This window comes from Peromyscus californicus, unplaced genomic scaffold (genome assembly GCF_007827085.1).
Source record: "Peromyscus californicus insignis strain IS unplaced genomic scaffold, ASM782708v3 Scaffold_4__1_contigs__length_199733344, whole genome shotgun sequence".
Classification (NCBI taxonomy): domain Eukaryota; kingdom Metazoa; phylum Chordata; class Mammalia; order Rodentia; family Cricetidae; genus Peromyscus; species Peromyscus californicus.
The window spans coordinates 522,044-810,401 of NW_026294562.1; the positions used below are offsets into that span (position 1 = coordinate 522,044).

Genomic DNA, 288,358 nt, shown 5'->3' on the forward strand with positions numbered 1-288,358 from the left:
TGATACAAGCATTGCAAAGGTACAAACTAGATATTTTCTCTGCTCTTAGAAAGCAGTCCCAAGTTTCCATCTTGATCAAGTCACTTGGCCTCCTAGAGCCTCAATTTCCTTGTCTGTAAGATTGGGATGGTGTCTGCTCTGCCAGTATTCCAGGGGCACTATGAGTGCTGGTTTATAGAACCATAAACATATTGCATTATTTTTTAAGGTATCATTTGCTTGTAAGGGACTCTATTCAGATACTACCACTATCTAATTGAGATCAACAACTGCTTACTGACAGCTGTATACTCTAGAAGTTCCAAGAGTGTACCCACCAAATGCCATTGAGATATTTGGCTGCAGAAAAGCACATGGTGTCAGCAGGTCATGTAGCATGTCAGATAGAGTGCTAGTTCATGCAATTCTCTGAACTTTACCTGTGGCCTCTTTAGTGTGATCCCCTGTGGTAAGACCAATCCTGGAAGGCATTAAGAGGCTTCTCTGGTACGTTCTAGATGCCAGTTGCCTTATCCTTCTGCTGGGAATGTGATAAAGGAAACAGATCAAATATGTTGTGAGTGGCTGCTAGGACTCCCTGCCCTGATCCTCTGCCCAATTGGCCTGTCCTTTACAAGAGTTTCCTTCTCGTATTCTGCTCTTTACAGCATGGGAAAGCTTGTCTTTTAATTAGCACAATTGCTATGCAGGAAGGGTGGGATGCAGCTATGCAGACCTGCCCAGGAGCATCTTGGCCAGACATAGTGCTTATGTCTTTGAACTCTGTCAGAGGTCATGGATGGTGCAGAAGGAAGCTTCAGTTTCAGTATGGTGAGAAGACAGCAGATAGGATAAGTGTGCTGGCTCTTGCTGGGTAAGTGTGCTGGCTCTTGCTGGGTTCTGGGTGGACCATGCATGCTATCTGCTTCCATGAGGCACAGGCATGAAGTTACAATGAAGTTTATGTGTTAGGGATATAGGGACACAGAAAATAAAGATAAAAAAGAAAAGTACATGGAAAAAAGGAGATGTATGCAGAAGCTAGAAATCAATTGCCTATGATGGAGGTCTAGATCTGGCTCTGGCCTGGCTGGTAAGCAAAAGAAAAAGTCAGTGTGACAGGGTTTTAGTGTCTTTGTCTAATGGAAAGAAACAAGTGTTCAGATAAAGCAAATTGTTTCCCTCTGGCACAGTGTTCTAGAAGGATGTTATCACTAGGATTTCTATGTTAGAGAACACCCAGTAATAGAAGTAAGCCCCAACAAGCTGGGGAAGGGTGTTTTTAGTAAGGGTTTCTATTGCTGTGAAGAGACACCATGACGATGGCAACTCCTTTTTTTTTTTAGACAGGGTTTCTCTGTTTAGCCTTAGTTGTCCTGGAACTCACTCTGTAGATGGGGCTAGCCTTGAATTCTCAGAGATCTGACTGTCTCTGCCTCCCTAGTGCTGGGATTAAAGGCATGTGCCACCACCAACTGGCTAACGACAGATCTTTTAAGGGAAAAACATTTAATTGGGGTGGCTTACATTTTCAGAGGTTTAGTCTGTTATCATGGTGGGACATGGCAGTGTGCAGGCAGACATCTTGATCAGAAAGCAACAGGAAGTGGACTGTCCTACTGTGCGTGGCTTAAGCATGTATGAGACCTCAAAGCCTGCCTCCACAATGACACATTTCCTCCAACAAGGTCACACCTCCTAATAGTGTCACTCCCTTTGGGGGTCATGTTCTTTCAAGCCACCACAGAAGGCCTTGCCTCACTGGCTGGCACATTATAGGCTGATACATTTATGGTCTTTGTGGCTTTATTTTCTTTCATTCTCTGTTGCCTCCTTTCTCTTCATCTCTTCCTCCTTTTCCTCCTTCTCTGTCTTCCTGTCCTCACTCTTTTTCTTTTTTTCTCCTTGGCCTCCCATCCCACGCCCTGTCATATTGTTCCTCTTTCTGTCCCTCCCTTTCTTACTCTCCTCCCTTTCTTTTTCTTTTCCTTCTCTCTTATCACGTCTCTTCTTTCCTCCTTCCCTCCCTCCCTCCCTCTCTCTTTCCCTCCCTCCCTCTCTGCCTGCTTGCCTTTCTTTGTCCCTTCTACCTCTCCTTCCTCCTTCTTTCTCCTTTCTTTCAAATAGGACCTCACTATACAGCACACATTGGCCTTAAACTCCCTGTTTAGCGGAGGCTGAATTCAAACTTTTGGCCCTCCTGCTGAGCTTACAGGTGTCTGCCATGTTCCTGGTCTTTGCTGTTTCAGTGTCTGTTTCCTGCCAACTGTAGGCTCTGTGTAAACAGGGATATGGTTCATTTTGCTGATTGTAAGCTTCTACACATTTTCAAGGTCCTCAAAGGGGAATATTAAGAGAATTTAATGAGACATCAGTATTTTATAGACTATAGGAGGGAGATCTGACTCAGAGCCTGGGATCAGTTAAGGGGAAGATGGTTCTCTAGGGAAAGACACATGTCAGTCAACTTAAAGGATTAATAGGATTTAGGCAGAGAGCACAAGAAGATTCAGAAAGAGAAATAAAACCCAGACTCAGTTCGAGGTTAAGATGGAGAGCAGGATGGAGAGGGTGGAGGGGCAGGTAAGAGCCTTGAGACTGCAGACAAAACTAGCCTCTACTTGGGAGGCTTTGGGCAGCTCCCAAGTTCAGACATGATCACTGGGCTTTTTAAGAGATGATCATTTTGAATTTGAGGAAGACTATGGTGGCTTACTCTTCATTGTCAACTTCACTGGATTTGGAATCATCCAACAGATACACTTTTGGGCATATTGTGGAATGTTTAACTAGAGAAAACACAGCCTGAATATAGAGAACTGCATCCCATGGACTAGGGTCCAGGACTGAATGAAGGGGGGAAAAGTAGGTGCTCATCTCTCTGCTTCATGAGGAGGTAGCTACACTTATGTCTAGACCTTACCCAATGTGACGGACTGTTCCTTCAATTTTGAGCCAAAACAAATCCTTCCTAAGTTTCCTTTGTCAGATATTTGGTTACAGCAACAAGAAGAGGAACTAATAAAACTTGGATGACTACAAGGTGGTGGCGCACGCCTTTAATCCCAGAATTTGGGAGGCAGAGGCAGATGGATCTCTCTGAGTTCAAGGCCAGCCTGGTCTACAGTGTGAGTTCTGGGACAGCCAAAGCTACACAGAGAAACCTTGTCTTGAGAAACAAACAAACAACTCTCCCCCCAAAAACCCAGAAAAAAAAAAAAAACAATTTGGATGAGCCAGGGACTTGGGTGAGGACCACAGGTTCAGGGACAGAGTGAGTGGAGGGCTTGGAGAAAAAGCATAGATTGGAAGCCAAGTTCAGGATCTAACAAGATGGGGTTGATGTTGAAGAAGGCAGGAATCTAGAGGCCTACCTTTTTGGATGACTGACGACTGGTGAGTACTCATTAGATGAGGAGGGGCAGACTTTCCTGGGGGAAAGGTTGAATCTGAGGTGCCATATAACACTGTAGAACACATGACTTCCACACAAGAATCTGCCGTTGGAGAGAGCCATGCCAGTTACTCAGTGCTTGTGAGTCACCGGCATATAGAATTCAGGTGATGTGATTAAAGATCTTGGGAGAGGCAGAAGAATCAATGGATCACTGGGGTGGTTGGGGAGAGTATAAAATGAGTGAGTGTGAGTGTGATGTGAGGAAGGCACAAGAAAGTCAGCCTTCAAATCTGACCGGTAAGACTTATAGGAAGCAGAAAAGAGTCAACTATGCCAAATGCCACTGAAAGATCAGCAAAGATAAAGGCTGACAAATGCCTTTGGCATTTAGTGATCTGGAGGTCACTGATGATCCTCACATGGGATGGTGGAGTGACTAGGTGATAGGGGGTGGTGATGTGGGAGTGGTGGTAGGGTGGTTGGGTGGTGGTGAGTAATGGTAATACTGATGCAAATCTAGTGAACCTGTGAGACAGAGGAGTGAGGACAATTGATACAAAGAAATGTGTGTATTAAAGGAAGGCAGCAAGGGAGGTAGTTGGAGAGCAAGGTGGGCAATGTGGGAGTTTTAAGTTCATTTGTCTTTTGAGATAGGACATCACAAAATTTATGTACAATATTTTCAGCTGCAGTTTCTGCTTGAGATACAGAAATGGCCGTTGTGGAGTAGTCTCATCTGTGAGTTCTTCAAAAAATTCCAAAGAGATGTTTTAGAAGGGACTAATGTGGTCCAAGAATTTTGCGAGACTTTCATTCCCCAGGGGAGGGAGTTCTGGAGACTCAGAGAGGGAGATGGCACCAGCGAAGCACAGCATTGTTAGGTTCAGGGAAAAGAGCAAGGTGGGATTGAAATGAATGACAAACGGCGCTGGTTACCCTGTGGAAAGTCACGGTCACGACAGAACCCAGTATTAGTTCAGAGTTTTATTAGGAGGAAGGGGGTGGGGGAGCATGTGCAGAGAGCAGAGGGAAAGATAGTGAGGTGTGTGTGTGGGAGAGAGAGAGAGAGAGAGAGAGAGAGAGAGAGAGAGAGAGAGAGAGAGAGAGAGAGAGTAGGGTCTGCGTCCGGCTTTTTAAGGGCTCCGGTGAAGCGGGCTTAAGGAGCTACACCACTCATGTGCTGATTGTGTGACCACACCGCGTGTAAGACACAAGACCCTTTGCTTAACTCCTGATCTGTGCCTGTGTGGTCATGTAGCTGGAGTGAGGGCAGAATTCTAACAGGGATGACCAAGTACCCTCTACTCCTGGCTTCAGGGTTCTAAGACTGACTATACATGGGCCTGATGGGAGGGGGCAATGGGCAGCCAGATTATGCAGGGCAGTATCTTACGGGGAGTGAGGCTGTAGAAGCGAGGGAGGGAACGCATATCTATCCATGTAAAGTTCTTCTTTCTGGTCTCTTAAAATAGAGTAGAGTTGAAGGGAAGGGGGAAGGGAAGAGAAAAACAGTGTAAGACAGACCTATAATCCTAGCACTCTCAAGGTGGAGATAGGAGGATCAGTTCTAGGCCACCCTCAGCTACATAGGGAGTTCAAGGCCAGTCTAGGCACATGAGACTCTACCTCAGAAAAACAAACCCCAGAAATTACCAACTTAGGAAGTATGTGTGTCCTCACTGTAGTAATCGTGAGAAAAATGAGAGGGCTAACTACTCCCCCAATGCTCCATTTATGGGGAAAGACCATCTGGTGAAGAAAGAAAGGTGATATTCCTGATGTGTTACCAGAAAAATCCAGAACCACGGCGAAGCCTCAGCTGAACCCCATAATGCTACATTGAATCACTCGTCTTTTGCCCCTACTTAGGGCACCTGGCTAATGGAAATTAATATTGAGCCAGACATTCAGCAACAGTCTCACTCTGGGGTTTTTGGGCTGCAGACTGTCATTAAATTAACTGAAGGTTTTCTGTATGGGCCAGGAGCAGTGATGCAGGAACGTAGGATCTGTTGTTTGCTGCCCTGAGTACTTGGAGATGTGATAATCCAATCAAAGCCTGTTCTGTCACAGCTCCCCCACCCCAGCCAGGTCCACCCACATGGTCTCTAGCCCAGCAACCAGACGGACCTTTGAAATGGAACAATTAAATCTACAGCAGGCTGTCTGAACTGATTTTCCCTCATCCTCAGCCAGCACTGTGACCCTCTTCCTAGCATTGTCTCAACAGGACTCAAACAGCTGGCTCCAAATTGTGCTCTCTGTGCTCTGAGTTGCAGACTCCTGTTCTTCTTACCTCCTGCCCAGGCTACCTCCACATCCCTCTTCTGACTTTCTGCTCCAAAGGCAAAAGCTCTGGGGCTTGCCCTCTGATGTCAAGGACCTGGAAGCCACATCTGGCCACCTTGCTACACAACCTGGGTAGCCTTTACTTGAGTCTGGTGTGAATGGCACGCCCTGGAGCTGTGTTGGTGGCAAGTATTCAGGGACTCTTTGGCCAGAAAGAAGGGATTGTCTGTGAGATTCTTCCATGTTTTGTCTACAGAGGTGACCAGGAAGGGAGGGAGAAGGGGCTTCTTCTGTAAGCAAGAAGGACTCCATTTTGTCAGCTGCTTCCTTCTCACCCCATAATTATATTCCTTGCTGGTAACCCCTCATCCAACCTCAAGTATTTGCCCAGGATCAGGAAGAAAAGGGTAGGAAGAGGGTTCGAAGAGACTTTGGGCAATGTCTAGTGTAGCTTTTTAGAACCATCAAGTGATAGTGTTCCAGATGGGAAAACTGAGGCTGGAAAATGGCGAGGGAGGGCCTAAAAGCAAATTGGAGGCAGACCAGACATAATCTCCTTGTTGTCTCATGAGCCCGTGGGCACAGAGCACTTGGGCCCAACCACAGTTCCTGGCACTTATTGGATTCTGGATAACTGTTGGTTGGTGGACTGAACTAATGGGAACAATGGAGATACATCTAGGAATAAGTATTAGACCCTGAGTGTCTTATTATCAGGGTCATATAAACTTCATCTTTACATTCTCAGGACTCAAAGCAGAGCCTGAGACACAGCTGCTCAGTATAGGTTTAATTAATTCAACATAGTTGGAAACAATATGACTGGGTCTTCAAACCAGGAGTCCACACACCTGTAATTTTGGGAATTTGAGAAAGCCATCCTTCCAGGACTTTAGGTATAGTTAAAGGAGGCTCTGGGGTGAGGAATGTACCTCAGTCACTGATTTGGGTGCAGGAAACCCAGACTCCTGTCCCCTGCATTGCTGTCTATTGTGGGTCAAGTCCATTATCTTCTCTGGGCTTTACTTTTTCCTCTGGCTGTGTGGTTCTCCAAGTTCCTACTAGCTCCAACATCTTGAGAATGAAGGCTGGGGACAGAGAGCACACAGGTCTGTGGTGCTAATCTTTATAGGTGGATCTGGGGGAGGTATAGAGAGAACTCTGTATTCTTTCCAAACCCTTTTCAGGCCAGAGGGCACAGTGGGAAGCAGCCTGCATCTCAAGGATAGGAATGAGAAGGAAAGGAAGTGGAGCCTGATGTTCTGGAGTAGTTGCCCAAGGAAGGAAGGCCACGGCACAGGGACAGGGCTAAGTTTGGACCATAAAGGCCCTAGTGCGAGTAATACTCCAGCTCCACCAGAGACATGTTGCTGACTTTGGGTCATTAAGTGCCATTTCAAGTGCCAATACTGTTGTTGCTATGGCAGGGACACATTGGGGGAGAGGACAGAACCCTAGAGGGCATAATTCATGGTTTAATGTCCTTTGTGGCTCCTGGAAAGAGTTTGATTATGTATGACTATTGTGGAATATTATTTTAACTGGGCAAAGATGTATTGCATTTATTTATGCTTTGGAATATTACTTTAACTGTGAAAAGGTGTGTTACATTTGTTTATGCTGCATTTGTTTTACTATGTAAAGATGTATTGCATCTGTCTCACCTTGCCTGCCTAAGTTACCTGATTGGTCTAATAAAGAGCTGAATGGCTAATAGCTAGGCAGAGAAAGGATAGGCAGGGCTGGTGGGCAAAGAGAATAAGCGGGAGGATAAATCTAGGCTTGAGAGAAAAGAGGGAAGAATGAGAGAAGAAGGAGAGAATGATGGACATGCCTGGGGAAGAAGCCAGGCAGATGCTAGCCAGACATACAGAAGCAGTGAAAATAAGATATGCAGAAGTAAGAAAGGTAATAAGTCCCGAGGCAAAAGATAGATAAAGAGAAACAGGTTAATTTAAGTTAAAAGAGCTAGCCAGAAACATGCCTAAGCTAGGCCGAGCATAACTAATAATAAGTCTCTGTGTCATAATTTGGGGCTGGTTGGTGGCCCTAAAAGAAAAGGCCTGGTACATATGACTTCAAAGCTGAGGGAGGACAGGGAGTCCTAGTGGTGACCTAAAGCTTTGTCCCTGAAATGACCAAGTAACACCAATGACCGGCCGTTGCCTGAACCCCAGTGACTGAACAAGGTCACATGTAATGACCCTTGTACCTTCTCCAGCTGTTTTGGGGTTTGCTTGTGCCCTTTAAGTCAAGAGTGGGTTGTTCATCAACCTTTGCTACATGACACCCCATCTGTGTAGCTCCAGCAGCACCAGTTCATAGTCACAGATGCCGAGGTTTACCTCTCATGTTTAACACATACACACACACACACACACACACACACACACACACACGCACACGCACACACACACAAATTACATATGTATGTGTGCACAGACTACACATGTACCTGTGTAGTCACACAGCTTTCAAGAAGCCAGGTTCTGTTCAGGGAGTCTGCTTCTCTCCTCCTGCTATGTCTGTGTTCACCCAGTCCTGTGTGGCACTTTCCAGAAAGCCCTGATGATTCTCCCACCTGAGTAGTTCTGGGATCCTTCCTACCATGTCCTGTCTGCAGTCAGAGCTGCCTCCTTGTGTTCTCTGGGCCCTCTGATGATGGCTTCAGCTGCAGAACTGACTTCTTTTCGGCCACTTTATGTCCCCCACTTCCCTGAAGGGCCTGGCTCCATCCTCTGTCTGGCTCCTTCTGCTTACATCTCCCCTTCTCTCCAGCCCCTGGTATTTCTATAATTTGAAATTTACAAAAATAAATTTCTATAATTAAAAAAATAGTGTAAACATGATGGTTTTTACAGGTCATCTGGACTCATTATAGACATCCTTCCCCCTTTCCACTCTCTACAGCCTGTATTATCACAAAATCTTTATCTGTGTCATTTTGTATAGGCATCTCCCAGTTTATCCTCACATTTATATACTGTTTATTCATTTATATGTATTACATACCCTTACATCTCTGCCCTTGCTGGGCAGAGAGCTGTCTCCTGTGTCCCATATTGTAGGTAGTATTTTGTGGAATTCTGTGGGAAGCAGCATTAGGGAGTGGCTAAGGACATGGGCTCTAGTTTGTATGCTGCCTACAGTACTGTATAAAAAGATGTTTAAAGTCTTGGTGCTTTACTTGACACCTGGAGAATGGGAGTAGTATTTGTCTCTTAGCTTTGTGAAAATTAAACAGGAAAACAGACATGTAAGTCATTCTTAATGGCCTCTGACAGAGTAGGTACTACATTCTATTATTTTCCTTTTTTGTTGTGTTTTTAAACTCATCCCTATCAATATATTTCATGAAGTAAGCTTACTGGACCAAAGGTTAGAAGGTCTTTGAAATGTTTTGACAAATTGCTTTTGAAAAGTTAAGAGCTGTTTGTACCTCCTGTCTTTTTTTGTGAAGAGTACACTATAATTCAAAGCCCTGATTGTAGAAGTTGGAAATGATGATGGAGTCTATTCTTAAGCTGTTAGATCTTTCATCTACCCATGGCCACTCAGCTCAGTCCTGCACTCCTAGGCCAATTCTCTCTCCCAGCAGATATTTGGCACTGTGTTTTTCTTTAATCATTTTATAATTTAATGGCTTATTGAGATATTAACTTTTATTCTTTCATGGCGACTAGCATCTTTTTCTTTCTATTACAGGATAAGAGCTGTGCAGGATAGTTTTATGTCATCCCTGGGTTGATGGTCCTGGGTTCTATAAGAAAGCAGGCTGAACAAGCCATGGGGAGCAAGTCAGTAAGCAGCACTCCCTATGGCTTCTTCATCAGCTCTTTCCTTCAGATCCAGGCTCTGAGTTCCTGTCCCGATTTCCTTGGATGATATGGAAGTGTAAGGCAAATAAACCCTTTCCTCCCCAACCTGCTTTTGATCATTGTTTCATCACAATAATAGTAACTCTAACTAAGACAAGTAGGCCAGGCCTTGCTCCCTTGTATGGCTAAGTTTTATGTTGCAAGGAATTCTGGAACTAGGGTGCTACTGAGTGACCACTCTAGAACCCTTTACCTGGCTGTCTGCTTGGCCTCCTCACTTGGAGTCCAGCATATGTTCACACTAAGGGCCCTGCCATTGGCCTCCTGAGATTGACCCCTCTTCCCAGCGCCCAATCTTCTTATCCCAAGTGGTCAGGGCCTAGGAAGGAGACATTTGGATCGTCTGTCAAACTCTATCTGTTGAAGCACTTAGAGAGGGACCAGATTGGCAGGGGTACTTGGGAAGCCAGGGGATCTTGCAAGTTGAAGGCCAGCTTGGTTCACAGAGTGAGTCCTAGGCTACCTGGGGCTACAAAATGAAACCCTGCCTCAAAAAACAAACCAATAAACAACACACGAGAGTGAAAACCCTGTCTGAGAAGTTACCTACACACAGGAAAAGACAGTGAGGGGTGCTGGGATCTAGGAATGGTCTGGTTCCATCTTGGTTCTGCCAGGCTTCTGGTCTGTTCTTCTAAGCCGTGCTGACTAGGGGCCAAGAGAGACCCCAGGCATGACCATAATTGTTTCATCTTTGACCCTTGGTGCAGGTGGTAGCAGCAATGTCAGCAGAAGGTGAACATCCCTAGGCCATCAGTCAGGACCAACATCTGAGGACATGACTGTTGCTTATGAGCCTGGAGGTACACAAGTGCCTGATCCCTCTCTAGAGCCATCCTGACTCTGTTGCCCAATTCTGTAGGCTGCTAAGAACTACTGTCCTGATTGATATTCCTTCCCCTGGCTTGGACCAAGTGCATATCACAGGAGCCTTGGGCTGATCAGGGCTCTGTAGCTTTTGTAGATGCCTGTGCTTATCTCTGGTCATCCCAGGGCCCCATCCAGCCCTGAGCCTATAGTAGGAGGTCTTCTCAGTGGCTTCTTCAGGGATCCTCCACTTGTCAGGCTACTGTGGTCTTCCATCTAGAACCCAGGAAACTTTCATTTTCCTCCCAATCTTAGAGAGGCAGCACCTCCCTGACCAACTGTCTGATGCTAATGCCCTCTGAACATAAAATCACCGATATTTACTCAAAGAGCTGATGTAGCCACAGCAACCAGACAGGGAGACTTTTCTGCAAGTAGCCTAGATATGCTAGCTTCCTTTGAGCTGTGAGGCACTCAGTCCCGGCTACTTTCATGGAGGAGAAGTATATTAGCTATTGCTTTTCTCATTACTTGATAAAATACCTGACAAAAAGCGACTTAAGAAAGGAAAGGTTTATTTTAGTTGGGTCTGAGGGTCTGTCACAGCAGAGAAGGCATAGTGCAGGTGTGTGAGGAAGCTGGTCACATTGAATCTGTAGTCAGAAAGCAGAGATATGAATGCTGGTGCTCAGCTAGTTTTTTCCACTTTGAGACCCCAGCCCAGGGAATGGTACCACTTACATTCAGGGTGGAGCTTCCCTACTCTGTCAGACTTTTCAGGAAACACACTCATAGGCAAATGTAGCTAGAGTTTTCCTGCCTGGCCCACAGTCAGGACAAATCTCTCTCACCAGCCAGTCCCACAGCCGCTCAGACCCAACCAAGTAAACACAGAGACTTATATTGGTTACAAACTGTATGGCCGTGGCAGGCTTCTAGCTAACTGTTCTTATATCTTAAATTAATCCATTTCTATAAGTCTATACCTTGCCACATGGCTCCTGGCTTACCGGCGTCTTCACATGCTGCTTGTCATGGCGGCGGCTGGCAGTGTCTCCCTGCCTTAGCCTTCAACTTCCCAGAATTCTCTTCTCTGCTTGTCCCACCTATATTTCCTGCCTGGCCACTGGCCAATCAGCATTTTATTTATACAGTGATATCCACAGCAGGCAAATCCAGAGATTTGTTGCCATGATGATTTGAAATCCCAACAAGTTGACAATGAAGAGTAACCATCACAGGGAGATGGAAGTACGGGTATATGCAACAAATGCTTCAAACATAGATTATTATCCCAGTAGTCAACCTTGTCAGCCAGCATCAGCTCCCTGGGCATATGGTAGGAATTTAATATGTTTATTGACTGACATCTCAGACCTGTCTCCTTATATTACAGAAAGGGAGAGACATTGGTGTCTCCTATTTGGAGTCACAGAAGACTTGAGAGAGGCTGAAGTGGGATTTACACGGATTGGATTTGCATTGGCTATAAGGCCTTGAACGTCCACAGAGGCTGTAGGTGAGTTAAAGGTTTCTAATTAATATCACATTTGTCAGCCCAGGTTCCCAAGCTAGGAGCTCTTTAGCCTCTCTCCCCACTGGACTCCACCATGCAACCAAGTCACCATAGTATGGCTCTAGAAGAGCAGTATGAAATCATTCATTGGGCACTGGCCAACAAATTGGGGTCAGTCCTTGCTAAGTCATTTAATGGCTAATTACATGCTGTGTAATGCCAAAATGCAGTGAGACCCTGTTAAGAATAAATCCAATTGTTTGCAAGGCATATGATAGAAATTCAGGTTTGGCATTCTTCCACTTTAGGGACTGGGGTATAGAGGATTTGGCAAGGGAGAGACTCGGAAATAGAACTACTGTTTTTATAACAGCCCTTTTACCCTTAATGCCCATTTTATCCCTGTAAGTGCAGAAAAGTATGGAAATATTGGCATTCTCTTTGGCACAATTTTCTGTGATTTTTTTTCTGTTAAAAGCCCCAAGAGAGACTACATTACCTACTTATTTGCCACTGTCAAAAGATAACAAAATTCATGAAAGTCTCTTCTGTCAATCCTCAACAAATATGCAATTATTTCAGCCTAGCTTTAAGGAAAAATTATTTCCATGGCAGAGACTTGCCTCTTTTCTGAACAAAAGCAGGGTGTTGTTGCCTCCAGATGTTTTCATTCTCTGAGGATTGCAGATGAACATCTGCTTCAACACTTGCAGGTTACTCTCCTCTAGGTGAGCTGGCTCTGGTGCCTTTTTGTGAATAGCAAGTGGGGATCACAAAGTAATTTCTCTCACAGCCTTAGAAAACCTATCATTTCAGAACATTCCATGGGGATATTGGGCAGTAAGTGATGGGAAAGCTTAAAGAGGAGGAGAATATAGACGATCTTGCCTACTGTAAACCAGGGAAGATACATAATGGGAAGTTCTTGAAAGATACACAATTGACCACCTGTCACAAATAATTGATGACTGAGATCCTGAAAAATGTGGCCGTGATAAAAATTCTGTGTAGATACCCACATACTCCACATCTTCCTGACATCTTGCTGGTTTCCTTTTTGCAGAAATCTTTGTGGGATCAAATTAGAAGCACTATTTGCAGAAAGGCAATATTCTCTCCTTCAGGCTTTGAAAGCAGAGCTCCTTGTCTCCTGGGGAGCCTTGGTTTGGCTTTCATCCTTATATTGAACTTCAGCCTTGAACTTTATGATAAATGCATGTAGCCCTTGGTCCACCTAAAAACAATGACACAATGGACATTCCTTTTGGTAGAAGAATAAACAGGACTCACCTGATTACTTGAACTCTGTAATGAATTAACTCAAATCTCTCTGGGGTTTGACAAGTCCTTCATGGAATTTTTCCTAAAGTGCTCTGGATTGTTTTGCAGTTTTGCTTGAATAAAAAAAAATACCATTGTGCATGGAAGGAGCAGGGTGGCTGCTTGCAGCCAGGTGGAAATTGCAGGAATGTTATTGTTGGCTCATTGCAGGGAGAACCTTTGCTCCTTGACAGGAGAAATGAGGGTCACCTTACATGGTTCCTTATTAGTGAGGGAAACTGTGGGTAGAACTGGAAGGAATCTTGGGAGGGCTCCTTAAGAGTCTGTGCCAATGTAGCAAATGATCTTTAAACGTGATGACATTGGTGATCTGCTTACATTCCCTCATCCAACTGCTAGCACCCGAGAACATTTTTGTGGCATTGAGACTATTTTGCTTGCCCATGATGCTAGTGATGGAAACACCAGGAATGAATGTCCCCATTCACATGGCCCTCAACCAACAATCCATGCTCTCTCATGCTTCCGATGGGTAATGCTTTGTTTTGCCTCTGAGAGTTTTCCCTAGGGGATTAACCCTCTTGCCTGCAGTGCTAACTGGCTTGATGGTAGCCCTGTCTACTGGATGAAGCTACATCAGGTTTTGGGGTGACTCCTCTTCTCTGTTTTTACTCTCAGTCTCATACTCATTTACTTTCAACCTTCCAAATAAACTATATGTCATTTTTCAGGCACTTTTTCTAGGGTAGCCTCGACTAAGATGATGTTTATCTTGTCTGAAGGGCCATGGCCTGAGATTGGGCCCTTTTTTTTTTTTTTTTTTTTTTTTTTTTTTTTTTTTTTTTTTTGGTTTTTCGAGACAGGGTTTCTCTGTGTAGCTTTGCGCCTTTCCTGGAACTCACTTGGTAACCCAGGCTGGCCTCGAACTCACAGAGATCTGCCGGCCTCTGCCTCCCGAGTGCTGGGATTAAAGGCGTGCGCCACCACCGCCCGGCTGAGATTGGGCCCTTTTAAAGTGAGTACTACTGAGTATTGTGCACAATTCCAGGGGCTATGTTGTGAGAAGACCCTGCAGCTCTTATGAGAATAGAAATGACTTGCTAACCATCTCTTGCCTGCTGTCCCACATTTTTTGTCTGCATAACAGGGAACTTATTGGTCTTATAGTTACCTGTTGCTCACTGCCTGTATTCCAGCTACTCAGGAGGCTAAGGCGGTTGAGGCCAACCTGAACAACATAATGAGGTTTTATTTTAAATAAAATCTAAACATGCATAGGAGAAAGAAAGACCATGAGCAAGGCCTGTTTCTGGGTATTAATAACAGAAGTAGCCTGAAGTCAGTCTCTCATTCAAGGACTGGATAGGAAGTGCTAGAATCCATTGCTGTAAGCCAACTGTAAATGCCTTATTAAGCTACTGAAACTGGGCACAAGTTTCCACCCATTTCTGCTTCCCTTCTTGGCATCCTTCCCTTGTCTCTACTAGAAGACATTTGGTAGGGCTTCTCTGCTTCTAAACAGCAGAATGGGTCACCTGTTTGTCTCATCACAACTCTTTAACATTCTTTAAAGAGTTTATGATTAGGCTAGGGAGATGGTTCAGAGTGACTGGTGGACAATTATAAAAACCTGAGTAAAGATATTAAGCATCCACATTAAAAGGCAGGCATGATGGCATGCATGCCTCTAACCCCAGTAGTAACCCAGGGATGTTTGTGGAGATAGAAGTCTAGGATCACTGGAGCTTGATGGTTTCCAGCCTAACTCCAACTTCATTGAGAAACTCTGTTTCATGGGAGAGTGATAAAGTTGGGCTCCTTTCATCCTCCTCTGGCTCCTGTGTATGCATGGATGTGCTTATTTGCATAATATGTGAATATATCACTCCCCATACACACAAAGACTTTATAAGCTTATATATGCTGTTAACTATTCTACCTGTTGTGGGGCTGGAAGAGGTTCGGAGTTTCCCTCTAGGCAACTGGTCTCTCCAATGATTTCTTCATTTGTTTCAGAGACTTACCTCTATCAACTTCAGCATGTTAAACACTGATGTGCTGAGGACAATTTCCTTTTTTGAGTAAAGACAAGGTTTTCTATGGGCTTCCTGTGCTCTGCTAGAAGACACTTGGTAGGCAAGCCATCTTAAACCTGTAAAAGTAGCATGGCATTAACATGGACTTTAAAAAAAATTCTTTGAACTTTCACTTTCTTATTTTTCATTTCTACAGGTTTCCTTTCGGCCCTCATGTTGTCATGCAGACCCCATGCCAACATTGTCTTTTCTCTATTTCCACAAACACTTTACAGCAGTGGTTCTCAACCTTCCCAATGCTATGACCCTTTAATATAGTTCCTTATGTTGTAGTCACCCAGCCATAAAGATATTTTCATTGCTACTTCATAACTGTAATTTTGCTACTGTTATGAGTCATAATGTAAATATCTGACTTTCAGGATGTTGGATATGTGACTCCTGTGAAAGGGTCATTCGACTCCCAAAAGGGTCACCACCCACAGGTTGGGAACTGCCGCCCTGCAGTGAATTGTGTAATGGCTTCAAACAAGTTTTGCCAGTGTAGTCCATCTTGTAGGTATGGACATTTTCAGCTTTGAGATTTAGTAAGGGACACCTTAACAAGGAAGCTGTTGGCTTTCCTGGAGTTCCTGCTCTAGCATCCATTACAGGGGGTGACATCATCCAGCATAGACTGGAGACACTTCTCTGGATTTGGATAAATATATCCACAGTGCTTTCCAAAAGGGTGAGTCCATACACTCTGTCATCTCCATGGACTCTACACAGCTTGGTGCATCCATATGTATAGAGTAATCTAAAAGAATTCTCACCTCTCTCTTATTTGGAAAGAAATTGTCCGCATCCTCCAGAGGAAGAATTAGACATGATCTCTTCAGGGGCTGGGGAGATGGCTCAGTTGGTGAAGTGCTTGTGACCTAAGCATGAGGACTCAATTTTGATTTCCTGTAACTTGTATAAAAACTCAAGTATGGTGATGTACATACTCCCAGAGCTAAGGAAGTAGAGACAGGAGGATCTGGGAGTTTTCAGTGAGACCTAGGTCTCAATGAGAGACCTTCTCTCAAGGGAGTTGGATAGCATTTCTAAGGAGAACATACAAGGTTTTCCTCTGGCCTCCACAGGCATCACACTCACATACATTTGAACTTGCACACATGAAAAGAAAGAAAGAAAGAAATTTACATACACAGGTACTGGTAGTTTTTAACCATATAAAACATACCGCAGACAAACACTCATCATTTTGAACTTGCATCCCAACCATTGCAGCCTCTTTGTAACAGGATTGGTTTCTCAACACATTAAAATAAGTCACCACAGGTCTGTGTATATACACCCATTGACCCATCCAACAATCCATGCATCCACTCTTTCCTCTGCTTGTGTCCAGCATGGTGCCAGGGACTGAAGACAAAGAAACTGCTATGATGAACTTCCTGACTGCAAGCTAGTAATTAGATCCTAATGGGAAGATGTTCTGCCATTTTGAGGGCCCCTCTGATTTCTATATAGTATCCTTAGTATGACCATATAACTCAACACCAATGCCAACCAGTGGTCTTTTGATAAAAACATACTAACCATAACATTTCCCTCTACTCTGGAAAGTATCTTCAGTATTCAAGCTGTATCTCTATTTCATTTAAACTCCTTGTATTAAGATGCTGCTTCTAAGGAACTAAATTTAGTTTTGAAAAACTGTTCTGAACTTTGGAGTCATTAAATGTAGCCTTTGTGTGTGTGTAATATGACAGAGAAAAATTGCAGGCAGTAGCATCTATATTGAAAATTCTGCACTGGATTGCCATCAATTGCTAATAATACATCATAATTATTCTTATAGGGTTAAGCTTTTCTCTTTCCTCTTCCACCTGCCTTGCTGAGATAACCTCTAAGGATGTCCGGGAGGATAGGAGGGCTGGAATTCAAAAGCTTTCATGACAGCTGAGCTTTCCATGCAATTCATTATAGTGAAAAGATGGGGAGGGGGTTGTCAGCCAAGATAATGGCTGTGCAATTTCCAGTCCATTCTCCTTGCAGCCAGATCTTGGAGGCAGCCCATGGACCAATTTCATCAAGCAGACCCTGCTCATCTCTCATCTGTCTATATTGGGAAAGAGGTTGTGTCTGGCTTGAGCGAGAGCAGGCTGGCAGCAGAGCTAGAGTGGGGGAGTTGGAGAGGGACAGGCTGGAGTGGTAGACAGGCTCATCCCCAGAGCTTCAAATCTTGGGGTTCTTGGGTGTGGTACTGACTAACATCAATGCCAAAGGGACAAAGGCAGAAGGTGGAAGATGTACGTACATATGTACGTACGTGTGTGTGTGTGTGTGTGTGTGTGTGTGTGTGTGTGTGTTCCTAGATTTCCCAGCTTTGACCTCAGAGCCAAGCAAAGCAGAAACTCCATAATGTTTGTTGTCTGAATGATTGTGATGGAGAGGGAAAAAACAAGTGCAAGGTATGGAATTAGTGACAGCCATGAAATTTATGCCCAGCTCTTGTGGGAAATGAAAGTCACAAGCCTCTTTACTTCTGCCAAAGGAATAAAATTCTTTGCAGGAGTATTATAGCCTGGGAGCAGGGCTGATGTGAAATTATCTGGTGAGAGGAATCTCAGACATCTCTAATACCATTTTTATGGGGACTCAGGGTTTTAATAGAACACTGAGGTGGTTGCATCTGTTGCGACAGGCTAGACCCAAGGAAATCCCGTGCACACTCGAAGGGAAGCCAAGTGGATCTTTGAACACAAAGGCTGTGGTTCCTTCCAGCTGGAAGTTGGCAGGTGTCACACATGTGAGTGTTCTGTGTAGGTTTCCACCCTCATTCTCACTTTAAGAGCTGTTTCATTTTCTCCCCTAGCCCTGCTACCCTCCTTCCCTTATGCCCCTTTCCATTTGTATGTTCTTGGCAGATTCTCAAGGTTATGGTCACTGCTGAAATAATGGCCTTTCTTCATTGCAGTAAGGAAAAGCCAACCTTAAAAACTACAGCAAGTAGCACTAGCAGGGAAAACTAGAAGAGCTATTGGATAATAAGTGTTTAAGTGGAGTTGGAGAGATGGCTCAGAGGCTGCTCTTCCAGAGGACACAGGTTCAATTCCTAGCACCTACATGGCAGCTCACAACTGTCTGTAACTCCAGTTCCAGGGGATCCCTCTTACAGACACACAGGCAGGAGAAACACCAATGCATATAAAATAAAAATAAATCCTAAATAAATAATTAAAAAATAAGCATTTAAGTCTTCCCTGTGCCCAACTCCTTCAAAAGAAGGCAACAACAGATGGTTTTAATTGTCCTTCTGCATCAATTCTCTGTGCTTCTACAGTAAAAATACCTCCAAATTTTAAAAAGGTACAAAGTTGCTTGGAATGAAGTCTGTTTTTTTCAGTCTTTCATGTCCCACTGTGACCATGTGACTGAATTCTGGTTTGAGATCCAAGCACAAGTGACAGATCTAACCTCCTTTGTTCTCTTTTCTTTCATTATTAAAAACAACTAAGTATGACAGTGCTCACTGATCATGAGAGAATGATTTCAGGACTCCCTCCAGATGCAAAAATTCACAGAATTTCAAGACTCTGAAATCCAATGGTGTCACAATCACATATAAACTACACATATCCTTCCTGCAGACTTGAACTCATCTCTGGATTACTCATCCTTGCTACCTTGTGCAATGAAGATGTTATGAAAATGGTTGTTGTGCTGTATTATTTATGGAATAATAACAAGAAAAATGTCTGTGCATGTATTTGGTAGTTTTGTTTGATGTAGTTCTAGGCGTTAAATCAAGGGATTTATATACACTAGGCAAGTGCTGTACCATGAATCTCTACTCCAGTTCTTTTATGTAATATTTTTGATCCAAATTGGTTGAATCCTATGGACATAGGGTCAAGCATATAATTTACATACAGAGTTTAATTGTATGACCCAAGGGAATTTGACACATGTTCACACTCTACTTGAGACAAAGGATTTTTTTTTATTATCCAGGGCAGTCCCTTATATCTCCCTTTCTGATGCATCCTTTCTCCCTGCCCTATACCAGATGACCCTCTAAGTCTCCCTAAGCCTGAACCAACTACTAGCACCTGTTAGTTTTGCTGACCCCTGCTTTTGAGATAGGGTCTTCTATGCAGCCCAGGCTGGTCTCAAACTTATAAACTGTATGCCTCAGCCTCTAGTGCCTGTTCTTGAAATAGAAATGCAATTTTATAGCACATCTATAAGCTTTTGGTATCTGGCTCTTTTCATTCAGTCCACTGTGAGATTTGTTCATGTTGTTGCTTGAAACTATTGTTTATTCCTTTTTATTGCCAAGTGATGGTTCCTTGCAGTGATATATCATATTTTATCTATTCTCCTGTTGACAGGCAATTGGTGTTTCTGGTTTAGGAATACTAGGAATAAGGCTGCTGTGGTGATTGTTGAATAAATCTTCTTGTAGAGTATTTTTATTTCTCTAAGGAATGGAATTTTTGGGTTGGTGGGTAAGGGTGTACTTGGTAAGAAATTGCCAAGGAGTCTCTCAAAGTCATTTTATTTTACAGTTTCTTCCAGCAGCATAGGAGGGTAAAGTTGTTTTATATCCTCTATTATGGATATTTTTAATTTTAGCCATTTTAGTGGGCATTTTGCTGGTATATATTGCAATTTTCATTTGCATTTCCCAGTTGACTGTTGACTAATCTCATGGAGTCCTTCTGTGTGCTTATTGCCTATTCATATTTTTACATCCTGATTTGCCCACTGTAAAAATGGATTGCTTATATTTTAAAAAACTCTATCCACTTCTGATGTAGAGTACAAAGAGTTTTCACAAGCATGCATGTGTATGACCTCTACCAAAAGCAAGACACAAGCATGTCCATTCTCTCAAGAATTCCTTCAGATGCCTTTTACAGCTAACCTTCATCCTTCCTTTCTATCCCTGTGTCTAACTAGCCACAAATCTGCCTTTACTGTTAGCCTTGTAGGGTTTCAAAAGAAAATAATTATACTGTGTATATAATTAGTTTTCACTCAGCATTTGTGTTTTCGAGTTTTATCCACATAAGAGTTGTATCAGGGGCTGGAGAGATAGCTCATTTAGTTAAGCACTTATTGTGCCAGCATTAGGATTTGATGGGTCTGCAGTACCCTTATAAAAACTGGGCATGGTGGTGTGCATCTGCAACCTTAGTGCTGGGGGCTCGGGAGACAAGCTAATCCCTGGAGCACGCTTGCCTATCAGTGTAGCCAAATCAGTGACCTCTATATTTTGTATTTGTCTCAAAAAATAAGAAAAGCAATAGAGGAAAAACACCTGATATCAACCTCTGGCCTCCACATGCTTACACATAGACACACACACACACTCACACAGATACATAAACCACACACACAGTTGTATCAGTAATACTTCTCTTTTTCTTTTTATTGTGTCTATGAGTGTGTAGGCATGTGGGAGCATGTACACATGCCATGGTGTACTTATGGAGGTTAGAAGTCAATTTTGTGGAGTCAATTCTCTCTGTCCACCTTTATGTGAATTCTGGGGATCAAACTGAGGTGGTCAGGCTTATGTGGTAAGGGCCTTTACCTTCTGAGCCACTTTACTGGCTCTGCCTTTTGCTTTTTTTTTTTTTAGTTGAATAACATTTCTTTGTATAAATACACTCATAATTTGTATATCTATTTGTGAGCTGGTTAATAGTACATCAACACAGAGTGTTTTAGTTTGGGATTATTATGAATAAAGTGTCTGGGAACATCTATGCACTTTCACTTCATTTGTATAAAAACTTCATTTGTATAAAAAAATATAGGACCTATGTTACTAGGTGTATGTTTAACTTTACATGAAGCCTTTATATTTCTTAAAGTGATTGTACTGTTTTATGTTCCTACCATTAATGGATAAGAGTCCTAATTGTTCCATATTATCACCAAAACAGTGTTATAAATCATTTTAACTTTATTTTTTAAAAAAGTTAAATCTTATTTATTTTATGTGTATGAGTATATTGCCTGCATGTGTATCTGTGTACCACATATGTACCTGGTGTCTGAGGAGCTCTGGAGAGGGCATTAGATCCCCTGGAACTGGAGATATAGTTAGTTGTGAGCCATCATATGGATCCTGGGAACTGAACCTGGGGCCTCTGCAAGAGCAACAAATGTTCTTTATTACTGAGCCATCTCTTCAACCCCAATAATTTTTAATTTTATCCATTTTAATACAGATTCTGTGGTTCCTGAGCATGGCTTTTGCTTGCCTTTCCCCATGAGAACAATGCTGAGCATATTTTCATGTGCATATTTGCATCCCCAACATAAAATATCTGTTCAAATCTTTTATTTTTTCTTTAAAAATAGTTATCTTCTCTGTAGCTGGAGTTTTCTCCAGTCCTGCCTGGCCCACAGTCAGGACAAATCTCTCTCACCCGCCAGTCCCACAGCCGCTCAGACCCAACTGAGTAAACACAGAGACTTATATTGCTTCCAAACTGTATGGCCACAGCAGGCTTCTTGTTATCTAGTTCTTATATCTTAAATTAACCCATTTCTATTAATCTATAAGTTACCACGTGGCTCATGGCTTACCGATATCTTAACATCTTCTCATGGCGGTGGCTGGCAGCATCTCTCTGCCTCAGCCTTCCCCTTCCCAGAATTCTCTTCTCTGCTTGTCCTGCCTATACTTCCTGCCTGGCTACTGGCCAATCACATTTTATTTATACAGAGCAATATCCACAACACTTCTGCTTGAGTTACAAATTCTTTTTTATATTCTAGATACAAGTCTTAAAAAACATTTTTGTTGTTGTTGCCTTGGCTGGACTGTAACTCCATGTAGATTAGGCTAGTGTTGAACTCACAGAGATCTGCCTCTGCCTTCCAAGTTCTGGGAGATTAAAGGTATAGATACAAATCTTTTATCAGCTGTGTATTCTCTCTATATTTTCTTCTAGTCCATGACTTGCTTAAGAATATTTTCCAAAGGAGTGAAAAGTTTTAATTTTGATGAAATGCAAGTTATTAACTAGCTAACTTTCTTTTTTTCTTTTGGGTCAGGGTCTTATGTAGCCCAGGCTAGCTCTGAACTCACTATATAACTGAGCATGAACTTGCACTTATAGTTCTCCTGCCTCCACCTTCTACATGCTGAGATTAGGAGATTAGAAGTATGTACCATTATATCTGGTTTATGTCTGGGGCTTGAACCCATGACTTTACATGTGCCGGCCAAGCACTGTACCAACCGAGCTGTTTTCCTAGACCCATCGAGTTCGGGTTTTTTTTTTTTTTGTGGTTTATGCTTTTGTGTCTTCTTTTGGATTAAACAAATGTATTTTATAATTTTAAATATGTTTTATGTGGTTTTCAGTCACATCTCTTAATACTTTGGTGTTGTATTCTTGAAGGATCAACTATGTATCTATACTTTGTCATAGTATTAGATTCATGAACAAAACTTTTCTCCATCTTTTGTGCTATTGCTATAGTTACTATTATGCACCCAACCATATACAGATGTTCCTCTAGTTGTGATGGGGTTATAGCTTGATCAACCCATCATAAGTCAAGAAGATTGTAAATAAAAATGCCTTTTATTCACCTTACCAAATATCACAGCTTAGCCTCACTTGCTTTAAATGTGTTCAGAACGCTTCCATTAGCCTATGGTTGGGGGGCTGGAGAGATGGCTCAGCGATTAAGAGCACTGGCTGCTCTTCCAGAAGTTCTGACTTCAATTCCCAGAAACCACATGGCCACTCACAACCATCTATAATGGGATCTGATGTCCTCTTCTGGCATGCAGGTGTACATGCAGACAAAGTACTCATACCTAAAATATATATAAGAAAAAAAAACACCCCAAAACCATCCAACATGAAGTCTATCTTATAATAAAGTATTGATTAGCTTGTGCAATTAATGAGTCCAGTATTGAGTACCATATAGATATGCTTTTCTACCATTACAAAATTGAAAAACTATTAAATGGGAACCATCTATATTGTTACTATTTTCAGTTCTAGAATTTCTATTTAATTCTTCAAGCCTATATTTAGGTAGAAATAAGCTATTTATCCAGCCATCATTATCAGTCTTGACCTATAAGATATTTAACATATTTATAATGCTGATTTTAATTTCTTACCCATTAATTTCTAATGATTAGGTCACCTGGGGATCTGCTTCTTTTGATTGTTTCTGACTTTCCTCACTTTTTGTTCATGTTCTTATTCTTTGCATGCTTCACTGTATTTAACTATGGAGACTGATGCATAATGTTTATTTTGTTTACTTTTCAGAGTGCATACATCTGTCTTGCAGCTGACCATTGAGATTCTTCCTATAGTGTGACTTCACTGCAGTCTTTCTTGGGTGCAATTTATCTGTGATGATTCCATCCCAAACTTGTGTCTCCTTCATTTGGTCATTGGTATTGGAGTTGGGGGGGATTGGATTATAGTTTACTTTGCATTTCCCAGTCCATCTGCCTTGAAGTTGGGTAGAGCTGGGTAATTAGTCTGCACACTTGCTCTTAAATTCTCACTTCATGAATTGGCAACATGAAGAGAGTTAGTTGGTCTGAGTAGTTTATTTTTACCTGTGGGATTCTTCCAGATCTCATGCATCCTGCCAGCCCACACCATTTCTGGTAGTTCTGTATTTCTTCAGTTTGGCTAATCTGGAGCCCTGTTTCCTGGAATTCTCTTTCCTGTGCTTCTGGGCCAGTTTAGGCCACAAGAGACATTGTTCATAAATCTTGAACAATAGAAGTAGAGTTGCAGGTAGATTGTTTTCTGAAGGTCAGTGAGGTGCCAGGAATACTAGCTGGTGGGCAGCAGCTGACCCTAGTTCCCTTGGCTCCTCTGCAGTACCTTCTATCTTTTCCAAGCTGCAGGTCAACATCATGTTGTTTTCCCCCTTCTTGTCCTACACAGGCCAAGGGTGACAACTTTTTCTGTAGCTCATCATCAAATTTAGAAGACTGGCATATGTGAGTTCCAGTGTTCCCCTACCACTTTGTAATGAGAGTTCCCTTTTTTCTCCTTTCTCATCTTCTCCCTCTTTCTCCTCCTCCTCCTCCTCCTCCTCCTCCTCCTCCTCCTCTTCCTTCTGTTTTCAGAAAGGGGTCTCTTGTGGTTCAGGCTGGCCTTTAACTCACTATGCAGCAGCTGAGGGTTCTCTTGAATCTCTGATCCTCTTGCTTCTTCCTCCTCTTGCATACTGGGATTACAGCAGTGTGTCATTATGACATGTTTGTGAGTCTTGAGGACGAAGGCAGTCTTCCTGCATGCCAGCTAGGTGCTCTATCAGCTGAGCCATATTCACAGTCCTTCACTGTGCTTTCACAGTGTCCCTGTGCCTCTCAGTTCACCCTTGTCATTCTTGTTCTTTTTTTTTTTTCCGTTTTTAGTTTCCTTTCTGACTGATCCCTAGTGGCTTCAAGCCTCACTAGTTACACAGGCAATGACAGTGTTGATCATTCAACTGGATCACTAAACTGTTATGCCAAAGTCATGAAAATATCCTTGGTCCTGAACCCTGGGAATTAACTGTGTATCTCTGATGGACGTTGATGGATACACAGTCTAAGTCTAGGTTGGTTCTGCCTCATCCCTGAAGGCTCTCTCCCTGAATTCCACACCCTTCATTCCTAGACCAGTTCCCCACCATTTTTTAGGTACAGAAGCTACCATGGTCCTCTGCTCACCTGTAAAGGGCTTGCTTCCTTCCAGAATCCATTTTATTACAACTTTCTTACATCCTTTACTGTTTTCAAGACCCATACAATTGTATGATTTTTATTTTGTCCAGGTTTTTCTTGTTATTACCACAGGATCAAAAGTCTTTTCAGGGATTGGCAAGGTGGCCCAGATGGTAAAGGAACCTGCCACCAAGGCTAAAGATCTGAGTTTGATCCCCAGGACTCACATGATGGAAGGAGAGAACTGATTTCCCCTAGGTTGTTCTCTGACCTCCACATGAGTACCATGTCACATGTGCATACACATACATACACAAACAAACAAATGTAATAAAAAATGCCTTTTAATCCTCTCATCTCCCAAACCCTAGCAAAAATCAGGGGAAATGTCCTAAATGGATATGTGACTATCTTGTCTTGCTTCCTTTCTGAGACTGGAAGATCATTGGAGACTCAGAGACCTGCTTGTGACCATGTTTCGCACAGCAGAGGGGAGAATGGAAGGCACAGGGCAAGGCTAGAGAAGCCCTAGAAAGAGAATCCCCAGAGCTTTGATATTTAAGCCTCTGACAATTGTATTTTTCTGATTCAAGCAGCCACATCTGTTTCTAGCAGACATGGTAGTTGGCTGGGGTTTTGCAACACTATTGGCGATGGCGTAGTGAAAGAAGATAGAAGAAGACAGAGGCTCTGGGAATGGGGTGGGGGAGTAATAATATTGTTTTGAGAGGTCGTAGAACTTTTATGACATGGGGCCTAGCTGGCTGATATAGGTATGTAGGAGTGGGACTTGAGGGTTCTAGACCAGCTCCACTTCTAGACCAGGCTTCCTGCCCCCAGGTGTGAGCAAGTAGCCTCATGCCCCACCCCTCATCCCAGGAGCTGGTTATTCTGCATGCCTTTCTCATTGTTTCCACTCAAACTGTGAGCCACAATAAAATCCTTCCTCCCTTATTTCGGTCAGGTATTCTGTCATAGTGTTGGCAGAAGCAGCTAACATGGGAAGCCTCTCTTTTGTGACTTCCTTTTGAAGTATGCAGCAGTTTCTTTCCAAGGAAATTTTAAGGACTTGTACTTGGGTTTCTTTAGATGCAGCCCTGTGCTGACACAGGCCTTGAAATAGGTCCATTTTATTTAGGTTCTAGCAAATATTGGAATGAACCTGAGGCTTGGGGATGGCTTGGTTAGTAAGACTCAACACTTCTTGTCTTAGTGTGCCTCAAGGGAGCAGTGGCCACACAGTCTTATGCTCCCAAATTATCTAGTCTAGAAGGGTCTGGGGCTAGTGCTAGTCAGCATTTCCCTGTGTCAGTTGAAGGCAATAATTACCCACTTCCTGTACTATGGTGAGATTTCCCTCCTGAGCTTCATGGTCTTCCTGGGGACTTATTACCTCTTCTCAGGCTGGCTGGGAGCTGACGGTCAACAGACTCTCTCTTACCTAAGTTTGTTTCCCAGTTGGGAATTCAGCCTTGTGAAGTTGGTGAATCCTAATTTATTTTTTCATCATTTCTAGGATCTTCACTGAATGGGCAAACTGGAAAGGAAACACTGTCTGCAATCTAGAAGTGAAAACTGAGACCAATGGAGGAAAGGGGACTCAATCAAAAGCAAGTAACCATAAAGTGCCTCTCTGGCCCTGAGCCCTATGTTTCAGAACTTGTGGTCCAGGTCCTTCTCACTCCTAACTCCAGATACACAGGGAAATGAGAAGAACCCAGATGAAAGGAAGCCAGAAAGATGACTTTTACCTGGCTTCTCTCTAACATTCTGGTGCTGTGGGATGGTCTGTATGTCAAATGTGTTGCTGATTGGTCAATGAATAAATCACTGATTGGCAGTGGCCAGGCAGGAAGTATAGGCGGGACTAACAGGAAAATTGAGAGAACAGGAAGCTGGAGAGGGAGACACTGCGAGCCGCCATCAGGATAAGGAAGATGTAAAGTACCGGTAAGCCACAAGCCACGTGGCAAGGTATAGATTAATAGAAATGGATTAATTTAAGCTGTAAGAACAGTTAGCAAGAAGCCTGCCACGGCCATACAGTTTGAAACCAATATATAAGTCTCTGTGTTTATTTGATCGGGTTTAAGCGGCTTGGGACTGGCGGGTGAGAGAGATTTGTCCTGACTGTGGGCCAGGCAGGAAAACTCTAGCAACATTCTGGAGTCCTGTCTTCGATCCCTTTGTGGGCTTTTCCTCTCCATGACAGGAGCAGAGAGCTAGAATACTGTTATACCAGTAAATTCATCCCTGTCCACAAAGTCAAGCTCCACAACCCAAGTCCTGGGGTTTTCTCCTACATACTGATGGCCAAAGGTAGAACAGATGATGCAGGATCAAGTCATGGATGGCTTTGTCTAATTCAGTGGTTCTCGTTGGAGGGAGGGGATGATTTTGTACACATTTAGCAATGTATGGAGCTGTTACTAGTTTTCATGACTTAGGAGAGTATGGGGAGATGCTTCTGGAATCCAGTATAGAGACCAGGGATAGTATTAAATACCCTTAAGTACATAGGGCATTTATCCATGACTTAGAATTATACAGCCGCAACTGGTAATGTCCTCCTAAACTAATTGTGATCAACGCAATGGGAGCTTCACTAAGCCTGTTGTACCTTGGTACACACCAAGCCCACAGTCTCAGTACCAGCCACTTAATGAAGAGCTCATATTCATGTATCTGGGATTCCATGGAGAGATTCCCTTGGCTGGATTCTGGCCCAGTTGGCTGCATTCTAGCTGGGTTCACCTCTGCTTGAGAGTGTGAGAAAATCAACAGAAGCTCACAGGTTTTGATGTCTGACATTGGCAAGCTCCTTCTAATTATTTGTCCATTTTTGCTAATATCTACTTTGAATGTGTTTACTTAACATGTTTTGTTTCCCTTCTAAAATAAAACATATTTAATGTTTGATCAACAATACCCAATTCTCCCACCATGTACCATCTTCAAAATTTCTTACACATCTTAAAAAGACTATGGTGATATTCTTAGCTCATGATCAGTCTCCCTGCCAACCAGCACTGGCAAGTTAATCAACCTCCGAGCTCTGCCCTCCTCACATACAGAATGGAGCTAATGATTCCTGTGTTGTAACATGGTAGATATTGCTTAAGACAGGGCATGCAAGTGTACTTAGTGGAGAGTCCCTTATAATTGGCTGGGTTTTCCTTTAAATGTATTTGGGATTTTGTTTTAATCAGATAGGGTAAGATGACAAATACAAAAGGAACTTGAAAGAAGAACATATTGCAGTTCCCAAGAGGACAGAGATGCTAAACCACCCAAGGCCACAGGAGGAAGCACCTAGGTTAGTAAGAAAGCAAAAGGTGCAAGGCCAGAGTTAGTCCTCACTGGGGTATTTATGAGGAGGGATAGGCAAGGAAAGTCAAGTTTGAGTAAATTTACATAACACTGGGGGCTCTAGGATAAAAGGTGGTGTCTAGTTGCTGAGTGCCTGGCTCAGGGCTGACCTCAGGCATGAGGAGTGCTGCCTTAGAGGTGATTAGGTATATGTGCTTTGGGTTGGTTGGTTTGTGTATGAAGGATGTTGTGCTGGTTGTTTTTTTATCAACTTGATACAAACCTAGACATATCTGGTGTAGTAGTTTGAGTGAAAATGGCCCTATAGGCTCATAGGGACTGGCACTATTGGGAAGTATGGCCTTGTTGGAGGAAGTGTGTTACTTGGGGGCAGGTTTTAGGTCCCAGATGCCAGGCCAGTGGCTCAATCTCTTTCTGCTGCCTGTTCATCCAATTGTAGAACTCTCAGTTCCTTCTCCAGCACAATGTCTGCCCACATACCTCCATGCTTCCTGCCATGATAATAGACTAAACCTCTGAACTGTGAGCCAGGCCCAATAAATGTTTCCCTTTATAAAAGTTGCCATAGTCATGGTGTCTCTTCACAGCAATAAAACCCTAACTAAGACATCTGGTAAGAGGGACTGTTAACTGAGAAAATGCCTTCATAGGATTGGCCTACATGCATTTTGATTGATGTTGGAGAGCCCAACTTACTGTGGGTGGTGCCACCCCTAGGGATGTGGTCCTGTATGGTATAAGAAAGCGGTCTTAGCCAGGTGGTGGCAGCACACACCTTTAATCACAGCACTCAGGAGGCAGAGGCAGGCAGATTTCTGTGAGTTTGAGGCCAGCCTGGTCTATGGAACAAGTTCCAGGACAGCCAGAGCTGCACAGAGAAACCATATCTTGAAAAACAAAACAAAAAAACTACCACCACCACCAGCACCAGCACCACCACCAGCACCAGCACCAGCACCAGCAGCATCAAACAACAACAGCAACAGCAACAACAACAAAAAAGAAAGCAATCTGAGCAAGCCAGGAAACAGCACTCCTCCATGGCCTCTTCATCGGTTCTTCTGCATCAGAACCTCCAGGTTCCTGCCTTGAGTTCCTGCTCTGACATCCCTGGATAATGGACTCCAAGCTATAAGCTGAAATAAATCCCTTTCTCCCCATGTTGCTTTTGGTCATGTGTTTTATCGTTGTTATTTATTTGGGGTGCAAGAGAAACCATGAGGTACAACAGAACCCACTGCAAGAGTTTTTTTAGGGGAGGGTAAAGAGACGGTGTGCAATATGCCTACTAGAAGCTACCAGTGTAGAAGAAGGGGTGAGGGAATGGGTGGAATCTGCTTTTGTGGGTCCCCCTGAGCATGAGCATATGGACTTAGGTAGCTATGCCACGCATGCACATGGATTATGTGATCATGCTGCTGGAAGATTACGAGATCACTCGGCGCTTGTGTTACATAGCACGTAAGGCCCTGGGATGACTAACCATTCCACCTGACTGATGCACAGCGCATGCGTGGCCATGTAGCTAAGGAGTGGCTAGGGATTCTAACAATCATAGCAGTAGAAACCCTAACTACGATGTTTTTAGGCCAGTCTTAACTATCTCTAGGAATCTTTCCCTCAAAGGGACAGGCTCTCTGGCATCAGCAAAACCCCAGGATGTTAAAACTTAATAAAACACAGCGGATAAAAAAGGTGGCGTACATGGTTGGTACGAATGGCCTAGGGTCATTAACACCATTGTCCCTTGCCAGCTGAAGTGAATGTGGTGACTTTTAATGGGCTGACTGCTCCTTTGTGTTTCTCCTGGAAGCCTTCTCCCTCTGCCTGCCTTTCTTTTACACCGCAGTCTTCAATACTCAAACTTCTATCACCCTGAGCACTGGTGTTCACAGAGAGGTGAGAAAGATCACAGATTTCTGCTCTCCAAAGCCCCGGGACTGCTGTGTATTTCTATTTCATGCTGGTAGAATGAAGCTAATTTCACCTTCTCAGCTGCTCTGGTTCCAAGTGAGCAGCCAGAAGCAGCATGCAGCAGTGCAGGAACCTGCTGCTGTAGTTAGAAATCAATTGAGAGTGCACAGCTTCCCGAGTAAAGCTGCCCTTGGTGCAGGAGGAAGGGAAGGAGGGGCTGGGGACCAGACTCCCTTGCAAGTGGCCTCCATGCTGGGCCTGTGCTTCCCAAGGCTGGCTCTCAGCACCACAGAACAGTCTTCTGTGAATTTGGAGGCCTCTTGGGATTGAATTCAATAAAGGTCAATAATGCCAGCTGACAGCCATTTGAGGAAGCCTGGGTGAGTGGAGGATGGAGAGGAAGGAATTATTTTTTCTTTGGAGATTATTAGAATACTCAAGGTGCTGGGAAAGAGTGCTGCAGCCACTGGGAATTTTTTAAAGCTGCAATTAACAAATAGGTCTACTTGAATAGGAAAAGGTGAGGAATGGTTATAATCCTAGCACTAGGGATGCTGAAGCAGGAGGACCACAAATTTGAGGCCAACCTGAGCTATAGTAAGTTCAAGGCTAGTAAGGAGTACATAGAAAGACCCTGTCTAAAAACAAACAAACAAACAAACAAAAAATAACAATGACAATGAAGTCATGTTATTGCCTGAGTGGATGTCCATGGGGGCAATGGACTTCAGGACTGTGTGACGCTGAACTTGATGAAGTCATCAAAGACATCTGTTTTTCCTCCTCCGGGTGTGTGTGTGTGTGTGTGTGTGTGTGTGTGTGTGTGTGTGTGTGTGTTCATAAATATGCAGGTGTATGTGCATGAACATTTGTGAGGGCCAGTTGTTGATATCAGGTGTCTTCCTCAATTGCTCTCTATCTTTTTTGAGACAGGATCTTTCACTGAATCTGGAGTTAGCCCATTCTATTAGACTGGCTGGCCAGGGAGCCTCAGGGATCCACCTGTTTTTTACTTCCTTGTACAGGGATTGCAGTATACTGCTGCACACAGAATTATTACTATTTTTCACATCAAAACTTAATTTTTATTTAATTAACTCCTTAATATAGGAACCTGTTAGAACTGGTTTAAGGAACATCTGAAAAATTAAACTTATTATATATAGATATTCACTCTAGTACAGAAATGTTAATTTAAGCCTGGCATGATGGTGTTTAACTGTCATTCCAGCAGTTGGGAGGTAGAGACAAGAGAATTACAAGTTCGAGGCCAGCCTCAGCTACATAGTGAACACTAGGCCAACATGGACTGCTGTGGTGATATTGTGTTCCCCAATATATTGTGTACCCTAATAAACTTATCTGGGGTCAGAGAACAGAAGAGCCACTAGATATAGAAGCCAGAAAATGGTGGCACACATGCCTTTAATCCTAGCATTCTGAAGGCAGAGATCCATCTGGATCTCTGTGAGTTCAAAGCCACACTGGAAACAGCCAGGCATGGTGACACACACGTTTAATCCCAGAAAGTGATGGCAGGAAGCAGAAAGGTATATAAAGCATGAGGACCAAGAACTAGAGTCCGGTTAAGCTTTTAGGCTTTTGAGCAGCAGTTCAGCTGAGATCCATTCCGATGAGGACATAGAGGCTTCCAGTCTGAGGAAACAGGATCAGCTGAGGAATTGACAAGGTAAGGTTAGCTGTGGCCTGTTCTATCTCTGTCTCTGATCTTTCAGTGTTCACCCCAATACCTGGCTCCGGGTTTGTTTTTATTAATAAGACCTTTTAACTATTCGTGCTACAGGCTGCATAGTGAGATCCTGTCCCAAAAGATCAAGAAAAAGGCTCACGAATAAGCTGCAATCTTTGGGGTTTCATTCCAGGTTGGGAAAGATCAGGTTTGATCAAGGAAGAGCCCTGAAAATCCTAACTACAGACATGGGAAAATAAACCTACATGTGAAGTATATTTTACCTGCTCAAACATAAAACAAAAAATTATCTTTGACTAGCTTGTGTACAATACATAATTTATATTAATACAGATACGTATGTTACCTTTAAAAGTTTATATATTTTCAGAACAAGAGGAGCAGACACCAATAAAAAACAGATGGCCCAGATGATCCAACATTTCAATACACCTCTGTCACAGTTTCCTCCGAGTTCTGCATCCAAAACAGTTTCAGTGCTGCTCATTGAGAAGGATCAGTCGTACAAAATACCCTAGTCAGGACTTGACCATAATTCTAAATTTTCTCAGTGTCCCAATAAGATTACCAGTGCCCCCAATCAACAGGAAGTTATAGCTAGAGTTTTCCTGCCTGGCCCACAGTCAGGACAAATCTCTCTCACCTGCCAGTCCCACAGCCACTCAGACCCAACCAAGTAAACACAGAGACTTATATTGCTTACAAACTGTATGGCTGTAGCAGGCTTCTTGCTAACTGTTCTTACAGCTTAAATTAATCCATTTCTATAAATCTATACCTTGCCACTTGGCTTGTGGCTTACCGGCATCTTCACATGCTGTTTGTCATCGTGGCGGCTGGCAGTGTCTCTCTGACTCAGCCTTCCACTTCCCAGCTTTATTCTCCTTCTTGTCCCGCCTATACTTCCTGCCTGGCCACTGGCCAATCAGTGATTTATTTATTGACCAATCAGCAACACACTTGACATACAGACCATTCCACAGCAGGAAGTAATCTAGAAAACTATGCCCAAATTCCCAAAATATTGTTTATGAATGTCTGTTTTTATTTAAGGGGGATTTGTTATAAATTGTTAATGGTCATAGTCAATCTCTTTCTAAAGAAGAAGGGGGGATATGATATAGAAATGGGGAAAGGGTAGATTATTGGATCTACTTTAATACAAAAAGCAACTGTTAATCTCAAAATATTTTACATTGGTATGGATTTTGGTTTATTGATACAAATTTAAAGTTTTGTTATATGTGTATTTCTACTCTTGTTTAAGATATTATGTTTATGCAACTCATTTAAAATTGTAGTGTATAATTAAGTAATACAGATTAATAGTCATTTATAATAGTCAAACTTATAGTCATGTTAGTTAGGTTTTCTAGGTATATAAAGATATTTCAGATAAGCAATCTTCAAATACTTCAAAGACCTATAGAACATGGCATTTAAAATGTTTTAAGAGCTTAGAATTTTCTGGACAGCGAGACATGTCTGCTTCTGGCAGCACCAATGACTTCAAAGAGGGTCATGGGCATATCCTTATTCCTTATGGAGTTTGCTTTCCATGTGGCAAGGCTAGCCATTTGGGCAAGAAGCTGCTCTTGCCTGGACTACTTGACAGTATGTTGCATAAACTGGACATGCAGGACCCATAGGAAAATGACTGCTGAACTTTGCCAACACAAGGTGGGATGGTCCTTCAGGGTTCCTGCTTCACAGAAGAAACTGCCAGATATTCTGCAGGACAGAGGAAAGTGACTGATGAACTTTGCCAATATAAGGCAGGACAGTCCTTCAAATTTCCTACTTCACTGAAAAGTCTTCCAGATACTCTAAGCCTATAGGCTGAAGATGGATGCCCCAATGTTACAGAAGAACTTTGGGTGACTGTCCAGGCAGCCAGATGTCTCTGTCGTTCTAGAGTTTTGGAAATTGCTTGCAATGCACTTCCTGTTTACTCAGATAATATTATCCTTCTGGGGTCTTTGATGGACTTGAAGACTAGATAGTTGTTATAATTTTCCTTATGATAAAAGGTAAATTAGATTTGAAACTTGAGACTCACAAAGATAGGATAGATGATAGAGTATTTTCTCTAGTTTTGCCAAATATAAATAAACCGGATGATGTACCTGTAATTCTTACTTGGTAACTGTTTTTGTTGTATATAATTTTATTGTGTTAAGGTTAAAACCTTCCTTTTTAATTAGACAGAAAGGGGGAAATGGTGTGGATTATGCTCATTGTTAATAATAAAGCTGACTGGCCTATAGCTGGGCAGGAAGAGATTGAGTGCAAGAGCCAGACACAGAGGAAGCAAGATGAGAATGTTGTGCTGAGAAAAGGTGCCAAGCCATGTGGCTAAACATAGATAAGAATTATGAGTTAATTTAAGTGTATGAGCTAGGTAGTAAAAAGCCTGAGCTACTGGCTGAACATTTATAAGTAATATTAAGCTTCTGAGTGATTATTCAGGAACTGGCAGGTGGGGGAGATTCTTTGGAAATTTCACATCATGCACCCCAATCCCACTCACCTCCAAGTCCCTCCACATCTGCCCCTCACCCCTGCAGAATGCCCCCCCCAGATTAATTAAAAACAAAACAAGAAAAAAAACACCACTTTACTTCTCTGTCTTTCCAACACCTCTTTGTTTATCCTAGTGGTATCTGGAGCTGCAGTGTGTCACAAAGTATACCCTTTCGTCCAATCAGCCCACCTGGAAAATGTTCATTGCAGTGGGTCATTGGTCTGGTTCAAGGCCTCTGGCACACCATCATCACTGGATCCTTACCAAAACTCCTCTTGGATATTTTGCTGTTGCCTCAAGTTATGGAGATCCTGTGGGTATCTTTCTGAAGGACCAGTCCCTTCATACACTCCAGCAGGTCGCAGATGGGGTAGATGTTAGGGTGGTCCAACCCAAGGTCCAGGATGTGGTCTGGGTGGTAGCTGAGCTAGTCAAGTCTGGGCCACTGGGACTGTCCCCTCTGGTGAGGAGTAGAGTCAGCTCTCTTAGGCCATGCTATCTGGGCCAACTTTCCCACACCAATCGTGAGCAGTTGGGCCATCTCTCCCTAGTGCAGAGACCAGCTCTCCTGCTGCAGCGTCTGCTGAGGGGCAGGACCAACTATCACAGGGCCAGTGAGGGGCAAGTCTGCCTCAGATTTCAACATGCATGGTCCTATTACCCTCTGTGGTAACATGGGCTGTGGACATCTTCACAGACCCAGCTGCAGCAAGAACACAGACCCAGACATGGACCATGGCAGCAGCCTGGGCCTGCCTGGACAATACCACATGGGGCAGCACAGGCCACCCAGATTGGCATGGCCCCAGTGGGGGCACAGCCCTCAGACACCATAATGGCCATAGGTTGCGGCCTAACTCCTGGCATCTGTATGGCCTTTGGTGGCACCATAGGCCATGGACATCAACATAGAACTGTGGTGATGTATTGTGTACCCTAATAAAATTTGCCTGAAGAGCAGGGAACAGAACAAGCCATCAGATTAAGCATAGATGCCAGGCGGTGGTGGCACACACCCTTAATCCTAGCACTCCAGAGGCAGAGATCTGTCTGGATCTCTGTGAGTTCAAAGCCACCCTGGACTACATGAGATTGACTCAGTCTAGGAGAGAAATAGAGCCAGGCAGTGGTGGTATACACCTTTAATCCCAGCACTTGTGATTTCATGTCTTTGCTCCCAGTACTTGGGAGGCACATGTGCCTTTAATCCCAGCATTAAGAAGGAAGTGATATGGCTGGGTGGAGAAAGGTATATAAAGGCACCAGGAGACAGGAACTAGAAGCTTTTTGGCTGAAGCCTTTTCGGCAGAAGCCCTTTTCAGCTGAAGCCTTTTTCGGCTGAAGCTTTTCAGCTAGAATCCTTTAGGCTGAGGACTCAGAGACATTCGGTGAGAGGATTTGTGGAGTTGATGAGGTGAGAAGTAGCTGTGGCTTGTTCTTTTGTCTCTCTGATCTTTCAGCATTTACCTCAATATCTGGCTCCTTTTTTTTTTTTTAAATTAAAAGACCAATTTAGATTTCATACAACATAGAACCTGGTTGTGATAGGACCAGAGACCCAGACATGGTCCTTGGTGGCAGCCTGGGCTTAGATGTCACTATGGCCCCAGGTCTAAGTGTAGGCCACTCAGATTGGCATGGCCCCAGCTGCAGCATGACCCTCAGATCCTCACCTGGCCTCAGGTGATGGTCCAGACCCTGGGTATTTGCATGGCCTTTGATGGTATCGAGAGCCACAGATATCAACCTAGACCTTAGCTGCAGTTGGGCCATAGACCCAGATATGGCCCTATGCTGCAGCCTGGGCTCAGATATTACCATGTTCCCCGGTGGTAGCACAGACCACTCAGATAAACACGGCTCCAGTGGCAGCATGGCCCTTGGACACCAAAATGGCCCCAGGTGGTGGCCCAGACTGGGGGCATTCTGGTGGCTTTGATGGCAACATGGGTTATGGATGTCAACACAGACCCCAGCTGTGGTAGGACAATGGACCCAGATGTGGCCTTAGGCAGCAGCTCAAGCCCAGACACTACCCTGGTCCCAGGTGGCAAGCAGGCTGCCAATACCAGCTCATTCCTCACCATCCTTTATAGCTAGAGTTTTCCTGCCTGGCCCACAGTCAGGACAAATCTCTCTCACCTGCCAGTCCCACAGCCACTCAGACCCAACCAAGTAAACACAGAGACTTATATTGCTTACAAACTGTATGGCTGTGGCAGGCTTCTTGCTAACTGTTCTTATAGCTTAAATTAATCCTTTTCCATTAATCTATACCTTGCCACATGGCTCGTGACTTACCAGCATCTTCACATGCTGTTTGTCATCGTGGCGGCTGGCAGTGTCTCTCTGACTCAGCCTTCCACTTCCCAGCTTTATTCTCCTCCTTGTCCCGCCTACACTTCCTGCCTAGCCAATGGCCAATCAGTGTTTTATTTATTGACTAATCAGCAACACATTTGCCATACAGAACATCCCACAGCACTTCCCCCCCTTTTTTTTCAAAAAGGAAGGTTTTAACCTTAACAAAGTAAAATTACATATAATTTGGGAATTTGGGCGTAGCTTCTCTTACTACTTCCTGCTGGAGGGGGGCGCTGTATCTTATGGGGACAAAGAAAATTTTAGGATTATGGAATAGTCCATGAGGCTGTATTGTCTGAGCCAGTTGCCTTCAAACCATTCTGGATGTTGGATCATCTGGGCCATGGTGTCATCAGAGACCTTTCAGGGGGTCTTGGCTGGTCAAACCTGATGTATCTTAATCTGGAACAAATCCATAGCCTCTGGTTTTCTGTGGGAACAAAAGAGACTATTTTCCAAAGCAACATATCCTTATATCCAAATTTTGAAGTCAGGGTACCTTTAAAATATACATTTTGGCATAACTCAACAGCTTTTACAATCAAATGTTTTTCTGCAGTTAAAAATCCCAAAGACAGCCGGGTGGTGGTGGCACACACCTTTAATCCCAGCACTCGGGAGGCAGAGGCAGGCGGATTTTTGTGAGTTCGAGGCCAGCCTGGTCTCCAAAGCGAGTTCCAGGAAAGGCGCAAAGCTACACAGAGAAACCCTGTCTCGAAAAACCAAAAAAAAAAAAAAAAAAATCCCAAAGACAACACAATTCAGATTCTCTGTGTAATATTCATCTTCACATGGCTTATTTTTTATTAACTTTACTGTCTCTTTAAAGACTTTATTTTTAAACTATGTATTTGTTTCTATAACTGTATATATCACATTTTTTTGTCTCTTTCAAGCCTACTTATATTTTACACACATTGTAAACTATTACATCTGAATCTGTCTTATTGTGAATCTATTGCTTTAAACTGCAGCTGCTGTGGCTGCTGGCTTAGCCCACCTCAGCTTCCCAACATGGCGGTGGTGCGTTTACCGCCAGCTCTGGGAGCTATCGTGGGTCTATGCTTTTATCCAAGCAGTGTGTAGCCCAGAAACCTTTTTTTGTTTTGTACTAGCAAAGGCTAAATCCACCATGCAGCTTAATGTGCGACTTGCAGAGGCCTCATTTCCGCCATACTGCAGGTCGAGCGTGCATGCTAGGAACCCACCAGTAGCTCAAACCGGCAGCTGCTGCTCATTTGAGAGAGACAATTAGGAACTGTTTTTAGCTCCGTTTTAGAACCTTTTTTCTCAGTTTTTAGGTGGAAACTCTTGCCACCACGTTGGACGCCATTTCTAGCTAGAGTTTTCCTGCCTGGCCCACAGTCAGGACAAATCTCTCTCACCTGCCAGTCCCACAGCCACTCAGACCCAACCAAGTAAACACAGAGACTTATATTGCTTACAAACTGTATGGCTGTGGCAGGCTTCTTGCTAACTGTTCTTATAGCTTAAATTAATCCTTTTCCATTAATCTATACCTTGCCACATGGCTCGTGGCTTACTGGCATCTTCACATGCTGTTTCTCATCATGGCGGCTGGCAGTGTCTCTCTGACTCAGCCTTCCACTTCCCAGCTTTATTCTCCTCCTTGTCCCACCTACACTTCCTGCCTAGCCAATGGCCAATCAGTGTTTTATTTATTGACCAATCAGCAACACATTTGCCATACAGAGCATCCCACAGCAATCCTTGCTTCTTCAGAACTGCCTCTTACCATAGCACATGAATCAATCTGCCTCAATCTTTGTCTCCCATTTCTCCACCATATACTTACTCATCATAATGATACCCACACTGTGCCTGTGGATGCTTCAGGCAGACTGGACTGTGAGCCAGAATTATTATTATTATTTTTGACATGGGTGCTAAGAGTCTAACTCGGGTCCCTGTGTTTGCACAGCAAAGACTCTACTGACAGCCATGTTTCAAGCTCCTGGTTCTCTTTTCTGGCCATCACAGCATCAGCTTCATTTTAGGTTCGACTGCATTTCCTCAGAAGTAGTAGGATAATCTCCAGACTTTCTACTGTGCCAGCAATTTCATTCCATCTGTGTCTACTCTGTTTCTTACTTGTTTTCATCTTTTTTGGGAGGAGGGTGGAAATGGTATTGTTTTGGAACTCATGTGTTTCTGGAATCTTCTTTTCTTCCCACCCCTCAGCTTATTGAATGAATATTCTTATTAGATTTCTTTCCAGTAGAAAGAGCTTGTGGAATTTCCTTATTGACTACATTCACCTTTTATTTTTTATTCCTTTTACAGTGCTGTGGGGAACCTAGGGTCTTGTACCTGCTGAGCAGTTGATTTCTTTAGAGCTGCACCCTGAGCCCTGGGTTCTTCCTTTTCTATTCTTTCTCCTTCCCTCCATTCTATTTCTTTCCTTGCTTTTTCTTAATAATTTTTTTTCCTTTTTAACTTGCTAATGTTTAGCAAGAGTGAACCTGGGCCTGGAGATATGGCTCAGTGGTTCAGAGCACTGGATGCTCTATTAGAGGACCCAGGTTTGATTCCCAGCATCCACATGGTGGCTCACAACTGTCTGCAACTCCAGTTCAAGAGGATCTGATGTCCTCTTCCAGCCTCTGTGGGTACCAGGTATGTGGTGCACAGAAAAACATGCAGACAAAACACCCCTAGGCATAAAATAATATAAAATAAAATAAAAACTAGACTTATGTAACTGGAAGCTTCTCAGTATCCCGCCTGGCTCTGCAGCAGCTTATAAAATAATCACTCAGAGGCTTATATTAATTACAAACTGTTTGGTCTATGGTTCAGGCTTATTGCTAGCTAGCTATTATATCTTAAATTTACCCATTTTTATTAAGCTACGTATCACCACGTGTCTCATGGCTTTACCTGTGTTCTATTTGCATCTTGCTCCCCCAGTGGTTTGCAGTGTCTCCCCCGATTCCTCTTTTCTTCTCCCTGTATCTTTGCTTGGATTTCCTGCTTGGCTATAACCTGTCTTTCTATAGGCCAAAGCAGCTTCTTTATTAATCAGTGGTAGCAACACATATTCACAGCATACAGAAAGACATCCCACTGCACTTCCCCTTTTCTGTCTGATCAAAAAGGAAGGTTTTCATTTTAACAAAGTAAAATTACATATAACAAAACAGTTATCAAGTAAGAATTTAAGTTATAATATCTAGTTTATTTGTATTTGACAAAATTAAAGACAATATTCTATCATCTGTCCTATCTTTGTGAGTCTCAAGTTTTATATCTAATTTACCTTTTATCATAAGAAAATAATGCCCTCTCTCCCAACAGGTTTCTGTTTTCTCGGGGTTATGGATAATTATCATCTGTTAAAGGTTGGTTATAAGTTGTTATAGGGTTGGGGGATGAATGATAAAGTTAGACTCAAGAATCTCTTTTGAAATAGAAAAAAGGGGGATAGATGGGATAGGATAATAAGGCAAATTATTGTATTTTCTTATAAACTAAATTAGCAACTATCAGTTTTAGATAATTTACATTAGTATGGATTCTTGTACATTGATACAAATGTAAAATTATTTTTTCTATTCCTGTTTAAGATAATTTGTATATTGATACAAATTCAACACTATTTGTCATATTGTACATATGTTCCTACCTCAATTTAAAATATTTTTGTAAATTGATACAAGTGTAAAATTATGTTTGTCATACTGTATGCATGTTCTACTTCTGCTTAGGATATTTTGTATATTGATACAAATTAAGGATATTGTTGTCATATTGAACTATATATTTCTACCTCTGATTAAGATATTTTTGTATATTGTCACTAATTCAAGGTCATTGTCATCTGTTTACAGATTGTTTAATTTTATTATGTGAAGCCTTAGTCTTTAAGCTAACAAGAGTTACAGGTTAATAGTCACCCATGCTTGTCATACTTATAATCATGTTAGTTAGGTTTTCTAGATAAACAGAGATATATGCCAGATGGATAGATAATCTTCAAACACTTCATAGACCTACAGAATATGGTATTTAGATGTTTTAATAACTTAGAATTCTGTTAATGTGAGACACTACTCCTGAGAGGATGTTGGGCATCGAAGACACTCCATATGGAATTTGTCTTCTTCTTGGCAAAAATGGCCTGTTGGGCAAAGAACTGCCCTTGCTTCAACTGCTGACAGTAAGCATGACCAATCCAGACGAACAGGACACAGGGAAAAGCAACTGCTGAACCTTGCCAAGACAGGATAGGACAGTCTTTCAAAATTTCCTGCTTCTGAAAATGGTCTGTCAGATATTCTAGGCCTGTAGCCAAGAGTGGACACTCCAGTGTTACAGAGAAACATTGGGTGACTGTACAGCCAGCCAGCTGTTTCTGTCATACCTTGCATTTTTTGGAAGTCGCTTGCTTGTACTTCTTGCTTACTTAGGTAATATCATTTTCCTTCTCAGGTCTTTGATTGGGTTGAAGACTAAATAGTTATAGTTATAATACTCTCTTTTCTTAGCTAAGAGCATATCAGGTACAAGATTTAGATTCTTCAGGAAAGGATGGCTATCGGAGTAATCTCTGTAATTTACCAATTCCCTTTGTACTGGACATTTAATATGTGTTCCTTGCTTGGTGTTGTTCTTGTTGGTTGTAGTTCTAGTTTTGTTTATGTTATTACCTTTTCTTTCTCCTGGACAATACTTGATAATTGTTCTTATTGTATATAGTTTTGTGTTAGGTTTAGAACATTATTTAGACAGCTTTGGGGTACAAGCCTTGGGGAGTAGCTTCTTGTCTACATATGTGACCACTTAAGAGGAGAGAGAGAGGGTCACACTCTCTCTTGGGATGAGGAGACCAGATCAGGTGGCAGGAAGCAGCTTGCAGTTGGTCTCCATCGGCCTTGAGGAGAACAGATGCTGGATCAGCAGAGATCTGCAGCACATCTACCTTGCTTTGTATTAGTGAGTCTGCTTCCCTATTGCACCCCTTAATATATCCCCTTCTATGGGCTCTTGCTTCAATCTTATCTTGTTTCTTTTGCTTTGATGCAGAGTGGCTGTTCTCTTTGATCCCTGAGAGTAGGAGATTGCCTTCTGTTCAACTTTTTGTTGCCTGAAGTTGCTAGAGTTAATGAGTTGTTAGTTTAGTTGAAACTGAGCATGGCCTGTGAGGGACAAGGCTCAGTGTTGGGTGGTGACAGGAGTTATCTCACCCAGTCAGGAATGTGTCTCCTTGTCATAGACTTCTATAGGCTTCAGTTTGTCCAACCTGAACATATTCCCAAATGCCTTTCCCAGCCTCCCTTGAAGTTTATACCTGCTCAAATGGCCTCGGTGACTTCATTTTTTTCATTCCAAGATTTCTGACTTTTTTTTAATTGGCCTGCAATGTTATTGTTCTTCGGGAGATGTAAACTTTCATATGTTCACCCCAGATAGGGCACTGATGACAAAGTAATGATTCTACCCAAGTCTGACTTGGTGAATCAGTGAGTTGACTGGGCTTTCTTATAGGAGCATGGGTGAGGGGTTGCTTACAAGAGTGTTGATAACTCAAAAACAGCTGCATCACTGACAAGGCCCATTCATCATCACCAGCTCACCAAAGCTGCATCATAGAGCTACATCTTCAGTTAACCTTTCACCTTTCATGATCACATGCAGCTAGGAGAAGAGCAGAAGAAGGAAGTGCTGAATGTAATCTCAGGTGAGAGTCTCTGACACTCTCCTCCTACTAGAGGGTGTTAACAGCCCAGTTGTCATTACCATAGCCCTAGTTAACATTGTATTGTTCTACTTATTTTGTTGCTATGACTACAGGGCCAAGCATTATGTAAGGTCACCACAGCAACCTATGTTTAATGGCCAGTGGCCATGCCATGCCGTGAAGAAATTGCTTTTGCCATCACATGGCCCATTTTTGTTCTATGGTTAGTTGTTTCTGTTTTGTTAGAGCCCATTCTTTCATGATGTCATCTCAAGGTTGTCAACATACTTACCTCCTAATGTCTCCAGACTGCTCCACTCTTTGTTTTGTGGTGAGCACGGCCAGTCAGCCATGCTGTCTCTCTTCACCTTTCCCATCGTTTGGGAGCTTTCGTTTTCAGGCTCATCTCAAGAGTCTGTCTTTGTCTCCTTCTCTCTGCTGTCTTACTCTTCCCTCATAACTGACTTTACAGTAATTCACCAGCATGGAGGCCCATTTCAAAGTGAAGGCTCATGATAAAGAATCAGGTCCTATGGTGGGCAGGTAGGAAGCACGTCACAGTTACTGCCACCAAGGCAGCAGGTGATATGGTCCCTATGTTGCTGGACAATGCTATCTGTACCCTCTCCTCATGTAAATGACAATCCTAGTACTGACAGTGACATGTTTTTCAGCCACAGGCCCAGCTTTAAATCAGTAATTCTGGTTCCCACTTTCTATCCTAAATGGGACTTTCTAGGATTTAGTGTCCCAGAATCTGTTAGGTCTCAGAAAGTTCATATGCTCAGAAATAACACTATTGACCCAGCTAGGACTGAACTATAGAAGGATTTCTGGTGGTTAGATAAAAGCCAGCATTCCTCAGGACCTTGTGAAATGGCTCAAGGAGTCATTTTCCATGCCTCTGCCAGAAAGGATGTATGGCTCTCTGTTGACATATACCTGTGGTTGCATATCAAGGCTCATACTGGCATCCAGGCTCCCTCAGTTCCTACTCACAACTACAAGTTATGCATATCAAAGTCCACACTAGCATCCTGGCCCCTCTCACCCTTCTTTTTACCCTAGGCTCCCAGGCTGTTTCAGTTAACAGGCTTCCCTCTGGTACTCTCCAGATAACCCTCCATTCTCTATATGATGACAGGGTTTTCACCCTGCTTCCACGATTCCTGTTATTCTCGATATCCTCTCTTACTATTCCCTGCTCTTCTCCCTTCTCTCACACATATCCCTGGCCATGTCTAGTCTGCTTCTTTTTCTTTATGTTCTGAACTCTTCCAGATGCCTCTGGGTGTTCTCTCTCTCTTGCCCACAATAACCCCATCCAACCGTGGAGGGGCCATTTTGATTGTTTCTTTACTGTGCCCCCTCACATACAGACCACTTCTGATTGATCCTGGACCTGCAGACAACCAGGCCAGAGCTTCATCTTACTTAATGATTCTTTTTGAGGTATTGGGGGAGGAAGGAGATTGGCCTAAAGAGATATTTAAATTTTAGTGAGGATACACCTTTCTTCTCCCCTCCCCTTTTTGCTATGGTTAATGGAGCTCAGGTTTAGGCACTTGGATACCATTTTCCTGGGTTCCATAAGAAAAGGGAGATGGTGATGTCTGATGGATGCTTGGCCAGCAAAATATTCTATCTGACCATCTGTGACATGGTGGCTTTAGAGGAATATCTACCATCTATTATCTATTGGCCAAAAAAAGGACTAAAGAATCCTAGGTGGGTCTCTGTGAGAACTAAACCAGCATGATTTGCATACCAACTTCTAGGCCAGATTACATTGTGAGACTTTGTCTCAAAAAAAATGTCCTGAGTCTTATGTCCTATAACACACTCCACCTGTTAACTTGCTGTATGTCCTTGGGCCAATTTATCTTTAAAGTTCAGTTAATGTCCTTGATTGTAAAATCATATAGTGTTGGATACTTAACCTCCAAGACCTTGTACATATCAGAGTCCAGATGTCTACAGGAATATCCTTTAAAACAGTGATCTCTGCTACAGTCAGGAGGGCTGTGAGAGTGTTTGTTCAATTCAGGCAAATGGTAAATGTGTCGGCTACTCTAATGAAATGAGTACATTTTTGCTCTAAATGTCATGGATGTTTATTATCAGATTAAACTATAGCAGGCCTAATTTTAGCTCTTCCAATTCAAGTGGAGCAATGAAGATTAAATGTTAGGCATAATTAAAGATGCAGATGTAGTTATATTGAATTATAAACCTCATTAAGTACAGCATCCCAGGAAGGCCCCTGAGACCAGCTACAAAGGACTTCTAGTCACAGTGCTAGAGTTATTAAAATATTCTAAAGTAAATCTCACTTCCAAAATATTATGACTTACATGGAAGGATTTCTAAAAACATGGTTGGGGTTGGTTCCATGGCTAATTTCCTTTGCTCTATTTGTAGAGAGTTAGAAAGGAGGATTTCTTCCCTAGGGTTTTCATGGAATGTCTTCCTGGGACTTTGTGCCCATCCGCCCACCCACTGACATGGGATCAAATCTCCTGGGCCTGTGCAAATAAGAACTCAAGGTTGCATTCTATTCTAGGATTGATAGCAGGGACACTAAGAGAGCAGTTTTTCTAGGATTGGAAGGTTACATTTTTAAAAATGTAGATAGAAACATTTCTTTGGTGATATTTCCAGTTTTTTGTCTGTAAAGATAGCACGTAAACGTTTTAAAAATTCAAGGAACACAGAATAGGATAAAGAATCCATGACTTAAAAAATCAATTTTGATATTTTTCTCTCTCAAATTTTGGGGAAAATAGTTTACACCTTAAATACCTGTGTGTGTGTGTGTGTGTGTGTGTGTGTGTGTGTGTGTGTGTATGTGCACATGCGCATCTTCATGGGTGTGCAAGTGCGTGTGTGTATGTAGAGGCCAGAGGTCAGCCATAGGTGTTGTTCCTCAGGAGCTGTCCGTCTTGTTTTTTGAGACATAGTCTTTCACTGTGACTGGGAATCACTAAATAGGTCAGGCTGTTCTATCTCTGTCTCCCCGACACTGGGATTACAAGTGCATGCTACATGTGTCAGCTTCTTATATGGTGCTAGGGGTCAAACTCAGGTCCTCATATTGGGCAACAAATACTTGACTGACTGAGCTATCTCTCCAGTCTTTAGGCACAGTTTTTGCAGTGTTTTTAATTAATGTGAGTGGATATCTTTCCACATCAGCAATTGTATATTGCTGATAAGCATTGTATATTTTAATGGCTGATATCCCATCATTTAACCTAGTTGTCAGCTACTTATTTGCACAGTAATGCTGTGTAACAAACAGTCTCCAGATTTAGTAGCTTAAAATTGGGTATTTGTTGAGCTCACAAGTTTACAGTTGACAGCTTAGGCTGAACCCAATTGGGCTGCTTTCCTAGGCTAGGCTGGGCTTGTTCTTGTCTGTGAGTCAGTTACCAGTAGGGTGACCTCAGATATCCTTGACCAGGGAAACTAAGATGGCTTTGTTTTGCTATACAGTGTGCAGACATATTCTCCAGTTAAAAGAATGAGAGGATCAAGAAATCACACAAGGGCTTTTTAAATCTCTGTTGGAGTCGGGTCAGCCAACATCACTTTGACCATGTCAGATTGCTTGTCTGAACTCAAAACCAAGGGATCAAAGTGAGAACTTCAAAATCACCTTTCAAGAGGCAAGGGTAAGGCTGGGGTGGGGTTCATTTGTCAGGTGCTTGCCTAGAATTGGAGGAACCTTGGGTTTGATCCTTAGCACTTCATCAGCTGGGTGTAGTGGTGCATACCTGTGATCCCAGCACTCAGGAGGTGAAGGCAGGAGGACCAGAAGTTGAAGGTCATCCTTAGCTACAAAAAGAGTTTGAGGTTATCTTGTGCTACATGAGACCCTGCTCAAAAAAGGTTGGAGAGGGGGAGTCATATTGATTTAGGCTTATTCATGTAATCACCTCCCCAAAGGCACATGCACCTCAACACTCAACATCTGGGCATACATTTACAGACTGTCTAGCAGATGGGACCAGTTTTTGATACCAATGTTGCATGAATGTCACTTTGGTGGAGGTTTTGGTAGATGCTTCTCAGTAGGCACTGTGCTCTGGGCCATCACCTAGCCTTACTCCCAACAACTGTCTTGTGCTTGTCTTCTTCCAGACTCCCACTGGCCTTTCCTGTTTGGAATGCTCTTGATGCCCTACATATATCCTAGCACTGCACTGAGAGCCCCACTCTCCCTGAGGCAGGAAAGATGTCTCAGTTTGTCCAGGACTTCACTGGTTTTAAAATATAAAGTCTTGCATCTTAAGCTCTCCACTAGACCCAGGCAAACACAGCCAACTGATTGTATGAGAGGGCCTTGACAAACTTTAAAGGGCCAGAGGATAAATACTTTAGGTCTCTATTGAGAGCTCTTGATTCTGCCAGTGCAAGGTAAAAGTAGTTCTAGACAACGTGTCACAAATGGGGGTGGCTATGTGCCAATCCAACTTTATTTATAGAAACAGGCAGTGTGCTGTGTTCGGTGCAAGGTCTTGTGAGAGCCAAAGTTATGTTTTAAGTTTTAATTACTATGCCTAAGAGATCCATGAAACAAAAATACCTCTAACCTGTAAGCCCCTTGCCTAAGGACAGATACTTCCTGAAATGCTGGAGGCTATGGTTGTTTTCACTCCCCTAAACAAGTTTGTTTGACCCAACTGCACTGAATGTGCTTGATCACATGTGGGCAGGAAGTTTGTAGGACGGAAATATGTCAGGATGTATGCCTGTCCCTGATTCCCCTGATTGGATGTAGGCAGGAGGTACGTAGGCAGGAAATATATCAGGATATATGCTTGCCCGATTGGACCTGATGGGAAATACGGTGGCCTTATGGGTTTGGCTTTTTAAGCCTCTGCAAAATGTGACTCATTCCCATTTTCTGGGTTTCTTGGAACCCCCAAGTGGTCCTGGCCAGAGTCCATCATCCTGGTCAGTGTTTAATTAAAGCTTGCTTCAAATTTGGCTCAAAAATTGTAGAACTGGTCTTTCTCTTGCAATCCTCAGGTTTAACAGGCTTTAATTTTCTGACTCTTTGCTAAAACTGGGCATTTTAAGTGTATGCCATGTTCTTTTGTTGGTTTATTTTGTTGTTTCAGAAGGGTTTTTTCCTCTCCCTCTCACTGGTTGGAATATAAGGAGAATGTAACATCTTTACATTGTCCTCTGTGACTTAGCAGCTATGTGAAGATGAATGATTGACTTACCTCCCTGACTTTGGTTTCTTTATCTGTCAGATGGGGATAATAGTAGTACTGACTCCCAATGTGTTTGGGAGGATTAAATCTTTTCACAGCACCTGGCTGAATGAATGCTCAATAAACAGTAATGGTCATCATCAGTATTGTCATCATCATCATGCCATGTGCCTTCTTCATTAAGTAGCACAGAAGTAAGCAGTCCCAGCACCCTACGCACCTGCCAACTTTGTTCTTACCAGTGGCCTCAATGCCTACTTAGAAGCTTCCAGCTGTAATCTTAGGGAGCCCCTTCTTGGTCCTCATCCACACAGCCTTTCAGTGCATAGAACCACAAAGGCACACATTAAAAGTCTTTTAGGTGGTGTTATCTGAACATCATTCAGAGGTGAGTATATTAAGGAGGCCTGGATGCTCTGAAACATGACCAGCAGTGCCCTCCCTGGATGTTGTCTGTCCTTGTTCCCATGGTTACTAGCTACCTCTGAGTTACTGAGAAGTCAAACCCCAGCCTCCTCATCACAGGTGGTCTATCCCCATAAAAGCCATCTTTTGTCTTGCATTCCATATCTTAGCTACCTCTATGCCTGCCTGGGCTGTGTGGATGAGGATCAAGAAGGGGCTCCCTAAGATTATAGCTGGAAGCTTCTAAGCAGGCATTGAGGTTACTGGTAAGAACAAAGTTGGAGGGTGTGTAGGGTGCTGAGACTGCTTGTGAGACCTGGGATGGGTAACCTGCACAGGGTCCTTCCCTTGGTTGGGAAGGGAGAAGGGAGATCTCATGGCTGGTCCAGTGACCCCTGCAAGCAAGACCCCACCATTGTATCAAAAATCTCTTCTATCTTAGGGCTGGCTCAGCTTTGATCTGGGAAAATGAAAGCCAGGTTTCTGGGTGCCCCACTGCCAACTTTTGCAGCAGAGTGAGCCTTGCTGATCCTGCTGGCTCAGACGTACTCCATTTCCTGGTAATTAAACAAGTGGAGATCAAAGCTGACAAATCTCCTAGTCTCTCAGCACAGGGGATGAAGGTAAATATTTCCAGCAACAGTTCTTTTTCTTTTCTCATTAAAAGTGAAACATAAAATGTCTTCTTACTTTGAAGAAAACGAATGTGTTCAAGGTCAGCCTGGAGATGTCCTCCCAGCTACCTTGGTTGTTCCACACTGGTTCCTATTCTCTGTTCAGTGGGGGGTGGGGGGCAGCAGCTAAATCATATCAAGTCAGGAGACAAAGGAAAGGTATGGACCACACCCATCTGGTATACACCTGGTGACACCTGCGCTTTGCTGGGCATGGCCGAGAGCCTTGGAAGCCCCTGTCCAATTATTGCTTCCTGGGCTCTGCCTGATTCTCAGGCAGCTGCTTATGCTGTCTTGGCTGTTTTCCCACACTGTCTTTTGGGATTTGCTGTCTTCTCTGAAAAGGACAGCTCACCAAGAGGCTCTTGCCAGGACCACCAGTTCAGGAAGCTCAAGATTGGAGGCTACAATGCCTGCTGAGGGTCCGAGCTCTTGCAGTGCAGGCAGCAGATCCCACTTGAGCTAGCTCAAGTGCAGGACAGGTGGGTACTGTGGGGCCCAATGAAGAGCTCCTGGGAACCCCAGCTGGGGCTCCAGGAATATTAGTGTCAGAGTCCTGGAGGCCTGAGGAGCAGGACTGCACAAAGGACGGCATCTGCCCCAGGCTGTCTTTCACTCACTGCCCTCTCCTTCCTATTCTGGTTCCACACTTGGCTTCTGGGCCATTGCTGCTTCATCCTGGTTTCTGTTGGCTCACTGTCTCTGGAGGCTGACTTGAATCCAGGCCTTCCTCATGTCATCATGCCCAGCTCTCCTGCTTTGACTTTTCATCCCTCATTCCCAGTCCCAAATCCCAGAGAGAAGGTAAATGCGGAGGGTGGGAATCTGATTGACCTGGTCCATCTTCTTGAGTCAGGCTGTTGATGCCACAGTTCTGATCAGGTTGCAGGTACTCCAGACCCACCTTTGATGCAATTAGCTGTAAGTACAGGACCTCCTTCCCAAAGTCATGGGGTAAGAAGAAATGTCAGCTTCCATGCTGGGGATGCAGCTCAGGGGGTGGACTGCTTGCCTGGAATGCACGACTTGCCAGGTTGGATTCCTAGTACCTCATAAACCAGGCATGGTGCCACACACTTGTAATCCCAGCACCTGGGAGGTGGAGACAGGAGGATGAGAAGTTCAGGGTCATTCTCAGCTACACAGCAAGTTCAAGGCCAGCCTGGGCTACATGAAACCTTATTGGAAAAAAAAAAGTTTCTATCCCAGCAAAATGTGTTAATAAAATATTCCTCTTAAGTGGCCCTGACTGTGACCAACTCTGAGTAGGACAGATGCCAGAGGCTGAGTGCTCACTTAGACTCTTGGCTGTTGTGTTTATTAGCTGGCATTTTTTTGAGATGTAATTCATGTACTATAAAAATTACCCTTGAAAGCATACAACCCAGTTTTTTTTTTTTTTTTTTTGGTATGCGCTACAAGATTTTGCAACTACTGACACTATCTAATTCTAGATTATCTCATCATCACTAAAAATAAAACTCCATGTTCATGAGCAATAACTTCCCACTTCTCCTCCCTCCAGCCCTGAGCAGCCCCTGATTTGTTTTCTATTTCTGTGATTTGGCTATTTCAGGCATGGCATGTCATTCAAATCACACAATCTACAGTCTTTTGTGTTTATGGTCTTCATTTAGCATAGTGTTTGGGAGGCTTATTCATTCCACAGCATGGATCAGCACCCTCATTTCACTGCATAAAATTGTATTAAAGGGTCTATTGTATTTCTTTTCATCCAGCCTCTTGTCTTTCCATGGGCACTTGTGATGTTTACACTTTCTGGTTTTGAGTTGTATCGATATGAACATCTGGTATTTGTGTGTATATGGTATCCATCCTGTGGCACGCATGCCTTGGAATAAGACTTGCTGAATCATATGGTAATCCTATGTTTAACTTCTGGAGGAGCTGCCAAACTGCTTGACAGGGTGACTGAACCACTTTACAGTCCCAGCAGTGCTGCAGGAGGAGTCGACATTTCTACACCCTTACCAGCTCTTATCATCTGTCTTTCGGGTTACAGCCATTCTAGTGAGTGTGAAGTGGCATTTCATTGTTTTAACTTGTATCACCCTAATTCTGTGAGCACTATTTCCTGTGCTCATGGATCATTTGATGTTTTTGAGAAATGGCTGTTCAAATCTTTGCCGTTCAAAAACAGTGGTCATTTGTCTTCTATTAGTGTTTGACTTTGGTGTAGCTGCTCAATCTTCCTAGGACTAGATTTCCTTGTGTTATTAGTCAGGCTACCTACTTCAGGTGATCTGGAGGCAACCTGTGAGGCATTGCGAGTCAGAGCCTAAAACAGTGCCCAATTAATGAAAGAAATAAAACAACGATATTATTGTTGTGTCATTGTGGAGACTAGTTTATTCTCTTGATGACACTCTTTCTCACACCAAGATATCTATTTTTGGAGTGGGGTGTTGAACTTAAGAGTATATTTTAAGAGGCCTAGGATGTGGCCAGAGGATAAGGATATCCATCTTGCCAGTCAAAATAGATGGCCAGTGTCCTTTTTGCATACTAGGGATTCTGGTAAGGACCAGAAATGAGGATAATAGAATAATTTGAGCAGTGACTTAATACATTGTGACAAAATATCTGAGGACATCAACTTAAAGGAGAACAGATTTGTTTTGGATCATAATATTAAAGGTTTCAGTTCAGGTCACTTGGCTCAATGGCTTTTGGGTCCTAAGTGAACACAAACAAACATCGTGGTAGAGCTGCTTAGGGCAGGCAGGAGACAGGGGAGGGAAGGAGGAGAGACAGAGAAGTAAGGAGAGGTAGGTAGGGGGAGAGAGAGAGAGAGAGAGAGAGAGAGAGAGAGAGAGAGAGAGAGAGAGAGAGAGAGAAACATTAACATGAACCAGGGATAAGACATAGCCTTCTTAGGGCACACTCCCCAGTGACCTGCTTCCTCCAACTTAGCCCTATCTCTTAGCTTCTATCACCTCCTAAAGCTACTAGATTATGAACCTGTCAGCAGATTAACCCACAGATTAGGTCACAGCCATCAGAATGCAATCATTTCCCAGAAGCCTCACCTCTGAATATTGTTGCCCTGGGGACTAAGAGTGTGTGAGCCCTTAGGGACATAATAGATGTGAAATCATAACAGAAGACAAGATGGCTGGAGGGCTGGAGTACATTGACAGAGAATTGTTAAAGGTGAGTTTTTTTTAAATGAGGCTTTACCTGTGGTGTGTAATCTAAAATGTCTTCCCTCCAAAAGATCCATTGTAGGAATGGATCTTCTTTGAGCAAATGCATAAAGTGCTTCTGGCTTGAAGGGGTATAGAATGGGTCTTATAACTCCCAAATTATGTTTCAATCTCTTTAAGATTTGAGACCATGAGGTCAAGGAGAGAAGCTCTTTCCTGGTCACTCACAGGGCTGTGTAATAAGCCATGCTGGCTCAGTCTCTTTCAGGATTGTCTGTGTGTACCCTCTGCATCATGCTGTCTGTTGACTATAAGGGTCTGACCTCTACATGACTGATGGGCATATGTGTATTTCTGCCTTGCCTGTGTGTATCAACTCGAGGCCAGGTCCATAGTTGGCACAGCTCCTTGGTGAGCACTTTAATAATATGTTGTTTGGGACCTTAGATTTCCAGCCAAATTTCACACTTTGAAGGCTTAGGTATGCAGCTGATATCTATTAGGAGATGGTTGAACTTTTAGGAAGTAAGACCTATTTGGAAGAAGTGGATTACAGGGGGCATGTTTTATGTTTTAGGACCATCTCCTTCTAATCTCTCATTGATTCCTGGCTGTTATGAGGTGATCAGCTTTGCTCCACTATGTGTGTGCCCACCATGAGGCTCTTCCTTACCACATGCCCAAAGTGATGGGAGTAGCCAACCATGGATTGAAACCTTTGAAAAAATGAACCATTATTCCTCCTTTTAAGTTATTTAGCATAGGCATTCTGTAACAATGATGAAAAGTATCATAACTCTGGGGCTCTAGAAGTTTCTTAGGCCGTTTAGAATTCAGAAGGAGTCTCCATTGCCAAGAGGACCTATGGGGTAGCACAGAAGCTCTCCTATGCATGGGCAGAATGTTTGTGCCCCCTATTTCATGTGAATATCCTAGACCCAGCAACACAGAATTAGAAAATGGAGCCTTTGGGAGGTAATTAAATAATGGGGTAAAGACTTCATGGATGGATCAATGTCCTTGTGAAAACAACCTAGAGGTCTCTTTTACAGTCTCTTTACCATGTTAAAATTCAGGGAGAAGCCTTCAGTGTACAAGCCAGAAGGATGCCCTCACTAGAATCTGACCATGCTGGTGTCCTGATCAGGGGCCTCTAGCCTCCAGATTTATAAGCAATACCTTCCTGTTATATTTAAGCTGCTCAGTCCACAGTATATCTCTAGCAGCTGACTTAGACACTGTACCCAGTAACTGAAGTTAAGTTGGTTAAGGAAGGTGAGCCTTCGCTAGGGAGTGGGGGTGGAAGACAGATTTACGCCCCCATTTGGGGGTTCCTGTTTACCGTGGGCATTAGTGGTGGTTGGCTTACTTAGAAAACAAACTTTCATCTTTCAAACACTAGAGGACAGTTTGTTTAGTCAACGAACAAGTTAATCCCCATCTACAATTCACACACCAAGCCAGGCATGTTCTGAAAGAAGACTCCATCTAGTATGAGACACAACATGCGGAGCTGATAACAGAATGAAACGGATGTATGACTCCAGTTGACAGGAACCTGCTCTGGATAGAGAGAGCTGCTCATCTTGATGGGGGCACTGGGGAAACTTCTGTGAAGGGTAGAGGAGGTCATGGACTGGAGAGGGTGCTCCTGGATAAGGACCTATAGGAGCAGAGGTACAGAGGGCCAGATGGTTGTAGACCAGGCAGGAGGTTGGATGGACAGATGACTGGGCAAAGCAGAAGAGGAGGATGAGGCCTTTGATGTTGTGTCAGGGTAGCAGACTGTTTTTGAGGCAAAGGGAAGCCCAAAGTGGGATTTCAATAGGACTATGGCATGTTCTGTCTCTTTAAGAAAAGAAGAGAGAGGTATGGAAAAGAATTAGAAGGTTGAAAGACTGGGAAGGACTGAGTAGAGATGACTGGAATATTCTGAAGAAGATAGGAAAGCCTAGAGGGTAGAGGGGAGTGCATGGAGTTAGGCTGGCCATAGGGTGGTGGCTGGATCTTCTTTCCTTTTGGTATTTCATGTCCTGGGTCTGCAGCTCAGAGGGTGTCCTCAGGCAGCCAGCCCCACCTGTCATGTCTGTAGCATGAATCTTAAAAGTTCTTATTAATAAAAATAAACCCGGCCAGGCGGTGGTGGCGCACGCCTTTAATCCCAGCACTCGGGAGGCAGAGCCAGGTGAATCTCTGTGAGTTCGAGGCCAGCCTGGGCTACCAAGAGAGTTCCAGGAAAGGTGCAAAGCTACACAGAGAAACCCTGTCTCGAAAAACCAAATAAATAAATAAATAAATAAATAAATAAAAATAAACCCAAGCCAGGTATTGGGGTGAATGCTGGAAGATCAGAGAAACAGAACAAGCCACAGCTACCTCACCTTGCCGGTTCCTCAGCTGATCCTATTTCCTCAGACTGGAAGCCTCTGATTCCTCATCCAGAATGAATCTCAGCTAAACTGTTGCTCAAAAGCCTAAAAGCTTAACCAGCCTAGTTCCTGGTTTTCACGCCTTTTATACCTTTCTGCTTCCTGCCATTACTTCCTGGGATTAAAGGCTCTTGTTACCATGCCTGGCTGTCTGCAGTGTGGCCTTGAACTCACAGAGATCCAGGTGTATCTCTGCCTCTGGAATGCTAGGATTAAAGGCGTGTGTGTCACCATTTTCTGGCCTCTATATCTAGTGACTGTTCTTTTCTCTGACCCCAGATAAGTTTATTAGGGTGCACAATATTTTGGGGAACACAGTATCACCACACATGTCTGCTCTCTTCCAGGAGGCCTCCCTCTCTTCTTGGATCCACAGGAAGAGAAAGCAATTGAAAAGACTGGCAATATCTGCATGAGCTGGTCAGATCAGCAGGAGGGAAGTCAAGCATGAGTTTCACAGAAATAGACATCAACTGGCCTTGGCCATTAACAATATGTGCATGAATTGTCCCCATGGTGCATGTGTTTGAACACCTGGTCTCCAGCTGGTAGCGCTATCCTAAGAACTTGTGACCCTCTCTGGTGCAGCTGGGTCACTGGAAATAGGCCCCTGAGGGTTCTAACTTGGCCTCTCTTCCAGTCCTGTTTGCTTCCCCATCCAGCCTCCATGTGAGAAGCCACACACTCCCACCATCAGCACTGATTTTTAAGTAGCTCCTCAGTCTGCTGTGCCTTCCCTGCATGATGAACTGAAACTCCCCTGAATCCGTAAGCCAATGTAAACCTCTTCTCCCTTAAGCTGCTTCTGTTAAATGTCCCTCACAGTGATGAAAGAAAAGTAAACCTAAATCTCTATCTTTATGTCTACATTTGTCTTTTGGACTTGTCTTCTTTGGACTATTCTGTGACTCTCAATCACCATTAAGACACATTGCAAGCATTTGCCCTATAGGTTAGGGACATGGTAGTCTTGTATGTCCTTAGTTGGAACTGGTGGGAAGGGGAGTGAGTGAGTAAAAACTTCCTGCTCCTCCCCTTTATCTTGAAAGACCACCTGTTCTGGAAGCCTAAGGGTTTATTAAGGACTGTGGTTATTCTAGGCTTGCCCTCAGAAGTCTGGTGTGGAGTTGATTGACACTTGCACTTTCAACTCATGATTCTGATGTTCTCCAAAAGTTGAACACAACTGGTTTAAGAATATTTGCTCAGGAAAAGAGGGGGCTGTGTTCTGTGACCCCTGAGCTTTGCTCAGGGATCAAGCAACTAAATACACTGGGTTTTAAATGACCTTAAGCAGAAGGCAGCATTAGTTCTCTTCCCACAGAAAGGTGACAGATAAGTATTTAGGAAGCCTTTCCGGTTGGTTCAGGACATCTTTACCTTTCTGTGAGCCATAATAACTCACCTGTAGCAGGAATCTTAACAGGTCTTATTAATAAGAACAAAACTTGGGCCAGGTATTGGGGTGCATGCTGGAAGATCAGAGAAGCAGAACAAGCCACAGCTTCCTCACCTTGCCAGTTCCTCAGCTGATCCTGTTTCCTCAGACTGGAAGCCTCTGAGTCCTCATATCTGAATGGATCTCAGCTGAACTGCTGCTAGAAGCCCAAAAGCTTAAACAGTCAAATGCTGCTAGTTTCTGGTCCTCACGCCTTATATACCTTTCTGCTTCCTACCATCACTCCCTGGGATTAAAGGCTCACTTTCTGGGATTAAAGGTGTGAGTCATCATGCTTGGCTGTATCCTTGAACCCACAGAGATCCAGGTAGATCTCTGTCTCTGGAATGCTAGGATTAAAGGCATGTGCTACCACTGCCTAACCTTTATGTTTAATATTGTGGTTGTTCTGTCTCTGACCCCAGATAAATTTATTAGAGTGCACAATATTTGGGGGAACACAATACCACCACACCCACCTGTCTTTCTACAAACCTCATCAGTCTGTGAACATATGAGAATCAACACAAATAATACCATTAACCTGGCTCTCCCATGTCTGTGCATACAGGACCTCAACTCCTTTCCAAAACTCATCCAGACAATTCAGGATGGGACCAGAAACATCAAGTCTTCCCTCTCCAGATGGGGCTGTGGGCTACTCACCATTCTGCTAGGCTTCTGCTATTTTTGGCCAGGAGTCTCCTGGTACCTCAGTGTCTGCAGGCACTATGACCCCTCAATGAAGACCAGAGCTCACTGAGGTCTTCCTGGAGTCAAAATTTAGAGTTTGGCTGGGCTGCACACTAGGCATAGTGTCACACGCCTTTAATCCCAGCACTCAGGAGGCAGAGGCAGGCGATCTCTATGGGTTCAAGGCCAGCCTGGTCTCAAGGACAGACAGGGCTACACAGTGAAACCCTGTCTCACCCCCAAAAGGTTTGGCTGCAGAATCAAGAGTCTGAGGAATCACAAAGCATCACACCTCTGAGGGCTTTAGAGGTTTTCAAAAATATTTCATATTTTTTCCAAGTGCTAATGGTTTTAGGGATTTAAATCTGCCAGCTACTGCTTTGGGTACTGATGTATGACATCTTAGTCACCCTCTTTTCTGCCTTATTTATAATAGAAAATTTAATATGTCTAAAATATGAAATAATAAAGTGACATAATGTTTCTGTTATCTACTCCTATCTAATAAGGTTTCCTCCCATGCTGTTCATTTCTAAATAGTATTCATATAATTTTACTTACTTTTGTTTTAATTGATAATTCTGTAGGTTTATGAGACACAATATGATATTTTGATGTCTTTCACCATGTAGAATGATGAAATCAGGTTAGTTGAGAAATGCATCACCTCACATACATTTTTTCAAAGATTAAGAAAAATACGTGTGAATGTTTTGCCTACATGTATGTATGTACTTTACATGTGTGCCTGATGCCCACAGAGGTCAGAAGAGGGCATCAAATCCCCTTGTATAGAAGTTACAGATGGTTGTGAGCCTGCATGTGGGTGCCAGGAATCCGACTCAGGGCCTCTATAGAGCAACAACTTCTCTGAACTTTAGAGCCGTTTCGTCAGCTCCCACTTGTCTCTTTGCTTTGTGAAAGAACACTAAACAATTTAGCATTTTTGAAATATACAATGTATTACTATTTATTCTGTAGACATTATCCCTAGCTTGTTGCTCCTGCCTAACTGATATTTTGTATCCTTTTATCAGCATTTCTCCCTTACATCTACCCTTTCCTCAGCCCCTGGTAACCATCATTCTACTCTTTACTGCTATGAATTCTAACTTCTTTAGATTCAACATCTAAGTGAGATCATACAGTATTTGTCTTTCTCTCCCTGGCTTATATCATTTAGCACAATGCCCTCCATGTTTATCCATGATGTTTGAAATGAGAGTCCGTCCCTTTTGAAGGCTTAATAATATTCTGCTGTGTATATACACCACATTTTATTTATCCATTCATACATTGATGAGCATCTGATTTTCATCTCTGTTTAGCTATTGTAAATAATATTCCAGTGAACAAGGAAGTGTAGAGGCCCTTTCAGTTTCTTTGACTAAGTACTCTGAAATAGAGTTAATGGACCACTTGGAAATCAAATTCTTGGTTTTTGAAGGACCTCCAGTTTGTTTTCCATAATAGCTGTATAAATACAGTCTCATTAATAGTTCACAAGTTCTATTTTCTGCACACCTTCACCAGCACCTCCTTTTTGTCCTTTTGATAATAGTCCATCTAACAGGTGTGAGGTGATGTCATATCATGGTTATAATTTGCATTTCCCTGATGATCAGTGGTCATGAGCATTTTTCATACACCTGATGGCCATTTGAAAGTCTTTTAATAAATGTTTAGTTAGGGAGCTGGAGAGGTGGATCAACAGTTAAGAGTGCTTGCTGTTATTCCAAAGGACCTGAGTTTAGTTCTTAGTACCTTATTTTGGCAGCTCACAACTGATCCTCATTCATCCCCAGCTGTTCCAGCAGCTCTTCTGGTCTCCTTGAACACCCACAAATACTTGGCATACACACACACACACACACACACACACACACACACACACACACACACAAATATTCTAAAAAAATGCTTAGTTAGGTCTTTGGCACATATTATTTTGAAGTAAATCTCTAATACCCTATTTTATTTTTAAATAGTTTGTCATTCATCTGAGATAAATACATATAAGGGCCATTTTTGTAAGAAAACACATCCATAATAGTATTGCCATTCACAAGTGTAATTAAAGTGATTTTTAGATTTCTAGTACTTCCACAAATATGATACATTTGGAATTGTTTTATTTAAAATATAAAAAACGCATGTTTTGCCTATATGTATGTATGTATATGCACCATGTGCATACAGTGCTCACAGAGGCCAGCAGAGGGTGTTGGATCCCCTGGAACTAGTATTGAGGTTGTCAGGCACTATGTGGGTGCTGGGAATGAACCCACACCCTCTACAAGAGCGGCAAATGCTCTTAACCCCTGAGCTATCTCTCCAATCCCTTGAAACAGTTTTTTAAAATTTGAATCATGATTTTCCAAAAGCTTTAAATGTGGTATGTTGATATATCTCTTGAGTTAAAGAAAAATTTTACTTTGTTCAACTACACAGTCTTTACTAGATTTTTTTCAAATATAGATTCCTTCATATACTGTTCCCTCATGGAAGGAGTTAAGATTAATAGCATTAGAAAGTTATGGAGTCATTTATTTTCTTTTTTTTAAATCTTTCAGTTCACATGTAAGTCATGTCCATGTACACAAGTTCACACTAGAGAGCAGCAGGGTGGGATCTGGGCTTGTTGTCAACTCAACTGCTAACAAGTAGACACTAAACTACTTTCCTCTTGCTAGCCTCTGATCCCTATAAAACCCCACCACAAGTCCACAGTGACCAGCTCAGGAAACAATTAATGTAACAGATTTTGCATTAAACTCTCTCCCTATCAACCTTCTGCTTCCTGGGCCAATAGCTTCCACCTGGACTCCTGTTTCTTGGCCTTAGTCCTATCCAGAGACAGCATTGTTGATGGATGTTTTCATCCTACAAGCCTGCTCCCAAATAACCACAGAAATCTAATATTAATTACAAATGCTTGGCCAATAGCTCAGGCTTGTTACTACCTAACTCCTGCATTTATGTTAACCCATATTTCTTATCTATGTTTTGGCTTGGTACCTTTTCTCAGTATGGCATGTCCATCTTGTTTCTCCCTGCATTTGCTGGTGACTCCTCTGACTCGTGACTCTGCCCTTCTTTTCTGCAGCATCTTCTTAGTCTGTTTTTTTCTGCCCTAAATCATCCTCCCCAGCTCTTTATTAGCCAATGAGAGTAATACATATTTAAAGTGTTCAAAAAGATTGTTCCAGAGCATTTCTACCTTCTTATATAATTAAAAAGGAAGGTTTTAATTCTAACATAGTAAAATTATATATAGCAAAACAGTTGTCAAGTAAGAATTACAGTTACAATGTCCAGTCCATTTGTATTTGGCAAAATTAGAGAAAATGTTTTATTACCTATCTTTGTGAGTCTGAAGTTTTATACCTAATTTACCTTTTATCATAACTAGGAAAAACTTTAACTATCTAGTCTTCAATTCCATCAAAGACCCCAGAACGATGTAGTATTACTTGAGTAAACAGGAAATGCAGAGCAAAGAACTTCTGAAACTAAGAAATGACAGAAGCAGCTGGCTGCCTGGATAGTCACCCAAGGGTCCTCTATAATGTTGGGACATCCATCTTGGGCCTATAGGCCTAGAATATCTGACAGACTCTTTATGAAGCAGGAATTTTGAAGGATTATTCCACTTTGTCTTGGCAAAGTTTGGCAGTCACTTTCTTTTGTGTCCTTCTTCACCAATTTGGACACCATTCTGTCAGCACTCAAGGGAAGGGCAGTTTCTTGCCCAGTGGCTGATTTTTGCCACAAAGAAAGCAAACTCCATATGGAGTTTCTTTGATGCCCACCATCTTTTCTGAAGTAGATTAGTGCTGCCAGGAGCAGACATGTCTTATTGTCATAAAAAAAAAACCCATATGTTATTAAAACATCTTAAATGCTATATTTTGTAGATCTCTGAAGTGTTTGAAGACCACCTATCTAAACTATATCCCTGTTTAACCTTGGAAACATACCTAACATGGCTACAAGTTTGATTGTAATAGGTGGCTAACTATTAACCTGCATTTCTTTATTATCCTAAGTAGTTTGTAATAATAACTTTCAAGGACTAGAAATTTACATTGCACTGTTAAATGAGCCATATAGATACAGTACTTTTAACAAGAGTAGAAATGTATGTACAGTAGGTTCTAATACAAATAACCTTAAATTTATTTCAATATACAAAAAATATCTTAAACAAGAGTAGAAACAGATATACAGTATAACAAAAATAACCTCAAATTTGTATCAATATACAAAAATCCATACCAATATAAAATATTTAAGAATATTAATTTTTTTGGTTTAAAAGTAGATTGAATAACTTACTCTTTTATCCTATCATTTCTATATTCCCCCTTTTTCTTTTCAGAACAAGATCCCTGAATCTAATCTCTTTTGTTCAGCTTTTTTTTCCTGACCATTACCAACAACAACTTGTAACCAACCCCCTGAAAGGATGACAAATATCCATAATGTAGGCATTGTGTTTTTGAAATTACTTCCTGTTATCTGAGGGCAACAGCATCTTTAGGGGACCCTGAAAAAAAATGGGATAGTTGTCAAGTCCTGGGAGAGCTAGTTGTATCATTTGTTGTCCAGTCTCTGTGTAATGGGAAAGTGTAGGACTTATCTCAAGTCCTAGCTAGAGTAGTCTGTGAGGCTGTACCATCAGCTAGCTACCTTGCAATTGTCCTGAGTAGTTTGTAGCCCAATGCTGATCTTTGAGTGTTGTTTGTCAGCTTAGTGGCATTACCACAGTCCAGGTGGAATCCTCATTGTGGGGCCCCATCCTCCTTTTGGAGACTTCAAAGTTTACCATTAGGCATGGTCATGGTTCACTACAGAAAACTTAAACATTTTAAATGTCATATGCAGCAGATCTCAAAGAGGTTAAAGGACCATAATTTGTTATGTATATCCAGAGTACAAAAACTTAATTCCTAGTCACCTGATAGAGACTTAAACCTGAAATCATATACAGGAAGCTAGATACAGCCTTTTTCTAGAATTAGTTAGTACTCTATATGACCATTAACATCATGACAAAAAGTTTAAAATATGTATTAGTTGTATAAATGTTGAGATAATATTTATACCTTAAGAAAAGTTTTAACGCATAACCCCTAAGGAAATAGAAGCATTAATTAAAAGTCTTCCAACCAAAAGAAGCACAGGGCCAGATGGTTTCAGTGCAGAATTTCAAAGAAGAGCTAATACCAATACTCTTCAAATTGTTCCACACAATAGAAACAGAAGGAACATTGCCAAACTCTTTTTATGAGGCTACGGTAACCCTGATACTCAAAACACACAAAGATGCAACAAAGAAAGAGAATTATAGACCAATCTCCCTCATGAACATTGATGCAAAAATACTCAATAAAATACTGGCAAACTGAATCCAAGAACACATAAAAAAAAAAATCAACCACCATGATCAAGTAGGCTTCATCCCAGAAATGCAAGGATGGTTCAACATATGAAAATCTGTCAACATAATCCACCATATAAACAACTGAAAGAAAAAAAAAGAAAGAAAAAAAACCCCACATGATCATCTCATTAGATGCTGAAAAATCCTTTGACAAAATCCAACACCCCTTCATGATAAAGGTCTTGGAGAGATCAGGAATACAAGGAATATACCTAAACATAATAAAAGCAATATACAGCAAGCCAACAGCCAACATCAAATTAAATGGAGAGAAACTCAAAGTGAGTCCACTAAAATCAGAAACAAGACAAGGCTATCCACTTTCTCCATATCTATTCAATATAGTACTTGGAGTTCTAGCTAGAACAATAAGACAACAAAAGGAGATTAAGGGGATACAAATTGGAAAGGAAGAAGTCAAACTTTTGCTATTTGCAGATGATATGATAGTATATATAAGTGACCCCAAAAATTCTACCAGGGAACTCCTACAGCTGATTAACACCTTCAGTAATGTGGCAGGATACAAGATTAACTAAAAAAAAATTAGTAGCCCTCCTATATACAAATGATAAACAGGCTGAGAAAGAAATCAGAGAAACAACACCCTTTACAACAGCCACAAATAATATAAAATATCTTGGAGTAACTCTAACCAAACAAGTGAAAGACTTGTATGAAAAGAACTTCAAGTCTTTGAAGAAAGAAACTGAAGAATATATCAGAAAATGGAAAGATCTCCTATGCTCTTGGATAGGTAGGATTAACATAGTAAAAATGGCAATCTTACCAAAAGCAATCTACAGATTCAAAGCAGTCCTCACCAAAATTCCAACACAATTCTTCACAGACCTTGAAAGAACAATACTCAACTTCATATGGAAAAACAGAAAATCCAGGATAGCTAAAACAATCCTGTATAATAAAGAAACTCCCAGCTGGGCAGAGGTGGCTCACGCCCTTAAAATCCCAGCATTTGGGAGGCAGAGGCAGGTGGACCTCTGTGAGTTTTAGGCCAACCTGGTCTACAGAGCGAGTTCCAGGACAGGCTTCAAAGCTACACAGAGAACCCTGTCTCAAAAAAACCAAAACAAACAAACAAAAAGGAACTTCCAGGGGCATCACCATCCCTGACTTTAAACTCTACTATAGAGCTATAGTAATAAAAACAGCTTGGTATTGGCAAGAAAACAGATATGTGGATCAAAGGAATCAAATTGAAGACCCTGACATAAATCCATACACCTATGAACACCTGATTTTCGACAAAAAAAAAAAAAACATTGTACAATAAAAAAAGAAAGCATCTTCAACAAATGGTGCCAGCATAACTGGATATTGACATGTTAGAAGAATGCAAATTGATCCATATCTATTGCCATGCACAAAACTCAAGTCCAAATGGATCAAAGACCTCAACATGAGTCCAGTTACACTAAACCTGATAGAAGAGAAAGTGGGAAGTAGCCTTGAACACACTGGCACAGGAGACTACTTCCTGAATATAACATTAGTAGCACAGACACTGAGATTGACAATTAATAAATGGGACCTTGAAACTGAAAAGCTTCTGTAAGGCAAAGGACACAATCAATAAGACAAAACGACAGCCTACAGAATGGGAAAAGATCTTCACCAACCCCACATCTGACAGAGGGCTGATCTCCAAAATATATAAAGAACTCAAGAAACTAGACATCAAAATACCAAATAATCCAATTTAAAAATGGAGTACAGATCTAAACAGAGAATTCTTATATTTTTGGTTGTGAGCCTAGCCTTTAACGGCTGAGCCATCTCTCCAGCCCCAAACAGAGAATTCTTAACTGAAGAATCTCAAGTGGCCAAAAGACATTTAAAGAATTGCTCAACATCCTTAGTCATCAGGGAAATGCAAATCAAAACAACTCTGAGACACCATCTTACACCTGTCATAATGGCTAAGATAAAAAACAATATTGACAGCTTATGTTGGAGAGGATCTGGAGTAAGAGGAACACTCCTTCACTGCTGGTGAGAGTGAAAACTTGTACAGCCACTTTGGAAATCAGTATGGCGGTTTCTCAGAAAATTGGGAATCAATCTACCTCAAGACCCAGCAATACTATTCTTGGGGAATAAAAGGGTGCTTAATCATACCACAAGGACACTTGCTCAACTATGTTCATAGCAGCTTTATTCATAATAGCCAGAACACCTAGATGCCCCTCAACTGAGGAATGGAGAAAGAAAATGTGGTACATATACACAATGGAGTATTGCTCAGTGGTAAAAAACAATGACATCCTGAAATTTGCAGGCAAATGATGGAACTGAAAAATATCATCCTGAGTGAGGTAACCCAGACCTAGAAAGACAAACACAGTATGTACTCTCTCCTAAGTGGATAGTCGATGTAAAGCAAAGGATAACCAGGCTACAATCCACAGCCCCAGAGAAGGTAGGTAATAAGGAGGACCCTAAGAGAGATGCATGGATAGCCCTGGGAAAGGGAAATAGATAAAATCTCCAGGGTAAACAGGGTAGGGGAGGTAGAGGCAAGAGGATGGGAGATGGGAACATGAGGGATCAGGATGGCAGAGTTGGGGAGTTGCGAGGGGGGAGCGCAATGAAAGAGGTATTTCTATAGAGGGGACATTACGGGGTGCTGTGGGATGTTCTGTATGGCAAATGTGTTGCTGATTAGTCAATAAATAAAACACTGATTGGCCATTGGCTAGGCAGGAAGTGTAGGTGGGACAAGGAGGAGAATAAAGCTGGGAAGTGGAAGGCTGAGTCAGAGAGACACTGCCAGCCGCCATGATGAGAAACAGCATGTGAAGATGCCAGTAAGCCACGAGCCATGTGGCAAGGTATAGATTAATGGAAAAGGATTAATTTAAGCTATAAGAACAGTTATCAAGAAGCCTGCCACGGCCATACAGTTTGTAAGCAATATAAGTCTCTGTGTTTACTTGGTTGGGTCTGAGTGGCTGTGGGACTGGCAGGTGAGAGAGATTTGCCCTGACTGTGGGCCAGGCAGGAAAACTCTAGCTATAAATGGCGTCCAACGTGGTGGCAAGAGTTTCCACCTAAAACCTGAGAAAAGATTCTAAAACGGAGCTAAAAACAGTTCCTAATTGTCTCTCTCAAATGAGCAGCAGCTGCCGGTTTGAGCTACTGGAGGGTTCCTAGCGTGTGCGCTCGACCTGCAGTATGGCGGGAATGAGGCCTCTGCAAGTGGCACATTAAGCTGCTTGGTGGATTTAGCCTTTGCAGGTACAAAACAAAAAAGAGGTTTCTGGACTACACGCTGCTTGGATAAAAGCATAGACCCATTATAGCTCCCAGAGCTGGTGGTAAACATAGCCATGTTGGGAAGCTGAGGTGGGCGGAGCCAGCAGCCACAGCTGCTGCAGTTTAAGACAATAGATTCACAATAAGACAGATTCAGATGTAAAAGTTTACAATGTGTGTAAAATATACGTAGGCTTAAAAGAGACAAAAAAGGTGATATATAGAGTTATAGAAACAAATACATAGTTTTAAAAAATAAAGTCTTTAAAGAGACAGTAAAGGTAATATAAAAAAATAAGCCACGTAAAGATGAATATTACACAGAGAATCTGGATTGTGTTGTCTTTGGGATTCTTAACTGCAGAAAAACATTTGATCATAAAAGATGTTGAGTTAAACCAAAATGTATATTTTAAAGATACTATGACTTCAAAATTTGGATATAAGGATATGTTGTTTTGGAAAGGAGACTCTGCTTTTGTTCCCACAGAAAGCCAGAGGCTATGGATTTGTTCCAGATTAAGATACATCAGGTTTGACCAGCCAAGACCCCCTGAAAGGTCTACGATGACACCAAGGCCCAGATGATCCAACATCCAGAATGGTTTGAAGGCAACTGGCTCAGACAATACACCCTCATGGACTATTCCATAATCCTAAAATTTTCTTTGTATCCCCATAAGATACAGCGCCCCCCTCCAGCAGGAAGTAGTAAGAGAAGCTATGCCCAAATTCCCAAATTATATGTAATTTTGCTTTGTTAAGGTTAAAACCTTCCTTTTTGAAAAAAAAAATGGGGGAAGTGCTGTGGGATGTTCTGTATGGCAAATGTGTTGCTGATTAGTCAATAAATAAAACACTGATTGGCCATTGGCTAGGCAGGAAGTGTAGGCGGGACAAGGAGGAGAATAAAGCTGGGAAGTGGAAGACTGAGTCAGAGAGACACTGCCAGCCGCCATGATGAGAAACAGCATGTGAAGATGCCAGTAAGCCACGAGCCATGTGGCAAGGTATAGATTAATGGAAATGGATTAATTTAAGCTATAAGAACAGTTATCAAGAAGCCTGCCACGGCCATACAGTTTGTAAGCAATATAAGTCTCTGTGTTTACTTGGTTGTGTCTGAGGGGCTGTGGGACTGGCAGGTGAGAGAGATTTGTCCTGACTGTGGGCCAGGCAGGAAAACTCTAGCTATAACGGGGTTAGGGAGAAACCTGGTGCCAGGGAAACTCCCAGGAACCCACAAGGATGACCCCAGCTAAGACTTCTAGCAATAGTGGAGAGGGTGCCTGAACTGGCCTTCTACCATAATCAGGTTGATGACTACCCTAGTTGTCACCATAGAACCTTCATTCAGTAATTGATGGAAACAGATACAGAGATCCACAGCCAAGCACTGGACTGAGCTCCAGGAGTCCAGCTGAAGAGAGGGAGGAGGGATTATATGATCAAGAGAAGTCAAGATCATGACAGGGGAACCCACAGAGATAGCTGACCTGAGCTTGTGGGAACTCACAGACTCTAGACTGACAGCTAGGAGCCTGCATGGGACCAACCTAGACTCTCTGCATGTGGGTGACAGTTGTGTAACTTGGTCTGTTTGTGGGGCTCCTGGCAGTGGGACCTGGTGCCTGAACTGGCTTTTTGGAACCTATGCCCTATGGTGGGATACCTCACTTGACCTCGAAGCAGCGGGGAGGAGCTTGGCTCTGCCTTGACTTGATATGCCATGCTTTGTTGACTCCCATGGGAGACCTTATCCTTTCTGAATGGAGAAGGAGGAGGAGTGGATGGGGGAGGCTGTAAAATGGAGGTGGGGGGAGGGAATGGGAGGAGAGGAGGGAGGGGAAACTGTGGTTGGTATGTAAAATAAATAAAAAAATTTAATAAAAACTGAAAAAAAAGTCTTAAAGAGTCAAAATAAAACCAAAGAATTATAAGATTAGTGACAATAGAATAGTCCCTTAATTTTTGTTTTCTGTCCCATATCAGGTGGCCCTCTGTGGTGGTATTGTGTTCCCCAAAATATTGTGCACTCTAATAAACTTATCTGGGGTCAGAGAACAGAACAGCCACAATATTAAACATAGAGGTTATACAGTGGTAGCACATGCCTTTAATCCTAGCATTCCAGAGGCAGAGATCTGCCTGGATCTCTATGAGTTTAAAGCCACACTGGAAACAGTCAGGCATGGTTACTCACACCTTTAATCCCAGGAGGTGATGGCAGAAAGGTATATAAGGCATGAAGACCAGAAACTAGAAGCTTTGACCTGGTTAAGCTTTTAGGCTTTTGAGCAACAGTTCAGCTGAGACCCATTCAGATGAGGACACAGAGGACACAGTCTGAGGAAACAGGATCAGCTGAAGAACTGGCAAGGTGAGGTGGCTGTGGCTTGTTCTGCTTCTCTGATCTTCCAGCATTCACCCCAATACCTGGCTCCAGGCTTGTTTTTTTTAATAAGACTCTTTAAGATTCGTGCTACAGCCCTCAGTTGGTAGAGCATGAGACTCTTAATCTCAGGGTCATAGGTTCCAGCCCCATGTAATTATTCTTTATCAATAAAAAAATTAGGAGTCAGATATTGGGGTAAGAACCTGAAAGATCAGAGAAGCAGAAGAGCAGCCACCAGTGACTATTTACCTCTTCCATTCCTTCCTCCAAAAGGGGCAGAGATCCTCTCTCCACCCCGACTTATTACTTCCTGTCTCCTATCTGTCTACAGTCCTTCAAACCTGTATGGTTCATTTGGTCAGCTAGTGGCTAGCTCTGCCCTCTGACTCCAAGCAAGCTTTATTGGTCAGAACACAATCAAAATATCACACAACACAGTATGGCCTTTATGCAAACAGATTTAGCAAAAAACACCATGAGGGTACCAGACATGCCTATTTGGCTCTGTTTTCATAGATCTGAGTGGGACTCCAGTCTTTATTTTTTCCTTCTTCCTCCCATTTTCTCTCCATTTTCTTGTTCAAGGCCCATCTACTTTCCCCTCCTTGGTGAATTTATTTATTTATTTATTGGTTTTAATCTGTGTGTGTGTGGAGGGGGTATGCCATATATGTGAGGTTGTATTCGAAGGAACTGGAGTTACAGGTGGTTGTAAACCTTCTGACAAGGGTGTTGGGATTTGAACTTGGGTCTTCTGGAAGAGCAGTATGGGCTCTGTGGTGGTTTGAATAGGAAATGCCCTCATAGACTGATGTGTTTGAATGCTTGGCCCATAAGGAATGGCACTATTAGGAGGTGTGGCCTTGTTAGAGTTGGTGTGACCTTGTTGGAGGAAGTATATCAACTGTGGAGGTGGGCTTTGAGGTCTTAAAAACTCAAGTTTGGTCCGTGTGACACACAGTCTCCTTCTGCTGCCTGCACATCAAAATGTAAAACCTCAGCTTTTACTCCCACACCATGTCTGCCTGTGTACTGCTATGATGATAATGGACTAAACTTCTGAAGCTCTAAGCCAGCCCCAGTCAAATGTTTTCCTTTATAAGTGTTACTGTGGTCATTGTGTTTCTTCACAGCAATAGAAACCCCAAGACAGGCTCTTAACTGCATATCCCTCTCTCTAATCCTAAATAACTTTTTCTTTTGCTATTTCTTTTTTTTTTTATTTGTTTTTGTGTATGTATGTTTGTGGATGTGCATGTAGAAGTCAGAGGACAACTTGTAGGAACTGATTCTCTCCTTCCTCTCCTTCTACTATGTGGGGTCCAGGGACTGAACCCAACTTTTTAGGGTAGGCAGCAAGTGCCTTTACCCACTGAGCCATCTTGCTGCCTTCCTCACCCTGAGAATTTTGATTGAGCTCAAGGCTTGCTTGAGTTTGATTTGGGGGATGAATCATGGAAATATTTCAGAATGCTAAGGGTCCATCCTATTGTTGTGGCGAAATGAAAGAATCCAGAGTCAGCTGACTCATTCTAGCCCTAACTTTGCCCAGGAAGCCCTCTAAATCACAATTTTGTCAACTGTGAGATGGAACTCTTGCCTGTGGAAGGTGGGTGTGACAGGTGAATCCTCCACAGGGAAAGGGATGTGACTTGAACCCCTTGAGCAGGCTTCTGATTGGCTGCAATGGACTTTGGGTCCCAGTTTGGCAAATCAGGATCAGGGCATCTGGCTCACAAAGGCTGTCAAGGAATTTATTTTGCCTCTAAATGCCTGGGCAACTCAGTGCTGGTCCCCTGCTGTGTGGGTGTGCTAAGATAATTGTTCAAGTACTTTGTTAAAAGAAAAAAACCTCTCCCTGTTTCCATTAACTCCCTGCATGAGGCAGTTCCAGCCCACTGATCCAGGTACCATTTACAGTTCAATTTCACAGTGGTGATGGACTGAAATACCTACACATCTCCATGAGCCACATGCATTCACAAACAGCCTACATTCCTCACAGGTCCTCTCTTGCTAATTATCCTCTGTTTGGGTCTCCTCCTCTTCAACTGAGAGTACTATAACTTTGAATTTCAAATGTCCCATTTTGCTTTCATCCACAGTGGAGACTGATGAGTTAATATCTTAGGAAATCAACAGAGCCACTGAAGCTCTTAAGATTCCTTGCCCCCAGTGCCGACATCACAAAGAATAGCACAGTAGTACATAAATCTATGACTTGCATAACTTTACCTAATCACATTTGAATTTCTCTTTGAACTTGACCCCAGGGGATAGAGATTATAGAACTGGCTGGCAGCTAAAAACTAATCCATGGAAAAGAGTTGAGTGTCAGGAGAACATAAGGAGGAAATGCAGAGTGGGAAGTTTGTGAAAAGAAGTTCAACAGTGTAACTTGAAAATGGTTTAGCAGTCTTACCTGTGGCTAGGTGTGCCTCTGAATTTAGGCCAGGGGCTGCAAGCTGATGGTAAGGATAGGATTTTTCTTTTCTCTCCTTCTCATCCACTTCCTCTTCCTCCTTTGAATCTCACATAGCCTAGGGTGGCCTTTGACTCATTGTGGAGGTTAGGAGAACTTTGAACTTCTGATCCTCCTACCTTTGTCTCCCAGATGCTGGGGTTGCTGGTGTGTACTCCTATACTCATACCTCCAAGGTATGCTGTACTGGAGATGGAACTAGGGCATCATGAGTGCTAGATGAATACTCTGCCCACTGAGCCATTTGCTCAGACCAAGGATAGACTTTTCTTTGAAAAATCAATACTTGCTTTTGAATTCCTATATGGGTTGTCAATGAGGTGTCTGATCTCTGGGAAGGGGTCATTTGATCTCCCAGAGAGAGGCTTGTTAAGGCAGGCGAGGGAGTGGACAGTGGTGACTCTATCTTGGGTCATAGGACTAGTGTCAATCTGGGAATCAAACAGGTCAGGGCTGTGCAAGCGCAAAGACAAGCAAAGAGGAGGAAGGGCAGACTGATTGTGGGGTCCAGACCCTGGGCTCTTGGCTTTTTGTGGATGGATTAATGCAGAGTTCAGTATGTCATGGCTTGTGGGCCAAATTTAGCCTGAGCTGAGAATAACTGTGTGCTTATGAAATGTTTGTAAGCTAAGTATGGTGGCATATGCTCATAATCTTAGCACTTGGAAGCCTAAGAGAATTGTGAGTTTTAGGCCGATCTGGGCCACATAGTGATAACTTTTCTCTAAATAAACAAGCAAACAAAATTGAAGGAAAAAGGATATTGTCTAACATGTAAAATATCTGAGTGTCAATTTTCAGTGTGCTTGCTTATTCACAGTGTTGAAGGCTGCTCTGTGCTGCAGTGGTGCAGTAAGCAGAGGCTGTGACTCACAAAGGTAAACTACTTGCTCTCTGACTTTTGATGACGTAAAAACACACCTCTCACCTCAAAGGATATAACAGATAGCTTATTTGAGAGCCAAATAAATACAAGTAGCCATGGCTGAGGAAGACAGATTTAGGTTTCCCCAATTCCAAGCTCCATATGACAACAGTTCTATGAAATTTTTACAGTTACAAAACAAAACAAAAACAATCTTAAATGAAGGCACTTTTATATTGGTAGAAACATTGTAAAGCAGGAAAATCTCTACTATAGGCATTAGATGCTATCTGATGACACTCTTAGCCTTTGAGTTGGTAAAATCAAGGTATCTGTACATTCCAAAAAGATTTACCCAATAGTCATAGGATGCTAAGTCACCTTTATACAACACTGTCCCCTGGGCATAGTAGCCATTACTATCTTTATCAGATTAGCTATGACTACTTGCAAAAGACTCTCAAGATTGTGCCTGCCAATATTCCCTCATAGGAGGAAGAGGTGGCAAGGGTCATTGACCATCACCTGGGAGTCCAGCCAGTCTACCTTACACCTCCTTTCCAATTAGTTATATGTGATTCTGTGCATGCTCATGGTCTTGGTAGGTGATAGAGTGTATAGAATGGGCAAGGTTTACCAAAGAGAGGCCTTCTGTTATTCAGTTATTAGGAGGCTATCATCCACGTGGGGTAAGACTTTTCAGAGCTGTAATTGCTTTGAGGTTATCTGTGTTTCTATAAGTAACCTTTACCCATACTCTGCAAGTAAGTTCAATAAACTCATGGCTTGTCAAGATGGACTTAGGGAGAATCATTCTTTGGCCTGTTGTTGCTGCCCTGTCTGGGATGAGTAGAGTTCATATCACTCCAAGGGAAAATTCACCTGGCAGTCACACAGAGGTGAGTGATGAATGATTACTTAGAGGGCCAACGACAGCTCAAAATGATTTGGCTCTTAACCTGCAACATTCCAGCTCTCCCAATGATGGAAGTTTAAATTAGTTAACCAGGCTTTCAGACTGTTTAATACAGATATGGCCATTTTATAAATTTTGTATGCATGTGTGCCTATGCACGCATGTTTGTGTGTGTGTGAATGTGAATGTGAGTGTGTGTGTGTGCCATGTGGAGGTCAAAGGACAGTTTCAGGTGTCCTCGCCTTCTACTTTGATTGATTGATTCAGGGCTGCCTATATCAGACCTGTTGGCCTGCAATCTTCTGGAAATTCTCCTGTCTCCACCTCCCATTTCTTTGTATGAGCACTGAGAGACATACTACAGTGTACAACTTTATTGTGGGTTCTGGGGATCTGAACTAAGGTTTACCCATTGAGCTGTGTCCTTAGACCAGGTGTTTTTTTTCTAGCCACTCCAGGCACCTGCATGGACATGGTATAGATACAGACATACATCCAGGAACACAAACATAAATTTTAAAAAACCTTTAAATACTCAAGGCACCCTCTATGGGTCTCCTGACTTCCCCTTGATTGGCTCTCCCTTCTCTATTTTTCTGTCCTTTAACCCCTAGATCCACGAGTCTCCCTCTGTTCTCAGCTCTGTGTCTTTGACCCAGAGAACCCAGTAGAGTCCTGTGAGGTCCTCCTTCCTGTACTGTGTCGTCTTGGGATTTCCCTGAAAACAGGAAGCTGAAGCAATGACGGTTCCATCCTTTTTGTTTGCTGCATCTTCAGCATCACTGTCCCTCACAATGTAAGGTCCCTTGGAACTAAAAACCATTGTCACATGCATTTTGCTCATTTGATGGTTGGCTGATGTGAGAGAGTAAATGCAGCGTTGGCTACTCAGTCTCGGCCTAATAGAAATGAGTTAATCTTTATATGTCTATGCATGTGGAGGTTAGAAGACCCTGTGTGAGTCAGTTCTCTCCTTCTACCATGTAAGTCAAACTCAGGTAGTCAGACTTTGGGGCAAGTGCCTTTATCTGCTGAGTCGTTTTGGTGGTTGTCTTAGTTAGGGTTTCTACTGCTGTGAAGACTCACCATGACCAGGGCAACTCTTATAAAAGGAATCATTTAATTGAGGGTGTGACTTACAGTTTCAGAGGTTTAGTCCATTATCATCATGATGGGATATGGCAGTGTGCAGGCAGGTAAGGTGTTGGAGCTGAGAGTCCTGCATCTTGATCAGCAGGCAACAGGAAGTGAACTGAGATACTGGGTGTGGCTTGAGCATATATGAGACCTCAAAAACTGCCCCCACAGTGACATACTTCCTCCAACAAGGCCATACCTACTCCAACAAAGCCACACCTCCCAATAGTGCTACTCCCTTTGGGGATCATTTTCTTTCAAAACAGCACAGTGGTCTTGCAAATATTCTGATTGGGAAAAAGTAGTAACTTATACATTATACATTTTATCATGTTTGGTTCCTCTGACACACCAGTAAAGTATTTATTTTCACTTTGTAGCCAAGAAAAGAAAAGCTCAGTTGAGTCATTCCTTCCCCCAAGTTTCCATTGCTTTCCTTACACACCATCCAGCCCTGCTAGGATGTGCCTCCTTACATCAGAGCAAGTGGAGAGGACCGTAGGTTGAATTCACTTTTCCTCATCACTAGGATGTGGTCCTGGGCCAGGCTCAGAACTTCTTACAGCTGGTTAGATATACAGACGGTCTGAATGGTAACCCTCATGAGTCAGGAGCGAGGTGATCTGTAATCACTGTAGTTGGGTGTGCATTAAGGAAAACAGTTCCTGGCCTTTGATCTTATGGGCCCAGTCCTGGCTGTCTGAAGTATATACAAGAGCTAAACTGAACTGAGGCATAGCTAGAAACAAGAACCCATGCAGGGTAACCCCTGGTTTCCATACCTCTTCTAATAGCAGCGCAGGGGCCTGCCAAGGCTCCTGGAGAAGCTAATGAGACCAACATCTGTCCTCTGGGAATTTGTCTGTGACTCATCTGCCTTCATCCAACTCCTGAGTGTAGAACTGGCTGGAGGTCAGCTATTATTTCATCCCATTTTTTCTTAAGAGCTACTTGTTTATATATCTGTCTCTCCACCTTCCACAACAGTCTGTGAGCTCCCAGGGACAGGAACTGGGTCTTAATTCAGCATCATGATTTTCCCCAAAGTACCAACTTCAGTGCCAACTCAGGATAGTCTTCGTTTTCATAGAAAATAAATAAAGTCCAAATCTTGCCCTGTATTTAATAATCTTTGCCACAATAAAAGGGAGAATTGTGAACAAAGAGCAAAATAATCCAAGCTACAATCTCTCCTAGTGACAATATAACACAGGCTTATTTGACCTGGACTTTGTTTCCAGTCTCCTCTTCATTGTCTAGCTGTGCCTTGCAGTTACCCAGAGAGCGTGAATCCTGCATGTCATGCCAATAACCAAAGCCACTTATAAATAACTCCACAGTTATTTAACAAATTATTTTTAATCTGATGGGTAAACTTACATCAGTGCAGCTGCTCATGTCAAAGAAAAGGGACAGAGCAAGGGGTGTTTTGGGAGCCTGCTGGGCTTGCTTCATAAAAGAAGGCTTGTTATCTTGTATTATGTCTACAATTGTGATATTTCTACTGGGGTAAGCTGTCACTATCTTGTCTCTGGTGCAATGCGGTAATAAAACCTGAAGAGTGGAGAGCTATCACAGACTCCTCAAGGGGGACAGCTCCCAGAGGAAGGACGGTTCTGGCTCCAATCTCATCTTCCTGCTGAGCTAGGTAGACTTTCTGTACTCTCCTTTCACTGTGTTTCTTTCTTCCAGATAACTTTCTTCCAATGCATAGTATCAGCTACCCTTACCCCTGGTCTATTTGATTTACCTTCCTATGCAGCTTCTATCTGCAGTAAGACTCCCTGGATACAGGGAGTATCATAATTATTCCCACATCTGGAGTCAAGCTTCCTTTAGTCTGCGTCCTTTATCAATCAGGCAATAGCTCAAGTATCACTTTCTTAGAGAAACCCTTATTGACTGTAGCTGTCCTGGCAGAAATGAAGATAATTCAAAAGAGATACTTGTTCCCCTTTGGCTCTTAGACTATTGAAACAATGATCCCCAAGGAATTGGAATTTCCTCCAGAATCTCATATGGAGAGAAGGAAAGTCCTGGTACCAGCCAGAGGAGGAACATATCTCCTGGGAGGAGGTTTCACACAGTTCTGACAACTTATCAGACCACTTTTCAGGAGAGACTGGAGCCCACACTCTGACCACACTCTGACCAAGGCTGCTTAGTTATGCACATCTATTGCCTTCTATTTAAACTTAGGCCTCATGTCGGAACTCCAAAGATGAACTTGGGTGAGGAGTCACTGGACCTCTTTGCTCCTTTTCCCAAAATGGTCACATTAAATAAATTCCCCCTTTCTGCTTTTCACTGTTGCTTTGTTTGTTTGTTTGTTTCTTTTTTTAATGACCTATTGAAGACAGGTGAACCAGCCTCACCTGCTAAGGCTTCCAGGGTCTAGACCCTGACTACAATAACTCAGGTAAGAATTCTACCTTCCTAAAACAGCTTTCCCCATCAGTGGTCCCTCCAGTGCTAGAAGAGTAGATGTCTGGCTTAGTGAAGCCTTCACTGAAGCTCCAGGTGGTATTTGACTTCAAGGACCAGGATGATTCCTGATGATAGCTGTCCAGCCCAGCACCTCAAAGCTAGGAAAGGTGTCCTCAGCACTGTTGCTAGCCCCTGAATATTGGCGTATGTGATCACCACAGCCATCCCAGCAGGCTGAACCCTTCAGAGAGCAAGAAATGGAGACACAGAGAGGATGTTTAGACCCAACTACAATTCCATGTGGTATTAAGATCCCCATTTTACTGGTGATAAACTAAGGTTCCAAGTGATGAGAAAAATATTCCTTTGGTTAAGTCCCTGTGAAGGCTGTGGAGGAGATGGGAGGGGGCAGGAGTCAGCTGGGCTCCTGGCCTCTGTTCTCACTGTCACTTCTGCCTGCCCGGCTTAGCCAGTGGGGCACTTTCCTCCCAGTACTTCTGCGTTTCCCACCCAATGAGTAATTTCTGGTCCTTTCTGGAGAGCTCTTCTTTCATCATTTCCAGTCTCTTTGGGGAGCTCCTTTCTCTCCAGCTGGGCATCAGGGTTAGCACCACGTTTTTGTAAGTATAAGAATTATGCTGGGCAGAGATACTTCCAAGATGGAACACATTGCTAAACAAACAAGAACCAGAATAGAATAATCTTTGTAGAAAATATAGGCAGGTATTTTTGTCATCTTGGGGGAGTGCATGCCTTCTTCAGTAAGTCAAAATATCTAGATGCTATAAACAGCTAGGCTGGCATACTCGACTGTTTAAAAAACAACTCAAATCAACACAAGGCACCACACACACAGAAAGAGGCACAGACATCAGACTTCATCTTTAACAAAGAACGCATGTATTTAATAGACTCAATGAGAATAAAGTCAAAGTAAGACCTCCCCTCCCCCAATTTTTGAAACAGGCAAAGGATGAGGCTGGGGAGATGGTGCAGTGGTTAAAAGTCCATACTGCTCTTTCACAGGACCCAGCTTGTTTCCCAGCACCCACATCTGGTGGCTCACAACCATCTGTAACTCCAGATCCAGGGGATCTGATGCCCTCTTCTGACTCTGTGGGAACCTACCTGCACTCATGTGCACCTATGCTCTCTGACATTAGCAATAAATAAAGAGTAATTTTAGCAAATGGCACTATTTTGAAAACATAAAATTAAGTAAAATTTAAAATCAATTGTATTTATTTCCTTTTGCTTAATGTGGCTACCAGACAGTCTGATTTATGTGTGCATATTTTAGTGGACAGGCTTTCTAGATATGGCTGAGGTAATGCTTGTGGACTATGAAGAGGCGTCAATGGAAACACTCCCTGACCCTTAATTAACAAGGCCCCCATGACTAAGAGTTTTCATTAATCCATCCTGGGATGAGGCTAGGTTAGGAATCTTGGTTGGCCTCTGACCCTGTTGGGTTAAAAATTGGACACATCTCAGCCACTGTTGCCTCCCAGTTTCTCCTTGATGTGACATGGAGGAGTGAGGTCATCACTGAAGCTCCTTGTGTTCTAAGAAAAGTGGGTAGGAAGCTTTCCTAGGCCATCTTTACCATAGTGCATAACGGATGCCAGGCCAGGCTTTTTCTTTTGGGCTACCTACCAGCTCCCAAATCATGACACGGAGACATCTTAGTTTTGAATGCTTGGCCTTAGCTTGTCTCTTTTCTGCCTAGCTCTTTTAACTTAACCTGTTTCTCTTTGTCTACCTTTTGCCTCAGGGCCTTTTACTTTTTTTTTTCCCCTCCTGTGTATCAAACTTTCATCTTGTATCTGCTTCTCATATCTGCTGGCTTCTGGCCCCTGGCATCTTCCTAGTTCTTTCCTCCTTCTCTTGTTTCTCCTCTCAAGCCTAAATTTCTCTTCCTACTTATTCTCTCTGCCTGCTAGCCCTGCCTATTCTTTCTGTCTAGCTATTGGCTATTCATCTCTTTACTAGACCAATCAGGTGCCTTAGGCAGGCAAGGCAAAACAGTTTGCTGCCCATACTCAGATGACTGTATTCCTCGTTGTGTGATTTGTAGAGATCATTCAGTGTAGAACAAAAAGCTGCACCACACCATCTAATGAGAACCATGATGCATGATGCACATCAGACATTCTTCCTCTCATGTAGCAATGCATCTGAAGAAGGTGCAGGGCTTGCACCAGGCTTCTGCTTTTTCTGTATTGCCACCATCAGTGAGTGAATGGCTTTCATCTTCAAGGTTGCCTCTTCCTCAAATTGTTCAGTATTGAAGTTTCAGCCATTATGGGAAACAAGGTAGAGAAAAGAAAAAATAAATCAGCTATTTTCTTCGGAAATTATAACCAGCTACCTTTCTCTGCCCACATTTCCAGAACTAGCTGTTGACTAAACTAGGAATCCTGTGTCTTATTCAGCTTTTGGAAACCTGAGCCAGTGTGACAGTTTCCATTCACCACACTGGGTTTATGTTTGGGGAATACAGCACTGCCTTAGGGCTGGGGTGGAGGCTTCAGTGTATATCAGGGTGTTTATGTTCCATCCCCACCAAGATGACTTGCTCTCTGCACACACTTTCCAATTACCCTCCTACAATTTTTGGCATATGTATGTAGATATGTATGTGCTCGTGTGTTGTGTAGGTGTAACTGTACCTGTGTGCATGTACATGTGGAAGCCAGAGATCAGTCTGGGATGTCATTCTTTAGGATAACATCTACCTTGTTTTGTTTCCTGAGACAGTACTTCTCACTGGCTTGGAAATTGCTGATTTGAATAGACTGGTCAGCAGGAATGTTTGTCTCCATCTCCTCAGTGCTGAGACTATAAGCAGATGCCACTGTACTCAGCTTTTTCATGTGGGTTCTGGGGGAATTAAACTCAGGCCTGTATGCTTTCAAGACAAACACTTTACTGACTGAGCTATCTCTCCAGCTCCCAGCTGTCTTTTTCATGGACTCCACTAAATTCCCCCAAGTCCCTCCCCACAACTCAAATACACACATACCAAGAAAGGAAACGTCTAGAGTTACTGTCTATCAACCCTAACAACCCAACAGAGGTAGATGGTGTCCAGAGTGGTGCCCTCTGTTGTAGATTGACAGCACTCTGTGATCTGTGGAATGGGGGAAGGGTACTTTGTTATGCAAACTGTCCTCTGGGCAACTTCACAAATCAAATATTGGGTCTAATTTTAAAAACCATTTTTCTAACAGAGGTTTTCCATTTAATCCCCCAGAGTTAACAATATGTGATCAGTTTCCCTTAACAAATGACCTCCTTTAACTTCATTAGTTCATAATTAATTTGCTAGCATGTAACCAAGATAATTAACACTCCTCATTAGAGACAGGCAAAAGAGGAGCCTCTTTTTTCATGGTCAAGGCAAACACTGATTAAAATTTGAGCTGTTTCCTAATTTTCCTTACAATTTAATTCAACAAAAGTGGCGATGGATAATTTGTAGTAGTGGTTAAAAAACCTAAATTGGAGAAAAGATGAATGGGTCCTACCATCAAGCACTTCATTACCAGCTCCTGTGTTGGATAATTTTACTTTATTTACTTCAAATACAAAGATGAAGCAAAAGAATTGAGTGACATCTGGCTACTTTTAATGGAGACTTTTAATAGCTGGAATGTCTTTGAACTTGCTAGGAACAAGGCTGGGCTATGGTGAGTGGATCATAGGTAGCAACCATTCTCATAAACATTACCTTTGGAGTGGCCCAACCCACAGTGGTCTACAAAGCCTTTCCCTCTAGTATATTATTTGGTTCCACACAGTTCTGTGATGAAGATAATGAGGAGGAACCAATCTCATTAGCCTTTAAGATGAGAACACAGTCCCAGAGAAGACCGTAGAAGTATTGCTGATGCCGGGAACTGTGCTCCCTGCAGGCTGAGCTCTGCTCTCCATTCTCCTCAAGGCTAAGGCCAATGTCAGGTGATTCAGGCCTTTTGCATCTCTTATGTCTCTCAAGGTCACCTGGACACATTCTCTGAGTAGAACTGAAGAGATCAAGGTGTCCAAGGCACAAAAACGAAGGAAGCCTTCACTGTCACAACCTCAGGTTTTGTATACTGCGAAGTCCAGGTCTGTATCACATACCTGACGTGGTTGAGACTCACCTGTCAGGCCTGTGCTAAGCATTTTAGTGCATCATCTCCTTTCGTTCTCACAACATCATTGGTGATATGGATGTTGACAGCAGCTTCATTCTTAATTCATTACTAGTTCATTTCCTGATGAGGAAAAGATCTCAGAGGGGAAGCACAACTTGTCAAAAGACAAAGCTAGAGGTGACAGCATGGGCCAATGCTCTTCTACTCTTCTGACTGGGGTTTCTGGAAGCAGGCTTGGGGAATGGAAAGGGACCCCACTGCATCATATGGCTTTGGAAGCATGACTTTAGGGTAGGTGGGAAGGGTGGGGCCCACAGGGTGGAAGCCAAGGAACCTCCTTTAATCTCATAGGCAGGTAAGATCCTTCAGAGAACTGGCCTTTTGGCAGTCTCCTAGTCTTAAAGACAGAATGTCATCAAGAGAGTCTGTTTCTCTTCCTGGATTTCCTGATAGGGAATCTTTGCCCAAGGATAGAGGCAGATACAGTGGGCATACTCAGTGGAGCTGGGGCTAGGGCTCAGGTGTAGGGGTTTCAAGCCTTGGGGTCCAGTGGGAGGACACTTTTTATGAGTCCTTCCAGAGCATCTTCTCAACACCAGAGCAAGGAGCATCTGCTCTTTGGGAAGGAAATCTGGAGCAGGAGGTAGGCACTGCAGGGGAGTAGAGGCCCCCGAGGCCATGAACAGCACTCCAAGGAGAGTCAGCCCAGATCCTAGTGTTCAGGTGGGCAAGATCCAGAATCACAGCTGACCCAAGAAGCTGTGATCTATAATTTATACTCAGCTCCTTCCAGAAATTACTGGCAGTATCTGCCAGGGGATTTGTAACTGTGGGTTTTGCTTTGATGATGCTAAGGAGATTTAGGTAGTCCCAGGGGTTAAGTGGTACTGAATTCAGACCATCTGTGAAGCAGCTTCTCATTCAGCAACTGCTCTCATCTTCACAGGCCCACTGTCGAGTCAGATGCTCCTCTCTATGTGACAGATGGAGACATAGGCTCAGAGGCAGAAGTGACTTGCCCAAGGCCCCACACCTTGGGGAAGGCAGAAGTGAAACTCAGAGCTGTTTGGTTGGAGTGGTATCCAAGACTCTTCCATGGAAGCAGATGGTGATAGTGTTGTCCATTTCTTGTCCAAATCTCTTCCAGGCCTGCAGCCATTTTAGGCATGACCCAGCCCTGCAAATTACCCAGATGGTTCTAGCCACCCACTGTTCTCATTCCTATTTCCCTGGGACATGTTCTATGCAAAATGTGGGTCTTGGCTACTCCTGAATAGATTATCACCCATCATACAAAGGAAGGAAGGAATGGGATGGGAAGTGATCATCTTGCACCTACTATGTTTTACACTTACCCCAGGCATAAAGATACTCCTCATCCCTTCAAACGAAGAGTTGGATTATAGATGATGAGGTCCTTAGGAATATTAGCCTGGAACCTAACCATCTGGTTCTAATGTTGGTTTTACCATTAGGTATTTATTGGTCAACTGGAGCTGCCAGACAAATACTATAGATGCCCAAGGTCAAATATAGGCAGGATTGGTTGCTTCTGAAGTCTCTTTGGTTTGCAGATGGCTGTCACTTTACTGTGACCACACATGCTTTACCTCCTATTGTTTCTTCCTCTAATTGAAAAAAATTTTTTATGTGTATGAACATTTTCCCTGTATGGATATCTGTGTACCATGTGTGTGCATTATCTGTGGAGGCCAGAAGAGGGCATTGGATCCCTTGGGACTAGAATTACAGATGGTTGTGGGCTGCCATGTGGGTGCTAGGAATTAAACCTGGGTCCTCTGCAAGAGCAGCCAGTGCTCTTAACCACTGAGCCACCCCTCCTGCCTCTCCTCCTCTTCTTATAAGGACATCAATTACTCTGAGTTAGAGGCTACACTTACAACTTCATGTAACCTTAATTATGTCATAGGCTGTGTCTTCAAATAGTCACACTGGGGTTTAGGGCCTCAATATATGGACATTGAGCTAAGAATAGGGGGCACATAAGTAGATCACAACAAATGACCTTAGCCAAGACCCTCCCTAAATCTTAGTTGCGGTATCTGTTACATGGCAATAATAAAAGCAGCTGGTTTAATGGCATGGTGGCACAAACCTGTTATCCTAGCACTCAGGAGATGTAGGTAGAGGGTCAGAAGTTCCAGATCATTCTTGGATACGTAAAGAATTTGAGGCTAGACTAAACTAAATGAAACGTTGCTTTATTTTTAAAAAGTACATGGTTTATAGTTCTTGAAGAAATTAAATGATACCATACATGTACACCAATGCACATCATACAGCAAGGACTCAGTGAGTTAAGTATCATCACCATTACTACCATCAACACTATCATCATTCCAACTATCACCGTCCCAACCACTATCATCATCATACGAAATGTTATCATCACCGTCATTATGATCGCCACTACCACCATCGTCACTACCTTCATTATCAATCACCAACACCATCACCACCATCACCACAGTCAGTAATACTGTAATTATCAGCAGGACATTATTTTTATCAGTCTAAAGAGAATGACTATAGCCTATAGTACCACTGGTTTCAGACCTCTGGGCTCTGCTATCATTTGTGGTACCAAGTTGTAGTTAGAGAAGACAGAACTGCAAAGATTTTGACCTTAACACCCAAAGCTTATTTTTACAAATGAAGTACCTGAGGCCCAGAGCTAGAATGAAAATGCTGGTATTTTCCTGTTCCTGGTCTGTTGTCACGATGGCTTCAACAGTGTTCAACAGAGCCAGGAGAGCACTCTCATCCCATCCCTGTTGGAGCCATGCATGAAGTATTTGGAAAATACAGTTTGTTTTTCCTCTCCGTGTCTTATGAACTGTTTCTTTTGTGTCTTAGCAGAGTGCCCATCATAGAGTGGATGAATAAAAGCCATTAATTACAAAATCCTTATGCAAGGGACTCCAGTCCAGCCCAACTCTATAAACACAGTCTCTCAGCTTCTGCTGTGATTCCAAGGACAGCCCAACATTTTCATTGACTTATCCTGTCCATGCATCTGTGTCTCCCTGGGAATTTGGACGGAAGCATTAATTCACCAGACTTCTGTCAGAAGGGCATGATGACTCACTTGTCTCAACAGTATAATCTCTCTGGTTAGAAATATCCAGCGACTAAAAAGCAAAATTTCTAATAAGGCCTGGCATTTCAGTTGGTTTCCACCACATCACTCGCACCATCCCCCTTCCAACAGGATTCTAGCTGTGGTCAGGTATGGGGCATGATGCACTCAAGTGGTGATGGTAGGGTAAACTCTGACTCAGGTGTCTCTTCTCTGCCAAGGATTGCTTTTGGATTAGACATGTGACCCAGTTCTGGCCAATGGTACTATAAAGAACTTGATGTAGATGAGAAAGCATCTCTCTCCATGTCAGGGATGCAAGTGTTTTGTGGGGAATGATGGCTGCAACAGCTATCTTAAAACCAGGAGAGCAAGAGCAGTGAAATAAGCTCCCAGAGTAAGTAGTCCTATGTCACGGAGATGTGACCACTACCTGAGTCTCCTGCCCTCAAACTTCTTGTTATGTGAGATATATGTTAGTCAGTTTTATCATGGGTATGAACAAATACCTACAGAAACAATATAAATGAGGGAAGATTTATTTTGATGGATTTGTAAGGAGTTCAATCTTTGGCTGCTTGGCCCTGTGTACTTGGTCAGAATATCATGGTAGCAGAATTGTATGGTAGAGGGTCTTCTTCACCTCTGGATGGACAGGAACCTGATATAACCTCCAAAGCCATTGTATCAGTGATCTTCCTTTAGCTGCACCCCACCTCCTAGCATCTCCACCATCTTCCCACCATCATTTCAGGAAGAAGTTCTCAATACTGTCTCCATAAAACTGTGGAGACATTAAATATTCAAATTAGAATAGATAACCACTTCCAGGTTTTAAAATTTACGTGTAGAGACTGGAAACGTGGTTAAGAGCACTGGCTGCTCTTCCAGAGGATCTGAATTACATTCCCAGAACCCATATGTCAGCTCACAATTGTCTATAATTCCAGTTTCAGATCTGATGCCCTCTTCTGGCCTCTGTGTGAACCAGGCATACATGTGGTGCACAGACAGACATATGGGCAAACTACCCATACACATTTAAAAACTGTGTGTGTGTGTGTGTGTGTGTGTGTGTGTGTGTGTGTGTGTGTGTGTACTTGTATGAGTTTACATGTACTACATATGTGAAGGGGCCAGAAGAGGGTGCCAGATTCCCAGGAACTAGAGTTATAGGTGGTTGTCTGCTGCCTGATTGTGTGCTGGGAATAGAACCCAAGTTGGCTCATATATTTGAATGCTTAGTCACCAGTAAATGGCACTATTTGAAAAGGATTAGAAGGTATGCCTTTTTGGAGTAGGTGTGGCTTTGTTGGAGGAAGTGTGTCACTGGGGGTGGGCTTTGAGGTTTCAAAAGCCAGGACTCCCCACTCTCTCAATCTCTCTCTTTCTGTCTCTGTTTCTTTCAGATCACGATGTAGTTCTCAGCTACTTCTCCAGCACCATGCCTGTCTGCTACCATGCTCTCTGCCATGATGATAATGGACTAAGCCTCTGAAACTGTAGCAGGCCTCCAGTTAAATGTTTTCTTTTATAAAAGTTGCTTCAAACATAGTGTCTTTTCATAGTGATAGAACAGTGACTAAGACAGTGATGAATTCATGCTTCTGCTCAGCTCTTTTTCTCCACATACACAGTCCTAGGGAATTCTCATTTCAATGAATGTAGTCAAGATAACCTCCCGTAGGCATGCCTAGCAGCCTATCTCTTAGGTGATTCTAGGTTATGTCTAGTTGACTATTAACATTATCACAATACTTCCCCATGTCTCTCTCACCTTTATGTCAGAGACTCATGGGTGCTGCCCTGAGAAGTGAGGTTCAGTGGCAACTCAGTCTTCAGTCATCCCATGAGCTCTGTCCCCCACTCTGCTCAGATCAGCACCTCCCTGCCTCACCCACGGTAGTTCTCTCTCTGCATCCTTTACTCCTGTATCCATGTCTCTGGATATTTTTGTGCTGCCGTTTCATATGTGAATCCTATAAGTTGCCACTGAGACTAACCTGAGCCAGGTATAGATGAGCAACACTGGGTACTTCAACAACCAGCATGAGCCGGGCACATGGCTACACCTTTTACAGGTAGGGAAGATGATCTAAGTGAGGTGACGGACTGGCTCCAAGTGTCCCTGGCAAGATTTCTGGCCAGCTTACCTAGTGTCACACTCTCGCCTCTTTCTGCTGTTTTTCCGAGAATGGGAAGGGTAAGTAATAACATTTAGTTATTAAATGGAGTAATAACATTTAGTTATTAAAATGAAGTAAGTGGCTACATATGTGGCTGGCTTAGGTCCTGGGGCCCATCTACAAGTAATTCCTGACAGACTATGGAGTTGTCCTAAGATAGTTGGGCAAGCTGACCTAGCACTGACCATTATATCTGTAAACAGGGATTGGGACAACAGCAAGACTGAGCACTGCTGGGAGTCCCTACGCAGCACCCTTTGAACTCATTTCTAGTCTCATTTGAGACTAGAGGGTGCTGGTCCAACTGATGTGCTTTCTCTACCATGAAACTGAACCAGAATAAATCTTTCTGCCTGTCTGGTCAGGTATTTGGTCACAATAATGAGAAGTAATGCAGGTGTTGTCACAGAGGTTGGTGTGCAGAGGTATTACAAGGTCAGCTCTCCCCAGAATCCTTCATAGTGCCCTCATGAGAGAGCACTGCTTTAAACGAGATCTACAGTTGACCTTTTCTGATGGCATCCTGACCCACAAAAAGTCCAGGACTTGGCAAACTATGGCCTTCTGTCTGTATAGCCCATTAATGGCTTTCACAATTATAAATAGTTACATTCTCAATATTTCAAACCCTGACACTGTATTCACATGTTGGATTTTGGTCTACAATGCCTAAAGTGATTGCTATTTGGTCCCTGGTGTAGTTGTTTTCAGAGTCCAGCCTCTGCCAGTAGGGAGACCTGGCCTTCTTTCCACCTTGGCTGCTCCACTTTTCCTGGGGAGGCTGGAAAATGAAGACCCTTGGCCACAGCCAACATGCTCTTCAGGCTTTCCATGAGGTCACCCCAAAAGAAATAGGGGCTCTGAGGTCTGGAAGAGGTATATCTCTCCTCTAGCCTCCCCACTACAGTCCACTGTGGGTTGCTCCTGCTGGGGACAGGTGTGTCCCTGCCAAGTCGGCTGCATCTTGTGGATAAAATCTAATGAGCTGCATTTAACAACAAGCTCTGCCATGTGGCTTCTCCTGGGGCTGCCCATCTGTCAGCCCTGGAAGGCCACTCTTCATGCAGCTGGAGCCCTCTCCAGCCATCAAATCAGGAGAGAGCCAAGGTCCCTTGAGCCAGGTCCAGCACATAGGCCCATAATCTTCACTCTCAGTTTGCGCCAACTCCTGGCTGCTCTCCAGCCTTGCAACGACATTGCCAGATGGTGCTTGACAGAGGGTGAGAATGCTCCCAGGAAGGCATGGGCACAGGGCAGTGGGGAAAAGAGAGGCTAGTTAGCCACAAGGTGCCCTGACATGGCAAGCCTTCAGGTATGGACCAACTAGCTTTTAAATTACTAATGTTTTATTGTTCATTTATTTTTACTATTTTTAAACAGCTGTTGGCCACCACGGTGGGCTCAAGTGGCTAATGCCACTTGTCTAGTTTGGCCAGGGTCTTCTTGCCCCCTTAAAATTCAGAAAGTGTTATCTCTGACTTCACCCCAAAGTTTACATTTCTGTAGCTTCAGACTCTGGTTTGTGCTGCCCCTGATTCCCTGTTGACTGCAAGGGGGGTCTATGGTTGTTTCTTTGTGTTCATGTGACACATACCCTATCACCCATCCCAGTTCTGAACCTGGTGACTAAGAAGAACATAACCCAGGCTGTCTTCAATGTACCATGTAGCTGAGGATGACCTTGAACTTCTGATACTCCTGCTTCTACTCTTGAATGGTAGGATTACAGGCATGGGCTACTGCACCCAGGTTTTTTCAGGATTAGAAATCAAACTCAGAGCGTTGAGCATACTAGAGAAGCACTCTACCCATTGAGCCACATCTCTAGGCCAAGTTTTTATTCTTGACTCCTTAAAAACACCCCTTTCCATTCTTTGCCACTGTCCCCAAAGACCTGATAGCCGGTTGCTTATAAATTGTAGAGAACTAGCAAAGGTGAGGTGTTAGCTGAGAGTTCTGGGAAGAACAGCATCCTGTGGTCTCTCATCAACAGATACCCAAACAGGGGTATCTTTAGGCTGGAATAAGGACTAGGGAGATTGTAGCTAGAGTTTTCCTGCCTGGCCCACAGTCAGGACAAATCTCTATCACCCACCAGTCCCACAGCCTCTCAGACCCGACCAAGTAAACACAGAGACTTATATTGGTTACAAACTGTATGGCCGTGGCAGGCTTCTTGCTAACTGTTCTTACAGCTTAAATTAATCCATTTTTATAAATCTATACCTTGCCACGTGGCTCGTGGCTTACCGGCATCTTCACATGCTATTTGTCATCGTGGCGGCTGGCAGTGTCTCTCTGACTCAGCCTTCCACTTCCCAGCTTTATTCTCCTCCTTGTCCTGCCTATACTTCCTGCCTAGCCACTGACCAATCAGTGATTTATTTATTGACCAATCAGAGCAACACATTTGCCATACAGAACATCCCACAGCAGGAGATCCCAACTCCAGGACCTCTACAAACTCTCTAGAACCCTGTACCCCAGGAAGTGCTGTTCAGGTCAAACATTTGACCTAGCTTGTGAGGGCTGTGATTAATGTCCTCTTGATCCTCTAATGGCTTCAAGCAGACTGTTTACAAGGCCAGGGTCCTGGACTTACCCAGCCAAACTCTACTTGTGAAGCAGAAAGCAAGATCAGATGAGAGAGTTGGGCAGGACAAGGGCAGAATCCTGTGTGAAGCTCTAAAATGAAGCACTGGGGGGCTTGCCCTTCTGGGGAGACTGTCCCACCTTCCAGATGGTATGCTTTAGGTCCCCCGGGGAAGTTCAGATGTGTGTTATGTGACTGTAGAGATGGGCTTTGTAATGAGAACCTAAGGCAGGAAAGGTTGATTTCCTAACACTTTGAGGATAGAGTCCATCATGGCAGGGAAGGTGTGGGTGAGAGCAGCTCAAGGCTGTGGTGATGGAGGCATGAGGCAGCTGGTTATGAGTCCATAGTTAGGATACAAAGAGATGAATTCTGATGCTTGGCTCACTTTTTTCCTTACCTTTTTGTATTCAGTCTGGGCTCCCAGCTCACATTCAGAGTGGGTCTTCTCAGTTAAGTCTCTCTAGAAACACTCTTGTAGACACACTCAGGGTTTTATCTCCTAGAAGATCCCAAATCCAATAGAGCTGACAATGGAGTGCGGTGATATTTTATTTGTGCACCCCAATAAAGCTTATCTGAAGATCAGAGGAAAAAACTAGCCACCATATTAAACATAGAAGTCAGGCACTGGTAGCACACGCCTTTTATCCTAGCATTCGGGAGGCAGAGATCCATTCAGATCTCTGTGAGTTCAAGGCCATATTGGGAACACAGCCAGGCGTGGTGGCACATGCCTTTAATCCCAGCACTAACCATGGAGGTCTGGAGGTCTGTACAGACAGACAGGAAGTGACAGAGTTGGGCAGAAAGATGAAGTGATGTAGCTGGGCGGAGAGAGGACGTGAGATGATAGAAACAGGAAGGCATATAGGTGTGGATGTACAGGAAGTAGCTCTCTCTGGAGGCTGAGGGTTGGTAAGGTGAACTTGGCTGTGGCTTGAACTAGTCCTCTGATCTCTCAGTTTTTCACCCCAATATCTGGCTCTGGGTTTGTTATTAATAAGACCGTTTAGCAATTCATCTTACAATGGGGATCAACTATCTTCTGTCCACCATGCTTCTTAGTCACCTTGGGATGGGTAGTGGAGTCTGTGTCCCATGGTCAAGCAGGGGCATATGGCCACAAAGAAACAACCATGGACCCTGTAGCAATTAGGGTGGCACAAACCAGAGTTTGGGGAGGCAGAAATGTATGGTTTGGGAGCAGCCTAGGGCTGGGGAAGAAGTCAGAGGGAGCTACCTAGGTCAGAAGTGGAAAGACCCTCCTAAAACTAGAGAAGTGAATTTAGGTACATGGACCTGCTGTGGTGACCAGTGGTTTAGTCACTGCAGGAGGTTTCCAAGTCTCAGTATCTGTACCACACTGGCTTTTAAAGGGGTGGATTTGTAGAGAAGCTCTCTGTCTTGTGAGGCAGAAGGCTTTTAGTGGGTACTGCCAGCCCTTCAGGCACCAGAAAGGAAATTGGGACATTAGTGTGTTTCTGCAGGCTTTGAAAATTCAAAGAACTGCTGTGGCCTTAGTACAATTGGACATAAATACAGGCTTCTCATGAGAGAGAGTCACCATTAGTATCTATGATGGCTGTGTATGTGTGTTTTGGGGGCTTTTAAACATAACTTAAAAAGTTATGTTAGTCAAAGGATGTAGTTCACAACAAGGTTCAAAGATGGAACAAAGCTTAAAATTTAAGTTTAAAAATTAAATAAAAATATATGAGCTGGTTACTTATTTCTCTTACAGTGAAGAATTTCCTGTGTAATGAAATAGGTATGTGTTTGTGTGAGGCTTGTGTTTGGCTGCACATGTGTGGGTATATGTGCTGCAAGGTCAGAGAATACCTTGGGGTATTGTTCTTCAGGCACTGTCCTTTTTGTTTTGTTTTATTTATGTATTTTGGTGTATGTGCACATGTGTGTGGAGGTGCCCATGAAGGTCAGAGGGTGTTATCAGATCTCTTAGAGCTGAAGTTAGAGGTATTTGTGAGCCAGCTAGAGTGGGTTCTGGGTTCTGAATTCCAGTCCTCTGATAGAGCAATACTTTTGACTACTGAGCCATCTTTTCAGTCTCTTCCATGTTGATTTTTGAGACAGGGTCTCTCACTATCTTGATCCTTGTCATGTAGGCTGGGCTGTCTGGCCAAGGATCTGTCTGTCTCTGCTCCCCATGCACCATGCCTGTTTTTTTCTTTCTTTTTTTAACATGGATTTTGGGCTCAAACTAAATGTTTGCAAGTAAAGTCCTTTACCAACTGAGCTGTCTCAATAGCTCTGTAAGGAGATTTAATGAGGTGTATTGTTTAGATTTAGAGATGAGAGAGGATTGCTGATGCAATGAAACTCCAGGTCACAAACATTCTGGCCTTGGGAATCATTTTTTGTTGTTTTTGTATTTATTCATTTGTGTGTGCACACCACAGCACTCATGTGGAGATCAGAGAACAGCTTGCAGGAGTCAGTTCTCTCCTTCTGCCTTGTGGTCCTGGGGATCAAACTCAAGCTTGGTGGCAGGTGCTTTCATCTGCTGAGCTTTGTTTGGTAGTCTCTAGGAAGTTGAGCTCTGTGTCTAGAATTTGGGTTTTATCAGTTAGGTTGAAGTTTCTGGATCTTAGGTTGCAGATGGACAGCCTTCTTTTCCTATCTGTTGCCTCTTAATGTCCCCTGTCTCAGTGGATCCAGCCTTAATTTGAACAACGGTGGCTGAAGTATAGGAGATAAGAAGAATAGGATTACACTTCATTGTGAGCATGCAGGGAGGTCTGAACGTGACTGTCTCTCTTGCCCCTAAATTCCTGTATTGAAATCCTCATCCCAAGGAGAGGAGAGGGGGTAATTTGGTCATAGGTACAGAGCCCAATAATGAGATTAGCACCTGCATAAAGGAATCCAAGAGAGTTCCCACACAGGCTTCTGCACTAGGCAGGCAGGCCCTCATCAGACAGAACCCCCAGGAACCTGATTGAACTCTGTAGCTTCCAGACTACAGGAAAAGCACTTCCAGACCACCTCCCTCTCCCCACCCCATTTATGGCATTTTACTATATAGCTCAAGTGAACTAAAATGGGGAAGTTCCAACCTGGGGTGAGACGGCAGGACCATAACTCAGCTTGAGCTGTCAGGAACGAACACTGACTGGGGAGTTCCCTTTAGTGGAGGCCATCTCCAGAGAAGGCTGACATCTGGGACTATCTTTATTCTTAGTCCCCGTGGAGAGTCATAGTCACTTTGAGAGGGTGACATTTGGGAAGCCTCCTGGTGTCTGGGGATAGTGGGCATCAGTGCCACCCATGTCAGCAATGGGGAAGGGAGAAGAGGGATGCTGGTAGATGCATCCTGTTCGCCGCCGCCACCAGGGGGAGGCCTGGCGCAGCCTCCACTGCTCCCTGGAAAGCCTGTTAATTTTTGTCACTGCTGGAGCTGCTGGTGCATTGGAAGGATGAATGGGTGAGCCTCCTAGGAGAAGCAGCAATGCTTGGCTCAGCAAGCAGCGGGAAGGCAGCATTCTCCAGCTTGCTGCCTTCTGCTGGCGGAAGCTCAGGCCGAGGCTGGGAAATCTGCGAGGTGGTTCTGGACAGATTCTGTGCCCAATTTGCTTGCTTTTCCACACCCACTGTCTGCTGATCTGAGACTGGAAATGATTTGAAAGCTGGCTGGAGGAAAAGTGGACTCTGATGAGAGATGGGGGAGCGTGAGGCTTTTCTCCAGTCCAGATCCCAGAAGGCTTCCTAGAAGCAGTCTGCTCTCGCAGTAAAGAGCTCTGAGGTGTCCCTGGGCAGCAGGTGCCCATCAGAACAGGCTCCTATTAGAACAGGCTCTGAATCTCTGCAGTGCCTGTTGCCATGGCAAGCAGCCATTCACAGAGCCAACCTGATCATTCCAGACTCCCGCCCCACAATTTAGCCTGTGACCCAGCCCAGTGAAGAGGAAACGCTAGAAGCTAAAGGCTGAGCCTCTAACTTCAATTTGAGCAGTCTGGGCCTCACCTTCCTTATTTACTGGCCCATGTGTCTCTTCCTGCCTGGAAATAGTTTTTCTCTCAGCCTACTGTTTTGGAAAGAATGTGTAGTGTCCTGAGGTTCAACACCCCTGAGCCTTAGAAAAGAGTTGTTTCTCTTCCTGGTGACCAGACTGAATCCTCCTCACCTGTCACTTCCGAGCTGCTTGTAGGGAGGTTCCCTGAATCTGGCAGATTCTCAAATAAGGAAATCCAGATGACAGAGAAATGAAGTATACCCAAAGTCACTGGAGGTTATGTGAGCCTGGAAGTCAGACCCCTCAACTACCCAGAGCGTGGCTGTCGAATCCACACAGGATCTTTATTTATTTATTTATTTTTAAGTATTTATTTTAGGGGCTGGAGAGATGGCTCAGGGTTAAGAGAACTTGCTTTTTTTTTTTTTTTTTTTTCCTGCAGAGGACCTGAGTTCAGTTCCCAACACCCACACGGTGGCTTACAGCCATCTGTAATTCTGACCTCCATTGGCACCAAGTATGCATATGGTACACCTACATACATTCAGGCTAGATACTCATACACAGAATAATCTAAAAAAATTTTTTATTTTTGATTATGTACATACATGTGTGTGTCTCTGTGTGGCTATGTACACGTGCATTTGGGTGCCTGCAGAGACCAGAGGGATCTCCTTGGATCCCCTTGGAAGCTAGAGTTATAGATACTTGTGAGCCATCTAATATGTCTGGAAACTGAACCCTGGTCCTCTAGAAGAGCTAAGTATGTCCATCCCCACAGATGCTCTTTTCTGTCGTGTTTGTACTAGACCTGAGCCTCCCCCCAGATCCTTCCCTCTCTTTCTTGCCTTGATCCTCCAGCAGCAGCATTTCCACCCTGGGGACACTGCTCCCTTTTAGCTCCTTTCTGACATGATGGCCAAGATTTTGTCCAGCTACTGAGCCACGATGTCCAGTCTTGGAAGGAGTATGGGAAGAGAAAGGAAACAAGCTTAAGCTGAGAGACAGGTGACAGGCTGTGGGGAGAGGGCAGGGGGCATGGCAGGTGTGGTCCCAGCAGGGCCACTCAAATGACTACTGTCAGGATCTACCATTTGCAGCAGGGGCTGGCAGAACACAGGATGCTAGATGACATCTATTTAAACAGGAAAATCTGACTAGGCTGGATGCCTGTGGAGTGATGAATGGAGTAGCAGGCATGGACACTGAAGTAGGAATCTTGTTGTCTTTGCTGGGCCAACCCAGGTCTGGGCAAACTTATGCCATTTAGGGTGACTTGGTCATGCAGCCAGGCTGTGAGCAGTAGAACTTGTCCTCAGCCTCAGGGCTGGCATCACCAATGGTATTGAGACACTGGCTGCCAGCAGGCCTGGGTAGTACTAAGGACTGCCACAGGGTTCTGTACTTGGGTAGTAGATGAGAAGAAGTTCAGATTGTACCTCCTGTCTGCTGCCAGACTCCAGCAGCACAGAGATTTCTAAGGACAGCTTAATGCTGTCATCTCCTAGAACTTAGGAAGGTTGCAAGGCTTTAAAATGTCCATAACTACTTACGTGTTGTGATGTCAAGGAATGGCTAGAGTGCTGTGGAATGAGCCTCTTGTACACTGTAAAGATTTGTCACTCAAATTGGTTTAATAAAACACTGATTGGCCAGTAGCCAGGTGGGAAGTTTAGGTGGGGTGACCAAACTAAGGATGATGGGAAGGAGAAGGGCAGAGTGAGGAGTTGCCAGCCAGATGCAAGGGGGCAGGAGATGAATGTGCCATGCTAATAAAGGTACTGCCACATGGCAAGGTATAAATAAGGAATATGGGTTAACTTAAAATGTAAGGGCTAATTAGTAATAAGCCTGAGGTATTGACTGAACATTTATAATTAATATAAGCCTCTGTGCAGTAATTTGGGAAGTGGCTACCCAATATTTGGGAACAGGTGATTGGGACAGGAAATGTTTGTTTATATATGGTGCTCAATGTGGGGCTGAAATTTCCACATAGAACCTGACAAAGCTTAAAAAAGAATTATAGACACACAAGAATGGAGTCAAGCATGGCTTCTTGGTAGCTGCATTTTTCTCGGATGGGATCTGTTTGCTGGTAGTGAGCAGAGGCATGGCTCCTTTAAGAGATGGCTTCCTGGCTCAGAGCTAGTGGCAAAAATTGGCAGCTCTTTTAAGAAGCCCTGCTACCAAACACTTAAATGGAGTTTATGAGCAGCAAGCAGCATGCTACTCAGTGATGGTGTGGACCCAGAAACTTCCAGAGTTGGGGCAGTAAACATGGCTTTCAGAGCTGGTGGTAAATGTACCTCCATCACCATGAGGGTAGCCTCCTACCAAAGGGGAGGAGCCAGCACCAGCACACCATGATCTAAGTTACATAGCAGGTTTTTTTTTGCTCGTGCAGACAGAAAAGGTTACCAATGTACAGTAAGGACAGATTCAGACAAAAAGAGCTTCTAAATGGGTCACAGTGTCTATAAAAAATATTCATAGGCTTAAGAGAGAGGAAAAAAGAATATATACAACTTTAGATGAAAAAATATAGTTTTAAAATAAAGTCCTTAAAAAGGAATAGAGTAATAAAAAATAAAATAAGCAATGTAAAGATGTAAAATACACAGAGAGTCTGGGATACTGTATGTTATTGTGTTGTCTTTAAATTTTTTGACTACTAATGAACAGATGATAACTGCTAAGAAATATTTGATTGTTATTGTTAGTTTTTGGTCTTTTGTGGGGGAGCTGCCACCCAAATCCCAAATAAATCACACACAGAGGCTTATTCTTAATTATGAATGCTTGGCCTTAGCTTGGCTTGTTCCTTGCCAGCTTTTCTTAACTTTAAATTATCCTGTCTACCTTTGGCCTCTGGGCTTTTCCTGTTCTCTTCCTGTATACATTTCTTTGTTTCTTACTCTGTGGCTTACAGCTGGGTGGCTGGCCCCTGGAGTCCTTCTCCTTCTCTGGCTACTATTTTTATCTCCTCCCAGATTTTTCCTTCTCTATATTCTTTCTTCCTGCCAGCTCCACCTACCCTTTCTCTTGCCTTGCTATTGGCTGTTCAGTTCTTTATTAGACCATCAGGTGTCTTAGATAGGCACAGTAACACAGCTTCACAGAGTTAAGCAAATGCAACATAAACAAAGGTAACATACCTTAAATGTTCTACAACATTTGATCATGAAAGCTGCTAGATTAAACCAACCTGTATATTTTTAAAATATCTTGACTTCAAAATTTAAGTCAAAAGATATGTTGCTTTGATAAAGATGTTCTGCTTTTATTACACAGGAAATGAGAGGCTCTGGATTCATTCTGGGTTAAGAAAATTAAGGTTTGATCAAGGAAGAACCCTTGAAAAATCTCCTATGGGAACAGATGGCCCAGATGACCAATGTTTCTGAGCACCTCTGTTGCAATTTCCTCTGAGTTATGCATCCAGAACAGCTTCAAGGCTGCTGGCTGAAATGATCCAGCCTAACAGAATACTCTAGTCAGGACTTGACATTAATCCTAAATTTTCTCAGGGTTCTCCAAAGATTACCAGTGCTCCCAATCAACAGGAAGTAACCTAGAAAACTATGCCCACATTCCCCCAAAATGGGTTATGAATGTTTATTATCATTTAAGGGAGGTTGGCTACAAATTGTTATTGGTAATGGTCAGGAAGAAGCTAAACAAGGAGATTAGATTCAAGGATCTCATTCTAAAAAGAAAAGGAGAGATATATAAATGGTAGGATAAAAGGGTAGATTATTGAATCTACTTTAATCCAAAAAGCAACTATTATTCTTACATATTTTGCATTAGTATGAATTTTGATTTATTGATACAAATTTAACGTTAATTTTGTTATACTGTATATATATTTCTACTCTTGTTTGGGTATTATGTTTATGCAGCTCATTTAAAAATGTAATATATAATTAAGAAATACAGATTAATAGTCATCTATAATAGCAAACTTATAGTTAAGTTAGCTAGGTTTTCAAGGTCATACAGAGATATATTTCAGATAGATAAGTAAGCTTCAAACATGTCAAAGGGCTACAGAATATGGCATTTAAAATATTTTAAGAACAGACTTTTCTCAACAGTGAGACATGTCTGCTCCTGGCAGCACCAATTACTTCAAAGAGGATGATAGGCATCAAAGAAACTACATAAGGCAAAAGCTAGCTATCTGGGCAAATAAAGTGCCCTTGCCTCAATTGCTGACAGTTACTGTCCAAAAAGGACTAACAGGAAGTAAAAAAGGTGACTGCCAAACTTTGCCAAGACAAAGTAAGACAGTCAATCAAAATCCCCTACTTCACAGGTTAGACAGGCTAAGCATGTAGGCCAAAGTTGGATGCCCCAACATTGCAGAGGAACTTTGGGTGACTGTCCAGGCAGCTTGAAGTCCCTGTCATTAGGTAACATTCCACCCTTCTGGGGTTTTTGATGGAGTTGAAGACAAGATAGTTATAGTTTTCTTTAGTTATGATAAAAGATAAATGAGGTACAAAACTTTAGATTTACAAAGATAAAATAGATAATAGAATATTTTATCTGAATTTGTCAAATGCAAATGGACTGGACATTGCTAATGTAATTCTTGCCTGTATATATTTGTATGTAGTTATTGTATTTATTGTGTATAGTTTTACTATGTTAGTTAAAACCTTTTTTTTTTTTTTTGTTTTTCGAGACAGGGTTTCTCTGTGTAGCTTTGTGCCTTTCCTGGAACTCGCTTTGTAGACCAGGCTGGCCTCGAACTCACAGAGATTCGCCTGGCTCTGCCTCCCAAGTGCTGGGATTAAAGGCGTGCGCCACCACCGCCTGGCTAAAACCTTTGTTTTTTAATTAGACAAAAGGGGGAAATGCTGTGGGATAATCCTTTTCTTGCTTTCTTTCTTTTCTTTCTTCCTTTCTTTCTTTTTTCTTTTTTCTTTTTTTGGTTTTTCGAGACGGGGTTTCTCTGTGTAGCTTTGGTGCCTGTCCTGGATCTTGCTCTGTAGACCAGACTGGTCTCGAACTCACAATGATCTGCCTGGCTCTGCCTCCCGAGTGCTGGGATTAAAGGCGTGTGCCACCACTGCCTGGCTGGGACGATCCTTTTCTACACTATGAATATGTATTACTCTCATTGGTTAATAAAAAGCTGACAGGCCAGTAGCTGGGCAGGAAGTTAGGCAGGAAAACCAAACTGAGAATGATGGGAAAAAGGAGGGCAGAGTGAGGAGTCACCAGCCAGACATAGAGGAGATGAATGTGCCATGCTAATAAAGGTACTGCCATGTGGCAGAGCATTAATAAGGAATATGGGTTAATTTAAAACGTAAGAGCTAGTTAATAATAAGCCTGAGCTATTGGCCAAGCATTTATAAGTAATATTAAGCCTCTGTGTTGGTTATTTGGGAGCAGGTGGGCAGGACAGGAAATGTCCGTTTATACTAGAGGATATTTACATACCAGCATCCTGACTGAAACCTTGTCTCCCTCCACATCTAAAAGTTAGGGGTCAAGCCCCTGAAAGTCCCACATGGAATTTTTCAATGGTCGCTATCTTAATTAGGGTTTCTATTGCCGTGAAGAGACATCATGACCATGGCAATTCTTATAAAGGAAAATGTTTAATTGAGGGTGATATAGAAATGTAGGTTATAGATATGATAGGATAAAAGGGTAGATTATTGAATCTACTTTTAAAAAGCAACAACTTGTTTGAAATATTTTACATTGCTATAGATTTTAGTTTATTGATACAAATTTAAAGTTAATTTTGTTATACTGTATGTATATTTCTACTCTTGTTTAGGATACTATGTTTATGCAATTCATTTAAAATTGTAAAATATAATTAATAAATACAGATTAGTAGTCATCTGTGATAATCAAACTTATAGTCATGTTAGTTAAGTTGTTTAGGTATACAAAGGAATATTTCAGTTAGGTAGGTAATCTTCAAACACTCCAAAGACCTACAGAATATGGCATTTAAAATGTTTTAAGAACTTAGACTTTTCTGGATAGTGAAACACTGTTAACAAAGTTTTTCATGATAATGAGACACATCTGTTCCTGACAGTACCAAATTACTTCAGAGATGATGGGCATTGAAGAAACTCCTTATGGAGTTTGCTTTCATTATGGCAATGTTAGCCACTGGGCAAAGAAACTGTTCTTGCCTTTGACTGCTAACAATGTGGTATGCAGACTGGAGAGGCAGAACACACAGGAAAAAGAACTGTTGAACTTAGCCAAAACAAGGCAGGACAGTCCTTCAAAATTCCTGCTTCACAGAAGAGTTTGCCAGACATTCTACAGGACACAGAGGAAAGTGACTGACAAACTTTGCCAAAACAAGGCAGAACAGTCCAAAATTCCTGCTTCACAGAAAAGTCTGCCAGATACTCTAGGCCTGTAGGCTGAAGATGGATGTCCCAACATTATAGAGGAACTTTGGGTAACTGTCCAGGCATCCAAATGTCTCTGTTGTTAAGTGGGTCTTTTTTTTTTTTTTTTTTTTTGCTTTGCCTGGCTGTAACAGAGGGGTTGTGGAAATGATGGTAGCTTGGCATTCCATTCATCAGTGGCTGTCATTCAGAAGAAGGATATGTGCTCTGGTACCAGGAGACTTAGTCATCATCAAGCCAAGAAAAGATTTTATGAGACCTGAGAGACAAGGAAGGAAATGCTTAAAAGCCAAGGCTGTTTGTTGCCTTTGTTGGATCTTGTTTCTTTATTCCAACACCAGATGCTCAAAAGAAACCATTTGACCTTTCACTGTTTGTTCCTCTTGAGAGCCCTCAGTGAGGTTTATCAAGTTAAGGGTCCTGTGAGAATTCTGGGCAAATTTCTGGGGCTGGAACTTAATTGTGAAACAGGTGATGGTGGAGCTCCTGGACCCCACAGGGTACAGGTAACACTGTGAGCAGCAACCCTGGGCACACCCAGTCACGGTACAAGCCACCCTCTGTTATGTCTACACAAGAGTCAGAGTTCTCCTTTACGAGAACCAAACAGAAGATGAGTGCTTGAATCCCATCATCTCCCTATTCCTAGGAAGAAGGGACTTCAGACAGGAGGTATTTTATAGATAAATAGAGCAGCAGCAAGGACAAATGGCAAAACAGAGGAATAAAAATGAGAAGGGGGAAATTGAAAAGCAGAGAATCGTCCAAGAACCTGCTAGTTTGTACTTGGTTGTCAGCTGCTGCAAGCCGCAAAAATATACAAGTAGGACTTCAGCTGATTGTGACTAAGCTAGTACCTGGAAGAAGCCAAGGGCCTTCCAGAGGTCAAGCTGAGGTCCAAGGAGCCTTGGTGATATTTGGCTTTTGATTATCAGCCGTTTCCTGCTATGAGTTTCTTGTGTGCTAGTGTAGCTTTTCCATAATTTATGGGGCACCATTTCCCCTTTACTAAAGAATATTTAGATAACCTTGTGTTCTGACAGCTATGCACAGCCAGAACCCCAGTTCAAGCCTCCCTGTAATTATTGTCATTGGCAGCATCCGGCCAGGTCCATCCCCAGACAGAGGAAAAAACCTTATCAGAGACACCTCTGTACTCTCTTAAGCGTCCAGACTACCTGTTTGAGAAGGCCTGGCGGATGTGTCAATTAAGCTTAACTTCCTCCTTTCCCAAATCTTACCTCCAGTTCCAGATCTCCCTTTAACTATCACCAGAGGCATCTAGCTGTACACAGGTTGCCTAGCAACCAAGCACACTTGACCCAACACTGCAGGAAAAAAACGGCAGATAGCTTGGACAGATAGGAACCACAGGAAAAAGAAGGCAGTTTTATTTTCTCCCATTGACCTAGCAACTTATAGATTCTTAACATTTTCTACCAATCATGTTTAAGGTTATAGTTGAGCACATAAGATCCCTCTTCTTAGATATTACCCGAATTTAGCCTTTAGTTAATTCATTAGTCACTTCCCTTTTGGGTTGCAAATGATAATTATCAATTACTGCCCCTCTATGTGATTCTTATCACCCTTCTTTTTGACTGTGGGAGCCTGGTGGTCACTGCCTGAGGAAAATTCTTACCTGCCTTTATGACCACGTAGAATTCAAGTCTGGTGACCTTGCTCGACCAGGGGATTGCTATTGCTTGGGTTTATAACTGGATTCCTGGAAGACTTAGGAGGAACCTGGAGAACTTAGAGACAGAGAATGGAGAGGAATAGGAGGATTTTGACCAGAGAGTACGTGTGGACGAGATGGAAGATAAGGAAGAGTCAGATGGGGAAGTACTAGCTGGGTAAGAACAAGATGAAAAGGGCCTAGATGAGGCAGAATTAAGATAGAACTTAGAGGGAGCAGTAGATAAATATAGAGAGAAATCAGACAAGAAAGGAGCTAGGTACAAGAACAGAACTGAAGCTGTGTAAATAGGATGTTATCCCAGAGGAATTAAAGCAAGTGGACTATAGAGCTCAGTGTGCTGAGATTCTACTTTCCAAAAATAGTCCTCGCCATTCATAGTTTCTCTCTTGAACCCCTGGGAAGTATTAATATTAAGGCTGGTCCTTCTAATATTATACAAGAGTCACTGTGAGGCTTACTGCCTCCAAAGACTGACTTTGAGTGTCCAGGCTTTTCGTGAATCACTACTAACTTCTGTCCCATTCAGTCTGAACACCTTCCTTTCCTAGTATCTGTACACTAGCTTATTTTGTGCTCAGGAGGAATGGAACCAGAGGAAATGGGTTCATAAATACATTTGTAAATGTTTTTTATTGTATTTGTGTGTGAGCGTGAAAGTGTATGTACAGTGAGTGTGTGCTGATGCTCTCAAAGGCCAGAAGAGAGTGTCAGATCCCTGGAGCTAAAATTACAGGCTTTTTGTGAACCACCCCACATAGGTGCTGGGATCCAAACTCAGGTCTTCATGTCAGAGCTGCAAGTACCACTGAGACACTTCTCCATCTACCCCCTAAATTCATTTTTAGTGCATTGATTTATTGAGGGGGGGTATGTGCATTCCACAGAGTGTGTGTGGAGGTCAGAGGACAACACTAGGGAGACTGTCCTCTCCTTCCACTATGTGAGTCCCAGGATTTAACTCAGATAGTCAGTCTTGGTGGCAAGCACCTTTTAACCAGATGAGCTTCTTACTAGCTGTGGTGATATAGTGTGTATCAAATAAAGCTTGCCTGAAGATCAGAGGACAGAGCCAGCCACTAGATTAAACACAGAGGCCAGGCAGTGGTGGCACACTCCTTTAATCCTAGCACTTGAGAGACAGAGATCTGTCTGGATCTCTGTGAGTTCAAAGCCATCCTGGACTACATGAGATTGATTCAGTCTAGGAGAGAAACAGCCAGGCAGTGGTGGCACACACCCTTCTTTAATCCCAGTACTTGGGAGTCATACACCTTTAATACTAGCACTTGAGATCTCATGCCTTTGTTACCAGTATTTGGGAAGCACACATGCCATGAATCCCAGCACTAGGAAGGAAGTGAAATGGCTGGGCGGAGAAAGGTATATATGGCATGAGGAGACAGGAACTAGTTCTTTTTGGCTGAGTACTCAGAGGCATTCAGTCAGAGGATTTGTGGAGTTGGCGAGGTGAAAAGTTTCTCTAGTGGCTTATTCCTTTGTCTGTCTGATCTTTCAACTTTCACTCTGATATCTGGCTCCAGTTTTTTATTATAAAAATATTTAGGAATCGTGCAACAGTAACTCAAGGCAGGAACTAAAGCAGAAGCTATGGAGGAGTGCTGCTTACTAGCTTGATGCCCATGGCTTGCCCAGCTTTCTTTCTTACAGCCCTGGGCAACCGGCCAGGGTGACACTATCCACAGTGAGCTGGGCTCTCCCACACCAGTAATTAATCAAGAAAATGTCCCACAGAGTTGCCTACAGGCAATCTGATATTGACTGAAGTTCCTCTACTTAGATAACTCTAGCTTGTGTTAAACTCATAAAACCAACCAGGATACATGCCATCTGATGAAGACTACTAGGGTAGTTCCCTTTCCCTGGGTGCTAATCTGTGAAGCTTGTGGTGGGTTGGGAACAGTCCTCAGCCAGACATATCTGCTTGTATGAATGACCATGTATGGCCAGTTCTGGCCTCCCTGAATTTGGTGGCACACACAACCCATTAAGAGTATGTGAGGATTTCACCCACTCCCTCATTCTTCCCCATCCTCTCACCAAGCCACATCAAGAGACCAAGTTTTGTCTCTGGATCCCTGCCTTGAGAGTGACATCAGACATCAGTCCACATCACAAGCCTATGTTAGGATCTCTGGTAAGCGAGGCTTGGCCTTGTTCTCATTCTTGGACACACAGGTCTAATAGCTGTATCCAATATGTCCAGCCTCCTTGCTGGCCCATTGTGGGCTAGGAAGAACCAAGAAGGAAGTGACAAGGCTGGGAGGCCATGCCTTATCTTCCCGACGCCTCCTCTGAGGGGAGTGTCTAAGGGTGACCGTGGCCTGAGCTTGTCTCCCTAGGATTGGGAACCTTATATGTCCCTGTTCCTCTTTTGTGAATTCACACTTGTTATTGCCGCGCTTCCTCCACTGCAGATGGAGAGGCTGGCCACAGGACAAGTCCTGGGGAGTTAGGGAAGTTCCACATGGCAGTGGCTCTCGCTGTCTGGCTCCTGTATTCTGTGCCATTATTTCAGTGGTGAAAGTCACCCCATACTGTCCCTGATGACTTCTGCCTGCAGCTGTGACCACCTGTACCCATCCTGCCAGCTTCCTTTGTCCTAATCATCAGTGGCAGCCTGCTTTGGGAAATAAATGGCTGTCATCTGGCAGGTATATGACAGAGGCACAAGCTGGGACTGACAGGGGCGTGTGTGGTAGTTGCAGAGGCTGAGAGTTGGTCAGGCTCTGAGAGAAATACCCTGTCTGGATCCTTCCATAATGTGGCTTTCTTGCAGGCTCCCTGCCCTTCTCTGTCCCTTTGTTACTGGAGGCCAGGACCACCAGGACCTGGTGGTAGTGGGGAACTATGGGCTACACTACAGTTATTTTTGTGTCTTGGTCATAGTTCCTATTGATGTGAGGTGCCCAGTCTTGCAGTGACCCCCTGTGTTTGCTGTCTGGCTTTGGCCTTTTGCCTGTGGCTGGTTGCTGTCATTACTGTGCCCACCTAATTATCTGCCATGAGTTTTGGAGAAGGAGGAGGAGGGAGAACAGGGCAAACTCTACTCCATGAAGCTATGGAGCAGAGTCTCCTCACAATAGTAGCCCCTGCTACTCACTCCCCTGAGCTGCTCCAGGAAGGCAGCTTGGCAGTGACTCAGGTATGGTTCCTGGGAATAAGGTTTGTTCTTCATTTGTTCTCTACTTGGAGTCCCTATGAATTCCATGTTCTAAGTTCTGGTGAGCTTGCCAAGGCCTTGGGAATGGGGTCTGTTTCATGAGCACTGTCCTATGCTGAGGTAGAGATGGTCAGAGCCTGTCAAAGAGGAGTGGAAGGCCCAAGCCTGAGAGGTGGTGTCAAGTTCAAGAAGGGAGGTAAGAGAGTGAAAGACTTCTGAGAATGACAGCAGCCACTGCCACTAGTGTGAGTGTGTGTGTACGCGCGCGCGCGGGGGGGGGGGGGGGGGGGGGGGGGGGGGGGGGGCGGGCACCAGACAGCAGTGTGAGAAGGAAGTTCCTGTGGAGTCAGGACTCAAGTTGGTATACTGCTTCCAAGAAAGCAAAGGATGCTGAGAGAGGCAATGAACAAAGGAGAGCCCCAGGCCTCCCTAAGAAGAGAAGCAGGGAAACAAGCATCACAGGCTACACCTTGAGGTAGCTTCTGTGAGAATTCTTAGCAGCAGCCGAAATCGACCCACTGGGTGTTAGCTGGTTCTTGTGGTTTGAGTGTGAAATGTCCTTCATAGATCACGTGTTTAACACTTAGTCCACAGCTGGTTTTGCTATTTTAGAAGATTGTGGAATCTTTAGGAGATGAAAGCCTTTCTAACAGAAGTGGACCCCTCCTCCATGGGCTGACCCTTGAGGTTTTATAGCCCACCCCATTTCCTGTCCATTCTCTGCTTCTTGACCCCATATGCAATATTGATCAGCCATCTCCCACCCTGCCATGCTGGAGTATCTCCTCAAACTGTGAGTCTAAATGAACCCTTCCTCCCTTACGTTGCTTCTCACATAGGATTTGGTCATAGCAATAAGAGAAGTAATTGCTACACCAGCTTTCTGTCACTGTGACGACACTGACATCATCGACTTATAAAGAGGAAAATCTCATTTGGCTCAGTTTTGGAGGTACTAGTCCATGATCGGTGGGTCCAGTCACTTCTGAGCCTGCGATGAGGCGAAGGATCACAGAGAAGATGCTTGATAAAGCAAAGCCATTCACTTCATGGTCAGGAAAGGAACATGAGGGAAAGCAGAAGGGCTGGGATATTCCTATTCCTTTCAGGGCACATACCCTAAAGATCTCTTACTAGGCCTCATTTCTTAAAGTTTCTACTACTTGCCAATGGTGCCACAGTCTGGGGCCCAAACCCTTGACACATAGATCTTTAAGGGACACTCAGCACTCTATAACACCATCTTATGTTTGTGTGAGTGTTAGCATTGTCCTCTGTTAATGTTGGGCATAGACACACCTAATCTGCCTTCCTAGCATGAACCTACACTGTCATGTGCCGGCTACTGAAACAACAACTTGAGCCACCCCAAGGTGGTGCTACCTGCCAGCCCACAGCTGGCACAGTTCTGTTCAACAGCATGTGTGCACCTACTTCAAAACATCATTGAATTTTCCCCATGTTGCTTTACTAAAAACAAATGGGAAGTAGTAAAAAGAGAAAGTGCTAATATTAGAGCTAAGCCAAATAACATTTCCATGTGTGCTGGCTAGTTTTATGTCAACTTGACAAACAGAGTCGTTTTGGGAAGAAAGAATCTCAATTGAGAAAATGCCTCCACCAAATTGGCCTTTAGTGCATTTTCTTGCTGGAAGATTGATGTGGGAGAGACAAGTTCACTGTAGGCAGTGCCACCCATGGGCTGTTATAAGAAAGCAGGCTGAGCAAGCCATGGTAAGCAAGCCAATAAGCAGCACCCCACCCACCCTTATGGCCTCTGCATCAGCTCCTGCCTCCAGATTCCTGCCCCGATTTTCCTGGATGATGGACTATAAGCTGAAATAAACCCCTTTCTCTCTAAGTTGCTTCTGGTAATGCTATTCAGCTGAGCTACATCCCCAGCCCTTGATGTGAAGTACTTTTTATCTCTCAGATTTAAGACCACTACCAGTGAAGGGTATCTTGTGAAAATTTGAAAAGGGGGTTCGTTTTTTTCCTCCTCTATGTAAATATAACACTATGCCAAGGTACACAGCTGAGTTTCAGTCCCCACTAAATCTGTGGCCAGATGCTGCTACATAGTGGTCAATCTGCCCAACAGTGCAGAGCTGCCCAGGATGGACGTGTATTTATAATACATGTCTCTTGTTCTAATTCTATACAGTTAATTTTACACACATTCCACATTTATAAAAACAGAAGACTGCCTACAAACAATATTTATTGTTCCTGTTCTTTAGATTATAAGACTTTTCCCATATTTGAGACATCCTTAGGAAAGTGAAAATATACAACCATGAAATTATGATGGGTAAGACTAGGTAAAATTCATGTCCTCCATCAGTAATCCTCACTACAGCAGGAGCAAGTTTTTTTTATTTCCTAGAAGTCTGTGTCCTGGTTTGGCTTTTTGGTTTCTGTTGCTGTGATAAAACACTGACCAAAAGCAACTTGGGGAGCAAAGGGTTTAATTTAGCTTACAGGTCACAGTCCATCATGAAGTCAGGACAGGAACTCTGCTTATTGGCTTGATTCCATGGCTTATGTTCAGTTACAGTTCTTACACTTTCCAGGATCTATTTCCCAGGTGTGACATCACCCATAGGTGGCTGGGTCCTCCCACATCAGTCAACAATCAAGAAGATGTCCACAAACTTGCCTATATGTCAATCTGATGGAGGCATTTCTTCAACTGAACTTTCCTCATCCCAAGTGACTTTTTTTGTGTGTAAAGTTGACAAAAACTAAACAGCACATTTTGTATCATGTCTTTTACAGAATTGTCAACTCTTTGAGGACATGAGCTAGATGTTTCACTTGTCTTATTTCCAGAGCACAGCACAAAGATGTGTGGGAGTGTGGTAGAAAATGGTAAGGATTGCTGGAGTCCATGTTGCAGGAGTATGAATGAGCCTTCTCCAGTACATGTCCTTTTGGGTTCCTCTTGATCCTCTGGGTGTAAATGCACCTAATGATAAATTTGTTTCCATTTCCCAGACTTGATGGGGGCAATGCACTAGGGCTGTGGTTCCAGAAGCTTACCAGGCATCAGCCTTAGGACAGAGCACAGTCTTGACAAGTTCACATTTGAGAGCTAGTGGGTTCCAGCTCTCTCCTTGAATAGCACATCCCTTTCTAGTTGAGCTTAGAAGAGTGGGCCTAGCTTTGGCAAGTACCTAGTAGAAGGAATGTTCAGATGTGGAGAACAGGGTGTAGAGCTCATGGAATAGGCTTGTTTAGGGGGCAGCCCCTCAACAGAACAGAACAAAATGCCCTCTTAATTGTGGAACAACTCCAGGGTATACTTAGGAATCCCACAGGACTCATCTCAGCATGCCCCACAGCAGAGTTGCATTAGCTGGTGTTCCTCAAAGAGGAATGGATTTTATGTTTCTCTAATGTGAGCAGTCTGATAACCCTGGTAGAAGAGAAATGACTGTCCCTAAACCCTTCTCAGAATCCTAGAGATCTTGGTCATGGCTGCTTTGTGTCCAGACAACTCCTACAAGCTGAAGGTCTTTGTTCTTGAGATTTCCAAGTTCACCTCCTTTTCCTTCCATCTCAGACAAGTTGGAAAGGCAGCTTCCCTTGGTCAGCAATTGAGAGTGTTGGCTCATGGAGTGGAAGAAACACACTTGTGATAGACAGAGAAAATGCTCATGTTTTATGGTTAATAGCTGCTTTAAACAATGAATGAATTACCATTCAACTCCACCATGTAGAGCCTTCTAACTTGCCATTCCCAGCAGCTTTGTGGGCCTCTGTGGATGAATAGCAGCCCCTTTCAGGCTCTGTGTTTCCTTCTTGATGATCAGGAAGGTAGTGGCTCAATCAGTGTGGTCCTGGGGTCTATGGCTTCCACACATTCTGGAACTTGTTTGGAATGCATGAGGTTCTCAGGTGCCCCACAGACTAAAACTTGCCTTCTAACTATGCCTAGTAATTCCTCAATTAAATTTGAAAAGAGTTGTTGTACAGTCTAGAAGGGGTGTGTGTGTGTGTGTGTGTGTGTGTGTGTGTGTGTGTGTGTGTTAGCATCATCTATCAACCTAAATCATCTACATCTTATACTTATTAAAATCTATTCTTTGGTAATTTCATTTGTGAATACAGTTTATCTATATTTTACTTTTTAAAAGATTTATTATTTTAAAATATTTATTTATCTTTTACTTCTAGTTGTGTGTGAGAGTGTGTGTTTGTGAATATGGGCCTGTGAGTTCATGTGCCTGCAGAGGCCAGTGGTGTTGGATCCCTTGGAACTGTAGTTATAGACAGTTGTGAGCCCCCTGATGTGGATGCTAGGAACCAAACTCAGTTAACTGCTGAGCCATATCTCCAGCCCTGCATCTGATTTTTGCCAACAAAACCTCTCACTGAACCTGGAACTTACCAATTCAGCTTGACTGGCCAGCCAGCCATGGATCATTCTGTCTCTGCATCCCCAGTATTAGGAATTACAGGTGTATATTCATATGCCTGGTTTTTATATGAGTGCTGGAAAGCTGAACTCTATGGTGATATTTTATTTGTACTGAAATGTGATTTTATTTGTATGATAATAAATAAAGTTGCCTGGGGGTCAGAACTAATAGCAAGTCATAGCAGAAGCTGGGCGGTGGTGGCGCACGCCTTTAATCCCAGCACTTGGGAGGCAGAGCTAGGCGGATCTCTGTGTGTTCAAGGATACAGCCAGCATGGAAACACATGCCTTTAATCTCAATACCAACCATAGAAGACCTGGAGGTCTGTATAGATGGGCAGTGATGAGGAGGTCATGTGTTTGGGTTTACAACCAATGAGAAGGCAGAACAGAAAGTCTATAAAAAGACAGATACACAGGAAGTAGCGCATTTGCTGAGGGAAAGGACAGCAGTGGCAGCGAAGGGTAAGCTCAGCTCTCAGCTACTGCTCTGACCTCTTGAGCTTTTAACCCTGCAATTGGCTCTGTATTTCTTATTTAATAAGACTGTTCATCTACAGAACTCAGGTCCTCATATTCATATAACAGTTTACCACTAGAGCCATGTTCCCAACCTCTGACTCTAAGTTTTGTGGTTTCATGGCAAGTCCCACAGCCTGCATAGACTGAGGCTGCTATTCTATGCCTGGGCCTCTCACACAGGCTCAGTTCAGCTTCAGCATTAGCCCAAGACAGGGCATCTCTGAGCCATAATTTGGATTCATATATTACAAGTGGGAGAAATCTAAAGCTTACCTCAGAAAAGTTAAACTTTTTGGCCACTGTTACCTACCTCACTGGTGACAGAGCGTGGTGCCCTATCGAGCTGGCCCAACTTCAGTCACTTTTCATGTAGCAGTGTCCAAGGCAGGATCTATAGAGCAAGTGACATTTGAACTTTGCTGAAAGGTGAGCAGTTTGCCAGGCAGTCAGCAGAAGACAGGTGTTCTACAGAAGAGCTAGGGAGGTAGCACTTAGGAGAAATCTGGGCAAGTCCACAGGGTGGCCTGAGATTCAGTTATCTTTTATAATCTCTTGGGTCCTATTTGAATGCTAGCTTGCCTTGAACTTTTTCTGATGTGCCCAGGATGTGGGCAGAACAATCAGGTTACCTAAACAGTCGGCAAGCTTAGATGACATCTAATAACAGTGTGTTCCCTAAAGGAACTGAATACAGAGTGGAGTGGGATGCTCAGCTGGAGAAAGAGACTCCTGAGAACGGAGTTTGCCTTTAAAAATTCAGCTGCCACTAGATACAACAGGGTAATCTCACCTAGGCCACCAAGGGCATCTCCAGGGCCACACACTTGGAGTTTTTGTTTGGGAGGATGAACTGCTACCAGGAGGCTTGGTAGTTCTTTGGTATTCATCTTGTGTTTGTGGATCAGTCTAAGGAGTCATTCATTAGGGGCCCCTACATCATTGGACAGGATGTCACAGAGACACACAGGTTGTGGTAGAACCCCTATATCAAATCTCAGAGGCATCTTTGCAAACAGATTCTTATGCCCCTTTCCTTTCCTTTCCTTCCTCCCTCCCTCTCCCTCTCCCTCCTTCCTTCCTCCCTCTCCCTCCTTCCTCCCTCCCTCCCCCTCTCCCTCCTTCCTCCCTCCCTCCCCTTCTCCCTCCTCCCTCCCTCCCTTTCCTCCCTCCCTTCTCTGATCCTCTCTCTCTTCCTCATTTTCTCTTCATCTTTCCTCCTTCCTTCTTCCTCTCTTCTTTGATTTTGTTGGGGTGGTGTGTGTTAGTTTTTTTTTTCCTATTTCTGTAATAAATTACTATCCTGACAAAAGCAACCTAAGGGGGAAAATGTTTATTTTAGCTCACAGTTTGAGAGTACAGTCCATGGTAACAAGAAGACATGGTGGCAGGAGCGTGAGGCAGCTGGTCACAGAGCATCCACAGTCAGGAAGCAGAAATGAATGTTTGTGCCCAGCTCCCTTTCTCTCTTTTAAGTAGTCCAGGTGAAATGGTGCCACCCATATTCAGGGTTTGGTCTTCCTACCTCAATAAATCCATATTAAGAAAATCCCTTATAGGGGAGAGGGGACAGATATGATTAGGATATATTGTATACGTATATGGAAATTTCAAAGAATAAATTATTTTTACAGTCCTTAACAGGCATGATCAGGGGCCCTTTTCCCAGGATGTACAGGGGAGATGACAGCCATAGGGGAAAGGCAATACCAGAGTGGAACATAGAAGTAGAATCAAGGAATGCTAGGTGACAGCAGGAGGGGCTGGAGGGCCAGGAAGTACCCTAGTGTCTCCCAGAGGAGCATTGTCCACTCATTCCTCAGCTTGTGACTCTGTTCCCCATAGAAACAGATATCTACTGTCATAAGCCTTTCTTCCCACATTGTCTCAGGGACTTGCCTATCTCCATCCCAGCATTGGGCCTATAAGGTACAGGCACACACTGCCACGTCTGGATTTTTATGTGAGTGCTGGGGATCTGAACTTGGGTCCTTGTGCTTGTGCGGCAGTCTATTTATTTAGCCATCTACGAAGATGTTTCCAATTTTAGTATATGAAAAAACCACATACTTTTCTTGACAGAGCAAGTCCATGGTCTCCAAATGGGATACTCAATATGATCTCCTGGGCTTTAGGAAAAATATGAGGACTTTGAGGTTAAAAACCAAGAAAGTGGGCTGGAGAGATGGTTCAGTGGTTAAGAGCACTGACTGCTCTTCCAGAGGACCAGGGTTCAATTCTCAGCACCCACATGGCAGCTCACAACTGTCTGTAACTTCAGTTCCAGGGGCTCTAACATCTTCACACAGGCATACACATAGGCAAAACACCAACGAACATAAAATAAATAGTTTTTTAAAGAAACAAGAAAGAAGTTATACTTTTCCAGTCCTTTAATGTTCTAGCTGACACCAAAGAAAGCTATGAATGTATGCCTACACATCTGCATACACACCTACATGCAAAATAAATAATAATATCACTTTCTTTCTCCACATAAAAGCACCAAGGGCCAGGGAGGACATAGGAAGGAGTGGTCCCCAGTTTTAACCATGACAGTTAAACACTTCATTTGTTCTTGCTTGCTGGTTCCATCCCCCTCCTAGAGGACTCTGGCCTTAGTCTTGTGATTTGCTATGACTAATGAAACAAAACCATTATGCAAGCAGAGGCTTGGAGGGTACTTAGGCATTGGAAACTACCTTACTGTGGAACCTCTTGACATGTGGTGTCAGACAACACAGCTCCATGGAGTTTGAGAGCCTTGTGGCAAGATGATTGCATATATCTCTACTGGGGCCTGGGGCTTATATATGAGGCCATCCTCCACCACCAGCTGTAAACAGCATCACCCAGTCCACAACAACTACCCAGATCACCCAAAGAGTCAGGAGAAAGTAGAAGCATGTGTTGCTTCAAGTCACTATATTTGGGGTGCTTTGCTTTGGTTACTCAGAAAAACTGAGGCATACAGGTCCAGCCTGAGATCTTCAGCCCAGGTTGAATGCTGTGAAGCTCATACAATGCATGGTCTGCAAATATGAGGACCTTCAATATTGCTTCCAACTTTTTTTCCTGTTGCATCCTCAGAGACTAGCTGACAGATGTATCCAACCTATTGCCCACAGGCTACATTAGGCTGAAGACAAATATGAATTCAGTTCAAGCAAAATCATAAACATACTTAAAATACTATGTTTTTTTTGTGTGTGTACATGACTTTTTTTTTGCGGGGTGGGGTGGGGTGGGGTGGGCAGTCATCTCAAGAATGATCTGTGTAGGTGATATCATATTGTCATGCTAAAAGGTTGGACATGTCTGAATGTTTATTCAGCACATAGTGCAGGCTTAAAAATATTTTTGAGGTAATGAATGAAGATGAGTCCCAGAAGACATACATTAAATATTTTTAAGTGCATTGCATGAATTATTTTACTTAATCTTTGTCTCACATATGCAGCAAGTTCTTTTTCATGTCCATTTTAAAATAGGGCATTTAAGGCTTAGAGAATGCAATATAAGTTGCTTGCCCAAGATCAGACCACTAGAACAGCCAAGTAGGGATGAAATCTCTCCCATCCACCTGTTTTCAAGCAGCCTTAGAAGTATTGCACACATTACCAGAGATTCCAGCCCATCCATCATTCCACATGGAATGTGCTTTTATCTGTCGAAGCTAGAAATAGCATGCTCATCCTCTCTCTGTTGCTTAAGCTGTCCTTAGTCACCAGGTCCTTAGGGCACACAGTGAAGGTTGACACCTGATCACTTTGCCCTGGAACCAGGTTGCTTATGATGGTGACAGCTGTGTGCCTGGTGGGTCTACAATGGGGGTCACTGACAGAGGTCATCAGGAGTAAAAGACACCCAGCCAGGATCTGGCTGCTTCCAAAGCCAGTAGCTGGGAGGGGAGCCAGGGTGCTGTTCCAGCTTGGGCTTAGAACTAATTGATGCCAGATGCAATCCCTGGGACCCAGGTGGTGCCCATTATGTGAAGAACTAAAACCAGCTTCAGTGGAGGGGTCTATGCCAGGCAGGAATGGCCAATCACTATGCTGGAACAGTCTATGTAAAGCCCTCTGTCTGCCAATCCTCCTTTCCATCCAGGCTTGGAAGGACAGAAACAGCACAGATTGGAGAGCTAGGTAGTCTGTGCACAAGCTACATGCTGGGCTACTGGGCTTTGGTAATGGTAACCTCCAGTCCTTGCTGACTGCTTCCACAGGAAGACTCTCCTGGTAACTGGTGGTTCCCAGATTCCTTTCTGTTGTTTGCTTCAGCATGCTCTGTCCCTTGATCTATCTTGTCTTTCCTCCACGACACTTGTAACTCAGGACCTCACACATGTGAGGCACTCTGTCCTGGAGCTACATGCCCAGGTCCTGTTTATGTGCTTTCTTTACCATCTCTCCCAACTAACCTCGAGTTCCACGAAAGTAAAAGTTTTACTTGTCTTTTTCTCCATCCTATCTTCAATGACATGTCATGAAGATAGTAGTTGTGGAGTAAAAAATTTCTTGGATTGGGCTGGAGAGGTGGCTTAGAGGTTAAGAGCACTCACTGCTCTTGTAGAGGACCTGAGTTTGGGCCCCTCGATGTTGGGTACCTCACAGTAACTCTAGATCCAGGAGCCACAATGTCTTCTGTCCTCTTGTTCATTTGCACTCATGAGCACCCCCACCCAATACACACTCTTAAAATATTTTAAAAATTGCTAGAGGGCCTGGATTTGTAACTACAGTACTTGGGAGGTTGAAGCAGGAGAATCTTCAATTCTAGGCCAGCTTGGGCAACATAGGAAGACCCTATCATAGAAATAAGAAAAAAACCAGTTTAGTATTTTGGGAGACAGGGTTTCTGGCACTGCCTAGGCCGGCTGAAAAATTATGATCCTCGTGTTTCTGACTCCTAAGTTCTGGGATTTCAGATATGCACTCCCACACCAGGCAAGGTCAGTTCTTGAAGACAAACATTGTTATTGTTATTACTATTATTATTTTTTTGTGTGTGTGTATGTGTGTGTGTAATACATGGGTGCAGGGAACTGAACTCTGGTCCTTTGGAAGAAAAGCAAGCACTCCTAACCACTGAGCTATCTTTCCAACCCCTCTTTTCACTATTTCAATGAAACAGGATAGTAACGTAAGAAACATTGGTGACTTGCTCAAGTTCAAAGAGATAGCAAGTCTAACATATTCTTACCATGTTCAACTGACTTGAAACCTGTGAGGGTTAATTAAGCATGTGCCCCAGGTGATAAGAGGGAGATCATGCCTATTGTACAAACCTCTTTAAAGAAAAACAATAAGGTCCCAAACACCATTTCCTCTCCAGACACCTTTTTGATCTAATAATCTAAGAAATTATTTTTTTCAAGGAAGAGAGGCTTCAGACTCAGAATTAGACTCTCATGGTGAGATTTGGCAATAAGAGGCAGAAAACCTGAGAAGTCATGTGAATGAGACAGAGATCAGCAGTCAAGGATTATAAAGGCAACTAATTCCCTCTTTGTCAGGAATTGGGACTCCTACTCCTTGATCTGGCACTCAGTCTAGATGACAGTCTAAGCTGCTGCACTTCCAGCCATCACATTTACCTTCTTGCCATCAGAAAGAGGGAAGTCTTCACCACTTTAGGGAGCACTTCCTATAAGTTAAATGCAATGACTCAGTTTATTCTCCTTCTACATGAAGGCTTAATGAAAAAAAGGGAAAGAGGGGGAAGCAATGATTTTGTTCCTGTGTTTGAAGCCACTTATGACATCTATGGCTCACTGCCCATGACAGAGCCTCTGAGCTGGCAGCTTTGATCAGAAGATCAAGGAAGGCTTCATTTAAGGACAGGCTATAAAGTGAGACTTACCTGTGACCTGGGTCTTGGGCTGACGAGGACAGAAAGTTGTTCTATGTGTGCCTCATTGGAGAGGGAGAGTTTAATTCCCTCCTCAAGGTGTGCGTATAAGCTGCTGCACCTTGGATTGCATTGAAGCCCAGTAAAGAGGGAATGTTGGTAAAGAATTACTGGTAGGAATTATTGGGGTACTGCCAAGGTGAAGGCAAGGGACTGTCACTGCAGGCTGATCAGATAGAGCTCAGGCCCTGGATGAGCCAATCTCTTGTTGCCCCATTAAGCAGGGGGAATAGGGCTGGCAAAAAGCTTAGGGAGCAGGTTCTATGATGCTCCATTAAGCTGGCAAGACCTGAAGCCCAGTTGTATGAGCCCTCTGTGCATTCAAGTGCATGGAAGGAACTGCTGCTTTCAGGGGAAAAGGCCCCTAGCTCTGGACAGCTGTGGATATAACTCAGGTTACACCTGCTAGCTGGTGAAGCGCTGGGAGGGTGGTAGAATGGAACCAGGGTGCTCAAAAGAGGGGTGGAAGAAGGCACCATGCCCTTTGGGTCCATGCAAATGTGTGTCTGCATCCAATAAACCACCAGCATCTGGAAGGCATGATAAGCAGCTCCCCCCCCACATAGGGAACACACAGCCACACTAAGATACCCTACCCCCAAGATGCTGGAGGAATGGGGGATGCTCCCCGAGGTAGACCATGCCCCTTCATGTCTTCTCAGAGAGGAGGAAGGAGATCCCCAAGGTCTGGTTAGGTGAGTCCTCACCAGACATACCCCCACCACAAGAACCAGGGCCTCCTTGCCCAGGTCTCTGCCCTTATCAGAGAAAGGCTACAGAATAAACAAGGCAGGGCTGGCAGTGCAAAGAGCTGTCAGTGACCACAATGGGACGCCAGAGACAGCTACTTGTTCAAGGAGGGGACATGGAGCAAGGTTTCACCTGAAAAGAGTCCCTGTGTCTGTCTAAGGAAAACCTCCACAGGATGAGGCTGGTGCTTTTTCCCTGTTGTCCTGGGCAGGTGGTCCTGAAGGGTTGATGGGGTGTCCCTGAAGAGGAGTCATTTGATTTCCTGGAATTTGGATTTTGAAGTGTGGTGATAGGGAAAGGGACTTTTCCTAAAAAAAAAAAAAAAAAAAATGGTGAAAGTCTAAGAACTACTGAGAGCTCACACTGAGTCTCAATTTCCTACACACATGCACACACACACACACACACACACACACACACACACACACGATGCTGATGTGGCCAGTGCCATTTTACTCATTTTATAGTAAGCATAGGCTCAGAGATGTGAAATAACTTTCTTGAAGGCAGAAGGTGCCACATGGTGGATCCAGGTCCTTCATCTGTCCTGGAGTGATTTAGATACCTAGGAGGTAGTTTAGGCACACATTCCAAAGGAAGCCAGCCACACAGGGCAATGAGTTCCAGGTGATGAGTAGGTGTGGGCCATACTCAATAGGAGAGGAAGGCAGATAATATCTGCATATTCTGGTTGATGGTCTGGACCATTCAGAGTGGTTAGCAAGCTCAGCAGGAAGAAACTCATGGAAGGCAGCAGTTGGACATAGTGTGGCATAGAAGCCTAGGAGGAAACAGAGGGCAGAGACCACATAGACCTGCCTGAATGATAGTTGGTAGCTTTGATTCCCTGTGGCGGGACATCAGGATCCTTACCGAGGGTCAGAGACAAGGAAATGGAGCTGGGCCCCAGGTTTGCCTAGAAATAAATACTGAACATACAGCAAATTGGAGGTTTCAATGTCAATCTATTTAAAGATGGCAGCTCAATGAAAACTTAGGTGGTTGGGGATGTGGCACAGTAGGTAGAATGCTTACCTAGTGTGCCTGAAGCCCTGGGTTTGATTATAAACACTGCACAAACTGGGCATGGTGGATTATGTGTGCAATCCCAGCACTTGAGAAGTGGAGGCAGGTGGATCAGCACTCAAGGACAGCCTGGGCTACATGAGACCCTGTCTGGAAAGGAAGGAAGGAAGGAAGGAAAGAAGGAAGGAAAGAAGGGAAACAAAGAACTTTGCCATATATCTGATAGTTTTTAGGAGTCTCAGATGCATATTGTATTCTGTCTCCAAAGTTCACTGGTCTCAGCAGTCTTCTGGTCAAGTGTGTTTCATATGGTTTGGTTATATCTGCTTACTGAAACCCACAAATGCTTCCTGGATTAGAAGTGATGGACATTGGAGATGTGCAAGAGAAGAACTATACTGAACTCTACCAGGAAACTGGGCATTCAGAGTGAGAACTTCAGCAGTGCATTAGTTGACAGAAGTTGCTATGATAGATAAAGCTTGGACCTCCATGGCCTCAGCTGCTTGTTTATGCCACAATGAATGGCTATTCCTGCTGTGGATATCTGTATGCTGTGAATGTGTTGCTCTGATTGGTTAATAAATAAAGTGCTGATTGGCCAGTAGCCAGGCAGGATGTATAGGTGGGACAAAGAAAGAGGAGAATTCTGGGAACAGGAGGGCTGAGTCAGGAGACACTGCCAGCCACTGCCACAAGAAGCAAGATGTGAAGGCAGAACTGGGAAAAGGTACCAAGCCACGTGGCTAAACATAAATAAGAATTATAGGTTAATTTAAGTGTAAGAGCTAGTCAGTAATAAGCTTGAGCAAATGACCATATAGTTCGTAAATAATATAAGCCTCTGTGTGTTTACTTGGGCCCGAGTGGCTGCGGGACTGGCGGGTGAGAGAAATTTGTCTTGACTACTGGCAGGCTGGGACACAGGAAAACTTTAGCTACATATTCCTGGTTGGTTAGGCTTCACCCATAGACTGGATCTTGTGGCTCTTCCCTTTTGTGAATCCTTGGAGTCTTTGGCAGTCAGCCTAAAGTGGACTGCTCTTATGGTAGTGTTCTCAACCTTCCTAATGCTTTGACCCTTTAAAACAGTTCCTCATGTTGTGGTTGTAAGTAAATTGGTTGCAACAACTCTGCGGAAAGGTGTCCTGACTACCTGGGGAATCAGGCAACACCTCGAGCTGCTTAGAACAACAGCTCTGCCCTGAAGGTGTCCTGGACACCTGGAACTGTTTAGCACAGCTCTGATGGCTGGAACTGCAAGGAGGCAGTTCAGCCCTGGAGGGCTAGGTATCCCGGACACCTTGAGCTGCTCAGAAAAACAGCTCTGCCCTGAAGGTGTCCCAGGCACCTGGAGCTGTTTAGCACAGCTCTAACGGCTGGAACCACAAAGAAGCAGCCCAACCATGGAAAAGAAATTTTTCTGACTTCTCGGGAAAGTCTGGCCTGGAACTGCTTCAGCAGGGAAGGGTATCCTGACTATTCAGGAAAGTCAGGGTATACCTGGTATGATGGGGGATGGTCTCCCCACAGGATATTGCAATCCTGCTTCTCTCCTGGAGATCCGCTACAGCTGAGCCTTGCTCAACCCCCACTTAAGGGGGCTTCCTAGCAGAGTTCTGCTTCTCCACGCTCTCTCCGGCCTAAGATGTTGCTTCTTTTGCTTCGCTCTGCAAAAGGGGAAACCCCTGCAGAAATGTAGCAATCTCCTCTGGCTCTGGAGAAAAGTGTTACTTTTTCAGCTCTCTCTTGCTCTGTTCTCTGAGGGACGCCTCAGCAAAGATCTTCTGTCCTGCTCTTCCTTGCTTTGCTCTTTCAGCTCTCCCTTGTTTTGTCCACTGAGGGAGTCTCAGCAAGGATCTTCTCTGTGCCAGTGAAGGAAGATCTTCACACCCAAAACTCTTTTGAGAAAGAGATTTATTTGGGAAGGAGTAGTCCAGGAGAGTAGCTGCCTCCTCTAGGGTAGAGAAAACAGCTTTTTTTTCTAACTGACCAGGCAGGATGGTTTACACAGGAAGTCTTGGGGGTGGAGTCAACCAGGAGTTGACTTGGGGCCCAGGGTTCTACTGTCCTGCTCTGTGATTGCTTGGTTTCACAAGTCAGTTGGCTAGGGACAGAGATGGCTCTGATCTGACTGAGCCAAACTGTGTTTCTTTCTGCCCTGATCTGAGCCATCTTTCCCTAGTTCTGGGCTCCAGGGTCAGGGTGGATTTCTTTAGCCAGCCCCCTTTCCCTACATTGGTGATCCCCAACCAGAAAATTATTTTAGTTGCTACTTCATAACTGTGATTTTGCTACTGTTATGAATCGTAATTAAGTATCTTTTCTAATGGTGTCATGCAAACCCCGTGAAAGTGCATTGTTTAACCCCAAAAGGGTTGTGACCCACAGGCTGAGAGCTGCTGTCTTATGGGGAAGCATTCTTGCCCAGGTGTAACAAAGATCTCTGCCACTCACAAGAAGCAGTCACTGAACTTCACTAAAATGCAAGCAGCTGATGTTTCTGGAAGCAACATACTTTGTCTGCAGACAGTTAAAACAGGCCAGATGTCATTCACTCCTGTAAACTCAACATGGCTTGATGAAAGTGTTCTAAAACTTGGGTAGGGAGCAGCTGGGTGACACTGTGAATGAACTACATACTATAGGACAGGGCACCTTACAATAAATGCTGTGTTATGTTTATTCATCTATATTTTAAAAAACACAAGGGGGCTGAGAAATGTAGTTCCTGGCTAGGAAGCTGCTGTTTGCTTCCTGATGCAAACCCCACACTCTAGAAGGGGTACATGTGTCTTTGGTGAGTAGTCAATGTTTGCGTTTACATTTATGCTGTTTCCTCATGTTCAAACATATATGTTCATTATTCGTGCCCTGTGCATATGCACACAAGTTCTGTCTTGAAACAGAGAGAGGGGGGAATGGAAGGTAATACAAGAAAAGGAAATACATGGATTACCGATAATGAATCTATTCATTAAGGGATTATATGGGGTATCAACTCACTGATACGGGATATGGCAATTTCATTAGCAGAGTCCCTGGAAGGCTGAAAACCAGTCTCATGCTGTTTCATGCTGCCTGGCCTGGTCTTCACCATCCAAGAGCTTGTGAGAGAAGGGGACTGTGTATGTGCTCCTCAGTCCTCAAGTCTTAAGCTAGCCAAGAGGTCATAACCTAGGGGCTGGTACCCCAAGGTCATAGGTGGAATGAATACCCGCTACAGGAAGGCAGAAGGGAAAAGGGAAGGGAGGAGAGGGAGAGAGGAGAGGAGATGAGAGGAGTGGGGGGAGAACAGATGTATGCAGCTATACATGTATGTTGATGCCCAAGGTTGATATTAGTTGTCCTCTTCAGTCTCTACCTTAATGTTGAGGCCAGGTCTCTTCCTGAACCTGGAGCTCACTGACTAGCTAGGTTGGCTGGCCAGTAAGCCCTGGAGAGTCTCCTATCTTCGTGGCACTGGGATTACAGGTGAATGACACTGTGCCCAGGTTTTCTGTGGGACTTACAGATCAGATTCAGGTCCTCAACCTTCTGAGCAAGCACTTTACCACCTCCCCATCTTTCTCATCTCCCTCTTGAAGTGAATGGACAGTGCACTCCAGGCTGAGAGTGTGGCTTCTTTTTTAACGATGTAAACAAACTTCCAGGTAAAGTTCGATACACAGAGGTTTAGCAGTATACAGAGGCCACTGGCCTGGATAGCTGAGATTTTGCTTGGCAGGTGTGGAGTAGATGACTGGGAAACCTCCTTTAGAACCACCTCTGATCCTGAGAAGGGCTCTCAGGTCCACTGCTCCTTATGCCTCTGATGTCACTCTAGGAGATTTCTTCTTGCTAAGCATCTCTGGAGTCACATACAAAGTGAGTCTGGGAGAGTTCGCCGTAGTCAGAGGTACACAGAATTCATAAACTGGCTTCCTGTCTATGCAGGTCCCCTCACCCACCCAAGTTGTTTAATGCTTGAACAGTCAAAATCTTTGCTACTTTGAGCTCATCAATTTTCTGGCAATAAGATGCCCTAAAAAATGCCATAGGCTAGGCCAGGCATGGTGGTACATGCCTTTAATCCCAGCACTCAGGAAGCATTGGCAGGCAAGCTCTAAGTTTAAGGCCATCCAGGACAACAGTGAGACCCTATGTAAAAAAATAAAAAGGTACTGCAGGCTTCTTACTAGACACAAGATAATATTTACTGCATAATTTTAGTTATGTGATATTCATGAATAGGCTGAAAGGGGTTTGGGAGGTGCTTAGGCACTACAGTGCTTATTGAATAAGTATGAAGACCTGAGATTCCCAAAACCCACATGAAATATCTAGGTGTTGTAACATGCTCTGAGATGAGGACAAATGGATCTCCGGAGATGGCTGGCCACTACTCTAGCTGAATGGGCAACTTCCAGGCCAGTGAAGAACCCCATGTCAGAAAACAATGTGGATAAAGCATCCTAAGGGATAATATCTGAGGTTGACCTTTGGCCTCAGCACACAGGTGCACCTACAAATACACACACACACACACACACACACACACACACACACACACACACCTGCACATGTGTGCACCTCCATGAACATGTAAACACACATATGAACAGACAAAACTAAGTGATGATAATCCTTTGTGTAATGCCATATGCTGTCTCCAAAAGAGTCTCTTTGATTTGGAATCTGATAGATGAGAAGACAGAGAGAATCAGAGGGGTTAGGGCACTTGCTTCAAGTCACACAGCCATTCATAGCAGAGTCAGGACTCAAACCCAGGACTCCCACTTTGCAGGCCAGGCAGCTCTCACCCCCTACTGCAGGAGGAAGCAGTAGGAAAAACTAGTTAGCAAATGCAGCTTCTCCTTTCTGTGATTTTAACTAGCATATATGAAATATACTGCCAGTCTAATTTAATTATGATTAGGTAACCAGAAGGCTGATTATGCTATAAATTTAGATTAAGGGGATGTTGTTTTCAATTAGGCTTGATAGGAAACTGCTCTGACAGTTTTCCTGGCCTCTGAGAAAGTTCCACATTTCATTTTGTCTACAGGTCTGGGATGTTCTTGGGCACCCTCAGTCTGGTCCAGATTTGGACCTGGGATGTATCCTGTTGCTGGCAAAGGCTTTCTCAGTAATGAGGACCCAATTGGAATTGGCTCAGACCCTAAGGGGGCTTAAATCTCATGCAGTAAGATGCCGAGAGGTATGTCAGTTCCAGGGTTGGCTGGCCCACTTTTGAAACATCTGTGACTCAAACACATTCCATCCTTTTGTGCAGCAAACTTATTAAGTGCTGGTTTCCAATCTCAGGCTTGACCCTATTACGTTGTTTGATGGTTGGCCCTGGCCCAAGATTTTCCCTCAAAGGGGAACATTCCTGCCTCATATCTCTTCATATGTACTGTTGACTTCCACAGACCTCTCTAGACTCTTTGGTCAAAATTGCAGCACCAACTTGTTCTTGAGTCAACCCTTAGTGATATATTCAACCTTGAGTTCATCTTGGAGACCATAGTTTCCTGAGGTCTATGGCAGATGGTAGAGACTAAAAGTTGAAAGGTAGAAAATTGAAGAAGAGAAGGGAAAAGAGCCCTTTACCTGGATCCTGGTCTCACCAACTGAGACAGGCCACAGGGAATGGAATGTACTTGCACTCCAGCTTCTCTTACCCCCTTTCAAGGAATTTCTTTTCACCAGGTACCTCTAGGCTTCTTGTGATGATTAAATAAGATAGTCCACAGAACATGCTTAGCTGAATGTCTGGCATGGAGTCAGCAGGCAATGGTGGTTTGCTAATGTTATCCTTGCTGTTATGATTGCCCCCAGTGTTCTATGCACCTAGAGAAGCTGCCATACTCTAGCCAGCTCAAACCTGACTCCCTATTTTTGTTGGTTTTAAGAGTAATTGAGTCCAAAGAAGCAGCAGCTCCCAAGGGATGACAAAACCATTGGTGTATGCCTGGTATACAGTAGGCAGACAGTGACTGTTGTAACAGGCCCCAGACCTTAGTAGACCCCCAGACTTAGCATAACTGACTCCATGATTGAAGTACCACTCAGGCCATAAGACTCAACACATAGACAGTACCACCTGCCAAAATGAAAACAAAGACCTAACTCATCAAAGTCCATAGTTCTGGAAAAGTCTCTAAATGTACTAACCTTGCTTTTTGGCTTCTGTACTTCTGCTTCTGGCTAATTATTCTTGTTAACTGAAGTATGTCAACCCAGGACATGTTTTTGTGCATAAAAGCTCACTGTGAGAAAGGCTTGGGGCTACACTGGGATCTGGAACACCCAGTGTAGTCACCAGCAGCCTGACAAACACTTTCTATTGGCTTATCCCATGTCTGAGCAGTCTTCTCTGGTGAATACCTCACAACTACTAGTCACTTTCTTGACTTAAAATCACCCATCTACATTCATGATGTTTCCATTTTCTTTCTAGTAAAGAGATGCTGTTGTCTTGGAAACATGGTGCTCCAGGAAAGAGGTCACCATTTGGAAGCTCTGTAGACTTCCTTTCAACATAGGTTCCTGAAATTTTGGGATCAGATAAAGCACAGAAGTTGAATACTTAAACCACATGATCTAAGAGGCTAGACTATCCTCAGAAAGCCAAGAATATTACAAAACCCACAATTACAACAGTCCTTTTAGACAGTCAGTGGTGGTGTTCTATTGCCCCTCCTCTCCCCTATTTTTGAGACATGGTCTTACTCTTAGCCTACGCTAATTTGAACTCATTATGTAATCCAAGATGGGCTCCAACTCCTGGAAATCTTTCTGCATCAGATCCATGGATGCTGGAATTACAAGTGTCACCATGCCTGGAAATATGAATTAATTTTGTTCTATACAGTTATTACTATGACCAGTTGAAGTTCAGGGAATCAGTGATAAAGATTAAAACAACAATTTGCCCCAGATCTAATGATTCACCTGTATCTAAGATGGGTTATCTTTATAGTTTCTTTTTTGTTTTGCTTTTTTTTCAAGACAGGTTTTCTCTGTATAGCCCTGACTGTCCTGGAACTGCTTTGTAGACCAGGGTGGCCTTGAAATCAGAAATCCACCTGCCTCTGCCTTCCAAGTGCTGGGATTAAAGTCCTGTATCATCACAACTAGCTTCTTTTCATTTAAAAAAAATTACTAGTATTGAGTGTGGTGGTGCATGCTCTTTAATCCTGGCACTTGGTAGTCACGGACAAGTGAATCTCTGTGAGTTCTAGGCCAGCCTGGTCTATATAGTGAATTCCAAAACAGCCAGGGCTACATAGTGAGAGAAAAACACTAGTGTAAATTTATCCAGTTTTTCATTTTCTACTTATTTTTCTAAAGCAATGAGGAGTAGAAAAGATCTGGAAAGATCTTTCTGGAAAGATCGCTCACCAGTTAAAGCATGTAGCTCTTGCAGAGAATTAGAGTTTTAATCCTACCACCCACATCAGGTAGCTCACAACTGTCTAACTCCAGCTTCAGGGAATCTGACACTCTCTTCTGAACTCTGCAGGCACCTGCACACACGGCACATAACACACACACACACACACACACACACACACACACACACACACACACATGCTGGTATACCCTCATATACATAAATAAAAATAAAATTAAAAGAGCAAGGAGAGAAAACATGGAATTTTTATCCATATGTACTAGTGACAGTCGTATATGACAGGGATGCTTCCAATGCTGAGCTGCAGGTTGGCAGGGACAGTATTGCACCAAAGTTGGAAATGTCTGGGGTTAGAGTACAGGAGGCTATTTTAGGTAGTATATGTGAAGGCACTGACTGAAATAAATAGAAACTGGGGTTCATTTGTATGGGCCATATGACAAGATAGAAACAACTCCTCCCAGATCATCAGCATGTCTATAAAAGGAACCCTGGCCTCTACCTAGTGTTAATCCCTGGGGAGTGTTGGACCCAAGCTTACAAAGCATTTTGGTCCAAACACCTGGGATGCTGATGAGAATTGCCTGAACTGACTGGCCATGAAAAGTCAGGTGTCTTGTGCTCAGTGGTGCCAATCATGGACACTGTAGCACCTGCTGTGCTGGCTGATGGTAGAAAACCAGTTGTGCATTTCAATTCCATCAGACCTAGCAGGCCACAGCTGAGCTGCATTTAGTCTGGGTACCCTCTTCCATTGAAATGCCACTGGGAATAGGCACGCTGTATCACTCCAGTATTTCATCACCAGAATTTCAGTGACCCTGGAAACACTTTTCATTTCTCATCTCCAAACTTTCCTGTAATTCTCTGATGCAAGTTTTCATTCTTTTTCTCTTGCATGCTCCTTCCCTTTCATTGTGACTTCTAGAACTATTGCTCCATAGTCAGCCTACTTTATTTTTCAAAAAATATTTTATGTGTATGGGTGTGGTGATATTGTGTTCCCCAAAATATTGTGCACCCTAATAAACTTATCTGGGGTCAGAGAACAGAACAGCCACTAGATATAGAGGCCAGAAAATGGTGGCACCATTTTAATGCACACCTTTAATCCTAGCATTCCAGAGGCACAGATCCATCTGGATCTCTGTGAGTTCAAGGCCACACTGGAAACAGTCAGGTGTGGCAACAAGAGCCTTTAATCCCGGGAAGTGATGGTAGGAAGCAGAAAGGTATAAAAGGCATGAAAACCAGGAACTAGCCTGGTTAAGCTTTTAGGCTTCTGAGCAGCAGTTCAGCTGAGATCCATTCAGATGAGGACACAGAGGCTTCCAATTCGAGGATACAGGATCAGCTGAGAAGTTGGCAAGACCTTTTAAGATTCGTGCTACATATGGGTGTTATGCCTGCACGTATAGTTGAGCATTATGTATGTGCAATTCCCACAGAGGCTAGAAGAGAGTGTCAGATCCTCTGGAACCAGAGCCACAGATGTGAGCTGCCATGTAGGTGCTCTGTGAGAGTAACAAGTGCTCTTAGTTGATGATACATCTCCCCAGTCCTCCCATCCATTATTATGGATTTTTTTTCTTGTTGTTCAATTACTTTTCCCAGGTCCCTTGTCTTACCTTGAATTTAACCATCCTTTGAGTATTGCCTCCCTTGTTACCTCCTGAAGGCATACTGTATTCTCCCAAAAAGGAAGGTCTGATGGTGGCATCCTTGCTGCCATTCCATTCCTTCTGTTTCTTTCCTAAAGCTTAACTACAGGAGTGTTCCGCCCTGCCTCCTCAGAGTGATGTCACCTGGTTTTGCAGTCATGCCCTCTCCCCAGCTCTTCAAAATGTCCATCTCCTGGTCTTGAGGTCATGGCCCCCTTCTCATTTTTTTCCTGGATCACCTTTGTCTCTACACAAGCCCTTGAGGGAAGCTCCAGCACTCACATGCATAGCCCCTCACTTTCTCTGGTCTCTTCCCAGGCCCATTGCTAATAACTGCAGCAACAATTACCATGGAGGTTCATCTGTGTGGCTGAATATTTGGATGTTAAACATTCAGTCAACAAACTGTTAAATAACACAGGTCTCATTTTCCTCCCTTGATACTTTTATGACAAAATAAAAATAGGTGTAAAATATATGGTAAGATATATGACTGGCTGTAACTTATGGAGCACATCTGATGTTTTTGATAGGCCAGGTAAGTAAGTCAAAGAGTCATACATAATGTATTTATGTCAAGAGTTAATTTTCTTGCCATAAGTGAATTACTAATTATTTTGAAATCAAGACTTTCACTAACTGATGTTTAATTTAGAGTAATGACAAATTAGGCCTCTTATCTGGGGATACTGGTTCTTTGGATGATTTTCACTAATTCCAAAATAGAGAAACTATATTTTTCTGACATTAGAGCAAATGGAATTTTGAATTTAGTTGTTAAAGCAATGCTTAGATCAGAAATGTACCATGCATTTAACATAAATTTCCTTTTTTGAAAGGCAATACAAACATTTTAAATTTATCCTAATTTATAGTTTTTAAATGGTTTTATTTGTTAATCATTAAGGCTTTAAACATTTTTCTGTCTATAAAAAATAGTGTTTTATGGGGTTCCCTATAAATGTCATGGCAGGTAGGGAAATGAACCATGAAGAGGTGAGATTGAAAACTAGGTTCAGCCTGACTTAGTAGGTCTGGATCAAACTTATAGAGTCCGATGCCAGGTAGTTTATTGCCAGTATATTTAAATTATTTAAAGCAGAATTTGGAAAAAACATTTCCAGGCAACAATCATTCCAATTTCAGATGCACAATAAAGCTTAAGGCATGACTACATAGAAACTCCTTTGCAAAGTACATGTAACCATGAAGATGGTTTCTTTAGCTCAAGGCCTAAGATCTGGTTGTGGCATAGAGATCAGTAGGCCATAAAGTACATGTGACATCCCCCCTAAGGATGGGTTCTATTAATTGGGAGCTAAAGATAAAGGTCTAGGGAGGGAAACTCTGGGATAATCACTCTGGGGATTTGAGTCAAGTCAGGCTCTACGGACAGCAAAAGGTCACTAGGTTGTTAACAACATCCACTCCCAGTTTTCTGGGTGAAATGCAGGTATTTTATTTCCTCCATTGAGGAGGCATCCCTGTGTGTTTAACATTCCTGGTTTTCCTAGTTCTCTGTGGGCACAAGGACCTTTGTCTCCTCAACAGTGGGTGTTTTAAATTGGTGTTCTCTCTAAGTATATAAACTTACAAATATATTTTACAGCTATATTTTTACCACTTTAATAAAACTCACATCTTAGTAGGAAACAGAAACAAACAGAAAAACCAAACAAAGAGGTTAACATCTGGGACTATGGAAGGGTATAGTAATTATTAATCTGGGCCCATCGTTGGGTCAGTGTTCCTATAACTGTTGTATCTGTCTCTAAATACTGAACAAACCAGCAGTGGTTTTACGTTAATAACTACTAATGCATAATATACCTTAAAGTATAATTTAACAATGGCTCACAAAGTTCTAAGTAAGAGTCAACCAGTTATCACAGGCCCATTCGATTTCCCTTTAACGTTTCTTACCCATGACCACCTATAGATCCTATGATTTCTTTGGTCCAGCCTGTTTCTAGGTTTTCCCATAATGATGTTTAACCAATGAAAGCATTTTATTTATTGAGTATCTTAACAAAACACACATGAAGAGTTCAGTATTTACTAGTGTGCTGGGAAAAACTCCTTGAGCAGGGCCTTACTAGAAAAATTTACCATTACCACGATTGTACCGATCTCATCAGTTCTAAGTTTTATGACTTTCGGATCCATGAGTTGATTAAAAGAATAATGCAATGAGGACTTACTCGTTATTGTTCAGTTAATGGTTTCTAACTGCACAGTGATCAGAGAATGTGGTTGCTATGATGTCAGTCCTCAGACATGCAGAGATACTTGCTTCGGGACACAGCATATTTATCTTTCGTAAATGTTTCACATATTCTTGGAAGGAATGCGTATTGTGCAATTCTTGAAGCAATATTCCGTACTTATAAGTTTTGGGTACCAAGGGCTAGGAAAGGCACATACCAGCAGTCCATCCCATTTAGAGTCTGCACCCTGGGCCTGTTGCGACCCTCTACTTCCGTCCCCAAGCAAAGGCTGAGGCTGTGAGGCCAAGGCCTGGGTGGCAAAAAGCAAGTGTCGGTGGTAGTGGGGGAACTCCACTACGGAAAGGTTAGCCAGCACAGGGCATGATACATAACCGCTGCGGCCCGCCGTTTTCGCGCATTCCCGGGCACACCCAGATTCCCAGATGTTCTGGCAACAAGTTAGAGAATGCGCGTGCGTAGACCAGTCCTTTATCACGTAATGCCGGACATGGGCGGGGCGGTGAATGCTGGTCTAGATACCTGGCCTAAGCAGAGCCCGGGGGTGGGGGGGTGGCAGCTGGATCCTGTCGCGCGTGGAGGTGACTCATAACTCCCGCCCCTTTTTTGCCCAGCTTTTTCTGGGCCGGTCCTCGCACCACGTGCCTTCCTGGCCGCTCCCCCAGAGCCCTTTCCAAACGCCTGTTGAAGCTGCTGTAAAATGTCGTGAGGGACGTCGCCGCTTTGCGGCTGCTGTACAGAACCATATCCCGGGAGTGCCCACCGCAGTCAGCGGTTCCTCCAGCGGAGTCCTCGTGAGGGAGGGCGAAAGCACTCGGGCGCGCCACTGGCCTCTCCGCCGCGCCCGCGAGGGCTCCGGGCGATGTGAACTCGAGGCGACTGCTGTGCTCCTGGGCCCCGGGGCTGAGGTGGGCGGCAGGTGCCTGGGAGGCCGCCGCGGGCCGGCAGGATGGAGGAGAGCATGGAGGAAGAGGAGATGCTCACCTACGAGGCAATGATGGACGACCAGAACCACAACAACTGGGAGGCCGCCGCAGACAACTTCCGGCAGCCACCGCCGCCGCCGCCGCCGCCGCCGCCGCCGCCCTCGTCGTCCATCCCGGATCCTGGCCGAGAACCCCCGGGGGGCCAGCTGCTGGCTGTGCCCTCGGGCTCCGTGGACAGGAAGGGCCCTAAGGAGGGGCTCCCGATGGGGCCTCCGCCCTTGCCAGAGCCCAGCGGGGTGATCATGATGTTGAAGAGCTGCGACGCGGCCGCCGCGGTGGCCAAGGCGGCCCCCGCCCCCACCCCGAACTCCACCATCAACATCAACACCTCCACTTCCAAGTTCCGTGAGTCTGGCCTTTTCCCCATAGCCTCGGCTGCTTCTCCACATCAGCTCGCCGAATCCCCCCGCCCTGGGCGTGCTCCACTTCCTTTGTTCCAGGCCTAGGTCTCTCTCTCCCCTCTTACCCTTTTACCCTCGCTCAGTGTCTGCGGCCGGTGTCTGGCCGACCAGCTCAGGCTGCTCGTTTTACCTGCGCACTATGCTTCAGCAGGGTCTTTATTATGCCTGATCATCTCTCAACATTAGTAAGCCCTTTTCTCATGCGTCCTCTTTAAAGTTTCACCTTACAAGGCGAGGGGGGGAAATTAAGGCTGTCTTGAATTTCCTTAGCAATAGGTCTTTTTTTGCAGCCAGAGAGCAAAGAAATTCGACAACTTGTCTTCTTGTCTACTTAGCCGCTGTACTTTAAGCAAATCAGGAATCTGAACGTTGGCCTATATCAACACTTTGTTCTTTGCTCTGTGCATTTTGCATCCTGTCACAGAATTCTGAGTTCTTTATGTAGTGGGAACTGCTACAACTATTTGAAGCTGATGTATAAAATCACTTTTCAGAGAAGCAATTCAAGCGGCCATATGCAGGGCCCTGCCCCATGTTGAACTTTTTAGCGATCTGCCTTAACATTCAGTTGCGGGCTAAAGGCAAAAAGTAGTTCAAAAATGTCAGGTGATGTGCTTCCATAGCTAGGAAAAGAATGGGGTAGTGGTTTTTAGCCCTGGGAGGTGGTGTGGTAACAGGAACATGATCACTAGCGGTAGCCAGGTCCTTGTTAATTGCAAGTTTAAAATGACATCTGGTAGTGCAACTGGAGATTTTATTTCTAGTTACCAATTTTATTAAGCTGTAACAGTAATTGCCCACCTAATTGTGAAGAGAAAATTGTCCTGGTACAGATGTGTAGTCACAACCTTAGAAAAAAATTTTATGGGAATAGCACACAACCTTACATGCCTTCAAGATACTGCTTTAGGCAAAGACTTTTGTGTGGGTGTGGATAGGAAGGTTTGTGACTATCACTTATTTAATATAGTTTGTATGTTGAAAGTTATGTTGTGAAAATAGTCCTTACAGTGGCAGTGTGATTTACCTTAAACAGTGAAGGAAGTTTGGATTAATGTTTAAGTAAACTTTCTTTGATTCATTAAGAAGTGAGCATAAAGAGTAGTAGTCATCAGTCAAACTGAGAGCAAAAGGATTTGCCAAACCAAAAGATTATCCCTGGAAAAGATGAATAAGTTTGGGGTGTTAGGAATGCAGCTGGATTGATAGAGTGCTAGCCTAGTGTGCAGGAAGCCCTGAGTTTGATCCCAGTACCTTATAAAACCTGACATAGTGACTCACAACTGTAATCCCAGCATTCTGGAGGTAGAAACATGAGAATCAAGAATTTCATTTTCCTCAGCTTTATATCCTGTTGAAGGCCAGCTTGTGAAACATGAGATCTTGTAAAACAAAACAAAAAGGTTAGTAAGCTATGCAGACCTGTTAAAGATTGGTCCAGGGGAAGAACTGCAAATAAATGAAAATAAAAATAGAACATTAGATTTTAAAAAGTTACTATATGGTAATAAATTTGAAAAGGTAGATGAAATACATGATTACTAGGGAACTAGTAACTCAAAACAGTTATCAGTAGAAAGCTTGGACTAAGCTTAGACTTGTAGTAATGATGAAGACTTTCCCTTTCAAATCTCTTGGTCTAGATACTCTGCATACAAACTCCGTCAGATTTAAAGAACCCTTCCTTTTTATAAATTCTGGAACATAGGGTATAAAAGCAAGACAAAGCCAAAATTTCAAGACCATTTTATGGGGTTAGTGAAATTCTGATTCTAAAACTAGATAAGGTTATATATAGGCGTATTACACCTGTTAGCTCAAGTAGTCTGTGAGGTTGGATCATCTCAGCTAGCCATCTCAAAATTGTCCTGAATAGTTTGTAGTCCAAAGCTGATCTTTGGGTGATGTTTGTCAGCTTAGTGGTATTATCATTATCTTTTACACCTATTAGCGTAGAAATGAAAATCCCATATACTATTAGCTAATCAGATTTAACCATGTCAAAAGAATCATGATTCAACAGTTTGTTCTAGTTTTTTTTTTCAATTTTGATATATTAGTGTAATTTATCTCAATAGATTGGAAAAGCATGATTTGATGATTTTTTTAAAAATGCTAATCAGCCAGCACCAGTTTATGATGAAAACTTAGTAAGGCAAAGAGTGCAGGATAACTATATAAAAGTCATTACCAAAGACCTGTAGCTAATAGTAATAATAATGGAGAAATTTTCAGTATATTCACTATAAGATGGTCACCAGCCATAGATGCTCCCTATTTCTGTAGTGATATATTGTGTACTCTAATTAACTTGCCTAGGGATCAGAGGACAGAGCCAGCTGCTAGATTAGACATAGAGGCCAGACGATGGTGGCACATACCTTTAATCCTATCACTCGGGAGGCAGAGATTTGACTGGATCTCTGTGAGTTCAAGGCCACACTGGAAACAGAGCCAGGTAGTGGTGGCACCCATCTTTAATCCCAGTACTAGGGAACACATGCACTTTCAATCCCAGGAAGTGACATGGCTGGGTGGAGAAAGGTATATAAGGTGGAAAAAGGTATATAAGGCATGAGGAAACAGGAACTAAGACAGTTCAATTGAGTTAAGGTGAGGTTGGCTGTGGCTTGCTCTGCTTCTCTGATCTTTCAGCTTTCATCCCAATATCTGGCTCTGGGTTTTTTTTTTATTAAAAGATCATCTAAGATTTGAACAACAATTTCTATTACTGTTTAACATGTTAAGAAAAATCCTGGTTGCTGGCTTGATGGTGGTGGCTCACATCTTTAATCCCCCTGAGAGGGGGCGGATCTTTATGAGTTCCAGGTCAGCCAAGGTGATATAGTGTGAGGCCCTGTCTCAAAAAACAAAACAAACCCTTTAGAATTTGGCAATAATATCGTTTATCAAGAACCAATGAAATCACGAAAGAAACTCAGTGTAGATGGATTGTTAGGTTGAAGACCAGCCTGGGAAAGTTAATATTTATACTAGTAGCAATATATCAAAAATGGATAGCTATGTAATAGTAGCAAAATTATGGTGTCTGTAGGTAAAATAATGCAAGAACACACAAGTCTTTTAAGAAGAGACAGTAAAACTTTACTAAGGAACTAAGGAGGACTCTAGTTAAGTGGCTCAAGTTTCCGTGTTCTTGAGTCAAATTATTATAAGAATGCCTTTTCTCCATTTTAATCTAGAAATTCAGTTTAAATACCACCAACATTATGTTTGAATTGTTTGACAAACTCAGTAACCTAAACTAAATTTATGTGTTAGTGCCTGTTGCTGCAGTACTTCTAGACAGTGCTGGCTGGTCTCCAACGGCTCCATATTGTCAGTTGTAAAGTTTATCCTGACAGAGGTGGGTAGTAGTAGGTTTTGCTGTGTCTTTTATTTGCACATGCCTTTGGCTTTTTCAGGTGGTTTCTGGTCTTTCTTGCAGTTGTGTGAGACTGTTTAGATCTGCTGCTCATTTTTTGGGTTGTTTGTTTTGTGAACTTTGAGTGCATGTTTTGTCAGATAACAGGCATTCTGAATGTTCTCTCCCCTGACTTGTCTTTTTCTTAGTGTTTTCTGAAGAGTAGTAGTTTTTAATTTTGATGTTAACTGATTTTTATCAGTTTTCTTTTTTTTTTTTTTTTTTTTTTTTTTTTTGTATCCTGAGAATATTTGTGTAATCCAGAGTCAGGAAGAATTTCTCCCAGAAGTTTTGTGGGCTTAGCTTCTAATCTGTGGTCTGAACTGTGAGTTGATATGTGTGTATAGTGTGAGATTGACATTCTCTTTTCCCCATATACATGTTCAGTTGTGTCAGCAATATTTGTTGAAAAACTACTCTTGCTATTTTGGCAGTTTTGTAAGAAAGTAACAGACTGTGTATGTATAGATTTCAGTTCTGTGCATTAATCCCTTTATATGGTATATCATTTTTGAGATTGCTGTGTCATGGATTGTGGATGTTTTATCATGATGGAATGCCTGTCTTTATCCCTGGTAGTGTCTGGTATATGAGATGTTCATGTTCATTGTATGCTGTGTCTTTTCTAGTTCATTTGTTTTTAACGTAAAAGTGCATTTCTTATGTACAACATGTGGTTGGATCTTGCTTTTTTAAAAATTTATTTGTGGCAACCTCTGTCTGTCTACCCTTCCTTTCTTTTTTTCTTTTGCTTCCCTCCCCTCCCATCTCCTTCCCTTCCCCCTGCTTCCCCCCCCTTCCATTTCCTTCCTTTCCTTTCTTTCCTTCTGTTTTTTTGAGACAATTTTTCTTTGTTCCCCTGGCTGTCCTAGAACTCATAGACCTTGAACTCAGAGATCTCCTTTCCTCTGCCTTTGAGATGAAAGTCATGGGCCCTTAGCCTCTAAGCCCTGTTGAAGGCTCTTCATATTTACTATACGGCTGAAGTCCATTGTCTATATATCAAAATCCTTTTCTTTTAAGGCCTTGACTGGTATTAAATTTAACCCTAGCTGTGTAGCTGAGGATGACCTTGAATTACTGATACTCCAGTCCCAGGAGGGGGTGTATCTTAAGTGTTTTGATGGGTGATGTCATTCTGTATGCTGTGAATATGTGTTGCTCTGATTGGTTGATAAATATCTGTGTGCTGTGAATGTATTGCTCTGATTGGTTGACAAATAAAATGCTGATTGGCCAATGGTGAGGCAGCTTAGAGGCAGGCAGGAAATCCAAATAGATAGACAGGAAGAGAAAGGAGATGCCATTGAGCCACTCAAGGAGCAACGTGTAATGGGATGCAGTTAAAGCCACGGAACATGTGGCAATACATAGATTAATAGTTATGGACTAATTTAAGATATAAGAGCTAGCTAGCAAAAAGCTTGAGCCATGGCCATGCAGTTATAATTAATATAAGTCTCTGTGTGTTTACTTGGGGGACGTGAGTTGGAGAGATTTGTCCTGACCACCAGCAGGCCAAGACACAGGAAATCTTCCGACTATACCTTCCAGCTCCTGGAATCCTCCAGTCTGTTTTATGTCTTTGTGCTTATCTATTCTAGAATCATAAGATGAAATTTGTTTCTTTAAATAATCAAAAATTAGTGTGGTTTGAATAAAAATGGCTCCTATAGGCTCATATATTTGAATGTTTAGTCATTAGGAAGTAGCACTTTGAGGTTTAGGATTAGGAGGTGTGGCCTTGTTAGAGTAGATGTGGTCTTGTTAGAATTAGTGTGTCAGCGGCAAAAGCCTCTGCCCGGTCCAGTCTCTGTCTCTGCCAGTGGATTAGGATGTAGGTCTCACCTAATTCTCCAGTGCCAAGCCTGCAGCCATGCTCTCCACTAGGGTGATAATGGACTAAGCCTCGGAAACTGTAAGCAAGCCCTCAATTAAATGCTTTCCTTTCTAAGAGTTGCTTTGATCAGGGAGTCACTTTACAGCAGTAGAACAGTGATTAAGACAACTGGGAAAGAAATCTTTTATATTATCCTTTGTGTTTCTGTTCTTTAGTTCTGGGCTTCCATAAAAACTTTTGCTAAATTTTTGTTTTTGGATATGTTTTTCAACACAGGGTTTTTCTGTGTAGCCCTGGATATCCTGGAACTTGCTTTGTAGATCAGGCTGGCCTCGAACTCAGAGTTTCTCCTGTGTCTGCCTCCCGAGTGCTGGGATTAACTACTGACTGGCTTGTTAAAAGTTTTTTTAAATATGGTTCTGTTGACTTGGACTTAGTCAGCTTTTGTCTGTAGAAGTCTTTATTTTCTAAGAGTATTTTTTATTGGATATAGAATTCTATATGCACAACTTCCCCAATTATAATTTTAAAAGATGTCTTTCCATTGTCTATTGACCTTCATTGTTTCTTTAAAATCAATTTTTATTCTTTGAAAATTTCATACATGCATACAATGTATTTTGATCATATTCACCTCCTACTCCTTCCTCCTAACTACTTCCAGATTCACTTCCGTATCTCCACCTCCTACCAACTCAATGTGTATCTTTTTTCATAACCCACCCGTACAGTGCGACTCTAAGCATAGTGTCACCACCCATTAGAGTTCACACCCTCAAAGAAAACTGACTTTTTCAATAGCTTCCAATAAGGGTGTGGGGGTCATGATTGCCCTCCCTCCAGTAAGTAGTCTGTGTTTTTTTTTCTTGAATGTCTGAATAGTCTTTGTTCCTCTCTTTGTGATACTTCCCTTTTTTTCTGGCTACTTTTAATATTTTTTTAATTTATCATCCATCCACCTATCCACCTATGCACCCACCCATCCACCCACCCATTCACTCATCCATCCGTCTATCCTAACAGGATCTCTTTTGGCCCACCCTGTCTTTATACCCACTTTGTAACTGAGGATGACCTTGAACATCTCATGCCCCTGCCTCCACCCTGGGAGGGCTGGAATTGTGCCCAGTTTATGCCAGCTGATTATCCAGTTCAGGGCTTTTTGAAGCACTCTACAAACTAAACCACCACATTCCTAGCTTTGCTTTATCTTTTTTAAGTATCAGCAATTCGACTATGATGTTTCTTGAGGGCTAGTTTTTCTAGTGTTTGTTCTTGGTTTTTCTGAGCTTCCTGGATTTAGAGTTTGTCAGATTATCTCCCCCACCCCCAGTTCCATTTGGCAGATTGCTTCTGTCATAAGTACTGAAGCACTGTTAACTTCCTCCCCCCCCCCCCATTGCTCTTCGAACAAAGATAGTTCTCTAAAACTGTGTGTGTATTCCAGAGGATATTGACTTGACTTTATGGGGTTATTTCTCTCCTATCTTTATGTGGGTTCTGGAGACTGAATTTAGGGTGTCAGGCTTGCAGGGTAAGTTTGTTTATTTGCTGAGCTATCTGGTCAGCCCACAAAGAGAGTTTTTATTGCTATGTATTCATGCTCACTGATCTTTTCATTTTTATTGTCTAATCTGCTTATACAGATTCACTTGGGAATGTAGTGCGGGCTGACATCAAGTCCAGATGTTGTTAATTGAGCAAATCCTAGGTGGTATGGTAATAGAACCTTCAGTAAGCTTACCTCTAAGGACTTTTATCTGTAGTTAGCTTTCTTAGTGTTTGGTGCCCTCAGGATCCATTCACAATGCGTTTTCAGGTTTCTGCCAGTGTCAGGTGTTAAAGTCCTCTAGTTTTTATGGAATGTTACCCACCTCTTTTTCATTATTCTTGGCACTTGCTCTTTCTGTGAAGTCTGATTCTAACTAGAGGTCTGGAGCTATCATGGGTTCTCAGATTGATCAGCTTTCAACATGCTGGCTTCATTCTGGGGCTCAGGGTTCTGTTAAATCACAGGTATTGTACTTAGTTTCCTTAATAGGTGTGTTTAGACTTTGGATTAAATTCATATGGTAATTCCATAATATTAAAGACTTTCTGTCTATAAATTTTTTGTATGTCAGCCTAGTGCCTCTAATCGTTAAGAGATCCTTTGATGCGTTTTGCAAAGGTCTTACATGCTTTGAGCCAAAATGAACCAGACATTCTCCTTAAGCTTACTTGCTATGGAATGGGCCTTCTGTACACTGTGAATATGTATTGCTCTCATTGTTTGATAATAAAGCTGTTTTGGCCTATGGCAAAGCAGGATAAGGTTAGGCAGAACAATCAAACTAAGAACTTAGAGGAAGAAGGGAGAGTTGAGAGAGACACAAGGAGTTGTCCAAGAAGCAAGATGCCAGAGACCAGTAAGCCACAGCAGAACATGTGGCAATATATAGATGAATAGAAGTGGGTTAGTTTAAATATAAGAGCTAGTTAATATAAGCCTGAGCCATCAGCCAAGGATTTATAATTAATATAAACTTCTTTTATAAGTGTGTTTATTTGGGACTGGATGGTTGGGACAAAAAGGCTCTCCCTCTTCTGATCAGATTTCATGGTCTTTTTAGTTCTCATTTCCATAACTGCCTCAGCAGCCCACCAGATGGTTTTCTGTAGAAAATTTTTCACATATCCACATGTGCTACTAGAGCTTTTTTCAAAATGGTGGCAAGTCATCACTGCTGTAAAACTCAATTGTGAGAGAAAACCAAAACTAGTTCTGAGCCTTTGAGCCAGTTTCCTATAGGTAATACTATTCATTTACCAGTCACAGTTCAGTGCAAGAACTGTGGTGTCCAGAGAAGGAGAGGATTGAATACAGGAACTTAGGTGCTTTATAAATATCTGACAAGTTGGAAGGATGGAAGTCAGTGACCATTCCAGAGAGTGAACTGCTGCCCTTGTCACCGTTTACATCAACTCTGCAACTCTACCTGTCTCATCCTGAGGCCCTGGAATTTGGAGTTTGACTGCCACAAACTCTCATGCTAGTGTTTATAGAAAGATTGGTAGTACTGCAAAGCCCTAAGCGTTGATTTGACCTTCCAGATTGCACTAAAGTGTGTTCCTTTGGCAGAATCTAATTTGGAAAGTGCAATTTTTTTTTGTTTAACTTCCCATTTAAAATTAGCTTTCTATGAAAATAACCTCCAAATCTTAGGGGCTTACATAATAACAAAGGGTTTTTGTTGTTTTGTTATGTTTTTCTTTCTTTTTCTTGCTCATGTTATATTTAATAATTTTCCTGTGTAACATAATAATAGGTTTCTTCGCCAATGTAGTAAGCCAGATCAAGCTGAACTGAAAAAGCAAAAGAACAGGTTTATTTGAGCAAAGCAACTCCTAGGTGAGCCCTCCAGCCCCAGAGATTGAAGCCAGAGAAGTCACGAGGCCTAACTAAAGCAGGGAGCATATATACCCTATAGGTGAGGGGTGATGTCATATCCTCCACAAGCTGGGTTTGTGTCCAAGTATGGTAAAAAACTGACCACTTTAGGCGGGGTCTTGGGCTACTGGCAACTTAGGGGGAGGAGCTGCCACAGCTGCCAAGGATGTGGAACTGGGCTTTTTGGCGCCTTTCTTTGTTTAAGATTCTCTGAGGGCGGGGTTTGGAGAGAGAGGAATGGGGCTTTCCAGATCAAGCAGGAATGAGCTGAAGGTTCCAGCCTGCCATGGTCCGTGGAATAATGCAGCAGATTACAATTAATAATTCAAATGTCAACCCACTAGACGAATAATTCTCTGATGGAGGAACCTTGTTTCAAGCAAGGCTTATGAGGCCACGGACTCTGAATATTGTTTGCTTCTGTCTGTAATTTCGCATGTGTAAAAACAGCTGTGGAATCTCCCCACCAGCTGTACTGCAATGTGTCTATATCATGATTACATCTCATCTTATGGACATTTATTCTGTGGACTGCCTAAAAGATGACTCCTCATTAAACTGTATTGCCCATCTAATATTAATGTTGTTAGCTTACAGAGGGTTTGATGAATAAATATATATACAAAGAAATACTGTACAAGTCAGGAATTACAAATCCCTGAGAACTGTTTTATATCAGAGCTCAGGCTGACATAGGAAAACAGTTGAGTCCAGACTGGCTAAATTCCTTTAATCTTTAAGCTGAGAATTACAGTTACAGGTTTTTTTGTACATCATTAAGTGACACAAAGCTTCTAAAGAGCTTTAGATAAGACCAGGTGGGTAGCATGAATCTTAAAAGGTCTTATTAATAAAAACAAACCCAGAGCCAGATTTTGGGGTAAACGCTGAAAGATCAGAGAGACAGAACAAGCCACAGCCACCTCACCTGGTCAACTCCTCAGCTAATCCTGTTTCCTCAGTCTGAAAGCCTCTGAGTCCTCATCCGAATGGATCTCAGCTGAACTGCTGCTAAAAAGTGTAAAAATTTAAAAACCTCTAGTTCCTGGTCCTCATGTCTTATATACCTTTCTGCTTCCTATCATCACTTCCTGGGATTAAAGGCGTGTATCTTTCCCAAGCAAGACATGAGATCTCAAGTGCTAGGATTAAAGGTGTGTGTTACCTTGCCTGGCTGTTTCTAGTGTGGCTTTGAACTCAAAGAGATCCGATGGATCTCTGCCTCCAGAATGCTAGGATTAAAGGCGTGTGTGCCACCATTTTCTGGCCTCTATATCTACCTAGTGGCTGTTCTGTTCTCTGACCCCCAGATAAGTTTATTGGGGTGCACAATATGTCAAAAAAAGGGGGAAATGTGGTGATATTTTATTTGTGCTTTAAATAAAGCTTGCCTGGAGATCAGGGGAAAAGGCCAGCCATTTTAAGTGAACAAAGTCAGGCAACACACACCCTTAATCCGATCACTTAGCAGGCAGGGTCTCTGTGTGTTCAAGGCCATACTAGGGAACAGAGCTGAGTGTTGTGACACACGCCTTTAATCCCAGTACCAACCATAGAGGCCTGGAGGTCTGTACAGACAGGCAGTGACAAGGAATTGAGAAGAGGCAATGAGAGGGCAGAAAAGCAAGGCACATAAAGGCATGGGTAAATAGGAAATAAGATGCATTTAGAAGCTGCAGAGTTGGTGAGATAAGGATGACTGATGGCTTTTCCTATTTCCCTGATCTTTAAGGCTTTCACCCCTATATTTGGCTCCGTGTTTTTTATTTAATAAGACCATTTAGAAATTTGTCTACACAGGTGCCTTGCTATCACACAGTCACACAGGTGCCTTGCTATCACATGGTCACACAGCTGAGCTGCCTGGCTAGGTTGTAAATACAAAGATAGCCCAATTATTACTAGCTAGCAAATGATTTAGTCCTTGCACCCATTCCTGACCTCAGTTTGTAAAAATATATTCTGACTAGTCAAGGCTACAGAAAATAATTTGACTCTAGCCCCTAATGAGGGCTACAGTTGTCCTTGCGTAATCAGAAGTTATACACAGGATAGGAAAGTATATTTCAAGATTTAAAAATATTTTTATTGTCACTGTGCTATTGGAGAATGCCCTAGTGAGCTCATATTAAGAAAATTAAGGCAAACCTGAGTTCCTACCAAAGCATTTATGACACAGCTCTCTTTCGGTAAACATTTCTAGAAAGCCTGACATTTCTCTTAATCACAAAATGTTAGATAATGTAATGACTGATTTATTTGCAGCTGTAGTTGTACTTTACAGCCAATTAAGAAGTTGAGATTTATTACTTGTATGTATTGGGATAGCCCTGTTTTGTTATCGTCTACTGAAATGTGACCTTAAAATGTAACTGTATATTCAATATGAAAGAGGCTATTGAATATATATAGCTGTAAGAACAAAGAAAAGCAGGAGCCAACATGAGAAAAGAGAGCAACATGAGAGAATAAAGAGAATTACCATCAACATATGTGTTCTTTTCCTACCCCTTAGATAGAAAAAGTTTAGTTTTGTGACTCTGGGCATTCTCTTTCAGCCCTGGTACAGCCTGGGACTAGTTTCCCAGAACAATATTAATGGCCGAGATTGGCTGTGGTGGTCCTTCATATGTGATCTTATTGAGAAGAGCTTATTTTAGATCCTATTTTATTTTGTAGAGACAAAGAGAGGACAGAAAAACAAGATGGTTTAAAAGAAATTTTTTTTGTTTAGATTAGCATATCTTTTTTTTGTTTTGTTTTGTTTTTCGAGACAGGGTTTCTCTGTGTAGTGCAGCGCCCGCGCTACTACCCATTCACTGTGTCCGAGTGAGAGGCTGAGGATTAAAACAGAGACAAGACAGCGGGTCATTCGTCTCAGTAGAATGCCCTTTATTGGAAGGAAGAGGCCTTAAATACAGACTTACAGCACAGTAGAAGAACCTGGGAGGGCAAAAGTTTGCTACAGATGTTTTACATTCTAGCATTACACCAATATGCAGGATACCAAACAAGGGACCTCTGGTAAGCTGTTTAGGAGGAATGAAACCGGCAGGGAATTAGCATAGGAGGACATCTGATCAAGGTCAGCAAGCAAGGCAACAGCTACCCAAGGGAACGGGGGTCAGGGCCCAACAGTGCAGCTTTGCGTCTTTCCTGGAACTCACTCTGTAGCCCAGGTGGGCCTCGAACTCACAGAGATCCATCCCCCTGCCTCTGCCTCCCAAGTGCTGGGATTAAAGGCATGTGCCACTACTGCCTGGCAGATTAGCGTATCTTATGTAGCCTATTTGTAATGGCACGTTTTGTGTGTTAACTTGACACAAGCTAAAGTCACCATAGAGGAAGGAGCTTCAGTTGAGTAAATGCTTCTGTGAAATCCAGCTGTAATGCATTTTCTCTATTAGTGATCAATGGAAGGGGGCCCAGCTCATTGTGGGTGGTGCCATCCCTGGGCTGGTAGCCCTGGGTTCTACAAGAAAGCAGGCTGAGGAAGCTAGGGGAAGCATCCAGTAAATAGCACTCTTCCAGGATCCTGCCCTGTTTGAATTCTAGCCCTGACTTAACTTCAGTGGTGAATAGCAATGTTGAAGTGTAAGCTGAATAAACCTTTCCTCCCCAACTTGATTTATGGTCATGGTGTTTTGTGGCAGCAATAGAAACCCTTACTAAGACACTATCAGAATGTCTACATCTGTTAACATTCCATAGATGTTAAATAGAGTATTCCAGAGTGTATTAGAGAGCATGATGAACTAAAGGTGTATCAGGACAAATAATGGCTGAATGAATGGCTGAATGGGTGGAAGGGTCTTGCTGTGAATGATGCTGATGTGTCAAAGTGTAAAGAGACTGTGTGTGGGTGTGGTGTGGGTGTAAGGTGCATGTGCACATATATGAGAGGATGTGTAGTTGCCAGAGGGCAACAGTGGGCATCTTTGATCTGAGGAGACTTAGTAACCCACATCACTAATAATTCTTGCCCCTAGGTGAGCAGACAATTTATAATATTTCAAATTGAATCTAGTGAAATTACTGTTTTTTTCTAGTATTAACTAAAATTTAACTTTTGCATTGATTGAAAGTATTAACTGATTTTACTAAACTTTAAATTTTCCCTTTGGTTGTCAAGTGCCTGTCTTCCAATTTGCAAATGGGTTGATAAACTCCAAATGTGGTGTTTGGCTTGTCACCTAGCTTACTGTGTTGGCAAGCATCACCATGAATATGATCCATAGGCTGAACTGCAGGATCTTATTGGGGCTCTTACTTTACCTTTTTGATTTTTACAAAGTGGTATCACATAAAATGTCATTGATAGAGACAAACCCACTTTTTTTTTTTTTTTTTTTTTTTTTTTTTTTTTTTTTTTTTTTAAAGATTTTTATTTATTTATTATGTATACAGAAGAGGGCGCCAGATCTCATTACAGATGGTTGTGAGCCACCATGTGGTTGCTGGGAATTGAACTCATGACCTCTGGAAGGGCAGTCAGGGCCCTTAACCTCTGAGCCATCTCTCCAGCCCCAAACCCACTTTTGATTTGTATATAAAGCTTAGTTTTAAATCTCTGAAGAAAACACAAAATTTTTCTTCAAAAGAAGTAAAAAGCTTACTTCTTTTGTAAACTGAGCTGTAAACCATGCACATTGCACTGTAGGTTGTTGGGCACTGTGTGAAGTTTGTTGTCCTCATCCCTGTGCAGTGTCTCGGTGCTGTAAACTAGTCTCGTCCCTTTGCAGTGTCTCAGTGCTGTAAACTAGTCTCGTCCCTTTGCAGTGTCTCAGTGCTGTAAACTAGTCTCGTCACTTTGCAGCATCTCAGTACTATAAACTAGTCTCATCCCTTTGCAGTGTCTCAGTGCTGTAAACTAGTCTCATCCCTTTGCAGTGTCTCAGTGCTATAAACTAGTCTCACCCCTTTGCAGTGTCTTAGTACTATAAACTAGTCTCATGTCTCATTCTGTTTTGAGAATTTGGCTGTTAGCCTCTGTAGATTTATAGTATGTAGTTACAGATGTGGTGATTAGATGTCTGAATGGTATTTTATTCAGCAAGGTTTGTTTGCTAAAGTAGTGTTTCAGCTTCTGATAATGAGGCTGTGGAATGAGACAAAATTAATGTGAGATGATGAACAGACATAATGCTGGTGTGTTATGACTAGATGCTAGGGTTGTGTACGTACTTGATAGCATAGAGTATTATATATATATATATACAGATTTATATATATATATATATATATATATATATATATATATAGAGAGAGAGAGAGAGAGAGAGAGAGAGAGAGAGAGAGAGAGGCGTGGGAGGGAAGGAGAGAGAGAATCCTTATAAATATGAAGAGAAGTTTGCCAGAAGAATGAGAAGTGGAGAGTAGTTGGACTCAGATTTCCTTGCAGAGGAAGCATTCTGTGACCCAGGATTATTTTGGGAGCACAGGGTGTAGGAGGGAGTGGCACAAACTAAACCTGAAAAGACAGAAATGGTTGGATATGAAAGGGAATGTTAAGGGAGTGAGTGCCCTTGTTGTGTCTTAGTGTGAGTGGAGAGGGTAAAGACAATGACCATTTTGAGGCTGTAACAATTGTAGACAAGAGATGGAGCTTTGAAGAAGGGTTTTCAGATATTTAGAGGTCTTTAGGGATTGGAGTCTACATAAATTTGGGGTTGAAGGGAGGATGAATGGTTTGAACTCGAACTGTTTCATTTCTTTTACCTTAGAATATTGGAAATCCTAAAACAGTAGTTTCATCAGGAAAAAAAAACCTTTGCTGTTATTAAAATAATACAAGTTTAGGAGGGTAGTAGAGATGGATCAGTGGTTAAGAGCATTTGCCACTCTTGTAGAAGACCTGATAGTCACTGAAGAGCCGAAAAAAGTACTCAGATTACATTCTCTTTGATCTAGAACTTTGACATACTTTTGTTGAACATACTCTGTTTTATTTTTTTGTTTATTTTATTTTAAGACAGGGTCTCACTGTAGCCCTGGCTGGCCCAGAAGTTACTGAGATCTGCCTGCCTTTGCCTTTCAAGTGTTGGAATTAAAAGCATGTGCTAACACGGGTGGCTTGAACATATTAAAACTTTTCAACAGTGTCATTTGATTGTACATTTAGTGACTTGATCTTTGCTTATGAAGTCTCCAGTCCTCTTTTTCCGTTTGGTTCCTTAGGGCTAAGGTATACTTGTCACTGAGCAGCTTCCCAGGTGGATATAGTGACTGCACTTTCTCTCTGCCTTTCTTCTCTCTCTTGTTCCCTCTATTTTTTGGTGATGGTGAAAGTCAAACCTTGGACCCAGTCATACATGCTAGACAAGGGCCCTGCTGCTCAACTACACCCTCAGCAACAATGGTTGCTCAACTACACCCTCAGTCTCTATGGTTGCTTCTGCATTTTTTTTGTGATACATTCCTGTCTGGGTGTGCGTGCCTGTTTGAAGAAGTCTTCTAGTAGGTTCCTGATAAAGAATGTTAGATCTTACCTGGCTAAAAATAGGCTGCATTCATACTTACCTAATTGGCAGTTGAGATGGAGAATATTAACCCCCCCCAGGTATCACAAGAATTCTTAACTGAAATTTGCTCTGGAACTTTTGAAATGTTCTATCCTTGACTTTAAGCTTGCTGTCTACAATGAATGGCATCAAATGCTACTTTGACTTTCATTCTTGAGGAAGTTTATGGGATACTTTCTTATGTTGTAATATGTCAGTATCTGGTTTTTCTTTACATTTTTCCCATTCTCTTCATTCTCTTGAATTATTGGTAGTCATGTGGAATTTCCAGTTTTTCTGTCAGTTAACTAGGTTTTGTTGTCTTCTATTTCCCTTAATTGTCTGTTTGCTGATTATTTATCTCTATTAGATTTTGACTGTATTTTTAATTTTAGAAGCACCTGGATTGCTTCTATGTTAAGACGGCCTTGCCAAGTTTTAAGTGTTGGCCTCACTTTAGGTTGATTGGATGCAAAGCCTGCTCTTTTATTAAAGAATTGCCAAGTGCTAGTATATGAGTGCCTTTCTCTGGGGATGTTCAGTTTTCAAGAGAAGGATCTTCATTCTAAGAAAAAGAAGGGGTGGATAAATGGAGCAGGAAGTAGTATATTTATTTCTCTTGGTTGGATTTGAACATTCCTTTTATTGTTGAGCTCCACCTCAGCACCTGTCTTTGTTTCCTCTTCAGAACTCAGGCATTTTTGGTTTCAATGCTAAGGAGTGATCAACCTGTTGAAATGTTAGGAGACAATAAAGAATTTTAAAGCAACAGCATACTTGTAGTTAGTGTAGTTGAGAACAGATTTCCCATTTTAAATACTTTTACTTTGGTGAGAGTTTGGATTAGTTTGGAGTTGGTACCATAATAGATGTCATGATAACCCTGACCATTTCATTCATGTGCTGTCATGATGAGTTTTTGTTCACAGCTGTGTCTCAAGTTGAAATGTGATGATAGAATTGTAGAACTGTGTTGTGCAGTACACAACACTGTACTGTAGGAACAGATATTTCCATCTTGCTAGTAGCCACTGCATCGAGTATTGGTTTCTTAAACTATCTTCTGTTGGAGGCGGGCCTACTCTCTTAGTCTATTCCTAGGGCAGAAATGGGTTCTAAGCAATAGAACAGTAATGATGTTTACAACTTTTCAGTGTCTGTGACGAGCACTTCATTTGAAACAAAGTATGTTAGATAGTAGCAAATAGATGGCTTGCTGCTTCCTTTCCTACCAGTGTATTTTTGGGGAGCAGTTGAATAGGGCAGAACTCCTAAGGAATGTATTAATGAGGACCTGAATAAAAACAAGATGCCAGTGTTATCTGGTGATATGTTTATGTGAATATAACGCTAGAACCTATAAGAACAGTGACTTCATAGTATCCACAGCAGGCATTTTAAGTTCTCTATAGTGTCTCCAAACCCCCTAACTTAGAAGTCCCCAAATACCCAAAACCTTTTTCATAGAATTTGTCCGGGTAGAAAGAAATTTAGCTTCACTAGGTTTCAGGTAGATGCTCTCTTCTACTGGCAAATCAAAACCTTACCAGGTAAGTGGCTCAGAGTTAGATTTTCTCTCCTCAGGAGCAGGCTATTTACAATGGACTGTTTTTGTTTTTAAACTGGCCAGTTCTCCTAGTAACTAAGTGTCACAGTTCTGTGTCAAGTTATTTTCTTTTTCTTTTTGTTTTGAGATGATCCTCCTGCTTCTGTTTCTGGAGTGCTCAGGTTGCAGGAGTGAGTGCACCTCCCAGGGCTTTGTGCCTGCTAGGCAAGCCCTCTACCAGCTAACTAAGCTACACCCTACCCAAATTATGTCTCTTTAAAGCTAGGTTTTACTTCTTAAACGCTCCCATTTGATTATTAGAATAATGTGGTGATATATTGTGTACCCTAATAAAATTTGCCTGAATGCTCTAATTGCTAACATGGTCTTTAAAAAAAAAAACAAAAACCCAGAGCCAGATATTGGGGTTAATGTTGAAAGATCAGAGAGACAAAGGAACAAGTCACTGCCACATCTTACCTCTAGGACTCTTCAGCCTGAAAAGCCTCTAGTTCCTGTCTCCTCATGCCTTATATACCTTTCTTTGCCCAGCCATCACTTTCTGGGATTAAAGGCGTGTCTGCTTGTAGATGTAATCAACCTTCTTATTAAATAAGAAACACAGAACCAATGCAAAGAAGAAAACCAAGAGGTCAGAGCTAAGAGCTAAAACCTTACCCTTCCTCCTGCGGTGGTCCTACCTCTCCGAACCAGAGCTACCCGTGTTAAAGTCTTTATATAGAGTTCCTGTTCTGCCTTCTCATTGGTTGTAAACCCAACCACATGACCGCCTCCTCACAGCCTGTCTGTATAGGCCTCCAGGTTTTCCATGATTGGTATTGATTAAAGGCATGTGTATCCAATAATGGCTGTATCCCTGAGCACACAGAGACTTACCCAGCTGTGCCTACCAAGTGCTGGGATTACAAGAGTACGCCACCACTGCCCTGCTTTTCTATGGCTTGCTAATAGCTCTGACCCCCAGGCAACTTTATTTATTAACATACAAATAACATTTTAATACAAATAAAATATCACCATATCTGCTTCCTAAGAAAAGGCATGAGATCTCAAGTGCTGGGATTAAAGGTGTGTGATTCCCAAGTATTGGGATTAAAGGTATGTGCCACCACTGCCTGACTGTGTTTTTCTCCTAGACTGAATCAATCTCATTAGTCCAGGGTGGCTTTGAACTCACAGACACAGACAGATCTTTGCCTCCTGAGTGCTAGGATTAAAGGTGTGTGCCACCACTGCCTGGCTTCTATGTTTAATTTAGTGGCTTGTTCTGCCCTCTGATCTTTCAGGCAGATTTTGTTAGGATACACAGTATATCACCGTAGAATGCATATCTTGTTTTTTTTTTTTGTTTTTTTTTTTTTCTTTTTCGAGACAGGGTTTCTCTGTGTAGCTTTGCGCCTTTCCTGGAACTCGCTTTGGAGACCAGGCTGGCCTCGAACTCACAGAGATCCGCCTGGCTCTGCCTCCCGAGTGCTGGGATTAAAGGCGTGCGCCACCACCGCCCGGCTATATCTTGTTTTTATTTTGACCATCTGTTCCCCTTATTCTCAAGGACTTCCTTCCCACTCTGAAGGTTTTATTCTTGGCCTTCAGCTCCTCTGTCTAGTACTTCAAAGAGTTCAGTCAGTCCCTTTTGATGGAGGGAACAGAATGTGCTGCCTGATACTATGTTTTGAGTAATGCCAATTGACTGGCTTGTTACTGAGATGAACAAGCTATGATAACAAATGATGATTTTTTTTTTTTTTTTTTAGAAAACATCCCCTTTCTCCCTGGTCCATTCCACCTGATGTAAACAGGTTTTTTTTGTTTGGGCTGCTTGCTGGCAAAAAAAAAAAAAAAAAAAAAAAAAAAAAGACGCAGAGACTTACTATTAATTATGAAAGCTTGACCTAAGCCTAGGCTTGTTCCTAACTAGTTCTTATAATTTAAATTAACCTATATTTTTTTAATCTACGTTCTTTTACGTGGCTTGGTTACCTTTACTCTGTACTGCCCATCCTGTTTCCTCTCCATCTGCCTGGTGACTCCGCCTTCTTCCCAGAGACCTCTCTGTCCCCGGAAGTCCCGCCTAACCTCTTCCTGCCTAACTATTTTCTAGCTCTTTATTAAACCAACCACAGTGACACACCTTCACACAATGTACATATATCCCACAACATTTCCCCCTTTTTGTCTAAATAAAAAGGAAAGGTTTTTAACTCTAATACAGTAAAATTATATACAATAAGAAAAACTATCAAGTAAGAATTACATTTACAAAATTCAGAGAAAATACTCTATTATCTATCCTATATTGGTGAGTCCAAAGTTTTGTACCTGATTTACTTTTTATCATAACTGAGGAAAACTGTAATTATAACTATCTAATCTTCAACCCCATCAGAGACCCGAGAAGGATACAATATTACCTGAGTAAACAGAAGTGCAGAGCAAGCAAATTCCAAAACTAAGAAACAACAGAGACATCTGACTGTCTGAACAGTCACCCCAGGGTTCCTCTGTAACATTGAGGCATCCAACTTTGGTCTACGGACCTAAAATATCTGACAGACTTTTCTGTGAAGCTGGAATTTTGAAGGACTCTCCTACCTTGTCTAGGCAAAGTTCGGCGGTTGCCTTCTTTTGTGTCCTACTTGTTCAGTTTGGACAGCATACTGTCCGCAGTTGAGGCAAGGGCAGTTTCTTGCCCAAATGGCTAGCTTTGCCACAACAAAAACAAACTCCATATGGAGGTTCTTCAATGCCCATCATCCTTTTTTTAAATAAATTGGTGCTGCCAGGAGCAGATGTATCTCACTGTCATGAATAGCCTAGGGTACCTAGTCATTAGTTATAGTTAATTTAAAAAGCTGTGTTTTAAATGTAATTTAGCTTGCTAAGCTTGGCTTATTTTAAAATTGTCATTACCAAGTCAGAGAGTCAATACTATTTAAGGTAGCTTTCTTGGTGGGGAATAGGGGTAACAAGTGGAACTTTGGTGAGTTTTTATGAAAACACTTCTGCCTCCTCTTTTAATAATGTCTTTGATATATTTCTACATTTAATTGACCACAGTGCAAGATGACAGACCATTTACTAGCAATCCAGAGAAGAAAATAGGTATGACTTTCCCTGGCTACACTGAGCTGTATGTGATGTGGGCCCATGGTTCTCAAACTTAGGCATTCTTGAGGGTCATCAGTGAAGGGAGTGTTGAACAGATTCTAGGGTCTCTTCCAACTCCAGTGTTCTGATCAGGCCTAGGGTGGTAGACTGGCTGCTTTTGTGTGTCAACTTGGCACAAGCTAAAATCATCAGAGAGGAGGGAGCCTTAGGTGAGGAAATGCCTCCATGAGAGACATGTTTTCAATTAGTGATCAGTGGGGGAGGGCCCAGCCCATAGTGGGTGATATCATCCTTGGGCTGGTGGTCCTAGGTTCTATAAGAAAGCAGGCTAAGCAAGCCAGTAAACAGCAACCTTCCATGTCCTCAGCATCAACTCCTGCCTCCAGGATCCTGCCCTATTTGAGTTCCTGCCCTGACTTCCTTCAGTAGTGAACAGCAGTGTGGAAGTGTAAGCCAAATAAATCCTTTCCTCCCCAACTTGCTTTTTGGTCATGGCATTTCATCATAGCAATGGAAACCCTAATAAGACAGGTGGAGTCTGACAGTTCCTATGACAAACTGCCTTCCCAGTGATGCTCCCTCTGTCATCAGGCTTCGAGAACCACTGTTGAAGTGTAATGATCAGTCTTTGCAGTAGCTAGACCAGCCTGGCCAAAGCACAAGAAGTAAATGCAAAAGGATTGTGGAGTAGGACCACCTTGATTTGCAGTAGCCCATGTGAAATGGAATTCCAAACGGGAAATAGTATGCCTTGGATTGTTTCTCCAGTAAGCATTTATTTTGTTAGTCCACTTCACAGACTTTGACTACCCATCAGCAGTTCAGATTTGGGGCACTAGCTTTTAATTTCTTCTCTATGGTGCTTGTGTCAAAACACCACCTTCCCATCCCTGCCCTCCGGCAGGGTTTCTCTGTAGTCCTAGCTGTCCTGGAACTTGCTCTGTAGACCAGGTTGGCCTTCAACTCAGATTCACCTACTTCTGCCTCTGGAGTGCTGGGATGAAAGGCATGTGCCATCACTCCTGGCTTGTGCCAAGTTTTAAAAAGTTAGTTTGGTTGATGAAAGTGCCTGCCATGAATGACATATTTCTAATAGTTTCCTAGTTTTTGACAGCTGTATAGTATCTCCCAAGTCCTGGGTTCCACCTATTCATGTTTTAGACTTAGTTTCCTTTTGTTGCAGTAATGGTCAGTTTAACTACTTTTGCAGTAGGAGTCAGGCTGTGTGAGTTTGCTATCTTTCCCATATGTATTTTGAGGCTTTGTGGCAGTTGTTTTGAAAGTCACACGTTTTATTTTGAATTGGAATGTCTCTTTGTGAACTCACATCTTCTAGTTTACTTACTTTTCATTCTTTTTTCTTTTTATTGATACAAGATTCTTCATCATACATTCCAGGCTGGCTTTGCACTTACTATACAATTCAGACAATCCTCCTTCCTCAGCCTTCCAAGTGCTAAGATTGCAGGAATGCACCACTATGCCAGTCTATATAAGAAACACTTTTTTTTTTTTTTAAATCAAAAGTTAAGGCATTAAACTTGGGGCCTCATACATGCTAGGTGAGTTGTCAGCCACTGAGCTTAAATTTTTTAAATAGAGATATTAAGTCTTTAGGATAATTGTCCCCCCGCCTCCCCCAGTTTTGAGGAGAGTCAAACCCAGGGTCTAATACATGCTAGGCAAGTGCTCCACAATATATTGTTGACTCTGTGATTCATTTGTTAATTAGACTTGTCACATCTCCATTTCATCTTTACCTCTGTAGCCTACAGCTTTGTTGATTCATTGTATGGCGTACAATTCTTTTGGTTCTGACACAGATAGAGCGGTATATTGTTATTTCAGTTCCATACAAAGCATTTCAATGCCCTAAAGATATCTGTTAGCTTTATAAATAAGCTCTTTCCTTATTATTAACTCCCTGGCAATTACTGACATGTTTTTATCCTTATAGTTTTGCCTATGTTACTATTATATACACGGAACTCTTACAAATATGGAGACTTTTGGATATGGCTTCTTACATTAAGTACTGCTCCCCACACCCAATGATGTTGATAACTGAACCCAGGGCTTCTCATATACTAGACAAGTATTCTACTCAATTACATCCCCAAAATGTACTTAAGATTATGCTATACTGAAACCGAATGTGTTGGCATACAGCTATAATCCCAGCACCTGGGAGGCAGGGGCAGGAAAATGAGAAGTTGAAGGTCATTCATGGCTGCATAGAGAGTTTGCGGGCTACATAAGACCCTGTCTCAAAACAACAAAACAAAACAAAACAAAAAAACTATCATTTTGTCTTATGAGTCAATAAGTCATTCTTTAAGTGCCCTTTAGTATACATTTTATAGCACTAAAAGTGAATTGATTTAGAGACAATTGAATAAAATGATAGCAGTGGTATACACACACACACACACACACACACACACACACACACACACACACACACACACACACACATCTCCATCCATATCCTTAATGACTAAAGTTAGATGTTAGTAATGTAATAGTAAGGCTTTCCCTGACCTGGCCTCTCTGTCTGGAATTAGCCAGGTATTCTGGAGGAAGCCACTTAATCTTGCTTCCCAGTTTTTGGTAAAATGAGCAGTAAGATACTTGATTTGGAAGTTATTACCTCTTATCTTCCTGGGTATCTAGGGATCCTTAGGTAGCTTTTTTTTTTTTTTCTTGTCTTCCTTTTCTTTTTATTAAGAGATTTTCTATTTGTTTTACATATCAACCACGGATTCCCCTGTCCTCCCTTCTGTCACCCCCCCAACCTTCCCCCCCCCCAACCCACCCCCCATTCCCACCTCCTCCAAAGCAAGGTCTCCCCTGGGGAGTCAGCAGAGCCTGGTACATCCAGTTGAGGCAGGTTCAATCCCCTCCTCCCTGCACCAAGGCTGAGCAAAGTGTCTCAGCCTAAGCACTAGGTTCCAAAAAGCCGGCTCATGCACTGAGCCTGGTCTCACTGCCTGGAGGCCTCCTAAACAGTTCAAGCTAAACAACTGTCTCACTTATCCGGAGGGCCTAGTCCAGTTCCATGGGGGTTCCTCAGCTATTGGATCACAGTTCATGTATTTCCACTAGTTTGGCTAGTTGTGTCTGTACTTTTTCCAATCATGGTCTCGATATCTCTTGCTCATATGATCCCTCCTCTCTCTCGTCATTTGGGCTCCTGGAGCTCCGCCTGGGGCTTGGCTGTGGATCTCTGCATCTGCTTCCATCAGTCACTGGTAGCTCTTTTTAACATTGGTATCTTATTATAAAACACCTGTTATCCCTGGACTTAGGAACAGCTTGCTAAGGCTTTGAAAGGATCCATGATGAGGGTTTGAGTCTGTCCATTGAAATGAAATGAGCCTTCATTGCAAGGTTTCTAGGTCATTGTCTTTTTTGCCTTGGGCTTGTTAAGTTCCAGGTATGTCTGAGTGGTACTGTGATACCATAAATCTCAGTACATTTTGTGGGAGCCTCTTTTGGGACTACAGTGTTATTTAAATCTCTGGCCCTGTAGTCCAGTCATTAGGTAGATTTTTTCCCCCCAGGGATGTCTATAAAGATTAATTATGGAACAGTTCTTGGAACCTTCTTGTAGTTCATTGATGACTCATTATGTCACATAATTGTGACAATCTGTATTTGAGGATCAGGGTATATTTGAGAATGCTTCACTGATCATAGAAACTTACAGCAAATTGAGAAAGTAGCCAATGGCTGCTTAACATCCTGACTGTGTGTGTGTGTGTGTGTGTGTGTGTGTGTGTGTGTGTGTGTGTGCGCGCGCGCGTGCATGCATGTGCTTATGCTGTCTCTCTTCTGCTCATTCTCTCTTCCTTATCTCCTCTCTCTTCCTTTCTTCTCTTTTCCCCCCCTCACTTCCCCCCTCTTCTTTTTTTGAGACAGTGTCACTGAGCTGTCTAGAGTTCACTATGTGGATCTGGCTGTCCTAGAACTCAGAGATACCTGCCTGCCTCCGCTTCCACCTCCTAACTTTCTCTCTCTCTTTTAAAATTGGAATGGGATGGGTAAGTTATAAAAGGATAGATTTTTTTTAAATGAGTATACACTTGCTATGATTTGTATTTCCATGTTGCATATAGTAATTTTTATTTTAATTTTATTTGTAGTAATGAATGTTATAACAATTGAAGATTATAAGAGCACATACTGGCCAAAATTAGATGGTGCCATAGATCAACTTTTAACCCAGAGTCCTGGTGATTATATACCTATATCCTACGAACAGATTTACAGGTAAGTCACCATTTAATTTGTTCAAGTTTGAATGGGATTTGATTGGTGACAACACGAATGTGATATATAAAGTATGTCAGATGAAGTTGGACGTATATATTCTCCACCTAGTGGATTGGAGGTTTGGTTCAGAAGTGGTTTTCAAATCAAGATAGAGTATATACCACACTATTAACTTCCACCTCTGCTTGATTGCTTGCCTATCATATACAATGAAGAACCTCCCAGGCCAGTGAGAAAAACTAGTGGAGTATTTGCTGTAAAAATACATGGTTTTAGGAGACCCTAAAAATACATCCTGTTGATGCTTACCGATATGTAGTTCTAACTCTCTTCAGCCTTTTGTTACCTGGCTCTCGGTAAATGGAAGCAGTAGATTAGGAACTGGGGTGGGAAAGGAGATCAGCACAGTGACAGGAAGAAGTGACAGCTATGTTGTTCCTCATGACTGGTGTACAAGGAGGAGGTATTGTAGCACAAATCTTAAAGAGTCTTATTAATAAAAACAAACCTGGAGCTGGGTATTGGGGTGAATACTGAATGATCAGAGAAGCAGAGCAAGCCACAGCTAACCTCACCTCGACAACTCAGCTGATCCTGTTTCCTCAAACTGGAAGCCTCTGAGTCCTCATCCAGAATGAATCTCAGCTGAACTGCTGCTCAAAAGCCTAAAAGCTTAACCAGACTAGTTCCTGGTCCTCAAGCCTTATATACCTTTCTGCCATCACTTCCTGGGATTAAAGGCTCACTTCCTGGGATTAAAGGCGTGAGTTGCCATGCCTGGCTGTTTCCAATGTGGCCTTGAACTCACATTGATCCCAGATGGATTTCTGCCTCTGGAATGCTAGGATTAAAGGCGTGTGCTACCACTGCCTAACCTCTATGTTTAATATTGTGGCTGTTCTGTTCTCTGACCCCAGATACGTTTATTAGAGTGCACAATATTTTGGGGAACACAATACCACCACAATGTATTGCAAATACCTTTGTGAGTTAGAAACTTTCTCTTTTCTGGTTATCACTCTCTTCCTTATTTTAACAAGTATTTTTAAAAAAAAGTGAGAGAGAAGCTGACTTATAAGGAGTTACCACATTCAGACTATAGATCCTCATTTTGGATTATTTTATGCTTATTTAATGTGTACTGTCCAGGTCATTTGAAGTTAGTTTGCAATGTCCTTCCCATCAGAACACTGACTGGGGAGGGTAGATTTTTCTTCCAGTTTCTGGTTGATCACCTATTGTAGGTTGGTGAGTTTTATTTTGAAAGTGTGCCCTAACATGGGATTGTGGGGAATGCTTCTTCATTGTCTTGGTTTCTGTGCCTGTTTCTTCTTGCAGTTGTGTATATAAGTGTGTATGCCAGCAGCACTCGGAACAGATGTACAGTGATCTGATTAAAAAGATAACCAGTCACTTAGAGCGAGTCTCCAAGGAGCTGCAGGTAAGGAGCTGAGTACATCAGTGTTTGCTGCTTTGAGTGTTTGTGGTAGGGTGGAACTAGGCTGTCTCATGAACAGTTGGTATCTTGTTAATTTGATTTACCACACAAGTATATACTTTCTAGTTGGATAACTGACTAAATGATCTAATCTTTAGAATAAATTGTTTGTAAATTTGACATAAATTATGCAACTTTTTACTTGGAATATATTTCAGTTCATAACTGATACTACAATGTTAGCATTTCTTTTATTTAAAACCATGTTCTCTGTTAACTTTACTATCTGGTGAAATTAAAAAAAAAATAGATCCAATATATTTTAACTTCTTTTTGGAATTTGTGTTAGCATTCAAGAGTGAGTGGTTTGCCTCCTAGTTTCTAACACTTGTAGTATGAACAAACTGAAACTATTTGCAAACCCTTACAGAAGATCTTAATATCTGGGAAACAGCAGAAAACCCTCAGTGGGGTGCCTGACCTCAGACACTAGCTTCATGCTAGAGCCAGGTCACACTTGGATTCTGGTATAGAAGTAATAGGGCCTAGAAACTCATTCAAGTAGATGACCAAGGTTCACTCCAAGGTGAGGAATAGCTCCAACAGTAGGCTTTGTGTGTGATATTGTTTCTCACTCACCTTGTAGTTTTTTTTTTTTTACATTTTATCTTGTGTGTGTATGGGGGGCGGTGTGCACATGTACCACGGGGTGCCCTTACTATGGTTGGTTTTCTCTGTAGATATAATTCTGAATGGTTTTATTAAATAAGAAACACAGAGCCAAATGCAGAGTTAAAAGCCCAAGAGGTCAGAGCAGCAGCCAAGAGCTAAGACCAAGATGGCCTTCTTACCCCTCGCTGTCGTCCTCTTCAGAAAGAGACCTACCTACTTCCTGTGTGTCTGTCTTTTTATTGACTTTCTGTTCTGCTTTCTCATTGGTTGTAAACCCAACCACATGACCTCCTCGTCACTGCCTGTCTATACAGACCTCCAGGTCTCTATGGTTGGTATTGAGATTAAAGGCGTTTGTCTCCAAGCTGGCTGTGTCCTTGAACACACAGACTCTGCCTGCCATGTGATCAGGATTAAGGGCGTGTGCTACCACTGCCAGACTTCTGCTAAATGGCTTGCTATTAGCTCTGACCCCCAGGCAACTTCATTTATTAACATACAAATAAAATCACATTTCAGCACAAATGAAATATCACCATATTTCTCCTTTCACTGTGTGCATCCCAGGGCAAACTTAGTTCATTAGAGCCGGTGTCAGGCGTCTTCTCATTTTTACATGCTGAGCCACCTCGTTGGCCCAAGGTTTTTTTATTTTTTTTCCTCTTCTTTTTTCTCAATTATTGACAGAGCTACATTTTATAAAATATACAACTTTGCCTATTATGTTTTTCATCTTTTTGTAACTGAATACACCATAATTGTTAACAAATATATTTACTGCCTGGGTATCATGTGTCAGTTGTACATGTAACCGCACGACTGTTTATTATGCCTTAAATAGTTTGAAAGTTCTGGACTCACCTTTCTCCCCAAACTCCCTAAAGGCAGCTTGCTGCTCTGGTCTGTCTGTCCTGTGTCCTTTTGATTGATACTGATTAATCTTTAGGTAGCTTTTAAACTAATAACACTTGGATGAACAGTCAGTCTGGTCGGTAATGTCATCTTGTTGTTCATAAAGATATCAGGTTAGACTCCCAAATTTTAGTCATATCTGTGTCCGTTTGTGTTTCCTCATCCAGCTAATACAACATTTTACAAAACTGAATTTTAACTTCCTATTAGGAAAGACTTATTAAAGATTAAAACAAGATAAAGGTGCTGTGCTCTTCTTTTTAGTATTTAAAAAACTGTCAGTAAATGTAAAGGTATATATGATGTAAAATCAGGGGATTTATTTTTTGTAGCTTAGAGTTTTCCCCAGTCCTGCCTGGCCCACGGTCAGGACAAATCTCTCTCACCCGACAGGCCCACAGCTGCTCAAACCCAACCAAGTAAACACAGAGACTTATATTTCTTATAAACTGTATGGCCGTGGCAGGCTTCTTGCTAACTGTTCTTATATCTTAAATCAACCCATTTCTATTAATCTGTAAGTTGCCACGTGGCTCATGGCTTATCGGTATCTTAACATCTTCTCATGGCGGTGGCTGGCAGGGTCTCTCCTCCTCAGTCTTCCTGTTCCCAGAATTCTCTTCTCTGCTTGTCCCGCCTGTACTTCCTGCCTGGCTACTGGCCAATCAATGTTTTATTTATTAACCAATCAGAGCAACACATTTAACATACAGAACATCCCACAGCAATTTTTAGAGGCCATACACATCCCAATGAATCTGAAAAATGTTATTTTCTTTAAATTTTTTTCCTTGATGTTCTGGGGATCATATACTCAGGGTCTTGTGCATGCTAAGCAATTGCTCCCCTACTGAGTTGTTCTTGGCTTTCTTGAGACACTCTCACCTGGGCTTCACCTAACAAACACCTGCTGAATTACAATTGTGCTAGGCCACCAGTGATCCTTCTGTCTTAGCTTCCTGGGTGCTGGGATTATGGGCGCACCCCACCCTGCCAATGTTTAATTGACTTTTTTGGAAGATGGTAACCAGTTTTAAATAGCTAGTTAAAGTAGGTAACAAAATGGGGACAGAGTGGGAGGACAGGGAGGGAGATACCATGATAGATGAGGACATAATGGGAATAGGAAGAGGCAGGGTGCTGGGGAGGCTCTCAGGAATCCACAAGGATGACCCTACCTTGGTCTGCTGGCAATGGTCCAGAGGGTGCCTGGACTGGTCTACTCTGGTGACCAGCCTAGTGAATAACCTAGCTGTCATCATAGAGCCTTTGTCCAGTGACTGATGGAGGCAGATGCAGAGATCCATGGCCAGGCACCATGCTGAGCTCTGGGAATCCAATTGATGAGAGAGAGGAGAGATACTGCAGGCAGGGGATATCGAGATCATGATGGGAGGACGTGCAGAGATGACCGGCCACACTAGTGGAAGCCCATGAACTGTGGACTGGTGGCTGTGGAGCCCCCATGGGACTGGACTAGGCCCTCTGGATACGGAAGACAGTTGTTTGGCTCGAACTGTTTTGGGGGGCACCCAGGCAGGGGGATTGGGATCTGTCCCTGGTGCATGGGCAGGCTTCAGCGAATCTGGTGCCTGTTGTGTGACGCCTTGCACAGCATTGGTACAGTGGGAAGGGGCTTGGACCTGCCTAGGCTCAGTGTGCTGGATCTGCTGACTCCCCATGGGAGACCTTGATTTGGGGGATGTGGGGATTCGGGGTGACTTGGGAGAGAGAGCTGGTGGGTGGGAGGAGGGAGGAGGGGGGGACTGTGGGTAGTATGTGGAGTAGAAAATTTCTTAATAAAGAAAAATGAAAAAAAAAATGGGGACCTCTGACCCTGGTCCCAGCTTTGTCACTTATTAGTTGTAGGCCTTTTTATTAAACATGTTAAAATCATCTTGTCAGCTTGTTCAACATTAAGGTGAAGTAGCTTTATTGAAATATCTGTGGTCCCTTTACACTAAGTTGTAAGATACCCTTTTTCTTCTGCTTCCTGCCTTGCAAAACCTTCTTTCTCAGTATTATATTCATTTCTGTTCACCTATAGAGAGCCTTCCTGGAATTCTTGTTCAACCCTCAAAACAATACAGAACAGAACAAAACAGAATAAACAGTTGGCATTTGTTTATGGATTCCTAGTAACAAGCCTGTAAGGGCTGTGGTTGTGTTACTGTCTTTGTAATCATGTCCAACTACTTCTCTGGCTCATGGGAAGCAAGGACTCTGTCCTGTTTCTCTTTTTAGCCTTAATATCTGGCACAACCATAACTCAGAAAACACTTGTTGAGTGGATGCTTGTCAGCTGAGTTTGACTTGTACCAGTAGTAAAAGTATCATGACTAGTCTTTTGATAACTGATCTTCATGTTCTCTAGATGGTTAGGTAGTTTTCATGGGGACCAGAAGACTATGACAAGTCTTACAGGACAGGACATTGTATTTGGGTGGAGCATGTTATTTGCAACCTGGTTTTTAAAATTCTTGAGCCAGAGTGTATTGTGGGATGAGTTGCATTTGGCAGATAAGCAGAGATTGAGCATTGCAGTTGACAGATCAATGGGTTGGACCCACAGGGCATCAGCCTCTGTCAGGGGCATCTTAAAATAGCTACTGGTTTGACTTATTTATCCATATTTAAAGGCACATTCTGTTGGAGACACTCAAAAGTGCCATGTGAAATAGCATTCTGTATTTATTTTTAGTATTGACCTAAAAGCTAGAGAATATTGTTTTCAGATCTTAATAAATTAGTCTGTCAAACCTAAATATTTTTGTAGGGTAGCACAATCTTAGTGTTTTAAAACACTTACTCCACACTCCCACACATACCTTTCATTTTGGGATAGTGTCTTTTCTACCCCTTCGATAACTTAAAAAGTTGCTTATTGTTGAATTGGTAAAACAAATAGCTAAACCCACTTAGTATTCTTCTCATTTGTTGCTTCACTTGATGCTTGTCTATATTCTATTTGAGATTGTTGGGACAGTTTATCCTGCCTAGTTTTCTTTCTTTCTTTCTTTTTTAATCCCTCTTCCTATAATTTCTGACTACTTTAAATGCCATAAGGAAATTCAGATTTAAAAAAAATTTTTTTCTGTATCTCCAGAGTATTTGAGTTTTTAGTTTTTTTGATTCTCAAATTAATGGAACTAGTTATATACAGAAAATTGTTTTACCAATTTAGCAAATACTCTGCTTAGTTTTTGTTTTTGTTGTTTGTTTCTGAGACAGGATCTTAGTATGTAGCCGTGACTGATCCGGAACTTGCTAGCCTCAGAGAAATCTACCTACTTCTGACTCTCCAGTACTGGAATTAAAGGCGTGCACTACCATTCCTGGCCTAGCTGCTTAGTTTTGCAAAGTTCTGTTTAAATTTATAGAAATCACTATACTTGGGCTGAGGGCCTGGAGCAGGACTTTGAACATGCCTGCTGAGTTCAAATTACTTCTGATAGATACATCACATTCATGGCTAAGTTGGACTGCCTCGATCCAACTCACCTCTCTGGCTTGAGATCTCACATTCATATTTGGGTCCACTTTCTCTCTTCTTTTGCTTTCAGGTTCGATCAGTTAGTAGGCTCTCATACTAATTCCTGCTGATACCTGCTCCAATGCAGTATTCTTTTGTTTGCCTTTATAGGCTCTTCATCCAGTTGAATAATGTCTTAAGAATCCCTAAATTTGTGACCATATATTCTGTGGTGTGCATACATGCATGTGTATGTGTTTGTATTTGAGACAGCACCTTACTGTATAATCTCAGCTGGTCTCAAACTTACAGAAATCCACCTGTCTCTGGTTGCCAGTTCTGGGATCAGAGCTGTTCACCACCATGCATACCTAGCTTGTGGCCATATGTTCTTGTTCAGAAACTTAAAGACTCCACCACCTATTTCAAGTAATTATAGTTAAATTCTTAGTCATTATTAAAAACAAAACAAAAACCCTAAAACAAAAAACAGCTGAATTGGTTTATTAGTTGTAAGCATTTCTGTTGGGAAATTTGATGTAGCTAGCACTTTCTGTCCCAAGTATGCAAGGTATTCTGTTAGGTACAGTGGGAACGTCCCTGATAAGAAGATGTGATTTGGTTCACTCCTGCTGAACAGTTTTCAAAAACAAGACCAGAACTCAACAGAAAACTAAGGAATTAGAGGGCAAATATCTGAGATGAGGAAACTTAGGAGAGAGGAGCTTGACATTTGAACCATCTGCGTGCTAGGGCCGCCTACCTATTCTGGAAGGGGAGGAGACCACTATATTCCAAAATATGTGCGTGGACTCTTCTATTGAGCTGCATCCCCAGCTTTGGACTGTGGAATTTAATAGAACTCTGATAGACTTGAGGGGGAGATACAAAATTGACCATCAAAGTTCATCAAACTGAAGGAATAGATCGCAGTAACCGTAAGAATGACAAACTGTAGACTGACTTCTTCATGCTTAGATTATAATAGTCTAGACTTGCTGGCACCTTTAGTCATGAGAAGCAAAAGTAGATTCTCTCTGGAGAAAATAATTCTTCCTTAGGCATGAATTGTTAATAATTTTCATAATCATTGTCTGGCATTCAATTAGAAATAACCAGAGTTGGAGAGTTAGATAATTGTAAAGTCTTAAGAAATATCAGATAAGAATTGATAATTCATCACCAGTAGTCTCTTTAAAGAAATATTATAGAGCATTCTTCTGATAGAAATATGTCTCGATATAATGGTTTTTGCATTATCTTGTTATATTTTATTTTGTCATATTTATTTGTTACCTCTTAGAAGCCTGCTCTTTTCTAATGAGAGACAGAAAGGGAGTGGATCCAGAGGGGAGGGAAGGTGGGAAGGAACTGGGAGGAGTAGAGGATGGGAAAATTGTAATCAGGATATATTGTATGAGAAAACAATCTATTTTCAATAAAAGGAAAAAAAAGAAAGTATTCTTAATGATAGAAGGATGTTTATAGGTAAAAATTTGGTGATTCATATTGGTGTGAAGAACAGTAACAAAACAGGTAAATTTATGTAAATTATGTTTCTGTTTTTACATTAATTTACTTGTGTGTGTATGTGTATGTGACATAAAGAGCCGTCTGGAGAGAGGGAAGGGGAGGGGAGACTCACATACTACAGTGCACATGTAGCAGTCAGAATAGTTTGCAGGAGTTGATTAACTTCACCATGTCAGTCCTAGGGATCAAACTAAGGTCTTCAGGCTTGGCAGCAATTACCCTTACCCACTGAGCCATCTCAGTAGCTCAAATGATGCTAATTTCTTAGAGGGTATAAAAGATACATGTAACTAGAACTCATGACAATAATATATAAGGGTTTGGAAGCAAATTGATTTAAGATGTTCTAAGGACCTTGTATTATTTGGAAAGTAGCAAAGTACTAATTTATTTTAGACTAAAGTAAGGCAAAGATACAAACTGTAAACTTGGGGTAACCTCTAAAGGGGACTAAATATAACATGATAATAGAGGGAGAAAATATAGTAATTCAAAAATAATCAAGCCAAGAAAGGGAGGAAAAGGGCACAAAGAACAGATGAGGCATGACTAGTAATAACTTAAACTTCAGTCTGTCTGTCATTATATGAAATGCTAAAAGCTAAGTGCTGCATAAGAAAAAGCAGTAACCAGAAGCATGGAATCCTGCAGCTCTACCAAATGTTGCTGCCAAGAGGCACAGCTCAAAGATATGGATAAGGAAACAGAAAAATTGAAAGTAAATGTTGGAAATGTTAGACAAGGCTGGGGAGATGGCTCAATGGGGAGTTTTAAGTCCCCAGAGCCCATTCATAAGACAGACACATAACACCAGTGCTTTTGTAGGGACATGGTGGAAGACAGGAAAATCTTTGGAGGCTCATGGGCCAGGTAGTCTGGTATGCATCAGAAATGATGATGATGGGGGCTGGAGAGATGGCGCAGGAGTTAAGAGCACTGACTGTTCGTCCAGAGGACCCGGGTTCAGTTCCCAGCATTCACATGGCAGCTCATAATTTTCTGCAACTCCAGTTACAGGGAACCTGGCACCCTCACCCAGGCAGGTAAAATACCAATATACATAAAATAAAAATAAAATCATTAAAAAAATGATGATGATGACAATAACAGCAAAAAGAGGCTCTGTCACAAACAAGACAGAAGGTGGGGGTGTTTGTTTTAAGAAAATATGGTTTAGAATACAATTTAAAATGCTAGGTTAGAAAACAGTGAAGTTTTTGGAAAATCAAAGGCCTTAGCATTTATCTCAAACAACAGATGAGACCTAAAGAAAGCATTAAAACACGATGCCAGCTTGTTAGACCACTGCATTGTTTATAGCCACCCAGATAACCATGGTTCAGAGCAGAAGGAACATGCTGCTTAAAATCAAAAGCCGACCAATCCCAGCCTGGTTAAGGCAATGAAGAAGATGGCGGCACCAATGAAGGTTTGCCATAGAGGGGACCAGAGGACTTGATGGGCAGAGGCTGCTCTGTGAGAGATGTGGGCTTGCCCAGGTCTTAAGGAGTAGTCCTGTGAAGAAAATAGGGAAGGGTGTTCCAGTGGGGTTGGCAGGGGAAAGGTAGACTAGATTCAGATGGTAGAAGTCCTTGAATGCCAGGAATTGTGTATTAGAGTATCAGTGTCATAAGATGGATTGGAGTAGGAAGGATGGGATATGAGGAAGTGCTGACTGTGGTGACCTGACAGGTCATCTGTAATTCCAGAATCTAAAAAATAAAAACCTCTGAAAGAGGATGTCTTTTCATAAATTTGACATCCAAACTCATGTATTAAAACTTGATCTAGGGGCTAGAGAGATGGCTCAGTGGTTAAGAGCACTTGTTGCTCTTGCAGAGGACCAGGGTTCCATTTTCAACACCAACATGATGGCTTACGATCATCTGTAACTCCAGTTCCAGGGATTTGGATGCTTTCTTCTGACAGCTTTGAACATTAGGCTTGCGTGTGGCATATATACATACATGCAGGCAAAACACTCATACACATAAAAACCAGACAAAACTTGATCTAAATTTGTGTGAACAATTTACTGGGACTCTTTTTAACTTTTCTCCTAGAAAAAGCAGTGTGTGTTCTCAGGCCCTACTGGGTCTTTAAATAATACATGATTATGTACTACAATGCCTTCTAAATTTGCCAAGCTCTGAGTAAACTAAGGTATACACTTGGCCCTGGGAGTCTTAACGAAACCATGGACCAGTTGGTAATAAAAAGGAGAAAGACTGGCCTGGTCTCATAGTTCCAGACTATCTAGGGGTACATAGAGTAACTTTGGTGCTTAGAAATGATACAGCTGCAGAACCCAGAGATCATTTCTGTTTAAAGAAAATGTTAGGTGCTCATTAGAGGTGGGGAAATAGAAAGTCAATGTTTTAGAATGTTTGACTTTACAAATATTTAATGTCTATATGCTAGGCCTTGCTAGTACCTAGAAGCTAGGGTTACAGAAAAATTACAGTATGGCTTTATTCTTTAGCTCCTTTTAAGGAAAAGGTGTAATGATCATTTTAATACTCTGAAATGTGAAGAGTGACAGGGTAGGAAGATAAACTGAGTTCCAAGTCCTGGCTAATTTTCTCTGCTGTGAAATTTCTCAAATTTATCTCCCACTTCCCATCTCATTAATTTAAGCCTCCTTGAATGCTTGACTAGACAATAAGAAAAGATATCTTGTGTCTTGGCTTCATACTTTCCCCTAGTCTGTTTTGATTTTCAGACTTCTTATGCTACCTTTTTTTATCCCTTTGACTCCATTTCCCTCAAGAGCAAAGCCATAGCATTTGATGAGGAGTTCAAGGCTCCTTGAATGCTGAACGCTCCCTGAGAATTGCACAGTAGTTTCTGATATCTACTTGTTAACACATACCTTACCACTAATTTCAGGACATGTTAGTTCCGACTGAAAGGACTCTTTGTGGAATATTTAACTATGTAAAGATGTGTTACATTTGTTTATGCTGCAGAATATTACTTTAACTGTGTAAAGGTGTGTTACGTTTGTTTATGCTGCCTCTGTTAATGATGTAAAGATGTGTTACATTTGTTTATGTTGCATTTGTTTAATTATGTAAAGATGTATTGCTGTTTCACCTTGCCTGCCTTGTCTAATAAAAAGCTGAACGGGCCAGTAGCTAGGCAGAAGAGGGATAGGCTGGGCTGGTGGGCAGGGAGAATAAGTAGGAGCACAAATCTAGGCAAAAGGAGAGAGAAGGAGAAGAGAACAAGGAAGAAAGAGAGGGACAGGCCTCCAGCCAGACATGGAGACAGCAGGAAAGTATACAGAAAGATATACAGGAAGGGGGTGGGGGGCAAGGTAAAAAGCCCTGAGGCAAAACGTAGATAAAGAGAAACAGATTAAAATAAGAGCTAAGCTAAGGCCAAGCATTCAAAACTAATAATAAGTCTCAGTGTCATGATTTGGGAGCTGGTTGGTGGCCCAAAAGAAAAAGCCTGCTACAGGAATCTATTAGTCTTTTTATTTATTTATTTATTTATTTATTCATTTATTCATTTATTTATTTATTATTCATTTTACATATCAACCACAGTTCCCCCCCACCTCCCTCAACACACCCCAATCCACTCCTTAGTGGGTCAGGCCTCCCCTGGGGAGTCAACAATGCTTGGCATGTTCAGTTGAGGCAGGACCAAGTGCCTCCTCCCGCCCCCCTCCCCCCCCCCCCCCCCATCAAGGCTGAGCAAGAGACAGAGGACCTGAACTTGTGGAAGCACATGGACACTAGATTGACAGCTAGGGAGCCTGCATGGGACCAAACTAGGACCTCTGCATATGGGCAACAGTTTCGTTGCCTGGTCTGTTTGTGGGACCCCTGGCAGTGGGACCAGGATCTATCCCTGGTGCATGAGCTGGCCTTTTGAATCTATTACTCTTTAGCAGTCACTGTTTTCCTCCCCTTTGCTCTTGGCAGCCACTGAACCTGTTCTGTAGGTTTTGCCTGTTTTGGATACTTCAGACACAGACATCACACAGTATGTAGCCTTCTGGTTCTGGTAGTACAATGTTTTCAAGGCTTAGTGATACTTGATTGGTATCCCATTCCTTTTTATGCCCAAATGATATTCCATTGTAAAGACGATGACTGTTTGCTTAAGCTTTATTGTAGGTAACTGGAATTTCCCCCACCTTGCTTTCAATAATACATTTGAAATTAACAGCATTTAAAATGAATTGTTCTGTTGTACTCCAATCTGGGTAATGTAATTTAATTTAATGACTATAACATTCTTTATTTTTAAAGCTGTCTTAAATGATGATTCCACATTTGACGTGTGTGTGTGTGTGTGTGTGTGTGTGTGTGTGTGTGTGTGTGTGTGTGTGTGAGAGAGAGAGAGAGAGAGAGAGAGAGAGAGAGAGAGAGAGAGAGAAAGAGAGAGAGTTTGTGTGTGTGATGCAGAATCTACTAAAACAGCTGTGAAGCACTTTTCCCCAAGCAATTTTGTTGATAAGTTTGATGTACTTGGTTGAATTGCAAGTATATCTCCACTTTAACCACCTGAGCATTGTGGCTTTCGATGTAGTTCATAGTCACTGACCATTAACAGTTGCTCATTTTCAATCATTTGGAGCTTGTACTGTGTATTACCCACTGAGCTGTTTAAGCAGAGACTGTTTCCAGGGAAAGACAATAACGAAGTGGGGGGAACAGCACAGATAATGCTGCATTCAGGTCCCGATAAGGAGCAACCAAAAACAGAGCAGGGGAGGGGGGTAGTAAAAGTTTTCATTTTTAAATCTCTAGACAGAACTTTAAATTTATTTCTTTATATTTTATGTGCATTGGTGTTTTGCCTGTATGTATGTCTGTATGAGGGTGTCAGATCTTGGGAGTTACAGTTGTGAACTGCCATGTGGGTGCTGGGAACTGAACTGGGGTCCTTTGGAAGAGCAGTCAGTGCTCTTAACTGCTGAGCCATATCTCCAGCCCCCTCTAAACAGCACTTTATAGAAGTGTTTATCAGTGTTTTAATTAAAAAGAAGTTGACTGGGTACACTTAAAATAATATAATAAAACTAGTAATTTTGGTACCTTTTAAGATAAATATATCTTGGTTTCTAGTTACTATAATTGACAAACCAATCAGTAATGAAATTAGTTGAAACTAAGCCATAATTAGTCTTAACTTTATTTAGGCTGTACAAACACTGACTTATATCAGTCTTCTTACCCAACTACCAGTAAAGGGCCACCCCAGCCATGTCTTGGTGTTAAGATCTGGGCAGGTGTTGCATTGCTATTTGCTTTTTGCCCAGTGGGTGGCAGTACAATCCAACTGGTTGCTTACAGCTGTCTTAGCCAAAAAAAAGAAAAAAAGAAAAAGAAAAAAAAAAAAGCCTTAATTTTTAATTCTGTTGAAGTACATAGTGTGTCTTAAAAAAAACAAAGACCCTCTTTACTTCCAGTATACTGTTTTTTCCTTACTAGACTGAAGATTTTAGGTAATAAAATTATTGGGCTGGAGAAATGGTTTGGTAATTAAGAGTACTTGTAGCTCTCATGCAGGACTGGAATATGGTTCTGCCACCTACATTGAGCAGCTCACAGCAGCCTGTAACTCCAGCTCCAAGAGGTCCTGATGCATTCTTCTAGACTCCATGGGTACCCATGCACATGTGGTCATAAGCAAACACACACCCCTCTACTTACCGTAAAAGAAAATTGCCTGGTACCCTTTCTTCCTAGATCTCAAATAAAATATATATCATTACCAATTATTGAATCATTCACTTGTGAATACTGAAGGCTTTTCTGAGTAAGTTATCTGGAAGTCTTTTTTTTTTTTTTAAGATTTATTTATTTATGTAAGTGCTCTGTCTTCCTGTACAGCTTCATGAGAGAAGAGGGCATCAGATCCCATTGTAGATGGTTCTGAGCATGTGGTTGCTGGGAATTGAACTCAGGATCTCTGGAAGAGCAACTAGTGCTCTTAACCACTGAGCCATCGCTCTAGCCCCTGTTTTTAAATCTAAACTAGAACTTAAGCAGTTGCAATCACAAGTTATTTTTATAAGAGAATTTGCCAGTGAGATACTGACTCTCAGCCATATCCACAAGTGCTCATTCAGACAGTAGTTTTAATGTTTACCATCAGCCTTTGATGGTAGAGACTTAGCCTTAACCTGTTCTGTCATAGGCCTAGTGTGATCTTTCCCAGACAGATTCAGAAGTGACTTTCTGTAAGTTGCTATACAGCTGAGATTCTTGAGGCATCTGCTTTTTTCAGTTGAGGCAGATCCTGAACTTGGAACTTAGACAGCAGATACCTGCATTTGCTTATTATCAGAATGTGTAGAGTACATTTACAAATTGAATTTCTTTTACTTAGTTTAAGAGTTATTATTTTTTAAGTTATGTGTATATGTTATATGTTTGTGGAAGTATGTGCATAGGTGTGCTGGTACCCTCAGAGGCCAGAAGGTCAGATTTCCTGGAGCTGAGTCAGACAGCTCTGAGTTCGACAGTATGGGTGCTGGGAACCAAAGTTTGGGTCTTCTGCAAGAAGAACATATGCCCCTTACTTCCAAGCCATCTATTTAGTTCCCACAGATCACAGATTGTATTTTTGTTTAATGTTTGTTTTGAGGTAGCTATGTAATTGTTTCAAAAGATAAGAAAAATTTTCTTTTAAAAAATAAGCACTTAGGGACTGGAGCCATGGTTCAGCAGTTCATAATGCTTGCTGTTCTTCCATAGGACCTAGGTTTGAATTGTAGCACCCACATGGTGGTCCACAACTTTCTGTAATTCCAGTTTTAGGGGATCATGCATAGAACACAGACATACATGCAGGCAAAACACCCATCTACATAAAATAAATAATACTTGGGAGCCGAGCGGTGGTGGCTCATGCCTTTAATTCCAGCACTCAGGAGGCAGAAGCAGGCGGATCTCTGTAAGTTCAAGGCCAGCCTGGTCTGCAGAGCGAGATCCAGGACAGGCACCAAAAGTACACAGAGAAACCCTGCCTCAAAAACCCACCCCCCAAAAACAACAACAAAAAACCAAAAACTTGGGACTAAAGTAATGTTTGCTAAGCATTAGGAGACAGAGGCTCTCAGATAACTATCCCACTCTCAGACTCCAGGGGAGAGCAGGTGTGAGTTGCAGGATGGAAACTATGAGGAATTCTATGCTGTTGGTCACAACGGCCAGTAATGATTCACTGTAACTTCATTTGTTCTCTAACTTGAATCCATGGCTACCACTGTTAAAGAGGAAGAAGTTTGTATGTTCATTGTTTCCTTCATGGAGTTTGTCAGTCTTCAGAATTTAGTTCACCTTGTGTGCTTGCTAGTTTTCTGTCATCTTGACACAAGCTAGAGTCATGTGAAAATAGGGAACTTCAATTGAGAAGATGCCTCCATAAGATCTGGTTGTAGGACATTTTCTTAATTAGTGATTGGTGGAGGGCCAAGCCTGTACTGGGTGGTGCCATCCTTGGGCTGGTGGTCCTGGGTTCTATAAGAAAGCAGGCTGAGCAAACCATGGGGAGCAAGCAAATAAGCAGCACCCATCCATGGCCTCTGCATCAGCTCCTGCCTCTAGGTTCCTGCCCTGTTTGAATTCCTGCCTTGACTTCCCTCAGTGATGGACTGTTAACCTGGAAGTTTAAGTGAAATAAAGCCTTTCTTCCCCAAGTTGTTTTTAATCATGGTGTTTCATCACGGCAATGATAGCCTTAACTAAGACACCTGGTTAGACATGGCAGGTTTAAGAGGAGGAAATCTTGGATATCTGATCCTCGAAAACATGAATATTGGGCTGGAGAGAGCTCCGTGGTTAAGAACGCTCATTGCTCTTTCTGAAGGCCTAGGTTCAGGTTCCAGCACCCACATGACTGCTCACAAACATCTGTAACTCAAATTCTGAGGGATTCTCTTCTGGCCTCCACTGCTATCTTTAGATAAAATGCTCAAATATGTTAAACAAAAGAAAAAACAAGTCCAGGGTGCTACTGTCTTAGTCACTATTCTATTGTGATGAGACACTGCTGTGGGATGTTCTGTATGGCAAATGTGTTGCTAATTAGTCAATAAATAAAACACTGATTGGCCATTGGCTAGGCAGGAAGTGTAGGTGGGACAAGGAGGAGAATAAAGCTGGAAAGTGGAAGGCTGAGTCAGAGAGACACTGCCAGCTGCCATGATGAGAAACAGCATGTGAAGATGCCGGTAAGCCATGAGCCACGTGGCAAGGTATAGATTAATGGAAATGGATTAATTTAAGCTGTAAGAACAGTTAGCAAGAAGCCTGCCATGGCCATACAGTTTGTAACCAATATAAGTCTCTGTGTTTACTTGGTCGGGTTTGAGCGGCTGTGAGACTGGCAGGTGAGAGAGATTTGTCCTGACTGTGGGCCAGGCAGGAAAACTCTAGCTACAAGACACCATGACCAAAGCAACTCTTATAAAAGGAAGCATTTGATTGGGAACTTGCTTACAGTTTCAGAGGCTTAGTTCATTATCATCATGGCAGGAAACATGGTTGCAGGCAGATGTGATCTGGAGAAATAGCTGATAGCTACATCATGATTTGCAAGCAGAGAGAAGTGTTGGGCTTGGTGTGGGTTTTTTTGTAAAACCTCAAAGCCTACCCCTGAGGACACACTTTCTCCAACAAGACCACACCTCCTAATCCTTCTAATCCTTCTCAAATAGTGCTACTCCTTGGTAACTAAGTATTCAAATATATGAGCCTTTAGGGACCATTCTTATTTAAACCACAATAGCTACTATGAAGATAAAAACATAAAAGAGATGTGGAAAGCAGCATTCTTTGCAGTTGTCTTCTTGAGGACATAAACCTTGTTCATAAACCTGTCTTCCATCTTTTAGACTATAGGTATGAGTAAATATGATATTCTGAATAAATAGATAAATAGTACATTCAGACATTTTATTTACAAGAATAGAAATTCTTCAATGTACATACCTGTTGAGTACTTCTGGGGACTGAAACTTGTTGAAGGGTTCTACAAAATCAAAGCTGGTTTTCTACTTTGTATTATTTCCTCTTATAATTTTGTTAACATTTGCAGTGGTGAGGTAAGCAGTGGTGGGTAAAATTGCTAGAGCTTTTTTCACTTGTGTATGTGTGAATTAGAAAACAAAACAGCTCATCCAGTCTCACTTAGGACTATCTTACATGGTAGGGTATGACTGACACATGCTTGTAATCCTACCACTGGGGAGGCTTAGGAGGAGGATCACTGCATGTTTCTCAGTCCAGCAAGTTTCCCGCCAGCCTGGTCTATGTAACAAGATCCAGTCTTCAAAAAGAGTATCTGAGAACTATAAGAATTACTCATTTTATTGAAGTTTGACTTTGAGGTAATTAAAAAAAAATCTGTATTCAAAGGTACACGCCTTAAGACTTCTGTTTTTATAAGAAGTCTGAATGAACTATCTGTCTACTTATTCAGACCCCATACTAATAGTCTAAAAATTGGAAGTCAGATTTATGAACAACATTTATGTCCTCAAGAAAGGGACTGCAAAGAATGCTGCTTTCCACATCTCCTTTGTGTTTTTATCTTCACAGTAGCTATGGTGGTTTAAATAAGAATGGCTCCTACAGTCTCATATATTTGAATGCTTAGTTATACACCGAAGTATGGTCTGAGTGTTGAGAAAACTACCCTTTCCTATAGAACACCATGTTTACTTCACCATTTAATGAATGGATGAAGAACAGACTGATTATTCAGATTTAGGTACTTGAAATGTGTCAGCAGTTAGAAGATCTATGTAACTGATTGTTTTCCAGTGGCCAATGTGCTGTGGTAACAAATATGTAAATTAAAGTCTCCCAAGTAGAAGATAAACCAGAGCTCCATGTAATATTTAATGCACCCATTGGTAGTTTCAGGAGTCTTAATTCACATTGCAACAAATTTTTAAGACACAATCATTTGTTAAGCTTCTGAGAAAGAGTATTTGTTGTGTCTTGAAAAGGCTACTGAGGGCAGGTGGTGGTGGCAGCAGCACGCGCATTTAATTCCAGCACTTGGGAGGCAGGGGCAGGTGGATCTCTGAGTTTGAGGCCAGCTTCGACTACAGAGCAAGTTCCAAGACAACCAGAGCTGCACAGAAATCCTGTCTCAAAAAACTAAACAACAAAAAACCAGAGAGAGAGAGAGGAGAGGAGAGAGAGAGAAAAAAGGCTATTCAGATGTCTTTCTCCCTCCCCCATTTGCAAATTTCTGAGGTTAAATTTTCTTCCTTTACTTCAAAAAACATAATAATTGATTATTGAAGCAGATGCAAGAATTAAGTTGTAAGAGACTTGTTAAAATGTCAAAATAATTGCCAAAGTTACATAAGTACATTTGGATTTGTTTTGGAAGATTATTTTTCATAAAAAGTATATTCATATGTAATGACTATTATTGTCATATTAGAATGAATTAATTCATATTTTTAAATATGTAAATTATTTAATTTTTTTTAGAATATAGACATTCAAGTACAAAGGAATGAGAATTATATGCCTCAGACCATTAAAAAAAGTTAGGAAGCATTAAAATGTTCTAGGACTAATCAACTTTTTTATACATTTAATATTCAGATGTTCATAGTTATATGTCTAAGAAAAAAATTATTAAAAATTATTCAACTTTATCCTCTTCCTGAGCATTGTGTAATATATCCTGTGAACATAATGTAATAGACGGCCATTCAAAGATTTATTTTAACTTTTAAATTTAACTTGTTTTATCATAGCAATGTATCAACTTCCTAAGATACATTGAAGCATATAAAGGGTTATCATGGTACACAATGTAACAAAGTCTCCTGTAGTAGAATATTTTAAGGTGTGTTACTTTTGTTTATGTTGCATTTGTTTAACTCTGTGAAGCTGTGTTACTGTGCCTGTGTGAAACACCTGTTGGTTTAATAAAGAAGTGGCCAATAGCACGGCAGGAGAAAGGATAGGCAGGGCTGGCAGGCAGAGAGTATATATAGGAGGAGAAAACTGGGAGGAGGGGGAAAACATCAGGGGCCAGCCACCCAGCTACACAGCAAGCCATGGAGTAAGAGTAAGATTTACAGAAGTTAGAGAAAAGGAAAAGCCCAGAGGTAAAAGATAGTTGGAATAATTTAAGTTAAGGAAAGCTGGCTAGAAACTAAACCAAGCTAAAGCCGGGCATTCATAATTAAGAATAAGCTACCGTGTGTGATTTATTTGGGAGCTGCGTGGCAGCCCCCCCCCCCCTCAAAAAAGAGTAAAAACTTCCGACAACAACCTTGGGATGTTGCCAGTTGGATAATTTTATCAAAAATGAAAATCTCGGGCTGGAGAGATGGCTCAGTGGTTAAGAGCACTGACTGCTCTTCTGAAGGTCCCAAGTTCAATTCCCAACAACCACATGGTGACTCACAACCATCCATAATAAGAGCTGGTGCCCTCTTCTGGCCTGCAAGGACACATGCAGGCAGAACACTGTATACATAATTGTGGTTGATATACTATGCACCCCAGTAAACTTATCTGGGGGTCAGAGAACAGAACAGCCACTATATTAAACATAGATGTTAGGCAGTGGTAGCACACACCTTTAATCCTAGCATTCTGGAGGCAGAGATCCATCTGGATCTCTGTGAGTTCAAAGCCACACTGGAAACAGCCAGGCATGGAGATACACGCCTTTAATCCCAGGAAGTGATGGCAGGAAGCAGAAAGGTATATAAGGCATGAGGACCAGGAACTAGAGCTGGTTAAGCTTTTAGCTTTTAGCAGTAGTTCAGCTGAGATCCATTTGGATGAGGACAGAGACTTTCAGTTTGAGGAAACAGGATCAGCTGAGGAGTTGGCGAGGTGAGGTTAGCTGTGGCTTGTTCTGCTTCTCTGATCCGGGTTTGTTTTTATTAATAAGACCTTTTAAGATTTGTGCTAAAACATAATAAATAAATCTTTTTAAAAGTCTCCATCTATGTTGATTTTAAGTATTGCAAAGCATATTCTTTTTTTTTTTTTTTTTGGTTTGGTGTATGACAAAGAAGGTCCATCCTGGAGTAAAAATGCTATCAGCTGCTTATGATATGAAGCAGTTGTGTGGTTTCAGGAACACTGAGCCTTTGCACGTCACAGTGATGCACACTGAAGTGACAGTGATTTGGCTGCAGCAAAAGAGACTAGACTCATGGCAGAGTAGCAGCTCGTAGATTCTTGATAGCAGCTCGTAGATTCTTGATAGCAGCAAATATGTAAGACATGTATACGATGGTGTACTTTTGAAGACCTTAGTGATGAGAAAACAATAAAGCATAGCCGCCTTTATTTTGAATTGAATGGTCTTTGCATGTGATGAACTACCTATGCTCTTGGACTTTTGTGTTACACAAAGCTGGAGTTCTTTTGGTCCTTGTCCTTTTTAACTTGCCACCTAATGCCTGAGCTCAGAGGTAGCTTGCTTTCTAGGAAAGCAGTTTCTTCTTCTAAAACTCTCTCATTCTTCTTGGTGAACTCTTAGCTTCCTTCAAAATGGCTCCTTTCACCTCATTTGCTGTACAAGCATCCTACTTCATCTCTTCTTCCTCTTGACACACCATAGAATTCACATCCCTTGGCTTTATATGTCTCTTGAAAACTGAGGGGCTTTTTCTCTGGACCCTCGTCTGTGAAACCGTTCCCCCCACCCCAGTCTGCAATGTCTGAAGCTCATTGTGCCATGGTGTGGTCTGTTCTGTACACCCTCCATGTTTGCACAAAATGGATACTTCCTGCTGTGTTTCAAAGTTTCAGTGATTTTCTTTTCCCACTTTGGCAGTACCCAAAGGGTACTAGTAAGCTCTGAACATTTTATTTCTGTGCTTTGCCTTATCATACTTTCTCAGTCAGTAAATGGCAAAGTCCATTTGTCCCAGCCTTGAGCTTGGCAGTAGAGTTATGTGTTGGGAACTAGTATGCCTGTCTAAACACCATTGCTGACCAAGTCACTCCTCTTAAAATGTCTAATTTGGTTTTAGGAATTGTATATGCTTTGGCGAATGGTAGTATCATGTTTACTAAATCCACCTTGCTGTCTGGGTTCTTCATGGTTAAGAGTTGGAGTGTACCTTGAGAGTACTCTGTTGGTAAAGTCCAATTTTATTTGTTTTTGGACCATACATTCTTATTGTGTTACCCAGGCTGTTCTCAAACTCCTGGGCTCAAGGAATTCAGCCTCCTTGGGAGTACAGGTGCTCTTCACTGTACCCTCTTAATTCCAGATACAAAAAAATTTTTGATGAAACCCACAAATAAAGGCTTTTTGGAGCCTTTAGGATTAAAGATTTATCATTTATTATTTTCATGTGTACTTATGTGCCTACATGAGTTTATGTGTACCATGTGTGCAGGAACCTGTGTGGTCAAGAAGACAGAATCAGGTCTCTTGTAAAATGCCCTGTGTGTACTGGGGACTGAACCTGGGTTCCCTGCAAGAGCAGTAAGTGTTCCGAACTGCCAAGCCATGTCTCCAGCTCCATGTTCAGTTATTTTTAATAGTGCAAATGGTTCTAGAGACCAAAATGTTTTAGACTCAATAGAATAAAACCTACTCCCAAGATAGTTAGAAAAAGTACACGTTGGTATTAGTATAACTTAACATTTGTGTAAAGAGCTATTAGACTCTCATTTCTACAAGCAATATATGTTGAAAGGATATAAAAGAATTAAGTGGCAGGTGTTTCAGGGAGGAAGAAGTGAAAGTAAAACTCTGAACCCATTTGAACTGGTTGAGGGTATGGCTGTGGTAGAGCACCTTTGTCTGGCACTGGGTGAGGCTCTTGGTTCAGCCCAAGCACTTGCACCACTTTCCCTAAAGATTGGAAGAAGTTTATGACAGTAGTTATTTTTCCCACAGCTTGCTTTTTCTTGTTTGATGTGAGGGATTTTTTTCCCCAATTAATGTCCAAGCCAGATACTATCATTTTGGAATAGTAAAACTCAAACTAGGCAGCATTTTCCCCAATGGGGACCAGAGTAATACAGAATGTAGGTTTTTAAAGAGGAACAGTTTGATTAGTATTTTCAAAATGACATTCATTTCTAGGTTCCTGGAAAAGATGGAGTTTGTTTTCTCAGACTGTCATAATTTATAGTCTTGTCATTTCAAAGGTTTTGAGTAAGTGCTGCATGAAATATAGAAGTAAAAAAGCTAAGTGTTCTGACATTTGATTCAGCACAAAAAGTACTTTTTAATACTCCTAACCTTTGAGGCTTGGGGACTTTGTAAAGAAATAAGGAGCTCAATTTTATTTATTCTCACTGCTGTTAAATGTGCCTTTTGATCAGTGTTCATGTTTTTAACTCTTAGACGAAGTGTCCTTTTATGAAAAGGAAAAAATATTTTAATATAACAGCTTTTCAGATTTTTTTCTTCTATATGTGTAAAATTTACTTCTTTGAATGCTGAATATCATTTCCTGAGTTCTTTGAAGCTGCTTTGAGGAAGATGATGCATGCCAGTCTGTTCATTTCCAGTGGTTAGGTTTGCCTGTAATGCGGAACCATTTCCCCCAAGTTCTCTGGTTGGCAAAGATTGCTTTTTAAAATATTAATGGATTTTTCTAAGCATTAGGCACATGGTTGCTGTTTACTCCTACTCATATAGATGTGAGTTTGTTTTGTCTGATTCTTGACACATTCTTAGAAATAGTGTAGGGTGGGTATTGCTCCTCAGTATGGAAACTGAAATTCAAAGGGATGAATTAGTTACTCAGTACCTTATTAATTAATTACTCAGTACCTTATTAATACTAAAATAGAAATTTAGATTCAAACAGTGCTAGGTTAGATTCATATATAAATTTTAGATTTCAAAAGACTCTGTCTTTGAAAAATATATGTCTCTGCCCCCTGTATTCCAAGCCTTCTGGTCAGATTGGAGAGGAACAGGTAGGGCACAGGTCTTGCCCCAGGGGCTTGCAGTTAGTGGCAGAGACGAGTGGGAGCAGTAAGTGAGTTGCCCCGCTGAAGGGCCATGGAATAAAGCAAGTCTGGTGAGGGGTAGGAAAAGAGATGTTTGGGCAGACAACACTGATACTACTTGGTATTGGCTAGTTTGTCTATGTGCTGGGTTGGGCAGTGTATAAGAGGATGTAGGATGCGGAAGCAGAAAAGTAGACAATGTGCCCTAAATTAAGAAGTCTGAATTAAGAATAAAAAGTAGGGATTTGAGAGTACTAAGAAGGGAGTTTCAGTACAAAATATCTCAGAGTCACCAGGATCTGATTGAGTCTTAGTGCATATTAAACTTAGCTTGGGATCTCAGTCAGATAGTTAAGTGTTTCTGAGCTGTTTACCTCCTATGTATGATGGAGAAAACCTTTATTCCACAGGCAGTTAGGAGGACTAGGAAAAGAAATGGAAAGAGAACACCAGACCTGTAAATACTCCGTAATGAAAGATGAAGTAGAGACAGTTCCCCGAATATATTCTGAGCTTCTAGGTAGAAGTGAAAACATTTATGAGTTATTTTACAAATTACAAATTTTAAGAATTAAAAACATTTAAGAGTATTAGAACATTGACCATTTCTCAAATAGCTAATACATGGCTTCTGTAATTTTACTTTAAAAATATTCTTAATTTTTTTTATGTATATCATCTCTGTGTGTGTATGGGTGAGTGGCTACCTCAAGAGGCCAGAAGAGGTCTGGGATCCTTGGTGCTGGAATTACTAATGGCTGTGAGCTGCCTGATATAGGGGTTTGGGGAATCAAACTTAGGTCCTTTGGGAGAGCAGCACGCACTCTTAACCACTGAGCCATTTCTCTAGCCCCTAATTTTATGTTGTTGGACTTGTTACTTAGGAGTCTTAGTGTGGCAGAACTTGAAAGCAAGATATTGTCTTTAAGGTCTGGTTGTCAGGTGAAGTTTCCAAAGGACAGGCCTTATGTGGGATGTGTTTGTTTTTGTATTTTATACATTCCCATTCCTCAGCACCCTGACCCAGGAATTAATTTTTGGTTGAACATGTGTATCTTATCATTTGCTAATATTTTAATCTTTTAAATTACCCTTTCATTTAAGCTTCTTTAATATTAAAATTAACATAAAGAATAAAATAAAATAGTACATGGATATATTTTTTTGTAAAACATAACATCTTAACTTACAGCACCACAGCAAGATACCACAGACTGGGAAACTTATTTCTTACAGTAGTTTGGAAGCTGAGAAGTTCAAGATCAAGTTCTGGGTTAGGGGTTCCTGTTGAGGACTCTTGCTGACTTGTAGGTAGAAGCGTTTTCACCAAAGCCTTTCCTCTGTGCCACGTTTTGATAGCTAAGGTTTGGGAGTAAGCCCTTTGGTATCCCTTTAAGGGCACATAGTCTTGTAGGATGAGGGCCATGCTCTTATGACCTCATGGAATCTTGTTTCCTTATTTCAGATACAGCTACACTGGGAGACCAGACATGTTCAGTCAACATACAGTAAATTTCTAGAGGTTTCCTTAGTTACTTTTGTGACTTAGTATTTTGTAGCAGTGGTGAAGTTAGGTGTGCATTATACTGTACTTCAGTCTAGACCTGCAAGTATATGCGAGTCATTTGAGTCCTTACTTCTCATGTTGATAGATTGTTAGCTAAAGAAACCAAGCTAGTATTACAAAAATTAGCCACTCCAATAGTGTCTTTAAAAAAAAGATTGGTTTATTTTATGTGTATAAGTGTTTTACTTGAGTGTATGTTTGTGTACCTTATGTGTACAGTGCTTGTGGAAGCCAAAAGATGATGTTGGGTTTCCCAGAACCAGAGGTACAGATGGTTGTAAGCTGCCATGTGGGTGCTGGGAACTGAACCTGGGTCCTTTTGCAAGAGCAGCAAGCATAATTAACTGCTGGGCATCTCTTCAGCCCCTCTGGTAGTATCTTGAGCCTGTTCTATATGCTTGAATTCCCTGCCCCTCCCCCCACCCCCCTAATTCAGGGCCCAATGTAGTTTGATTCCTGTAGGGAGCGACTTCCCTAATTCAATGGTGATTTATTAAAATCTTAATATGTTAAAGTTATACAGTTTTTAAAGGTGACTAAACTGGTTTGGAACAAAGAAACCTTAACTGACTTTAAAGTATTTTAAAGACACACACACACACACACACACACACACACACACACACACACACACACACACTCACTCACTCCACCCCACCCCACCCTCTTACTGGGAATTTGGATTCTTTCTAAGTTGTTTTGTATTGCAGGAGGTTGAAGAAGGACTTTCACCTGGTTCCTCAGAGTGTTTATGTTGATATTCTTTCTTACAGGCCAGCCCTCCAGACCTCTATATCGAAAGATTTAATATAGCTCTGGGACAGTATATGGGAGCATTGCAGAGCATCGTGCCTCTTTTCATATATATGGTAAGTTAGAGCCCTGTTTACCTTTCCCAAACCATGTGGGCTTAATTGTGTTCTGGTTTTCTTTTACTGTATTTTTTAATTTCCATTTCATTCCTGAGCCAGATTAAAGATGGATGTGTTTATGAACCTGGAGTTGAGAGTAGGAGGTCTAATCACTACCTTATTCTTTGCAGCACATCCAAATGGAATAAGCCTAAAAGTAAAGGTGAGAGAGAGAGACGAAATCATGCCCAACTTTGAGAATGAAGAAAGGCATTTCTTCCCCTCATAATTTTCTTTATTAAATTTGTTCTTTCACATTTCATACTATATATAGTATATATAGTTTACTTTCTCCTCCAACCCTTTCTTACCTCCTTTTGTGCTGCACCCCCATCCCCATATCCCCACAGGTCCCATTTTCACATTCTTGCTGAGAGAAGACCTTTAAATCCCATTAAGAAGGAGAATATTAGTTGATGTTAGAATGAAAAACCTTTGTTCAGCAAAATACCAAAACCAAAAATAGGTGGAGAAGTTTGTAGGAAATTTACAAAATACAAGACACAGGTTTGTCTTCGCTAACTAGTTTTCATAGATTACGTCGGAAAGGGTCAGCAATACTGTTTTTTGACAAAAAGTTATTGAATTGGATAGTTCACAGAAAATACATAGCATAAAAAAGGAAAATATATCCAACATCATTGTTAAATACAAGTTAAAATTACTTTTTAAAAAGTTCTTGGAAATACTCATTTCTGATGAAGCTGTAGAGAAACAGGCCTATAATTTAGAGTATAAATGTGAATTGGTAAAATTGCCTTGGAAGACTCAAAATGTTATCTCTAGAATTTCTCAAACTCATGTAGAGCTAGAATACAGGATCAGCTTTGATTGCACACCTATGGGCATGGTTGTAGTTTTTAACTAACCACGTACATCTTGTTTTTATAGTTTTTGTTTGTTTGATTGGTTTTTTTTGTTTGTTTTTTGTTTTTTAGGGTTTTTTTTTGTTTGTTTTTTTGTTTGTTTGTTTGGTGTTTTTTTTTGGAGGGAAGGTTTCTCTATGTAACAGCTCTGGCTATCCCTGGAACCTGCTTTGTAGACCAGGCTGGCCTCCAGCTCACGGAGATCCACCTCCCTCTGCCTGGGATTAAAGGCCTGCACCACCACTGCCTGACTTATATAGCCTTTTTTTACAGAAGGGAAAACACTGTTCAGAACCAAGAGAGTGAGTGAGCGGTTTTGTTTTCTACTCTTTGGCATTGAGCTAGCATTTAAACATGAACAAATGTAATGTTTTTAGATTTGTGTTTGTTTTTTTTTTTCCTAGTTAGGCTGATTTTGGTTGCAAGAAAGAGAAAACTTGATTCAAAGTAACTCAGGTAAATAAGGAAGCAGACCTCGAGTCCTTGAGAGTAGGTAGTTCCCAGGGGTGTTCTAATCAGGGTTTCTGTTTTGTCCCTTGCTGTATACCATACAGCTCATCTTATTTTGGATATAAATGAAACAACTTTCCCTTCAAGGACTGCTTGCTCTTAGCCTGATTAGGGTGTCTGCCTCTAAACAGAGATTGAATCTGGAATTTGGTACACTGACCATTGCTGAAGGGCATGTTTACAGGGACTCTTCCTGGTAGCTTCCACTGCCTGCCCTCAGCCTGGATGCTGAGGAGTGCCTTCCTGAATTTCAGCATTGCCTTTTGATGCTTCTAATGAATGCTTAAAGGACATGGCACCCAGTGTGGCTCCATATTGCTGTGATTGTTTGTGATTGTATCTTCCAGCCTTTTAACCTCATGCCAAAAAGACCCGTAACTAGGAATGGCTGGGTTTTGCTGTTTGCTGGGTATTTTTATTCTATTGTTTTTTTAAATCGATACATTTATACATTATTTCCTAAAACAACACTTAGTTCTTCCACTCATGGAAATGATTACTTTCCCTTGTTGATATATAAAAACTTATTTTTTTTTTCAGAATAAGTTTTACATAGAAACTAAGCTTAACAGAGACTTAAAAGATGATCTTATAAAGCTGTTTACGGAACACGTTGCAGAAAAGCACATTTACAGCCTAATGCGTAAGTAATTTTACTTCTTATGGGGGTGAGACAGCACTAGCCATGGTCTCCTTTTTCCTCCCTCCCTCCCTTCTCCATCTCAGTGTTACTCTTTCCTTTCATCTGAGAACATTGTCTTCTTAACTCCAGTATTGACATCTCTAGAACCAGAGAGCAGGAAGTTGTAAAGCCTACCTCAGTCTGGAGAGAGAGACACTTGAGGATTGAAACTGTGGTTTACAGATCATCCACTGTTCTTAGATACTTAGGCGGGTCATGTATTGGACCGTGTCTTGTGCCTGGTATGATCTGTGTTGCCATTTCTTCACTGAGCAGAAGTATGATTAGCAGAGTCACATGTAACTACAGTATCATTGACCCTCAAAGGAGCACTAGGTGTCTGAAGGCCAGCACAGATTCTATCTGGTTTCTACTACTAGTCTAGTGTGGCTGTTGTTCCCCATGTTAGCAAGCAGCTAGCCTCCTGTGGATTAGCATTTGTAAAATATTACCATGGCAGTATAGATAGCTAATTATGATACAAGTGCCAAGCTCAGTCAGTCTTTCTCCATCCCTGGCTCACAATAGGTGGCATTGTTTCCTCTTCATCTAAAGGAGTATCCCTCTTCGAGTGCACTCCAGGTATACCATCACTTGTTACTCAGCACCTTCAAAAAAGCTCTGTTTTGATCAGTATTTAGTAATTGGTACTAATGTAGATTGTAGTTTTTTTTCCCCCAGTCTTTTAGTTGTAATTAGTTGCTGCCATACAAAAGTTTTACTGAAATTTACAAAGTCATTGTTTTAAGCTTGACCAAAAACTCTTTTTGTCACTTTTGATTTTAAATTAAGAGAAGAGATTTATATACTGGACCAGTTTACTTTTGCAAGTCACAGTTTTCACACAGTTAGTATAGATTTGATTGACATCATTTTGCTCCCAGAAGATCCAGAAACTTGGACTTATAACATGCATTGTTTTTCAGACTGGACAGATACTTATAAGAATTTTTGTACATTAACCCTGAGGTATTCCACTTGTTTTGGTTTTGAGAGAGGGTCTTGCTTAGCCCATGTTGGCTTAGAACTTTAAGCAATCCTCTTGCCTGAGCCTTCCAACTTGTGGGATTACAGAGGTGTATTGCTGCACCAGCTTCTGGCCGTTGGTTTTATCCTTGGATACTGACATTGTTTTTAACTTTTTAAAGCACATTTTCTTCTTTGTTAAAATTTTATAAAGAAATGCTATGTCTGATAGAAATATGTATTTTCTTTCTAAATTCGTCTTTATACTTGCTAATAATTTGGAAGTTAACTTTATTGGCCATATGGAAAGAATATTGAAGAGAATATTGCACTTAGATTGGATGTGAGTGCTTTCTAGTCTGGGGTTTTCATGAAATTGACACTTAAAGGATACATCCTTTTTTCCAGAAAATAGAAAAAGCCCTTAAATTTTTGTAAGTTGGATAAAAGTAAACATATTAAATATTTATTGAGCAGTTAGTAGGTATTATACATATGATGGAAGACACAGAAAGTGGCTGCTGGACACACTGGTTTGGGTCCCAGGACACGGGAGCTCTATAAATGTTTTAACAGTTGTAAAGATGATTATTACAAGGATTTTTGAACAGGCACACACACAGTTTACATATAGTAGGACCTGTTCTAGATATTTTACAGGTATTATTTAAATATCTTGACACTATAGGGTAGGTGGTTATTACCATAGAAATTGAGGCAGAGAGATAAAAATAAAGTCAAAACAACAGTGATTCGGAGTTGGTATTTTGACTCCAGTGGCTATAATACAAGTATACCTAGTGTCTGATTTTCTAAAAATGTGAATATTAGTTTCCTTCCTTTGGCCTTTAACACACTTGGATGTGCTACTATTCCATTCACTGTTGTTTGGAAACATAGTGGCTTCAACCAGCAGCATCTTTTAATTTGCTGTGTAATCTGGAAAGGACTTGGTAAGGCATTTTATCTGCCCTGCTTCCACCTGGCTGATGTGGCCCAACTAGGGCTTTCTATTGTTGGCTAACATGACTGCTAAGTTAGTGTGGTTTTTAATTTCTTAGGTTTTTCTCCAACAGTGAATGTTCCAAGATTCAGAAAATAGAAACTTGGAAACTGTGTCTAAAGTCCTGGGCTCAGAATAAATTTTCTCCATTCTATTGGGTGAGCAATCACAGAGCCTAAACTTCTGGGGTGAGGGGGATGATCATGGACCCCCATCTCTCAGTGGGAAGTATTTCAAAGTGTGTGAGATTCCATATCTTAAACTAGTAAGGCAAGAGAAAATAAAATCCTGTGTGCTAAAAACAAATTGGTACTTGATGTCTTCATGTTCATGAATTAGTATTTGTTACTAAGAAACAGTGAGTGTTGTTATTGTAGGTGAAGCTAGTTTCCTATCAGCACTGTGTATGATCTTTGCATACATGTGTCCTTAGAAAATAAAGTGACATGGTTTTGACTGGTAACAAAATTGCTTTCCTCAGAAATTTGTTTTCACTTTGAATTAAACTGAATGTGGAACTAGGAGGATTTACATTAATTAAAGTATTTGCATGGTACTGTACTGAGCAGATGCAGATGTAGTAATCAGGTTGGACATTTCCAGAGAAAGTATAATGTGTTGACTTTTGCAGTTAAAGGTAGTTTACTTTGCAGATAGTTTCAAATATTTGTACTTAAATTTCCTTAGGAGTCTGTATTTTACTTTTAGACCCTTGTAGTTTGACACTTTTTGAATTCATGTAGTTTTAGTTTTCATTTCTAGAACAAATTAATAAAAGAATCCCCTGGACAATGAAGGCAGTAAGATGGCTGAATAGGTCAGGTTGCTTTCTGCTAAGCCTGACCATCTTAGTCCTTAGATTAGGAGAGTAGAAAGAGAAGTGGTTCTCACAAGTTGTCTTCTGACCTTCAGATATGCACTGTGGCATTCATGCATGTATGTGCACTATACACTATAAATAAATGTAATGAAAATTTAAAAGAAAATCCTGTGCAAGATCTTGGCACCAAGAAACATTTGAAACATCAGAGGAGTTCAGGACCCAGCAAGATACTTAAGAGTGTCATAACAGCTCTATGCCTAGGCTTAACCCCCCTTTGATTGACCTACTTCTGTGAGTAAAAGGATTGTTGAAGTACGCTGTTCTTTGATACATGGCTTTCAGAAGAAACCAATTACTAAGAACAACACTTTACTAGCACCAGTCCATGTAAAACAAGTGTGTCTGGAGTATGTTTGGTGAAGGAAGAGCAATTACAGGATTCAGAGGGAATACAAGTTTCCCAACCATATGAAATGCTCATCCAGTTAAAGCAAACAAAGATGGCAAAGGCCAGAACTTGCTGGGTGCAGTAAACACCCCATCCCCTTGCATCCTTAGCAAGTCCCAGTTCTTTAGGGAAAAAAAAATCTGGAAAATTCTTTAAACTTACTTTGTCTGAAGAATGTAGATAGAGAAGAGAGGATGTTAGCAAATTATTAAAATACTTTTTCAGCTCTTGATAACTCTTTATTGTTTGGAGGTTTTGTTTTGTTTGCTTTATTGAGATGGAGTCTCTTGTAGCCCAGGCTGGTTTGAAACTCTTAAAGATGACCTTGAACTTCTGATCCCTCTGCTTTCACCTTCCATGCCTGGTTTAGGTTGTGTTGGGGGTCAAACCCAGAACTTTGTACACGGTAGGCAAACACTAACAAACTGAACTACATCCCTAGCCTGTAGTAATATTTATTCTTGAATATAATTATTTATAGTTAGTTCACCCCAAATTATTTATACACATTTCATGTGCTATGTATGTCTTTTTAAAATTTGCCATTTCTTCATAGCTGTCAGGTTGGCATAGAAATTATGGTAGGGACTGTTGGCAGAGTCATTACTTAGCCACATATTGAATATGTGGTTAAGTATGAAGGCCTCAGGAATTGGTAAAAAACTAGGAACATAGATTGGTAAAAAGAACACTTACATTTGGGGTACATGCTGAGTACCTAAGGCTTTCAGAACACAACATTTAGAATTTCAGTTTTTAAACATTAGATTTTAAAGTACTATGATTTTATGACAGTTCACATTTGTCATCCTTAACATTTGTCATTCAAAATTGAAACTATATGTGGATGATGAGAAGATGGGAAGAATAAACAAAGCACCTCTGATGATCTTTATTAGTAAATTCCATAGCAAGTCACATCCTGTGTCTAAAGTTACCAAATCCTTGAAGTAAGGAAGTATTTCCATTTTCAAAATGACATGGATAAAGGAAAATAGTTAACTATAAACCTGGCTTATATAAAATCCCACCATTTAGTTTTCTCTTTCTTCTTCCCCCCCCCCCCTTTTTTGTTTTGGATAGTAAATATTTCTATAGTGGGTATTTTTGTTTGTTTGTTTTAGTCTTTGAGAGACAAATTTAAAATGAACTGTTTCAGGGCAGTAGCACTTGCTCTGCCCATAAACATGGGATTAGTATCTGTTAATGATATAATAGAAGTGTTATTGAAGTAATTACTTGTTTCAAAAATAGAGAAAATGTAGATAATATAAAAGAAAGCTGACTCTCTGTTCAGTCAGAAGTCAAGGTTACTTTCAAAGTTGCTGAAGTAGAAAAGGTGAGTTGTGATCATCTCTAGCGTTGCATAGGAAGATTTTTTGCAAGAAGATGAAGCTATGGCTTTGATACAGTTAATAAAATTACTGTTGGTTGAGTATCCCTAATCTGAAAATCCAAAATGCTCTGAAATCTCTAATTTACTTTGTGTTTGATGGGGAGGGAGTTTCACTATGTTCTGGCTGGCCTCTAACTTAGAGAGATCTGCCTGACTCTGCCTCCTGAGGGCCAGGATTAAAGGCGGGCACAACTATTCCTAGCTGAAATCTGTAGCTTTTTTAACATAACAGAAATTCGGGTGTTTCAGATTTGTTGCATTAGGGGTGTTCAGCCAGTAAAATCCAAGACAACTTCTGATCCCAGCACTTTAGATGAGGGTGGTTTGAAGAAAGAAGGTCCTGTGTCATCTTCACCCACACAATGGAAGGCTTCTCTCCTCTGACTCCTCTGCACTGCTTTGCTTATTCGTACTGCAGCAGATCAGTGCAGGTTCCTGCTTTATTGAGTGCTGTGCTGAAGGCTTTTGTAATCTTGTGTGTATAAGCTCTCGACCTGTCTTGTGCTGCTCTTTTCTTGTGGTGTTTACCTATTCAGACTTAGAAATACTAATAGAGAGACATTTTTACTGTTAGCAAGTGTTACATGCTTTTTTCTTTCTTTTTTTATTTTTCTTTTTTTTTCTTTATTTTTTATTTTTTTCATTTTCTTTTTTTTCTTTTTTTTACCTGTTTTTTCTTCTTATTCCAGCTTTACTTTTAGAAGCCCAGTCAACACCATTTCAGGTCACACCTTCAACTATGGCAAATATTGTGAAAGGCCTGTACACTCTCAGACCAGGTAAACACCTGTCATTTCTGTTGGGATTGGGCCTGTGTTTTTATTTATTACAGCCTTATACGAAAGGACAGTGGTTCTTTATATGCTTCGTAAGGCCAAATGACATTTGGGTTTACTGTAGTAAAAATCCCAGAACTTAAATCTGTGTGAAATGTTGGTTTAGAACTCACTTGGAACTCGTTTTCTACCAGTGAAAAGCAGCTGCTTTGGTTTTTGTAGAGAGAAATCCAGAAAATAATTTGCTGATTCATTTCCTATGTACGCTGACACTTGAAAGTATCATCATCTGTGAACTGAGGCAGGAGGATAGTGAGTCTAAAGCCAGCCTGAAAGCCGCATAGGTAGACTGTGTTGCAAAACAAAGCAAGAAAATGAATCTCGTGTTTGGTGTTAGTTTTGTCTTTGTTGTTATGGAGGTTCTCCTTTATTTCACCCTGTCAGATGTGTAGGAGTGCATATTCAAATTACATCTTCTAGTTCATTAATAACTTGGCAAGGGATCTAGAACAGTTGATAAAGTTATGTCATGAGGATTTGAGGGAAGACACATAAACAATACCTATATTCACAAGCAAGGCCTGTAAATGACTGTAGTGTGTCTACTTCATAGTAAAAGTATGGTTGGATGCAAAGCAATCCAAAGAGCCTTTGTAGGGCCTCAAGCTTGCCACTGAGTTATCTAGCCATTTACAACATGCCTATAAGAGAAGCTTGTAGAAATCTCAGGGTAAAACATTATCCTGCAATCAGTAAACACAAAAAATGCTTTTTTTTTTTTGGAAAGAAATTACTGTTTTGTGAAATTTTGTTATCTGAAGATTCAAAGAAATAAAATGTGAATGGAAAATTTAACCTGGGAGCTGGAGAGATGGCTCAGTGGTTAAGAGCACTGGCTGCTCTTCCAGAGGTCCTGAGTTCAATTCCCAACAACCACATGGTGACTCACAACCACTCAACAGAGCACTCATATACATAAAATAAATAAATCTTAAAAAAAAAGAATTTAATGTGACACCAATAATAAGCATTTTTAACTGTAGTTACTCATCATTTGAATTTAATTATTATTATAACAAATTAATAACTGATAGTTAATTAAAAAACACTTCAAAATTTGGCTTGCTAAATTAAGAACCAAGTGAAACTGGTATCAAGGAAGCAGATTCAAGAAATTATTATTATTTTGAGGCAGGGTTTCCCTGTAGCCCTGGCTGGCCTTGAACTCACAGAGATCTGCCTGCCTCTGCCTCCTAAGTGTTGGGACTAAAGGTGTGCGCCACCACTGCCCGGCAAGAAGTTATTCTTTCTCAGGCTATTATAAAATGATTAGTGACTTGTAGAGTGTTCATGTTTATTAGCTAACTTTGGCTTTGGCCTTGAGTTCTATTCTTTGTAATTTTTAACAGGAATCATTTGTATAAAGTAACTACTTTTATAAAGTTACAAAAATATTTTATCACATTTTCTAGTAAGCTATTTTTCTAGTTTTTCTGATATTTGAATTTTATTTTCCTATAGTGTTAAGATGCCCCATGAATTTTTTTGTACACTAGATTATGAATGATTTTTTTCTTTTATGTTGGAAGTCTTCCCAGTGTAGTATGACAAATTCTGCCTCCTAAGTAGGCAGGTTTATCAGCCGTGGATGGCCTTTCACACATGCAGCAAAATTATAGAATAAAGCTAATTACTATGGGTAGAAAAAAATTGTAGGTGGCTGTTTATCTAAATGCTGTTTTATCCAGGTTGAGCTCTTGTAATAGGATTTATGCTCCTTGTGAGGAGAATTCTGTATTTGAGAATTGTCCTTTTCAAAAGGTGAATTTTATCACTGACTAACCTTTTGCTGCCCTAGGTGTTTTCAGAGACGCTATTAAACATGTTTTGACATTTCCATGTTTTGCCAGTGCCCATTATGTTCCTAGTCTAGTAAAATTCTAGTCACCTGACAGATTAAGGTTGGAATATTACAAAAGCTGAATTTTAAACATAGAAGCTGCTGCTTCTGCCACAGGTGTCCTCAATAATGTTAGTCTTTGTGTGCCACATTTCAATCATCTTGGTAGGTTTTCAGCCTTAGATTCATGCCCTCACCCAGTGGCAATTTGGAGGACTTGGCATTGATGTTATATTTCCATCTGAGTTTTTAGAAACTCTCTTTAGAAGCAGGTGTAGCAACTTTACTCTTCCTCTTTTTGTCTAATATATACACTTTTGTTTCATTATCTTTATTTTAATGACTACTTGAAGTTATACCACCTGATGAAAGGATTTGACTTCTGGAGCCTCAGACTGATTTGCTAGTCATTCCCCAGAACACTCTAATGACTCTTTTTAAAGCTACATGCTGGAGGGGCACACCACTAACAGCATTTGCCATGACACTGTGAAAGGGAAGTGTAGGCTGGCCTGCATGTTCCCAGCTCTTGCCTGTTTCCTCTAATTTAGCTCTTTTTTTGGACATCTTTTTTTCTACTTTTCACTTACCATTGACCACCACCACACAGAATCAAAAATGTGGGCTTTCAGATTCAGATTGCAGTTTTTTTTTTTTTTTTTTTTTTTTTTGGTTTTTCGAGACAGGGTTTCTCTGAGTAGCTTTGCGCCTTTCCTGGGACTCACTTGGTAGCCCAGGCTGGCCTCGAACTCACAGAGATCCGCCTGGCTCTGCCTCCCGAGTGCTGGGATTAAAGGCGTGCGCCACCACCGCCCGGCTAGATTGCAGTTTTTAAAGTGGGCTTACTGGCTTTACAGAGCATTGGCATTTTCATGTTTTTTTTTTTTTTTTTTTTTTTTTTTTTTTTTTTTTTTTTTTTTTGGTATAAATAGCTAGAATATTTATAACAGGGACATTTTGAAAGCTCTAACCTGAAATACTTGGAAAAGGCTAAATAGTGCTCTTGAAAGTCTTATTCAGGAAGACCAGATGCCATCTCTGAATGGAGGACCAGTATGCATGTGTGTTTTACCTTGAATAATTAATTTAATATTAACAAGCCTACGTAATGTTGCAGATCTTTTCTTTGAATAATCCATTCCTGTGTTTGTTTGTTTGTTTTTTTGTTTGTTTGAGACAGGATTTCTCTGTGTAACAATCCTGGCTGTCTTGGAACTCGCTTTGTAGACCAGGCTGGCCTTGAACTCACAGAGATCCACCTGCCTCTGCCTTCTGAGTGCTGGGATCAAAGGTGTGCACCACCACCCAGCCCATTCCTGTCTTTACTCATCTCTGAACCTGATTGGTACAAATACTCTAATAAACGTTTTTGTTATGTCTGGTGGAAATATATTCCTATGACCTCTCTTTGCCCTTTTATTTTCTATAGATTATTCTTTAGGTCTTTCTCTTGATAACCATGTAATTCTCTTTTACTGTTGTGTTCCCCCTCCCACACGGAGCTGGAATTTAACAGGGATCAAAATAGATTTTTATTTCCAAAGCACTAACTAGTTCTCCACCTCCCTGCCCGTGTTTGGATTGTTTTCTCTTTGGGTTATACTTATCATTTCCTTTGAAGTGCTGTGTTCTGGGACTGGTTTGTTGTTTGAATTAATGGCTCCTAGAGCTGGTATTGCCATCAAGCTGCTTCTCTCCACATCCTCTTCCACTTGGAATTGCCTAGTAATCTCATTTGTGTTTTCCCACATCTCTATAATTTTTTACAAGATCTATTCAAAGGTTATAGATTTTTATTCAATTTTCTTGAATCAATAATATAAAAATGTCCATTTTTTTATACTTTTTAGAAAGAAAATATTTTTGTGTGTTTACCAAAATAGGGCCAGACTAAGTTTTTTTTTATTTAATTTGGTTTAATATATATTCTTGTTGTTTAAATAAGAAACTTGCTTTTTCATTTGTTATTAATGAATCATATGTTTCCCCTCACAGAATGGGTTCAGATGGCTCCAACTTTGTTTTCTAAGTTTATTCCAAACATTCTGCCTCCAGCTGTGGAATCTGAACTTTCTGAATACGCTGCTCAAGATCAGAAGCTTCAAAGAGAACTTATACAGAACGGTTTTACCAGGCAAGTTAGCTTTTCCTTTAGTGACAATATAGCCCATTTCCCTAGGCTTCTAGCTTGGCTAGAGAGAGTGTTGAGAATCAGTGTCTGAGAGCTGGGGCTGTGGACTCCTTGTCTGGACATTTCCAACTGGGTACTGAGCGGGTGGAAGCTGTTCATTTCTGTGTGCATTTTGAAGAATGGACAGTTAGGTAGGACAAGGCCATCCAGCTTGGACTTTCTAACATTAATCCTGAACACGATGAAAAACATTATTGTCATGTTTTCTCTAAATCTAAATGTTCTTTAAAAGTAGAGTGTCTCTTTATAAATGTCCAGATTTTCCCTTCCCTTGCCTTTGGTGTATATGTTTATTTTTCTGAAATGTTTACAGTTCTGTTGTTATTGTTTTACTCCTTTGGGGAGGCCCCGCCACCCAGCTCCCAAATAAATCACACACAGAGACTTATTCTTAGTTATGAATGCCCAACCTTAGGTTGGCTTGTTGCTAGCCAGCTTTACTTAACTTGTCCCATCTATCTTTGGCCTTGGGGCTTTTACCTTTCTGTATTTCTTTTTTTTTTTGGTTTTCGAGACAGGGTTTCTCTGTGTAGCTTTGAGCCTTTCCTGGAACTCACTTGGTAGCCCAGGCTGGCCTCGAACTGACAGAGATCTGCCTGGCTCTGCCTCCCGAGTGCTGGGATTAAAGGCGTGCGCCACCACCGCCCGGCTCTCTATTTCTTACTCCTTGGCTTGCTATGTAGCTGGGTGACTGGCCCCTGATGTTCTCCTCCTTTTCTGGCTCTTTCTTTTCTCCTCCCAGATTTCTCCTTCTGTTAATTCTCTCCGCCTACCAGTCCCACCTAGCCTTTCTCCTGCCACTTTATCGGCCATTCAGTTCTTTTTTAGACCATCAGGTGTTTTAGACAGGCACAGTAATACAGCTTTGTAGCTAGAGTTTTCCTGCTTGGCCCACAGTCAGGACAAATCTCTCTCATCTGCCAGTCCCACAGCCGCTCAGACCCAACCAAGTAAACACAGAGACTTATATTGGTTACAAACTGTATGGACTGTATGGCCGTGGCAGGCTTCTTGCTAACTGTTCTTATAGCTTAAATTAATCCATTTCTATAAATCTATACCTTGCCATGTGGCTCATGGCTTACCGGCATCTTCACATGCTGCTTGTCGTGGCAGCGGCTGGCAGTGACTCTCTTCCGCCTCCTGTTCTCTCAATTCTCCTCTCTGTTAGTCCTGCCTATACTTCCTGCCTGGCCACTGGCCAATCAGTGATTTATTTATTGACCAATCAGAGCAACAGATTTGACATACAGACCATCCCACAGCACAGCTTCACAGAGTTAAACAAATGCAACATAAACAAAAGTAACACATTACTTTATTCTACAACACAATTCCTTATTATGACCATACCCCAGAGAAATCATAGAAAGTACAGGTGTTTTTTGTTTGTTTGTTTGTTTTGTTTTAAATAAGAATGAAATAATATAAAGATCTGATAATTTCCTGTGGGGAAGTACTTGGTTATGTTAGGAAGTCAAGGACACACTGGTAACTTATATTTTCATAATTTTTCTGTTTATATGTCTCCCCTATCTTTTGGTATCTGAATTCCTAATATTAAGGAAACTTATGAAAAAGAAGACCCAAGCAACAAATTGAATGTTGATTTGATTATCTGATGGGAGATGGACATTCCTCTAAATAAAGTTTTGAGTCCAAACTGAATTTCAGAAACATACCAAAACAGACAAAACAAAACAGCCTTTACCATGGTTGCCTACTTAATCTGTTTCTGGTTAAGAAAGAAAGGAAATGTTGTTGTTGTTGTTTGTCAGCCCACAGAGTGGACTTTTTTTTGCCTCAGGGGTTGTAGTTTTGGTGACATCTGTAGTCATAAGTTAGTGGAGGCACTGAGAATTTCACTGGCCATTTACTTCCCTCCCTAGCAGCTTACATCAGAAGTGTCAGTGCAGATGGGTGTTGCTTGAATGTAAGTGGATGGCTTTTCTCTTTGAGATTGAGGCATCTTGTATCTCCCAGTATTAAAGTATTTTGTGCGTAGAGTGAAGCCATTTAATGCCCTATTCTTTGACAATTTCATGGATTCATATAATGTATCTTAATTATACCCATCTTCCTATTACCCACCCCCCTCCCCCGAACTACTCAGTACATTTCCCTCTCAACTTCATGGTTTTCTTGTTTGTATTTAAAATAATCCAGAGTCCAATTAGTGCTGTCTATGTACATGGGTGTAGGGTTATGTACAGGGTATGGGCAGCCTGTCTGCAGCCACCCCCACCCCCAAAGAAAAGTAATTCCGCCTTCCCTAGCATCCATCAACTGCCAATAGCTCTTCAGCTAGAGATGGAGCCTCAGGAATCCCTCCTTCCCATATTCATTTTTAAATAATATAAAAATATAGTAATTTTTATTTCCACTTGTCTCACTGTCTACCCCAATCCATTAAGTAACCATTATTGTTAGTTTTTTGTGATCCTTTCTAGTTTTTTTTTTTTTGTGGGTTTTTTTTTTGTTGTTGTATTTTAGTATAAATACAAGTAAACTTAAAGTATTCCCTTATTTTTATTCTTTTCCCCCCACATATTCAGCTATATGTCTACATTAGACTATTAGACGGTATACTAACTTAACTAGTTACTTAACTAGGCCCTAGTAGTTGTTTGGTAATACAGACAGAGCTGCAATGGAAAACCAAAAACATACCTTATTCTGTGCTTGTTGCATGTGTATCTCAGAAGTAGCTTGGCTGGATCAAGGGTTAGATATAATTGGAAATGTGATTAATACTACTGTTGTGCGTATGTTCTTTGTGGCCATACATACACTGTGTACATAAGTATAACTGTACTTTTAAAAAGTGTAGAAGCTACTCAGAATAAGTTAAATCTGTATTTCTGAGCTGAGCATATGTTTGCATTTGTATTTCTGTTAACGGCTTGTTTATGTCCTTTGTCATTGCTCTGTTAGTCTTTTTTCCTTGATTTCTAGGAGCTCTTTATATAGGAAAGAAATTGGCTCCTAGTCCAAGATAATATTCCTCAGTTGATCTTTTGGCTTTGCTTTCAGTCACGAGAAAGTGGTTTTACATTTTTGTGTTAACTATACTAGGTTAAGGTTTTTGTGACATATGTAGTTTGAATTATAATTAAATTTTGCCTTATTCACTGTTAAAAAGATTTATGTGTTTATATGTACCACACATGTCCAGAAGCCCACAGAGGCCAGAAGAGAAATTGGATCCCCTTAGTATTAGAGTTACAGATTGGGTTATTAGTCAACGTGTGGGTGCTGGTAACTGAACCCAGGTCCTCAGCAAGAGCCAAATGCTCTTAACCACAGATCCATCTCTTCAACCCTAAATACTTATAAATAAATGCAAAATAGTTAATTTTAAACATTAGTTTATTAATTCCCCCCTTTAAAATTTTGCCTTTTGAAAACCTCCTCTTGTGTCTGTCACTGAGCTGTTGAGGTTCATCCAGAGGTGTCTCTTAGCCCTAGCTTGGGCACTAAAACAAGTGAGCAGGGTGTGGAGCTGCTGGGTATATGGCTCTTATGTCAGACTTGGGTTGAGATGAGATGAGCAGCTGACTCTGGAAGCACCATCATACAGTATTTCTTTTGCTTTGAAAGAACTATTGTAGTATTGTGCTGCCAAGGCCAAGGGCATCAGGGAACAACTGCCTTGGGCTTTTTGTGTAAATTAGAATTTTTATTACTTATAATGGGGTTCTTTAAAACAGTTTCTGGCTGAGTTTTAAACATTAGGTTGTATTCTAAGAGGTAGTAAAATTGAAATGTCTTGTAGTACAAACTTAATCTAGCCACTTTTATAGTTAACACTGTGTATTACATATTTACTGTGAGGATTAAACTCTGCCTTCTAAAGGATTCTGACAGGTACTTTGAACAGAGTAGGCCCTGCCAAAGCAGATATCCTATGACCCACTTTTAGGCTTATTTAATCACCTATCAGAAAGGACTGCCATGCTTAGCCTCTGTAGAAGACCTGTCTCTGCTTGTGTCATGGGCATTCTGTGTAATACCTGTCACACTAATGTTCTCTTTAGTCATCTAGCTAGGATTGTTTTAGAGAAAAATAACATTCACTGATATGAAAGGGAAGAAAAACTCAAAATATACAGGCTATCAGATAACTCTTTTACTGCCTATTTGGGCATGAGCAGTAATTTGTGAGTTTTATTTTACCAAGTTTGTGGTTCTTTATTGGTATTCCAAGCTCTTCATTTTGTGTCAAAGTCTTTGAAATGTTTTTACATAATCTGCAAATGTATTCAGATCTATCCTCTGCAGTAGATCTATAGATGCATGGAAGTACAAGGAAGACTTTTTTCAAAACTAGAATAGACATATGAAAGCTCGACCCGTCATGATCTTTCTCTGGTAATTGTATTGATTGGATAGGTTGGTGTCTGCTGTCAGAAATTACCTTGTGGAGATTAAGCTTATTGGCAACAGAGAACATGAGCCTTGGCTTGGAGTGTACCATTTAGGCCGGCCTAGAGTCCCAACCAAACATTTTGCAAGGGCAAATAAGATGTTCCCTCTGAGAATAGGTGACCTTGGTTTCTGGAATACAGTAGAACTTTGTAAAGATACTGGTGTTTTTTGTTTTTTTTTTAGCTGAGAGAGTGGCCCCTGAATTTGAGCTTTTTCATTTCATAGCAGAGCACAGTGTACAGCTGCAGATTTCACAAATCAGTATTGTCTTTTGCATCTACAACAGCTACTTTCTTCATGCCTGCTGTTTTCACATCTGCATTTCACCCCTGTTACTTGTACATCTTCTGTTTCTATCTAACCAGTGAGGAGGTAGGAATGGATGCTTTGTTTAGAAGTAGAGGTTCCAGATATAAAGTTTTGTATCTTCGGTTTTAATCAGCATTATAACCACATAAGTCACTTTGCTGGCTTTGGTAGGGCATAAAGTTGGATATCTTTTTAGGCTGCTCAGGGCTGTTCCTGGAGAATACAGTGGAATTTTTTTCTAGATGCTCACTGTAAAGAATCATATACCTCTCAGTCATGTATTATGGCCTCTCTGCCAACCATCAAGGATCCTTAGCTTAGCAAGAGATGTCTGTCTTGGTTAGAAGCAAGTGAGAAAATAAACTTGGAATATCTGGAAAATTATTCAAAATCTTACAATATTTCAAAATTAGCATTGGTTTAATAATCAGATATTGTTTTATTGTTTGGTTAATTTAAATGTGGGATGCTCAGATCAGCATTTTAGTAATTATCTGAGATTGTGAATTATTAACCAATTTGTTAATTCAACAGATACATTTCCAGTGTCTCTTGTGTGCTAGGCACTGAGGCACCAGGGTGGACAAGACAGGCAGAGTCCTCACTTTTGTGGTACTTGTGCTCTACTGTTGGCAAACAGATAATAAACTTGTAAAAGTATGTACAATTTCAAGTAAAAAAATAAGCACTGTGAAGAGTATTAGAGAGTAAATTAGAGTTGGGGGGTAATCAGTGACATGGTGTTAGCCTCCAAGGGGTTGTGATTCCCTTGGGAAGAGAGTGGCAAACAGAAAAATATAATCACCCCAAAAGTGAACGGAGGTGATAAGGGCTGGAAAATGAGGTGGGAGAGAGAGTCCAGAGCCATGACATTGGCTGAAATGAATTGGAATTGATTTTGAACTGTAATGAAAAGTTATGAAGACTTTTAATCAGAGGTGTGAACTAATCTTATTTATACCTTATATAAGCTCACTCTGGCTCTTTGTCAAGAATAATATAAGGTTTGGGGATGGAGCTGAACAGACATTATGTTCTGGGTATGGTAAATTTTCTGTGTATTTAATGATGAGAATGCTGAACCTATAGATCTCAGACAGAAATCAGAGCTGCCTGTAAATCTCAGAGCCACAGACTGATATAGTCTGCATCTTAGAAAAGAAAGAAGAATGTATATGGAGAAGAAAATGTGGCCTGTGACATTGTTAAGGAGAGCCAACAAAAGACACCAACAGTGGGTGGGAGAAGGTCAGAAGAAGCTAAGAATAAAAGTATTTCAGAAAGGAGGGATGATTGTACCCTTGGCTGAGAGGCAAGTAAGTGGAGCCATTATTGCTCATTGGTTAAGCATTGGAGTTTGGGTTAGTGTCTGAAGCCAGAAAGCCAGAGTGTGATTCATGGGAGGCATGGCCTATACACAACCACTCTTAACTGGAGTACAGAACGTGACTGCCTCTAGGCCTGTGAGGCTAGGCTGGGCACTATATCTGAAGATTTGTGCTCTCCACCCACAAGGGTCTTCAAGTACCTCAATTTCTGGCTTCCATAGGCTTTGAGAGTCTCAGTTGGGGCATGAGGGGAAGATTTTTAACTCCCCTCTTTTTGATATTTAAAGTTTGGCTAGTACGTGCAGAATATTGGAGATAATATTAGCAGAATCCATGGTTGTTGTCAGAGACATATTTTAGTTTGTACCTTTGTAGTACTCAGTGTAAACCATCTTTATAGATGATTCTTCATTTAATAACTTTCTATATTTAACAGGCTACATATACCCTTGAGGTAAGAATACTCGAGGTAAATGACTCAGCTAATGTTTAATGTCTGTTTAAACAGTCTGTTGGGTTAGAAACTGAAGCATTTGCTGTTTCTGCTATCACATCAATTTATTTCTGCTGGTTTTGTGTGTAAAGAAACCAGTCAGTTTTGTTGACTTCTTCGAACTCTTTTCTTATCCCTAGAGGTGACCAGTCCCGGAAAAGAGCTGGGGATGAGTTGACTTATAGTAAGTGATAATGCTTTTCCTGTTTTGATGAATTTTTGATGTGGGCCAGCTTCTGAGGATGAGTATGGAGACCATGTTTGTAGGGGTGGTGGTCTAGATGGCACAGCATGGCTTGTGAAGTTGGGGTCATTCTGGCCTTGGGCTCAGGCAGGTGCCAAGAGACCACAAGATTCTTTGGGATAATGCCTCAAAATCAGTTCGTGGTGATATTGGCTCCTTTTCAGTTCTCTCAGACTGTGTTATTTTTCAAAGTTTTTAAAATAAATACACCAGGAGATGGGGATCGGGAGAGAAATAGCTTTGTGTGAACAGAGTGCTCTCTGTCTCTCATGGTTTTTCTTTGTCTGACCTTTTTCCCCCAGACAGTCCGTCTGCTTGTGCAAGTTCCAGGGGATACAGATAGTGACTGCTGAAGTACTTTTCTCTCGGAGAGAAGACACTGGAGCTGCAGAAACTGTTCCAGGCACAGCGGGGCCTGCACCACTCAGGAGCTCTGTCAAAAGGCTGTTCTCAGAGAGGATGCCACACTTCTTTCTTTGATTTTCAGTTTTCAAAAACAAGAACTAACAAAAACAATTGCTGCTAGACTTGGGGGTGATTTTGAAATGGGACAATCTTTTAATGAGTTTATCTACAGAGCAAGTGTCTTGGAGAGCGGCCATTGCTAAGTGAAGCCCAACATGCAAATCAGCTTCCTCCAAAATACAAGAACGATAGAATCTTATTATTTTTTAAGCATTTGTCTTGTTCATTTGTGGACTTGGCACATGGTGTCTCATGTCAAGATATCTTTGCTTTAAACAAGCAGATGTTACAATACAGTGTTCACCCGTGCCCCAAACAATCTGTTTTAAATTCAGAATTGGTCTATGTTTAGCATTAGTCTTATGGAGAAAAATGCTAATAATTGCTTTCACTATAACTTTCCCCATCAGTTCACGTTTTTAACTCTGTGCCTTGAGCTTTGTGCACTTTGCAACTATGTGACTATGTCATCAAACTCACAATGCTTCCTGGAGAAGTTGATACCCAAACTGGCCTACCAAGGCCTCTGGTGTGGCTTTGTAGCAGGATCTGATTGAGAAAATGGGCAGAGGTCAGAATTCACCCTTCTGTCCCAGTTCTCATGGGGACCAACTCTTACAGAGTGGTTTCCTTTCTGCCGTCACCTCACCTGATCTTACCAGCCTCTAGTGTGGGTAGAGTCCTGGTCTGTGATACTGTAGAGATTACCCAGCTGTGGGAGCTGTTACCTGGATCCCTCTAGGGAGCAATAGTAGTTAAAGCCAAAAATAGTAAATATTTCTTGGTCCATCTCATTTTGATGGGTGCATTTTAGTATTTGTAAAAGGTCAGCTCTGCCCTGCATCTTGTAAACATCATGTTTGATATTTGAGTACAGCAGGGGAGAGTTTGCACTGGTGTTTGAAGACTACCTTCAGCTGTGATAAAGCTGTATTGTCTGTTTCACTACACCAATAGTGCTCTTTAGATCTTCACAAACGTCTGAAGCTTTCTCTAGCTGTTTTTCAATGGTAAACAAAAACAGGCATGGTGAAGGAAAAATATTTTTCTTCTCAGTTTTGCTTGACTGTGAAGTGGCTTCGTGCTACCAGGCTTTAGCTGACGGTGATTCTGACCCTTCAGAGAATGCCTCCCCAGGCTACTACTTCGAAACAGTGGGCAGAAGAGTTAGAAATGGTGCACTGGGGGCAAGAATGTTGCCCAGTAGCAGTCCTGGATTTGTAAATGATGGTCTAGGGGAGGAATAGTAAGAGCTGACAGCTTGGCTCCTTCGGGTACTTCTCTGCAGTTGGTAGTTTGTGGGGACTTTAATTGGCTTCGTTTTATTTGGGTTACCCTGAGTAGAGACAGGAAGGTGTACAGCTTTTTCTGCTCTAATATCAAGGGAAATTTTCATTTTATCAAGAAGCCCAAAGTTTACTTTTCTGTTGGAATGCTTGCCACAAGGTTGTAAATATAATTTGAAACTGGTTTCTTCTACATGGCTTTAATATTTTTGACAGTAGTAAAGTTGGAACATTTCTTGAGACATAAGTAAGTAGCTCAGTGTCTTAATTTCCACCCTCCCACCTCCACTGGAAGAACGTACTCTTTTTTTTCTCCAATAGAACTTTCCCTATAAAAGCATCATATTACATAAATTGGCATTAAAGTGTGTGCTTTTGTGTTATTAAATTAATGGAGATATAATCATACACATTCTGTGTTAGCACAAAATAGAGGAAAGCCTGTAAAATTCTGAGTCAGAGCTGGATACAACTGTACTGGTACTGAAAGGCATAGTTTGTAAAACATACTCAAGGTGAAATTGGCCTTGCTTATTAATTGAAATCTTGACAGAATTCGTAGTCCTCAACTATGAGGAAGTAAAATCTGCTCTCTCCCACTTTATATTTCCAGAAAACACTTTCTTTTCATGTGTCTTGTGTTCTTGCCAGTGAGATGTGCAGTTTTTCTACCCCTGCTGAGGACTACTTTCTTTTTTTTTTTTTTTTTTTTTTTTTTTTGGTTTTTCGAGACAGGGTTTCTCTGTGTAGCTTTGCGCCTTTCCTGGAACTCACTTGGTAGTCGAGGCTGGCCTCGAACTCACAGAGATCCGCCTGGCTCTGCCTCCCGAGTGCTGGGATTAAAGGCGTGCGCCACCACCGCCCGGCTGAGGACTACTTTCTTAATCAGATCCTCAATGGCCAAATGATGCACATTGGTTAGCCAGTCAGTGTAATGCAGTTAATGCTTTAAAAGAAAGCCACAAAGTGTGCGTTACTGAAACTTCTGGAAAAGTCTTTTTTTCTGGTTCACTTTCTCTCCCTTTTGCTAGGATGAAGTTGGTTTGAGTGTTGGTAAGAGTGCAGAGGAAAGGTGCCCTTGGTCACGACACTGCATATATGTCTCTAATGCTCAGACCTGCGTAGCTGCTGCCCCCCCCTGTTTGCTTTCTGTCAGGTTGCAAATTTGCACACATGAATGATTCCTCAGGAACAGTTTGCACACTCCTCACTTCAATGTACTCTGTATAGACCAAACAGCATCAAAGGTTATCAGCATGAGAGGCTTCATACACTTACTAGCGAAGGCCATGGTGAGCTTGCAAACAAAACTGGTTTTTGCAGGTAATGGAAAGAGGAGCATTTAATGTTTAAACAACCTCCCTGTAAATAGAGTAAATAACCTTCCAGATTTTGCTGTCTTATTGAGACTGTTTGTTTTGTTTTTTTCTCCTGTTTCTTCTCTCTCACAGTGGTTAATTATTCCCACAGTTAGTATGCAGAAGGAATTTCCCTTGAGCTAAGATTCAATTGTTTATTAAGCAGCCAACATTAAACTAAGCATTATTCTATGAATGTATATTCATAGAGTATACTAAGCTGAGATAATAAGAAACAACTAAAAAGCAAAACAAAAACCCTGCATTAGCTATCCAGCTGTTAGAGTGTTTAGAGTTTTTTGTTTGTTTGTTTTTATGGTGTATCCCTTGAGCTTTTAGCTTGGAATATTATATTTGCTTTTATCCATGTGTAGGTCTTTTAAGGGGATGTTAAAATTCAAGGTTGGAATGTGACACCATTAACTGACACCTAAAGCAAGTATAGAGAGCCTTTTCTGTTGTGATGAGTGCTTTCAGTAAAAGTGTGCAAAATGAGGTTCATTTTGACCAGAGGTTGCAGCGGTCCATAGAGAAATGGCTCTTGTGCTTTAATTACCACATAGAAATTTGCCTTGATTTCTGACCCCCAGAACTTTGGGAAGGAGGTACCTGTTCTTTCCCAAAGGAAATGCCTCCTCTCTGGTCCCCCTGCTGCTTAACTGCAGTCACTGCCTCCTCCTTCCTGCTCTAGCTGAGACCTTAACTTGAACCTCTGTCCAGAGCCAGTGGCTTGGGTCTGCCACCTCACTGCAGGACCTGTTATTTTACAGATCTGTGCTCTGCTGTGAAGAACTTGGTTTTAGGTTTGATTCATTGTTAGAAGAGTGCTGATGAATTATACCTCTGGGAAAGTCATCAGCATGGCTCTGAGGTTAAAAGTTGAGTGGTTTGGAAAATAGTTTGTATTGGTTTTTATGTGTCTTTTAAATATTGTGACTGTACTAAATGCAGTAAGACTGAATGTTCTCCTAGGGTGTGTTTGGTTGAATGGTTGGCAGTACCCTTGGCTCTTCTTAGTCTTATTTGTCAGTGTTACAGCCGTGCAATTGTAGAGAAATTATTTAATGTCAAGTCCTGAAGAACTGTGACTCAAACAAATGCTTATACAAAATTTGGAGATCACATGCAGGCAAAAGCTTTTGCCACCCACCAGCATAGCAGAGTGAATGAAGCATTGCTGTCCAGTCTCCCGACCACTTGTCATAAGGCATGGCAAATCTGGTACTGTCCTTTGCCACTCACTCATTCACAGAATAAGACTAAAGCGCTTACTGAGCTGGGGCACAAAGCTGCTGGCCTGGGCTCTCCTTATAAACATTTGATGGATTTTGAATCACTCTTCTGTATTAGGTGTATATTCTTACTAAAACATTGTGGTTAATGGAAAATAAATCTTGTACAGATGTCCTTAAACTTGTTTTGTTATAAGTTTTGTGTAGATGTCCTGGCTCTGATACCTGGTTCACTGTTGTAACATGGATGCTCAGTTCCACTTACAGGGTACTCTGTGACATGGGAGCCACAACTCAGACACAGTTAGCCTTAACCTTTAGATCAGTGACTACAAAACTGTTTATATGTGCTTTAGGCATTACAGTGTATGTGTGTAGACATGAACTGTGGATGTATATGGTGTTTATGTAAGCATGTACTGTAGATGTAGTGTACAGTGTATGAATGTGTACTGTAGGTAGTGTGTGTATGCATGCTGTAGGTAATATATGTGCACACATGTACTGTGGGTGTATAAAGTATGTATGTATGAATGTACTGTAGGTGTTGTATGTGCACGTGTGCTTTAGATGTACGTGGTCTGTGTATAAATGTACCGTAGGCATATATAATGGGCATGATTTCCTTGGTGGAGGAGCCCAGAAGCTTATAAGCATTTGATAATAAGAACATTTTGACTGTTGTAAACATGCCATTTCCTTTTGGATTAATATATGAATTTATACAAAACCATTCCAAAGACCAAAAGTCTTGTTTTTAATATAATTTAAAACCTCATGGAAGTGTAAACAGATGAAAATAGGAAAATTCCCATTGAAAATGCCCAAGAAAAAAATAGAAGGAACTTGCTGTACCAAAAAGATATCATCATATTTTTCAAAAGTGCAATTAAATTTAAAACAGTTACAATGGTGTAAACATAGACGTGGTGATGGGAAATTCTAAAACAACAAAAAAAAACCCACATTCCTAAAAATAGGAATGAAGGCATACATTAACACTGGCTTTTAAGAGTTATTCTGGCTGTGAGGAGTTATTCATTGAAAACTGCTAGAGAAAATTAAATTGATTGCTGTCATACATACCATTCATCAAAGAAAGCCCAGATGGACTAAAAATTAAATTTAAAAGCACAGCACAAAAAAGACAATATGACTCCCCACTCCTAGGAATGGAGAATTTTCTTTTAAGGACATAATCATGAGACACAAATGCTGTATACATGTTGTCACCTGCCTTTGTGCTCCATGGAGTGTTTAGTGTGTGTACTTATGGATACATTTTTAACAAAACTTATGTGTATATCTGCACCTGCATGAGTTTATATGTACCATGTGCATAGAGTGCATGCAGAGGCCAGGAGAGAACCCCTAATGTAGAACTAGAGCAGTTCTCAACCTGTGGGTCACGACCCTTTCACAGGGGTTGCATATCAAATATCCTGCATATCAGACAATTATGATTTATAACTAGAAAAATTGCAGTTATGAAGTAGCAACAAAAATAATTTTATGCTTGGGGTCACAACAACATGAGGATTAAAGAATCAACGCATTAGGAAGGTTGAGAACCACTGAGCTAGAGTTACAGTTTTGAATTGTCTGATGTCTGTGTGCTAGGAACCAAACCCAGGTCCTCTGCAAAAGGAGTATACACTCAACATTGAGCCATCTATCCACACCCAAATTGTTTAAATTTAAACATGTACTCATATACTGCTCCACATAAGACACACACAAAAAAGGGAGAGAATATTTTGAACTATTGTGGGTGGTATTTGTATCTTTTAAGACTATTCTTTATTTAAAAAAGTGGGGTTTTTTTTGTTGTTTTTATTTTGATTTTTTGACTTTTTGAGATGGGGTTTCTCTGGCCCCTGACAGTCCTAGAACTCACTCTGTAGACCAGGCTGACTTTGAACTCAGAGATCCACCTGCCTCTGCTTCCCTAGTGCTGGAATTAAAGGGATGTGCTAAAAATGGTTTTTAAGTGAGAGCCGTGCGATTCAAAAATGATTTGGGACTGAAGAGATCACCCAGTAGAGTTTGCTATGTGTGTGTGAAGGCCGAAGTCTGACTGCTAAGGACCTATGTAAGCTATCTGTGGTAGCATTCCTACAGCAAATGGGAAGTGGAGACAGAATCATCCCTGGGAGCTTGATGGCCAGTTAGCCTGGCATTACAGTGGTAAACAGAGACCATGTCTCAAAAATACAAGATGAAAGATGAGCCACATCCAGCATTGTCCCCTGATGACTTTGGACTGTTGTGTATGTACACAGGATACATTTGGACACATAAACTATTTTATAAATTTGATTTAGGGTCACTATTGCTATGTTGAAACACCAATCAGAAGCAAGTTGGTGGTGTGTAGCAGTTTCCTCCAAGATGAAAACATTTCATCCTTCAGGGAAGCTCTTTAAACAAAAAGATAAAAACTGAAAGTAGCTTCAGAAAGTCCCTAAAACTGGCCAGATTCCCTAGGTCCCCCACTTGCCAGAGTAAACAATAAAAGCTAAGGGTCCCCCCTCAGAGGAAAGAGCTAAGCTGCAAAGAAGATTCAAACAAGCAAAGCTATAAAAAAGACCAGGTGTGTGTGTGTGTGTGTGTGTGTGGGGGGGGGGGTGTAAAGAAGACTGACCAGACCAGTGGTCTGGAAGAAGTAGAAACCAGCTCAGCTGTCTAGAAGAGGTTTAGACCAGAGTCACTTGGAAAGGACAGTCTCCAGCCTGTTGAGCTGTCTGCAGGCTGTGCAGTGTGCTCCAGGTTTCCCAGCTTTTGTGAGCTGTCACCCATGCTGGAGTGGGCCTTGGTGTTGCAGCTGGCTGTCATTCTACTTCTGTAAGTAACTCTAATAAAACTCACTGGTTCACCAAGTTGGACTTTGGCGGTATCTGTACTTTGGTCTTGAAGGGACATAGCCCACTTGAGCGCATGGCTCTGGCAGGTCTTACCCTTCTCTCCCATTCCCTTTACCTTGCCCCAGACCACTAGATTACATTCCTAAAGCTAGCCACCACGGTCTCTTATTTGGCCACTTCCTCCTGAGGCTGATTAACAAGGTCCAGCTATCAAAGTATTTAAGTCCATCAGTCAAAAGCCCCTTTGGGCTCACCCAATTAGCATGTCCAATTAAACACCTCATCCTAACACTGGGTTTCCCCCTTTTACATTTATAAACTGCCATTTGACAATGGGCTATGTCTATCTCCTGTCTATCCAGAGGCAGTCCTTTGTTCCCCTCCAGGACAAATACCCCGCCTCCTCTCCCTTGTTCCTTCCCCTTCTCCCTTGTCCTCTATCTCCTGTCTTTGTCTCTTATTTCCTGCCCCTCTGTCCCTCTAGGGCAAATAAATCTCTTTTGTGCTGAGAACTTATTCTCAGAAGTCCTGAGCAGATACTAATCTCTTACAGGTCTGTCGTGGGATCCCTGTCTGGGGTAAGTAGATATGTGTATTGTGTCATATTTTTTTCACACAACTGGGGAGGATAGGGTTTATGGCTTATACTTCTAAACTCTAGTCAATTATTGAAGGAAGTCAGAGCAGGAACTCAAGCAGGGCAGGAACCTGGAGGCAGGAGCTGATGCAGAGGCCATGGAGGGGTGCTGCTTACTGGCTTTCTCCTCATGGCTTTCTCAGCCTGCTTCCTTATAGAACCCAGGTGTGGTGATTGATATATTGTGTACCCTAATAAACTTTGCTTGAAGATCAGAGAAGGAGAGCAAGCCATAGCCACCACCTCTTACCTCACCCTCTCTTCAGCCTGAAAGAGCCTCAGCCAATAGGCCTCTAGCCGAATGAGCTTCCTCAGCCTTATATACCTTTCTCATATAATTTCCTGTCTCAACTTTACTAGTACTGGGATTAAAGGCATGTAACTCCCAAGTATTGAGATTAAAGGTGTGTGTCACCACCGCTTAGCTCTGTTTTCTCTCCTAGACTGAGTCAGGGTGGCTTTGAACTCAGAGATCAGATGGATCTCTGCCTCCCGAGTACTAGGACTAAAGGTGTATGCCACCACTGCCTGGCCTCTGTTTAATCCAGTGGCTTGTTCTGTTCTCTGATCTTCAAGCAAGGTTTATTAGGGTACACCACACCCAGGACCACTAGCCCAGGGATGGCACCACCCAAAATAGCCTGGGCCCTCTCCCGTCAATCACTAAGAAAATGCCTTAGAGGGTTCCTTGCAGCCTGATCTTACGGAGGCATTTTCTCAACTGAAGTACCCATCTTTCAAATGATTCTAGCCTGTGTCAAGTAGCCAGCACACTTCATTATTTCAAAACTTGTAAACAAAAACATCATACTAAAATTAATGAGACAGAAACATTTAAAAAGTTATTTTTGAAGTTTTTGTTTTTCATGTAATGCTGAGAACCACTGAACTACACCTTGAACCCTTAAAAATGTTTTATTTCTGGAACTCCTTTTGGTCTTTATGCAAAGATCTCATTGTTTTGGTTCTAAGGTAAGTTTATCTTAAGGCTTGATTTTAGAGGCTACTTAGTGGCTTGTTTTATGCCTGAAAAAGCTATCTCATTGATACCTTTGGATGTAAAATAGCTATGCTTTCTAGAAGAAATGTTCAGTTCCAACTGCCTGGTTTGTTGAGGTGTTTCTCAAATACTTGATAATACATTTTCAGCTTTTTTGGTGTTAGTAATCTGATCTTGCTGAATATATAGGAACAGTCTTTACCACTGTTGACAATAGCTTAAAAACCAACAGAGAAACTTATTCTTGGGTTTTTTTCCTAGCTTTAAGAGTACATTTTTATAGTTAGAGTTTTCCTGCCTTGCCCAGAGTCAGGACAAATCTTTGTCACCCGCCAGTCCCACAGCTGCTCAGACCCAACCAAGTAAACACAGAGACTTATATTGCTTACAAACTGTATGGCTGTGGCAGGCTTCTTGCTAACTGTTCTTGTAGCTTAAATTAATCCATTTCTATAAATCTATACCTTGCCACGTGACTCATGGCTTACCGGCATCTTCACATGCTGCTTGTCGTGGAGGCTGGCAGTGTCTCTCTGACTCAGCCTTCCACTTCCCAGCTTTATTCTCCTCCTTGTCCCGCCTATACTTCCTGCCCACTCACGGGCCAATCAGTGATTTATTTACCAACTAATCAGAGCAACACATTTGCCATACAGAACATCCCACAGCAGGGTGGATATTTTTGGCTACATATTGTGCTGGTTGGTTTTTGTCAACTTGACAGAAACCCAGACATATCTCGGAAGAGGGAATTTTAATTGAGAAAATGTCTCTATAAAATCAGGTTTGTAGGCCAGTTTGTGGGGTCTTAATGACGGAGGTGGGATGGCCTAGCTCACTGGGTGTGGTGCCACCCCTGGACAGGTGCTGCCGGTGTGTTTAAGAAACTAGGCTGAGCAAACTATGAGAAGCAACGCAGAAGGCATCCTTCTGGCATGGCCTCTGCTTCAGTTCCTGCCTCCAGTTCCCTGCCTAGAGTTCCAACTGTGACTTCCTTTGATGATGGACTGTGATGTGGAAGTGCAAGCCAAATAAACCCTTCCCTTCCCAAGTTGCTTTTGATCATGGTGTTTGCCACAGCAATAAAATCTCTAAGACATAAATCTAAAAATCCCAAAGTATCTGTAACAAGAATTTCTTTCGATTGGGTCACAACTCTTCCTTTCTTGTTTGTATCTCATTTGCCTAGAAGAATCAGGTGTGAGGACTGCAGAGGTGGCTCAGTGGTTAAGAACATTTGCTTTTCTTGCATATGATCCAAGTTGGGTTCCCAGAGCCCACAGGGTGCTTACAACTGGCTATAAATTCAGTTCTAGGGGAATCCAATGCCTTCTTCTGGTCTCTGAGTGTACCAGCTTGCAAGTATGCATTCATGCAGGCAAAATACTCATAAAAATAAACCTAAAAAAAACCTGTTACCTATTCACTCTGAAAATTCCTTCTAGATGGCATATTATTACAAATGCTTCTCACCATGGGATAAGGCTGACAAAATCATCAAACATTCATTCTTTTGTTTTTAAGCAGAAAATTAGAATGTGTTTTATGTTTGACTGTTTTATATGTATATATTGGTTTTATTTATGTGTATGGGTATTTTGTATGCCTGTATTCTTTGAACAACATGTGTACCTGGTGCCTGAGGAGGCCAGGAGAGGGTGTTGGATCCTCTAGGACTGGAGTTACAAGTAGTTGTGAGCCACTGTGAGGGTGCTGGGAATGAAACTCACATTCCCTGGAAGAGTAGCAATTGCTCTTAACAGATTAGCCATCTCTTCAGCCTCAGTTTGACAGTGTTTTGAATAGTGCAGTGAGATAACTAGCAAGTCCTTTTGGTGTTTAATTTTTCTTATCGTTTTTAAATTGTTGTCAGCATGCTCTATGGAAGATGATGAAGTATATGTATCAAACTAACACAGAGACTGTGATATTCAGGAAGGGATTAGTGAAATCCTGGCCTGGCACTGTGAGGCTGTCACTGGTCTTTTGAAGGTTCCTTGAGTACTCTTGTGTGCTATCTGATCCTTGACATGGGGACTGAGACTTGCCATGTATTGGTAAAGTCTCTTTTCTCTTAGAAAAAATCGTAACTCCTGGTTTTTCCTTGTGCCTCAGTGGAGCATCTTATTCACTGTGCAGACCACCCACTTAAAAGAGAAGGGAAATTTACTGCCCCACAGAAGTGCCAAAGTTAATAGACAGCTAAGGGTGTACTCAGGGATGTGAATGAATGAAAATGAGGACATGGCCACTCTTAGATATAGTTGAAGAGAAGATTTTTATTGTAGATATGAGGGAGAGTTCAGTCAGACATCTGAAAAGTCCAGAGCAGAGAGAAAGTGGATTGAACACGGCCAGCAGAGTCGACCAGGCTGTGGGAGGAGAGAGACGAGAGTAATATAGAAGGGGTAAGAGAGGGCATGAGGCAAAGGAGAAGAACCAAGAGAACAAAGACCTAGAGAGCACATGGCTGAAAAAGCTAGGTTTTATAGGAATCAGAAGCTGGGGGAAGAGAAGTAACGCTCAGGGGCTGGGGAGGTTTAGGGTAGGGGGTGGGGGTGGTGAGAGGTGCTGAGAGTCAGGACTCTGTAACAGGTACTTGCAATGCTGAGGTAGCCTGGTGGCCAGCATCCACTTTGATATGTTAATACATACCTCAGTCATTTGTCCTGGGGGTCTTTGGAACCGGACAGCCCTAACAGTGGGCTGCTTCTGGCTTTGTGCCAGGCTAGCCTTGCCCTGGTGGTTCCTCATGATTGTCAACTTGATTGGATTGAGGAATGCCTAGGGAGATTAGTAAAACAAATGGGTTGAGGAGAGTTTAGTGATAGTAAGTCACACATCTGGGTGTTTCTGAAGGTGCCATCAGAGAGGATTAAATAAGGGATACTGTATCCTTGAATGTGGGCTGCAACATCCCATAGGCTAGGGTTGCAGAGGGAATAAAAAAGTAAAAGGAGAAAGCCCAGAGTACCAGCATTCTCTCTACTTTCAGCCCTCTGAGACGTTAGTAGCTCTCCTCACAATGATGGACTGACACCTCCGAAAACATGAACAAAATCAATCTTCCTGGAGTTATTTTCTTGGGTATTTGTGGTGATGGTTTGTGTATGATCTAACAAAGCTTGCCTGAAGACCAGAGGGCAAAGCCAGCCACTAGTTAGCCATAGAGGCCAGGCAGTAGTGGCACATACCTTTAATCCCAGCACTTGGGATCTCATGCCTTTGCTCCCAGTACTTGGGAGGCACACAAGCCCTTAATCCCAGCACTAGGGAGGTTGAGACAGGAAGTGATGTGGCTGGGTGGAGAAAGGAATGTAAAGCAGGAGGAGAAAGAAGCTCACCCCTTTCGGCTAAGAAGTTGGTGAAGTGAGAAGTAGCTATGGCTTGTTCCTTTGTCTCTCTGATCTTTCAGCATTTACCCCTATACCTGGCTCCGGTTTTTATTAAGACCAATTAGGATTCATGCTACAGATATTTGTCCCAAAGACAGAACATCTAACATTCCTTGTGTTATCTGGGTCCTCATATTGTTCCCTTGGCTGCTGCAGTAGTCAGCTGTTACATCAGTGAGCTGAACAAGAGACCTCTGACCCTAGGATGTCAGTTTAAGAGCAGCAAAACATCTCAGAGACTTGGTTCTTGTATCTGTCAGTGAGGAGTGTCAGAGGGCAGGGCAACACAAGAGCATATTAAAACTAATAACCAAGAAGGGGAATGTGCTGTTTGTTCTGAGATAGTTTGAGCTGTAACATGCCACAGCATATGAGTCTCTCTCTCTTACACATAATCCCTCCCTCCCCCTCTCTTGTGGGGGAGGGGCACATGTGGAGTTGAGAGGACAATTTCTTACACTATGTGGGATCCTGGGATGGGACAAGTGCCTTTATCTGCTCAGCCAACTAGTCAGCCTGAGTTCAGTTGTGTTTTATTCTCAATGTTACCTCATTGCCTTTAACAATACATTTTGATTGTCAATCAGGGATTAGGGAGTGGAGTTGACATTAGTTTAACTTTAGCCATCATGTCCTTACATCCAATCAGGGGAAGCATGGGAAAGGGACCTTTTGAGTCACTGCTGGGGGAATTCCCTGAGCACTTTCTTTAGCTTCAGCACAGATTGCTCTTGGGTTTTTCAATGGTGATTCTGTGACAGTTATTCTCCCACAGACTTGGCAGTTCCCAAACCAGGGAAAAGGATGAGAAATCAGATTAGTCCCTGGTGGTAGTGAGGAGAATTGCTTCCAGCCTTCAAGTGTAGCCTGGGGAAAATGAAAAGCACCAGCCCTGTCTGCTAATACAGGGAAGGATATCAAAAGCTTGGAAGCAGATGTGTATGTACTTTCTCCTAAAAGGGCCCAGCTTACCAGATGCACAGGGTCTAGGAAAGAAACAGAAAAGGTGAGGCAGATACTGTGGAGACTGTTGATTGTAAATGCATTTCAAGGGATCAGACTGCTAGGCACACCAGGCCTTGATCAGCTGGGCAAGCCATTTCATGCCAGGTTGTCATTCTGGATGAGCCCTTATGGGCAGGAGACAGGACTCCTGTAGAGGAAATGAGGTAGTGGTGAAGCTGGAGCTTGAACCTGGATCAGGACTTCTGAGAGGGCCCACACTGCAGTAGGTGAATGCCAAACTTAGACCTAGATGTCTTTGAGGACGGTAGCTCCTGGGCCAGTAAGTTTTGTCCCTGTGTAGGTCACTTCACCTTGCTGAACCTTAGTATCTTCTTTAAAACCGGCAACCCAGTACCTTCCCTGTCTCCTGGTGTCTCAGCCCAAGGGCTCACTCACTCTTGTTTACCAAATGCTGGTGATGTCCCTTGCATGGCAGAGCCATTCATCTACTGTGTCAGAGAACTTAACACCCTGTTCCATAACGTAGCTGTGAAGTGATCTGACCAAGTTGTGTCCCAGCAGCTGGCCTTAATGGTCATACTGACCAGCGTTGGCACAGTGTAGCCGGAATCTTAAAAGTTCTTATTAATAAAATCAAACCTGAGCCAGGTATTGGGGTGAACGCTGGAAGATCAGAGAACCAGAACAGGCCACAGCCACCTCACCTTGCCAGTTCCTCAGCTGATCCTGTTTCCTCAGACTGGAAGCCTCTTGAGTCCTCATCCAGAATGGGTCTCAGCTGAACTGCTACTAGAAGCCTAAAAGCTTAACCAGCCAAATGCTTCTAGTTCCTGGTCTTATATCCCTTTCTGCTATCTGCCATCACTCCCTGGGATTAAAGGCTCACTTCTTGGGATTAAAGGCGTGTGTCACCATGCCTGGCTGTTTCCAGTGTGTCCTTGAACTCAGAGATCCAGAGAGATTTCTACCTCTGGAATGCTAGGATTAAAGGTGTGAGTGCCACAATTTTCTAGCCTTTGTATCTAGTGGCTGTTCTGTCTCTGACCCTAGATAAGTTTATTAGGGTGCACAATATTTTGGGGAACACAATACCACCACAGCATAGGGCTTCAAAGTGTAACCATGATACCACTAGACAGAGCAGAAGGTCTGGAAGTACCCACATCCTCTCTTATATCCACACAGCAGGCTATGCTCCATGGCAGCCTAACTACCTTTATGGCATAGATGCTCAGGCTGTGAACAAAGCCTCTTCTTAACAAACAGCAGAGGCCAAACCCTCCATGTATGGGCTATCTCTAGATTGTAGCAGAGCTCCAGGTTACTGCTCTAATCACGTGCCCTAGCATCTGAAAGTACAAAGCCAGACTTTGTGGGTACATGGAGGGAGAGGCATTCCACAGGTCTGTCCAGAGCACAATTTCAGTGAGGCCAGAGACTACTAAGTTCCAGTGACTACCTTGTCAATAGGATCAGAAAATAGCATACCCTGGAAAGACTGGTCATGGATTGCTGAGCAGAGGGCAGGAAGTACAGGCCAAGGGTGGGCGTTATTACATGGAGGGTCAACCCTAGAGTCAGGTTCACACTGGGATTCTGGCCCCACCATTACTTTACCAGGTAAGTCATCAAGCCTTTCTGACCACCCATGTCTCTGTGCTTTAATAAAAGAAATTAGCTACGGTAGAGGACACCAACATTGGGGTGTAGTTGGCCTCCCCCTGCCCTTCATGTCATATAATTGGCAGTACTTCTATTCGACATAGCTATGGGGGTATGATTGGTGAAGGGGACCTGCCTCCCTCAACCAGCAGATAGACGTGATCCTAGCCAGTTAGGCTTCTTCTCTCTTGGAGCTGCAGCTGTTTAGGGGCTGAAGTCTGTCAATAGCAGGAGCCAGCCCTTGCCAGGAGTGGACACTGCTGGACTCCTGCTGTGAAGATCCTGGCGTTGTCTGGTACTGGCACACCTGAAAGCTACAGTTCTGCCTTGTCCTTAGTACCCATGCCTTTCCTACTTCACTCACCTTGAAAGATGAGTCAGTTTTTGTTGCTTGTAGGCTCTGTGTCCCGAGACTCCTAGAAAAGCTTTTGGGGGCTTCTGCTTCCTACATAACTCACTCCCCATAAGTGGGGTCTTTGTTACCCTATCAGAGCAGTTCTGATAAGGGTGAGCAAATGAATAAATGCATCTAAAGATGGCTACTTGACAATCTCATTGTAGACAAAGGGGACACTTTCCAGGCTGCTCCCTGTCTTGGCCCTCTTTGTCTTGTAACAAGAAAATTCCTGAGGTTGAGTATAACATAAAGAACAGATTTAGTTAGCTCAAAAGTTATAGAGACAGAGAATTTGAAGAATACTTGCAGGGCTTCTTGCAAGGCTTCTCTTGAAGGAGCCCTTGGCATTGACTCATGGTAGAAAAATGGAAATAGAAATGATCCTGGGCAAAAGACCACCTGCTGGGTGGTCTCATTTATGGGAAATGAGACCCATCAATTAACAGAAGTTATCTCTCTTAATGGTTTCATAGTTCCTTATAAAGACCCCACTGTCCTGCTCTGCTGTTCTAAGGAATGGAGCTTCTCTATAAGTTGGTGAGGAAAGGATGCAGTGCCCAGAGATTGAGTCCCTAAGAGTCCCCGATCCTTGATCACTCACCAGCAAAGAACCCTGCCAATTCTGGATGAGTGAACGCCGATGCACAGTGTGGACATGTCTGGAAGCCTTGGTCCACACTGTTTAATGAACTGTCAAACACCTCTAGCTGCATGTTGCTTCTGTCTGACCGTTGTAAATTGCTTTTGCCCTGCTTCCTGACAAGGTGAAAAACGCATTTCCCAACTCCAGGCAGCAGCAAGAGTATACTGGCAGCCACCACAGCAGGTGCTCACAGGACTGGCCTGCAGCCTTGGATAGGGTCCACCGTACAGGGTGTCCCTGGCTTTCAGAAGACTGGCCATCTTCTGCAGGGTGGGAGCCAGGCCAAGGGGGTAGAGAAGGGGCAGGTGACTGGCCCCAATCAGAGATTCTTTCCCTGCACAGTAGACTTTAAGACGGCCAGAGGTGGCCCACCCACCACTAGCCACATAATACGGGGAGGAGCCGCTGTGGTCTCAGTATGTTCTGAGCAGTGTATAGTTCTCTATACAGGCTATTAATGAGAGCTCGATGATAAGCCCTGTGCCCTGTCCTTCTCACAGTGTGCCACATGTCCCCACATGGTGCTGTGTGCTAAAAGCTGCTTTTTTTTTCTCCATTCTCCATACCTATGCATAATGCACAGTGGTGTCTGCATCCCTAGAGAGCTTTGACGACTTCCCTTTATTCTTCCCATGAGACGAGTGAGGACATAACAGTTGGATCACTTTCCTGGTACTGAGCACGGGATGCTGAAGAGAGCTGGGCAAACCAGAGCACAGTCTCTGAGCTCTGCTCCTGCAGCTGTGTGACCCCATCCTCAATCTCCACTGCACAGGGGTGACACCCTGCCCAGAACTGGCAGAAAATTATCATAACTACAATCAACAGTCATAGAAGGCTTTTTTTCTTTGAAAGAAAGCAGTTTCCTGTAAGTGTTGAAAAACCAAATTACCGTGCTGTCTAGCCATAGCCCCTTACTCAAATAGCTTTTTTACTTTCTTTTGGAAAGTTAAAGTTAGAGTCTTATTTTCTTTTAACTCAATGAATGTTTACTGAGCATCTTCTATGTACTGGATTAGGCAATTGTCGTGGTAATCGAAAGCACCCACATCTTATAGTTCTACCAAGGCCTATCCTTGGGTATGGGCGATGGCTTCTAGTTATTGAGTGTTTCATCTTTGGGGCTGAGGAAACACCTCTTATGATCAGTGACATTTAATTTCAGGAGTCTTGTGGGGGAACTGATAGCATTTGAAACAAAAATAAATAAACCCATTGTGATTGATATACTGTGCACCCCAATAAACTTATCTGGGGGTCAGAAAACAGAACAGCCACTATATTAAACACAGAGGTTAGGCAGTGGTAGCACATGCCTTTAATCCTAGCATTCAGGAGGCAGAGATCTATTTGGCTCTTTGTGAATTCAAGGCCACACTGGGAACAGAGCTATGTGTGGTGGCACACACCTTTAATCCCAGCACTTGAGATCTCATGTCTTTGCTTGATAAGGACACACGCCTTTAATCCTAGGAAGTAATATGGCAGGACACAGAAAGGTATATAAGGCACGAGGAAACAGGAACTTGTGTAGATGAATTTCTAAATGGTCTTATTAAATAAAAAAAAAACATGGAGCCAGATATAAGGGTTAAAGCCTGAGAGAGGTCAGGGAAATAGGGAAAGCCACAGCTAACCTTACCTCACTACTCCTTTCCCTGAAGATCCTGCTGACAGACTGCAGTGACCAGCTACACTGCCCCCCAAGTTTCCTTTACAGGCTTCTAAGATCATCTTACTGCAAGAGTCCAGAGGCTCCCACAAATTGAGGTCTGGCCTGCCCAGCTGCTCCAGCCAGTGACAGCTGTGTTTCCTAGAGCTGGGTCCCAAGTCTTAGTCTTGCCTGGCCGAGACCCCAGCCACCTAGCTGCTCTATTTCCTCACTGGCCAAAGAAGAGAGCTCTTGAGCTCCTGTGTGCAGAGCTGTCACCAAGAGGGTTTGTCAACCATGTGGCTTCCTTGCCCATTACGCATGGCTGAGGTTCTGGTTCTGTATATATGTGGTAGTCCCAACACCTACTCTTCAGCTCCACACTCCAGATGGCTCAGTTGTGCATAACAAGCCTACCTCTTGGAGACAAAGATGCTGGATCAAGTCTCAGGTTCCAGTTTCCATACTGTCTAATTGAAGACTCTTCTTTTTTCAAGACAAGGTCTCACGTGGCTCAGACTGCCTTGATTTCTTGACCCTACTGTCGCTACCTACCAAGTACTGAGATCACAGGTGTGTGACACCACAACCTGCTTGAAGACTAATTCTTAAGTCATCTTTTAATTTTTCTCATTTCAGGGCTAAAATTAGACTCCCAATTTGGGTGACCTTTTTATTCAATTCTGACACTGTACCCTGAGCTCTCTTTACAAAGGAAGACTTGGGGCAGGGATGAGAGGGACACAGAATGCCAGATCCACATGATGGAGTCCCTGGTGGCTGCTGGAAGAGGCTGAGTGCCCTGGTAGGTCTAGCAGACAGGGCATGCAGGGCCCTACTGGAGTGCATGCTGCCTCTCTCCTTAGCCTTGTTGCTGGGATCTCAAGAGGGGCCTTCCCAGGCCCCCTACTTCCACCAGGCCTGGGGCATATATGCAGCTCAGGTGAGAACATCCCAGTGGCTGCTGGCCTAGCTGGGATACAGGGTTACTTAACAAGCTGGCTGTGAGAGTGGGACTTTGTGGTGGAGCGTCACTACCCAAGTGCCCTCTGCAATCAGGGGCTTACATCAATGGACATAAATAGGATGCTTAATTTCCTAAATAGATAGATTTGAGTGGTTACTCTGGCAACCAGGTATGGGCCCATTCTTTGCTGGTGGAGGAGACTGGTAGGATTTCTGTTCCTGCCCATGGATTTTGCCATCAGAAAGCCTAGGGATATGGTGAGGAGGACTGTCATTTACTGGGTGCTACTGGCTCCTGCAGGCTCTGAGAGAAAATAAATCAGATGCTGAGTTGATACTTAGGCAACGACTGGGCATCCCTGGCCACTAAGCTCCAGGCCAGTGGTAGACTATGAGGGTGCCGCTTATCCTGAGGGTCCTGTATTGGAGACTTTAGAAGATTAGTGAAAACAAATGGGGAAGTCTCATGCAGGGAGGTCTTGGGGCTGTGATATAGAAGAGCTTACTGCAGGGAGGCAAGAGACTCTGTGGATTCAGGAACTTGTCTGGAAAGTCTCACCTTGAACTCCCCCCACCCTACTGAGGTGCCCTGTTGAGGTTCTCCAGAGGGAAGAAGAGCAGGAGCTGGAGAGGGTGACACTGTCTTGTCACAAGGCTGGACCCCAGGAGACACAGAGGGAGGCCTCTGGCCATTAGGGCACAAAACTCACCTCACTGGTGGCCTGGAGTCCTCTCTGCAGAAGCAATGCTGGCCTGGCAGCACATTGATGATTTCTGCTGGTGTCAAGGGTGGGCTGGGTGGTGCCCTGTCTCTAGAGACAGGAGGAACCATTGATCCCTTCTTCATTTTGTGACTATTAACAGTCCTGTGTGAAACTCTCTCCACCAACACAATCTCTGTCCATCCTCCCAGCAGTTCCATGAGGTCCAGAGAGGTTATGCTGCAGTCCAGTGTCACACAGCCAGCAGGCATGAATGCAAACTGTGTGCTCTAGTTCTGACCTGCACACCAATTAATTCAGTTGTTCAGGCAGCAATTTTTTTATTGTCAAATTTGTGTTATCAACTGCCCTGACAACCCTTGGGGGTCCTGATACCTCTGAGCCCAGACTCAGGGCTCCAGTCTTCATCCTACCTTATTTCTCCCGTCTTGGTCCCCTGGTAGGCTGGCAGCATCTGTAGCAGAGATGTGGAGAATAACAGATGCATGTTTTTCCAAAGCCCAGCTGTCATGTGTAGACAGACAAAGTTGAAGGGGAAAACGCATTTCTAGTCTCTATTGCCCTGTGAACAAAGCTCCAGCCATTGTCAGGAAAGCCAGGAGAACCAACCAGAGTAGAGCCACATGCTTATGCCCATGGAGGGATAACTTTGAGCCAGACATCACCTTGTTTTAGGTCTTTCTTTGGTCTCATGCACAGATGAGGCTAGACTGGCTAGTCAGTGAGACCCAGGGATCTGCCTGTCTTCACCTCCCTAGACCTGGCCTGCAGCCATTCGATTCTAATTGTGGAATGGGGCAACTGGAAAGCCCGTAAGTGCCAGGAGTCATCAGTACAGAAGGCTGTGGGGTACACTGTCCAACAGTAGTTTGTGTGCAGATGAGAATGTTCTAAAACAGCAGTGTCCAGTGTGGCCCTTGGGGCCCTGTGTATAAAGCCAATGAAACAGAGGAGCTGGGTTTATGTCTATTTAATGCAAAGAACACCAACAGCCAAGAGTCATGTGGTGGCTGCCCCTGCTAGACCCAACCCCATCCCTGGTCATGCTGAGTTCAAGGTCAGGTCACTTCCATGGCTGTACAAAGAACAGCAGGAGGGCAATTGGGGCTGAAGCCAGGGTTTAAATTTGAACTCCATTAGCTGTGTGACCTTTGGCAAGTGACTCTGCTTCTCTGATTAACTTTCATATATGTAAAGTGGGACTATTACTAGAGGTTTTAGAGGTTTGCTCTGAGAATTAAAAAATAATTTGGTAAAGTGTTTTTGATCCCTGGAAGGAGAAAGGCTCACAGAAACAACTTCCCAAACTAGTGATTGCTATAGTTCAGTGCATTAGCACCAGGGCCTTGTGCTCTAGTATTCTTTCCTTACTTGCTCCACACTACAGTTGAAGGATACAACTACTGTCCTTAGCTTTATCTGGCAGAGAGGGACTTCAATACCTAGAGATCAACCACTTGCCATTGGTCACACAGCAGGAAGGGACAAGACTACCTTGAAGATGTAGTCCTCCAATCAGATGAGAAATGAAATTCCTTGTGTCCCTCCCCAGACATGCTGAACTGAGAATTCAACATACAGTCGACCACCCACCTAATAAAGGCCCCAGGTGGTCTGATGAGAGTGGAGCTAGCAGTGTTGCTGGACAGATTCCCAGGACCTTGTTTTTGAGCCTCAAGGGACCTGGACTCTAGGCTGCAACACTGTCCCCTGTTCCTACTTCCCAGTCCTGGAGGCATCCCTTTTTTCTGTGCTGCCTTGGAGACAGGAGCCTTCTTTCCAGATATGCTCACCAACCAAGACAAGCCCTGTCTTAGTCATTGTTCTATTGCTGTGAAAAGATGCCATGACAATGACAACTCTTATAAAGGAAAGCATTTAATTGGGCCTGGTTTACATTTCAGAGGCTTAGTCCATTATTGTCATGGTGGGAAGCATGATGACACACACAGGCAGACATAATGCTGCAAAGGTAGCTGAGAGTTCTACATCCAGATCCGCAGGCAGCAAGAACAGAGAGAGAGAGCCACTGGGCCTGGCTTGAGCGTTTGAAACCCCAAAGCCCACCCCCAGTGACACACTTTCTCCAACAAGGCCGTAACTATTCTAACAAGGCCACACTGCCTAGGGCCATTCCCTAAGCATTCAAATATATCAGTCTTTTGGAGTCATTCTTATTGAATCCACCACAAGCCCCAAGGCAAGTGGCCAATAAAGACTGCCCTGTACTATACCTGGCTTGTTTCTAAAATTTCCAGTTGCCAGGGAGCCATTTCTTTCCCACCTAGAAAGCAGTATGGACTGGGATGCCTCTCCAAGCTGATGACTAGTTATGACTGTCAGCCATGATGACAGAAATCACATGCTAGAGAGAGCATCTACCACAATTTGGAGTTCTAGGTCCTGGGGGAAGAGGGAGGAAAAGGGAAGGAGCTGATGGAGCCATGTGAGACCAGCTGGGGTAGGAGCTGCCAGATGTGCTCTAGGACATTTAAAATACAAGGCTGGGCACTAGCTCAGCTGGTAAAACACTTCTCAGCACAAGGACCTAAGTATGATTCCAAGAATCAACATAAAAATACCAAGTGGGGCACATGTTTGTAATCCTAGCACTGGGCAAGTGGAGACAGGTGGATCCCTGGGGCTCACTGGCCAGTCAGTCTAGACTAAGCAGTGAGTTCTAGGCCAGCAAGCTCTTTATCTCAAAAACAAATAAACAAATCCAAGGTGTATTGCTATGGGATGTCATTCTGTATGCTGTGAATATGTGTTGCTCTGATTGGTTGATAAATAAAATGCTGATTGGCCAGTAGCCAGGCAAGAAGTATAGGCAGGGTGAGTAGGTGAGGAGAATGCTGGGAAGAGGAAGGGCTGAGTCAGGAGTCGCCAGCTAGACACAGAGGAAGCAAGATGACAAGGCAGAACTGAGAAAAGGTACCAAGCTGCATGGGTAAACATAGATAAGAATTATGGGTTAATTTAAGTGTAAGAGCTAGTCAGTAATAAGCCTGAGCTAATGGCCAAGCAGTTATAATTAATATAAGCTTCTGAGTGATTATTTTATAAGTGGGTCATGGGACTCTGGGGGCCTGGCAGCACCAGAGAAATCTTCCAACTACAGTGTATGGAGCTGAGGTTGACCTTTGGCACAGATACATCCACACTTTTGAGTGCACACATACACTAAAAAGTACTGAAGAAGTTGCCCTTATTCTGGCCAATGAAATTAGACCCTGGAGGTGGCACCTGTTGCTGATTGTCTTGTTAAAGCTAGTGGTGACCCTGGCTAAAAACATTTCTCAAAATTGAGTGCTTTTTCAATTTCAAGAACAGAAAGTGTCCTTTGGGGTTTCATTAAGATGCAGCCTCAGTGGGTCTGCATTCTGTTCAAAATCATCCATCAATTTGCCAAATGACCCATGTGCCTGCATAACTAGATTTCCTGCTTTATTTGCTGAACACAGTGGTTAGTAGCTTATGAAAGAAAAGAAAGCCAATTACCCACATCCCACTCTACAAGTTTAGAGTTTATGCTAATTTTGTTTAAAATGTTTGCATGAAATTTACATGTGTGATATTTCATCTTCTCTGGGTTGGTTGATATTTGGCAAATGACTCTTAGTGAGTGGTCCATTTTAGATTCCCATAGAGGATCTTTCAGATAACCCAGAGAGAAGGGGTAGCAAGATTGCACAGGCAGTTGGGTGAGTCCCCAGCGGTCTCAGAAACCCTCAAAATATTCAGACTGTGTTTCCCCTGCTTACCTTTGAGGTGTCTGCTGCAACCATGATTGAAAACTGAATCTTTTCATCTAAATGCTGCACTTGACACTTAAGAAATGAATTTCAAAAAACTTGAGTGGTTTGATTGAGGTTGCCCAGGCTGGCCCATCACCCTTGGGCCTGCAGTGCCAACCCATGGCAGAGTCAGGCCCATGGCTCAAAGCCTATCACACTCACCTTTGAGAGGAGGTCATTTGGCTGAGAAGGCAGAACAGGCCAGAGTGAGTGTGGACTCAGCACTTGCTTGTCTCCCACAATTCTAGTGGCCCTGACTGTCTTCCTCTGAGGTTCTGCATCCTGTCTTCCTCCATAACCAGGGGAACTTTGGAAACTAGAGCATGAGGCCTCCACCTGCTGTGCCTTCACCTGCTGGTTTCTATAGGGGATGAGCTTCCTGTTGTTATCAGATGATGGTGCTGGTCATATGGCAGTTGTAATGAATGAAGGGCTGGTATCAGCCATTCAATCCTCATCTGGAAACTGACTGGCTGTCCTGTAGGCTGGCAGTGCCTCTCTTGCTGGGAGGTATAGAGAGGAGGGAAGAAGCCTGAAGGGCCTGCTCCAGTGCCTGGGTACTGACACAGACAGGGAAGACCTCAGCCATGTCCAGGAGCCATGGGAAGAGGAATTAACTTTACAGTCTTTGCTTAGCACCTGCAGGTCCTGGTGCCACTTGGGACCTAGAGGGTGGTAACTGACTCCGTGATCAGCATATTAGAAAGCCTGAGACAGGACACACCTTCAGAAGGTCACCTGGTCCATCCTCTGCCTTCAAGACATGGGTAAGTGTCATGGTTGTTGTATAGATGGAGCAACAGAGCCTGAGGGGTGAAAAGGAGGAGTTGGAGAGAGGCAGTTCTGAGTGCCTGGTAGTCTTTAGATTGGGTAGAGGTTTTGGGGTCAAATAGTATCTCCAGGCTCTTCACCTTTCACAGACCACCCCTGCACCAGGCTCTTGGCAGAAAGCAGACAGGATACAGCAGATACATCAAGGATGAAAGAAAGTTAGAATGGAAATATCTTAGAATCATGTACTGTGGATTCTGAGGATGGAGCAGCTTCTGGGATGTGGGGCTTGTTTGGGTTACCCCAGATTCCTGAGTATGGCAGGGACAGGCATAGTCTCAGCCATCTTTGGAAGCTTTACCTGGCTGCTGGCTTGAGGTCTTTCAGGGGTGCACTGAGACCCACAGCAGATAAGGGTATGTGTTGCTGTGGCCCCTGTGATCACACAACCAGTGTGAGGAGGCCCCTCTGTCCTGACGGACCCAGTCCAAAGCCAGACACACGTGAGACTGGAGCAGCATATAAGGGGAAGTTCTTATATTCTCATCCTGTGGGTGCCCCTCTGTCACCCTGAGGATATCCATGTTATGCCAGTGCATGGAGACACAGAGCTTCAGAGCCTCTCCCTTCACTCTGTCCTTCCTGTGGGTGCTTAGAGGATTAACATATTCCACACAGACACACTGAGCTTTCAGTGAGGCTTAGTAGCAGGGTGTCTGCTGCTCATTGTCACTGTCTTTGGGAATGAGGAGGAATGGGGGCTTTCAGAGGCAGCTTTCAGCCCTTAGGAGAAAGAAGGTTGTTGACAGCTGAGGGCATGAGGTCCAGTCCACTCTGACCTCCACTCAAAACATGGCTTAGAGGAGGAAACAGAGGCAGGGAGCTGTTAATCACTTCCTTTCCACCTCCCAAGTGGTGGTGATGGTGATGGAAGCCACCCTATCCACATGACGAGTGGTAGGGACTCTGGCAGGGACCTTGGAGTGTTCATCAGGGTTGCTGGAGGGTTTTTGTTTTTTTTTTAAATTAAGGCTTTACAGACCCTCCAGAGGTTGTAGGGTTGATCTTGGCCTTTGGAAGCACTTAGCCTTAGGGAGCCTGCAGCTCAGCCATCAGCTCTGGTCTTCCTCTCACCTTCTAATTGCAAGTGGGGATTTTCCATTTCTGAGAAGCTAGTGCTGGAAAGGAAGGTGGTAGTTGGAGCAGATTGTAAACAGCCAGTCTAGATAGTGATAGCAATGTTTTCTCCATCCTATTGGAAAAACAGCTGAAAAGCAGGCCTGTGTCTGATTCAGTGCTATTATCTCTAATCATCACATCACTGAGGCCTGACCTCTACCAGAACAAGTTCCTATTGCAGTGGCTGGGGGCACAGGCTAAGGGGGAGAGCCTGGAATGCCTCAGACCCCGTCCCTCCAGAGCTAGAGAAGTTTCCTGTGAGATAAAGTAGGTTTGGGAAGGAACCTTTCCCCGGGGGTGTAGGGCCAGTAGGGCCCAAGGGTAGGTACTATTATTTTTCCCAGAGTATCAGGACGTGGACACTGTATCATGGGACTTCTGAGAATTGCTCTAAGGGATTTTTGGACTCCGAAGACATGTATTTGGACACACACTATCAGTGACAGTAAAGATAGAGAGGTATGACTCCACAATGTCAGGCCAGAAGTCCAAGGAGTTCCCTTAATATTTAGGGGCCCTTACTCAGGTAAATTTCCCACAAATGTGAGGTCTTCTGTCCCTCCATGTAAATCATTCTGTCCATCTCATCCTGGCTGTGAACAAGGCACATTCTGCTTTATGTGTGTTTATCAAGGAGGCAGATGGGCCTATTCGCCTTACATATTTTGTTGTATTTCTGTCTCATATTTCTCTGTACTAAAAATAAATAGCAATTACATAATGATATCCCCATATTATGTTATGTAACCAACCTAAGCCTCTTCCATAGTGCAAAGATCTCCAGCCTCATTGTTCCATCCAGAAGCATCTTTCCCCTCTACAGAGAGAGGGCTCTGGATGGCTCTTTTGTTCTGTGTTCTACGTGCAAAATTCCTGCCATTTGTCACCGTGGATTCTTGAGTGCAGTATTGTCTGTTGTAAAAGTCAGGCTGCTTTCCTCATGAGAAGGTGAGTTCTCAAGGTCCTCAAGGATGTTAGCACTGAGGTGCTTAACAGCTCCTGTTCTTCACAGCAGGGATGGAACCTGAACTGGGAGCACTGTGATAGTAGCATCTCTGGACAGACCTCTTCACAAGACAGTCTCTCAGACAACACCAATATATCCTATTGTGGGGTCACTCCAACTATTTTCCCAGCAAGGGCCGCAGATGAGGGGTGCACACACTTCAGCAGGGACATAGCACATTCCTCAAAAGAATCCAGTGATGACATTAACTTTTTAGCTCTGTGGTGGTCTCAGTGTGGATGTCTTCCAGTTTCATTACAAGTAATTATGTTATTTCTTGCATCACCGAAGTTTGCATAGCTACACTAAACAATACAATATGACAAAACTTAGGATCTCATGGAAGTCTGGCATAGACAACTAATACCTTGGTATGGACCAACATGCCAGGCTCACCCCCACAATGCACCTCTGTTCAGACAGGTTTTACTCAAGATAGTTGATCTACTCCAGTTCAGGAGTTTCCCACTCATAGCCCTTCCCCTAGCCCCTTGGTCCACAAAAGCAGGAGGCCTCAGCAGACACCACCCACACCTCTTCTAGGCTCCCCTCCACCTGAGGGGAGCCAGACTCTTTCTCTCTGGGCTCCTTTACTTATATAACCATCATGAGTTAACAAAGGCTTGGGTGTTGCTTTCAGTCTGGTTCACAGCCCAAAATGACACTGTGAGCCAGACCAGCACTTTATTCCATGACCGTCCATCCCTGTTTACCCACAGCCCAGGGCTTTCTTAGGATTTTATGGAACAAAACTGACATAGATGTAGGCAGACAGGGGCAGTTGGCCATGGCACATCTCAGAGGGAAAGAAACCACCATGATTTGAATTCAGAAACTGTCAATCTTTGTGATTTTTTTCTCTGACCAATAGATTATTTAAAATTGTGTTGTTGAGTTCATGGGGCTGGAGAGATGGCTCAGTTGTTAAGAGTGCTTACTGCTTTTGCAGAAGACCCAGGTTTAGTTCCCAGCACCTACATCAGGAAGCTCACAACTGCCTATAACTCCAGTTCCAGAGAATCTGATACCCTCTAGCCTCTGAGGGCACTTGCATGCACATGGTGCACATAAACTCATGTAGGCACACATATATATTTAACTGTTTTAACCTTTGGGAAAAAATATCATTGGGTTTGGTATGCAGCTCAGCAGGAAAGCACTTGCTCATGAAGCCCTAGGTTTAATCCCTAGCATGACAAAAATAAAAATAAAATTGTGTTGTTTAATTTTTAAATATTTAGTTTCCCAGATATTTTGCTTTTGCTTTCATTCACTTTTTGGTTATCATACAAAATAATGTTTAATATGACATGTGCATCATTGCTCTGTATCTATGTTCACCCTATTACTCTCTCTTTTCTGTCTTCTCTCCTGTTGGTCCCTTCTTCCTCCAAGTAGTCCTCCATTATGTTTTCTTGTCATGTGTATGTTCTTATATGTGTGTGTGAAGTCATATATACATTTGAAATATAGATCCTACCTATTATGAGATAATGTACTTTATAGGGAAATGTACTTAACAGGATTTGTAACCTTTTGAAATTTTGTTTTGTGGTCCAGCACAAAAACCTATCATAGTGAGTGTTCCATTTATATGGGGAAAAGACTGTGTGTTCTCAGCAGAGAGTTCTATAAATGTCAGCTAGGTCAAGATGGTTGATAGTGCTGCCCTGGTCTTCCACAGCCTTTGTCTACCAATCTCTCTGCTCCATCAGCTACTGAGAGGGGAGTAGGAACATTCCTGTAACGGCTGTTGGTTTGTCCATTTCTACTTTGATGCTGTTTTTTGTTCCTATATTTTAAAGTTCTGTTATAAAATACACATGTATTTGCAAATATTACAGCTTCTGATGGAACACACACACACACACACACACACACACACACACACACACACACACACACACACACTTTTCTCCCCCCACCCCATTCATCTCTCTTCATCTCTGGCAGTGTTCCTTATTTTGAAATTGGGTTAAATAATTCATAAGCTTCTTTATGACTCTAAAAGAGAAAAAGGAAAAGGAAGCACATTTGTTCTTGAAGCTACCTGATTCATTTATACTCAAAGGTATCTGCGTTTTCATTCCCTCTCGTGGTGTGACAGATCTCAAGGCTTAGAGCATCATTAATGCAAAAACCAAGGCTCTGTCAGAACAGACCCTCCCAGATGTGATTCCAATGTGGTTGCCAGGGAAGCAGCTGTTTCTGTCTGCTGAGCTGGCCAGAAGAAGTGACAGTTTATCAGTTCTCAGAACCTGAATGGCAGTTCCTGAATGTATCACATTAATGAGGCAGGTGCTAATGGTACCCTTTGTAAGCCTCAAGAACACAAGTAACCTTGGTAACACCCTCCTTCCTCCAGCTTGTCTGTCCTTCTGTCTGCACAGGGATAGAGTAGGGTCTCAGGTTTCTTGAGCCTGTAGAATCATATGATCAGTGTATCAAGATCCACTCTAATGCTCACACTTACAGGGTAGCCAAAGGGCCAAAGGCACCTGCATTAGTTACCTTCCTCATGGTTGTGACCACATACCTGACCAGAAGCAACTTGAAAGTGTATTTAGGCACATGTTTGAGCATTTAATACATCACAGCAGAAGTCATAGCAAAAGGACATCGAGGCGGCTAATCACATCACACCCACAGCGAGAGAGATGAGGTGAATGCTGGTGCTCAGATGCACATCTTTTTATTCAGTCTAGGACCCTAGCCCATGGGATGATGTGGCCCACTTTCAAAGTGGGTTTTCCCTCTTCAAGTAACTGTTTCTTGGAACACCCTCCTAGATACACTCACAGGTGTTTCCATGGTGATTCTAAATCCTATAAAGTTGACAATCAAGATTAGCCATTACAGCACCCGTGGTTTTTAAGATAGAAGATGGGGAAAATGGTATCCCCAAGCACTGCTATGGACCATCTTATTTTACTGTTACACACATTCAGCACAAGGGTAGAACCTACAAGATGCTCAGTATATTCTTTTGTATGATTTGATGAATAATTTTAAGACATTGTTGTCAAAACATGTTCTCATGAAAAAAGGAAGGATACACTGAGTGTTAAACATTCCATTTCTTGGAGACTCTATTGATCAAATCCCCATTACAGATAACAGAACCACTCTAGCTAATATATGCCAAATGAATGTTTCAGGGAGCATGTGGTATATATGAAATTCACACCTTATGCACATAGACCAGAAGTAAGTTTATATAATATTTTGCACATGAAACAAAGTTTGTCTCTTGCAGTTGAAGGTGCTGGGAGGATCTTTTTACCTCTTGGAATGCTGACTAAACTATACATTATATATCTGTATTTTTATCACAGCCTACTACAAGAAGTCAGATATGAAATTTTCTATTTTGTAAGGCAAGATCTTGTCAGCACTCAAAAAACTTTGAGATTTGTTTAGTTCAAATATACATTTGCATGTGTGTGTGTGTGTTAGATCTTATATATCAACATAGACTTAAAAAACAATGTTAGGGCTGGAGAGACAGTCCAACAGTTACCCTAACCCCTAACTCTTAACACTAATGCCTTACCCTTCTGCTGTCACTGAGGACCCAGCTTCAGTTCCCAGTACCCACATCAGGTAGCTCACAAATGCCTGTAACTCTAGTTCCAGGGAATCCAACATCCTTCCTCCTCTTAGGGCACCTGTATGCACATGATGAACATAAACTCAAGCAGGTACACATATATACACATAGATTTTAAAAAATGTTCAGGAACCAGTGAAATGGCTTACTGGGTAAGAATGCTTGCCACCAAATCTGTTGATCTGAATTCAATTTCTGGGACCTATGAGATAGAAAGAGAGAACCAATTGCCACAAGTTGTCCTCTGACCTCCACACATGTGCCATGACACACATGCACTACTGCACACATACCAAGTGATAAAAAGTCTACCAAATTGCACACACTAAATAAATATAAAAATTAAAGAACAAAAACAGTGTTGCTCTGGAAAGATGGCTCAGTGATTAAAAGCACCAACTGCTCTTCCAGAGGACCAGGGTTCCTTTCCCAGAACCCATATGGCAGCTCACAACCATCTATAACTCCAGCCCCAGTGGCTGTGGTGCCTTCTTCTGGTCTCCACAGTTCCTAGGCACACATGTGGTGCACAGACATACATGCAGGCAAAAATATCCAAACTCATAAAATAATAAATAAAAATAATGTTGAATGAAAAGCAAGATTTCAAAAGTTACAGATAGGATCTTTTTAAAACATTGGTGCACTAATATGAATCATATTAAAGGACACACAAGTATGGGTGTGCATGTGCAAATGTGTATGTGAGCAAATTTCATCCAAATTGAAGCATTCCCTCTAGGAGAATTAAGGGAGACTCATGAAACTTGGGAAGTAAACAAACTTCACAAGTCCCAGAAAAGCAGAAACTTCGAAGATTTGCAAGGCCCCTCCTAAAGTTATAAAAGCAGCAAATTGCTAAGGATCTGTCTGCAAGTAATGGAGAGAGCTGGGAAGATGCAGCTTCCGTGAGCCATAACCCATATTGGGTGGGCTTTTCAGGAACTCAGAGCTGCCTATGAGTCATCCCTGTTCCTGTAAGTAACCCCAATAAAAACCAAATTGACTGGTAGAATTATTACTTTGATTTGTCCTTGGTGTTCCATCGAGGTAAGTAGACATTTGTGTTATTTCTCCCCAGGAAAAGACACACTATAGTGTGCTTTCTGGCACATGATCGCTGGAGGTTAACTCAGCGGCTTGAGGGATCAAAGCAGAATTAGCCAATGCCACGTCAGAGAGCCTTATCTGTATTCCCAGTGTTCATCTTTTTAATGTGTAGAAGAAAATAGACAATAGATTCACAGCTATTAATTAGGTGGATGATAATATGATTTCCAGGTCCTTTGTGTGGTTCTCTATGAAGTCTAACTTCTCACAAAATAGTTTTGTTTAGTTCTTGAAAAAGAAAAGATGGTTTCACGCATTTAGTGTAACTTGATCAACATTTGTTTCTGGCTGACACATTTGGATTTGCTGCATCGCAGGCTCCGGCACTGCACTCCCTGCTCTCCTGAGGTTTAGGCAAATTGATGAGACTTCGGGTGGCTCATCCCACATACGGAGATGCAATTTAAAACCACCCTGGCTTCTGCTATCCTCTGGAGGAGGGCAGGTGGGCCAGCTCTGAGCTGTAGTAACTGAATTTTGGTCACGAGCAAGAGAGATGGCCCTGGGGTACAGAATCAGAAAAGATTCTCTCCAAGAGAGACTTGTTAGCTCACAGAGGAGCAAGAGAGCTGGAGAAATGGGATTATCAGAGTACCTGGGACTTGGGAGAAATCCTAGATCTAAGGAACATTTCTCCAGTCTGGGCACCACTGTGGCCAATAGAACAAAGAGCCCTGGGCATCTTGAGGGTGTCCCCAGAATCACCCAGGTTGATTGCATGCCCTTCCCAGCCTCACAGGGGCAGAACATCTTGATTTCTACGTCTCTGAGAGAATACATAGTGAAAGAAGTTTCCCTAAAAGGAAATCAAGGAATAGTCTCCTGAGAGGGCTTCATAGAGATTCTAAGAAACATCCAAGGCTGTCCAACACACAGAATACTTATAATCACACCCATTTTACAGATGAGGGAATTGAGTCACAGAGAAGGCTAAATCATTTTGCCAGGACCACACATGTAAGAAAGAACTATAATTCTAGCTCTGATCTTTGAGTCCCAAGTTCATCCCACTCACCTCTCCAAAGTCCCCAAAGACAATGAGAAGGGCACAGAGGACAAATTCCTTGCCTGACATTCCCCACAGTGTACTGATCATCTGAAAGCTACAGCTTCTCAGAATGTACGTGTTTTCTCAGTCCAGATGGAAATTAAGGCCATGACCAAGCTCAGGGTGTGCTGCTGTGCTTCAGGACGCTGCTGAAGGCATTGTCTTATTACAGGCTGGAGATATAATTCCTCAATTTGTGTGGCTGGAATACGTGCCTGTGAAGGGCAAATTAAGATGGCCCTGGTGAGACTAATCACATAATAAATGGCAGTTGCACTCCCAAGAGCCCAGATTCATGGAGAAGTGCCTTGCATGCTGCTAAGGAGCCCTGGATAGGCAAACCTGTGCACACCTGCCTTTATACCCATCCTTCCCCAAGAGGAAATGGGGAGGCTGAGCGTGGCAGGAAATTGGGTACCAAATGGGGTGCTTCGGCATAATGAAATGAGCTTGTTTGTCTCCTGAAGAGCCCAATTGATCACACTTGGAAGAAAATGTTTTAGATAAAGTCCCCTGGTAATCTTGTCGCTATGATAATAACTAATGCTTAGGCTGTACAGCCAGCTGAGAACAAGCAGGAAGGAGGGCAGCAAGGGGCAACATTTGTAACATCTTTCATTTGAGAGTTATCTTCTGCATGAGAAGGAGGCAGCCTAGAGCTGGCAGAAAGTGCTTCAGGTGAAGAAATGGCACCAACTATGTATCAAAGGACAATTTCCTACCAAATCACTCTGGGTTAAGAATGTGTGTGTGTGTGTGTGTGTGTGTGTGTGTGTGTGTGTGTGTGTGTGTGTGTGTGTGTGTGTGTGTGTACATTGCAGAGAACCACAAAACATATTTATGTGCTTTAGTTATTATATAAGAAAAGCATGCCCAATGCCACATACACACTGGTTTGCAGGTGCCCAATCACATCCCTGCCCACATCCATCATAAATGAATGCAATTTTAAAGAGAAATGCTAACGAAGGAACAATTCCCAAGGGTGATCTTCTGCCTCCACTTTCCCATCTATACACATGTACTGGCACACACATGCACACACACATACAATCAGATAACAGCAACTTGCAGGGTAATTTTTCTCCTATCTCAGCCATGTGGCAGGCTTCCCTAGCTGCCACTGACATCAAAATACTTATTGAACCATCTATGTACTTCCATTCCTTAGGGTTTTCTCTAGTATTGAAACATTTCCTAAGTGCTGTGCGCCCATCATGCCTGCCCCTGCCAGAGATTCAAAGGTGGTTGGCAGGTCAGTGCAGATTCACAACCCCCTCACAGTCAAGCCACAGCCCCCAGGTCCGCTGGTTTGGGGGCCTCCTGGTTCCTGGTCTTCCCCACGCTGGTTTCTCACCCCCACCCAATTCTGCTTCTACCCACACAGTCCCAGGCCTGGTGTCTAGTTCATGTCTCCATTGCTGTGATAAATGCATGACCAAAAGCAATATGGAGACCAAAGGATTTGTTTCATCTTACATTTCCAGGTAACAGTTCATCCCTGAGCAGGAGCTCAAGGCGGGAACCTGGAGGCAAGAACTGAAGCAGAGACCACACTGCTTATTGGCTTCCTCTCTGACTTGCTCTGTTTGCTTTCATATACAGCTCAGGACCACCTGCCCAGGAGTGGCACCACCAGTGTGCGAGTACCTCCTACGTCGTTGAAAATGCTCCACATACAGACCGGTCTGAGAGAGGCAACCCCTCAGCTGAGGTCCTGTCTTTCCATGAGACTAGTTTGTGTGAGGTTGACAAAAGCTAACCGGCACAGAACCTAATGGCTTCACCAGTTTTCGTGGGAAGCCCTCTCATGCTTTTCAGCGGCTCTGAATATGTGGAGGCGGGACATTACCCCCATGTCAGCCTTCCTGAGTCTAGTTCTCACACTGTCTCTGGGAGCTCCAGGCCTGCCTAACCCTGAGCAGAGCAAGTTGGTGCTCTCCAGTTCCAACCAACCTGGAGACCCTTCAAGGATCCAACCACCTGGCTGTATCTGCCCTCCTGAGGACAGCTGTCATATAAAGCAGCAGCGGAGTGGGAAAGACAAATCTACCCACCGTCCTGATTGAACTGTGTGCTCTCCTTCTCCAACACACGCTGGAGCCCTGATCCCCAGTGTAGCTGGACCCAGAGGTGTTATGATGTAAATGAGGACATGCTTGAACACTGTCCTCAGCTGGTGGCGCTGTTTTTGAATGCTGTGGAACCTTCAGGAGGTGGAGCTTCATTGAAGTAAGTGGGTCACTTTGCGTGAGGCTAGAAGTTTTACAGTGTGGCCCTCCTTCCTCTGCTCTCTGCTTCCTGGCTGTGGATACAATGTGAAAAACCTCCTAGAGGTGGCTAGAGCTCCTGCTGCCATGCCTTCCCCTCAAACCTGTGAGTCAAAAAATAAATAAATAAACCTTCCTCCCTGAGAAGTTGCTTCTTGTCAGGTATTTGGTGACAGCATTGAGAAAAATAATACAGGAGGCCATTAAGGTTCAGTGATGCCACGAGATCATAAGGTTCTTCTGGGCTGCCCTAACCCCGCAGATGAGACTGGTGTATTTAATAGGAAGAAGAGACACCATGGTTCAGTCTGCATCAAAAGGAACGACTACATGAGAATGAACTGAGAAAGTCCCTTCTGCAAACTAGGAAGAGAGGTTCACCAGAAATCAGGCCTGGAGGCCCCTTGACCTTGGGACATCCAGCTGTTTGAGCCAACTAGCCTGTGGTATTCTGCCATAGCAGCCTGCACTAAGACACAGTCATAGACTGCCCTTTTTACTTAGCAGTAGTACATGGCAGATATTGTTGGTCCTTTCCTATACCAGCTTCCTTATCATTCGTAATGCTTCAACTTAATCATTCCTGATAGCAAGGCTTTCAGGTAAAAGCAGGATAAAAAGAAATAGAAACTATGATGATATGAGAAAGGAGCCCATCATCTTGAAATCTGGTGGAAACCTCTCCTACCAGCTGAGAATCAAGAATTCCAACAACACAATGGACTGGTTGAGTATGCATTTAATCCTAGTATCAGGAGGCAGACCTCTGTGAGTTTAAAGCCAGCCTGGTCAACACACACAATTAATTTTTGTGTAAGGTCTTTCTCCCTTCCCAGCTGTGAACTTGGAATCTTTCAAGAATCTCAATAAGAACCTTGTTTGCAGTAAAAGGAAATGCCCTGCAGTTCTCCTGCAACCCTAGTGGCTCCTGGTTTTATTTCACCAGATTATAGTCCTATCCTAGGTGTCTCTGGAGCTTCCCTCATTTATTGAAATAATCTCATTTATTGAAAAAGAAGAGAAAAAAGTTTCTTAGCAAGTTGAGAGCTTGGTACTTGCATTAATGGCTAAACACTTAACCTTGACTCTTCTTTGAGAAGGCCATGCTCTGGGCCTCAGTCAGCCACTTCCTTCTTTGGGTAGATTAGCAGGGCAGCAGGGTTTCAGGAAAAGTAATGTCAGGTGCCTGGGCACTGTCCAACCTCTCCCTTAATCTGAGAACCAGCTCAGTGTATTCTCCCTGCAGGGGAGAACCCTGTTAGGGTTCACCAGATAGGAAGTAAGTTTGTTCATTGCCCCAAAGCTCCATCTTTCTTCTCAAGTTTTCTACTCAAAGAATGATCGTGCTCCCTCCCGATTTCAACTTGAAGAGTGTTAGGGGAGAACCTTAGCCTTGCTTGGGTCCATTGACCACTTATAACTTAACCAACCATGGTTAAGGTCAAAGTCATTTTTGATACAGCCAGAGTGTGAGTTTTCTTATTAGCTAACTCTCACAGTGGGTTCACACTGGTCTGGTGGCCACCTAAATCTCACACCTTTCTACCTTTTCCATATAACTCAATAGATAGAGAACTGAATTTGCTAGATGTTCAATTGTTTACTGCATTTTATACAAAACTGAAATGATATAAAATAGGGTACTTTTTCTTTCAAGACAGGGCCTCACTGTGTAGCCCTGGTTGTTCTGAAACTCACTGTGCAGACCAACATGGTCACCAACTCACAGAGATCCGCTTGCCTCTGCCTCCCACATGCTGAGATTGAAGACATGAGTCGTTATGCCTGACATAACACTGTACTTTTGTGTGCTGAGTTTCCCTCTGTCTTAGTAGAATTAGCTTCAGGGATGTTCAATTCATCTTTGCCCTGGTGCCTTGTTACCAAAGCCAGCGGCTGAACAGTGGAGAATAAGGGAGGCCGAGAGAAGAAGCCTTGGGGGAGAGAAACAGAATAGAAATTATGCACAACTTCAAAGGAACATTCCATGAGAGTGTAGCCTTCAGATGATAAATTCACTAGATATAATTAATTCATTCAAAACATATTCCAGAAAATATATTCATATAATTGTATTTTATATAATAAATTCATAAAACTGTGCCTGGGTACAAGCAATTCTTTGGGCTAGATTTGTCTTATAAATAATATGTTAATAAAGAATATATTTGAGGGAATATTCATATTCAAGATAATCTTATTAATATTTCTCTGGGTCATTGAGTCCTTCCCTCCTCTGCCCCAAGTCTTACTAGCTGAGAGCCTATTGTGTCTTTATTCCCAGCAGCTTAAACACTTTCAGTATGTGGTTTCTAGATTTTTCATTAATTTGGATGTATTCTTGTCATTTACAGGTGACTGATCATATCTTTCTTCCAGGCTGGGTCTTATATATGTATGTAAATAAGTGAGGAGAATGGGACAGTGGTCTTAAATTCACTCTCTGCTCATTATTGTAGTGATTATCATACATGTCGCCTAAGCACATGTCAGTTTTCTTAATAACTATGCCTTTGGGTGAATGCATGCTAGACTTCCAGCTAGATAAAACTCTCACACCAAGCTGGGCAGTAGTAGCACACACCTTTAATTCCAGCACTCCGGAGGCAGAGGCAGGTGGATCTCTGTGAGTTCAAGGCCAGCCTGGGCTACAGAGCAAGTTCTAGGACAGCCAAGGCTACACAGAGAAACCTTGTCTCGAAAACCTAAAACAAACAAAAACAAAACCCTCATATCTTTTCTTTTTATTTATTTAATTTTTTTCATTTTACATATCAACCACAGTTCCCCCTCCTAACCCTCCTCCCGCCCCCTCCCTCACAACCACCCCCATCCACTCCTCCAAAAGGGCAAGTCCTTCTATGGGAAGTCAACAAAGCCTGGTACATTTAGTTGAGGCAGAAACAAGCCCTTCCCCCGCCTCGTGCATCAAGGTTGAGCAAGGCATCCCACCACAGGCAATGGGCTCCAGAAAGCCAGCTCATGCACCAGGGATAGATCCTGATCCTACTGCCAGGGGCCCCTCAAACAGGCCAAGCTACATAACTGTCTCCCATATGCAAAGGGCCTAGTTTGGTCCCATGCAGGCTCCACAACGGTTGGTCTAGAGTTTGTAAATTCTCACAAGCTTGGTTCAGTTGTCTCTGTAGATTTCCCCATCATGATCTTGACCTCCCTTGCTCATATAATCCTTCCCCCCCTCTTTGAATGGACTCTGGAGCTCAGCCTGGAGCTTGGCTTTGGATCTCTGCATCTGCTTCCATCAGTTACTGGATGAAGGCTCTATGATGACAGTCAGGGTAGTCACCAATCTGATTATAGGGGAAGGCCAATTCAGGCTCCCTCTCCACTACTGCTAGCAGTCTAAGGTGGGGTCATCCTTGTGGATTCCTGAGAATTTCCCTTGCAACAGATTTCTCCCTAACCCCATAAAGGCTCCCTCTATCAAGATATCTCTTTCATTGCTCTCCCACTCTGTCCCTCCCCCAACTCTGCCATTCTGTTCCCTCATGTTCTCATCCACTATCCCTTCCCCTCTACTACTCCCACCCCAGTTTACCCAGGAGATGTCTTTATTTCCCCTTCCCAGGGCAATCCATGTGTCCCTCTTAGGGTTCTCCTTGTTACCTAGCTTCTCTGGAGCTGTGGGTTGTAGTATGGTTATCCTTTGCTTTACATCTAGTATCCACTTACTAGTGAGTATATACCATGTTTGTCTTTCTGGGTCTGGGTTACTTCACTCAGGATGATATTTTCTAGTTCTATCCATTTGCCTGCAAATTTCATAAGTTTCAAAATTTTTTTTTTACCATATTTTCTTTATCCATTCTTCGGTTGAGGGGCATCTAGGTTGTTTCCAGGTTTTGGCTATTATGAATAATGCTGCTATGAACATAATTGAGCAGGTGTCCTTGTGGTGTGATTGAGTATCCCTTGGGTATATGCCCAAGAGTGGTATCATTAGGTCTTGAAGTAGATTAATTCCCAATTTTCTGAGAAGTCACCATACTGATTTCTAAAGTGGTTGTAAGAGTTTTCACTCCCACCAGCCATGGAGGAGTGTTCCCCTTACTTCACATCCTCTCCAACATAAGCTGTCCTCAGTGTTTTTGATCTTAGCCATTCTGACAGGTATAAGATAAAACTGTCATATCTTGTTGACATAATTTTTTGCTAGCCCGGGGAGAAGATTCTCTGCCTAGGATTTGGGACTCTTGAAAAACAAAAATGCAATTCCTTTCTAGTATTTTAAGCTCTTGTCTTTGAATGGAGAGTATGCTGTCTGTTTTCTGTTTCCATAATAAAATACTCAAGGCTGAATAATTTATAAAGAAAACTGGCTTATTTGGCTCAGGTTCTGGAGGCTGGAAGTCCAAACAGATGGCACTAGTCCTTTGTGGCAGATGTCACTGTGGTGGGAGTCCAAGGGAGCCAGGGATATCATGTGATGAGATGGATGCCAGAGAGGGGAAGGGCAAGTGCACATTTGTAGTCTGCCCTCTCCTGGGAACTTGCTAGCCTCATAGTGGCCTATCCACCTCCCTTTAGGCTCAGCCTCTTGAAGGTACCACTCTGCCTCCCAACATCACCACACTGATTTCCAAATGTACCTTTGAGCTGGCTATGATGGTACATACTGCAATCCCGAAACTCTTGAGAGGTAGAAAGACGGAAAGATCAGGAGACCAGTCTGAGATACATAGAGAGCTTGATCCTAGCCTGGTCTGTAGGAAACCTTATCTCAGAAACCACCTACCTACCCATGCACGTGCATGCATGCACGCACACACATTATAGCTTAGAGGAACACACACTCCCACTGAATCAGGAAGCAACGACTTCAGATGCCATACTTTGGCAATAGTCTAATACTTGTAGCATGTGATTGGTACTAGATTTATACAAATCCCAATGATGGCCCTTCCCTCAACATCCGTTGTGACAGCTTGAGTCTGCATGTGATCACAGCACTTGTTTGAGTGCCTGGTTTGTTAATCATGTTATGGCTTCAACAGAGTTCTCAGTGGCACATTCTGTGACTTAATTAGATTTTTATTTTGCCACAGCAGGGGAACGCATATTACAATTCCAGCCAGTGTTTCACTTGAACTCAAAGAATCCTCATTGAAGGAGAGAGCTGGAGCACTCATTCACTAATCTCTCAACCTGTTTAACACATCTGACTTTTGTTGCTCAGGGTGTCTGTCAAAACCTAGCCTTTAAATCCTGATTTAATCTCTAGATTCATGACACAGCTTTTTACCTCTTGAGACTTTTAATTCTTGATTGTATGATAAAAAGTGACAAAGCTTCAGGAAATGAAAAAATCACCTATTTCATATTTTTAAAAAGGCCCATTGATGGAAGAAGGAATTGTGCATGAGTTGAATTAGATGGTTGTGGCAGATCCACCAGCCAGCAGCTGCTGGGGAACCGAGAGATGCAAGAGGCTTCAGAGCCCTCAGGGCTTCAGACCTGGTTTCAGCAGAAGGGTTGGGAAGACCGGCAGAATACTAGAAACCTTTCAGCCTCTTTCCCTTGCACTGCTGTCATTTACCATTAAAACACGGATAACAACTTCATGTTTACGGTGAAACCTACTCAGTTCCAGCTGCTATTCTAAGCCCTTCAATCTTATTGGGGAGGTATAAAAATTACCGTTGAGATAGGGAAATTGTCCTAGTCACTGTTTTATTTCTGTGAAGAGACACCATGACCAAAGCAACTCCTATAAAAGAAAACATTTAATTGGGGGTGTGTTTACAGTTTCAGAGGTTTCGTTTATTGTCATCATGATGGGGATTATGGCAACATGTATGACCCTGGAGCAGTAGGTAGATGTTACACCCTGATGCACAGGCAGCTTGATAGACACTGGACCTGGCATGAACTTTTGAAATCTCAAAGCCCACCCCTAGTGGCGTACTTGCTCCAAAAGGCCACACCTCCTAATTCTTCTAATCCTTTCAAATAGTTCCACTCTCTGGTGACAAAGCATTCAAATTTATGAACCTGTGGGGGCCATTCTTATTCAAACTACCACAAAAATGAAGGCCAACCAGAAGTTAAAGAATAGCACCAGGCATCTGGTAAGTGGAGTGGTCTGTATTTAAAGCCCAGCACTCACTGTATCATGCACATAACTCCCAACCATGAAACATGAGAACAACACACCCTGTCACACATCACTGTTTATGTAGCTGTGCTGGTGCAGAAATTCAATGTTGATGTCCTAGATGTCAGGTGAGGCATAGCTTGTCTAGTATCTTCCAGAAACCAACCTCTTGGTGCATCTGTAGAATGGGCATGGCAATCTTCCACTGCCCAGGGCAGCTACAAGGTAGGGAACTAGGCAATAACTATTGGGAAGTATAAAGATAAAAGGCTTATGATGGCTGCCAAGACTCACTGTGCACTATTTACATATACTATTTACATATAGGACCTGGACCACACAGAACCCTTTTTACCTTGTATTTCCCTTAAACTCATTGGAGTGATAAGAAAAAATGAGCTCTGTTAGGAAGTCTGTGTTGTAGATGGAGAAACAAGCCCATAAAGGTCTCCAGCATCACACAGCCAGGAAGATTAGAGTATCTGTCCCAGGCATTCAACTCCTGGCATGGTACTCCCAGCAGATAGCCACACAAAGTGGTTTTGTAATGCCTCTGCTGCTGTCTGTGTGAAGGCTTCTCGTCCAGCACCTCAAGGGTCCTCCCTCTCCCCCAAGAACTTCCTCACACCTATCTTTTCACAACTGCCAGCTTGTTCTTGAGTTTGCATCCTCTCAGTCACCTTCTCTGACCTGCTCTATGTGCTTCTTTTGGAATGCCCAACCTGTGGCTCACAGGCTACACCTACTCCAGGGTACCTAATAATGTGACCCAACACAAGATTGTAAACATACTTAAAACACTGAGATGTTTCAAGCAATTTTGTGAGTAACTTGATTGTGTGGTTCTTTAAAAAAATTTTTTAATTTAAAAACTTTATCATGGGGGAGAAGGACAAGTGTCACAGAGCACAGGTAGAGGTCACAGGACAACTTTGTGGAGTCAGTTCTTTCTTTTCATTTTTATGGGGGCCCTGAAGAGTGAACCCAGATTGCCAGGCTTGTGCAACAAGTTCTTTTAGCTTGATGAGCTATCTGTAGGGATGGGCTGGGAGTTTCTTGAGTGTGAATTTTGTAGATGACATTTTGTTGCAACATCAAAAGGTTGGATGAATGCTAACTTTCACTCTCAGTTGCTTGGGAATAAAATGACCATGAAGACCTTTTCCTGATATTTCTACTTTCAGTTTCTGCTCTGAGTTTTTCATTTTTCCTAAATATTTATTTTTTTAAGAAAGTGTGTGTGTGTGTGTGTGTGTGTGTGTGTGTGTGTGTGTGTGTACACATATATGGGTGTGTGTACACATATATAGGTGTGTGTGCACATGCCCAAGCACCTGTTTAAGTATATGTGCACAGATGTGTGCAGAAGTCCATGGAAGTCAAAAGAGGGTGTTGGATCCCCTGGAACTGCAGTTATAGGAGACTGTGAGCCACCACATGGATGTCTGGATTTTAACTAAACCTTGTGGGTGCTGGGAACTGAGGTCTTTTGCAAAAGCAGTAAGTACTGTTAACCACTGAGCCATCTCTTCAGTCTGTTCCTCTAGCTTTGATTCTGGAGCTCTCCAAAGGATTGGATGTGTGGGACCTGTGATACACTGAATGAGGGAATGCTGCTGCTGATCACATGACCATGGCTGACCTCGGCACAGAGTCATTAACCAGGGCAGGTCACAGGATCACATAGCAGGAAATACACTGATGGAATCCGTCAGAGCATCTGACACATTTATGCTGCTACAACATTTGAGAGTCTTCTGATAGGACAGAGAGCCACACTGAACACAGGGGACTAGAAAGCCCATTGGTCAGGCACAGTTCCTGTTTCAGCCAAAATCAGAGAGACCAGCACTTGAGTCAGACCCCTTTACAACCAGTGGTCACTGCTTCTGCTGGAAGCTTGTTTTAGGTAGAAAAGGAAGGAGAACAGGTGTGAGAACCAGTTCTTTTCCCTGTAAAACTGATGCTCCACCTCCAAGGAATTAAAGGGAGGGGCAAAGTAGGATTCTGCAGCAGACAGGATACTGCCTCCATCCTCCTGCACGGGAACTTTATTTTTGGTGACTTTGTGCTGGCTGGAAAGAAGCCTGTCTCCTGTGAGGAGCCGCTGCTCATAGCCACAGCCCCTTCTCTGGCTGTGACTTAACTGGCACTTACAGAATACTATGGGGAAATGGGCGGGTGAACTACCAGCTCAGGCTGGTCTCCTGGGGGCAATTAAGTCAAGCAAATGAAACCCAAGAGAGGGCTGAAGCACAGGTGCAGATTGGAGCTGGGTCGTAGGACGAGACTGTAGACTTGGGAATTTCTGGGAAGCAAGAGAGGCCCTTGTGGGCTTGAAGTGGAAAGAATTCTCCATATTTCTCTTGGTTTTATAAGATACACAGTAATTTAAGGTTTTTGAAAGTGTTTTTTGAAGATCTCACACATGAGTACTATATTACATCATTTCTGCCCCTTTCTCTCTCCCTCTAGCTCCTCCCATGCTCCCCACTCCCTCTCAAATTCATGACCTCTTCTTAATTATTATTGACACATAACACACCCCATAAAACAAAGCAAAAATAAAAACAAAATGAAACACAAAAGCCTACTGAATTCATTTAGTGTTGCTCATATCTAGATGTAGGGCTGACCACTTGTGACTGGATAACTTATCAGGGAGTTGTCCCTGAAGAAAACCGATTCTCAGCAACCATTGATCGACTGTACTTCTTCATCTAGAGGTGAGACCTTGTGAAATTTCTCCCATCCACACTGAACAGTACTTTAAAAGATGAAAATGACTGAGGATGAGTAGTTTTTTTTTTCCCTCTTTAGGGGCCGGCCACCCAGCTCCCAAATAAATACAGAGACTTATTCTTACTTATGAATGTCTAGCCTTAGCTTGGCTTGTTTCTAGCCAGCTTTTCTAACTTTAATTATCCCATTTCTCTTAAACTACATTTTGCCTCTGGACTTTTTACCTTTCTATATATTCTATATATTTTTCTTTCCTTCTTACTCCATAGCTGGCTGTGTGGCTGAGTGGCTGGCCCCTGGTATCCTCTTCTCCTTCTCCTTTTCTAATTCTTCACTCCTTTCCTTAGATTTCTTCCCCTATTTATTCTCTATGCCTGGGAGCCCCAACTATCCCTCTCTTGCCTAGCTATAGGCCATTCAGCTCTTTATTAGACCAATCGGGGGTTTTAGATAGGCAAAGTAACACAGCTTTGCAGAGTTAAACAAATGTAACATGAAAGAATGCAACATATATTTGCATCATTAAACACATATTCCACAGCATAAATGAATGCAACACATCTTAAACTAATATTTCACAACAATACCCTCAGCTTACGGGGGTGAACATGGCTGAGACATGGCATTGAGTTGGGGCTGGTAGCCCTTCTTTTCCATTATTGTGTGTTCATAGGCATCAGGTTTGTAGTTTGAATGGGTGGAAGAGTGAAGTCATAAGATGTGGGAGGCCATATAAAACTTGTTAACTTTCTTAGGTGATTGTTGTGTCCAAAGAACATCCTTCACACAGACGGATCGTTCCTCTGTAAAGAATAATCTCTAACCTCTAATACCCATGCTTGTCTTTCTCCATGGACTCTTAGGAAACACCTGGGTGCTGTGGATAGATTTCACTGTGGCCAGTGCACCAGGCATCAGGGCTGGTCACAGTGGGGCTATGTTCTGGTGGCACTAGCAGTAGCAGGAATGGCACTTCTTTTCAACCTCTTCCAGCTGAAAGGACTTGGGCTCTTTATGACACATGGAGTTCCAACCTGGAATGACTGGGTCACTGAGGACAGTGTCTACTCTTACCCAGGTACATCTGGGTGCCAGGCCCAGAATTCTTTATGTCTGGTCCTTCTTTCCTTGATATTAAATGGTCAGTACACTGTGAAGGCACAGGTTCTGTCCATACCTGGGAGGGAGGGAGCAAGCATTTGCTCCTTGCAGACCTCCCTCTGGAGATCTCTGCTCTCTTCCTAGGTGCTGCCCATCTGCCCTTCCCCTCCCGTGCCATCATCTTATCTCCCATCTAGGTCAGCTCTCCCTCTCTTCCTTCCTTCTTTCTTTTCCTCTTCACATTTAGTGAAGAATTCTTTTTTTGGGGGGGTCTTCTTAAAATGCAGATGGATTATAAATAATAAATCATTTTCCCACCATACAAAAAACTCTGAGAAAAGCAAGGGAAAGGTGAAGCAGACTGGGGAACAGTGTGGGTGCACGAGAGCAAAGGTGAGACAGTCTGAGGGCATAAGGACAAGAGGTTCCTAGATGTCAAATGGAGTGGCCACAGAGGAGGTTAGAACACTCAGCACCAAGAGGAAGGACAATGCCTTGTGTGATTCAAAGGCTTCTAGCTGTCCCCAGGGGTCACTGATTCCTCTGTAAGAAATGGAATTGGAGCTTGGTGCCTGGCTGCATCCCCAAGCTTCACTTGTAGCAAGGGACAGTGATGTGGCTGTCAATCTCTTTCTCTTTCTCTCCCTCCCTCCCTCCTCCCCTCACTCACTCTCACCTTCCCTTTCTCCCTTTTCATTACCCCCTCCCTCCTTCCCATCCTCTCTTCCTGCCTTTCTTTTCTCTTTCTTCTTTTTTCTGGTTTATTGAGACAGTTTTGCTGTGTAGCTCAGTTCTGGGATTACAGGAGAATGCTACTACAAATAATTATTCTGGCTTTTCCAAGGAAAGAACTAGGAATGTTTCCCTGTTCCTCCAGGCTTTTCCCCTGGTGTGTGTGTGGGGGGCAGGAGGTGGGTGGCATGGGTGGAGCAGTGTTGAGAACTATATCTAGAGATGCAAACCTCAGTGTGGCTGGAGTTTTCTCTCCGGGTCCTACCAAGCCCCGGCAGTCCGACAGCCCATTTATAAAATAAACACACAGACACTTATATTATTTAAATTGTTTGCCCTAATGGCTCAGGCTTCTTGTTAACTGTTCTTATATCTTAAATTAACCCATTTCTATTAGTCTATAAGTTGCCATGTGGTTCGTGGCTTACAGGTACCTTACATCTCACTTGTCATGGCGGCGGCTGGCAGTGTCTCTCTGCCTCAGCCTTCCACTTCCCAGAATTCTCTTCTCTGCTTGTCCTGCCTATACTTCCTGCCTGGCTACTGGCCAATCAGTGTTTCATTAATAACCAATCAGAGCAACACGTTTGACATACAGAACATCCCACAGCACCTCAGGCCCAGGATGGTGGAGATGTGTCAGCTCAGGACAGCTACCTGTGGCTGTTTCAGGAAGGAAAAAAAATCCTTCTATTGTCACTGTGTAGTGGGGGCCTGCAACCACTCCTGCACTGAGAAGACCCTGCTCACCCAGTGCATTCTCTCCACACTTACCCCAGCCTCACCTTTGTAACAGGCTACCCTGTCTTCACTGGAACAAGACACATCTCTCAGAAGCAATGGATTCCAAATACATTTTGCAGAATGAAAGGGCCTTAAAAACACAGCATTGAATGTAAAAATAATTTCACAGGACAATATTCCTACTATAGTCACATTTGTGTAAATGTTAAACCTTTCTTCAATCCCACACTGCTATCCTTCAAGGATATATATAGCCAAATGTTCAAGGGTGAAATTAAAAGGGTAGGTGTCAAAGAAGGAATCGAAAAGGGAGAAAAGAAATTTACCAAAGAGGGTCCTTGTTCAGAACTATGATGGCACTGAGTGCAGCCTGAGAAGGGCCCTTAAAACTCCCCCAAAAATCTGATAGCACACAGTTTCCAGGATATTTAGCCCACAGTCTTTTGCCTCATCCTTTCTTCTCCTTCTCCTTCTCCTTCTCCTTCTCCTCCTCCTTCTCCTCCTCCTCCTCCTCCTCCTCCTCCTCCTTCTTCTTCTTCTTCTTCTTTTCTTCCTTCTCTCCCTCCTCCTCCTCCTCCTCCTCCTCCTTCTCCTCCTCCTCCTCCTCCTCCTCCTCCTCCTCCTCCTCTTTTCTGGTTTTTTGTTTGTGAACCAATATGATTATCAGAGTTACTTGAGTATGGGTGAGAGGTTACTTACAGGAGCATGGATAACTCAAAGGAAGCTACATCTTACAGAAGCTCAACCCATCCTGGTGATCATTCATAAAAGCTGCATCTCTTGAGTGCTCTTCACAACACATAGGCAGGTCAGAGAGTCTCCTAGTCACCATTTTTTATTTATTTACCTTAAGATACTGAATCAGCCAAGGAGAGAGTCAGTTTCCGGCCCAGGTTATCATAAACTGCTTGAAATAAACACACACACACACACACACACACACACACACACACACACACACACACACACACTTGCCCTGCATATACACATACCCATTGCATTAGTCAGGGTTCCTTAGAGGAACAGAACCAATGGGATAAATACATGGTATAAAGGTATTCATTAGATTGGCTCACAGGCTATAGTCTACACAATAGAGAGGCTGAGAACAGGGTAGCTGGTCAGTCCATGAGCCACGTGCCTCCATTGTCTCAACTTGGTGCTGAAGGACTGGAGGATTCTTAGAGAACCACTGACCTTTAGTCTATATTGGAGGCTTCTGATGTCAAGGAAGGAATGTACAGCAGGCTAGGTGAACTCGACAGCATGGTCAGAAGGCAACACAAAGACAAGCAAGCCAAAACAACGCTTTCTCCCTCTCAGATCTCTTTTTACCTGATTGCCATGAGGTGTTACCCACACCATTAAAGTCTTCCCACTTTAAATAACCTGACCAAGCAACTCTCTCATAGGTGTGTCCAGTGACTTACCTCTTAGTTCATTACAGATCCAGCTAAATTGATAGCCATGACTAACCTCCACATTCATACTGTGGAGAGTGGGAATGAGGAGAGATGTGGGTGACTTGCTGTAGTCTGTGATAGAGATGGGATATTCCACTGAAAACCTAGAATGGTACAGACTCTAAACACAGCCAGGGCTCTTCAGGACCTGGGTTTTAGCCAAAGCTTTGTTGAGAGATTTTCTTTCTTTTTTCTTTTGCTATTTTATTTCCTAGCTGTAAGCTCAGCTCTGTAGCCCAGCTAGATTTGAGGGGTATAAGGACAACATGAACCCTAAGAGTTGCAGCAAGAGCACACAGATTCCAGAAAGTCGTGAGGAAGTGGAGTGGAGGGGCCAGTCCTGAGCTACAGGAATGCTAGTCTGGTGGTTAGGATGTAACTAGTCAGGTCTGTTAGATGTTTGCTGCAGGCAGCGATGACCTTTTTGCCAGTCTTGCTATTCGTGGATCCAAAATGTCACGGCTTCCAGAGTGTTCAAATCTGTCACTTTCCCAAAGGCCTCAGATCTGCCATGCAGAGACAGTCTTGGTAGGGAGCTATTTGTGTTTGGTATAGTATTTGCTATGGAGAAGACACTAGCATCTGGATGCTTCAGGATGAATTTCTCATGACCAAATTTCTCCCATCCGGAAGTTATAGCCAGTATCATTATGAAGGGCAACGTCATCACCCTGTTGCACGAATTCTGAGTAATTCTGTGACTGTAGGAACCTTAAAACCAGATACTTTCTCTCTGGAGCTCAGCATGAAAGTGCCCTAGTGTTTCTGGAACTCTGTCTCACAAACAGCCCCCAAAACACACATCCCAGTGATTCACCATGGAAGGTGATATGGCAGGACACCATGGGCTTGACTAGGGTTTGTGGCTCTGGGTGATAGCTGCATATAAAAGCTCACAGGGGGAAGGGTGTTGTTTAAGGGATACTTGTATGTTTGCTCTGATACAGGATGAAGGATGCAGTTCTGAGCATCCAGCTGGGAACAAGGTAAAGAAGTCTCTAGTATAGATTATCTCCAACAGGAATGCTGCGGCCAGTTCTCTGAGGTCTTGTTAGATTGCAGATCCTAATTCAGGATCCTGAATTGACTGGGGTCTGAGCACTTTCTTTTAGTCTTCTTCTGTTAGCACTAAGGTGCTTCTGCAGCTATTTCATGAACTATCCTTTGAGAAAGGAGTTCCTGAAACATGCAAGCCCATGTTCAGTAGGCCAGTTAACAGTGAAGGGTGCAGAGAGATGGTTCAGTGAGTAAGGACGCTTGTTGCTAAGCCAAATGACCACCTGAGTTTGATCACTGGAAACCACATGGTGAAAGGAGAGCACTGGCTTCCCCAAGTTGCCTTCTGACTTCTACACATGCACTTTGTCTCAAATATGCACACACACACACACACACACACACAATAAATAAATAAATAAATAAATAAATAAATAAATAAATAAATAAATAAATAAATAAAAAAGATGGGCTGAGACTGTAACTCAGTCAGTAGAGTGCTTACTTGGTATGCATGAAGTCCTGTGTTTGATCTCCAGTACCACATATACTGCTGCTGCATACCTGTAGTCCCAGCACTTAGGAGATAGAGGCAGGAGGATCAGAAGTTCAAGGTCATCCTTCAATACATATTGAGTTTGAGACCAACCTAGGCTACCTGAGACTCTGTTTCAAAATAAAATACTAAACAAATAAATGAATGAATGGGTAAAATAGAAGCAAGTTCTTGAGTCTGGCCTGCTCAGGACTGTCAGATGTTACAAACTAGCTTTGTTACTGTTTCCTAGGAAACTGTCTTTGCCTTGCACCCCGTGTGTTTTCTTTTTGTTAATAAAGATACTTGCATAAGAAATATCTCAGGAAACCCTGTAGCAGTGTTTATCCTTGTCGATTTGATGTAAAAAGAAAACTACCGAATTCATTGATTATGTTTATGAATTGTAGGATATAAAAGGAAAGTAGTTAGGAAAGGAACAGCAGTCACAAAACAATTATTCTAATCTTGCATGCAGAGGCCCCATGGGAAGCAGCACAGCTTTGCTGGTAGAAAGCACCTGTGGAGTACAAGTGAGCAATGGTTTTGATTAAATCTGTTGAGTCATAGAATTGAACAAAACAGTGCTTGCTAAACTATGAAGACAGCCAGAGATCACGCAGGCTGACTTTCCTCTCAGTGTCTGAAGCAAGAGAGTAGAAACCTTGATAGGGTAGATGCAGACTGAATGGTTTCTCTCCGGGTGAGTCCCAGGGCCTGGGTTGTTTCTTAAATATCAAGGAAGAGCAGGCCAGTGGAGAGAAAAATATTAAGTACAACTGAACAGGATGCCCAAGTGGGCCGGGGAGCTAGTAGGCTGGTTGGTATAGTGCTTGCTCTGAAAGCATGAGGACCTGAGGTAGAGCCCTAGAATTTTATGTAAAAGTCCAGGTTTGGTAGGGTATATTTGTAATTTCAGTTCTGGGAATCATTGACTAGCCAGCCTAGCCTATTTGGTGAATTCTGGTGTGGGTTATTTACCAGAGAAGACGTCTCAGGCATGGGTTTATGCCAATAAAAAAATCTTCATTAGACAGCAGGAAATTACATTGGGTATTTGGGATCCCAGTGTAGCACTGAGCCTTTCTCATGATGAGCTTTTAAGCACAAAACACATGTTCTGGGTTGACATACTTTAGTTAACAAGAACAGTTAGTCAGAAGCAGAACTACAGAGGCCAAAAAGCACGGTTAGTGCATTTAGAGACTTTCCCTAACTGTGGACTTTGATGGGTTAGGCCTTTGTTTTGGTTTTGGCAGGTGGTGCTGTCTACATGCTGAGTTTTACAGCCTGAGTGGTGCCTCCATCATGGAGTCAGTTGTGCTAAGGTCTCAGGGCCTGCGGACTCTGTGGCCCTGTTACAAACTCTAGGCCAATGAGGTGCTGTCTGAAACAAAATGAAGCAGCAATAACAAAAGCTCAAACCCAAGGTGGATGCCATTTAAGGTATGACAACTGGTCTCCACACACACGTGCACATGCGTGTACACACATACACACACACACACACACACACACACACACACACACACACACACACACATGTCCAGGCATACAGGAGGGAAAGGTGGAACTGCAAACAAGAGCTATCATTTCATGTGGCATGAAAACAACTAGAGCAACCCAGGAGCATCTCAGGACCATAGTGTCTGAGCCCTGGACCCTCAGAGCTGGTAGAGATATCAAGGACACATGTGAGATTCACTGGCCAATCACCTAGAAGACCATTCCAGAGATGTAACCATTATAACTATGAACCATACTAGAAATGGCACCAGAATGAACTTATTTGTCGGAGTAATGATGCATGGGTAGGCAAAATGAGATGCGACTCACGGCAAGATCAAAACAGAGATTCCTAAGTTGGGGGAGGGGCTCATCCTGGGTGACCTGAGTGGGCACAGTTACCATGGAGATCCACACCCGTCTGTCCTCAAACTTTCTGTACCTCTCCTCCCCACAGCTTGCTTCCACAAAGATTTAGCTGGAGATCCCTGGCTGGGCCTAAATGATCCAGGGGTCCAGTGAACTACATTTTGGCCTGAGATACTGAATTAGCCATGGATTTGGGGGTTTTATGAAGCCTCAGTTGTACATGTCTATCCTCTGAGGCACACTGCCATCATCTTCATAACTTTAGCAGTGCCTGCTTAAAAAAAGATCGTCATATTTACTATGTTAGTCCTGCCTATCCATGAGCATGGGAGATCTTTCCATTTTCTGACATCTTCTTGAATTTCTTTTTTCAGGGACTTAAAGTTCTTGTCATATAGGTCCTTCACTTGCTTGGTTAGTGTTACCCCAAGGTATTTTATGTCATTTGTGGCTATTGTAAAGGGTGATGTATCTCTGATTTCCTTCTCAGCTTCTTTGTCAATTGTATATAGGAGGGCTACTGATTTTTTTGAGTTGATCTTGTATCCTGCTATGTTGCTGAAGGTGTTTATAAGCTGTATCAGTTCCTTGGATACAGCTGGAATCTTTGGGGTCACTCAAGTATACTATCATGTCATCTGCAAATAGGGAAAGCTTGACTTCTTCCTTTCCAATTTGTATCCCCTTAATCTCCTTATGTTGTCTTATTGCTCTGGCTAGAACTTCAAGTACTATATTGAATAAGTATGAGGAGAGCGGACAAAATGGCTGAGGGGTCACCAACTGGATCAGGCCCTCTGAATGGGTGAGACAATTGATTGGCTTGATCTGTTTGGGAGGCATCCAGGCAGTGGGACCGGGTCCTGTGCTCATTGCATGAGTTGGCTGTTTGAAACCTGAGGCCTATGCAGGATCGCTTGGCTCGGCCTGGGAGGAGGGGACTGGACCTACCTGGACTGAGTCTACCAGGTTGATCTCAGTCTGCAGGGGAGGCTTTGCCCTGGAGGAGGTGGGAATGGAGGGTGGGCTGGGGGGAAGGTGAGGGGGGCCGGCGGGGGGCCGGAGGGGGGGAGAACAAGGGAATCCATGGCTGATATGTAGAACTGAATTGTATTGCAAAAAAAAAAAAAAAAAAGATCGTCTTAGCTGGGCTTGGGCTTGTTAGCTGCTGACATTCTGTCACAGAAAAATGGACAAAGAGAGTTGTGAGACTCTCACCTGAGTAAACAGCCATTCCTTCCATCCAGTTGTATGAAATTTTGTTTTAATTTTACATGGCCTGGGGGAGGGGATAGAGTATATAAGCTGAGGGAAGAGTAGGGTAAGGGGAAGAGCTATCATCCATGCTGGATTCAGACCTCCCAGTGTGGCTGCTTTATGCTCACCTAAAGAAAAGAGGTCAGTAATTTCTCACCCACACCCTGTAAGTAATTCTAATAAACGCCTTGTTTCTCCAGGGTGAGTTTTAGTGGATGTGAACTTCAGTTTGTCATTAGGACCTTGTGAAGAGGGGCATAGGTGGTGTTTAATCTCCTGAAGGGAGAAAATTCTCCCAACACTCTCCCATGGGCATTTGAACTTTAAAGTAGATTAAAATAGAGGTTCCTCTGCTGATCCCAAAACCAAGTGGCAAGCAGTACACATATAACATGTGCAGTGTACCCAGGTCCTGATGGGAGAAATGACATTCATCCTTGGAGATTTCACCCTTTTCAGGAGCCTCATGAGGCCCTGATTGGCTTTGTGCTAGGTACAAAAATGGCAAATTTTGGTGCCTGTGGAAGTTCTGGGAAAATGTAGGTACTCACCAGATGAAAAGAGAAGATACTGGGAAGAATGTGGGGTTCAGCATCCCCAGATAATGTTGACTGGATGTCCCCCCCACTTTTCCCAACCATTAAAGACACTAAAGGCACATAGAATGTGCTCCTGTGATTCCCTGAACAGAATGAAGGTCGTGCGATGCTAGCGAGGGCGTTTTGGAACCTTTGTTAGTTATTTTTATCGTTGCTCTGACAAAATACTTGACAAAACAAGGAAGGAAGGGCTTATTTCTGCCTGCACTCTGAGAGCCTAGTTCATCACAGCAGCAAAGATAGAAGACCCCCTCCCCACTGACACACACTCAGGAGCTCACACATTGTTGATTTTAGTTTTCAACTGGGCCCTTATGTGTACCCAGCCATCAGCAGTAGGAACAGCATGTTTCTACCTTGGTTTATTAGGAGTAGACAATACATATGGACCCCCAATTATGTAAATAAACATGGAGATCAAAACAAAACACTTGAAGGCCATTTAGATTGTATTCTTCTCCAACAGCATGGGCTTGCCAATTTGCTTTCCCATTTCATTCCAACCCTCCTGTATCAGCAGTCAGAAATGGCTTTTATGGATGGTAAAACCCATCTGGTATATGCATTATGTCATTTGGTTGTGAAGAGTGATTTGTAGACACATTCAGATGGAGACCTTGACCTAGAGAAGACCCCATTTAGCTTTCCATTAATATATCTCCCCCCAGAACAGTTATGAGCCCAACAAACATCTCACTAAACCTGCCTCACTTCATTATTTAGACACAGTCAACTTCATTCAGGTATTACATCTGGGGTAAAAAGACTCTTCCTATTTGTTTCTTTTATTTTCTTCTTTTTTTTCCTTTTTGGTTTTTGTAACTTCATCAGACATGTGCACACACAGACACACACACACATGTTCATGTGCACTTGCCCACCATTCTGGGACAGCAGTGTGGCAGGTTGACTGTCCTGGGGAATGCATCTTCCCAGTGCCTTGTCTTGTTAAGGGGGTCTTTGTCACTAGGGAAACAGCCTGGCTTTCATACTTAAAGAGATTATGAAGCAACATCTCAAGAAAGAGAAAATAACCAGAAACTGTTGGGTTTTGTTGTTTTGTTTTGCTGATGTAGGCCATGGAATGTCTTCAACAGAATCAATTCTGAGGCTTGTTACAAATTCGAATGGCTGGAACACAAGAGGGACTCAGTTAGCTACCAAAGGTACAGCCTGGGAAACTGACTGATGACAAGTGGAGTGGGTTATTCTGACTTGCTCAGGTGTGAGAATAAACTACTGCAGCCTGGCAGGAGGTGGAGAGTCCATGGGGTCCTGGATGCTGGCCAGAGCTGGAGAACACAAGCCACCAACAACTGCCAACCCCAGCCAGCCCTCCCACTTGCAGAGTTCAGACGTGACTCTAGTCCTTTTCCCCACAACCAAACACTATGCAGTAGAAAGAAGGGCAACACTCAATGCTTTTTGTCTAGCCCAACTTTTCCCTTTAAAATGATTTTAATGACATACCAGGAAACAAACGTATTCTTTTGTTTAATTAAACATAGATAAGGGGCCAGCGAGATGGCTCAGTAGATAAAATACTTACCTAATCCTCAGTTCTATCCTGGAACCACAAAAAGAAAGGAGAGAATGACTTTTATGAGTTCTTCTCTAACCTCTACACATGCACCATGGTGTCACACACACACACACACACACACACACACACACACACACACACACACACCCCTCAATGAATAGATATATAAATGTGCTTTTTTAAAGCCTGAAGTCCCCTTCATTTCCATTTTCAGCCCCAGTTGATCGCTGTGATGTGACTGTTTCCTCCGGGTTGAGCATGACCGTGGTTATCTTGAAGTACAGCAGCTGAGATGACTCTAACAAGAGTCTCTCATGAGATCGGGCCTATCATGATTTCCTTGTGGAGGAGGAAGGTGGCACATAGAACCTCACTGGGCCTTTCCCTTCCATGAGATTGAACTCATCACTGTAGAGGAGGTAAGTGACTGACTGGAGGTCCCTCCTGGTGGTGCCTGTGCTCCATATGTAGCCTTCATAAACTGACTGGTTTGTTGGTTCTTTCTTCCTCTCCCCTTTCTCCAGATGTCCCCCTTGAAATAACAGTCCCTTAGATATTACACTTTTGCAGGATGTATACATTTCTATATGTGTAAGTGAACTGTATTAATTATTTTTCTGTTGCTGTGATAAAACACCATGACCAAAAGCAACTTACGAAAGAAAGAAGGAGTTTAATTTGGCTTGTGGTCCTAGATAGAGTACATAATAGTGGGGAAGCATCGCAGCCATGGAACAGGAAACATAGCCATGGAGGTGGGAGCAGGAAGCTGAGAACTCACATCTTGAACCACTAGCATGAAGCAGAGCAAACTGGAGTGGCATGAAGCTTTTAACCTCAAAGCCCACCCCCAGTGATGTACTTCCTCCAGTGAGGCCATACCTACTACCCCACCCCCCCACACTCAGCACCACCAACTGGGAACCACATATTCAAGTATGTGAGCCTATAGGGGACATTCTCATTCATTCCACTCCATGAACCTAAAGAGCAGGTGTAGTGCTGGTGGATACTTGGTGGCTAGGGGCATTTTGCTATGACGTGCTCATTAACATGGACAGGTCCAGATGCCTTCTTAGGGATGACTGTTGCCAAGACAGTTAGCAAGGGAAAATAGGGCTATGGTGGTTAGTATTGTCTATCAAATTGATAAAATTTCTGGGTATGTCTGTGAGGGAGTTTCTAGATGGAGTTAATTGAGGTGGGAAGAACCACTCTAAGCATAGGTATCACAGTTCCATGGCTTGGGGTGCCCTGGCTGCAGACTGGATCTTCAGGGGTAGTGTGAAGTCCAGCATCATAGAAGGCTGCCTGTAACTGGAGAATACAGATAGGCCATAGTCAGTTGGAAAACACTTTAGGGCTCCCAGCAATTCAGCTTGCCCAGATTGTTGTAGATTATTATTATTATTATTATTATTATTATTATTATTATTATTATTGTTGTTGTTGGTTTTTCGAGAAAGGGTTTCTCTGTGTAGTTTTGGTGCCTGTCCTGGATCTTGCTCTGCAGACCAGACTGGCCTTGAACTCACAGAGATCCACCTGGCTCTGCCTCCTGAGTGCTGGGATTAAAGGTGTGCGCCACCACCGCCTGGTGTAGAATATTATTTTAAGATTTGTTACATTTTATACTATGGAACATTTGTTTTAATGATGCGAAGTTGTTGCACTCTTTTATGCTGCATTTGTTTAACTCTGTGAAGCTGTGCTACTTTGCCTATCTAAAATAACTGATTGTCTAATAAAGGGCTGAATGGCCAATAGCAAGACAGGAGAAAGGATAGGTGGGGCTGGCAGGCAGAAAGAATAAATAAAAGAAGAAATCTTGGAGGAGAAGAGGAAGAAAGAACAAGAGAACAAGGAGAGGAGAAAAGAAGGGGTAAGTAAGAAGAAGCTCGGAGGCAAAAGGTAGATGGGATAATTTAAGAAAAGCTGGCAGGAAACTAACCAAGCTAAGGCCAGGCATTTATAATTAAGAATAAGCCTCCGTATGTGATTTATTTGGGAACTGAGTGGTGGACCCCTCAAAGAGTAAAAACAACCAGCAACACAGGCTGCACTCCAAAACTGGATAATCACATCAATAAACAGTCCAACACCTCCCACCCCAACCATCAGCATTGCTTGTGGGCTCCTTAGGAGACTATAGAAGACATGCACTTCAAAACTGAATGAAATGATCAGGAAAGAGAATGGGGCGGTGCCATCTAACAGCTCAGTATGTTGTTCTGCTTCGGGCGGGCAAGGCAATGGGAGATGGTTGGAAGAACATCTCATGGGAGATGGTTGGAAGAACATCTCCAGGAAGACAGACGTTGACCAAGTTGTGAAAGCAGGAAACACAGCTTCCTGATGCAAAGCACTGGCTGAAGAACATTTCAGTTCTGAAGGCACTAAGAGCACTCCCTTCTCATTTACTTCATGCCATATGAGCATGTAAGCTGCTCATGGGAATTCATTATGGGCCCATGTGTGTTACTCACCACATACAAACATGGGAAGATCGACATGCCTACGCAAGATATATAAGGCTAATGTAGCTGAGTAAAGAGCTCATGCATGCTTTAAAAATACATTGTACATTTAAATAAATATGATCTATGACAGTGAACACAGCTCTAACATACGAAAGCTAGTGACTTCCCAGTGATAATTAACCTCTCCATTGCAATGCACATGATGGTGGCATTTATCACAGTTCATATATCCCAACAATTTTTGTAGACTTCTCTCTCACTCACCAGACTGCAGAATTTTAGACGATAATGTTTATAAAGTTATTTTGCATCTGATTATTTTTACAACATCTGGCCTTGGGCTTTGTGTGCCTGGGAAATAATGATTACATGAAGCAGACTGAAAACCAGCAAATTCTTGTCAGCACAAAGTCAGTGTCGTACTAAGAGCCCATGTTATTCATTGAAGGTATACTTGATTTGAGTATTTTCTACTCTGGGGCTGTGCTAGAGATGGTCATCCCTGTCCTTTGAGATTGCCTAGAGTCTACCCAGACTACAGCCCAAGTAGTGACTCATGAGAACAAGAAATGGCTGCTTTTGCCTGTCCTCTGAACTCGACGTGGGGGTGGGTGGAGACTTTCTTAGATTAAGTTTTCTTTCTGGAAAAGCTGGCACCACTCACTCCTTCAATGTTCAGGACACAGTCAAGAACTTAAGAGTTTGCCTAAGCATTCAGTCGAAAGTCTGGGACTCAATACAGACTACAACTTGACATGAGGCAGCCTTAAAAGACACTTCAGGGATCCCTCTGGATGAGAGAACAGCAGGCCCTTTGAGTCTAGCTTTTGACTTTTGATAGGACAAGAAAAATCTAGACAGAAAAGAGAAGTTATAGTTAGCCCCCATTCAGAGCCATTTAAATTAAACACATGGACTTTTATGAGTTTTACCAGTTTCTACACTGCCTGCCACAGGCTGTTATCTGCCCAAGGTAGTTAGCGCTTCTCTGTTGCAGAGCCTTCCAGGGCCAGTAAGGGGTTTAACCGATGAGCCAAGGGAATACCTTGGAACACACAAAGGACAGGCCTGGAACTATTATCTAGGAGAGCTATCTGTCCTGTGACTGCCTGCCTTGGACAAGATTTAGATAATGCTTTCTTTCTGTAATGTTTCCTGTGTATTTGGGACAACTACAGCACATAAGCACACACTTAGCTGCACAGCATGAGGACCAGAGTTTGGATCTCTAGCACCCAAATAAAACACAAGGCATGGTGGCACATGTTTATAACCCCAGCTTTGGGAGTAGGGAAAGCAGAGACAAATGAATCTTGAGTGCTCACTGGTCAACTCATCTAGCTGAAGTGGAGAGCCCAAGGTTCAATAACAGACCTTGTCTCAAAAGGTTAAGATGGAGAGCGATAGAGGGTGACATCCTATTCTAATCTCTGGTCTCCACACATGCACACACACACACACACACACACACACACACACACACACACACACACATCCAAATACCTTGAATCAAGTTTTCTGAATCCTTATTCTCATCTTCGTTTCTGTTGTCTTTGTCTTCTTTTTTTCTGCATCATGCCATCTGCTGTCATTGTGTAGGGCAGCCTTTCATTACTGTAGTGGAGTGCCTGAGATAACCAAGTTATAAAGAGTAAAGGTTTATTTTGGCTCATGGTTTCAGTCCATGATTACTTGTCTGTGTTGTTTTGGGACAAATGGCAAGGCAGTTCACCACAGCAGGTAGTGTATGTTGGAACAAGCTATCCATCTCATTGTTTCCAGGAAGCTGAGAGGCTGGAGGAGGAAGAGACTAGGTTTCCATAATCCTCTTTGACAAGCACATCCCAAGTGACCCAGCTTTCTTCTACTAAACCTCACCTCCCCATTGCTCCATAGGCTGGAGACCCACCCTTTAATGCCCAGGCCTTTGGGGGACACTAATTCAAACCATTACAATCATTATTAGCAAATATTCCCTGAAGTTTGAATGGCCAAGAGTCTGTCCTCTTCATGAGATAGAAGGGGTGCTTAGGGTGAGGCATAAATATCTGTTGAACTTCATGATGATGAGGTTGCATTTACAACTGGGTTTTCTGGAGCTTTCCTCAATGAAACAATTTTCTAGAGCTTCTTTCTATAGCCCCATTTGAATCTGCTGTATTTTCAGTCTGGGCACATTCATCTGTTATTCACTCATGGCCAGTAAAATACAGCAGTTGGGGCCTGAGGAGGTGGCTTGGTTGCTAAGGTGATTGATACATGAGCATGAGGACCTACGTTCAATCCTTAGGACTCCTTTAAAAAGTCTAGCATGGTGGTGTACACTTGTAATCTCAGTGCTGGGGAGATGGAGACAGGCAGGTCCTTTGAGTATCATTTATCAGTGAGCCTAAGCTAATCAGTGACCCCTAGATCCCTGTTAGAGTACTAGTATCAAAACAACAAAATAACAACAGCTTTTGAAGAATACCAGAGCTACACACACACACACACACACACACACACACACACACACACACACACACACACACACGAACAGGTTTTCCATGGAATAAAGCAGATCTGGATAGAAATTTCATCCCTATTGCTTATTGGCTTTGCCAGTATTGGTAGTTATCTATAACCTTTACCAGATTTTTTTTGGCAAGATGTAAATTTTCTTCTCTGGAAAGTTCCCAGTACACTTGTGAACCACTAGTGCCGAGAGTTTCATACTGGCTTCTACTGCATGGATTATGGCTTAGGGAGCGCAGGCACAGGTGGAAACAGGCGCATAAACAGGTAGCTTTTGTGTTATAGCTGGCGTTTCTTCTTGTGTGAGTGACTCACTGGAATTTCAAGGGTGGAATAACCTGGGATATCTGAAGTCCCAGAGGCCAAAGCAGGACTTACCAGAGAAGACACCAGACCGTGGAACTCAGTCTCTTCCTGAAGCCCTGGCATACAATAGCTCTGAACAGTGTGGTTACAACGCCCCTTTCCTGACAGAGCTGTCACTGTGCAGCTTAATTTATTTCAGTGACAGCCTAATGCTACTAAAGATTTTATGAAACTTAAGCTTTTCAAATGTCATTTTTGTTATTCTAGCTAAGCCGAGAGAGGGAGGCCTGAGGGTTTTTATTTAAGGAGAAAAAGGAGAGACAGAAGGTCAGGAACTCAACAATTCTCTGCTAGGACAGCTGGTGCCTTGCAGTTGCTGTAGCTGAGAAAGAGAAGCGAGCAAGAAGTGGCGGGATTCAGATCTTGGGGTGAATCTGTGAGTTACAAACTGGCCTGATGGCTGCGTTTTCTGTGCTAGCGTGATAAAGATGGCATGGTCGCTGGTGGTGCTGATCCACACTGGAGCCAAAATCAACCCTTCAGCCTCCACACTGCACTTCTCTGAGCCGGCAGCCCAGGGAGCAAGCCTCAGACCCACAGTGCTGCAGTAATTTCGACTGTCGCGCGCCCCCTCACGCAGTACCCACACACTACTCTGCGTGTTCCCGGGGGAGCTGCCCGTGGTGCTGAATTTTTCCCTTTGTCTGAGGGGACCTGGGGCCACAGCGCGTTCAAAAGGCTCAAACGGTCCGCTGCAGGGCCACAGCCCTAAGATCCCTGACCAGCGGCAGGCTCAGCATAGCAAAACCATACTAGACTCTCCATCCCACTCTAGCGACTCTGGCAACTGCAGTTGGAGGTCTGCAGGATCTGAAGCTGGCCTGTCCGGTCTTTCTTTCATTCCCTAGTGAACCTAGATTTCTCTATCCCCACATTCTCTCCGGTCCTTTGCCTCTTGAAACTGCATCTGGTGGTCCCCACAACTTGGCTCTTCCCACACCTCCTCTGCCCTCCCTTGGGACACGCCCCCTCTGGAACAGCTTCTCGGGGCCACTGCACACTTCCACAGTGGAGATCACCCCTGGAGCCTGAGGCCCAGGTTCCTGGCCCCGCCCCCTTTCTGGCTCCATCCCTACTACACACGCTGCCCCCTTTCTCTAAGCACAGAGTTGGACTGCATGCTCCACCCCCATCTTCCATAAAAGGGAGAGCTGGAGTGGGGGAAGAGGTGGAGAGGAGGAGCTCCCAGACCCTTCAAAAGCTGCTGGCCCACTAGGAACTCCTGGATTCGTTAGTAGAAGAGAGCAACCCGAGTGAGAGTCCATCTGGGCTGAGGACCCCCGAGGGATAGCAGGCGGTCTGCGCCTGCCTTTGAGAGTCCTTTCCCGCCAGCCAAGCCTCCTAGCAGGTAGGACCAGCTCTCAGGTCTGCCTTCCTGGACTGCGAGAGCTATCCACGAATAGGAGCTGTTTAAAGCACCTGTGCTAGGTTTATTTTATAGAGCAGGAAGGACAGCATTTATTGCGTTTGATGTTCTGGGGCTAGCTATGCCAAAGAGAGGAGTTGGGTGATGGAGGGAGGGTATATGAGGGATGGATCAAAGATGGAAAGTGACAACTTTGATTACCTTTGGACAGGTGGCCATGACCTCACTGCCCCCTGGAACCTCTGGGGACTCTGATTTGTTTTCTGGGCTGCCCCCAGCCGGTTCCACTTCAGCCAACCAGAGCGCAGAGACCTCTGAGGGCAACGGGTCGGTCACGGTTCCCCGCGCTGCAGCAGTCACGCCCTTCCAGAGCCTGCAGTTGGTGCACCAGCTAAAGGGGCTGATCGTGATGCTGTACAGCATTGTGGTGGTCGTGGGGCTGGTGGGCAATTGCCTGCTTGTGCTGGTGATCGCGCGCGTGCGCAAGCTGCACAACGTGACCAACTTCCTCATCGGCAACCTGGCTTTGTCCGACGTGCTCATGTGCGCCGCCTGCGTGCCGCTCACTCTGGCCTATGCCTTTGAGCCTCGCGGCTGGGTGTTCGGTGGAGGCCTGTGCCACCTGGTTTTCTTCCTGCAGCCGGTCACTGTCTACGTATCGGTGTTCACACTCACCACAATTGCCTTGGACCGCTACGTCGTTCTGGTGCACCCGCTGCGTCGACGCATCTCACTGAGGCTCAGTGCCTACGCGGTGCTGGGCATCTGGGCGCTATCCGCAGTGCTGGCGCTGCCGGCCGCGGTGCACACCTACCATGTAGAGCTGAAGCCCCACGACGTACGCCTCTGCGAGGAGTTCTGGGGCTCGCAGGAGCGACAGCGGCAGCTCTATGCCTGGGGGCTGCTGTTGGGCACCTATTTGCTCCCCCTGCTGGCCATCCTCCTGTCCTACGTCCGAGTGTCGGTGAAGCTGCGGAATCGCGTGGTTCCTGGAAGCGTGACCCAGAGCCAAGCTGACTGGGACCGAGCGCGTCGCCGCCGCACTTTCTGCCTGCTGGTGGTGGTGGTGGTGGTGTTCGCCGTCTGCTGGCTACCGCTGCACATCTTCAACCTGCTTCGGGACCTGGACCCGCATGCCATCGACCCCTACGCTTTCGGGCTGGTGCAGCTTCTCTGCCACTGGCTCGCCATGAGCTCCGCCTGCTACAACCCCTTCATCTATGCCTGGCTGCACGACAGCTTCCGAGAGGAGCTGCGCAAGATGCTGCTCTCCTGGCCTCGAAAGACTGTGCCCCATGGCCAGAGCATGGCGGTCAGCGTGGTCATCTGATGTCAGCCTGCCAGACCTGAGCTTGGGAGCTTCATTTCATGTCCCTTAGTCCCACATGAGACCCAATTCCCAGCACAGTGAGAAATTCCCATCCAGTCCTCTTGTCTGGCTGTCTGTCTGGTTTTTGTGTTTCTGTAAAATGTTAGGTGGGCTTTGGGGTAGAAGAGCTTGGGGAGAGAGAAGCAGATTTATCAGTTCTTCCTCTGACCCCTGAAAGCAAAACACAGCTCTTTCTCTGGGTCCAGAAAAATAATTCAGAAGCAAGTTTTTCTTTTTTTTCCCTCCACACTTACACTGTGGGTGGGATTTAAATGTGGTGCTGGGGTTGGTGAAGATTTTCAGCTTATCTTTTTAAAAGACCCCAGCTGAGATATAATGACTCATTGTTTTGTCAACCTGAGCCTTGGAGTCTCTATTATTTCAGATAAATATGTATCCCAAATCAATATCTAGGATTTCAACATTTCCTGAATAAGACCTTTACGCTCCAAAAAGATTTTCACTTTAAAACCATTTGAATTTATAGTACAAATCCAGTTTCAAGTACCTTTCAGGAGGTGTTGCTTTTGTCTCCTTCTAACTCCTCAGCTACTATTGAAAGGATGAAGTAAGCAGGTCAGCTGGTAGAGAGCTTACCTATCCCCGAGTTCAGTTGCTGCAAAACAGGGTATGACAATGTATGCCTGCAAGCCCAGAACTCAGGAGATGGAGGAAGAAGGGTCAGGAGTTCATGGTCATCCTGGGCTACATAGTGAATTTGAAGCCAGCCTGGGCTACATGAGAGGAATTAATCACTGAAGGGATAGGCAAAAGGGGAAAGATGTGATTCCCTTAAGGACATGTGTACCTGTCCATGAGGATAGACATTGTGTGTGTGTGTGTGTGTGTGTGTGTGTGTGTGTGTGTGTGTGTGTGTGTGTAATGTTTACCACAAGACAGAAGCTCAAATGTTTGGCTTTGTGAATGTTCAGTGCAAGCTGTGTGGCACAGCATTCTCCTGCAGTCTCTAATTGCTGAATTTCAACAGATCAACAGCTGCCATCTGACTTCTCAGCACCTGCTCCCTGGAGACTCTTGCAACATATCAGCCCAGAAGCCAAGGGCTGGAAAAAGATTACTTAAGGACAGCACAGAAAAATAAACTTCCATCCACAAGATGCATAGTTCAAATGCTGATCCCTTTCAGGGTTGTGGGAGCAGATGAAAATTGTTGTGCATGAACCTGGGCTGGTAATCAGCACATTAACCTCCCAAGAGTTCTGTTAAAGAGGAATGTGCCTGGGACAAGGGCCTCCGTAATGGATGCTGAAACAGTCACTGGGGTGGTGAGAGAAGGAGCTTTTGGAAAGGATACATAGAATCCTGCTATTAACCCAGGCCCTGTGAAATGTATGGTAGGACATAGCGTCTGTAGAAAATCTGTGAGGTTCTAGTGCTTCTCCAGCAAGGTTTCCCCTTATCTTCTATTACTTTTGGAAAGAGACTAGCTCATTTATCAGAGTGCTGTACAAGAGGAGGTGTGCTATTAAAATGACAAGGGTTAAATGACTAGGCTCACACCTACAGCAAGAATATTTGCTACTGGGCTAGGCAGTTCTAGAAGTCTTAAGTAACTCCTGGGTTACATTCCATAGACTGGGCAAATGATGTTAGGAGAAAAGTTGAAGCAGATTAAGATGGGAGATGGTAAGTACCTCTGGCAGTAACACCTAACTGACTTTGAGCTTCATCTAGAGACTAGAGCTTGGAGAACCTATCTGCTAATGATGCAGCTCACCTCCACATGTAATATTACAAACAACGATTGTATTTGTTAGGCAGCCCAGAGATGGGCTTTTGTGCTTCCTGTTGAGGCTCAAAGCCAGAGCATGCTTTTGATGGACACTTATGGAGAGAACAGGAAATGGGGGGAGAAGTGGGATTAGTTAGGGAGAGGTGTAGTTGATTCTGTTCTTTTTGTTGACATTGCTGGTTCTCAGCCATGGCTGCTCTTAGAATCCCCCAGGGATTTTAGAAATCCAGACCAAACTAAACAAAATACATTGATGCCTAATCCCCGTCAACACCCCTCTCCCCAAAATCTGATTGACTCGAGACGGGGCCTGAGAGTCTGCATTTTTCAAAACACTTCTGGAGACTTTAATGTGCAGCCTAAGTACAGTACCTTAAGGATGGCCATTTTCTAGTGCTGCTCAGAAATGCCTTTGTGAGTCTTCATTTGTACCTACTGAAATTGTTAAGAATCTGGACTTGAATTTGACAGTGAGTTACTCACCACAGTTGAGGAATACTCTGTCAGTCTTCAACAGTGCCTCATCTATCCATTTTAGAGGACAATCCTCATGATTAGAATATTTGGGCATTCATTCAGCAGTTTCTTCAATCAGTTCCTATGTAGTTGAACTGCATTATAAAGTTACCCATCATGAACTATTCTAAGACTTCGTTGTCAAAGTGATTAAAAAAATTAAAATGTTTCCTGATTAGTTTAAGGCCACACCAACTGTGGGAAGAAAGATTGCCACCAGTTTGTCATGCAGTGACTTAAGTTAAAAATTTAAACATTTGTATAGGTTTTCTGGGGAACCTAAAGAGGGTGGTGAATTAGGCTGTGCTTATAAGTATCTTTGCAAATTGTGAAATTGGCAGCTGAACAACAACAAATTAATTGCTACCCGATGTGACATCTATTTAGAAGCAGTTTGCCAAACTGGCTTGCAAAAAAATCTCTCAGAGATGGGCTTCAGGGAAATCTGCATAGGCTTATACGTAGAAATGGAATTTAATAATTCGTTTTTGGTTAGTATCAAGTGCCTAAGACGAGTAAGCAGGTCTGCTCCTGCAGGAAGTGAGTCAAGAACAAAGCTGGGAACTGAGCCAGCTTGGAACTCGGCAGCAGCCTTCCTTCCCAATCCGTTTTGCAAGCATTGTCAGCAGGCCTCACTTCTGGCATGCCATCAATAGATTTATCTCACCAAATTGACAGAGGAGTATTTCAATATGTGTTGGCAATAGGGACCCAGGAGCAGCAGCCATAGGAGACAGAGAAGTAACAATATTCCAATTGATGTAACCTTTTCGAGCTTCTGCCCTGATGGATGTTCAGGCTGCTCTTTTTACCAGGGCAGCTCATTTTCAGGTTTATTTTCTCTGTGAACTAATCAACCACCTTTGGTTTGTATTCTTGAACATCCAATAGTGTTTTAGATGCAAGGCCAGGAACTGACCTCAAGGGCACCCAGGTAAGAGCATAACTTGATGGGGAGTGGACATAATGTCCATCCCTCAGAGAGAGAGGTTAGGAGTGCCTGTGTTCCCCAAGGCATGTCTGTAATGGATTTATGACCACACATTGATTTCTTTACTATATGTGTAAGATGTCTTTGTTGCTGAGTCAGTGTGGAGGTTCCTCAGGCTGGGGCTTGTAGTGTGTTTGACATAATAAATATTACATTGGTTGCACAGTCTCCAGCTGTGGGATTAATGCATCTATCCAGGGTCACTCCTAGAAAAAACTTAGTGCCCAACCTAGATTTCATTACCTTCACTAATTCCAGAGATGAACTGTTCATGCTGGCTTTTCTGTGACCCTCTATCCCCAATTTGCATGATGCTAGCATTTTAGCCTATGGTATTAAGGTCTTCCCAAGGGCAGGGGCCTAAATCCACAAGTCCATCAAATAAAAGTAAAGTGGAGTATTTCATGCTGAGTTTCTATGCTGTCATGAATGTAGATAAATATCTAATGGTCAGCATTTTATCAACCTTTCCCACATATAGCTTGGAAAATTCTAAAACCATATAATACATGGGCCAATAAATAAGATGAGGAACATTTTAAAACATTAATGACAGAGTCATAAGCTATTTTTTGCTGAATATAGATTATCATTTTAAAATGGATTTATGGATGGCTAGTTGTTGCACAAATCCTAGATGGTCTTACCATAAAAAACCCAGAGCCAGATACTGGGGTAAATGCTGAAAGATCAGAGAGACAAAGCAACAAGCTGCTAGAGAAATTTTTCACTACTACCAAATCCTCAGGCCAAATGGAAGGCGAGATCCTGTCTCCATGAATCCTCAGACTGAATGCCTCTGAATCCTCAGTCAAAAGACTCTAGTTTCTGTCTCCTCACGCCTTATATGCCTTCCTCCACCCACCCATTTCACTTCCTTCCTAGTGCTGGGATTAAAGGCATGTGACTCCCAAGTACTGGGATTAAAGGTGTGTGCCACCACTGCCTGGCTGTTTCTCTCCTAGATTGAATCAATCTCATGTAGTTCAGGGTGGCTTTGAACTCACAGAGATCCAGACAGATCTCTGCCTCTCAAGTGCTAGGATTAAAGGAGTGTGCCACCACTGCCTGGCCTCTGTGTTTAATCTAGTGGCTGGCTCTGTCCTCTGATCTTCAGGCAAGCCTTATTTGATACACAATATATCACCACAGCTAGTAAGAAGCTCATCTGGTTAAAAGGTGCTTGCCACCAAGACTGACTATCTGAGTTAAATCCCGGGACTCACATAGTGGAAGGAGAGAACAGTCTCCCTAGTGTTGTCCTCTGACCTCCACACACACTCTGTGGAATGCACATACCCCCCCCCCCAATAAATCAATGCACTAAAAATGAATTTATGGGAGTGGATGGAGAGGTGTCTCAGTGGTACTTGCAGCTCTATCATGAAGACCTGAGTTTGGATCCCAGCACCTATGTGGGGTGGTTCACAAAAAGCCTGTAATTTTAGCTCCAGGGATCTGACACTCTCTTATGGCCTTTGAGAGCATCAGCACACACTCACTGTACACACACTTTCACACTCACACATAAATACAATAAAAAACATTTACAAATGGATTTATGAACCCATTTCCTCTGGTTTCACTCCTCCTGAGCACAAAATAGGCTAGTGTACAGATACTGGGAAAGGAAGGTGTTCAGACTGGATGGGACAGAAGTTAGTAGTGATTCACGAAAGCCTGGACACTCAAAGTCAGTCTTTGGAGACAGTAAGCCTCACGGTAACAACCAAGTACAGACTAGCAGGTTCCTGGATGATTCTCTGCTTTTCAAATTTCCCCCCTTCTCATTTTTATCCTTCTGTTTTGCCATTTGTCCTTGCTGCTGCTCTATTTATCTATAAAATACCTCCTGTCTGAAGTCCCTTCTGTCCTAGGAATAGCAACAGAGTAAGAAAGAAAGGTATACAAAAATAGAGAAAGGTAAAATCCCAAAGACAAAAGACAGATGTGTTAATTTAAAGTTAAGAAAAGCTGGCAGGGAACAAGCCAAGCTAAGGCTGGGCACTTATAATTAAGAATAAGCCTCTATGAGTGATTTATTTGGGAGCTGTGTGGTGCCCCCCCAAAAGAGTAAAAAACAACCAACAACATATAATGGCAGGAACTATAGAGAAAGAGACTGTTTACTTCATGGTGGATCAGACATGAGGTATACCCTTCAAAGGCTTGCTTCCAGTGACCTATTTCCTCCAGCTAAGCTCTGTCTATTAAAGTTACCATGTGTCTTTTCTTCAGACCTTGATGCATGTTCAGGGAAGAACAGCAGTGAAGCAAGCCTGTGTATTGGTGTCTGAGATGTGGTAAACTATAGGTTTTGGAGACTTGGGCTGAGTAACTACTGATCACTAATGATCACTGCCAGTGCCCAGAGGTGTTGTGACTCACATTTTATATGCTATCAGCTATGTCTCAGCAGAGAGCTGCCAGAAAGTTAATTTCTTTCTTTCTTTTTTTAAATGCCCTAAGATATTCATGAAACATGAAGACCATGAATATGGATGAAAGATAACATAAAGAGACTCCATGTTCATGTACAACTGTCCCAATTACTTTAATTTTTTCTTTTTTCTCTTATCATGCTAATTCTTTCAGACAATGAAAATAAGGCTGCTTCCCGTCCTCCAGCAGGCAAACAGGGCTCTTATACAGCAGGTCTCAACCTTCCTAAGGCTTTTATGCAGTGTTCTTACCCTTCTTGACCCTGTGACCCTTCAATACAGTTCCTCATATTATGACGACCCCTAACCATAAAGCTGTTTTGTTGCTACCTCATACTGTAATTTTGCTGCTGTTATGAATCATAATATAAACATGTGTTTTCAGGTGGTCTCAGATGACCCCCATATAAGGGTCATTCGACCCCCAAAAGGGTTACAATCCGCGTGTTGAGAACTGCTGCTCTTATGTGAGACAGCTGAGTCCTCTGTGGGTCTGCCAACAAACCTGTGCTCTTTGCAGATGCTTCTCAAGCAAGAAAGTCTTACATGAGACAGGATTCACTGCCTTCCCCATCTTTTCCTTTGCTTCCTTTTGGCAAACATTTATTACCCACCCCCATCTTTCTAGTGTTGCTATTGGTTATTTCTGCTTGAATGGAAGGAGGGAGGATGTGCTGCTGCTTGAATGAATGACCTATAAAACACACAAATGTGGCAGTCATTTATCAGGCCATTACCACTCAGGTGCTCATTATGGTAATCATCAGGTAATGACGCTCTGGGGTGGCTGCTGAAGCTTGAATAGAAATTAGGTTGTCTGTACTGACAAAAGAAGGATCAAGGTAAAACTGCATCATGTGCCCATCCTTCAAGTTCACGGTTAAAGTTAGGATGTGTGTCTTCATGATCTTTTCATTAAGGGGGATTTGGCTTTGAGTTTCTTTAGTAATTCAAGGTTGAATATATATCTCTGCACTCAGTATATGTTCCCAGGGATGTGACCAGGTTTGTGGTAGACAAGACAACTTCTTAATACTCACAGCTGGTGGAACAGATCACAGCTGTACAGCAATCAAACTGGTTTGAATTTCATTGCAGGCTACCACTGTAGTCCACACTACAGATTTCTGTCTGCAGCTCTGGTAGCTGGGCCTTGGACAAGACTCTTCTCCAACATTTTAAAAAAGTGATTTATTTTTATTTTATGTGCACTGGTTTTTTGCCTGTGTGAAGGTGTTAGATCCCCTGGAACTGTGTAGACAAATTTCTAAGTGGTCTTATTAAATAAAGAACACAGAGCCAAATATAGGGGTGAAAGCCTTAGAGATCAGGGAAATAGTGACAGCCACCAACCTTACCTCTCCAGCTTTGCAGCTACCAAAAGGGAGCTACTTCCTGTCTAACCTGCGCCTTTATTGCCTTGCTGTTCTGCCCTCTCATTGGCTCTTAGCCCACCTACCTCACTTCCTTTTCACTGCTTGTCTGTAGAGACCTCCAGGTCTCTATGGTTGGTACTGGTATTAAAGTCATGAGTCACCATGATTGACTGTTCCTGGTGTGACCTTGAACACACAGAGACCCTGCCTGCCAAGTGATCAGATTAAGGGCGTGTGCTGCCACTGCCTGACTTCTATGTTTACTTAAAAATGGCTGGCCTTTCCCCCCTTGATCTCCAGACATGCTTTATTTATTAACATACAAATAAAATATCAACCACATTTCATCACAAATAAAGTATCATCACCACAGAACTGTCATTACAGACAGCTGTGAGCTGCCATGTGAGTGCTGGGAATCGAACCCGGGTCTGGAGGAGCAGCCAGTGCTGTTCACAATGTGAGCCACTTCTCCAGACCCTCTTTTCTAACATGATGTTGTGATCTACAAAGTTCACACTTGAGAATCACACAATTCAGTCACACACACATACACACTCATCCCTAAAGAAACCATAATAATTCTTAATGGCTTTTCTCTTGCTGTGTTAGAATACTCTGATAAAAAGCAACTTAGGGGAGGAAAGTATTTGTTTTATCTTATATTTCCGGGTCACAGACCATCGTTGAAGGAAGTCATGGCAGGATCTCAAGGCAGGAATCTGAAGGTGGGGCTGCAGGCTATGCTGTACAGCATTCCCTCTAACGAGGAAAAGAAAATCGTTCATAGCCAAGAAAGTCAAGAATCATAGGGGATGCTTCTTGAGGCTTGCTTGTTCACAGACTCATGCTTAGCTAGCTTTCTAAAATATAACCCAGGACCATCTTCTCAGAGAATGGTGTTACCCACAGGGGAATGGACCTTCCTATAACAATTAACAGTCAAAACAATACCCCATAGACATGCCTAGTGATCACTCTGGTTTGAGAAATTCCTCAATTGGGACTCCTTTCTCAGGTGACTTCAGGCTGCATCAAAGTTGACAGTTAAAATCAACTAGGACATTATGTTTCAAGTATGTTTATTATTTTGTGTTGGGCTGTAATCATAGGTATCCTAGGTTACATAAGGGCCTCAGGGTGGGCATGCCTGCCAGAGACCTTCCTATTGGCTACTTTAGCTACAACATTAAACCACTTTATCCAGTGAGTGAGAAGTCCTGAAAAGCACTCCAAGTCCAAGATCTCATATGGACTCCAAGGGAACATCTGGTCTAACTCCTTATGCAGTAGATCAGGAGGTAAGGCTTAGGAGGGAGGCTTGTCCCAGGGCACACAGCTCATGCCAGGCCAGGAGCAAAGATTTTTGCTTCAGTTCTTTCTTATACTGCTTTTCTGATTTTATAAATCATTAATCTTATGTTAAAAAACTAACGAATACATAAAAGTTTAAGGAAGACACAGAACTCCAGCTTCACAGTAAAGTTTTTGTGAGTTCTGGTAAGACCAGGCTCATCTCAGATGCCATGAGGAATAAAGTAGCTGACGAGAAGGGAATGGTTGGCAGAGAGTTGAACAACAAATGCCTGCTGGCTGGTAGGTTTTCAGGTAGGCGCGCGCGCACGCACGCGCACACACACACACACACACACACACACACACACACCCCCACACACACACACACACACACACACACGCACGCACACGAGAGAGAGAGAGAGAGAGAGAGAGAGAGAGAGAGAGAGAGAGAGAGAGAGAGAGAGAGCAGGTAAGCAGGTCAGAGTATTCGTCTCCAGGGAAAACTTTATAGCAAGGTTTTTGGCTTGTATCCTATGACCTGTGGGATTCTGGGAGAGGAGAGAGAACAGACACTGGGGTGACTCATATGTTAACCTGCTAAACAAGAGTTGTATTTGGGGTTTCCTGTTATTTCACCTTAACTTATAGTAACATTTAAGAGATGGGAGGTACTCTATGTTCAATGCAAAGAAACTTAGGTGCAAAGAGGTGAGCTTATCCCACCAGAGAATTCCAGCAATGCACTTGCAATAGGTGCTGTTGGGGTGCAGTATTATGGGAGGAATGGATGTTCTCATCAACTCCCTGTTCCTAGATCAGGCTTAAATGACAGAAAGGGGATGTCCAACAGAGCTGGGCTTATTCCTGAACTGTGGACCTGTGTTCAGATCCTCTGAGGTTTGGTCAGAGTTTTCCTGACTGCTTTGCAACCCAGGGAAATTGTAATGCTGCAGAGACAGAGCTAGTATCCCATCTTCTATACTTCTCAGAGAGCCCAGCCAGCTTCAAAAACTCAAAGAGGATGAATGTGTAAATGGATGAGGGAGTAAGTTCAGGAAGAGATGAGACATCCTTCTCTCTGTCTTGGGGTTGTTCTAGAAATGTTTGTGTTTGGGGCTTCCCATTTCCCTTTCCTGGTGGCATGCTCACTGTCTTTGGGGGTGATGAGCTTTTCTTCCTTCCTTCCTTCCTTCCTTCCTTCCTTCCTTCCTTCCTTTCTTTCTTTCTTTCTTTCTTTCTTTCTTTCTTTCTTTCTTTCTTTCTTTTTCTTTTGGTTGTTAGCCTAGCCTTTAATGACTGAACTATCTCTCCAGCCCGGTAATGAGCTTTTCTTGCATGGGACAAGTTTCATGGTATCCCAAATAGGTTCCCAGCTATGGAATAAAATCCTGGCCAAGGAAACAAATCTAGATAGGCCTGCTTTGGACTCTGTTATGCAGGAATCTCATAGTCTTGGACAAGGTTATCAATGTGTATTGGATATGCACACTTTCAGACTCTTTCATTCTGTTGAAATGGTCAGAGGCTACATGTCACATACCAAGGCCATGCCAATATTTGATGAAAATATACCAACACAGTATACTGGTCATGGAAACTTCTGCATGCTTGGCTGTCTCCCTCCCATGTTCTGATGCCTTCTCCCAGCATCCATGTCAGTTTTTTTTTCCTGTGACCTAGACTCGTGAATAAAATGGAGATGATGGGTTATTACAATCTCTGCATCTTTTGAATTTTTAAAGGTGATGCTGTTTTATGTGGTTCTTTCTGAAATACAATATTATGTCTGATTTGCTGCTTTGGTAAGGAGAGGCTCTTCTAGAGTGTTTCAAACATCCTTCTCTATTCTGATAGCTTTTATCCCACAGGCTATTAAACCAGTGCGGAGGTTGTACTGAAAGGGCCTAGCAGATGCCATATCAGGTTGCTCAGTCTTCTCTCAGAGATCAGACCCCAATTTCAGTTTCCTGAAACTTAAGCAAGCAGTTCTGGGAGGGCCATGACATAGTCCTTGCAGTAGCTCCCTTTCTGCATATACTCTGACTGCTCAAGGTTCAGCCAGTTGTTTACTATCTGGGACACCTCACCAACTTAGAGCTACGTACATTGGTCATCGTGAACATGCTAGGCCAGCCAGCCTCCATGGCAGCTCAAGGACAAAGCCTGGGACTTGTCCAGGCCTGCCCCAAAATGGTAACTGTAACCCCCAACCAGTAAATTCAAAGATAACATACCCTCACCCAATCATATGACACAAAGGCTTGTATCACCCTGCTTGTGGTTTTTCCCTTTAAAAACCCCTCACCTTGAGAGCTCAGGGCCATCCTACTCCACCCACTGTGTCAAGTGTTGGACATGGACCAAGCCCAGGCTTGCTTGTTATCAATAAACCCCTGTGTTTTTCATTGGGTATTGGCTCTGTGGTGGTCTGGCTTGGAGGTCTTGAGACACGGGCACAACAGTACTATCAACTGAGTTCATTCTAATTATTTGGAAACCACAAAATGGATACCAGGTAAGACCATGGAACCAATGAGCCAATTGTGAGTTGAATGTGGCCAGGACTTTATTATCTGGCTACTATAAATCCCAATGTAACAGTCAAGTGTGGTGATATTTTGTTTGTACCCTAACAAATAAAGCTTGCCTGAAGAGGTGCAAGTCATTAGTTAACCATAGAGATCTGGAGGTCTATAGAGATAGGAGGCAGGAAGTGATATGGGTGGGTAGATAGAGGAATATAAGGTGGGCAGAGACAGGCGCTCAGCCCCTTAGGTCTGAGGAGTTATAGAGGTAAGAGATGACTTTCGATGCTCCTTTATTTCTCTGATCTTTCAGCATTTACCCCGATATCTGACTTTGGGTTTTTATTATTAAGACCAATTAGAATTCACACTACAGTCAAGAGCTTGATGACTGTGATGTCCTAGCTAAAGTTTCTGCTGTTGTGATGAAACATCATGACCAAAATCAGCGTGGGAGGAAAGTGTCTATTTTACTACTCATAGTTCATCATTGAAGGCAGTCAGGGCAAGAACTCAAACAGGGCAGGAACCTGAAGGCAGGAGCTGATGTAGAGGCTGTGGGAAAGTGCTGCTTCCTGGCTTGCTCAGCCTGCTTTCTTATAGGATTCAGGACCACCCCTAGTGTCACCAGAGGTAGCACCACTCACAATGGGCTGGACACTCCCATATCAATCACTAATTAAGAAAAAGCCGTACAGGAGACATTTTCTCAACTGAGGTTCCTTCCTCTCACATGAATCTAGTTTGTGTCAAGTTTACATAAAAACTAGCCAGCACAGTTGATTTTGATCTTTTCTTGTTTGAATTAAGAAACTCTTAGGTCATCAGTGAGTCCCATCTCTGTGTTAGGGAGGGCACATCCAGGGAGCATTGACTGATAGAAAAGGCCTGACCTTTATGTAGGTGGCACCAGACTGAATAAAAGGGGACTAATGAGGGTCCCAGCATTCCTTTTCCTCTGTCTCCTGTTCCATTGAGATGTAGGCAAACAGCCTTAGGCACAGGCAGGAGTTGGCTCTGGTTACACGACTTTCCTCCCATGGTGAACTATATCTCCTGAAGTGTGAGCCAAAATAATCCTCTTGTCTCTTAAATTACTTACGTTGGGTATTTTGTCATAGCAACAACAACAACAAAAGCAGTGACTTTTACAAGTAAGTCCTGAGTTTGGACCTCAGCTTGCTCTACTCTTTGGCCACAGATCACAGACCTACATTCCCAGGTAGACCCTCTGGCTTGACACAATGGCTTTAAATTGTCAACTTCAGGATTAAAAAAAATTAAAATGTTTTATTTTGTTTAAAATTACATCTACCCGTGTGTGTGTGTGTGTGTGTGTGTCTGTGTGTGTGTGTGTGTCTGTGTGTGTGTGTGTGGCCGGGAGGTTTCATGTGAGTGTAGGTACCTATGAAGGCCAGAAGAGGGCATCAGATCACCGTGAACCACCTGACATGGGTACTAGAAACCAAACCCAGGTCTTCTACAAGAGCAGCAAGTGCTCTTCACACTGAGCCATCCCTGCAGCCCTTCTGGAGTTTTGTTTGGTTTTTCAAGACAGGGTTTCTCTGTGTAGTTTTGGTGCTTGTCCTGAATCTCGCTCTGTAGACCAGGCTGGCCTCGAACTCACAGAGATCCACCTGGCTCTGCCTCCTGAGTGTTGGGATTAAAGACATTCACCACCACTCCCTGGCTGGATTCTTTTTTCTAAAGCAGCCATCAAGGTCAGCCAAGGTGACAGCTTTCCAGTGGCGTTGGTACCATTTCCTCCTTATTTCTGAAGCGCTTGTACCACTAGGGTTGATTTGCCTCTTGGATCTACTTTCCACTCCAGGGCCAGCAAAGAAGTGTTTATGAGCTATACTGTTAGCTGTGCCTGGAGTTATCTGAGTACCCTCTGAGAGCCATGGGAGTCTGCCTCAGCGTTTGCTTTCTTGGACCATTCTTGGCTCCCATGGTTCCAAGTTGTGCTATTCAGAGAGCAAACTGAAGGCTAGTCTAGGAGTGTGTCAGAGAAAGTGTACCTGGTTCAACAACTACTGAAGGAAGCAGATGAATGGGGGTGGAGAGGACTGAGTGTTGAGAGGAGGTAGCTTCGATCCATGCCTGCTGAGGCTCCAGGCCACTCTGGTGGGAAATGTAACAACATGTACCGTTTTTAAAAATCGAACCATTAAGTAAAACACAGCTCCATTTAAAAAGGTTATAAGGAAGCCAGTTGGCAGAAATTCCAATTCCTCTAGGGCCATCACTTCTTCAAATGAAAATATATGCTTAGGTTTCATTTCTCCGTAGGAACTCTGCCACTATGCATTAGACAGTCATGTAAGAAGATGAGGCCAAGCTCTGATGGCCCAGAGTGGGGCACAGAATCATTTTACACAGCCTTCTGAATTAGTAAAACTTTCTAATTTGTCAGAATACTTTGGATTGTGTGATCATACTCTTAAGATCCTGGGATGAACCTTCAGATTTGTCCTGAGACAGCTCTTTATTTCCTGACACCAGTTTCAGTCACTTGAAGCAGATTGTCTCTAGAAAGAACAGGTCTGTGCAGGAACTAACTTTCCTTCTAGCTGCTGTGGGCCTCGAAGGAGTCCGACAGCTGATGCTGTCTCCAGGAAACAGTCCTTCTCTCTGATTGTGGATCTGGGTGCCATCTCAATTGTCTTCCCACCTCAACTAATGTAATCAAAATCCACAGACATGCCCACAGGCCAACCTGATTAAGAAAATTCCTCATTGATTCTCTTCCCACATGATTCTAGATTTTTGTCAAGTTGACAAAATCAACCCTCAAGATGTTTTGCCTAGGGGTTGGGGATTTAGCTCAGTGGTAGAGTGCTTGCCTAGCAAGCACAAGGCCCTGGGTTTGGTCCTTAGCTCTGGAAAAAAAAAAGATGTTTTGCCTAAACAACTCCCTTTTTTGTGCTATTATGAATAGTGTTTAATTTTAACATATATATCTATATTTTGTTGCTTACATACACAATTATAATTGATTTGTGATTATCTTTTATCTGTTAGTTGTGAGACCCACTCAGTTCTCAGAGGTTTTAGTAGGGTTATTTCTGTGGTAGTCTACACTGATAATCATGTCATTTGCATTTGTAGATGGTTTGAATTCTTCTGTATTGGTCTATGTGAATTTTCTTACCCCTTATTTTCCTTTTGAATTTCTATCCCAATACTGAATAAAATTCCAAGACTGAACATCCTAGCCTTGTTCCCTAATGTCAGATGTGACTTCTCTGCAGATGTTCTCCATCAAGTTCAAGAACTTTCCTCTGTTCTTACTTTTCATAAGAATGTCTTAGTTACCTTTCTACTGCTGTGATAAAACACCATAAGCAAAACAATTTATAAAGAAAACACTGAATTTGGGCTACAGTTTCAGAGGGGTAGGGCCTATGAGGGAAAGTACAATGTTTTTTGCCAACTTGATATAAACTAGTCACCTGGGAAGAGGGAACACCAATTAAGGAATTGATCCCATCAGATTTGCCTTAGGGATGTCAATAGAGGGATTTTCTTGGTTAGTGGTTGATGTGGGAGGGCCCAGACCATGTGGGCAGTACCACCCCTGTGCATGTGGGTCTGGGTTGTATCAGAAGGGCAGCTGAGCAAGCCAGAGTAATCAATGCAGCAAACAGTGCTCCTCTGTGGTTTCTTTCTGAAGCTTTTCTTGAGTTCCTCCTTTGGCTTCCCTCAGTGATGGACTGTGTACTGTCAGCTAAAGCAAATCCTTTCCTCTGCCCAAGTTGGTTTGGTCAGTGTTTTATCACAGCAACAAAAGGCAAACCAGGAGAAAAATTGGTATTCAGAAATTGGAATGTGGTATTTTTCTGTGATAGAACTGAACATGCTGTTTGGGGAGGATTGTGGAAGGATCTTTGGAGCTTTGAACTAGAAAAGCCTTTGAGTGCTCAGAACTTAATGAGCTAGTCTCTAGAAGCTTGGAAGATTAAAAATGTTGGGTGAAATGTAGATTATGGAGGTTTGGCTTATGAAGTTTCAGAGGGAAGTTTGAGAGTCCTTCACTGAGACTCTATTGGGACTGTTCATATGGTATTTTGTAATCAGAATCTGTGGTTTTGGTAAATGGGGCCTGAAGAATCAGCTGCGATTAACAAGAGACCAACACCTCTGAAGGCAAACCTTTGTTTTACTAGGAAAATTGATGCTGGTTTGCTGGGGCTGAAAAACCAGCTGTGATTAATAAGAGACCAGAATCACTGAGGCAACATTTTCTCAGGGTCAGCACACAGAAACTGGTCCATTGGTGGGAGTGGGGGAGGATGTGTCTTCAACTGGAAGGCAAACTTGATAACGTGTAAGAGTCCCCCACGTGGTGCTGGTTTTGAAGGCATGAAGGGGCCATAGAAAGCAGTTGAGGTTTGACCAGGAGGGGCTGTTGGTGAGGTACAGCCTTTGTTGTATTGGTGACCTCAGGGTTAAAGAGATTATGGAAAGAAACTGAGGCTTGGCACCATGAGAAGCCAGGAAAACCACTGGCAAAGGTGAAGTGTCAGTTGCAGTGAAAGCCACAGGATGTAGAGTATACCAGGACCATGGGACGTATGCCAAAGACAGTGACTGGTGTGGAGTAGAGATGGCCCAAGACCACTGGGCCAGCTGTATGTGTTTCGGATGGCAAAGCTGAAGGGGCAGCACCACCCAAATCCTTTGGAGCCCAGAAGATCATGAATAAGTCTCAGACATCAGAATCTGAGCTTTTTACACTGTTAGATTTTGATTTTGCTTTGATCCAATTATAATTGTGCCCTGGTTCTTCTCTCTTGGAATAAGAAAATATCTAACATGTTTTTGACTTTATAGGAACCCTCAGTTGAGACATTGTATATTTTTAAAAACCTTAAACTTTTACAGTGTTTGAATTTTTTTAAAGACAATGAGACTTTTAAAGTTATACTGTATTTTATATATATTATATATTATATAATTAAATTAAATTAAACAGTATATATTAACATGAGATCTTGGGGATCAACAAGAAAGAAAGAAATAGTTATAATTTAATAGTGATGTGTTTGTGGGTCAAATTGACAAGTGGTCTATTGTGTTGGTTATTTTTTGTCAAGTTGACACAAATTAGAGTCACATGGTAAAAGGGAACCTCACTTAAGGAATCACCTCCCCCAGATTGGCCTGTGGGGAGGTCTGCGAGACATCTTATTGATTAATGATTGATGTGGGAGGGCCCAGCCCACTGTGGGTGGTGCTATACCTGAGAAGGTGGTCCCAGGTCATATAAGGAAAGTAGCTGAGTAAGCCTGAGGGAGCAAGCAAGTAAGCAGCATTCCTCTGTGCTCACTGCTTGAAGCTCTTGCCTTGACTTCCTGCCTTGTTTTCTCTTAATGATAAACTGCAACATGTAAGCTAAAAGAAACCCTTCCCCACACCAAGTTAGTTTTGGTCAGTATTTTATCACAGTAATAAAACATAAGCTAAGACAGAATGTTTTCAGTAAAACTTAGAGTTTGCTAATGTGACTAATCTGGGTAGCCATCTTGCTCTGAGAATCCCCTATCTCAGATTTTTCTTATCCAGTGTTTTTCTTTTTATGTGCAAAATGATATGATGATGAGATTATTCTTATGTGTAATAATGAAGTGTATTGATTGGTTTTTAAATATTGAACCAGACTTGCATCCTTGGAATGATTCCTATTTGGCCAAATTTTGCTTCTGTATCAGGGATACTGGTCTCCACATTAAAAAATTGTCTTTGTCTGATTTTGGTATCAAAGTAATACTACAATGAACTGAGAAATGTTAATTATCTCCTTTTTTAAAGAAGGTTTTATATAGGGTTGGTATAAACTCTTTAAATACATTGTAGAAGTCTCCAGTGAGACTATTTGGGCGGGGGATTGGGGGCAATGCTTGAAAAATTGCAAACTAAATCCTTTATAGTGAAGAGCTATAAAGGATTTTATAATAGGTGAATGTGGTAGCTTTTGTTTTGAGCAACCCTGTTTCATCCATTTTGTGAAGGTTACATGTAGTGGGTAGCCGTTCCAGCTTTGACCTGGAAATACCACCCACTTTGAGGCTTCGGTAACTGTCATGCCTACAAGGTGTAGCCAAGAGAGGACCCTGAAGACCCGAGATCCGATCCAGATGCGCTGGCTCTCTTGGTTCCTGGATCCTAGATGCTGGAGGTAAACTGAGCAGAGTTCTCCAGAGAACACCGCTGGGCTGCGCCACACCTTTCCCAGACCCTGTAACCTACCCCTTCACTTGTAAGTTACCCCACAAAATAAACCTCCCTTTTAACTACGTGGAGTTGCCTTAATATTTAAACCAATAGTTACATGTGTAGACTATTTCCATATTATCCTTTTGATGTCTGCAGGGTCTGTAGTGATGGATCCTGCTATGTGTCATATCTTCCCTTTGTCAGTCTTGCTAGATGTTTATACATTTTAGTGATCCTCTTCCAAGTACTAGCTCTTTGTATTATTAATTTTTTTACTGTTCTGTTCTTAGTTTAACCAATTTTTGCTATAATCTTTATTATTATCTTTATTCTACCCATGTTGGATTATTTTGCTTTCCTTTTATTTTTTGATCCTTGAGATGTAAACTTAGATGATTAATGAAAGATATTTTCTTTTTTCTAATTTTTGCATTTTATACTGTGAATTTTTCTTCCTTTTTAGTTGACTATGTGTTTTAGATTTTTTTCTTTGAAATTCTCTTTGATTCATGGATCATTTAGAAGCGTTTTGTTTGGTTTCTAAGTCTAGATACTTCCTCATTATATATTATAGTTTGATTTTATTGTTGTCAGAGGACACATTCTCTAATGTGCATTTAAATTTCTTGAGGTTGGTTTAGTGGCCTATCTTGATAGTATGGTCAGGAGGCACTTGAAAAGAAATAGATTTGCATTTGGGTGAAAGGCTTTGTAAGTGTTCGTTTCATCCTGTTGGTTGAAGATGTGTTTTTCTATTTCTTTGCTAATTTTCTGTCTAGGTGTTCTCACAGTTGTTGAGAGGAGGATGTTGACCTATAACATGCCTGTGGATGTACTTCTTAGATGTGAATAACAGTTTTTTTTTGTTTGATGCATGCACATTTAGGATTGCTATGTGTTTTTAGAGGAATGACCCTTTTATCAACTTGTAATACCACTTCTGTTTCTGTTAATTGTCTCATCTATGAAATCTATTTTATCTGATATTAATTTAGCCATTCCTACTGTCATTTGATTGATGTTTGTATAATGTATTTTCCTATCCTTCTGCTTTCAACATGATTATATTATAGTTTGAACTAAGCTTTGATATATAATTTGTTGTTTTGGACTGAATGTTTGTGTCCTTTCTCAAACCCATGTGTGAAACTCTTAACTCCCAGTGGGATGGTTTTTATGTGACTCTTGGGAAGTGGAACTCTTGTAATGAAATTAGGGATTGTATCAGATACCTTTTTTTTCTTGTCACAAAGTATCTTACAGAAACAACTTAAGGAAGGAAAGTTTTATTTTGGAGCATGGTTTTAGAGGGTACACTCAATCATAGAAGTGAAGGTTTGTCAGAGTTCAAGGCAGCTGGAGTGTGTGACTAAAGCTTTTTACATTTTGGTAGGTCTTTAAGAAGAAAACTAGACATTTACTAGCTAGGATCCAAGTCCCAAAGATTCTACAAGAGGATCAATTATTCAAACTCATGAGCCTGTGAAGGATATTTTACTTTGTACTTCATAGTTTTATGTCAACTTGACACAAGCTAAAGTTATCTGAGAGGAGGGAATCCCAATTAAGAAAATGCCTCCATAAGATTAGGCTGCAGGCAAATTTGTAGGGCATTTTCTTAATTAGTAATTGATGGGGGAGGGCCCAGCCCATTGTGGATGCTGCTATCTGGGTTGGTGGTCCTGGGTTATATAAGAAAGCAGGCTGAGTGAGCCATGGGAAGCAAGCCAGTAATCAGTACCCTTCCATGGCCTCTGCATCAGCTCCTACCTCCAAGTTCCTGTCCTGTTTGAGTTTCTCTTCTGGTTTCCTTCAATGATGGACTACCATGTAGAAGCATAAGCCAAATAAACCTTTCCTCCACAACTTGATTTTTTGTCATGGTGTTTTGTTGCAGCAATAGACACCCCAACTAAGTCATATTAGTAAACTGTAATTTCTACTCCTGGCAGTATGATGCAATGCTGTGGGGTGTTCTGTATGTTAAATGTGTTGCTCTGATTGGTTAATAAATAAAACACTGATTGGCCAGTAGCCAGGCAGGAAGTGTAGACTAGGTGGGACAAGCAGAGAAGAGAATTCTGGGAACAGGAAGGCTGAGTCAAGAGACGCTGCCAGCCCGCCGCCATCAGTACCAACATGTAAGATACTGGCAAGCCACGAGCCATGTGGCAAGGTATAGATTTATAGAAATGGGTTCATTTAAGATATAAGACCTAGATAGCTAGAAGCCTGCCACGACCATACAGTTTGTAAGCAATATAAATCTCTGTGTGTTTACTTGGTTGGGCCTGAGCGGCTGCGGGACTGGCGGGTGAGAGAGATTTGTCCTGACCATGGGCCAGGCAAGGCCAGGAAAACTCTAACTACAATGCAAAATGCATTTAGCCCAATTTCAGGATTTGCCTAAATCTTAATGGTCTTGACCTGCTTAAAAGTCCAGGATCATGGTTGCATCATCTAAACTGCAACAGGTTAGATTAGTTCTCCCTCAACAGACAAGGATTCTTGGGCCATCTCCTCTAGGTGCCTGCAGCTTTGGTTGGCAGACATATTCCTGGCATCTCTAGTGTCCTGGGGTCTCCATTTTAACTTAAACCTTAACCTCATAAAAGCTTTATACACTGTCCCATGAGGCCATCTTTTCAGAAAGTCTGACTGTGGTACAAACTGCCTGGCCCCACTGGCCTTTCTCTGGAATTTTGGCACAAACCTCTATGACCCCATCATTCTTGCATTTTGCATGCCTGAAAAACCAGCACCATACACACAATGCCAAGTTATGCTGCTGACTTGAGATGTAGCTGGACACTTGTGGACCATGGCTATAGCATCTGCCGAGTCCCTGAAAAGCTGAGTCAGGGAAAGCACTTCCCTAGGCAGTCCTGTTTGAGCAGCACATCTACCTGGACTATCTCTTTTCAAATGAAAATCGTTAAAGTGGGTTTTGATTTTACACCCCAGAACCTTTGGTAGGTGGGGTCTTGCCTTCAAGGTATCTTCCTATTCTCTCAATGTAAATTGTGTTGTTTCTTTTAAAAGATGCTGATCTCTTCAACAATTACAATTACTTTATCCACATCTGCAACCTTCAACGTCCTCATGCTCCTTGCCTTGCTACATTTTTTACATCGTTATATTCTACTGTTTGCTCTGAATTCTCACTGGAAATCTGGCTGAAGGCAGCAGCAATAACCAGGCCATCTCTAAGCCAGGAAGAGGGCCCTCACCAGAGCCCAGCTATGCCAGCATCCTGATTTTAGACATCTTGCCTCCAGAACTGTGGTTCAGGCAACTCTGTCTATGGTGTTTTGTGATAATAGTATGATCTAAGACATGGGTTATGAGTTTTCAGTTATTTCTTGCAAGATCTGTCTTCTATTTTGTGTTATACCATCCAGTGTCATTAGTGCTATACAAAGTCTGACTGGAATAAAATATGTTTAAATGCAGAAAATAAAACCCAATTCTATAAGGGTTAAATCATGTTAAAACAAAACTACAAGGATCTTAAAAGCTCACTCTTGGGATATATTGACATAGATGTTTATTAATATACTAAAAATAATACCCAATGGCCAGCCACTGTAATGCTGAAGTAGGAATTTGCACTCATGGCATTTTGAGAATCTGCCACAGCTGCAATTCCTGTTGAGGAATCTGTGATTTTTGAGTGACAAAGCACTGAATTATCCAATAACTCTGTATTCATAATAGAAGTAAGTGCCAAATTATAGTTTTAGACAAATCCTTAATGAAGATAAAATATTTTCTGACCCCAGTTGTTATGTGAATTTTCCTGGGAATATATGAAACACAAATGTCTACTTACCCCAGAGAATCAATAATAGGCCAAAGTAATCATTCTACCAATGTTCAACTTGGTGGATTTGTGAGTTTATTAGGGTTACTTAGGGGATCAGGGGTAACTCCAAAAAGTCCACCCCAGCCTGGGTGACAACTTATGAAAGCTGCATCCCTGGAGACCCTTGAACGACTTGCAGGCAGCCCCACAGGTCAGAGAGTCTCCTCTCTCCAGCAATTGTTTACTGATTCTAAAAATTTGGAGAGGGGCTGTCTTAGTTTGAGTTTCTATTGCTGTGAAGAGACACCATGACCATGGCAACTCTTATAAAGGAAAACATTTAATTGGGGCTAGTTCAGAGGTTTAGTTCATTATTGTCATGGTGGGTGGCATGCAGGCAGATGTGGTGCTGGAGAAGGAGCTGAGAGTTCTACATCTTGATCCTTAGGCAGCATGAGAGACTGTGTGCCTCACTGGGCATAGCTTAAACATATAACACCTTTGAGATCACCCCCACAGTGACGCACTTCTCCAACAAGGCCACACATCCTAATAGTGCCACTTGACGTGGGTCAACTATTCAAACACATGAGTTTATGGGGGTCACCGCAGGGGCCTTACAAATCCTATAAGTTTTAGCTTTTCTAGGACTTGTAAGGCTTACTTACTTCTTGAGTCTCATGAGTCTCTCCCAAGTCATTCCCTGGAGGGAATGTTTTAGTTCAGGAGGAATAACCTCAAAACACCAGTTAGCAGAACCATAGAGCCCATAATCTTGGTTAAGGTCCTTAGCTGTTAAGGATAAATTTGAACTTATTTTTAAGCTTGGATCCAAAGAGGCAGAAAAAATATTATTTCTTAAGAGGCTTTAAAAATTATCAGAGGCCAAAAACCCTGATCAATATCTATAGTGATCAATAATAAAGATGACCAGGCAAGGTCTAGAGTACAGCTGGATCCCATCAGAAGGCCACAGGAAGCCAAATCTCTGTCCAGACTTTGGGTTTCAGGGATTACTGCTGTCCAGGGCCAGGGACCCTTAGTTGGCCAGTAGGATGTCACAGGGAGCACCAGTCTTTGCTGCTTCCCAGCAAAAACCTACATTTGAAAAGCACCCTCTTTAGCATTTCCACTTGACAGTATAAGAAGGAGTGGTTCCCACAAGCATCCCAATTACCTTCTCTGTGGCTGTGCCGGCTGCATAAAAACCGATTTTCCCCAGAGAACACTGTGTCCTGTACTTCAGAGTTCAGGCCTGACTCCTGAACAATGGTTCCCCAGGCAGCCTCAGATTGGATTGGCAAAGGCACTATTTCTATCAAAGGCAGCCCTGCCTTGTGAAGCCTCTGGAGGGGTCTGGAGGAATTAAGTCTGCAGGAAAGTCAGCATTCTGATTTAAAAGTTGTAGACTTGATTCTGTTTGTCTGGAGCAGGCCTGGGGCAATTTGAAGGGCAACCAGTTTCTTTTGCCTCTTTCCTTGCCTTTTCATTAAAGTTATAAATAACCGCCTCACATCTTAATGAAAGGGAGTGGTGTGAAGGACCAGAGGTCTCGGAAGGAAACCTGTGGTAATAGCACAGTTGCTAAGGAACGGGGCTGGACAAGTTAATTTTGTTGGCATAACATCCCCTTATTACTTAATCTCGTGGCGTATGCATTTCGTCCATCTGTCATCGCACTACCAAAGCCAGGAGGAGCTGCTAATTGCAACACCAAGGTTGCAAACAGACCTGTCCAAACCTTGTGTAGATTTCAACTGTCAGAGTGAGGCCTGAGCTTTGATTTTACACATGGAGACGCTGAGAAGAAAGCTGGTTAGGGGTCGTCACTTGCTCTCTGCCAGACCAAACACTCACTTGCCCCAGGAGTGGCTCATTCCGGCTGAACACTAGTCACCTGTGGTGCTTTTGGAGTGGACCAGTGTTTGGCTTTCATTCAAGGATGCTGGTTTAATTGGTCTGACAATGGAGCCCAGGCACAAGAATTTACCGTTAGCCCTGACGAGCACCACTCGTTTGTAGGACCTTTGTCTTTTTGTTGCTGGGGCTCATTCTTCAGGTCCCCATCTTCACACACACACAAGATAACCACAGAGCTCAGAAGATGGCTCAGTGGATAAGATGCTTGCTGGGCAAGCATGATGACCCGAGTCAGATCTCCAGCACCCACCTATAAATCTGGATGCAATGTCATGTGTCTGTAATCCTTGAGCTGGGGAAGAGGACACAAGAGGATCCCTGGCTTGTTGGCCTGCCATCTCAGCTCTATGGGTGTTAAGTTCATCAAGAGACTTGTGTAAAAAAAGAAGAGCAAAAGAAAAAGATACCAGGCATTGATCTCTGGCCTCCACATGCATGTATACAAGTGCACAATTCACATGTTCACATGCACACACACAAACTCATACACACACGTAATAATAATCACAGTAATGAATTTTCAGTGAGAATGTCTAGACTGTACACATGTATCAATCTTGGCATCTTTACCACAGTTGTGTAAAGAGGGCTTTTAAAAAAGCCCAATTAACAGAGAAACTAGTATTGAACAGGTTAGGTACCAAGATGCCAAGTGACACATCTAATATCTGGACTTGGGTCTGATGTCAAAGCCCCACTCTGTATACCAATGGCTTCCAGTTTCCACAGGGAACTCACAGGCCCAGAGACACAACTCATCTGCTACCATGATTGGGGCTAATTTTGGCTGGAGGATGGAGAGACCTGAAGACAGCAGCTGATCAGTCAGGTTTAGCAACATAGATGTAGGTCCTGGCTTGGAGTAGGAAGTTCATAAACCTCCCTGCCCTTATTGGGGATTAAACTCAGGGTCTTATGCACACTAGACAAGTACTCTAATTCTGAACTGTACTTCAGTCCTCCAGCCTCCTTTCACCAAGGACTGACCCTGGCCAAGCACCTTAGCTACCTCCCCCTACCACTGAATGCTTGAAACTGAAGCCAGGGCCTCACTCATGCTAGCAAGCACTCCACCTAATGAGCTATATTCCAAGCCCAGCATTAGCTTTTTTTTTTTTTTTTTAAACTGTTCACTCACCTTTCCATGGGACTGCCAGGCACACCTGCTGCACAGGACCATTGTTCAGATGAAATGTAATAATACACATAAAACACATGAGCCAGGTGTGGCCGCACCCCTCCCCCAGGGAATGTGACTATGGTTGTTATCCTCTCAGGGGTAGGATGTGGACTGATTGCCTAGTTTTCAGACTCAGGTCCCAGATGCTGGATAGCTCTGAGGCTGTCTTTGGATTTTGAGTCTGTTGTCAGGACTTGTAGTCTCCAATACAAGTAGTCTCCAATGACAAGAGTCAAAACACTGGCCTATTTTGCCTTTGGCTTGTAAAATCATGCCAGGCCAGCAAGGACTTGCCCCCATTGAGTTTCTTTATTGTTAGGAGGGAAACCTAGGCCCATTGGCTTTCTGCTGGGAGAGAGTCTATTGGATGAGGTGGGTTTAGCATCTATCTTTCTCATTCTCCTTTGCTTTATACTGTTTTCAAGCATAGGCTATTCTCTCTAGCTCAGATATATAGTTATTTTTAAATTATATGTATATAGGTATGATGTGTGGGCATGTGTGTGTGGTCATACATGAGTACACATGTATTTATGGTGTATGTAGAAATCAGTGGTTGATGTTTAGTATCTTCCTTGGTTATCTCCATTTATGAGCTGAGATATCTCTCTCTCTCTCTCTCTCTCTCTCTCTCTCTCTCTCTCTCTCTCTCTCTGAGATCCTTTCTCCAACCCCAGTTGCTATGAGCTGCCATGCTCACTGGCTTTATTGGATTCTGGGGATCCTCCATTCCCCACTCTTCTGTCCTTATGCTTGTGGGGCAGATGCTTTAACCCACTATTAAAAAGCTATAAGGGTCAGGCATGGTGCTGCACGCCTTTAATCCCAGCACTAGGGAGGCAGAGGTAGGAGGATCTCTGTGAGTTCGAGACCAGCCTGGTCTACAGAGTGAGCTCCAGGACAGTCAGGGCTGTTGCACAGAGAAACCCTGTCTCAAAAAACTAAAGAAAATAAAGAAAAAGGGTGAAAAGCTATAAGATTGTAGAGATGGGTCAGTGGACTGTTGAGCTCAATAATTCCAGTGTAAATCATCATGGAATAGATTCAGATCAAATCTATGTGATCCAGGCCAGTGATGCAGCAATACTCAGCTTGGCCTGCAGGTGGAGTAAGAACAGAGCACAGGCTCAGATGTCTGGGAATTCATAGACACATTTACCTCAACAGTTCAGTAATCTGGAAGTTCACTGAATCTGGTACCCTGGTGGCTCTCAGGATCCATTTGGTGGTTTGTTTATCCAGGCAAGAATATGAGCTGAAGAAAAACTAGATGGAGATGGTGGGGGTGGGGAGCTGTTTCCCCTCCAGATATTACAAGACAAAATCCAAATTTGGAGGAATCTGGGCTGGATCAGCTTTCAGTATCCAAACTGTGTGAGCCTTGATCGCCATCAAGTGACGGACAGAAGTATTTTTTTAAGGTGAAATTGCCTCCAGGGAAAAGGCAACAGAAGTCTTTCAGGCATCACACTGCTTGTCCTATGAGGTGCCATTCTTTCTTCTCAGTCGCGGGGACATTACAAGAATGACTCATGAATGAAGCAGTAGATGGCACAGGGGAGTGATGAGCTCTGGGCAGTAGACACAGAAAGGACACATTATGCATTACACGAAGTTCCCAGCCCAGGGAATACAGTAGATCGGGTGGACTCAGTTTCAGGGTATAACAAGTGGAGGCTTGGGAGATGGCTCATTGCTTGCCTTAAAAGCACCTGAACCCACTTTCAAAAAGCAATCATGATGGTGTGCACTCCTCAGATTGCAAAAATATTGGCAGAAGGATCCATGGAGCTTATGGCTAGTTAGCCTAGCCTATTTGGTGAGTTCCGGGTCACTGAGGGACCCTGTCTTAATAAAAGTTGGATGGTGTTTGAAGAGAGACACTTAAAATTGACTTCTGGCCTCCATATGAACATTAACACATCTACATCCACTCACATGTGTGCACACACACAAAATTTATATCTCTATCTCTGTCTAACTCCCTCTATATCCATCTCTTAATCTCATCTCTCTCTCTGTCTCTGTCTGTTACATCTATAAATCTATCTATCTACCTATCTGTAATCTATCGATCTACCCACCTAACATCTATCTACAAGTGCTCCACAGATATTTTGGAGGGAGTTGTTTTCTCCTCCCTGATCTTAGGTGGCCAGCCCAGAGCAGGCATAGCATACTTAAACTTGGTTAATAAATAGGCAATGGTTTCTTTTTGATTCCTCACTACCTGCTCTATTTCTTCCTGTGAACACATTCCCAGTGCTAAAATTACTCTCTGGTGCATCTCCACTTTCTCACCATACATGTTTCTTCTCTTTCTCTCTGCAGACCTACAATCTATTTTCCTATCTAATTTCTAGGATCAATACTTTTCTTTGCCAACACCCAAAAGTCTTTTCTTGGCCAAATACCAGATAGTCTCCTAACCCTTCCCTGGAGCCCGTCTGTGCATCTCCTAGCAAGAATCTTACTGAGCCAGCCTAGCCAGAGCCCCTCTCTGATCTACCCAGCCTTTGTTTCTGATTGAATTTCCGCGCCCTCTGCCCTGCCACTGCCGTCTCCCAGGGGAGGTCTGCTTATGCTTGTCTGCCTTCAGCAAGAACCACTGTAGCTTAGTACACTTAGAATCACTGCCCCTAAGTTTTCCTCAGCTCCTTTCCACCCAGATTGCATCTTGACTTTCATCTTCACTGGCCCAAGCTACATGTGGAATTGAGTCCAGTTATACAGCGAGGTCTCTTTCACCATTGCTACGCCCTTCAGCAAAATCTATTTTACTATGTTGCCATCTAGTTCTGGTGTTTCTTTGAAACTAACCTCACTGCCGTTAGTGAAAAGTTTCTGTGCACATGTAGCTCTGTGAGGTATTAAGTCTGAGGACACACAGCAATAAACAGAATTCTCTACCATCCTGTGTCCTGGGAACTGACATCCGTCCTGGTGCATCTTCTTTTGTATGTTGACATGGGACATGGAATAGCAAGATGGCCTGGCAGAGCCAGCTTCTCCAGAACACTGAAAAACCCACCATACCAGGCACTGTGGCTGACTTTGCATATTTTTCCACTGAAGGGACATGATTCAGGGCTCTCTGAAGGTCCAAGCCTGTCAATAGAAGTTCCTCTCCATTCTCCCCTGGCTGGAAGGAACTTGATCAAATGGCCTGAGGGGTGGGCTCTTTCCCTGGATTGGGCAGAAACATGCCTGCTGTCATCCCATTCACCATGGGCCACTCTGCTTTGGGATGCTATAGTCTCTCTGTGTCACACTTGGGCAGCTGTTTCTTTATATGAAATGCAGCAGAGAATGGCATGGACCATCATAAAGTAATTATGTGAACAACTACACATGAACTATTGCCAGACACTATTCCTGGTCCTGGGGATAGAGTCATGAATTGGATGAAAAGGCTCCCCACCTCTCTCTAGAGAGAATATTCTAATGAAACATTATGCTTTTATTTCATTTGCTTTGGTTGACAGTGAGAATTTTGCATTAATTTCCTTTTGAAAAGGATTGTTGGGCCATGAGTATGAGGACATGGAAGAGGGAGAGAGTGGGGCTCTTCCCTGCGTCCCAGCGTAGCAGTGGAGGTAGCATTTAGGATTTGGGCTCTAGTGGGAGCAGAGATGAGGATGGGGCTTAGAGCATATGTGGATCAGGAGAAGGAAGAAGACACAGGGAGGTACCCGTGTTTGGTGTGGGATGGAGGTGGCAGTTGCTGGTACCTTTGGCAGAGAAGAGATGAGGAGATGGCAGGCTGCATGGGAAAACGTAGAGATCAGGTTTGGAGCATGTGACCAGAGAAACCACCCAAAGCACTTTTTCATGGAAAGACTTGAGTGAGAAGCATCTTACATTCTGGTTGCAGATCCCAGGCTCAGGTCTACTTCTTGGACTTTGTTTTTTAACACATGGAAAGCACTGGGGAACAGGGATTCACCAAACCACTGCGTTCATAAAGCCAGACCTACCATCCCTGCATGGGAAAGAATAGAGCTACAATCTCCCCAGTTAGATCCAAGGAAGCCATCTCTTGGGTACTGCTAAAACAGACTCCTGAACCCTTCCCTAGAAAAGCTCATGGGGACATGTGCATGTCTAATTCTGGCCCCTGATATCTGTCCTAGAGCAGGCTCAGGACTGTTGTCTTCACTTCAGAATGTAGTTCCCTGCTCACCCTTCCAGCTAAGCAGAATGAAATGCTGGACCTAGAGGGTCTCCATGATGACTTCTCCACACCACACTTAGACAACAGATGAGATGGTGGCAGTGTGATTAACAGTACAGTTTGCAGCTAGGTGATCCTCGTTACACCAGCCTCCCACATTTTCTATCTGGGACCTGGAGGACCGCTGGGCCTTCCTACAGGTCTTTCCCCCATAAGAGAATAGACTCTTCTATTTCTTGTGTGTCGGTGGAGGTGAAACTCCTGGCAGGAGCCATGTGAGCTCTTACTGGTTCTTCCACAGGAAGCCATTGCCTCACAGAAGCTTCCAGGCTGTTTCTGGATGCCTTCCTTTCTTCCAAGGAAAGACTGCTTGTGTAGGACTGTGGCCACACTTTTTCAAGTTGAAATAAATATGCCACTTCATACTTCTCCACCAGATGTCAGGCCAAGGCTGTGTAATGAAGCCAGTCCTAGGCTTTGCCAGGTGGCTGCACTCCAGAGAGAAAGCTTCATGATCTTTGAAGACCTGGCCTTGGGATCTCCTATTTATTTTTTTAATCACCATGATTAAGGGGGAAGGAGATAGAAATCCAACCACATTAAGGAGAGGCACAGGGGCCTGTCCTTTAGGAGTGGATACCATAGAACTCATAGTTGTGTTTTAAAATGGCCACACTTTTCTTTTAATAAAAAAATTTAGACAACATCTTCTTATATAGCTCAAGATATCCTCAAACTCACACAATCCTCTGTGTCAGCCTCCCAAGTGCTAGGATTTATGCACCACTGTGTCCAGCTAACTCTATCTATTCCCCTGTGTGTGTGTGTGTGTGTGTGTGTGTGTGTGTGTGTGTGTGTGTGTGTGTGTGCAGTGCATGTCTGTGGGTGTGTATGTCTGTAGGTATGTGTGTGTGTGTGTATGTGTGTGCATATGCATGTAAAGGCCAGAGGTCAACATTGAGTGTCATTCCTCAGGATGACAGGATGCTTTTCACCTGGATTTTTGAGAAAGGGTCTTCACTTTACATGGAACTTGCTGATTAGGCTAGGCTGGCCAGAAAGCCCGAGGGTCTGCATGTTTGCACCATCCCAGTATAGTTGGCTTTTTAATGTGGAGTCTGGGGGATTGAACCCAGATCTTCATGCTTACAAGGCAAGTGCCTTACCCGACTGAGCCATCTCCTCGGTCCCCTGCACTTACTGACTTTCAGTATCTGCTTTGTCTTATTCTTTCCTGTGCTGTCTGGGGATTTGCTTACTTTATTGTGTTCTTGTCTCATTTCTGACAGTGTCTCTTCTTTCCATTGTTAATGCTGTCTTCTGACTTTTCTTAGGATTGCTGTGTTGCAAAGAATTTTGCCCCATTTTGAGATTTAAATCAGAAACCACATCTTTCCCCCAGAACATTTTTGTGATGTTTTATTAACAAGATTATCAACATAGACACAAAGGCTTCCACAATCCTCTATCAATTAATCCATTTACACATTTCATAAAGCAAATTTATTTTTTAAAAGCATGCTGCTGAATGATTACATGAGGCATCTTAACAGATATTTGGGCTATTACAGAAGATCAGTTTGTAATTCGTATGAAGCACTGGAGACAGCAGTTCTGATTTTGTATCAGCTATCTGAATTGCCAGTTTCCATGTGCACATGTACATAGGATTTCATCTCCATTTGTATCTCATTGGAGATTAAAATCTATGTTCATCCTAATGCTTCTCAATGCCATCTTAGGTCTCCCTGTGCTATTGCAGAATAATGATAGCTCAGGGTTTAGGCTTGCTGAGCCCCACCTCTTCTTACGTGTTGGAGATTAAACTCAGGCCCTCACACATTTGAGGCAGGTATTCTACTACTGTGCTACACCTATAGTGTTCTTTTTATTTTTTACTTTGAGATAAGGTTTCACTAGTTTTCCCAGTCTGGCTTTGAATTCTTTCTATAGCCCAGGCAGGCCTTGAACTTGTGAGCCTCTTGTGCTGAGGCCTTGTATTATATGAATAAATTTTTGGTGGAGAAAATACAAGTCTGATGAGTGCATTTATTCAGCAGCTGTATATTTAACATGGAATGGGAGCTAAAGTAAGTTAGAGAAGTGGAGAAAATGCCCTGTCCCCAAAACTCACAGTGCTGTCTGCTGCATACTGGGCAATGTGTGACCTGCTTTCTGTATTCTGTGATAAGCCTTATAACAACTTCTCACAAAAATGCAAGTAGAGTGTTCGGCCATCCGATCACCAGAGTAGGTCAGCTCAGGCACTCTTTTGACCATTGCCAGTAGTCTATGGTGGAGTTATCTTTGTGGATTTCTGGGGACCTCTCTAGCACTCTGCTTCTTCCTATTCCCATGGAGTCTTCATTTATCATGGT

General features: G+C 42.7%; 2 protein-coding genes and 3 long non-coding RNA genes across 8 annotated transcripts in view; 3 read left to right on the top strand and 2 right to left on the bottom strand.

Annotated features, from left to right (window-relative positions):
* Positions 1-35,642, top strand: part of LOC128095227 (uncharacterized) — a 101,915-nt gene extending 66,273 nt beyond the window's left edge. For 3 of the 4 annotated variants that reach the window (XR_008213189.1, XR_008213188.1, XR_008213191.1), the window contains 2 exons: positions 11,747-11,869; positions 26,415-35,642. This is a non-coding gene — a long non-coding RNA (uncharacterized LOC128095227). Of the gene's footprint in view, positions 1-10,253; positions 10,347-11,746; positions 11,870-26,414 lie in introns of all 4 variants that reach the window. The other variant, XR_008213190.1, reaches the window with a different exon arrangement.
* A 40,652-nt stretch (positions 35,643-76,294) lies between these two features.
* Positions 76,295-126,696, bottom strand: LOC128095228 (uncharacterized). The gene is made up of 4 exons (XR_008213192.1): positions 126,588-126,696; positions 114,430-114,605; positions 107,951-108,031; positions 76,295-77,688 (listed from the first exon to the last, which is right to left on the bottom strand). It is a non-coding gene; the product is annotated as an uncharacterized LOC128095228 (long non-coding RNA).
* A 569-nt stretch (positions 126,697-127,265) lies between these two features.
* On the top strand, positions 127,266-200,471 carry Cacul1 (CDK2 associated cullin domain 1). The gene is made up of 9 exons (XM_052714020.1): positions 127,266-127,942; positions 152,013-152,139; positions 153,481-153,583; positions 177,449-177,544; positions 179,503-179,605; positions 184,970-185,059; positions 188,952-189,090; positions 195,846-195,889; positions 196,252-200,471. Exons 1-9 carry the CDS (start codon positions 127,561-127,563, stop codon positions 196,290-196,292), a joined length of 1,125 nt encoding a protein of 374 aa, XP_052569980.1. The 5' UTR covers positions 127,266-127,560; the 3' UTR covers positions 196,293-200,471.
* A 48,038-nt stretch (positions 200,472-248,509) lies between these two features.
* On the bottom strand, positions 248,510-256,724 carry LOC128094272 (uncharacterized). The gene is made up of 4 exons (XR_008212907.1): positions 256,614-256,724; positions 253,670-253,794; positions 249,693-249,710; positions 248,510-249,274 (listed from the first exon to the last, which is right to left on the bottom strand). It is a non-coding gene; the product is annotated as an uncharacterized LOC128094272 (long non-coding RNA).
* Positions 255,864-262,349, top strand: Prlhr (prolactin releasing hormone receptor). The gene is made up of 2 exons (XM_052712511.1): positions 255,864-256,394; positions 256,624-262,349. Exon 2 carries the CDS (start codon positions 256,630-256,632, stop codon positions 257,740-257,742), a length of 1,113 nt encoding a protein of 370 aa, XP_052568471.1. The 5' UTR covers positions 255,864-256,394; positions 256,624-256,629; the 3' UTR covers positions 257,743-262,349.
* The last annotated feature ends 26,009 nt before the right edge of the window (positions 262,350-288,358 follow it).

Bases quoted from the DNA above. Each gene is read 5' to 3' on its own strand.
- Cacul1 (XM_052714020.1), top strand. From the start codon at position 127,561: ATGGAGGAGAGCATGGAGGAAGAGGAGATGCTCACCTACGAGGCAATG. The intron at 179,606-184,969 runs GTAAGTAATTTT...TTCTTATTCCAG, and splicing joins GCACATTTACAGCCTAATGC to CTTTACTTTTAGAAGCCCAG. The intron at 189,091-195,845 runs GCAAGTTAGCTT...TCTTATCCCTAG, and splicing joins ATACAGAACGGTTTTACCAG to AGGTGACCAGTCCCGGAAAA.
- Prlhr (XM_052712511.1), top strand. From the start codon at position 256,630: ATGACCTCACTGCCCCCTGGAACCTCTGGGGACTCTGATTTGTTTTCT.